Source organism: Prosopis cineraria, unplaced genomic scaffold (assembly GCF_029017545.1).
Source record: "Prosopis cineraria cultivar Desert tree isolate PC_DT_omini unplaced genomic scaffold, ASM2901754v1 PC3, whole genome shotgun sequence".
NCBI classification, from domain to species: domain Eukaryota; kingdom Viridiplantae; phylum Streptophyta; class Magnoliopsida; order Fabales; family Fabaceae; genus Prosopis; species Prosopis cineraria.
In genome coordinates this window covers 45660201-45948558 of record NW_026555334.1, presented here as the reverse complement: position 1 = coordinate 45948558, position 288358 = coordinate 45660201, and the positions used below count along the sequence as shown (strand labels likewise).

At 33.3% G+C, this 288358-nt stretch overlaps 21 protein-coding genes, 3 long non-coding RNA genes and 4 pseudogenes across 47 annotated transcripts; 15 read left to right on the top strand and 13 right to left on the bottom strand.

Moving 5' to 3' along the window:
• Positions 1–10675: 10675 nt before the first annotated feature.
• Positions 10676–12448, top strand: LOC129305133 (transcription factor MYB61-like; annotated as a pseudogene).
• A 2081-nt stretch (positions 12449–14529) lies between these two features.
• On the bottom strand, positions 14530–18654 carry LOC129306544 (pectin acetylesterase 12-like). The gene is made up of 12 exons (XM_054947202.1): positions 18162–18654; positions 18004–18086; positions 17523–17652; positions 17337–17410; positions 16881–16967; positions 16683–16807; positions 16510–16570; positions 16061–16114; positions 15811–15888; positions 15537–15642; positions 15294–15439; positions 14530–14936 (listed from the first exon to the last, which is right to left on the bottom strand). The coding sequence occupies exons 1-12, from the start codon at positions 18349–18351 to the stop codon at positions 14829–14831; spliced, it is 1242 nt and encodes a 413-aa protein (XP_054803177.1). The 5' UTR covers positions 18352–18654; the 3' UTR covers positions 14530–14828.
• Positions 18655–35692: 17038 nt separating this feature from the next.
• On the top strand, positions 35693–41042 carry LOC129305788 (flap endonuclease 1-like). 8 transcript variants are annotated; one of them, XR_008592034.1, is made up of 18 exons: positions 35693–35873; positions 35967–36083; positions 36189–36247; positions 36395–36454; positions 36548–36601; positions 36703–36751; positions 37110–37157; positions 37332–37397; positions 37481–37531; positions 37625–37744; positions 37854–37938; positions 38060–38141; positions 38459–38573; positions 38737–38793; positions 38914–38956; positions 39164–39218; positions 40185–40342; positions 40756–40895. XR_008592034.1 is itself a non-coding variant. In XM_054945881.1 (18 exons), exons 4-18 carry the CDS (start codon positions 36408–36410, stop codon positions 40895–40897), a joined length of 1158 nt encoding a protein of 385 aa, XP_054801856.1. In that variant the 5' UTR covers positions 35693–35873; positions 35967–36060; positions 36189–36247; positions 36395–36407; the 3' UTR covers positions 40898–41042. The 8 variants fall into 8 exon arrangements, 7 of the variants coding, with proteins under 7 accessions (XP_054801856.1, XP_054801850.1, XP_054801851.1 ...); XM_054945881.1 differs by having other exon boundaries at positions 35967–36060; positions 38914–38960; positions 40185–40324; positions 40756–41042; XM_054945875.1 differs by having other exon boundaries at positions 38914–38960; positions 40185–40324; positions 40756–41042.
• Positions 41043–41182: 140 nt separating this feature from the next.
• Positions 41183–42981, top strand: LOC129305789 (germin-like protein subfamily 2 member 4). Of its 2 annotated transcripts, XM_054945884.1 has the most exons (3): positions 41785–41912; positions 42016–42041; positions 42285–42981. In XM_054945884.1, exons 2-3 carry the CDS (start codon positions 42020–42022, stop codon positions 42827–42829), a joined length of 567 nt encoding a protein of 188 aa, XP_054801859.1. In that variant the 5' UTR covers positions 41785–41912; positions 42016–42019; the 3' UTR covers positions 42830–42981. The 2 variants fall into 2 exon arrangements, with proteins under 2 accessions (XP_054801858.1, XP_054801859.1); XM_054945883.1 differs by lacking the exon at positions 42016–42041 and having other exon boundaries at positions 41183–41912.
• Positions 42982–44045: 1064 nt separating this feature from the next.
• LOC129306254 (phytochrome A-2-like) lies at positions 44046–51740 on the bottom strand. Of its 2 annotated transcripts, none has more exons than XM_054946730.1 (6): positions 51379–51740; positions 50882–51279; positions 47104–49163; positions 45923–46739; positions 44875–45165; positions 44046–44551 (listed from the first exon to the last, which is right to left on the bottom strand). In XM_054946730.1, exons 3-6 carry the CDS (start codon positions 49157–49159, stop codon positions 44341–44343), a joined length of 3375 nt encoding a protein of 1124 aa, XP_054802705.1. In that variant the 5' UTR covers positions 49160–49163; positions 50882–51279; positions 51379–51740; the 3' UTR covers positions 44046–44340. The 2 variants fall into 2 exon arrangements, with proteins under 2 accessions (XP_054802705.1, XP_054802706.1); XM_054946731.1 differs by having other exon boundaries at positions 51029–51279.
• Positions 51741–63064: 11324 nt separating this feature from the next.
• LOC129304741 (uncharacterized) lies at positions 63065–63886 on the bottom strand. The gene has a single exon (XM_054944507.1). It carries the CDS (start codon positions 63538–63540, stop codon positions 63199–63201), a length of 342 nt encoding a protein of 113 aa, XP_054800482.1. The 5' UTR covers positions 63541–63886; the 3' UTR covers positions 63065–63198.
• A 2587-nt stretch (positions 63887–66473) lies between these two features.
• LOC129305060 (uncharacterized) lies at positions 66474–71398 on the bottom strand. Its single transcript, XM_054944973.1, has 7 exons — positions 71237–71398; positions 70893–71077; positions 70456–70529; positions 68901–69050; positions 68320–68605; positions 67361–67594; positions 66474–67196 (listed from the first exon to the last, which is right to left on the bottom strand). Exons 2-7 carry the CDS (start codon positions 71046–71048, stop codon positions 66831–66833), a joined length of 1266 nt encoding a protein of 421 aa, XP_054800948.1. The 5' UTR covers positions 71049–71077; positions 71237–71398; the 3' UTR covers positions 66474–66830.
• A 9394-nt stretch (positions 71399–80792) lies between these two features.
• Positions 80793–85273, top strand: LOC129307205 (uncharacterized). 4 transcript variants are annotated; one of them, XR_008592312.1, is made up of 5 exons: positions 80793–81278; positions 81554–81615; positions 81729–84422; positions 84487–84565; positions 85068–85273. It is a non-coding gene; the product is annotated as an uncharacterized LOC129307205 (long non-coding RNA). The 4 variants fall into 4 exon arrangements; XR_008592311.1 differs by having other exon boundaries at positions 81729–84543; XR_008592309.1 differs by lacking the exon at positions 85068–85273 and having other exon boundaries at positions 81729–84684.
• Positions 85274–85727: 454 nt separating this feature from the next.
• On the top strand, positions 85728–91960 carry LOC129306978 (DEAD-box ATP-dependent RNA helicase 3, chloroplastic-like). Its single transcript, XM_054947815.1, has 10 exons — positions 85728–86384; positions 86762–86895; positions 86981–87395; positions 87687–87785; positions 88889–89113; positions 89595–89972; positions 90445–90588; positions 90693–90788; positions 90927–91282; positions 91578–91960. The coding sequence occupies exons 1-10, from the start codon at positions 85923–85925 to the stop codon at positions 91654–91656; spliced, it is 2388 nt and encodes a 795-aa protein (XP_054803790.1). The 5' UTR covers positions 85728–85922; the 3' UTR covers positions 91657–91960.
• Positions 91961–93778: 1818 nt separating this feature from the next.
• LOC129307050 (pentatricopeptide repeat-containing protein At4g38150-like) lies at positions 93779–95128 on the bottom strand. The gene has a single exon (XM_054947910.1). The coding sequence runs from the start codon at positions 95051–95053 to the stop codon at positions 94109–94111; it is 945 nt and encodes a 314-aa protein (XP_054803885.1). The 5' UTR covers positions 95054–95128; the 3' UTR covers positions 93779–94108.
• Positions 95129–95469: 341 nt separating this feature from the next.
• LOC129307484 (pentatricopeptide repeat-containing protein At1g33350-like) lies at positions 95470–97158 on the top strand (annotated as a pseudogene).
• A 6564-nt stretch (positions 97159–103722) lies between these two features.
• On the bottom strand, positions 103723–111227 carry LOC129305654 (uncharacterized; annotated as a pseudogene).
• A 4981-nt stretch (positions 111228–116208) lies between these two features.
• Positions 116209–119506, top strand: LOC129306489 (cathepsin B-like protease 2). Its single transcript, XM_054947111.1, has 11 exons — positions 116209–116369; positions 116853–116912; positions 117130–117210; positions 117324–117480; positions 117613–117617; positions 117704–117778; positions 117896–118021; positions 118209–118427; positions 118912–119025; positions 119117–119152; positions 119242–119506. The coding sequence occupies exons 1-11, from the start codon at positions 116307–116309 to the stop codon at positions 119368–119370; spliced, it is 1065 nt and encodes a 354-aa protein (XP_054803086.1). The 5' UTR covers positions 116209–116306; the 3' UTR covers positions 119371–119506.
• A 6372-nt stretch (positions 119507–125878) lies between these two features.
• On the top strand, positions 125879–130021 carry LOC129306303 (uncharacterized). 3 transcript variants are annotated; one of them, XR_008592192.1, is made up of 5 exons: positions 125879–126124; positions 126241–126334; positions 127224–128564; positions 128893–129102; positions 129847–130021. It is a non-coding gene; the product is annotated as an uncharacterized LOC129306303 (long non-coding RNA). The 3 variants fall into 3 exon arrangements; XR_008592193.1 differs by having other exon boundaries at positions 125880–126124; positions 126263–126334; XR_008592190.1 differs by having other exon boundaries at positions 125880–126334.
• Positions 130022–133086: 3065 nt separating this feature from the next.
• LOC129306142 (uncharacterized) lies at positions 133087–145226 on the top strand. The gene is given in 20 exon segments (XM_054946527.1): positions 133087–133418; positions 133859–133990; positions 134370–134441; positions 134668–134738; positions 134836–134935; positions 135023–135121; positions 135661–135787; positions 136205–136338; positions 136413–136472; positions 136629–136864; positions 137468–137505; positions 137508–137896; positions 138595–138918; positions 139043–139639; positions 139729–139902; positions 142385–142615; positions 142701–142984; positions 143700–143984; positions 144543–144665; positions 144868–145226. Coding segments are annotated over 20 exon segments (3759 nt in total). The 5' UTR covers positions 133087–133268; the 3' UTR covers positions 145001–145226.
• Positions 145227–145727: 501 nt separating this feature from the next.
• Positions 145728–147489, bottom strand: LOC129304683 (mannan endo-1,4-beta-mannosidase 4-like). The gene is made up of 5 exons (XM_054944431.1): positions 147121–147489; positions 146812–147006; positions 146594–146716; positions 146316–146518; positions 145728–146234 (listed from the first exon to the last, which is right to left on the bottom strand). The coding sequence occupies exons 1-5, from the start codon at positions 147484–147486 to the stop codon at positions 145844–145846; spliced, it is 1278 nt and encodes a 425-aa protein (XP_054800406.1). The 5' UTR covers positions 147487–147489; the 3' UTR covers positions 145728–145843.
• Positions 147490–156150: 8661 nt separating this feature from the next.
• On the bottom strand, positions 156151–157508 carry LOC129306680 (germin-like protein subfamily 2 member 4). The gene is made up of 2 exons (XM_054947386.1): positions 157354–157508; positions 156151–157191 (listed from the first exon to the last, which is right to left on the bottom strand). Exons 1-2 carry the CDS (start codon positions 157466–157468, stop codon positions 156650–156652), a joined length of 657 nt encoding a protein of 218 aa, XP_054803361.1. The 5' UTR covers positions 157469–157508; the 3' UTR covers positions 156151–156649.
• A 3214-nt stretch (positions 157509–160722) lies between these two features.
• LOC129306233 (protein ABC transporter 1, mitochondrial) lies at positions 160723–167182 on the top strand. The gene is made up of 8 exons (XM_054946705.1): positions 160723–161585; positions 161987–162212; positions 163372–163524; positions 164224–164382; positions 164582–164741; positions 165465–165574; positions 166306–166422; positions 166592–167182. The coding sequence occupies exons 1-8, from the start codon at positions 161011–161013 to the stop codon at positions 166988–166990; spliced, it is 1899 nt and encodes a 632-aa protein (XP_054802680.1). The 5' UTR covers positions 160723–161010; the 3' UTR covers positions 166991–167182.
• Positions 167183–183765: 16583 nt separating this feature from the next.
• On the top strand, positions 183766–189316 carry LOC129305890 (pectin acetylesterase 12-like). Of its 5 annotated transcripts, XM_054946069.1 has the most exons (15): positions 183766–184092; positions 184922–185004; positions 185248–185377; positions 185503–185576; positions 185871–185957; positions 186029–186153; positions 186237–186297; positions 186484–186537; positions 186622–186699; positions 187146–187251; positions 187353–187498; positions 188122–188225; positions 188803–188841; positions 188923–188961; positions 189043–189316. In XM_054946069.1, exons 1-15 carry the CDS (start codon positions 183897–183899, stop codon positions 189188–189190), a joined length of 1470 nt encoding a protein of 489 aa, XP_054802044.1. In that variant the 5' UTR covers positions 183766–183896; the 3' UTR covers positions 189191–189316. The 5 variants fall into 5 exon arrangements, 3 of the variants coding, with proteins under 3 accessions (XP_054802044.1, XP_054802045.1, XP_054802046.1); XR_008592056.1 differs by lacking the exon at positions 189043–189316 and having other exon boundaries at positions 183767–184092; positions 188085–188225; XR_008592057.1 differs by lacking the exon at positions 188122–188225 and having other exon boundaries at positions 183768–184092; positions 189043–189077.
• A 1086-nt stretch (positions 189317–190402) lies between these two features.
• LOC129305891 (uncharacterized) lies at positions 190403–192336 on the bottom strand (annotated as a pseudogene).
• An 8034-nt stretch (positions 192337–200370) lies between these two features.
• LOC129305114 (transcription factor MYB8-like) lies at positions 200371–202215 on the bottom strand. Its single transcript, XM_054945045.1, has 3 exons — positions 201722–202215; positions 201477–201606; positions 200371–201380 (listed from the first exon to the last, which is right to left on the bottom strand). Exons 1-3 carry the CDS (start codon positions 201852–201854, stop codon positions 200531–200533), a joined length of 1113 nt encoding a protein of 370 aa, XP_054801020.1. The 5' UTR covers positions 201855–202215; the 3' UTR covers positions 200371–200530.
• Positions 202216–210814: 8599 nt separating this feature from the next.
• On the top strand, positions 210815–234633 carry LOC129305653 (uncharacterized). Its single transcript, XM_054945628.1, is given in 13 exon segments — positions 210815–210947; positions 229061–229257; positions 229348–229450; positions 229453–229529; positions 229649–229740; positions 230308–230458; positions 232050–232232; positions 232528–232658; positions 232911–233079; positions 233213–233342; positions 233556–233898; positions 234076–234143; positions 234289–234633. Coding segments are annotated over 11 exon segments (1632 nt in total). The 3' UTR covers positions 233822–233898; positions 234076–234143; positions 234289–234633.
• A 684-nt stretch (positions 234634–235317) lies between these two features.
• LOC129304463 (transcription factor PHYTOCHROME INTERACTING FACTOR-LIKE 15-like) lies at positions 235318–242664 on the bottom strand. Of its 3 annotated transcripts, none has more exons than XM_054944134.1 (10): positions 242527–242664; positions 242370–242425; positions 241881–242035; positions 238696–240086; positions 237640–238558; positions 237441–237542; positions 237272–237337; positions 237031–237096; positions 236533–236910; positions 235318–235657 (listed from the first exon to the last, which is right to left on the bottom strand). In XM_054944134.1, the coding sequence occupies exons 4-10, from the start codon at positions 238761–238763 to the stop codon at positions 235646–235648; spliced, it is 1611 nt and encodes a 536-aa protein (XP_054800109.1). In that variant the 5' UTR covers positions 238764–240086; positions 241881–242035; positions 242370–242425; positions 242527–242664; the 3' UTR covers positions 235318–235645. The 3 variants fall into 3 exon arrangements, with proteins under 3 accessions (XP_054800109.1, XP_054800108.1, XP_054800110.1); XM_054944133.1 differs by having other exon boundaries at positions 241881–242025; XM_054944135.1 differs by having other exon boundaries at positions 241931–242025.
• A 182-nt stretch (positions 242665–242846) lies between these two features.
• Positions 242847–247133, bottom strand: LOC129304465 (uncharacterized). 2 transcript variants are annotated; one of them, XR_008591699.1, is made up of 5 exons: positions 245843–247133; positions 245273–245753; positions 244982–245169; positions 244498–244861; positions 242847–242945 (listed from the first exon to the last, which is right to left on the bottom strand). It is a non-coding gene; the product is annotated as an uncharacterized LOC129304465 (long non-coding RNA). The 2 variants fall into 2 exon arrangements; XR_008591698.1 differs by having other exon boundaries at positions 245273–247133.
• A 6245-nt stretch (positions 247134–253378) lies between these two features.
• Positions 253379–254478, top strand: LOC129304830 (auxin-responsive protein IAA20-like). Its single transcript, XM_054944641.1, has 4 exons — positions 253379–253559; positions 253663–253850; positions 253981–254089; positions 254198–254478. The coding sequence occupies exons 1-4, from the start codon at positions 253405–253407 to the stop codon at positions 254256–254258; spliced, it is 513 nt and encodes a 170-aa protein (XP_054800616.1). The 5' UTR covers positions 253379–253404; the 3' UTR covers positions 254259–254478.
• A 6009-nt stretch (positions 254479–260487) lies between these two features.
• LOC129306435 (probable WRKY transcription factor 47) lies at positions 260488–263172 on the top strand. Of its 3 annotated transcripts, none has more exons than XM_054947048.1 (6): positions 260488–260848; positions 260938–261009; positions 261090–261230; positions 261721–262062; positions 262152–262265; positions 262357–263172. In XM_054947048.1, the coding sequence occupies exons 1-6, from the start codon at positions 260603–260605 to the stop codon at positions 263020–263022; spliced, it is 1581 nt and encodes a 526-aa protein (XP_054803023.1). In that variant the 5' UTR covers positions 260488–260602; the 3' UTR covers positions 263023–263172. The 3 variants fall into 3 exon arrangements, with proteins under 3 accessions (XP_054803023.1, XP_054803024.1, XP_054803022.1); XM_054947049.1 differs by having other exon boundaries at positions 261703–262062; XM_054947047.1 differs by having other exon boundaries at positions 260489–260848; positions 261718–262062.
• A 4057-nt stretch (positions 263173–267229) lies between these two features.
• On the bottom strand, positions 267230–272138 carry LOC129304897 (proline--tRNA ligase, cytoplasmic-like). The gene is made up of 13 exons (XM_054944733.1): positions 272034–272138; positions 271887–271945; positions 271725–271810; positions 271366–271458; positions 271126–271242; positions 270820–271007; positions 270372–270438; positions 269615–269737; positions 269385–269537; positions 269018–269302; positions 268694–268912; positions 268007–268100; positions 267230–267636 (listed from the first exon to the last, which is right to left on the bottom strand). The coding sequence occupies exons 2-13, from the start codon at positions 271930–271932 to the stop codon at positions 267572–267574; spliced, it is 1536 nt and encodes a 511-aa protein (XP_054800708.1). The 5' UTR covers positions 271933–271945; positions 272034–272138; the 3' UTR covers positions 267230–267571.
• Positions 272139–273938: 1800 nt separating this feature from the next.
• Positions 273939–279077, top strand: LOC129307132 (uncharacterized). Its single transcript, XM_054948012.1, has 7 exons — positions 273939–274241; positions 274412–274486; positions 274769–274826; positions 275168–275223; positions 275717–275779; positions 275985–276053; positions 278646–279077. The coding sequence occupies exons 1-7, from the start codon at positions 274185–274187 to the stop codon at positions 278892–278894; spliced, it is 627 nt and encodes a 208-aa protein (XP_054803987.1). The 5' UTR covers positions 273939–274184; the 3' UTR covers positions 278895–279077.
• The last annotated feature ends 9281 nt before the right edge of the window (positions 279078–288358 follow it).

Sequence of the window (288358 nt, the reverse complement as noted above, 5' to 3'; positions counted from 1 at the left end):
TGGTTTAATTTTAATAATTTATATTTTTAATATATTTAAATTAAATTATAATTTTATTTTAATGACTATTTATTAATAGAAATAAACTTTTACAAATTTACAATTCAAATTTACAATAAAAATTTATATTTCTATTACAAGTTTACTTAAATTCACAAGTTTATCAATCTTAAAAATAAAAACTAAAGTTGACTGTGCAGGTGTGCAAGCTTATATGTACAAACGTATGCAATTATTTAAATTGTTGCTTGTAAGGCTTCCTACCAGTATTATATGAGTTAGTATTCTAACAAAAATGCTTAATTGTATTCTTATGTGTTTCATGCTCACCAATTTTGGAAATTGAATAAGCTACGTAAGTAAATAAAAATGTTGTCTCCTTTTAAATTCTTCATAAGTGATACCAAATTATTGTGAATATTTAGTGTCTTAATAATGTGAGTGATACTAAATTAATCGTAATTGTCAAATATAAAAAAAATCTCTTTGGACATCATTTTTAAAAAATATAAAATTATGGTATATTTTTAGGCTATGCTTATAAGTGAGATTAGTTTACCATAAATCTCTAAAAAAAATCAAATGAGATAAATAAAAATAATGAAATTATTAACATAATTTAAGCTATGTCATGAGTGATATTAATTAGATTATTGTGAATCCTTAAAGCCTTAATCAAGATATCATGAATGACACTATGGCACTACAGGTATCTAACTTTGTATGAAAATTTTGTAATTAAATTATTTTTCAACAAATTCCTTTTATTCTTTTAGGGCTCGTGATGAGTAATATTAAATTATCTTATGTGCTTTAAGCGTTAACCAATAGACTATGAATGATATTAAATCATCACAAGTTCTAACATTAGTTAAATTTATTAATTTATTTTTATTCAAAGTACTATATGGGAATAAGTTTTTTAAAAAAGAAATACATAATTCTAGATTTATTTTTAACAAAAATTAATGAATTAAATATTTAAAAACTATTAACCAAATTACGTGAATTTTGATCCCTTTTAAGGATATATAGGCCTTAGCTTGTTATTTTAGGTCAAATCTTTCCAAGTAAATAAATCATTTATTTTTACTAATTTTTTATTTGTTTCTTTGGTTTTAATTTTTAATGTAATTATAAAAAGTAATTAATATATTATTAAAAAACTAATTTAATTTTCTACAACCAACTTAGATTAAATATTCTTATAAATGAGTGTTGTGAGGTGATTAATCCTTTTCTAAACACATATATATAGTTTTTTAAAGTTATTTTTTAAAACTTTAGTGGGTACTCTCATTTTTTTTTTTTTACATCTATCCATCTTCCATCTTCTCTCTATAACTGGCGCAGAACATATTCTTAACTCAGATACTATGAGAACCGACACTGTTTCAATGTTGTTGTAAACTACCACTTTTTATTTATTTTTTTCTATAAGTAAAATGCCCTATCTCAATAAACATTTAATATATATTTTTTAAATTATCTTTTATAATTTACATGAACAAAAAATAATTAATGCATGCCTATGTTAATTAACATAAGGCATTTTAATTTAATTTTTTTATTTTTAAATATAATTATTATGATTAATTAATTTTTTTAATTTGTATGATATAGTTTTTTTTTTTTTGACACACATAGAAATGGAGGGAGTACTGTCCACAGGCTGGTGACCTGCGACTAACAGAAATGATGGGAGTGACTTCGTGTTTCGGAAGTTTTCACCTTGATTGACCGCTCAGAAATAGCTTCAATACACAAATTTAATTCAGTCCAGTCCCCCAGCTGTTTCACAAAGGATTTCAACGAGTGAAGCCGTGATATATTACAACGCAGACGTTGAATGTTCTATTTGTCAAATTAATTAAACCACACACACTGTCATCACAATGACAAATCTTTACACACATCGTTCCACTTCACACAAAGCACAAGTACGCTATAAATAAATACAAATTTACTCAAAACTTATTAATCAATTATTTTTATTGATAACTGAACTAACAGTTTTTGCAATAAATAAATACCAGCTAGAGGTAATATGGAACTGAACATGACGATCTACAGAGGGGGAAAAAAACAAATTTACTTATTTACATATGGAGTTTCTTATTTGCATCTGCTGCGGCAGCATGAAATTGAAGTTAAGTACAGCTAATTATCATCGTAAGTACAAGCTAGAAGGAATATGGATGTATGGCGATCCAGAAGAACAAACGCGCACACACACATGAAGTTTCTTATTGGGAGGAGTCAGGTGCAGCAGCATCGGCAGGATCAATTTCAAAGCGTTCAGACTCAGAAACACGTCTCTTGTAGCGGGCGATGAAAGCTTCAGCCTTGATGTCGATCCCAGGGTCAGCTACTCCCCAACGACCCTTATCCTCGTCACTGGGCCACACTCTACGCGCCTTCATTCCATCATCGTAGGAATCATAGTGGTTTCCTCTGTTCTTCTTGGACTTGAACATGCTGAAAACAGACGTGAACCCCGAAGATGACTTCCTCTGCCTGTTGTTGCCTCCCATGGCTCTTTGTTGTTGGCTAACACTGTCACACACTAACTCTCTATGTATGAGAGAGAAAGGAGCTTGTGTCCTGGTTTTGAATTGCGATTTGGCGATCTCTGTATTTATAGTGAAGCTGTGAACAGTGAAGATGCTGGTGCCAACCAATAACGGTTCTCATTCCCCCCCCCCCCTCCACATTATATTTTGTGATGTTTTTATATTATTTGTATTTTTCCTGAATACATATAATCACTTTGTAACCTACTAGATTAATCCAAGAGTCCCTTCCTCTTCTTTCTTTACCTGCCTTTATGAGTCCTTTTCCCCTTTATTGCTTCCTTAACCAGTGCCAAATCCTTCACTTTTTGGGTCAAACATGCCAAAAACTCCAGTTAAAATACACGAACCTAGTTTCCTGCCAATGCAGCGATTCACTTTGCACGAACTAGCGGATCAGAAAAACGAAATGATCTTTGCACGATTCAAAGGCAGAAGAAGCAGGAGAATGGCAGGCGAAAAGCTAATGAAATGACACATGGAGTGTTGCGAGCCCTCATGATACAGGAATGACCGGTGATTTCTAACCATCCAAAGTTGGAGGCTTTATTGGTCTGGTGTATTTAGGTTCTCCCTTGGAAAAGATACCAACCAGGTAACTTCCTTTGGAAGGTTTCTTATTCGTATTCGCTATTTTACAGTTTGCACTTTGTTCGAGTATACTGGTTTGTCTTGAATAACCCATACTTAGTTTGTTCATTCCGGACGAATTCACAAGGCAATTGTAGAGTAGTAGTAGTGATTCTATTTCATAATCTCACCATGCTCAATCTTTTTCATGTGATGCTTGTAGCAAAAAGAAAATCCTGCTCTGACAAAATTGTCATGTGAATGGAGTTTTCTGAACCGAAATAAGAATTTCACTGATAGACAGCTTTTCCTTTTTTTCACGACTAAATGTGGGGATTATTTTGTAATAATAATATATATATTGATATATTAAGAAGCCCATAATTTATTAACAGAGCCATCGAGTGATATTCATACATCAAGTTAAATTCCAACCGGGCATTAGGTTGTCGGTAATGTTTCTTGTGAACATCAGGATTTGATCTGAGGGGTTTGGGCCAGGCCTAGTAGGTGTTTTTGTCTTCTGCGCGGCTTCAGTCCTGGGCCGGCTTCAGTTTCCGAAACGACAACGTTGTGAGGCGCGAGATCAGCAAATAAAATGGCGTGATTGGTTTTGGAGTGAATTTGGAAACAAAAATTTATTAACAGCAATGTATATACACAGGTGTGCGATCAAGGGTCGGAGGGTTTGAAAATGAGAACTAGGGTTTTGATGGGAGCTGAGTTGAAGATTTGGCGGAGCCTGATTGAAAGCATCTCCTTGGCCTCAATTCATGTGAAATGTAGGGGGAAAAGTATCAATTCATAAAAAGGGGATAACAAATGAGGATGAAGAATATAGGAAAATTAAAGGTTGGACAACAAAATGCAGACAAGGTGGTGGTGGAGGAGGGGATGAGAGAGTCACTTGAGGAGGACGTAGACGGCATAGATGATTCCGGGGATGTAAGCGATGATGGTGAGGATAAGGCAGATCCAGAACTCCAGCTGCACCCATCCAATCCAATTAACATACATTATGTTTTTGCTTTGCTTGACTCACTCGCTGACAAAGCCGAGCCAAACGTCACCAAATCATTCATGCATTTCCATTTAAATTTAATCAATTTCATTGGAGGAGTCACATATACATACCTGGAGTCCGAACTTGAGGAAGACCCCCAGGGGAGGCAAGAATACGGCCAGCAGGATTCCTATGCAATCCACCGTCTTCTCTGCGTCCATTTCCCTCTCCCCTTTATTTTTCTGTTTTTCCTTCTCTCTCTCTCTCTCTCTCTCTCTCTAGATCTGCAACCTGCAATGAAACCCACTTTTTTTTTTTTTTCAGGATTCCCCGATTAACGTGCCAATTGCCCCCTCCTCTTCCACACGCCTGTCTTCTTTCCTTCACTGCAAAATTAAACAGTTATAAATCCATTATTCCATACAAAATATAGCCTCTTTATCACTCGCCACACCATTCCTTGAATCTTTTACATTCTCAACTTGCATTACGTACCTCCATATTTTATGAATGTTTATTTTTATGTTAGATCCTCATGATTAATTTCGGGCTTTCGGCTCGTCTGACTAAACAATTTTATATCATGGAACTCAAAAATCTCTTCTTCTTTTTTTGGATAAATCCAAATAAAGTGAGCTGAATATTGTTTTGGCATGTAAAGTGAGCCTAAAGTATGTTTTTGAAACGGACGGCCCAAAAACAGATGGATCATCTAGGAGCATTGGTTCCCACTGGAATTAATATGGGTTGAGTATACACGAAACTGAAGCCCAGAATATGGGCCCAATTCTACTCATCACTCACAAACACGGGACTAATTAATTCTTGACCACACCAAAAAAGAAAAGAAAAAGAAAAAGAAAGAAAGAAAAGAAAAGGAATTATGTTCAACGAAAGAATCACACGGTTGAAATATAATTTGCATGAATGATGTTGTCGAAACTAGCAAATGAATTGGTGCCCAGTGATAGGATCAAAGTTGCGTGTTGAACTAAAGCGGAGGCAGTTTGAGGGCGACAGAAAAAAAAGAAAGAAAAGAAATTCGGATATGCCAGATTTGGCCTGACACTACAAATCCATGTTCCTGAAAAATCAGCACCTAACCGCTTCATTTCCTTCACCCTCGCTTCTAATTCTAGATTTCTAGTAACCTCCTTCATCTAAGGTCATTTTGCTTGCTTCCAAGTTCTGATACATTAGTCCTATCGGACATAAACTCACGCCCAACAATCCTATTACTCGCCCCATCTACTTCCGCAAATTTTTCTCTGTTTTAGCTCCAATTCACGGGCAGCTAAAGTCCTCCTCTATATCTTTATTCACGTTAAAAGTTTAATTTCCATCCATGTTCACTTTGCAGACATGCTTTCGACACCTAGGCTCCAGCATAGTAAAGTAGAGCTTGAGGAGCTGTAAATGGATGGAAAGAAAAGAATCCATCAATACTAGCGCACAGATCAAATCAGACAGTTATCAATAAAAGCTAGAGAATCTCCGGCTCTGGCCTGCATCATTTTTAAGAGAGCTTAACAATTGTGTTGACTTTAAGTGAACGTGAAGGGGAGGTAGCTGCGGAAACAAAAGATTATGGCACAGTGCGGAAAAGGGTACCACAGGCATGTTGAGGAGAGGACACGAGCATTACAAATTGTCTTAGATTTAAGTTGTTGTTATTATAAAGTAACAGCCCCATATAGGTGCATGGATGACGGATAAGACGTAGGGCTGTCTCGTGTCTGGCACTATTTGTCTTCAAAAGTCTTCTAATTGTTTTAAATTTCTCGGTTGAATTTGATGAGACCTGTGATATGATGAAGATCTGTTTAGGTTCTCCATTGAGAGAGAGAGAGAGACGGACACAAGGCTCGTGAACATGAAGCCGATCGAGCACTGCAGCAAATGCCTGAGAGAATCTCAAACAGTTGATTCAGAGGCAGAAGGCTCTTTCTCCCAAAATTACGAGTAATGATGCGAATGGGGTGATCAAGTTGACTATCATTTCCCACTAGCTTCACAGAGAAAGCAAAAGCAATTGAAATGTAATTATTCAAAGGGGAGCATTTCAACCAGACAGAGCCTTTCTTTGATATTTGTTTAAGGCTTTTAGCGACGTGTTTGTATGTCATTAAGCGAGACAAGAATGAAAAGCACCGCCGATACATATATTATATATACATAACAGTGATGGATGAGGGTAATAGGTTGACGTTGAGAACACAATAAAATAAGGGAAGGGAAGATTACGAAAGAACAGTGGAGGGATTCAGATTAGGGAAACAAAAATCAAGTGTTAGATGTTAATTTTCCAGAAAGGGAAAGCAACGTCATGACAGGGACGTGAGTAATCGTAGATGAAAAATCAAAGATGATGCATGTGCCTTGATGGCCCAATTGAGTAGCCATTTACTCCCCCAATCACTTGATTATTTTATGTCTTCTCATAATCTAACCCTTTACCTTACAACCTGCCTTCTCACCCTTCTCCACTCTTCATCATTTCATTATGCCATCTCATTTTCTTACATTCTCGCCACAAAGATATATATAAAATATAATTAATTAGTCTATAATTAATTTTCATGCACGCCAGTGCCTATATATCCAATAAATTATTTCATGTTAAAAATTTCCGTAAGTGAGGGGACTATTGATAGGTAAATTAAATAAGTACTTGTATGGTCGATGTTAAGAATTGAAGAAGCACAGAGGCTAATTGAAACTGAAGTTAACTCCAGGAAAGGGGAAAAAAACCTGAAAGAATGTGTTCTCTTCTTAAATGGCAATGCTAATGACACATCTGTCGGATAATCATTACTGTGGGATTGTTTAAGGGTTAAGTTCACTGTAATAGCTAAACTAATGATTAGTTCAGGTTTGGAAGGTTTGAGAGAGAAAGAGCAGAGCAGTGCTTGAAAATGAAAAAAAAAGTTAACGTAGTGGCAGTGGTTACAGCTGTTGCTACGTTTCCAAGCAGCTTATTTTATTAGTTAATGTCAAATAATTGGGAATTGACAGCTGCTATGTTAATTTCCATTGCACTAAGCAAAAAGAGGTCAGGGATTGAAATCAAACATCAAAACAGAAGCACAATATATGCCTCTTTCTTGTCAATTAGTCTGTTACATTATAATTAGGTCCTGAAAAGATGTATTTAAGGATAATTCAGAGGCATCTATCACCAATTTGTTTCAAGGGCAAGAGGATTGTGTCTCCCTCATTTTCAAAGGCCTTTTCTTTATTACCACGATCTTCCCTATCTTTCACTTTATAAATTCCCCGTCACCATTATAGTCCTTCCTCTCACTTCAACCTTTCCAAATCATACCCTTCACTTTTTTTTTTTTTTTGGGAATTCTCATCCTTTCCATTCCATCAAAAGCACTCAAGTGCCTCAACTTAGCAGATGTAATATATATGCCTGAAGTTTCAATCTTAATTGAAAGCTGTTGCTGATTTCACCGTATCACTTGTGTTCTTCTGATTTTTAGATGGATCATGATTCAAGGGACGGCTCCACGCAAGGTCAACATTCCTGTTGTATTTCAACAATAGTAATCAATGGTTTTTCCGAAGACATGGAATCATGACTGAGAACAAACAAACACGCACGCACAAGGAGAAGGGTTTTTTTTAAATCTGCGTTCGTAGCAGCATGCATTGGACTTGGACCTCAATAAATAATAAGCTGGATTGGAGGGCATAAGATGGACCTACCAAGATTGTTATCACGTATTCTAACACACAATAATGCCACACACAAATCAAAATCCTTCTGTTATCAAGTTTTGCCTTGCCGTGGGCCCTCTCCCTCCAAAATTACATATTCACCCTTCCTAAAGGAATCACAGCTTACCAACTTGGGAGACAAATACACAGCAAAGTGAACAGATGATTTTGGATGAGATTTGTCCCAACTCTTGTCTCCCTCTGGTTTATCATTACACTTCAAAATTACTATGGCTATAAACCGTGTGTGCCTGCAGGCCTGTACATTGCCTCTTGCCTGTGTCATTAATTATTACCCTGGTTTACATTTTAGTTTATTTTAAAGCTTGTCTATCATCTTTATCCCACTATAGATTTCATGCATGCCTTTTTTCTTGAAGAAACCGATTCAATATTTGAAAGAAACTCCCCAGATTACCCTGTTCTGGCAGCGAATATTTGCCGCTTCATTCATTGATAATGAGATGCCGAGTTTGATTCCCCCCCCCCCAATTAAAATGGGTTAAAATATCACAATTTCATAGCTCCCAATCATTAGTTATCAGAGATTGATTCCCAAAACACGGACATCAATGTTTGGTTTCCCGGATAAAAAAGAAAAGGGGACCAATAATAATGCTCACCAACTTCAAATTGATCACTTGATATGTATTAATTAAAGAACCAAGGTTGATTATTTGCTGTGAAACTCCAAATGACAACGAAGCCGACATATTTATTAACGTACAGAGGCAGAACCAATTTACAAAGGTTCCGGTTTGACTTCATTTAACAGCTCATATGGGAATGGGAATAATAAGAAAAGCTTTCAAACGCATGATGAGGTATGGACTGTCGAGATTATAAAGCATCTTCCATGGAGTTTCTTTTGTAATGGAGTCATTGTTTACGCCACGGAAACTTTCAGAATGTCAGAACAAAAGGCCAGGCTATCAATATTAATGTATTATTATTGAGAGGCTAAGATACTTTTCTCAAATTATGAACGTGTTCATGTTTCAAGTTAAGCACTTGAAGGACAACTTACCGGTTTGGATGTTTCTGTGCCATCAATATATATCATTTAGAGAATATCGTACAGTTTGGGCCATCTAACAAGGACACAGACGAATGAAGTGATTAATCTTATATGCCCCGCAAATGTTCCTTGATTACTTCTATTCCAAGACATGTAATTATTGTTTTGAGAAAGAAAAAAATAAAAGAAAAAACAAATAAACTCACCCCATTTCGACCCATTTTTTATTTACAGTCGCTCACACTCACGTTGTTAGACCTTTTTGTCTCGAGAGTTATCATTCATTTGGGGGTTTAATTATGGAAGTTGATAGCTTGTCCTTCTCCTAAAGGACGCATATATAGTAACAAGTTATTCATGAATTTGCCGTTCAAACATGCTCCAATTCAATCCCTCATCATTACCTATATTGGGGAATCTTCCGTTGATGATCTTATAGTTCAGAGCCATTCCAGGTATTTAAAATTTGACTTTTTCCATTGAAAGTCAACAAATTTTGTTGAAAGCAGTCCCGGGTTATTTGCCCCGCATAATCATCGTTTCGATACTTTGTTTTCGTTACTGTAAACTATACATATACATGAGCGGGTGCAGAGAGAGAGACTGCAATAAAAGTTTTGACAATTTGAAAGTACATGCAGATGGTAATAATTGATGATCCATCTGCTTTCATATATTTCAGGACTGGCGGCTTCAATAAACAAAGGACAATTGCATTATTGTGATTGTCGTATTTATACGCTCAAGTACAGTTGTTTATTTCCACTATTAACGATTATTTAAGTGCTCGACCCAAAAAAAAAAAAAAAAAGACTATGACTTTATTATCTTTCCGCAGAGTCTTAGAAGTTGAATAGCGGCAGAGTATTGAAATTTAAGAAAGCCGATTGAATATCAGAGAAACGTAATTTTCAAATTGCAAAAAACATAATCATTTGCGGGAGTTGGTTGAATTTCCAGTATTTTCTAAGGGAAGGAAGTATGAACCTGTTAAAGATGTGAAAAAGTAAATCTGTATCTGTACCCAAATGATGAAACTTTTCCAATGGATCAAGAATTGTGAAAAGATCATACCAAGAAAGCCAAAAAGAAGAGACGCTCAGCTTTCTACTTAAGAGTATGCGGCACAAAAACCTAATCCAGGAAAAAGAGAGAACCATATAGCATTTCCTGAATTCCAAAGCATCATCACCAAACCCAACTAAAGAACGTATAAATCATGGATTTAATGCAGCATCCTTTCTTTGTTCACTTTACTAATCTCAGCCTTTGCTTGCTTATCAGAAACTCACCCTTTAGGCTTAACCTTGGCATACCTTCTTTCTGCCTTCAAATTGCATATAATTTATTATTTTTTTCCCTATATTACGGCATTATGACATTTTTGTCATTCTCGATAATGACCCACAAGACCAAGTAGAATGCATGGTATATGTAGGTACCTAAATTACAAAGGACGGTGAAAATCTTTCTAACCTTGGAGAATCGCTAATTAGTTTTACCGTCAAAATATGAGATCTCTTGAGAAATGGCACCACCTGGTGGGACCCGGATGATCATGTCATGATTGAATTCACTCTATATATCGTCATAGAATTTTTGTGTCGTTATTGGATCAGAATTTAATTTGAAACAGGAAAAAAAGATGGATAAAATAAAGGGAGAGGAAGCAAGACGGACCATAAAAAAAAAAAAATGAAAATCCTGTTGGGGTTCATTTCAACTTTCTGGAAAGGCTCCTTCTTCTATTTATTTGATTCCCGATCAAGCTGCCATTTTATTTTCGGAACTTGCTTGTCAAAGTCCTCCAAAGCCTACCTTTCTTTGTCTTTCTCGTTTCCTAAAATTCGCATAAAAATTCCTTCCTTCCTGCTGCTGCATCCACGTAGGAATAGTATAGATATACTGAGTGAGAACTCTCAAAGGCACTGAGAAAGTTACAGCACATGGGAAGGCACTCTTGCTGCTACAAGCAGAAGCTAAGGAAAGGCCTCTGGTCGCCAGAGGAAGACGAGAAGCTTCTCAATTATATCACCAAGCATGGCCATGGATGTTGGAGCTCTGTCCCTAAACTAGCTGGTACTTTCTGTCTGACTCACTGATATTGCACTTCACTTTGTACTGTGTGAAATACTCTTTTTAACTCATCTCTCTCGCTGATGTTGATGAGTACGGCAGGTTTGCAGAGATGTGGCAAGAGCTGCAGATTGAGGTGGATAAATTATCTGAGGCCTGATTTAAAGAGAGGAGCATTCTCCCAACAGGAAGAAAATTTGATTATTGAGCTCCATGCAGCACTGGGAAACAGGTATAATGTTTGCACATATACATTTATGTTCATGTACGTACTGTGATTCTGGCTTTTTGCTTATCCATGCGCTGTTCTTGCTAAAGTGGTTGCTGCTGAATTTATCAGGTGGTCCCAAATTGCAGCTCAGTTACCGGGAAGAACCGACAACGAGATAAAGAATCTATGGAATTCCTGCCTGAAAAAGAAGCTCAGGCAATAGGCATTGACCCAAACACCCACAAACCTCTCTCCGAGGTGGAGAACCACAAGGACAAGCCTTCCTCGGCCGACAAAACCAATCAGAAAGCCTCGGGTTTCAACGAACACAATTTGGCTCATGAGCCAACAAAACCAAAGCCTGCACAACTATGCCCTCCTCTTGAAGTTTCATCCCCTTCCAATAACTTCAACAATAGCAGCAGCAATTCCCATGACCTATTCCTGGATAGATCTTCCTCCGATGTGGTCGGTTATTTCTCTTTCCAACCTTTCAGCAACTATGCAACAAATCCTGGCACTAGCACTTCGCTTTGCTTCATTCCTAGCTCTACCAGTTCCTCTCACGTTATGTCAGACCTCAATTCGGCTGTCACTCCCACTATGCTCCATTCAATTTTGCCTCCACATGTAAATCCCACTCTTGGCCTCCAATCTGATAATAATCCCCCCGCTCATATTCATGGTGTTCAGGCTTGGGAAGCCGCTGCCTTCAATAACAATGGAGGCAAAAACAGTGGGAGCAATAGTGATATACCATTACAAAACTACGATAACTTCCTCGAGAACAACATTTTAACGTGGGAAAAGCATACCCATGCTAACGTGGTACCCTTGCAAGCAGAACAAGAAGACATAAAATGGTCTGAGTATCTGAACGCCCCATTTTTTCTGGGGAATCAAATCTCTCAATCTATCTACAGTGAGGTTAAGCCAGAGACAGGGTTCGTAACAGATGAGGCGACTAATAGTTGGCACCATAACAGCCAGCAGCATCCACAAGTTTTTCAAGCTCTGGATATATATGCCAAGGATATGCAGAGATTTTCAGTGGCTTTTGGACAAACGCTTTAGCTGCAGTTCAATGAAACAGAAAGGTGCCGACATTTTTATTTTATGCTGGGGTCAGAAATATGCCTTCTGCGTTCTGACCACGGGTGTGTGCTATGAAATTAATTTTCTTTTTGTCTTTTTGAAATTTGTAAATGTGTTTGATAGCAAAAGCTAGCTTCCAGCAATATATCACAGTATAATATTTGGGATTAATTCAAGGCTTCTTTTGGTCATTTTGTTCGTCAATCAAGCAGAGAGCAAAATAAGGCTTGTTCTAGGTCGTCTCTTCGTATGCTCCTGAATTATCATGGATCTGGAGCGTGTAGCTTTTTTGTCCGTATACAATTAACATTGTTCTTTACATTCGTCTAATTTCAAGCCTCAACATAATTATTTGACACGAAGTTCGTGGAGCAATATCGGTGGAAGTGAATAGGTTCAAATTAAAAAACACAGGAAATGACTTTCAACTCAAATTAAAAAAGAAATGAAAATGGACAGGAAGATATTTTAGAGGAAGAGTGGATTGGGAAGTGACACGATTTGTACCGTTTCGGATGATACAGTTCTGTGAGAAATTATATGCCATAGCGTGGGCCTGATTCCACCGCCTAGTTTTTCCGCCTTCGCTCCAGCTCATGTGCCCCCGTGGCCGTGGCCATCCGCTAACCTATGTTCAAACGCCACCACATTATTTTCTTTAGAGAGAGAGAGAGAGAGAGAGAGATTAATTATGGGAGAGTGACTGTTAAGTTCAAAGGATGAATAAAATTTTATTAAAAATAAATTTTAAATGTCGATTGACAATTATAAATTCAAACATTTTAATTAAAAGTTAAATATTTAAATTTAATTAAAATACAACATCTTGGTTTATAATTGAAATTCCTGTTTAAATTTTTTTATCAATAATTTATAAAAGTTTGAATTAATATTTGAAACTCATTTTTTCATAAAATTTTGTCAAGATCTAACTTATTAATTTTCTCTGTGGAAACATGATCGTCTTTTTTTTTTATAATTAATTATTGATTATTGATATGGCAACGGCCAACAAGCCCTCCTCCTATAGAGTGTGGATGCACTTTATGAGACGATAGGACAAGTTGGCTTTTTTGTGGTCACGCTAAGCGGTTATGGCTAAATAGTGTGAGGGTAAAAGTTTCCCGGACAAGAGATGAGGGCCAGCAAAGGCGAAAGGTAAATCTTTCAATCCTTCCTTTTTATTTGGCATCAGCAGACCAAAGTCAAACAGTTCCAAAGCAGTTTTAGTGACAGTGATGCCTCTTCGCTTTCAAGTCTCAATCCACCCCTTTCCTCCTATTCCCTGCAAGAGCCAAAAACTTAAAAAATTAAAAAATAAAAAATAAAAAACAACAACAACAACAGAGACGTCCACTTTCCCGAGAGAACTCAACAACTCTAACAACAACAACAACAACAACAACAACAGAGATGTCCGCTTTCCCGAGAGAACTCAACAACTCTATTATGATATTAGTATTGCCAAGGCAATTTAAAAAATGACGACAAAATCAAAAGTCCGTGTGCGCATTCAAGAACTCTATCCTGTCATTAATTATTTGAGGCCTTGTTCGTTATTTAATATGCACAAGATAGTCTTTGTATGTATTAAAAACAGCCCTGCGTGTGCCTCAAATTATTGGGTCAAATATGTTGGGACCCTCCAATCATCAGCGTACAGTAACGCGAGCAGAGAGGCGGTGGTGGCTCTTCAATCCCAACTCTGATTCCCCAGTAAATACGAATTTAACAATAGACATTGAATTTTTTAAGTTCTATAATTGTGAGTGCCAAAACGTCTACTTTGTATGTCAATTAAATATACGGGCAGGTGTGAATAACAAGAACAAATAGTGACCATGATGTATATGGATGTAGTGATGGGGCCAATGATTGAACTGATGATGATGGACGGCATATATAATAGTCTTCGCTGGAGATTAATTTGTACACGATGACAGATAATCTACGTATAATTTAATATCAGGAACTGGGAGGCCAATGAGAACAAGTCACAAGTTGAATGTCCCGTAAGCATCGACTCACGGTCACGGTGTGCACGAAAAGAAGCGGATGATTAGAAATCGCGTCAATTTGCTGTGAACTCTTCAGATAATCTTTATCTAATATAATGGATCTCGTTAAATGGATGGAGAAAGTTGCATGCGTGATAAACTTCCAATCTATGTAGATGTACTTTATATTAATTAATGAAGGATTTGGGAAGTTCCAGCTTCCAACTTGAATGGTTGTGAATAAATAATGGAATAAACTGTTGATTCCTCGCAAACAGTAAAACTGTGAGATAGATTCCATTAAATCAAAGCCAGTGTTTTTGGCTAACAATGACCGTACGCCTCTGCTCGGGCAAAAAATGTGTGTGTGTGTGTGAGAGAGAGAGAGAGAGAGCAACTGGCTCCACATACACAGCTAATTGATGTAAACTGTAAAAATGGATTTCACCGTTGGATTACTGGTAAATCTTGGAAGAGAATTTGACCTGATCAGCTACCTTGTCTTTTATTGTCTGTTATGGGATGATGAATGAGCTAGAGACGGCAGATGAAGTTCCGGTCATCTGAAAACCAGATGGTGGCAAGTCTTATCGCATGGAAATGGACAGTCAATGTCCTTCACACCTGCTCTGTCGAAATACCAATCTCCCACAGCCAAAGCAATTGCCTGCATATTCCCAATCCATAAAAAAGAACTTTATAAAGATCTTAAAATTAAAGACAAATATCAAAAAGATAAAATATTATCGCAGTGATATATCAATGCATGACATATCTTGTTCGATAACCGAACATAATTTCTCCTTCCAAGCAGAATAAGTTATATCAGCAGCGGCAAGCAATCATCACCAAAGAGTAAATAGCATATCTCCATAAGCAAGCCTATATATTTTCCTGGAATTTTTCTCAAAGCGGATCTTTTAAGGTGAATATCATAATTATGTGTCAGCATATATATCTAGGATCATCTATATGTGTGTCAGCAACTGGTTCAGGATTATATGGGTTCTTAGATGAGGGATACCTTGTTCCTGATGGCAGGGGAATTGTCAGCAAACCATGTATCCGGCCTCTCACTTTGGCAGTGTGAAAAACATGAATTTATAAACAAACCATTCTGATTCGATCTTGCAAAGCCTCTAACAGCGTTTAGCATTTGATTCCTGAATGCTGTATAAAACAAACAGTGATATGCCTCGATTGGCGAAGTGATTTAATTGAGACATCTCTACACTTCAGAAACCAAAGTTACCATATATCAAATCACCTTGCAGAAAATGAAGTTGCGGTCCCGTACAGGTAGCATAGTTCAATCTACAATGGTGCCAATAGCCATGGGGATCTGCTGATGGAGAAGCCAAGCTTGACTGAATCTGATGCAAGCAGAGCATGATATAAGTTAAGATTAGTCTGGGCATGATATAGGTTTGGATCAGTCTGTTTCAATAATCCATTGAATACATCATCAATACTACTAGTGACTTATGACAGTTTGGTTTATCAGAAGGGCCAAAGACTGCAAGATGATTTAGACAATTTACCTGCCATGAATCATAGGCTGCATTGAGAATAAATAGGGGGGTTCTAACACTTCCAATCAAGTTCTCAGGGAAAAAACACTGAAAGGTGATCCCAAAAAAAAAAAAAAACATTAGCAAGTGTTCAGCAAAGATCAAGCAGCGATAAAGGAGAATCATAATTCTTATGTATATCTGTTCAAATTCAAATGAAACTTGTAAATCTTAATTCTCAGCAGGAGAGAAGAGAAGAGAAACAATGATTAGCAATTACCGAAGTGGGATCAAGATGCTTAGTACAAGTTTGAGGCTGATTCTTCTTCACTCCCTGCAATGTTCAGATAACATCTATCAGCGAGTGTCATAACACGTCAAAAGGTCAAATAATCAATTGACACATGATACCATGCATGTGGTATATCCGGTTTCTCATTTTTAAAAGTCAATTCAATTATGTCGCTTCAGGTCAGGTTCAGTGAAAAGAACATGGAAGATCTATGACCAAAACAGGATTTATTCCGCGTGATGTTTGAGAATCAGAAGTAAAATTGATATTGTACTAGCACATTAGCTTCTGGTTGCAAAGTTGCTGAACCACATACTATTTACCACTGGTCAATATGACCTTGAAAGAAATTCCTCTATTAATTTATGCTACATTACAAACATCACATTTTGCAGTAAGAGTGCAATAAAACTTGTATCCTCAAACCAAAGTGGTACCTGCAACCTTACGACTCTGCTGTACATTTTCCTCAGTGAACGCCCACCAGATACATCAACCCTATAATTCCAATACAGTTTACAATTACTTTAACCATGAAGGCACAAAATCTTATAGTACTGCGAAAAGACATTGAGAATCAGAAGCATGAAATACTGCATTAGCTACTTACGTGTCAAGAAATAACCCAGCATCACTAAGACACTTCACTTTGGTAGTCATTGGAAATAGACTTCCAAATTCATCACAGTGAATTATAGCGGCCAAACCACCGGCAGAGCATCCAGTAAGAAAAGCCTGATACACGCCATATATCATGAGAAGAAGAACCATTTAAGTAGTATTTTGTGTTTGAATGTGTGGGTACAACCTGCTTGGCATATCGCATTCCCTTTGACATCAATTCTTCCATTGCAGCCAACCAAATACGCTGTCCTCTGAATTGCAGTTGTGCGTTCTATCTCAACAGGCAATCAATTGCATTAGTGTTGAGTCAAGTTATAAATATTATCAACATTCTTATCAGAATGGAAAAGACAACGACAAAAATCAGTCACTTCTCTGCATGATACTTTTTCCATAATTTTTTATTAAAAACATAAAAATATATAAACTACCCATAGCAAACATTTACAGGGGATTATAAAAATGATTAAGATCCTTGTTGAGACAGAGATTATCAGGTTAATGTAATGCCTAGAAACCACCGTCACAAAAATCACCAGGAAACACCTAAAACAACAAACTCAAACGAATGGGTTTTTTTTTTTTTGGGGGGGGGGGGGAATCTAAAAAATTAGTTGACAATAAGAAATAGAAATCTGACCTTGTCTTCACCATCCCCAGCAAAAGAGGCACCATCACAATAACGAATCTTCACCCTGTTCCAGTTGTAAAAATCTGCAATTAAAAGGAATTAAAACATGACCAAGACTGCTAAAGCCTGTGAAGAAGGGGAAAGAGAAAGAGTGTGTTTTGTTGGTCCAGGCAGGTAGATCAACTGAGTAAAAACCTGGATTTTGAGCAGCATCATTGCTTAGTATTCCTGTAAAAGGAATCTCCTTTTCCATGAAATGTGATGATCCCCTGCGTGTTTTCTTGCGGTAAACACATGTTCTAACATCATTACACCACCCACCGCCCTGCCACATGATTTCACTTGAGTATCAAGATAAGTTTTTCACATCATATCTGATGTAGCTTGATTAAGGAATGATGATTTAAAGAGGATGTTAAGACATTGTGAGAGATGCAAACTTCAGTTATGATGATTTGTAGTCCTATGCTATACCAAAAAATTGGATCCAGCAACACTTTCAAAGAAATGCTTCCTGAGGTACCAAGAAATAAAAGATTGTCAATCTGAACATGTTGTTCTTTAACTTTTCGAGAGGCACCACGATGCATTTTAATTTTTATTAATTTGCAAATTATTGAAACCAGTAAAACGTACTGTGTCATAAAACATTTAGAAAGATGGAGTGGAATGAAACCTCTAAATTAACAAGCCAGCTGTTTGCCCCTGATCCATATCCTTTATCCAAATGATAACCAGGTAATGACCCATCCAAGCAGACTGCCAGAACGGGAGAAACAACGAACAATTATTGGATCCGATTCCAATAAAACTAAGCTTGGGAATAGACTGTACCTGCTCCATTAGTGCCGGCATTTTGAATAAGGGTCAGTCCTACAAGCAGAGGTTTCCCCCCATTGAAGGATGCCTCATGAAACTCCAACAAAGACAGCTCTGTTTCATTGAAATGATACTTTACATGGCCATCGACCCAGTGGCCAAAAGCGAGTCCTATAACAATGCCAAGCCACAAAAGGTTCACCATTTGCTTTTTGCTGCAGATGTAGCTCCGCCACCTTGTATTCGGGAAACGAAAAACACACAGTCCGTATTTATAAGAAGCTGCTGGACTTTGGATTGGGAATGTACGACCTAATCAGCCATTTGTCGTTTTAACGATTATTCGTTACCCTTCGTAAATTTTGGAGCAGATTGGCGTAGAGAGAGTGGGATTAAGAGATTGAGGGAATGGGGAGAATTTGCCCGGCTTTATTACGCCGATGGAGCGCTTTTTGAATCCAGTATTGGAACGGAAGAACTGTTGACTAGGGAAAATGACACTGGATTATTTTAGGGAGGTAATAACGATTGAACCGAGATTCTTAACTAACTAACCTTGAAACAGATATTTGAGCTAAATTTTCTCTACTCGGTCAGATAATAAAATATAATAGATTGATGTTTATACAGTATATAGATGTTTATACAGTATATATTATCTAAATTTAAATCTAAATTTTATAGGGCAAACTAACCAGCATAATTGAAAGAAATTTATATTAATCAATATTTTTTATTGTCAAAAATTGAATAAATATTTATTAATTTACATTAATCTTTTATTAATAAGTATTCATTTAAATTTTAACAATTAATTTTAAATTAATAATAATTTATTTAAGTTTATTTTTTAAAATTTTGATAACAATTGATCATTCACGATGTAAAATTCCTCTAATGATCCCTGTTTTCTCATTTTATAAAAAACTGACGTAGTTGGTTTAACTTAATACATAATATTACATTAAGTTAGTACGTGTTTTCCTATGTTGTTTTACAGTGTAAAGTTTTAGTTTTATTTTTATTTTTAATAACAATAAAATTAACGTCTCTCGCCAAGTGTTACTTCCATTGTAATGCGAGGACAAAACTCAATTATTGTTTATTTTATTTTGTTGAATCTTTAAATGTAAATAATTTCAAATTTTTCCTAATTAGTACTAGTATTTAGAAAACAACTTGAATGAACGCCCTCAATTTCCCGTTTTTAGTGTTTAGAAATAGAATTGTAGCTCTTTAATTATTCATTTACCTTTTCTGATCATGTGGGTGTAAACTATTAACCAGCATGTCAAGCATTTATTTGCAGTGGTAATTTAGGACATCGTCAGCCTACAACCTCAGTCTAGATGCTCCAATCTATCAAAATTTACTTTTCAAGTAAAGTTTTTCATCACAGACTTCCAACTATTTTCCCAACGAAAATAATCTCTTTAAAAAGTATTTATGACCATCTCTTACATTAAAATTTTATTTTGACGGGAATGTGACAATCACAATTTCTGTTTAATTATTTAAATGATGATATTAAAGGACGAAGGTTTTTATTTATAATTTAAAAATAAATAGTTGTTGAAAAAATCTTGAGAACGTTACTCATAAATTAAAAAAAAAACATAATTGTAAGTTTAAAGAACGTCACTTATAAGTACAAACATAGCCACTTGTAAATTCATAAAAATTCAATTATAATAATGTCGCAAATTTATGAATCATTATTTGTAACTTTGAGACAAAAAATTATGCATTTAAAAAATGTCATTTATGGACAGTCATACTTATAAATATATGATTTAAGGGTCCTACAGTCTTCGATGGTTTGTTTATAATTAACTTTTCATAATTTCAGAGGTAAACTTTCTTAAATCTACAAAAACTTATATACGTAGTCTTATATATTTAATATATTTATATACAATTAAATCATGACAAATTGATCTTAATAAATTAATAAAATTAATTGAAAAAATAATTATACAATAAATAATCTATACAAAATCCATATGCCTTGATTTAATTAATTTTTTCCCATCCACAAACAATCCTTCTTAAATTCAAAAATTATGATACGTAGATTCATGAGATTATCTATCTACTAGAGACAAAATATTCTAACATCCTGTAATTAAAAAAAATAGATTAAAATATATAAAATTTAGAATATATCTGATCAAGTAACTTGAGTTATTTTGATAAAAGAAGCTATTATCAAACAAACTTTTTTTTTTTTGTCAAAATGAGTCAATTTTATTCATCACTAAAAAAATTAGATTACATACCGTAATAGCCGAAACCAAAGAAAACTTACCAATACAACCTAATACACGAATCATGAAAAAAAGAGAACAAAACAAACAGTATAATTGATTAAATATATTTAATATAAAAAATTTAACATGACATCGAAATCATTTGATTTAAGAGACATGAAAGAAAAAAGAAAAAAACACAAAAGAAAAATATCCAGCAAAAACGAAAAGGAGAGAACAAATAAAGAGATTAAAAAAAGAAGAGCGAGAGAAAATGAAGATCACAGCTGACCTTAATTAAATTCACAATAATCAATTAACTTCTGCAAGATATTTTAACAATTCAAGATTTTTTTAATTACAAATAAACACCAAGTCGTATCTCAATAATTCAATATCTCTTCACTGTTATTATTAATGCATTCATAGTATCTTTAATAATTCAACATCTCTTAATTGTCATTCTTCCCGTTTCGATACAAAAAATTGTCGGTAGACACGGCTGGGGAGAATTATATATCACTGGCTAATGGCTAATAATAACGCTGAATTTATTCTCATCCAACAGGGAGGCTAGTTCTAGAAATAAAATTTGAGAAATATTATCTTTTGATATTTAGGAAATTAAAAACTAACACCCACACACATATATTAATGTCTCCAAATTCCAATCCCTCCCTTCTCACGCAAATAAATGACTAAACAAATAAGGACTCGTTCAATTCAGCCATTCCCTCCGTTGCCTCCAGGCCCCGTTTACGCTCCTTCGTCTCTCCAAGTACTTAGAATCATAGTTTCCAAAGATGCAGACAGAAAACCTTGACTTTAGTTCATCTGGTTCATACCATAGAGTAAATAAATAGCCGTCGTACACATATACACTGTTCTGCGATTAGAATGCCAATGAACAATAAAGTAGAGGGTGGGCCTCCTGGCAGATGCAATAAAGTTCCTAACAGAACAGTTAATGATGAGTGTAACAGGGCGGGTATAGTTTATAATTTATCGGGGGATCACTCACTAATTCAAAGATTAATGTTTGTGCTCAGACTCTGACCAGAGACTCAGCGTACTGCTGGCGTTACTAGAAAAAGTTGCTAGTGCGGGGAAAGTCAGAACCAGAGTGAGGGGGTCTAGTTAAGATGAAAGAGACAGTCAGGAAAAAGGGGGAATCGGAGATCGAGAAAACAACAAGAGGGAATTGATATGGATGAGGGATTTGAAGGTACAAAATGCGAGAGAAAGGGAGTAAGGAGGCAGTGGTGATGGCAAACTCAGATTTGGAATGAAGGAAACCAACAAAATGACTTGTTCAGCAACCACGTGGCAGTCTCCTTCCTTACTCGGTCCCAGGCTTGGTGCACTTATCTTCCTTGCTGGAGCCGTGCCATTGTTGGATTATTTTAACGTCACAGAAGTCGCCCGTCGGGGCGGGGCATTCTTCAAATCACGTGCATTTTACACTGCGCGCCTTGGGATCCATATTCGGTGATGGCCGTGTGTGCCCAAGTCGTTGAACTGAAGCCGCATGCATGTGATGTCAGATGTTCTCCTTGTCCCCTCATCTTTTTTTGGGGATTTTTATACGAACACATCAATCAATTGTGATAAATTAAGGGAAAAATGATTTATATAGCCTCACCAAGTGTTATGTGTCAAGAAATGAGATTGAAGCAATAGAATTCAGCTCAAGTCACAGGAACCTTCATCCATGGACAGATAAAGCATGAAGAAACTCAAGCGTGACCGGATGAACAAGGATCCAAAGTGAGTTCTCGCCTCAATAATGTTCAACCGCTGATGAGCCATGCGTATTTTCAATTGCCAGCAGATGAAAAGGGGAGATTCTCCCCCTCCGAGCTTCTGCCACGGGTGGATGGAGTTGTTCTACACACAAGCCTGTGCGGACGGAAGTAAAAACACACGAGAGGCCTAGATTTAAGTGAAATAAATGTGGTGTATCAGATTCAACCTGAAGGAGACGGAAAACTTCAAGGTTAGGGCCCATTTAATAAAATTTATGGGTAATCTTGATGGACTGGGAAGTGAAGAGAGAACCTTAATCTAAAGAAATAAACATAAATAACTAGGTTAGGGATAGTTCTAAAAATTTACAGTGACTTAAACTATAGCTTCGCGATTTAATTAGTTAGTTGGGTATCATGGAAACGAATTCAACACTAATTAAAAAGGGACTAATAATTTGGGGGAATATTAAGATACTTTAGAAATAGTTATCATTATAATTAATCCAGGTCAACCCAAAAGGTAGAAACTAGTAATCTATAGGATGAATCCTAAACCCCAACACTTCAAGTAATTACATTTTTATCATCATTATTTTCTTAATTTATTTTTATTCCTTATATTTTTGCCAAATTTATCCATTTTATCTATTTTTCTTAAACTATTAATTATTTAAATTAATAAAAGTGTAACTTCCTTATGAGTTCGACACTTGAAATACTCTGAATAATTTATTACTATGATCTCATATACTTACAAGAGCAGTGAATCCTTGCTTCACTGTTCCTGTTGTTTTTATTTTACTTGCTTCAAGTTTTCATCTTGTCTTCTCAATTAATTATTATTTGTTCCATTCAAATAACAAAATCACTTTTCACTTATGGATTTGACCTGAAATACTCCGTATTTATTATATCGATCCTGTATATTTGTGGGAGCCGATCACACACTCTGCGTGGCTCTCCAACCATTATATTATAATTAATTATTAATATTATTGTCAACATTGATATATTACATGCTGTGGAAAGAGAAGGAAAAAAAAAATGTTGTTCTCAGATCTCGTCTGCATATAAAACTATTTGTCCCTTCGGGTTCGGGGACATCCCATAAAATTGCTTATGCCCATCGTTTGTCCCCCGGTTATTGCGTCGGTACGTCCCTCCCTGGCTCACTGATCTATTTTGTGTTTTTAAAAGAACCTTAAATCTGTACGCATTTTGCCTCTCTTGTGTCCTGTGCATGATTTATGTTTATCATCCAGTGGTGACTTTTAGAAACTTCTGTTTATTAGAAAGTGCACTTAATCCTAATTCCGATTACCCAGATTTCTAATACCACAACACACCAGCGCAGTTCAAATGGCCAGAGAATACAAATTATTTCAGATAAGTTTTCGAGGTTGCGTGAAATATGTGCCTTCCTCACCGGTTTTTGTTATTAAATGAGCAAAGATTGGAGCTTCTTCAATTGTTTTCTTCACGCAAAGGTCACATTTTCCATTCAATAAAAAGGGAAGATAACAATTTCCACATCGGTTGTTTATTTATATTTTGAAGCAGGATACATATTTTGCAAGCAGATGTGGTGCAACGTTCCTTCAGCTTTCCTGGTCCTCTTTCTCAGTGTTTTAAAAATCAAATCAAATTAATTGGTTCAATTGGTTGAACTAGGAACCGGCTCTTGATCCGGTTCAGTTGACCCTTCAAAACGGTCACAAAGAATCGATCAACTATAAAAAAACGGTCAAAAATTGATTGAAAACCGAATCAGTTTCCTTAAAAATTGATCTGAATTATTTAAAATTCAAAAAAAAATTAGTTAAAAAAGTAATTAAAACAGAGAACAACTAAAAATAGTTAACATCAATCATGTATTCATCACTAAGCATTTATTAATATTTTTTGAAAAATATAAAAATTTGCATATATTTCTTATTTATTTATGATACATAAATTAAAAATATATTAATTTAATATCAATTAATTCAATTATGGTTGAATTAATGAACCGTGAACCAATGATTAGTCTGGTTCAATAACTAATTCGATTTTTAAAACCTTACTCTTTTTGAATTGAGTCTTCTTATTAATTGAATTATCATTGATAAATAAGTTGAACCCCTTTTTACCTTTTCATACTTCTTAAAGGGGGGGGGGGCAAAGAGGCAGTAAGACCAGAGTCACGACGGAAGCATGAAGATGGAAATGGCAGCCCACAGACATGTTAAGAAAGCTTTTAAAAAAAAAAAAAAGTTCACTTCTTAAAAGGAAAAAATTTCTCCACATGCACCGAACTGTTTGGCACCAACCATTAGCAGTTTTGCATCTCTCTTTTATAAAGCAACAACAAACATGTTAAGAAACTACTAATTTCTTTCCCGTAAAATCCACTCCTTCCCCTGCCCCCACCGTTGCAAAAAGCCGCTAACACAGCTTATCTTTCGTGTTGGTCTGAACTATTTTCTAAAATTTGCATATGCCCAAGTCCCATAGCCCAGTTTATTGGGCTAATGTCTCTAGTCCCAAATCACGTAGCGGACCATCTCAGTTAATTAGAATCGCACATTGGAGATTGTAACATGAATATCCAAAATCAAAATGCCTTGGGAGATAAATGCTTGTCGCCATAATATTAATGGCAACAACAAACATAATTAGGTTTAGAAGAAATTGCTAGTCTCTCTCAAACCAACATCCAAACTTTTGTTGAAAAAGATGATCATATTTAATATTTGATAGTATTTTGACTATAATTGTTTCTGATGAAAAAATACAGTAATAAAAAAAGGAAAAATTACATTCAAATTTTAAATAAAAAAATTAATTACTACAAGATCCATTAACAATTAAACTAAGAAAATTAACAATACAATTAATGGTTAATCTTTTTAATTTAATTGTCACTAGACCTTATAATAATTAATTTTTTTATGTGAGATTTTAATATAATTTTTTTTAAAAAAAATTAATAGTAAAGTATCACCAAATTGACAAGACTTCTCACAACATGTTGTGACATTTGGGGAAATCGTTTTTCGCTTCATAGCATATATGACATGTTCGTGACCAAATTTCAATGAGCTTTAATGACATCTTTTGCCAAGTACTGCTCTCTTTATTCTTATATGTAAAGTATTTTTAATTAAATATTATATATTAATAAAAATTTATTATTTAATTAAAATCACATACTTTTAATAATGTCAATTAATATTATGAAGGCAAAATATGTAATTAATATCTTTTTTATTTTTTAAGATAGTAATAAAATTATTAAACCATTTAAAAATATCATGACACTTTTTACATTTATGGATAAAATTAGCTTACAAGAAACACATATGTACAGAGACCGAAGTAGTGAATGATTCCATTTTACAGAACACCCTTGCCATATCTGGCTCGCCAGACAAGTCCAGATTTCAGAATAGCGGCTAACTCTTTCGAGAAGATTCATCACATTCACGTGTTGTTAGAAAGATAGAATAAACCAGTTTTTACAAATACATGTCTGTATCTTACATTTGCACGCAAATATTTGAATTTGAAAAAAATACACTCTCCACTTAAAAAAGTAAGGTATTTTTTGAGGGGTTGGATGTTCAAAAATATAAAATATTTTTAATCTTTTAAGATATAATCATTATCTTTTTTAAAAGTACTCCCATTAATAATGACTTTATATTTATTATAGAATATTTAATAGAAGTAAATATAAAAAGATAGAGTTAGTTGAAAAATAAGTAATTACTTTATTGCGAGATGAAATTCAATTAAAAATATCCTACATTTTTTAATGGAGGGAGTATCAATTCAAATATATCTAAAAAATGCTCATATAAATAAACAACCACGGATAATTTTAAATTTTTTATATTTTTATACAAAATATATAACAAATTAATTTAAATTTAACTTTGACTTATAAATAATGCAAGTCATCTTTCAAAATTTCCAAAGACACCTGAACATAGAAGTGGGAATAGGCTAAGTTGAGCTATGTCTTGACTAAATAAAGCTAAACCTGTATAATTGGTCAAAGGTTTGAGCCTGATTTAAAATCTATATAAGAATTTTTTTTTCATGGCTCAAGCCTAAGCCTATTCAAAGCCTGAACTAACTTAAAAGCTTATTTAAAAGTAAATATTTTTAAATAGGATTGCATAATTACATATTAGTTTTAATTTTTAAATATCTCAAATATGCTTTATGATCATTAAAGTCTATATTTATATAACATAATTTATTAATATGTAAATATTTGTAAGTTAAAGCCTTGTAAAAATGGATATACCTTATTTAATTAAACAAACCTAATCAAAGGGCTGAATTTGGTCTAAACCTAAAGTATGCCGGGCCATGAGTTTCTAATAGGAGCCTGATCTTTTTACCTTTATCTGAGTAGCTTGTAATACTGATACTGAATTAATGATAATAAATCAATATTAATAATTTAGTCATAATCGTATTCCCTCTTTGCCCCGCGCCACCAGCGAACGTGACCACCGAAAATATTGAAGAGATCAGACGGTGCTTGGCACTGGGGTCACTTTTAGCGGGAAGCAGTTCGTTCATCCCTTCTGAAAGGTATATACATACGATCTTCCGTTATCGCGTTGCCAAGCCGTGCAAATTTCTGTCCATTCTGTTAGTTTAATCGATTCCCTTTTCGGTTGACAAATTTCTAGGGTTTAATAAAGCTTTTAACGGATAATGCCCCCAAAGCTGTGAACGTGCATGCGCAGCTTTTATAGCCATTTTGGCTGCAAGATTGCCATTGACACTAGTACGAGCATTTACCAGTTCCTTGTCCGCACTCTTCACTCTGCTCCCCCTCTCATCACGATTGCTTATGTCTATTCAATTCGGAAAGGCTCTGTTTATGAACGGCTCCTTTGATTTCCTGCACGTTGTCACGGGAAGAAGTGGGACTGGGATGCTCACTGACGAGGCTGGTGAAGTGACCAGGTTAAGCTCTTGCAAGTTCCTCTTCTAGTCTTCCGAGTGAAATGAACCAGTTCTTGATGAGATAAACTGTTACCAGTCTTATCGTGGAAGCTCGGTCTCATTGTACTTTATTATGTTATCTGAGTATTTATGTTTGATTTTGTGACGGTTTGCAAGGAATGTTACCCGGACAGCTGTGAATAGTCCTTTGAAACCCTCAACAGTTTTTATTCACTAGATTGGATGTTCTCACTCATTTTCTATTAATTAATACTTACTCGGATACTGTGTTTTTGACGGGAAGCCGCCTCATCTGAAGCGTCAAGGGCTGGCCAAACGGTTCTTGAGTTAATGCCTTGATATTTCTAGAAAGCTATTTTTCTTGGGGGCGCAATATTGATTGAGATTTCGGGACTCGGTTGGCTGCATGTGGATTGCCTTGGAACCAGCTCTATATGCGAACTCAAATAGAGATGAAGCTTACGATATTTGTCACAGGTCATGGAGGTTTTTGTACAGATTTTGTTGTTGACTTTCCTCTGCTCCTTAATCTGTATTTTTTTTTTCATAGTAGTTTAAATTTATGAGTATTGAGTTTTAGGTAACTTTAAAACGGCTTTTTTTTCTTTGTTTTAAAAACTACATTTGGATTATAAACCTTCTTTTAAATTTATTTATTTTTTGTTAAAAACAACAGTCATCTTATCTTTGCTGGCAGGGAATGGTACTTTGAAGAGTAAAAGAAATAGAGATGAACAGGAAAATTGTGCATTGTGTTTTCCAGGTATAAACAACACTTTCCTTCACAATTTTCAAGTGCAAATTGGATTAATGAAGAATTTATTTGGGATACAATGAAAACTAGTTTGCACTACTAATAATCAAGTTAAGATAACAATGGTTTGCAAATTGATAATTTGATTTTATCTCTTGTGCATTCAAGGACAAAAATAATGAGTTTCAATAATGGATGTAAATCTTTTATAATTAAAACGAGTGATAGTAGGGGACGGGAGTGTTTATAGATAATGAAATAATATTTTAAAGTGATGCTTTTTAAATAACAACTTCTATTTAAAAGTTTTAACCTATTTGTTTGGTTCATAATCATGTGTTGTTACATAAACATTCCTATATTGGTTTGTGAATAGTTGTATATTAGTTCATGAACAATATGATTTAATAATTAATATTAATTAATGATTATTTTATAATAACTATTCATAAAGAAAAGTAACATCCCTTTTAGCATGTAGTGCTTTTCTAAAATATATTTTTTTATTGAACGACACTTTTTAATCCTACAACCTTTCAAATATGTCTTTGAAAATTAGAGAAATATGATAAAAAAAATTTTTAATTTATAAGAACATGGCTTGTTTATTTATAAAGATATGACTTTTGTTAAAAAAATATGATTTTATTTTGAAAATATTCCAACAAATTTCATCTATAGCATGATGTTGAAATATGTTCTACTATGCATACTTTTAATGCAAAGTTAGTAATTTGAATCAAGTTTAACAGACTAACTTAAATCTGTTCAAAAAAAAATTAAGATTGAACTTGACTATATAAACTTTTTAAAAAATAAAATACTTATTCTTTATATAGTTTATCTGTTGTTATGTATTAAAAAAAAGTAGAATATTTTAATTTTAATATAAATAAGTCTGACTCAAATAAATTTGGTTGGAATTACCGCTTCTATTGTAACGTGACTGCAAGGGGGCTCATTTACTGGTAAACTTCACCACGAGACAATGACTTTATTTTTGATGATCCAGTAAAGATGGATGGCTAAGTAATTATAGTTTTGGAAGAAATGCATATAGAAAAATTACAGAGGAGACCGGATTTTGTTTTTTTCAGTAAAAAGTGAATTTCATTTTAAAAAAAGGACATGCACAGTCAGGGATTCATTCTTTAAATGTGAAATAAAATTTAAATTAAGCAAATCAAGACAAAGCCAATCGAGGATGTGCAGAGATCCAACCTGTTAGTGATGTGATTAAAGGATGCTCGCATGATGATTCATAGGGGCCAGGCTGTTACTTAACATCATTTGTACTGTGCAGATCAATTAGCCTTTTTTTTTTTTTTTAACGGCCTGAAGCAGATCAATTAGCTGAGCATTCCAGATGGAAATTTTCGTATCTTTGATTATTTTCACTTTTTCTTCAACCTATTTTAAAATTAATTTTTTATTCTTTAAAATAAAAAATAAAAAACATATTTTAAAAAAATATTTTAGAGAACAAAAAATTAAATATTATTTTAGAAGATAGAAAAACATAAATACCTTTTAAGTGTTTTTAGATTATTATTTTGGAGGACAAAAAATAATACAAAAAAATACCTATTTTTATTATATTTTTATTCTCATAACATATTTTATAAAATACTAATTTATTCTAAACTTTAGGGAGAATGGGAGAATGATACTTAGGCTCTAAAAAAATCATTTTATCTCAATAAACTTCTAACAAATTTTAAAATACAAAGGAAGTCCCTCAATCCTTAATTAATATTTTGATAAAATTTTAAACTTATAAATTTACAATCTATTTTCTGAAATTTGCAATTCCTACTTTAATTTACAACTCACTTTTTTATTTTAATTTATGAACGCATTTTTCTAGTAAAAAATAAAAAAAATAATATTCAATTTTATAAAATTATTTATTTAGCTACAGGAATTTGTAACTTACTCTCTTGAATTTATCACTTTATCTACTACCGTTTGCAACAATGCATCTTAATTTTATTTATAAACACGATCTCACTATTTATTTTTTCATGAAAAATTATTTATTCAATTTCAAGATTTTACAACTTAACCTCATTGTTTGTAATTTCATTTACATCAGTTTGCAATTTAAGTTTTAAATTTTATTTAAAAATTCAAGATTTCAACATTGAATTTATAATGATATTCTGTGAGTTATAGGTATTTGCAACTTATTTTTTCTTATTTGCAACTTTATATCCCAATTTTATTTATGAACACAAAAATGTAATATTAATTTTATTTAGAAAATTTTATTTATGAATTTTTAAATAATATTTGAAACTCGAGTTATAAACTAAGGTAAATGGAGTTGCATATTAAGTAAAGTAGATTGCAAATTATTAAAATTGAACACATAATTTTTCATGAAAAAAATAAATATTTAAATTATGTTCATATTTGAAATATAGAGTTGCAAATTATAGTTTTAACATTTTTTTATTACTCTGACACTTAGTCAAAATCTCTATAATAACTATAGATTAAATCATACTATTATCAAATCATGGTATTAGAATAGTGACATCTTATATTCAAGAGATGGCTATGGTGTACAAATGATAGGATTATCAATTTATGTGCAAAGGTGTTAACTCCCTAGCACAATCAGCTCCCTAGCAAAATTGGTTATCCTATACCAGTGTACACCAATTTCAAAAATTCAAACTAATTGTTGCGAAAATGATAGGATTACCAATGTATGTGCAAAGGTGTACAAGATTCTATTTAAGGAAAAGATAAATCTAAGGTCTACTATAATTTAAATATTTAAAAATAAGTATTAGAGTACTCATTTCACAATCTAACAATAACTTTATTTAAAAAATATAAATATTTTGAAGTTGGGATCTCAAGTTTAACAATTAAATTTTGAAATCAAATGTAAACTAATTTAAAATAGGATAAAAACATATACAAAAGCACGAAAATTATATCGTATGAGGTAACAAGTCAATTTAGGGTCAAGAGAGCCAAAATAACATTTTTGACATAATATGCTGCGATGTAAGGCACAATAACCACACTTCAATGAAGTTAATTATGCTGCAGCATAACATTTTATGCTGTAGCATAAAACGCAAAACTCATAGCAGAATTTTTGATCAAATTTTTGATATGCCCAAAATATTCATCTGACTTTCGATTGAGGCGATTTAGGTGTTCTCATAAAACTCTCTCAAAATTTCAACTAATGGCACTAGTTTCATTTATAGACTATAAGTCAATCACAAATTGAATACCTAAATATAAATTAACACGTATAAGAATGCATTTTAACATCAAAACTCATAATCTTCAATTACAATAATCTTAAACTCAAAAGCCATACTTGCACCAGTATTTTAGACCCTGGACAGTATTCTCGAATCATAATACACCATTTTATAACCCAAAATACAATCAATCAACATAAATAATTATACAGTGTAAGAAATATCGAAATATGAATTTTTTAAATTAGCATTGTCAAATTAGTTACACACATATCTAAACCAAAATAAAGAGTTAGGAAATAAAGTTCCTACGCCTCTGGCACTTTCCCTTCATTCTGACTCGAGCTAGTGCCTAAAAGATGTTAAATAAGGGTGTGTATAACCACTCAGACCTAAGGTAAAACACCTAGTACTATAAGTAAACTACTCAATTAATTATAGTAATGCAAATGATATATTTGAATGAAATACATTCACATGTTAAAACACTTAATACATATAGTCACAAAAATATCATGTGTGATCATTAGATTATTTAGCATGCAAGGGTCACAACACTAACAACCATGTGCCTTCATAAAATGTGCAAGACCACAAAAATAACAACCACGTAGCTCTATAATGACATGCATAATTAATATCAACCTTATACTCTCTTAATGTCTCCAACATAAAACTGGTGGTTATTTAGTAGGATTCATCCTTATCATCGAACTATCCAAGCCTTTCGCTTGTGAGGAGCTGCCCGATCAAGGCTACCACACTCACTTATGAGTCACGGTTCCCTACAATACTAGCAACCATTCTTAAGCTAGCTTCCTCATCAATTGGTGGACATTAGTTAAATTTCAATCCCTCAAATAACAAGCATTATAATCCACATACAATAACAAGACAGTAACTAACTCTTAATTCTAATTGTTGGTAACCTAGCTGGCTTTCAATTCTAATTGTGAGTTATCAATACCACGTGAATTTATCACTACTCCTCTTTCCAGGTGAACTCCCCCCATAAATGATCACGCCAAGCATATAATCATCATAACTAGCATGTAATTTATTATCATCATTTTCATCATAACATAATTATCAGATGTTTTTCACATCATAAATTAGCACGTTGCTCCATACTCACTCACAATTTTCTTTACATAATCCCATATAACTCGTCAATTTACTATTATCTCGTATTACTTGTTTAAGAGATGAAACAAGCACAAATTTTGCTTTCATTAGTCTATGTCACAATAACCATTCCATTTCCAAGTTTACATACATTTATTTTCTCTATCTCATGAATCATAGTATATGATTTTTAAATATTTCATGTCACACTTGCATAAAAACATATTAACATATCTTGACAATAGTTTATATAAACTAAGTAACTAATTAACGCATAAAAGTAAAAGTAAATTATCCCTTATCTACCTTAAAATTTTTAAAAGATCAAGAGTTACTTCTCAATCACAACTTATTTTTTGAACTAAATTTAAACTCACCAGTGCTTCACAAGGTTAGTCTATAGTTAATATTAACACTCATAATTAATAATGATCAACATTACCACTTTCAATATCTAATTTCATACTTTAATAATTAAAATTTTCAATTATAGTATCAACCTCGCATCTAATGAGTTCATTAACTTTATTTAGTTCTTAATAACTTAAATAATCACTAATATATAATCTAACAATTTAAAATCATCATCAATGTTATAAATTACTCACTTCTAACTCTCAAGTTTTAACATTTTAATTACTAAAAACTCTCAACTCTTGAGTTTCATAACTACATAAGGTTTATTAACTCCTACTAGTTTAAACTAATTTTATTAAACCTATCTACCACCATTAGTGACTTCCAACAACCCAAACCTTCATCACTAATGATACATTAATGCACAAATTCATCCATAATTGAGAGTTCACTTTTATAGACGCATAAAACCACCATCCCTGGTTTTAGATAATTCAATTAACTCTCATTAACTCTATTTAAGCTAATGAGATTAGACCTAAAACTCTTAAGGTCTGGAAATCATCCTCTAACTACCAATACTAACTTAAAAATGGTGTAGAAAGGAAGAAGAATGGCAGAAGAGGCTTACTTTATTAATTAAAAGCTCTAAATCTCCTTAAAACACTAGCAAAATCGTGCCTTAGTAGGGAGAATCTTGAGCCTCTTCATTATCGTCTTTTTTCTTTATGTTTTAGCACACGCATATGCCTTCTTAAGTTTGATTTTTGAAATTACGTTGCAGCGTAATGCATAGTGGGTTAAATTATGACTTTCTCGCTTTAATTTGAGCCTGAGTAATCCAGTTCACTTCCAAACACATTCCAATAATTATAGTTAAACCTAATAGGTTTATTAGCCATCTTTAACTATCATCAAACTTAGTTATATTTAAGTTTATATAATTACCCTTTACTAGCTTAATTAATCAATATGATAATTTTTGGGATGTTACAATAGTAGAAAAAGTTGCAAATATGAGATGATAAGTTGCAAATTCTTTAATGTTAAAATATTAAAAAATCGCATTCTCAATTTAGATTGGAAAACCGAGTTGCAAATCAAAATAAATGAATTTGCAAAATTTAGAAAAATAGGTTACAAATTTGGAAGTTTAAAATTTAGTCAAAAGTTCAATTGAGGACTAAGAGACTTTCTTCGCATTTTGAATTTCATTGAAACTTTATTAGGATAAAATGGTTAAATTGGGACTTAAGTGTCACTCTCCTTGCACTTTAACCACTTGGTTGTATTTTCCTTTTGAGTTAGTACGTGTTTTAGTTTACATTAAAAAATAATTAAATAGTTAAAAGCAAAATGATAGAGGGATCTTAAAAGGATTAACTAGTTTAACTTGAATTTCAAGCGTCAAACTCCATGAACTTTAACGTTTTAATTTTGTAATTTTATTGTGATAAATTTACAACTTGTTTTTTAAATTTTAATATGATTAAAAAATAAATAAATTTATTTTCCATGTTAAAACTTAGGATATAAATTACAAACTTATCATAATAAAATTACAAAATTAAAAGTTAAATTTATAAATTCTTAAAGTTTGATATTTTAAATTTAAATTAAATTAATTAGATCCTTTAGACTCACTTGTAATTCTCTCATAACTAAATGGGGATTACGTGTATGCTTCTTGTCATTTCAGTCCGGGAACAAGGAAGAAATTGAAAAATTCAGTAAACGGACAGTCAAAGTGGGCCAATGTTTGTTGCATTTTATGCTTTGTTTTTTAAATAATTTTTAATTTTTTTCAAAACAAATAATATAAAAATATTTTTAAACAATTTTTTACTTTTTTGTTTGTTAAAAAAAACTGTTTTAAAAACTGGATAATTAAACATGTCCTATAACATGCACATCCAACGATCCAAAGACCCCAATGTCTTCGGAAACGGATAAAAATGCATGTTGGAATTCTCACAATATTTGATAATTAAACATGTCCTATAACATGCAAATCCAACGATCCAAAGACCCCAATGTCTTTGGAAACGGATAAAGATGCATGTTGGAATTCTCACAATATTTGTTGCCATGCATAATCGTGTTTCAGGCCAAATTTGGCCAAGGCCGAGCCACCTGTCCAAAAAACCCGCGCATCAATAATTTTTTTTTATAAAAGGAAGCGTAATAATCATATTAAACGAGGACACATGAATTTTATTTCAGTTAATTACTTTTATAAAATATTTTTTAACCTTCAAATCCTAGTTACTTTCAGTAAAAAAACTGTAAATATTAAACTTTTAAATAATCATAAAATATTATTGAATATTAATATATTAATTTTTAAATAATAATAATTGACATGAAAAGTTGTTATTTAAAACTAATAATATTAAGATTAGAAGGCTTAAAAAATATTTTATTAAATTTAAAAATTAAATTAAAATTTTATATAAAATTAAGATTTTGAATAAGTAATTTTATTTTTATATATAAAAGAAATAATAAGTAATCCCTCATATTTAAAATATAAGCAATTTTTTTAAAAAAATTTGTATATCCTTAAAATCTAAATTATAATAAGAATATATGGACCTGTTTCAAATTATTGTTATTTTATTATTTTGAGAATTGATATTTTATAGAAGATATTTTAAAAACAAAAAATAATAAAAATGAATATTTTTTTTCATTTTTTTTATTTCTCAAAAATAATAATTTCAAAACATTTAAAAGATATTCTTATTTTTTATTTTTTAAAATAATAATTTATTTTTATATTCCTCAAAATACTTTTTAAAAACATATTATTAAATAAATTTTTTTATTTTTTTTTAAAGAATAGAAAATTATTTTTAAACTAGGTTACCAAACATGTCTTATATTATTATTTTTATTTCTAATTTTATTCTATGATAAATAAGAGATATATTTAGATAAAGATGTAGGATAATAAATATAAAAAGTAAAATAAAAATATTTTACACACACTATATATTATATTGTTTATATTTTAAATTAAAATTAATTGAACAAATTAATTAAAATTAAAATAGATAATGAAATAAAAGCCGGGCGGCAAGGGGTCGAACTGTATCTCCCGCGTCACGCGCTGGGCTCAGTCCATAAGGTCCGAAGGACATACGATACGATTCATTAAACAGGGTTTTGTGTGGAAGTCACTCTACTGGGATTCATTATATCTATAGTCAGGTGGGCGGGAAGCAGCTCGTTCGTCCATTCCGAAAGGCTGTTCAATTTCACTTCTCATCGACACTAATAAAATGGGGATAAAGGTATCCAATCTTTCGTTACCGCGTTTTCAGGCTGTTCGAGTTTCTGTCTGTTCTATTAGTAACTCATTTCCCATTGTGGTTGAGGGCTTTCAGGGTTTGACAAAGCTTTTAAAGGATAATGCTCCCAAAGCTGTGAAGGAGCGTAGCTTCCATAGCTATTTTGGCCGCAAGATTGCCATTGACGCTAGTATGAGCATTTACCAGTTCCTTGTCCGTACTCTTCATTCGCCACTCTGCTCCCCTCTTATCACAATTGCTCATGTCTATACAATTCGGAAAGCCTTGTTTATGAACGGTTCCTTTGATTCGATGCAGGTTGTCGTGGGAAGAAGTGGGACTGAGTTGCTTACTAATGAGGCTGGTGAAGTAACTAGGTTAATCCCTTGAGAGTTCCTCAATGAACTGAGTCAATTTCTGACGAGAAATAATTTTACTTCGCCTTACTGTGGAAACTCAATCTCATTGTTCTTCATTCTGTTATATGAGTGTCTATATTGATTTTGTGGCGGTTTATTTTGTAGTCATTTACAAGGCATGTTTACCCGGACAGTTAGACTTCTAGAAGCCGGAATGGAACCAGTGTAAATAGTTCTTTACCTTTTCTTCCTTGTAACCCTCGACCATTCAATAAATTGTTTGTTCTCTCTCATATTCTATTATTCAATGATACTCAGATATGTTTTTGATGGGAAGCCGCCTGATCTGAAGCAGCAAGAGCTGGCTAAACGGTACTGAGGTTAATGCTTTGGTATTGCTCGAAAATTATTTTTCTTGCGGGCGCAATATTGAATTGAAGTCTTTAGCAATATATATGCTAACTTTGTAATAGTTACTCAAAGAGAGCTGAAGCTTATGAGGATTTGTCAGAGGCCATAGAGGTTTGTCCATAATTTGTTATTGACTTTCCTCTGTTCGTTTTTGTGTTAATTTTTTAGAGTAATTTACGTGAATTGGTATTGGGTTCTGGGTAAATTATATACGGCGCTTTTTTTTTTTTTTAAATTACTCTTGGCTCGTAAACCTTTTCTAATTTATTTTCTGTAAAAAAAAAGCCAACTTTCTGAACATGACATTGAAATCTCTTCTAATTTATTTTTTATCATTGGACAACATGAGATTGTGTTTCTATAACTAACGTGACTGTAAAGGAAGTTTACTTATTGTTAAACTTCAGTATGAGACAATGACATTTTTAAAACTGAACATGTATCATGTGAATGCTTCTTGTCATTTCAGTCTGGCAACAAGGACGACATTGAAAAATTCAGTAAAAGGACAGTCAAGGTGGGCCATCGTTTATTGCATGTTCTCTTTGATGAAGCCTATTATTTCCACAAGATTTGGTACTACATCCTCGGGCATGTTTTAATGATCATTATTTGTTTTGCGGGAAGCTTCAGTAATTTTGGGCACCAAGCAGAACTGCAGAAGTATGTTACCTGTTCCTTATTCTTGCAGGTGACAAAGCAGCATACTGAAGGGTGCAAAAGACTTTTATCACTCATGGGAGTGCCTGTTATTCAGGTGACATTGCTTTACTCCTGTATGGTTTTACTATGTACTGTTGTTGCTTATTTTAACATATTATGAGGATTTGGTTTACACAGGCGCCATCAGAAGCTGAAGCACAGTGTGCTGCACTTTGCAAATCTGGAAAGGCATGTGTAACGTTATTTTTGTGAGCAAACTTCATAAAATACTGAAGAAAAATATATTTTTGTGGAATCTATTGTGAACTTTATATATTTTAGGTTTATGCAGTGGCTTCTGAAGACATGGACTCGTTAACATTTGGGGCTTCTAGATTTCTTCGCCATTTAATGGGCCCTAGCTCAAAGAAAGTTCCAGTTATGGAATTTGAAGTTGCCAAGGTCATCGTGGCTCCTCCTATTTTTGGCCAGGAAGGACATTGTATTGTGACTTATTAATTATGTGGTTTTCACTGTTATATCTGTTCTTTCTATTTTTTTTTTTTTCCAGATATTGGAGGAGCTAAATCTGACCATGGATCAGTTTATTGACTTGTGTATTCTTTCTGGGTGTGATTATTGTGGAAGCATTCGAGGTCCCTTAAAAAATCCATTTGTATTTTGAGACTAGAGGCTGAGTTCTGATTCCCCCCCCCCCCCAAAAGCAAGCTCATTATGCATATGCTTTTAATATATAACTGATTATGTGCTCTGTAGGTATCGGTGGTAAGACTGCTTTGAAGCTCATTCACCAACATAGCTCTATAGAGAACATATTGGAGAACATAAATAAAGAGAGGTTTTTGTTATTTTCCTTTACAAATCTGTTTGTCTTTGTGTTGTGTTTTTGCCATGATTAGTGTTCAAGTTAGCTGACTAAATCTGTTTGGTAATTGGCTACTTTATTTATTGAAGCTTTTCTGCATTCCCTTTTGGTCAATATTGGATCGGTGCTGTTTCTTATTACTAGAAAATGTGAAAAACTTAGTGTAGCTTACAAACATAAGTGTACTATCTGGGTGCTTCTTACTTTAAAATGTGTGGTTATAGTCTATAGATATGTACTTATGCTGTTGATAATTCATCATCAGTAATACATACGGTGCATTCTATCAGGTACCAGATACCAGATGATTGGCCATTTCTGGAGGTTAGGCAGCTTTTTAAGGAGCCAACAGTGTTAGCTGAAGAAAAGCAACTAGATCTTAAGTGGACTGCTCCCGATGAAGAAGTAATAACCACCCTTTTTGGGAACTTGAAAAACTAATGACACTTCTAGACAATCATGGATGCACATTTTTGTTCTGTTAATGCTTGTATGTGTTTTCATTGATGCATACTTATGGTTTTGTTGAGAACTTGAAGTAGTTTTCATTGTGTTGCATTCATTGCAGGAGTTAATGGCATTTCTGATAAATGAGAATGGATTCAACAGAGATAGGGTGACAAAGGTATGCAGCTTTAGATGTTATCATTATGGGGGCTTAGCGTGAGTAGGGTTTCAAGGAGTTTTTGTGGCTTCTCTGGAATATATCCTTTTTTTTTTACTTCTAATTTTGTATTCATGTTAGGCAATAGAAACAATTAAAGCTGCAAAGAACAAGTCATTACAAGGCCAGTAAGTGATTTTTTGTCACAGTTTAAATTCCAATTTAATTTATTAAATTTTTATTTGAATTTATTTTTGAATATTTAATATATTAATAAATTAAGATAAAAATATTAATATATGAATGAAATTTTCATTTTAATGTATTATTTTTTTTTAGTAATTTCTCTTCTATTGGGTCAATGTCGTCTAATTTCTCTTTCTTGGAACAGATCGGAATCTGTTCTTAAGCCAGTGGCAAATTACTTTGCACCTATTAAACGAAAGGTATGTCTCCTCTAAGTTTATCATCTTCATTTGTTCTTACAGGTGAAATCCTTTATGTCTCATCCGTCCTTGGATGAAAGTTCTTGAGCTGAATTTTCTTGTTTTAAACTTATTTTTGGGTCCTTTTTCTTCCTTTCCTACATTTTGACACACGATAACTTAGTGAGGTTCTGTGAATCATTTTTTTCCTCATTTTATCACAATTAGTTGATGCATTCAAGTCTAAAAGTCCCGAAAAATTATGTAAATGATGGGTTTGTCAACAAGGTTGTACTAGATTATATATGTATATGTAAAATTTAGTTGTGGAGGTTTGCCTCAGAAAAAGTGAAGAAAAGAAAATTAGTTGCGGAGGTATTACCACGCAAGGCTCTGGGTTAAAAACTGTTATTTTGTTTTCTGTGCCTGTTGATCTATCTGAAATCAAACAATGAATTGTTTGTTCCCCCACATTTTAATATTATCACTCACTAAGTGGGCATGATGAGAGTTCTCTTTGAGGGAAAGAATCGCTCACTTTACACGGGTAATGATTGTTGATTATCAGATTTAATTTTTTGAAGTGCATAATCCAAGTTATGGGACATCTTTAGCGTGTGTTTGTGCCAAGTTCAATGCAGCACCAAAACACGTTTGCTGTGTCTGCTTTTGCCAACCCCCTCCCCCTAACAAGATGATGCACTTTTTCATCTTCTTGTACCATGTATTTCTTTTCTTTTAACTTGTATTTTTATCAGGATAAGCGAATGTTTGTCATTAGGTACAGAGTCAGCAATTTGAACATGCTGATTTGTGTTTCTTGATAAATATGCATTCTATCATATGTTTCGCTCCAATATGTTAATGATAGGATGTCTTGCCTTCCACGAGTAAGAAAGTAGTAATCCAGAAAGCAAAAGTTTTCCCCTAGAGTTGAAATTCGAACAGCCAATTTACTACCTAATCCCTGGTTACTCTGAATGACAGGGGAGCAAATGCACGATTAGATCCTTTAAACCAGCAGCCGAGCGTAAGATGTTATCCCCACAACTTAGTAAATGGTGGAAGCCCATGCTTATCGGCAACCTGAGCATTGCTAACACATCTTTCAAGCTACCTGTCTTTATGTAGGGGCGTCTGCTTCGGTACCTGGAACTGAATAACTCTGTTGGCCCTTAAAGCCTTAGATGTGCATTTACACTTGTACTTTTAGTAATCAAAGGAAAAGTTTTAATGCAATTATGATGACTTTCAGAAATGATATTACGCGATTCATAATTTGTGCTGGGCGTTATAAATTATAATAATACTGAACTATTAACTAATAAACAATTTTGCATCAGAATTCTTACAAATGCGTCGAGCCTTGTTCTGGTCTGGCTGGCAGTAGTTGATTTGTTTGGCGTAGGGGCTTGTGTATTGTTCATTACTAATCTAGAAGTGAATTGTAGTAGTGGCCCTGCAATAATAGAGCAATATTCTTTCTGAACTCCCAACCCAGGTTCTTTATATTTGGTGATCCATGTCTTGACGAGGGCTTTATTTCCCCTTTTGACAGTAAACACCAGACAGTGCTGCTAAACAGACTGCCAAAAAGACAGGCCTGTGGTGTTGAGAAAGAGCTAGCTTTGTGTTGTGAAAAATCTGATCGGGGTATTTGCATGTTGATCGTGGCAAATCTGTGCGTCATTCAGCTCTGATTTGTTCTATTCTCTGATTATTCACGGGAGATTGACGTTTTCATTAATCTGTATTCTGCTATCTGTGTTTTTTTTTTCCTTCGGGTGATATAGCTATCGAAGATCTGCAGTCTTTGGAATGTAAATTGTTTCGCATGTGATGAAATGCGGTGGTTCCCCCCCCCCCCCCCCGCGTGTATTGTTCTCAACTGATCTGATCTGATGCTGGCTTACAGTGGCAATTGGAAATGCTTTTCCTAGGAAGGACAAATGAGGCATGGCAATTAGGACTATCATTAACTCTTTATGCTAGACGCCTGAAATCAAATTATTTAAGATGTTAAGGCCAGCATAGAATTGCCAGGAATTTCAGGGTCAAGGACAATATGACAGCATGCATACTCGTTGAAGTGAAAATGAAATGCACCGACTCCGTGTGGAACCAATCCACAGGGTTATGCCGTAGAAGACACGATCTAATGTGAAAATGAGGAATCCTTCTAGGTTTCACGGTCCATTAAACCGGACATCAGGCGATGAACGAGTTGGAGGAAGTTGGCTTGATGCAATTGCGATTCCAGCTAAGCAGAATTGATTGTGAGAGGGGCAAGTGACGCAAGACGAGGGCAGATATCAGGGCCCAAAATAGAATGGGCCTTTAGCCTCCGATGGCGTTTCTTTCGGTTCAAGCACTTTGTTTCGTGGTTTAAATTCACAGCATTCATTTCTAACTAACAAGTCCATGCCTTCTCCCTTCGACGATTGTTATATATACCCCGCCCTCACCAGATCTTCCCAACTTATACAAGCAAATTCCCCCATCCCTGTCGTCAATTCTGTGAACCTATAGACTTGAAGAGTCTGTCTGGCTTGTTGGCGTTTTGGTCTCTTTGTCTATTTTTCTTATAAAGTAGCTAAAATATGAAACTCGCAGTCTTCGCGCAGCTCCTCATGACTCTTGCTCTGGTGTTAGCCACTGCCGTTGCAGCAGATCCCGACCTTCTTCAAGATCTGTGTGTTGCCCATCTTAGCTCCGGTATTACTTCTATTGCACTTCAATCTCCCTCCCTCCCTGTCGTTTTAAACATTGCACGGAGTAATGGGGAGGATGCTAACTTTCTTAATTTGTTTGCATCCAGGACAATGAAGCTCAGGAAAAAAAAAAAAGTACTATTTTTTATCCCCCATAACTGAAATTTATCATCCTTCAATATTTTTCCTTCAAACGCAACTCTGAAGCCTTTGACACTTCTATGCTTTCGCCAAATCCGGAAGAAACTGCATTGTTTCCTTCTCTTATTTCATATTTGTGTTACGATTTCCGAGGAGACATCTGAAACTTACGTTATCAAACAATGTGATGGAAGCTTAAAACTTGCAACTCTAACTGTTGGATGTGAAAAAACAGGGGTGAAAGTGAACGGGTTCACCTGCAAGGACTCTTCAAAGGTAAATGCCTCAGACTTCTTCTCCGACATTGCAGCCAAACCAAAACCTACCAACAACACGTTTGGCTCAGCGGTAACTGGAGTCAACGTTCAAGTAATCCCAGGACTCAACACTTTGGGTGTGTCCATGTCTCGCATAGACTACGCTCCTAGCGGCCTCAACCCTCCCCACACCCACCCACGCGCCACCGAGATAGTGTTCGTGCTCAAGGGTCAATTAGACGTGGGCTTCATAACCACAGCCAACAAGCTTATATCAAAGACCATCAAGAACGGTGAGATATTTGTGTTCCCAAAAGGCTTAGTTCACTTCCAAAAGAACAACGGTAAGGTTCCTGCTTCTGTCATCGCAGCCTTCAACAGTCAATTTCCCGGCACACAGTCCGTCGCCACCACCTTGTTTGCCGCCTCGCCGCCAGTTCCAGACCATGTGTTGACCCAGACATTCCAGGTTGGTACCAAGATGGTCGACAAAATCAAGTCCAGACTCAAACCCAACAAGTAGCTGGTTGGTGATCTGTCCTTCTAATCTTTGTCGCTTTACAATATTTTCTAGTTTGGAATTTACAAGTTTGTGGAATTCACGGCGCTTCTGTTGACTTCTTGTGTATGCCATATTATTGTTCTCTGGAAAGCAATAATTCATTAAAAAGTCCAGTCCCCACTCCATATTTTTTCCCACGGGCTACATTCCACACACACACACACACACACACAGATGAAGGAAGGAAATTAGTGCTTTGGAATTGGCATATCATGGCGGGTTAGGGTAAAATTTTTTCATGGGAATATAATGATACCTCCTTTCTGCTGCTAGATGGATCCCACCATGGCTTGCTAGTTGTCCAAAAGTAATTCATTTAATTTACATTCTCCTATCTTATCCATGTGATGGGGCACCTATTGACGGCACGCAGTAACATACTGCCTCGCTGAAAGGTTTAACTTTTGGTAACATGCTGCCCATGTCTACGTGGACTTCCATAAATTATGTTCTGTTTACTAGAACCCAGATTTATGTATGTTCACTGTGAGTTTATAAACCCAGTTTATGTTATCCATGTTGGGTTAAGCTGCGCTAATAAGTTTAGTGGGTATTGTATTTAACTATTTATTTAACACTATATGATTTGACTAGTGAGTGGTAGATCAGCTCATTAGAATTACATAAAAAAGACGCCACTTCCTTCTTGACCTAATAATAATAATAATATATATAGAGTAAAATAACAAAAGTTGGTATTTAGGCATGGGCCAATCTTGTTTATATGCATAAACCAATCCCTTCTTGCAGCCTTCTTCACGGCGCTTCAAATTACAAAATAAACGAACGCAACAGTGTCGAATATCTAACATCGTTATAATTTAATACGTCCAGCAACGGCATGGGCAAATGCAAAAGGTTTTGAAAATTAATTCATATTATATGTCTAGAGACCAACTATAATTGATACTGCTGGTTATTAAAGGATATGGTGGGCGGCTAACTCACCTCATGCGACTGCCAAGAATTCACGCTTATAATATGTCGAATTTATCATCATTGTTTTTTTCTTTTTAAAAAGACTGAACTCATGCCACAGAAGGAAAGACCTTTAAAGTCACACTATTCCTTCTAAAGATTTTGCTCTTTCGTTTTCTTTCTTTCTTTCTTGTGACACAACAAGCCCAAGAGTTTGGCATAATGACCAATGCAACTGGACGGTGCGTTGAGATAGATGGAAGGACAGAAGAAATGTCATTGAACAAGTTCCAAATTCAATTTATACAAGAACAGACGATCTACGTCAATTGCTGTATAAATAGCCGAAAGAAAGATTAATAATAATAATAATAGCCCAGGGGCAAGAGATGATGATTAATGCCGATCTGCATTGTCCGTTACAACAGACAGCAGGGAGGCACGAAAGAAATTAGACATACACTGGAAATTCGAAAAGGAATGCATTTCCTGCCCCATAGAATTTGTGATGCACAGTACAGTAACTCAGTAAGGTATCATTTTGCCACAAAAACCTAGGCCCTCAACTTGTGGCCTACGGCAAGTTCAACGCTTAAGGTGAAAGATGATTTGCCTTCTTGTCTTAGATAATGGATATCCCCATTCATCAGCTTCAGCAACTTTCTGCTGACGAGAAGGCTCACGCCCTCCTCGAATTCATGTCCATCACTCCCAAACATCTGGTTCAGCAATGTTTCTGGCACCCCACTACCAGCATGTGTTATACTGTTTTACAATCAAAAGAACACTGATGAGCCCTTAAATTCAAAATATATGTTGATGTGACAGCATTATCCTTTAGTTGGCACAACATTTATCCTCTCATATTTGGAATTTGCATATGGCAAAACAGGTAAGTTAAGAAAGAAAGGTTTTCAAGAGAAATCCTTGTATATACACTTCATGCACCAGTGGACTACTCAAAAAGCCACTGGAAACTCACCAAAGTGGGTGTTTGTTTCAAGTACTGAAATCCACGAAAACACTCATTTGGCTGAGTTTTTGTTGACTATTTTGTACAGACAACTACTACATGATATGTATCTTACCTGAGCTCCAAATTGGCAAGCTGGACAGATTTTCCTAACTGATCTTTGGTTAGAGAGGCCGCCACAACAACTTGACCCCCAGACGGTGTAAAACTGATGGAAATGGATAAGAAGTCAGCTAGGATCTGCTGAAGTCTAAGACTATCACCATATAAGATTTCTGCCCCGATGCGATCTTCGACATCATTCACTATTCCGATGCCCTTGGCCTTGCTCTTCGTCATTACTTGACTAAAGGAGGCAACCAATACGTCATGCAGCGTGAATTCAACCATCTCCAGATCCAAGTACCTGTCAACATACGGTAAATGAAGGAGTGTGCTATTGTTATAGTACATACTGACAAAAATTTGAGCAAAAGAAAAGTTGGCATCCAGATTGTAATACTTATTTCAAAGATCTCGACTGTCTGACATACTTTGTCAGTCTATCTTACAAAAGCAGCATACAAAGGCTACATTGTAACAGCTGTGAAGAGATAAATGAAAATTTTGGCAAACTTCATGGCCTTGAACGTCCAGAGCTCCAAAGAAGAACACACATGATATATGGAGAAAAACTAATTCAGCTGTGGCAAAATCTCCGTCAGAAATAAGCAATACTGGGTGGCAGCTATATAAGGGATTTTGCTTTTACTGCTAGCATTGACTAGCAGCATGCATTTGATTTCACAGTTTCAGGAGATAAACTGAGCAACCAACTCACCAGTTAGAATATGACATGGTCAGAAGTCCTATCCCCTTTTTTCTGGTTTGATAAGAGCATGTAAACAAAATTCAGATTTTGACTGCTAAGACAGACTTGAATTAAAGTATTTTTATTTATAAAAAGATCACCAGCAAAAAGTTTTAATTGAAGCTTCTCATGGACCGGAAAATGGATTTTTCTTGTTTCTCTTTTTTGGTGAGAGCAAACATGAGGAAGGGAACTTCAATGCCTCAGTAGGAACTTGATCGTGAGAAATAAAACCTCAAAACCAGATAAAAACAATAACAAAAGCTCACAAACTCACAAACAAAAAAAAGAAAAAAAATTACAGATATCATACCCATCAATGATTCTGTCAAGATCTGAGTCATCAAGGATTTTTCTCAGCTGGCGCTGGCACTGAGCACTAATGTGTAGAAGCTGCTTTTGTTCGGTCCCTAATTCAGTATCATCCAACATTTTACGGGAGAACATAATCCCGCATAAAGGATTCCAAATCTGCCTTTTCATATAAGTTAAAGCTTTTAGTCTCTTCATGGCAGTTTTTTCATAAAGGCGCTGAATATGCAATGCTTGTTGCAGCTCTGGGCTTGCTAGCTGCAAGAAACAGAAGACCCCAGTAATTGCTCCCTCTGAGTCCAATTTCATACTTACAGAAAGCAGGCATTCTACATACTTGCCATTCCGAGCAAAGAAACCAAAGACAACCTTCTCCGTTTCCAAACCAGTCATGGCTTTGTTAAGTACAATACCAAAATTGACAAAAGCTTCTTGATTCTTGAGCCGACAACAAGCCATCTGCGTACCAAACACTTCCCCTAAAAGCATCTTATTCATCACCTCCTCTCGCTTCCATCCAGTTAACTTTGTCATAGCCAGATTCCATTCACAACACCAGCCAAATTCATCTGTACCAAATATTGGGGGAATCAAAGGATTTGGGTTCTGTACAATTGCCTTGTAATCACCTTCAATTCGAGTGAATTTGTCCATAACCGTCTTCTGAGCGGTTATATCTTGAGCCACAAGACAAACCCCAACAGCATTATCATGAAGATCCTTGCTTGCACAAGCATTAACTACTAAGCTAATAGAAGTAGAGTCAGCCTTAGACCCATGTGTCTTGATCTCAAATTGAACATTCTGCTCTTCTTCACCTGATTGCATCATAACAAAACGAATCAATAGCTCAGAAACACGGAAAACAGGCGAAACAAATTATCCCCGTGATTGTAAAAATTCACTGCTCTCTTTATCCAACCCTATAAAATAAGCAAAACCAACATCCATAATGGTACATTTTTCCCCTCAAGTCTTGTGAGGTGTTGAAAAAAAAAACCTGTGAATTGAGGAGCACAACTTATTTTTTCTCTTATTTCTTCATCAATGCAATATTTGTCGATGAAATTAAGGAAGATGAAATGTTTTTCTTGTCAATAGTAAGACATCAATAAAAAGGGAAGAGCTTTAATGATTATGACTTTCTTTTTCGTTTTTTGGGGTTGGGTGGGGAGCAAATACCTTGCAGTGTCATGGCAAGCATCTTCTTGACTCTATCAACTGAAGAATCTTCAACAAGTGTGAGCAAATGCTTTCCAATAGCTTCATCGACTGGAAGACACGTCAACTCAGCAATTTTGTTGTTCCATCCATTGACCAACCCATCAACATCGACTGCCAAAATTGGTACGGTTGCTGTTTCGATTAACCGAACCATCTCACTTGTCACCATTTCCAGTTCTTGCATTCCTTTAATTTTCAATACACTTAGTCTTGTATTGATTGCATTTGTGCTTGTGTCCATAATCTCTGTCTCTTTGAATGCATTTCTCAGGATGAGCTGCAAGGAGTGGATAGCATCCATTTCATAGTCTTTCCATGGCAAACTTCTTGACTTAACAACTTCAAGGAACGCCTTGAATGATGATCTTGGGTGCATTCTTCCACCATCATCCTCTTCACCAGGTTCATGCTTTGCACCACCCCATCGGATTTCTGCAGCAGCATGTGACCGAAACCAGAAAACCATGTCTTTGGAGGCTATTGTCACGGCTGCCATTCCACATACCATATCACCAAGAGCATCAGCTCCCGGGAAGCCGGCATCAGTCAAGCTATCTGTGCTCAAACCAGTGGAATCCTTGTGACATTCTGACAGCCATAACGCTATCTCTCTTATCTGGGATTCACTTGGTGTTACTCCTAATCTCCATACCTTGTCGTTATATAAGAGGCAAGCTCCATCACATTGCACGAGATCCATTATATTTGGGCTCTGTGATATAATCCCTAGGGGTGCATCACGCATCAGCATATCACACAGGAGGCTCTGGGTTCGCAGGATGCTTTTCTCAATAATCTGATATTCCAACTCTAATTCTGTGTTAACGTGGATAGCAAATACTTGAGCCAGAAACTCACAAGCATACCTAAGAGGAAAAGGAACAAACCGGGGGCTATAGTTATGGCAAACTACCAGGCCCCAGAGTCTCTTCCTCTTTCGTGGCTGTACAGAAGCAGAGCTATCTCCATCTTCATCTCTGTCATTGACCACAACTGCCATAACCAGGGAGGCAATTAGATTCATGTTCTGCATATATTGCACGTGGCAACTATGAGGAGCCCTCAAGGTTGAGCCACAGAAGGTTAAATCATATGGCAGGTTTTCATCTTGAAGCACCTTCACATATTTTGCCCGACAATCAACTATCATACGAACCTTGCTCTTCATAAATAAAAAGCGTGTAGCCTGTGGAATATCAGTGGCTGGATAATGCAAGCCCAAATATGACTCTAAGCCAGGCTTTTTGACCTCAGCAACCACTTCTCCATGATAATCTTCATGAAATTTATACACCATCACCCTGTCATAACCTGTGAGCTCAAAAACCTCATGAGCCATGACATCACAGAGCCTTTCCATACTGCCACTAGGCAATGCTTGTAATCGGGTAATTGCTTTGGAGGCGAGTTTGTAAGATTGGAGAGCGCCCATTGCAGTCTTCTGAACTTCATAAGGCTTGACAGGCTCGAAGTCAACGATCATGCTACCAGTGACAAGATGGACAATTGCATAAAAAGGCTTCCCAGATGTCTTGCAATGGACAAGGATGGGGTTAAGAAGTGAAACCTCCCCAAATCCCATTGCCTTCTGCAAGGCAGAAGCACTTTCGCCAGTGAAAATGCTTCTAATGTCAGTTCCCATTGCAAGAGCAGGGTGATCACCAACATTTGGCACAGTTTGACTAACCAAGGTAAGCATTTCAGGTGCATTCTCACTGTAGGCAATGACCTTGGATGTTTTGTCATTTAAGGCTAGCAAGCAGCCAAAAGGCTGGATCAACAGGCCTTTCTGTACGTGATGGAGGTAAGCTGTTGTTACTCTGTCAGAACTTGACTGATGCTCGCCAGCACTAAGGGTGCCTGAAACACGCACTGAACTGGAGTAGTCGAAGAAGCTACCAGACTCAAAATCTGCATGAAGCTTTGCATCCACGGTGGTCTGAGTAATGACCCTAGCACTATGTCGTGATCTTCCTGAATTGCTGGACGATTGGCCACGCCTTGAGGAAGACATTTTCCTGTGGAGTGCATCCAGAAAGATTTAATTTGAAAGGGAGGGCGAGAGGGATCAACGAGGAAGAGTACGCCAACGTGGATCGTAACATTAACTTTTTTTTCGAAGAAGGGAATCTTTGCTGGCATAGAACCATTATTGACTCATTCAGATACCTTTGTTATTTGGTCGGTAGTTTAGGGTATGTTTGGATTTGAGTCTGGAAAATTAAGTTTTAATAAAATTACGGAAAAACATAACAATGGATCTCTATAATTTTACTGTATTTTATTATTGATCTCTATATTTTTGTTACTCTTTTCTCTGGAACGTTAGTCATTCTATTTTTAAATATGTTTAGAGAGATAACGATATGGCAACGATATTAAAGTATTGGATAACTAATGGTGTTAAATTAAATGTTAAAATAAGAAAGAAATGAAAGAAGAAAGTGAAGACTATGCTTGACCACACGAAAACAAAATAAACTCCAACATCAAGATTAACCGAAAATAACAATCAAGAACTTTAAAACTAAAACAGAAAATAGAGCATCTTGAAATGACGAACAATACCAATTTTTTTTTTGAAGCATTAACATTACAGATGGAAAAAAAAAAACTTAAGAGACTGGAATGACAAAAAAAAAGTACAAAATTAATAACAAAGCAAGATAGAATTATATATATTAATAATTATTTTTTCTCTAAAATCATTTATAAAATTGATTTTTAATATAGTTAAAAATGCGTAAAGCCATAATTTTATGAAAACATATTTAAACTGAATTAATTATAAACTTACAACCATATTTAAAAAAACATTCAATTACCATTATTACATGTCAAAATTAACTATAAATTTTAGATCATAATTTTTTTAAAAAAAATATTCGAACACCCATATACTGTTAATATGTTATATTATGAATGCAAAATCATACTTATATTATCAACTGTTACTAACTTACGTTTTAAAATCAGATTTATAAATCAATTACCTCCAAACTCTATTTTTCCAACTCAAGTCTAAACATACCTACTAAATTTTTATTTTAAATTTATAATTAATTTTAACATGTATAGAATTACTTAGATATTTTTTTAAAAAAATCATAATTCTAAGTTCATATTTAATTTTAAGATATAATAGGAGTATTTGAATATTGTTAACAAAATTAAGATTTGGGCTTCTAAAAGCATCTTGGTGAGCATTTGGAGGGAGAACGATCTTTTGAAGCTTACAAGAATTTGAATAATCAGTAAATATCAATGATCCAAAACCATGCCGAATCATTAAAAAAAAAATCATTTTTCATGTCTTAAAACTAATAAAGGATGCCCATTTCTCCGTAGTTAGATAATAAAATATTCTCACGGGACCCTATTTTATTATAGTAAGCGAGCAGTGCAGTACATTCCGAATAAGGATATCAACCCCCCCTTCACACGTGTTCGAAAAGAGCTTATAAAAAATATTAAAAAAAATCCTAGCAAAAGAATTTAAGAACATTCGTGTGTATGCAAAGTTCTTTTTTTCAGGTGTGTATTTGAAGTTTTAGTGCCTATTTAGTTTTAAATTTACATCTGACAAAAATTTACTTAAAAGATTTAATTATTTAATAAATTTGATCAAAGCAAATTCCAATATGACTGGATGTCTGGATTATACTCAAACAACTTCGGTGGCACAGAAAAAACCATTCAGGACCCGTCAATCAATCAAAGGATAATGTCTCCTTACCTTCGTCTTCAAATTAACCATATAAAAATAAACTTTGCTTGGGTTAAAAAAATTTGCGGAGTAAGCTGCAGCATGGTGCAGAAATCAAGTGCTGACATAGCCACCCAAAATGGAGAAAGTGAAGAGAGCAAACGCAGAACCGCTGACCTCGATGAGCGAGCTACCAGCAGCAAAACCTAAACGGGATTCACGCTCGCCTGACCATTGACGACCAAGACTTAGAGAGAAGTTACGGATTCAGATTCCCGGCTGTTTCAGTGGCCGTCAACCTGAATCATGATCATCGCCCTCGGAAACAAACGCGACTACTGCAGATTCAGCGATCAGCAGTCAGGTGGAACCGCCAGAATCTATTCATTGACAGTACCATGGGCGGATAATTATCTAAAGTTCTTGAGCTGTGATATTTATAAATATATTATTCATTAGCATCGAATCGAAGCATGAATCCAGGAAAGGACACGGGGACGAGGCCGCAAAGGTAAAGCAGACCATACCGGCGAATTGGGCGGCTTTGATTTCTGAAGCTGTCAACACGGGCTCTCGATCCTCTCCCATATATAGCCTGCTGGCTTTTGCTTCTTCACCGGCTTCTTCCTACACTCTCGGTTTTAGATTCCGTTCATTGATGCGTCGCTTCCTTATTTGCAGAAATATCCCCACAGCTTATCCAAATTAAATTCACTCCAAAAGCGTCAAACTCGAATTACGTGGATGACATGCTTTTTATTTGATCTCAAAGCAAAGCCGAAAAGAATCCCGCTTTGGCTGTGGGCTATGAATTGGTTGTCACGTGTCGCCCTCAAAACTGCATCTGATCGCTCGGCTTCTACTAATGCGCCAAAATAATCTCCTGATGGGACAGGATTCCCAGGATTCATAGAAGCGCATCTCTATTATCCATTCAGGAAAAAAAAAAAAATCATCCAAAATTTTATTATATTTCTCTAAATGCACGGATGAATTATCTAATCTAACGAAACTATTCCTATATTTGGCAAAAATATCATGCAAATTAAGACAAATATTTGACAAAAACTTCTCCATTATTTCTTTAATTTTTTTCCCTTTCTCTTTCTATCATCTTCAATATAATCGATTTATATTTACAATTGTATGGTATGACATATTTTCATTAGATAAAAGATAAATGATGTGATGTATTACATCCATGCAATAATTTCTCCTCATTAAAAATTACTTACACAGTACACCATATTATTTATAGTTTATTTAATAAAAATATATCATGTTCATGTGATTGTAAATATAAATTTATTTTATTATTATGATGATGAGGAGAAAAAACAAGAAAGAAAATTTCAAAAATAAAGTAATTAAAAATAACATATACTCCTTTCGTTTAAAAATATAAGGCATTTTTAACTGAATCTTACTCTCAATAAATTAGTTACCTACTTTCAAACTAGCTCAATTTTTTTATATTTATTCTTATTAAACACCCTACAATAAATGTAAAGTTATTCATCAATAACGACATTTTAAAAAAAAAAGACAATGATTACACCTCAAAAGATTAAAAATATTTTATATTTTTTAATATCAAACTTCCTCAAAAAATATTTGTATTTTTGAACAGAGGGAGTAAAATATTATTGATTTAATCAGTAGTGACATAACTTGTTTTTATTGGAACCTGACTTCTCTCTATTTTTCCTTTCTTCATTTTCTCTCCACTTTCCATCTCAACCATTGAATCCATTTTTAAATGATTAAAATTCTATATTTCATAAAATTATTATTAAAATGTGAAATCTTATAAAAAAAATTAATTAATTAGTTTTATGAAAACATTAATTTCAACAATTTAAAAATGAATCCAATGAGAGGTGGAGAGTAAAAGATCTGATATATAAATAATATTTGAAAACTACACTAGTGCTCCCGTTTTGTAACCATCCAGTGGAATAAAAAAGCTTTAGGGATTCCTCTGTTGCATTCAAAAACAAAAAGCTTTTGAGACGAAGGGCTGCAAGCAGTGTCTGGTCTAAATTCTATTTGGATGGGATGGGCATATGTATCTTTTCTTATCTGTTGTGTTCATCAAAACCTGCTGCTGCTAGCCTTACTCCAGAATAACATTGATCATGTAATAACTGCTTTCAATCATGGGGAAGAAGATTTTACACTTGAGATACTCCCTTCGTCCCAAATTATAAGGTACTTTTAGACAAAATTTTACATACCAATAAAACTCATTAAATACACTTGACAACCTTATTTTTCAAGATAAAAATATAAACTTTTAAAAATACTCTTCATTTAATACTCCATTGATTAAAAAAATATTGAAGAGAGAGAATATATGAAAAAAGTAATATTGAAAAAGTATCATTAATGAAATCTTATTTTTATCAAAGTATCTTATATTTTAGGACACTGACTCTTTCATAAAAGTGTTTCATAATTTAGGATGGAGGGAGTACATGATTGATGATTCTCACTCGCTCAGAGACAGGATTTGCCCATTTCAAGAAATTGATACCTGTTTCATTTCATACAGATCTAAAGCCATGTTTCCTCCACAAACAATACTAGTACAGTACCAGCTTAATGTTGCTCTTCACACATTGTTTCAATCTAACTGATAGCTAACCAAGATATCAATAAACAATGCGCACATGACATGGATAGTCAGTAATAAAGCAGAGGAAAAGTTCCAAGTCACTTTCAAGAGGAAGGAAACATCATCTGTTGGTGTCTAATGCAAAATGCCATAAAATCAACTACACATCAGCGTCTGGATAAGAATGAACTGTGTCAGATATTTGGCATACGGAAGGTGAGATCATGCAAGAGATGTTCCATTATAATCATGCCAAAAGTTCGCAGAAACATACATATTCTTTAACATATATGCACTTGAAATCATTAGAAACCACGACAAAATACAAATTTCTCCTTAATCCAGCCATTGCTAGCTTTCCCCACATGACCGACTGTGTATTTTAACTTAGCAGCCTTGGCAGATGCATGAAGAACATGTGAAATTGTCTAAAGCCATAGTCCAGAAGCAGAGACACATAAGAAACATGATAAACATACACCTATATTCTAATACAAAATGAAATAGACAAGGTTTCTTCTAATGTCACCGTACAGTTGATATCATCACAATTATTCTCTCAAGAGTAGCCCTAGAGATAATCAACATATTATGTTGGTGAAAAAAATCCTACTAGTTAGAGAGCAACAAGAGTTATTTGTGTATGTTGAAACACTGCCATGCATTATAAATGGACAACGACAATCACCTTTGAGAAGGAAAAAAAAAAATCGGATATACATAAAGAAACAAATGATAGAGCCCCAACAGGAAACCGACTTAATGAAGGAAGCAGGGTTAGAAATTATTAATACTACTGTATACAGCCTTGTCTGATTGAAGGCTCCAGGAAAAATTGGAAGAGTCTACTTTTCGTCAACCTCTTCCACTCCGCAGCTAATCAAGCAAATCTTTTGTGCTTTTCTCGCATATTTTTGCATATTACAGGTGCATCAGCATCAATCTCAGGAAGTCCTTAATTAATTTCCATACCATAATATTTGCCAGCACTATCACAGCTTGCGATGCCGTAGCGTAAACAAGAGGTTCAACTCGTTCAATTTGCTTCATCTGTAGCTTGTTCGGCCTACCTTGCATGCCCTCTTACTGCTATTGAACTTCCTTCGTTGCTCTATAACTCCGCCTGAGCCCGGTAATCTTGCAATTTCACATCCATTATTCAAGCTTGGGGTTTCGGCAAATGGAGAGTTCAACACCGTCCTTAGACAAGCACCACAATGAACAGTATTGTGGGGACCGTGTCTTGCGTGAACAATTACACGAATAATTAATCAACATGGGGATTGGATTCTTTGGAATAGAAATCATTGTTCTCTATAAAATTTCTGAAATTTAAATTTAAACCGTTGGGGTCGCACGTCGGAGACCCGTCAAACGATTCCATCACTTGAGGGCGGGCAAAACAACAGCAGCTTCCCGCACCACAACCACCACGAATCGTCTTACCAGAAGTTCTATTCGTTTTCGCGGAAAGTGATGAAGCAGGAGACCTTCTACTTATGTTTACGCGGAGTTTGGTCTTGGCTTTGATAAAATGACGCATCACCACCTGCTTTGCCTTTCCCATATCCTTTCCATCAGGGCTGTCCCCACTAGCAGTGTCACCTTCGCCATCTCCATCAGAAATAGACATTGAAGAATACGAAAAGAGTCTTGCAGTTGCAGGTATATATGGACAACGGGACTTCAACTTCGATTCAGTTTTAAAGAAACAGAAACAAAAAATGAAAGGGAAACAAGTGTAGGAAATGAGAGTAAATTCGTAAAAATTCAAGAGAACAAGCTGAGGACTCCACAATCAATCATGATCTCCGCAATCAACAGTTGAGAGACTCAGAAAACTGAGATGAGCCCATGGAATCAAGTTCTTTGTCCCGGCGAACCTCACAACAGTTGTCCGCATGTGGTAGTGGAATTAACGGTCAGCCACGCTTGTAAGAATGAATTGGGAGCCCACGCGGCAGACATTTCTTCTTCTTCTTCTTCTTCTTATACAAATGTCCCCCTCATCCATCAAAATTTAAAACCAACCATGCAAAATTCTTTTATCATAAAATCCTCAGCTAATATTTTGTAGTTATCTAATTATATTAGTAAAAATTATCATGTCATATTAAAAAAAGACATTTAATAACCTAGCGTGTGACATCCAATATAACATAATGATAATTTTATTCATATTTTTCTGTCATCACCATCTTTATATCTGATGTCATATAAGTTTTTAAGTGCCTTTTTTTAATATAACTTGAAAACTTTTATTAATAAGATGATTAAAAAATAATGGAAAAGTGTTATAAAAAAATAAAAGATTAAGAAAATTGATTTTAAATTTTTAAAAATAGGAGAGTCATACGTGATTGTTTTAAAGTTTATAAAATTTTGTATATTTTAGCTTTGGAGAAAATCTAATACGGTTCAGCTCAAGGGTTTGACTCTTGGGGAGCGGGTGGGGGGGGGGGTTTTGACCACATTTCGTAGTAGTAGCGGTCGTGGTCTGTGGACCACTGAATGAACTCATTTTGATGGGTGATGGCCCAGTCAATTATTAGCACAAACCCCAAATGCACCTCTCACGCATTGTGAAGCCTTAAGATTAAGCGTGATCAATCCTTTTTTAAGTACTCTTTGTTAAAAATTAAATATTTTTAATTAAATCATACTTTTTGATAAATTAGTTAATTTTTTAAAACTAATATCATATTTTTATATTTGTTTTTATTTAATAGGATATTTCATTTGAAAGTAAATATAAAATAATTTATTTATCAAGGGTGCTTTTTAAAAAAATACATTAATTACATTTTAACATTCTAAAAATATCTTAATTTTTTAATGTCAAACTTCTCAAAATATTTTTTAACTGGGGAAATAATCTTAAAGAATAGTTCTATGAGAATTTAGGGCTTGTTCAGTCTCACGTTTTGCTTTTAAAAGCTATTTTGTAAATTAATTTTTAAAAAAATTTCAAAACAGAGCAAAAGAAATATATGCTTGGTCATGTTGATCTGAAAATAATTTTAAAATTAAAAAAACAGCTGATAATGATGGTTATTAGTAGCTAATGATAGTGACTATATAAAAAAAAAGCCTAATAATGGTGACTTATGATAGTAATTAATTAAGTTAACTGTAATTTTCAATAATTATTTAGTGTATTTGGAAAACAGAAAAAATAAAAAGAAAATAACTTTAAGAAAAAGAACAATTTTAGAAATAATCAAGGGCAAAACAGTTGACCAAAATGAGTTTTTAAACTTTTTAATTTTTTTTTAAAACCAGAATGTCCATGAATTTCCAGACTCTCAATCCTGCAGTTTTTGTACTCGTCAAGTAAAAATAAATAAATAAATAACATGATGAGCTCTTCCTCGTGGAAATCAAGTTTGGCTGTCAGCGTCATCAAACTTGAATCATTCATATGTACGAGATTCAATAGTGCAGTGATAATTAATGCTTTCAGGTGCACTAACTTGGTTGAATGGATTCTTCGATTCTAATTTCTTGCGCAATCCATTAGAAGCAGTGTAAATGAGGACGACAATATAAAATAGTCAAGCACGGCTTGCAGCAGCAGAAGGGGAAAACGTTAGCTGCAGATTAGCATGACGGTGTCGTTTAACGAACCAGAGAGGGATGAGAAAGAAGAGGGAGACCCCACTGAGTGAGAAGAACAGTGGCGGGATATGTGCTTCGGAGGTTCATTCGGTTGACAACATCATTGTAAATTGTCACTATTCTGGTTGGCATCAGAGCCGAAGAAAGCAGCTTCACAGAAATCTTTCTTGATCGCCATAACCGAAGGCCTTTTAATCTTCCATGCTTGACCCATCGCCCTCTCGGCCTCCCCTGCTTCTGATCTTCACCTGTTAGCTTTTCATACCCACATTTCGTGCGTCTGCTCACAAAGTAATGTAAACCCACACGCGCCATTGAAGGGGGCGAGAGTCTAAGGAGATGGAGACGTCCTGTATTGGATTCCTTGTATTTAAATACAACAAAAGCTGCCATCATGCATGAACCCAAGCAATAGCTTCTGCATTGAGGCTGATAAAGACAATATTATGACCTCTTTTTCAACTGTTAACACATGGCTATAAAATCACTCCTCATTGCCACTCCAGATCCCATTATGTTTTTGTTTTTTGGGGGATTCTAAAGTCCCAGTGTCAGATATACCAATCCAAATTAGTTGGTGTAGAAAGGAATAATACAGGATGCATGTGCAATGATTGATCAACGTGTTAAAGATATGAGCTAAAACCCATCGTTCGCTTCACCATAGAATGTATGTGGTTGCGATCTTCACTGTCTCTAGATATTCTATTTTCTTCGTTTGTTTGACACAAAAAAAAAAAAAAATAGGAAGTCATAAAACGAAGCCCATCAAGGCAGCAACCGTACCGTTGTCTAAGGCTTTTGTTTGGTATGAAATATTGAATTTTAAGGTTGGTGGCATTATGAGTGGGAATAATTTTAAAATCATATTTGGTATGTTTTGGGATTAAAAAAAAAAACTACCCAATCAAACAAAAATTAACTAAAATGACACAAATGCCACCATCATCTTTAAACCTATAGCTGTCAGCACTTATGGTCGAGAAATATCCCAATTTTGAACCAGTGGCCATTGATGGAAAACTCGAACCTAAACCTAACCACCATGGCACTGTCAATGGTCATTACTCTTGCTATTAAAGAAAGAAGAAGCTAGATTTGTTGTCGTTGATAGGGAACTCAAACTTGAACCTAACCACTATGACACTGTTGATGGTCATCACTCTTGCTGTTAATGGAAGTAGAAGCTATGTTTATTGTTGTCCATGGGGAACTCAAACTTGAACCTAACCATTGTGGCACCGTCGATGGTCGTCGCTCTTGCTATTAATGAAAGGGAAGCTAGATTTGTTGCCGTCATAGAGAACTCAAACTTGAACCTATCCACCGTCAATGGTTGTCACTCTTGTTATTAATGGAGGGAGAAGGGAGGAGACCAAGAGGAAGATGCAGAGAGGAAGATGTAGGTTGAAAGAGAAGGGAAAAGGAAGAAAATCGAGAGGCAAACATGTCTATCAAAGGAGGGTGTTTGGGTCTAAGTTTTTCAATCTCAGGCTTGAATTTTCAGTATTACCTCCCCCTATGGGTTTCATTAATCCCACCTACGTGGGTTTCACTAAACCCAAGTAATAAGAAAACCTTTGTACCAACACTCTATCAATGAATTTCTCTAAACCCAATCACAATCCCAACCTCCCAATGCTTTCTACCAAACAAGACCTAATTGTCCTTTCTTAGCACAAAGAAAACAACACCTACTACTCATCTACTCTTTCGGTTCATATCTTGAGCTATTGCTAGCTATTTTAATCTTTAATTACATTCCAGCATATCCCATGCTTAATTACATTTTAATTCATGATATTATGTCTCACACATACTTGACTTTAAATTGTGTATTTGTAATTGTGATTGATTTAACTCAATAATTAACTTTAAATTCTTATTATTTATGTACTTATGTCATTTTGATTTTAAAATTAACAAGTTATGTGATTTAATATTTTAATAAATATTATTATTTGAATCTTTTTTCTATGTTGTACATTTTACCAGGACATCTCAATTCTATCTTGATTCTAATGAAATGAGATGAAGTATGAGATAAAAATTTAATTTCAATCATTTTTCAAGATGAAACATAGGAAATGAGTGTTTCAATCTTGTTCTCATCTTGTGAATATCCTCAATAGGTAATATTCTAATAGTTTGCTAAGCAATTATCCCAATAAGAAAAAGGCACACTTTCTCTTTGACTGCTGTTTTTTTTTTAATAATTTGGTCTCCTAGTTGAGTTAAAATTTAACTTAGATTCAACTTAAATTTAGTTCAGCTCAATTATTATTGTTTTGACTTGATTAAAATTTAATGCTTAAAATTTTTCTCACTTCAATCTTTTTATTTTTGTTTTTGTTGCTCAATGTATGGTTTCAATTTAAGCCATATAATTTTAATCATTTAAAATAGTAGTCCTCAACATTCAAGAAATAACTTTAGTTATTCTAGTTTTATTTCTTTAAACAAAAGGATCAACATTCTAAGCTGTTAAAATTATAAAAATTAAATTGAATTGAGGCAAAATGAGTTTTAATACAGTTGAAACCATAAGGTTTTCAAATATAGGAAAAATTATCCCATGTTTTATTTTTTTTATACAACCCATGTTTTATTTTTTTATTATAAGTAAAATTAGAAATTTAAAAAAGTATTAATTACTTTTTTTAAAATTATCCCTTATAAATGGATAGTATTAGTAAATTAGAGAAAAAAACAAACATTAATTATAAGGGTATTTTATTTTAAATATTTTAATTTTAGATATAATTATGATTAAATAATTTTTTTAAACTGTACAAATTGTTAAAATTCTCTTATATTTAAAAAACAGAGGCTGTGTTTGTTAATCTTACTGTTTCAGCTTTGAAAACTTGTTAAAACTGAGACGCTCTTATCAGGTATATTTTAATGCTTTAGTATTTAATCCCTTTGGTTTAAAATATAAATATTTCTCCTCAATTAATATTCAACTAATATTGATTCAAAATACAAGCAATTTAGCATATGTAATTTTTTTATCATTTTTCTACTTGTATATTAATCTAAATATTTATATAAATGTATCTCTTACTTATTACAGAGTGTATGGGTAATTAGAACTAAAAATAAAAAGTGAAAATAATATATATTTTTATTAGAATAAGAATTTTTTCATATGCAGATCTTTATAAAAAAAAAATAGTTATATTTTGAATAGGATGGAGCAAGCTTATTCTAGCATTATTTGCAACTTTTTACTGGACAGCCTCCGCAGGAAATTAAATTATATGTCTATTCTGCTTTAATAAATTAATTGAATAAACAAATGCAGTCTGTAGAGGGTTAACTGCTGTGCAATAAAAGATTTGATTTTTTATTTTTGCCAACCAAAAAAGATTTGATTTTTGTAAACAAGTAAATTAACATGAGTTAATGTAGGTAGCCTGGCGCAATACTATATGGATTAAATAAGATTTGATGGACTCTTGAGGATTAAATAGTGTATTTATTGAACCACGTGCCGTTACCTGCGGCTCAAGGGGTTTTGTATTGTATAGGGATTAGCGACTGTTTATCGCACGGCATGTTCCATTGACTTATTCTGATTCATATTACCGTTGTCAATCTAATTCGTTGCTCATGATGGAAATTAGAAACTTAGGTCACATTTGATTATTAAAAATAATTAAAATAAAATAAATTTTAAAAATAAAAATAAAAATGATATTATTTAAAAAATTAAAAAAATAATTTAATTTATGAGATTAAGAATCATAATTCATAAAATTTTTAAAGAATATAATAATTTTTATATTTATAATTTATATTAATAAGTTTTATCATACTTATTATAAAAAAAATAATTTAATTTATTTTTATGTTAATTCTTTCAATCTATTACATTTCATCCCCTTGTACTAAACCTCAATTCTCTTAACAAACAGGAGGGAGTGAGATGTAATTTTGACTAAAACGGTGATGTTGATGTGTCATGTCGTCGGCGTCGTTTTGATTCAATAATTCTTCTTATCGTTTTTATTCCTCGACCTGAAGTTTTGGAACCTCTACCGGACGCAGATCCCTAAGCTGGTCAGGCTGTTTAGAACATGAAGTTCAGCCATGCTTGGATGCTTACCCAAGAGAATTGAAAATAATCACAAAAGAAATTGCTGACTTGTATGGATACTAATTTCAGGGACAATAAAAACGAGGCAGATGGTGGGTGACAAGGTTTAAAGGTGGCAGTGTACGTTTTGTTGCCGTTGGAGAGGGAGAGGACCATGAAGTTGAGCAAGCGAGCGTTTCTTCTTTTCTGTAACACTTGGTGTTGTGATGCCATTACTTTCCACCTTCATTAATAAAATTAATGGCACCAAACTAACAGCAACAACCTCCAGCACAGTTGCTCGTGAATCATAAATTCCACCCAATATTGCACGCTCAAGCAATTCTCAATGGTTCGGAGTTTCACTCTCACTTCCCGCTAGGACTTGCTCGATCGCTCGAAAATCAGAGTTTCTTTTTTGGTGAAGAGTGAAAACAGCTTGCCGTATTACTAGTAGTTCTGAAAAAGAAGAATTACAAACTTGACTTTACAACGATGACATGTAGAAAGGGAAAACCGAGCGTGCTTGTCCTGCTTGTTTTCAAAGGCAAATGCACGTCTCTCACGTCCATCGTAGGAAATTGTGGTTTTCTTTTCCAAAATCTCCAACTTTTAAATCCTTTTGAGACTCTTTGTGCTTCGCTCCGTCCTTCACTCGAGAATTCATGTTTGTCTGGTTTTCTAAAAATAAAATATTTTTGATATAAAAGTCAAATTAATCATATTAAAATTATGAGTAAAATATAGTGACCTTCTATCTGTTTTGTTAAAATTATATGGACATTTTTTTTTTAATTTTCAAAACCTATACTTTGATCCAATTATTAACACATTCAGGAATACTTAAGCTTTTTTGCTTCTAATTATATTGAAAATTTTAAAATTATTTATTTTCCCTCAATAATCTAATTGTTTACTCTCTCTGTCTCTCCTAATTTTAAAAAATTTAAATAATTATGTATGTGGATATTTAAATAAATAAATTAAAAATTTTGTGTTAAAATTATAAATTATATTAATCAATTTATTATATTAAATACTTATTTTATTTATAGTAACAAAAAAATCCTTATTCAGTTAAGTTTTTCAATTGCGTTTCTAATAAATACGTTCTCAAAACAAAACAAAAAATAAATTAAAAAGAAAAATATATGCATTAATTTTTTTTTCTAGGTAATATGATTGATTTTTACACTATATTTGTGTTCAAAGAAATGTATTTTGATCCATCACACATCGCTCACCGTAATAGTTAACTAATGATTAGATAAATAAAAATAAAATTTTAAAAATAAAAGAGACATTTATATTTTGTAACTATATATATGAGGAGAGATTCATATAAATTTTAAAAATAAAAAGAATATATTTATAATTAAGGTAAAATAAAGGAGTGATCAAAATATTTTACTCTAAAATTATTAACCATGGATACCTTATTAATTAATTTAGATAATGAACGATGAAGTTACAGATAAAATACTCATATTTCATAATAATGCGATTAGGATCCATGAAGGTGAATCCAAATCCCTAATTCCGGTGGGCTCGCCGGAGCAAAATCTTACCAATGCCAGAGAGCTTCGTCCTATATATTCGTTTCAGATTATTTTGGGATCTTTACTTAGTTGATATTTGTTGCTGGGAAAGGGGGGAAAAATGTTCATTAGATCTAATATCCAAATTTTGACAGTTTTCAGAGCATTAAACTTGTTTTTGTTATCGTCTCTACAAAATTAGTGGTTAATTAAATGACTGTGTCCGGGAAGGAGGAAAGATTTTCCCTCTGCTCTTTGAGCCATGGATTGAGCTTCCTAAACCACGTTCATCTAAACAACTGGCAATTCAGAAACAGAAAAAGAAAAGAAATTTCCCCATAACCATAGGGCCGCAAGACTCAAAATTCTGAATTGATTCAATTTCTTCTGGTAACCACGGGAGAGAGAAGACATGAACAAACGAAGAATCATGAGGAAGCAGCTGTATGAAGAATCAAATTAAACCTAAGAAGACAAGATGAAAAGGACTGGTCTAGAAAAAGCAAGAGTCGCTTCTGCGGCAGGGATAGACGTTGAAGAGGCGGAAGAACCTCCGGCGACGGTAATGGAAGCCGCATTGGAACCTGGAAAACACTAACTTCCTCAGCCCCAGAGCGGATCGTAGCCAGCTCAGCCACACAGCTTTCTTCGCACGCGCCAATGACCCTTTGATTCTCTCTGCAACGCTCTTCTTTCGACAGAACTGATAGCTTCTGAGGAATAGCTGCCTCTTCTCCATCATGGAGTAGCTCTGCTCCGGCAAGCAGTACCCAAGAGATTCGCTTCGGAATATTGGGTTCACCGTCATCACTTGACTCTCACCGTACTTTATCATGGCGGTCACTGTGCCACCTCAGAGACTGGGAGAACCTGCGCGGTGCCTGATGACTGGTGACGAAACAAATCGCTTCGGTCCTTCTTAAAGTGAACGAGAAGAAGCAAGAATGTCTCCAAACAGAGACAACATAAATACGTACATCTGGAAGCCAAGAGGATGGAGAAAATGGTCGCTAACATGATTAAAATTTGACTTCCGATTTTTTATTTATCATCTAAATTTTTAAATCTACTTACTTTCTTACTCTATTTATTTAAGTTAACCCTATCACATTCACATAATTATATGTGTGTGTATGTATATATATATATATATATTAATTTGCACTTATTAGAATTTTCTCTCTGTATATATATATATATATACTTCAGGTAAAACCATGCTGTATTCATAGGCATTTTGACAATAAAAGCACATTTAATATCCGATAGTAGCTAGAACAGGAATAAATTGCCTCCAACGTGGATTAAAAAAAAAAATTGTAAGGCATCTTTTACTTTCAAAATTGTCTCTTTCTTTTTATCAAAAAGAAAATTGAATCATTTCTAGTGACTTTTCGTCTCTCTTCTCTCTCTCTTTCCCTGAACTTGGTTGGATCAAGCGTCTCTTCATTTTTTTTTTTCATTTCCCTTCACTTTTTTCTTCTCAATTATCCATATTATTTTATTAAATAAATGTTTTAAAAATATAAAATTAATAAATGATTGAAATGAAAAAAAATAAAAAAAAATGAAAGGAAAAAAATGGAGAGATTCGTCCCCCGAACTTGATCACTCCTCTTTGGGCATTATTCATGTCTTCAAGAATCACTTCCTGTTCGCTCAATTTCTTTTACTTTTTATTTTTTCCACCTGGTTTCACTGACTTGGAAAATGGCTTCAAAATCAATTTTTTTTTAAAAAAAAAAACATGGGTACACAACAGGGTGCTCAGAGTTCAGACGATATTCGCATATAAGTAAAATTGAATCAGAGAAGTTGATTTTGAAGCCATCCTTCAGAGTCAATGAAGCCCATGCTAGCCGTCCGCTCAACAGTTCCTAAATGAAGCAAAAAAAATAAATACGCGCACATGGGAAAGGAAAGAAAGTGGAGAAGATGTAATTAGGATTTGTGAAGACTCATATAGGCGTTGAAGTTCCATGTACCTAATGTTCTGCTTACGTTGTCTACACTACATAGCTAGCGAACCGGTGCGACGCCGCAGAAGCCAAACGCAACGTCGTTTTTTTTCTGACCAGCCACCCACCCTTCTTCTCTTGTTCATTTTTAGCCGTCTTTTTAAATTATTACGAGCACTTTAACGCGTGGGCGGTCAGATAAGTTGTTGAAGACCCTTTTACGGTCGAAAAAGAAAAAAGATCACCTGCCTTTTGTGTTTCCCTTTATACGTTTTTTCTTTTTCTATATTCTTTATATTTTTTTGGAACCAAACGACTTCCTGTTCCCTTCTTAACTTTTTTTTTTTTTTATCGCCAGACTTTATAACTAAACTGGGCAAGCTTCTTTGGGCTTTAGCATCTTCTCTTACCCAAAAAAAAAAGAGTGGGGCATGTATCTTCTGCCTTCAAGGGGATTGATCATAATTCATAACAAAAATGGGGGATAGAACTGCCTGCAGATGAAGATAACATATTAGCTTTTTATCACCTACCAAACATAAAATAAACGAGACTTGTAAGTCACGTTTGTTTACAAGAATAAAATAAAATAGAATGAATTGAAAAAATCAAAACAAAAATAAATTAAATCACCTTTTTCTTTATGATAAATATGATAAAACTTATTAATATATACTACAAATGTGAAAATCATTACGCCCTCCAACAATCTCATGAATTATAATTCTCAACTCCATAAACTAAATTACTATTCTTTTTATGAATATACTCATCTATCCTCTTTGATCATTTTATTTTTATTTTTATTTTTTTAATTTATTACATTCCATTCTATTTGAATAAGCACGTGGCCTTAATTCATAACAATTTTATTCCTTTTTTTTTTCTAGAAATTATTCCATATTCTAAAGCGGACTTCTCTGACAAGCCTTCACTTAACAACTCTGGCGGAGTTTATTTGCCATGATTTCAAGCTTTGCCCCTCTTCTATGAAAAAAATAATAAGTTTGAATTTAAATGTAATTATTATCGATCATGCAAATAAATTTTTTAAATAATGAGATACAAAATGAGTTTTTGTTTTCTTTCTGTTAAAGTTCTGGCTTCAGTGAAGCCCAATAATATGAAAGCCCGATAAGCAAAACATTAGAATGGGCTTCATTACTCTTTATTGTAATGCATACGTGGCTTTATATTCTGCCTTAGGGTTTGCTTGCTTGAAACTATATAAGGAATAAAATAACTAGAGCAAAGTGCGCCTCTTTTATACACTTTCTTTCTTAATATAATTTTATCTCTTCCCCTCCTGTTTTTGTAAAGAATAAAAAATTATTTAAATTAATACAATCAAAACAATGATATGCATGTCATTAAAAAAAAAATTAATTTTTTAATCTTTTAACTTTTAACTCACTTATAACTCAATCTCTCAATTATGACTCACTGCGACTCAATCCCTCAATTTTTAATTTACTTACAATTCGATCCTTATTTTTTAATTTTTTTAAAAAAAAATTTTTATTAAATAAGAGGAATAAAAAAATGCTTATATAGTATTTTAAAATATCCTTCCCTTATTCATTAATATAAAATATAAGCTAACATAAAAAAAATTAACAAAAGTTTAAGAATTAATTTGTAAGTGATTCAAAAGTTGAGAAACTGAGTTATAGGCGAGTCATAATTGTGGGACCGAATAATAAGCGAGTCATAGTTGAAGGATCGAATCATAATTGAGAAACTGAATTACAAGTGAACTAAAAGTTGAAGGATTAAAAGATTAATTTTTTTCTATAAAAAAAAAAGATAATTTGAATGTGCAAAGAATAAATAAATCAATAAATTGATGTTGATTCCAGCGCGCTGAGTATGTGTTACCTTTGAATCGTGACACTAGGTTTTCTATCTACAACACGCACAAAAGATGCACTCACTGGAGACAATCACAATCTGAGTTGAGGACCGCTTTGCACTTCCGCTAGGGGCTGTGGCAGATTGAGGGCTGCGAAGTCACATCGACCTAGTTGACGCAGGGAGCACAGCACCCATTCTTCACAAGAATACGCAAAGAACAGTTAGCTATCTTCCACCACAACGGAAATGTTCAACTCCCACCCCGCAAATTCTTCTGTCTCAGGCAACAACATATCCAAAGGGCCTGTCAAAATCACCTATTACTATCTTTATCAGCTGCAGGAACTTTTTCCGGGTAACTAGACGGATCCAGCTCAACAAGGGCGATATCGTATGGCAGAGGCACAGAATTTGATATATCCACAAGCAAGGAAGATCCCGTTTCAGTAGAATGAGGGGCATCAGATGCAGAGCCAGAGTTCATGGGAGTGCTAGGACTAAATGGAGAGACACAAGAGAGTTGTATGTCATCTAACTTACTCCCAGATATCGCTTTATTTCTTCTAGCACTATCCATCTCTGGGCCCGTTGGAACAAAAGTCCGCGACCTATACTTCCTTGCTCCCTCCTCGCCTTCACTGTTACTATAGAGAACATATTCATGATATGTTGGTGCAAACTGCCAGAAGTTTTAGTCGAATCAGCACATTCTTCCCAACAAGATCCAAACGGGAGAATTGCAGCTTAGTGGTAGCTAAACCAGGCAATAACCCTGATGCATGGCCAGCCACGTACTACCAGTGCAAAAAACCATACACAAGATATATAAAACAGAAGACTCACCTGGTGGACTGTGTCATGGTAAAAATCATTCAACTTTAAGGCATGCCCCAGGCTAGCTGTGAAACCACGGGTTACACCTATGTTAGCACCAGCATACTCTTTGTATGGAAACGCATAAAAGTGACCCACAGCAGCGACAAGCATCTCAACACAAATGATAAAATTTTGAAGTAGAGCAGCTTCTTCCGCACCCTGAATAAATCTCAACTTCGCAGCAAGGAAAACTAAAACACCCTAAAATGTGAACGAGACAAAATCACCATGGTTATAAAGAAATAAGTATCAAGCAAAATAGACAAATCTCAATTTGGCAGAAATGAAAAATTAACACACTAAAATGTGGAGCGGACAAGGCAACATCACCCTGGTTCAAACCTATCGGATAAATAGAGAATAAACACCAGTTCACATCAAATTGAATGGTCTAAACATAGAAATAACATTCATTCTAGGCATCATAGGAAACAAACACGATGCTGTGAATTGTAAATTAGTGCATGAATCTTGACTATTGACTAAAATTAGAAAAAACAACAGACCTGAAAGAAAGACACATGCAGAAGATATAACAAATTTAAATCTAGATGTATGACAGACAAGTATGACTATAGATAACTTTCACAAGGAAACATACGTTTTAAGTTTTATGCTCACCCAGACAGCAAACTCAACTTTTGGAACGTATATTAATAAATAAATTACACAGCGCCTCTGCTTCCTCAATTCTTACAATCAGAAACAAGAAATGCGATTGCAGACTATATCCAGTGTCTCTTCTTGAAGAATTATTAAATCCCAGAATACAGCTGCAAAGACATTAATTTTCTATCTATGTTTCTCTCCTTTTCTTTTTTCCCCCTGGAGGGGGCAGGTTCAGCAATTCATACTCCAAACAAACAAATAATAACAATCTCAAGATCAAACAAGTCATCCTTTTTCCCAAGGGTTATTTTACTCACCTGCCAATAAGTCAGGAATACAACAGATTTTATAATGATAAACTTCGGGACTGGATTGAATGGCTGAAGAAGATCCTTGCATGCCACATAAAACAATGCAAGAGCATAAAGAGCCATCGTGTATGAGATTGTATATGTGATTGTGAGATATAAGTACGATTGCATTGGACTAAAATTTCCGTCTCTATATTTCCCCTTTGCATAAAGCACAAGTGTGACAACAACTAAAATGGGCTTCAAGATCACAAACTGCAGGCAACCTTGCTTGCATTTCCGTATAAAACGCCTGCAGCAAAGTTCCAAAAATAAGAGATGTCAACAACTAGGATATGACCATGCCATGATACAAGTGGGTCACAATTCAAAAATTCCTTGCTTATATGGAATGTCCAGGTTCACATTTTCCAAATATCTACAGTAAAATTTTCATCTTGCAAACCGCTTTCAAATATCAAGATGTTAGGTACTTCAAAATCTCCAAGAAAAGTTTAAGGGTGCAGTTTTGAGAAAATAAAATCACAACTATTTCAAGAATAAAAGATTTAAATCCAAAGATATGCATCATGTTTAAAGTAACCCACCCATCCAGCGGAATAGGTGGAAAGCAGCAAGTCATCAGATACCATGATGGCTTCAGAACCCGGCCACTCAAACTTACAACCACTGCTCCAGGACCACCAACCCATGCTAGACACAACGAAAAGAAATTATAAATGACCCAAGCTTCATACCTGAAACAGTAGCAAATGAAAAATTAATAAATAAGCATCCTAGTTAACGACTGTAATTCCCAAAAATCAACTCTCAAAACAAGCTGCCCATGAGGGAGAAGTAAATACTCATAGAATGAACTAAAACTAGAGACAAAGGAGTTGGAAGAAAATGCAGTGCCATCCCACTCTTGTGACTGTATTCGTGAGCATTGCTCAGCAACGATGCTCACCAAGGTACCAAAAACCGGACCGATCAAGCCAATGGGTCACGGCTTAGTGATTCAACTGGAGTTGAACCGGGGGTCAACCCAAAAGATAAACTGGTCATGATTAAAATAATATAATTTAAATAAAAAGACAGTAATCATGAAAACATTCAACTAAATCCAAGATTAATTTCCAATACAAGATACAAACAATAATTATAGAAATACAACCACCCAAAACTCGAAAAATAATAAAATACAACATTTTAAATATTCATCCTTGCAATTACAATCCTTCAATCATCAAAAATTCTAAAACTAATAATTACCAATACCAAAATCACCATTAACTTCATTCAAATCTCTTGGCATTGAGACATTAGGAGTTGAATAACAAAAACTAGAACCATTAGCAATATCATTAGGCAAAGATGAGAGCTTTGGAACATTCCTATATTCATTACCTACAACAAACAAGAATTAATACTAATGAATGTGTAAAAAAATTTGATGGAGCTTTAATGTTATATACTTGTATTAGACACTCGATAGTAGATTTAAACCTTCATAATCTCTCTCGAGAATTGATGAAGCATCCATGGTTTCATCCACTAGAGATTCAGGACTTAGAGAAGCCTTTGTTTTTCAAATGCCAAGACTCGAAGACTAAATTCATTTTCTAAATCCTTTTTTAGTTTTTTTTTTTTAATTTTTAGAGTTAAGTTAAAAAAATTAAAAACCCCAAAAAAGGTTTTTTAAGTTAAAAAAGTTTTTTTTTTATTTTTTTGGGGGTTCTACCCTTAAAAAAAAGAAAGGTGACCAGTCAACCCAACAACCCGTCAGGTTACCCACCCGATTACCCTGAGTTGACCCTGGGTCAGCTAGGATAAGCCGGGTCACTGCCAAATTGGGTTAACTAGAAACCCGGACCAGTGGAGAGGCCAATTCACAAGTCAACCCAGCCAGTCCGGTCCAGTTTTCCATTCCATGGTGCTCACTTTCAACCCCTTTGTCACATACATGACGGATGAAATGCTTTTCTAAGAAACGCACTGTTTGGCCGTACCAGCTTACCAAAAGAAAAATAAAAAATGCCATGCTGTGTGCTCGAGAGATGATTCAGTATAGTAAAAACCAAAATAGCCTACACATGGAATTAAAATACAGAATGGATAATTCAGTGACCGACACAAATACAGAAACTGAGATGAACTTACACTTCACGAATGGAATTAAAATAGATTGAACTCTCAGGTAGAACGAGTGACAAGAAAGACATCAATGCATAGACCTGTCAAACAAAATAAAACTTGCACAGATTAGACAGGAACCCCAGTTTCCATTTAGACAAACAACGCCCTCTTTATATATCCCGCAACTCTGAAAGCTTATCATAAGACATATAAGTTTTTAAAAAAAAAAAATCAAGCACCGCACATTTCATGTACCATAGATGCAATCCCAAAGATGATAAACCAGTAACCGTGAAAACCATTTATTCTTCAAATAAGATAAACAGGGATTAAACCTAGAGTTATGCAATGAACTAATAACAACAGCAAACGGTTTTTCTCGCGTAATATAAATTTTAAATGCTAATCACGCCCACGATCAAAAAGCAGAGAAAGGAAGACAACATCGTAGAATCACTCACCGGGACCATAAAGATAATACGAACAATAAACCGCTGATAAGTAGGCTCAGTGTAATTCAAGAGGTGCCTGTATATGTGCAGAGCAGCCAAAGCAATAGCTCCACTTGTGCACAAGAAAGCGACAACACTGAAGTAAATTGGAACCAGTTCCCCCATTCTGGACAAACTATTCCACCAAAACTTCCCTGCGAACAATTCAACAGCATGATGAACAATAATTAGTCGCTAACAATGTATTTTATGCACTCGCAGTTCGCACGCAGACGAATTAGTACCCAAAACGAAATTGCACACCTCAGTAAAAATGCAAACCCTAGCCCAAGACAAAAGGAATGATTAATTACCCAGAGTCTCAGTGCCGAGAAAGAGAATATGGATCAAATCTGCAGAGCGTCTGTAAACATTCGATGGAAACAAAGTGTATCGCTCCAGAAAGGAGAGGAAGAATGCACCACTGTCACCAATAATGGCGGCTGTTGCTTTCCTGGGAAAGAAATGGGAAAACAGCTGGAAAACTGCCAGAACAAATTGTATTAAATGAGAATGATGATAAAATAATAAAACCCCCACATTTTTTTTTTTTGGGATGAGTTTCTTTTTATACCAAAAAAATTTAAAAATGTATCATGTTATGTGATCAACAGTAAATAAAACTGCATTAAAAATCAAAGAAAATAAAATAAAATAAACGCTTACATAAAAATGAGGACAGATTTATCTTGGTTTTTATCTGTTTTACCGTCGATTTCGTTTTTGGCTAAAGGAATTTTCAAGTTCTCAATTGGAAGATTAGTATGCCTAAATTTTCTCGCGGGACAAAATGAGGTTATTAGAGCCAAAACACCAGCACAAAGCGGCGCCATGATTTGCACTTACAATTCTATTTGCCGGGTAAACAGCAGATTCTGCTAATCAAATCTGCATCTGAGTCTATACTTAAAGTGTGTTTGAATTCCAATTACAAAAAATTGATCAATAAAATGTGATGTGGTGATATTTAAATAATATTTTTTGAAATAAATTTTAATAATTAATGTTATGCTTGAATGAAAAGAAGATTGAGTGGGAGGGAAAAAGTGAAAAAAACAAAAAGAATGTAGGACTCATATATTTTTATGTCAATTTTTCTCTTCAATAGAGAGATTTTGAAAAAAAAAATCATTTTTAAATTTACTCACCCATTTTTAAATTGAAAGAATTATATTTAAATCTTATATAAAAAAATTAATTATTATAAAATTTATTGACTACTGAATTAACATTTGATATTTTTATTATAGTTATGTTTTGATCGTAGATTTTTGTTAAATAAGCCATATATTTAATTTTTAGATTAATTAAACAAATATTAATTCTAAATTTTTTTGTTAAGTTTCTTGTATTTGATTGTAGCTTGAAAATTTTAATGTTATTATATGTTTAATAATTTAATAAATAAAATTATAAATTAGATAAAATAATTTTTTCTATAGTGAATAAAATAATTTGTAATTATATTTTTATTCAATAGAAATTATTAGGTATATAATATGTTAAAATATTAAATCTTATTATATATAAATATTTTTATGAATAAAAAGATTACTATTGTCTATATAAAAGTAATAATTTTTTTATTGTCCTTGCTTTCTTTTGCTCAACCAGACACAATAAAAGAAAATGACATCCCTCTATTTTTTTCCTCTTTTCATTTTCTCTCCTCTAATTTTCTCTTATTTTTATTTTCTCCTCTGAGCCAAGCATAGCATAAAGGTATCAGGACAATTCTTAAAAATCAATTATAAATTATCAAATGAAAAAAATACTTAAATGCTGATAATTGATACAAAAGTTGAGAAAAGGATAACTTATACCAAATAGAACTTTTGAAGGCAAATCAAGTTTTAAAAAATTGGAGATGTTTGAATAAAATTTTTTTAAAATCATGATTTTGGATCCAAAATAATTCTATATGTGTATCCAGATATGCCCTTAACCATGCTTTCCTTAGAGCCGGTAATTTGGGCCAAACCCGACGGGCCAACCCGAACCCGCCCGAAAAATTTAGGCCCGAGCCCGAATAAAATAATATTTTTTTATTGTTCGAGCCTATTCGGGGGGCCTACCCGAATAGGCCCGAGAAAATTCGGGCCAAGCCGGTTCGGGCTTGGCCCGAATACCCAAATAGAAAAAATACATTTTAAAAAATATATATAATACAATAAATATTAATTATTTTTAAAGTTTTATATCATTTTATTTTAAAATACCATATATTTGAGTGTATTACAATAGTTATTTTTTAAAAAATAAAAATATTATATTTTCTATTTTTATAATTTTTAATCAAATAAAATATCTCAAAATAATAATTAAAATATATTTTAATATTAATTTTTATACTTTAAGACTCAATCTTTTTTTTAGAAAAATTGAGTCATATACACCATTTTCTTGTTCAAAAAATTATATTTTATTTTTTTATAAAATAAGATAATTAATTTTAAATTAAAAATAATTTTAAAAATAAATTTTGGGCATGTATAAATTCCGGCTCTACTACTAAACAAATATAATAAATAAACTTATATTTTTAAATAATTATATAATTATCATCCATGTCAGACTTAGTTAAAAATTAAAAATGAACTAAAGTAAATACCCTTTATATATAAGACTTAAATAATATAAAAGGTTAAAGAAAAAATTTAAAAAAAATAATATTTTACTCATAATTAAATGATTTTGTTTTATATAATATAATGATGGCTATTTTCTCATATTCTTAAAAATAAAAAGTACAGTTTATTTAATAGTTGTTAAAAACTTTGAACTAATTAGGACAATAATTTTAAATTAGTGGTCTAACCGTAGTTAAATTGAGATTAATTTGATCATAATTAAAATAATATGATTCAATTAAAATATATAAATATTTTTATATAACCATGATAAGGGAAATATTTAAATAAATAAGACATCAATTTACAAGTAAAGGAAACATTCATGAATAAATTGCATATAATACAATAAAATAGTAACAGAGTTACTTAAGTACTTAACTACAAAGTTAATAAGTTATTATTTTTTATGCCTTTTAAGTTAAAAAATATTTTATGCTTAATAAAATTATTGAAAAATTTAAATTGATTAAAAAATAAAAAATATTTTAAAAAAAGTTCCGGGTATTCGGGCCAGCCCGAATAAGCCCGAAGCCCAAAGATGTTAGGGCCGGGCTTGGCTATATGGGCTTTTTAGAAAGAGTAGGATTTTTTAAGCCCGATCCGAATAAGCCCGGCCCGAATTGAGCCCGGTCCGAATAAGCCCGGCCCGCCCGAATTACCGGCTCTAACTTTCCTAGCCAAAAATTACTTTAGAAATCTAGCCCCTGGTGTAATGTAGCTTTCCATCTCTTTGCATTTTCCCCCAGTTTCTTACCTTGCAAGCTGTTAGTATTTTTGTTGCAGGCTAAAATATACACTTTTTTTTAATTTCATATAACATTTTATTTTAGTCCCTTAATTTAATAAAATATTTTTTAATCCTTTTAAATATTGATAGAATATTCTTAAATGTTGAATCCTTTTAAATATTGATAGAATATTCTTAAATGTTGACATATTAAGTTTATTTTTTGAAAAAATCATTCCAAGGTCCCATGGAAGCATTCAAAATACACTGAAACCTCATGAATTCATCAAATAGGTGCCAGATCCCTAGGGACTTAAGGGTAAATGAGTCTAAAAATAAAATTAATAAGTTGTTCTCTACCATTAAAAAAGAAATTTTACTTGAACGCATATTTCACGAAACCCATGATCAACGATACTGAAGATTGATACATATTCATAATTATTGATCACAGTAAGGTAATTTTCACTTCCTCGTATCTATGATTACCGCCCTTGTCTTCATCTAAGTGAGGTAGGAGTGTTCATCCACGACTGCAGTATTTCATCGACAGAAAACAATACAATGATTGTTGAGTGAGTAAACGATTTCGATGCGTTAATGATTTTATTATTGTTTAAAAGTAGGATAATACTTTCTAGGTATACCTGTGATCATTTGATTTACATAGCTAATGGGTATTGATTTATCTGGTACAACATTGATATGTTAAAAAATATCTGATACGAATAACTCTACATGATGTCAATAGTGCATTCTTTATATTGTCAGTATGCTATGGATAGTTGTTGATACACTGTATCGTGCAAGATGACTTATAAGAATGCTTATACTATTGAAAAACATGTATTATGTTTTTTTTATACGCAGGACATTTTATATATTATTGTCAAACATTTAATACAAGCTTATTTTGTTGAAAAATCTCTGTTATACCTTATAAGACTGACTTGTGTGCAGAATGACCTCTATACAAAGAAGATATAATTCTTGTGGTGGCTATTGAGTCATTATAACAACGTAAAGGAACACGAAGTTATGCTCTCATTAGAAAGATCCTAAGAAAGGAAGAAGAGAAAATAAAAAATTATTTATAGAACTTTAAGATATAACTTTATTAATAATCGTGTCATTTTATATAGTTAGCCCATTTCATGTAGTTAATTTAGACATTGTCATTATGAATGGTGATTACAAGTTTGTAAATATGGCAAATAGTTTATTTTATTAATTAAATGTTGACAAGTGGCCAACTGTGATTGACAAGTGGTTTTCACTTTATTGATAAACCATGCATTCGCTATTGACTAGTGCTAATACATTAGGTGCTGTTATTCCCTTTGAAAATCAACAAACTACAAGCACCTGTTGATTACTTGTTGTTGGCAATTAACAAGTGGCTCTTACTATATTAATAAGCTATACATTTACCACTGACAAGTGCTGATACATTAGGTACTATTATTCCCTTTAAAAATTAACAAGTTACAAGAACCTATTGATTATTTGCTGTTGGTAATTGAGAAGTGATTATCACTATATTGACAAGCTATGCATCCACCATTGATAAGTGTTGATACATTAAGTACTGTTATTTCTTTTAAAAATTAACTAGTTATAAAAACCTGTTGACCACTTGCCATTGGCTATTAACTACAAGTTATCACTATATTGATAAGCTATGCATTTGCCATTGACAAGTGTTAATAAATTAGGTGCTGTTATTCCCTTTAAAAATCAAACAGTTACAAGAACCTGTTGACTACCTAACGTTGGTCATTGACTACAAGTTATCATTATATTAACAAGCTATGCATTTTTCATTGACAAGTACTATACATTATGTGCAATAATTTCCTTTAAAAATTGACCAGTTACAAGAACCGATTGACTACAAGTTATCACTTCATTGACAAGCTATGCATTCTTCAGTGATAAGTGTTGATATATTAGGTGTAATAAATAAAAAAAATAAAATTCCAAATATATAAACAAAAAAGTACACTTGTCTCTGATATTTCTAACATGGATTAGGGTTTTTGCAAGTCTTGAAGGTACGATCAGTCTCGTAGCATCTTGCATAATGATAAACCCTTTTGTTTTTTATTTGAGATTTCCTTCTTTTATGCTTTGGCCTACCTAAAAGCCTTATAGTCATTGGCAGCTTCAAGTAGGTTTAGGTTAATAAATTTGTCACCTTCAATGCTTATGGATATGGACAGTCATGTGTGGCCACCGGCCTCATGATCCTAGCATATATCTACTGTTGAGCTATAAACTTGTAACATTCATCCACAAAATTATACACATTGCTATAAACTAGCCTGACTGATGCACATGCATGTGCACAAGGTATTTTACTCATTTGCCATGCCAAGCAAGAGTATGTTTGTGCTACTCATTTAACGATATCATTCTTGTCAATTCTTCATACATTGTTCGTTCCTTTATTATTCTTGTTCTAACATTCTCCCCAACATATTGCATACTTTCTTGGTCATAATTTTGAAAATGTCCCCTATATGAAAAAATATAATATATGTTTTCCAGAAGAACTTGCCATCTTACAGGTCAACTTACACCACGCATAGTGTATTGACAACTACACATAATACAATGACAATACATTCATCCATTATTGATAAGACGCAGTATTGTTTTATAATAGAGTTTTTTCAACAAAACAAACTTATAACAAATGCTTGAAAATAATATATAAAATGTCCTCTATATGAAAAAAAAACATAGCATAATACATGTTTTCCAGTAGTATAAGCATTCTTATAAGTCATCATGCACAGTACAGTGTATCGACAACTATCCATAGCATATTGACAACACAAGAATACACTATTAATAACATGTAGAGTTATTCGTATAAGATATTTTTCAATGTATCAATGTTGCATCAAATAAATCCATACCCATTAGCTATGCAAATCAAATGATCATAGGTATACCCAAAAAGTATTATTCTACTCTTAAACAATATTAAAATCATTAACGCAGATGAAATCGTTTACTTACTCAACAATCACTGTATTATTTTCTATCTATGAAATACTACAGTCATGGATGAACACTCCCACCTCACTTAGATGAAGACAAGGGCGATAATCATAGATATAAGGAAGTGAAAATTACCTCACCCTGATCAACAATTATGGATATGCATCAATCTTCAGTATCGCTAATCATGGGTTTCGTGAGACATGTGTTCAAGCAAAATTTTCTTTTTTAATAGTAGAGGACAAATCAATAATTTTATTTTTAGACTTATTCACCCTTAAGTCCTTGGGGATCTGAAAGCTATTTGATGAATTCATGGGATTTCAGCATATTTTGAATGCTTCCATGGAACTTTAGAATGATTTTTCCTTAATTTTTTAAAAATAATAATGATTAATACAAAAGATAATCATTTGAAACTAATTATATTAGGATTGAAGAATTAAAAAATATTTTACAAAATTAAATTATCAAATTAAAATATTATGTAAAGTTAAATGACTAAAATTATACTTTGACCTTTATCGTACCAGCACATGAACCCAATCATTTTTAATCTCATGCTGTCGAATTTCAATTTTAATATGCTAAGTTCAGGATAATTTTAAAACTCTTTTTTGAATTATTTAACCATTTATACATATTTTATTGTACACTTAACAAATGGTGAAAAAATATCTCCTGTCTTCTAACCTTTACGGAAAAATAATACAAAATAAAAAATATCTCCTGTTTTTTGTTGTAGTTAAAATATACACTTAATCCTTTAACTTTATACAATATTTTATTTTAATCTCTTAATTTTATAAAATATCTTTTTAATTCGTTAACCCTAATAGTATTAGTTTTATCCCAAAAAATTTTTAAATTTAACTTTCAAACATTTAACCCCAATATTGTTAGTTTTATCCCAACAAATTTTTAAATCAAACAAAACATTCTCAAATGTTAACATATTAAGTTTAATATTTTAAAATAATAATGATGGATATAAAAAATAATCATATAAACTAATGATGTTAGGATTAAAAAGATACTTTATAAATTAAAGGATTAAATAAAAATTTTAAATAAAATTAAAGAACTAAAATTATATTTTGGCTTCTATTGCATTATGTTTTTTTACATTGCATAAATCTCATCCTTTTCCAGAAAAAATCTACATTTGACTCAAAGTCAATGATAGTAAATTGGCAATTTAGCATGAGTTAGCTCCTTGGGCTTGATCCCTTAATTTGTTGTTATTATACCTGTTAACCAACACATGAACTCATCATTTCTAATCTCAAGCTATCAAATTTTAATTTTAATATGTTAAATTCAGGATAATTTTAAAACTTTTTTTTGAATTATTTAACCATTTGTACATATTTTATTGTACTCTTGACAAAATATGAAAAAATATCTCCTCTTTCCTGACCGTGGCAAAAAAATAATAGAAAATTTTAAAAAATCCCAAGAGTAAATAAAGTACAATTTACTTTGGCAAAAAAAAAGTATATATATAAATTAAATTCTACATTTAATCCTTTAACTTTACATAACATTTTATTTTAGTCTCTTAACTTTATAAAATATCTTTTAATCCTTTAATCCTAATAATATTAATTTTATTCTAACAATTTTTACATTAAATTTTTAAATATTAAAAAAATATTATTAAATATTGACATATTAAATTTAATTTTTTTTCAAAATAATAGTAATAGACATAAAAAATAATCATTTAAACTAACAATGTAAGGGTCAAAGAAGTAAAAAAATGCTTCATAAAATTAAAGAATAAAATTAAAACTTTATATAAAGTTAGAGAACTAAAAATATACTTTAACTTTTATATATATATATATATTTATATATATAAAACTTGCTCATCCTACAATTTTTAATGGAAGATATCAGATTCTAGGAAGAAAATACAGATAGAAATAAATTAAATAAAAAAAATTTAAAAATATGTTTGATATCATCTAACAAATTGGACAAGTTTGTCGCATAATTTTCAATCAATTGTTATTTTCACTTGCAGCGTTAAAAAAAAAAAAAAAATCAAAATATCACTGCCATACCCTTTTCCCCTGCTAATTAGAAGTATACGTGACTTATCATTTATCTATCATCAATTATTATGTTCATTTGTAATGTTAAAAATAACTTTTTTAAATGTTTTTCAATATTTTATGCTATTTATTTAATTTTTTAAATAATTAAAATATTAAAGAAATAAATTTCTATTATTTTAAAAAATTATCTTGAATATTTTCTGAAAATAATTTGATACCGTAAACAGGAAGAATATCATAATTTGGAGATGCGAAGACCATAAAATTTTATAATAATGAATAAGAATTTTAATTCTATGAATAATTATATATAAAATATTAGAATTTTTAAAATTAATAATTTTTTATTATAATTAAATATAAAATAATTTCCACTGAAAAAATCAAATAATTTAATTTTTTATAACATAAATTTATTTTATAAAATATTATTATTGTTAATGTATCTAAAAATCATCATCACTTATCTCTTATTTGTTAATAGCGCGTGCAACAAACATTCAATTTAGCGGGGAATAAATATTGAGGGTGTTTTTAGTTTTCTCTCATTTAATATTGGGATGAACTTTTAAAATGTTAAAAGTTGCTTAAGTAATTTTTTAGAAGGCAAAATGACTTTCAAAAAGTGGGTTGAAATGAATTTAAAATGTAAATTTTAAAATTCTATTTTTTTTTTGTGGATTTCAAATGTGGTTTGAAATGTAGATATTATTTTACTTTTTTATTTTTTTATTTAAAAATAGTTAATTCATTAAAAATATAGTTGTCATTTAAATAATAATAATTAAATATCAAGTTTTTTAACATTGTAAATTAAGTAATTAATCATATTAATTTTTAACATTAATATAATAAAAATTATAAATTTTATCACATTTTTTAAAATTATAAATGAAAAAGTACAAATAATTAAAGATTAAATTTTTAGCATTATATATAAAATTTTATATTATTTAAAATCTTTATTATATTTTTTAAATATTTTAAATATATTATATTTATATAATAAAAATTATAAACCATTATAAATTAATATCTTTTTAATAATTATACATTCAAAAGTACATTTTACTATTATAATTTAAATAATTTTTAATTTATTAAATTACTTTTTAAAAAATATTTTTAAATAAAAAATTTATTATAATAACCAAATAAATTTTTAATAAATGAATGTTTGGTAAATCTATTATCTTTACTATCACGGGATGGCCATGTCTACATAAATGAACAGTGCTCTGTCAATGGCTTTTTTTTTGTGCCCCCGATCAGAGCTCCATCTGTTGTGTGCATTAATTGTGAGTTCCACGTATGCCTACAGTAAACCTACAGTAAATGAACAATGCTCCATCTATTCTCTCTCTGTTTTTCCCCCGATCTGAGCTCCATCTATTGTCTTTGTTTGGGACGTGATAATGAGCAGTACTTGAACAGTGTTTGCCACGATGCAAGTTTTCCAAGGCATTAATTAAAGGTCCTTCGTCTTCTGGTATTTCGGCTAGCGTGTTCCACAAGCATTCTTTCGGATTCAAATTTCCCTCTTCGATCACCCGCCCCTTTCGTTCATTTATTCTTTACTCTCTAACTAGAACATTTGATAACGTTTGTCTTTATTTCATACCTCACCTCTCCTGCTCTATTTTTCAAGAAGCAAAGCTAAGGGATGGACATCTAAACCCTAGAGTTGCTCTGAGATCGTTCTTCCTCATCGAGGTTGATGACGAAAATCTTTATCCCTCCATTTTAAGAAACCTCGGCCTCCCTCCTTTCACTAATCTATTTTCTTCGCTGGCTCCTTTGAGGTCATAAGTCTCGCTTCCTTCTCTTTTGCTTTTGTTCGCTACTGGGTTCTTTGATTGGGGTCATGCTCAATCAACCTTGACAGTCGCTTCATTCCTCTCCTCTTCATACCTCTTCCCTATGAGTATTTCTCCCCGAACCTTTCTTTCTTCTCTGTGGTTGCTTTTCTTTTCTTTTACATGTGACCACCCTCGACATTGGAGGTTTGAAATTAAGTGTCTTTGGTTTTGGGTCTGATCATGTGATGATGCGGATGAAATAGAGAAAGCCAAATGATGAAATTTTTCAATTGGCTCTCCTTCTTCATCAACATAGTCTTTAGCGGCTGTGATTATTCTGGTGTACTTTTTCTTTTTTTACTTATGGTTTGCACTGATATTGGTTTTTTTCTTTTTCCAGATTTACAAGCGCAGTCTTATGTTGGAAGAACTGAGAAATTCTGTTGCTACCATTTGGAAAGGGTTAGTGAGTACTTTGACTTTGTATGATAGGCTAAAGTAAATTTTGATGCATATATTAACATTGCAAGTGAACTGAATGAATTCGTTTTCTTTGTTTTTGTTTTTCCTTCCAGGAAAGCACCCACTACGGTATTGTCACTCTGATTTTGGATCGAGATTAAGCTTGTCTTTTTGATACAATATGGGGAGGTTTTGCTTTCTCCTTCATGCTTCTCTTTCTGGGAAATGATGTATTTGGAGTTTTCTTCTACCTTAAAGATATCCCCAGAGAGATTATTGAAGAAAGAAAAGAGGCCCTAAAATCTGGCGTGGTCTTTATCTCTCAGAACTAAAATAATGGCTAGCAGCAGGCATGCACTATTTTTTTGTTTTACTTTATTTATAATAATAGCAGGCACTTTTTTTTTGTGTGTTTTCACCATTTACTCTATTAGATATCAACCATGTAGCAAATTAGTATATTTGCATGCAATAATTTCATTAATTCTGAAAACATGTTATGGTACTTAAGTAGACCTGGTACTAACTTGGTCAAAAAAAAAAAGACCTGGTACTGACAGGTGGTTTCTCATTGGCAATGCTATTGATTCTTGAAAGTAAATATTATTATGTGAACGTTACTAAATATGCATTCCATTTTTAAATAATTTGTTTCTCCTTTACAACTTTCCTTTTAATGAGTGCTTTTAGAGCAATCTCTATGGATTGCTTTAGACTTTGACATGTAGATTTTCAATATCTATCAAATCAAAATTTTGTTGTTGGATGTGTGTCTTATTTAGGTATGGTTACATATACAGGTTGTAATCCTCAGTTTACTTCACGAGAGATCTTCTATGCCTTTTTAATCACCATTTCATTATTGTCAGGATGCCATTATTTGTAGCATTATTATCCTATAGGCTTTTATTTTATTTTTCAGATTAATATTTCTTAACAGATCTGTAGTTAATAGTTTAGAGATCTCTTTATCTTTTCTTTCAAAAGTTTTACTGTGTAATTGTCATGGTGAATAACCTTTTTCCTCTTTATGTCTTATTGAGGATGCCATGACATTGCAAGCTATAGGAAGAAGTCACAAGTCTTGTCATGTAGATTTATTTACCAGTCATCATGGAAAATTGATATCCTATTGTAACACTTAAGGATGGTAGTGGTAGACTTGTGGCTGTCATGTAGAAGATCTCAAGGTCACGTTTTTTGTGTTTTTGCACAAATTCATGAAAATAAACAAATGAAGCCATCATAGACACAGATAGATGGTTCTGCAGTGATTGAGAAGGAAAGAGTAAATGAAGGTTGCTATCATGTATATTTATTTACCAGTTATCACTGCTCTCGAGTTGCTAGATGGCTATCATGTAGATTTATTTATCTGTCGTGATAGAAAAGTCATGTGCTATTGTAACACTCAACCATGACAGAGGTAGACATGCGGCTATCGTGTAGAAGATCTCAAAGCCGCATTTTGAAATGCTAACACAGATTCATTAAAACACACAAGTGAGGCCATGATAGACATATATGCATGGATGGTTATGTAGTGATTGAGAAGGAAAGAGAAATTATTAAAGGAGCTTATGAATTTTTTGTGATTATTAGTACAATAGTTGAAGACAATACGCTATGAAATTATGTACTTAAGAATCTAATAACAAGTCCCTTTGTACCAAGTACAGCTATGGAAAGCATATCACTTAAATCTTATGTCTACACCAGTCCTCCCATTAATGCTATATCAGAATATATTAATTGTAGATTTGAGATGCTTGTATGTTTTTTAAATTCTTCTATTACTATGTGTATAGATAGGTTCTTATTGATCTTGCTTCCTTCCTCGGGATGCTATTTAAATATCAATGGTCCAGTATTTCCTTGATTGTGTATTAGTTATTTAATTGTCATCATTAAGTTTAGTTTTTTTGTGACCAAATTATTGAGTTCAGGTTGCAAAATGTACATTTACAAGATTCTACCATGTTGCAAGTAAAGTCCTTATAATTACATTATTAGGCCTTTAACATGTCAAATGTCATGTGTTGTGTCTGTTGACTGTTGAGCGTTTCATATTTCATGTTAATTTCTATCATCTTTTTCCTTGCCTTTTATCATTTCATTATTTTTGTTCATTATAGTTAGCTTTTTAAGTGCTACACATTAGCTAAGGTATGGTATAATATACCATGCATGTCATGATCTTAAAAATAACTATATTGTGTTAGTACGTTTAATGACACATGAAACAAATAGACTTGTGGCTGACCACTTTGTTCGATTAGATAAAATTTGATGTCATGTTTTGTCATGCATGTGGTGCGCGGTCTATATTTGTATTTAGTCTCATAATTCAGAAAATATTTTGATATCCTTCATATTAGCTATATATTTGTGCTTCTTAGTTCACATCACATCATTTAGATTCTTTTGGACAAATGTGTGTAATCCCTAATTCTATGATGTCTAAAGGATATTTGACAACCATTTATTTCTCCTCTTGTATCTCATGTAAACTTTGGTATCCACAAAAATTTTTTCCAACATTTGTTGTCAGTAATCACCATAATTATGCATGATTCTTCTTAATATTATATGGTATGCGCAACTGTAAATCATGTTATTTTACTTGAATTCCTGAAATATAAGTCATGAAAAGAAAATTTTTATTCCTGAAATATAAGTCATGAAAAGATATTTTATTTTTAAGCACCAATCTAATGACTTGCCACTCTGTAATCAAGAGAACGTTGTGATTTGGACTTCAAAGGGATGGGACTTCTCAGTATTTGATATTCTTTTATAATCAACAGGTTTAACTCTCTCTCTCTCTCTCTTGCTGATATTACTTGTGCTGATTTTATTTGTATTTTGCAGAAATTTGGTGGGATGAATGATGTTAAAGAGAGTTAACTGTCCTCTATGATTTTCTAGGTGACATTGTATTTTCTGCAAGGTTATTGACTATAGAGGATACTTGCTTGTAGAAATTAGAAGTTGGCGCAAAGTATTAAAATTTTTTTCCTTGTACTTCTTTTAAACTTGGTCAATAATATTTGATTTTAGTTATTTAAATTTTTCTATTTATGCTAAGCATTGGTTTACTGTCGCAACACGTCAACGTCACATTAATGCATTGCTGTTGGTAAAGATAGTTTAGTAGTTATGAGTATTAAAATAATTTTTGGTAGTACAATATTTGTTTTTATTTAAAAAATAGGATTTCATGGAAAGCTTTATACATTTGAGATGATGACTTAGTCCGTATGATCAAGTTGCAACGTGCCTTGACCCCATGAATTTCCCTATATTGTCTTTCCTTTGATGATGACTTATAGTTCATCTATGTTGTGAAGCATTTTTCGGTGGTAGAATGCAGTGTTGTGGATCGCTATCATCATAATTCAAGCTTCTTTTACTGGACTAATTGAAGTTAATTCTTTTGCATGTTACAATAGAGCTAGAAGTGTCAAATCCTACCGATGAACACGAGACTGACAAAGCCATAGAGGAATCCTCTAAAAATAAGGAAGGAGACCCAATGAAGAAGTATAAAGTTGCTTCTAGCACATAAATGTTCTCATAGTTACTGTTGTAGATAACTCCTTTGACTATATGGAGTGGGAGTTTCAATTGCTAATATTGGTTATTTAAGAGACATGCATGTCTACCTCATATTAACCAAAAATAAAATAATTTTTTTATCATAGTAAATTGGCCTGATTAAATGCTCATGTAATTAATTTTCTTTTTAGTAGACCTTAGATAAACATTTTCGAAACAAAAATAGTGAATTTTATGTATGATGAAATCTTTTTTGCAAGAAAAATTTGATCATATATGATATAAATATTGTAATTCTAAAATATTTTTCTTTCACTTATCAATGCAATGGCTCTTAAAAAATTTTAATATTTTATATATTTAATGATAAAATCTTTCCCGTAGTTAATGATGAAAAATGCACGGGGCAAAATCTAGTTAAAAATTAAACACACACCAACTATGGATGGGGCGCTTAATGGGCAATAACCCAAGAAGAAAACCCGACCGATTCAAATATCTAATAAATATCCCTCGAGGTGGAGGTCTGAAAGGCCATACATTCGTGAAAGGGCGTGGCCTTATCCTCTCTTTACACTCTTGCGCCCTATCCCCTGTGAAGTGAAGTACATTCTCGCTGTCCCCGCTGTTTCTTCCATCTTTTGCTTCCTTCACACCGAGTCTCCCCTTCTCCGGTTCTTAGAATTTGAGTGAATACTTGCTGGTTCCTAGATATTCAAGTGACCAACCCCTTTTGTTTTCAAGAGACAATGTCTTCTGTAATAGGCGTTTCGTCTATATACCAGACTCCGTCTCTGGAGCTATATAAAAGAGCTACAACAACAACGGGTGCTACCACCTCCCTTTCGTTCCAATGTTCTGACAACAAGTCCCACTTTAACAACGTTCTGAGAGCTCACCTCAGTAACAATGGTAGCGGAAATTTCAAGAGTGGGGCTAAACCTAGAGCTAGCTTTGTTCCTTCTTCGATTGCCACGCCCAATTCTTCCGTTCTGAGTGAAGAAGCGTTCAAGGGCCTAGGTCGGGGTTTTTCCGACAAAGAACCTCTGGATGATGCTACTGAAAACGATGACTATGGCTATGACTCTGAAACCGAGGCTTCTTTAGCTGTTGGCAACGAGGAGGAGCTCGACATTTCCAAGCTGGGCTTGCCTTCGCGCCTTGTGGAATCACTCCAGCAACGTGGGATCAATCATCTTTTCCCCATTCAGGTGTTGTCTTTCACTTCGCCACTGATACTATATCGTTCTCTCTTTCCATCGCGTGATTTTTTTTTTAATTATCTATAACAGCGTAACCTTATCGTTAATATACTTCTTTACACGAAGAAGCGGAGTTGCGATAAGTCACCCAGATATTCTAGCTTTAGACCTCTAGTGTCATAAATATGTCGAACCCCACATTTTGATAGCTTAGTATGTTCATTTCAAGATGTTCATCACATCTAATAGTTTCTGGTAAATTTTGTAGCCCAGAAGCCTCCTTCTCCTCCTCCTTCTTTAAAGAAACTCCATTATTATAAGTTCATGAATTAGAATTACTCCACTTCAAATAAATTGGTAACAAGAAACCTACAATTTGTGATCAGAGAGCTGTTTTGGTGCCGGCCCTCCAAGGTCGAGATCTTATTGCCCGAGCGAAGACTGGGACTGGAAAGACACTAGCATTTGGGATTCCAATTATTAGAGGGCTCACTGACGATGAACAAAGAATCTCCCTGAGGTACTCATCATTACGATTCTTGCATTAGAAGGCTTATAACTTCAGACTCAATTCATGCATATCATACACTTTTGGTTTCTTACAGACGATCTGGTCGTTTGCCCAAAGTATTGGTCCTTGCACCCACCAGGGAACTAGCAAAGCAAGTGGAGAAAGAGATAAAAGAATCTGCACCCTATTTGAGCACAGTTTGTGTTTATGGGGGCGTTTCTTATGTTACACAACAAAATGCACTTTCTCGTGGTGTTGATGTAGTGGTTGGAACACCTGGTAGAATAATTGACCTAATAAATGGGAACAGTCTTAAACTGAGTGAAGTGAAGTATTTGGTCCTTGATGAGGCCGATCAGATGCTTGCTGTTGGGTTCGAGGAGGATGTAGAAGTAATTTTAGAGAAATTACCATCTGAACGGCAGAGCATGCTTTTTTCTGCAACCATGCCTGGCTGGGTGAAGAAACTTGCCAAGAAATATTTACACGATCCGTTGACAATTGATTTGGTAAAGTATTTTTATTTTTGCCTCCATTTTAAAAATACTGGCAATAGTGGTGCAACATATTATTACCCTATTTTTCATCCGTTCCAAAACATCTCCATATCTCGTAGGTTAGTTCCTCGCCCTATGTAGCTTGGGGAAGATATTTGAGAAGTAATTTGAGTTTTGTAGAATGAAAGTTACAACAACAAGTCTTGTACCAATATAGATTGCGTAAAAGTTAAAACATGTTTTTGATGCTCTGCATCTGAAAAGAAGAATAATGATTGTGACTCTATTTGTTTTTCTCAATAGGTTGGTGAAGAAGAGGAAAAACTTGCGGAAGGGATCAAACTTTATGCAATATCAGCCACTGCTACTTCAAAGCGGACAATGCTTTCTGATCTCATAACTGTAAGATCTGCAGTTTGCTGTTCCCCCCTCTTTTTTAAATCGTTGATATTCAGCTATAACTTACAAGCCTGATGAATTATTTAATCATGTCAAGTAACGTTGAATGCTGCTAACTTACTTTTCTTTCTAGTCGTTAAATTCAAAATCTATTGAAATGAGAATGAGTATAAAACTTGGACCGTAATGTTTAAACTTTTAAGAGATGGCTGAATATTGCAGATTACCTACTCGTTCGAGAGATTCCCTTTCATGATGTAGACAATCGTGTATGCTAATCAAGCTTTGGATTATCATTCTGATAGACTCTGTTTTGCTGGAAAAACCTATAAGAGGAGATTCAGAAAAATACAAGAAAAGGGAAAGCATCTTTCTAAGGGGCAGAACGTTGACCTTGCTCTCCTTACTCTTAAGGAGAAAGCTAGTCAAACCTAGTATTGACTCATAGTGGTTTTAGGTCTGCTTTAGCAGAACTTGGTGTGGGAGACTGTGCACTTTGCTTTTGGGTTATAGTAGCCGTTAGTTTCGTTTGGGGGGGAGAGTCATTACTTTTGGGTTTTGTTCAAGGGAGAGACTGGCTCTCAAAAACCAGAGGGCATGCTTAGATAGCATTGCATGTGTTTGGGTTCCATAGTAGTGTTGTGAGTTCCGGCTGTAACTTGGGAATAGGGTTTGTTTGAATCGCTGAAGTGTCTTTTGTAACATTGATTCAGCCTTTTGGGATTATTATTATCAAACCCCAGTATTTCTCCTGATTTGTTGGTCATTAATCTCTATTATCTCTGCATATTTATCTGTTTAGCAGTAGAGTTCCATCACATTCTCATCGGACATATGCTTCACGAAACTCTAATTATCTCATATGACTTTTTTTATACGTGTTAGTGCATTCTCTCTTAAACATATCAAAGGCATTCTCAAGTAAATGTCTAGATGTCTAACTTTTACATATCTTCCTTTTAAAAATTGTCGCCAAACTTTTACACCTTGATATTGATAGACTTATGTTGTGAATTCAAATATACTAGATTGACAAGATTAATTATTTTCTATTTTTAATTTAAATGCTAATGTTGGTCATGTTATCATTTTATCATGGCAAGTAGGTTTATGCAAAGGGTGGAAAGACTATTGTTTTTACCCAGACAAAAAGAGATGCTGATGAAGTATCATTGGCATTGACAAATAGCATACCTTCTGAGGCACTGCATGGCGATATATCTCAGCATCAGAGAGAGAGAACATTGAATGGCTTTCGGCAAGGGAAATTCACGGTTCTTGTTGCCACTGATGTGGCAGCACGTGGACTTGATATTCCTAATGTTGATCTGGTAAGTTCAATAGGATGCTTTGGGGTTCATGTCTTAAATATTCAATCGCTGGTCTTGGTTTTTTTACCAGCTTAGTCTGAAGTTTGAGGCCATAGACCCAACCACTTGAGTCTATATATATATATATATATTTGCTATATAGTGTGTTTTGGTCTGTTCCTGGCTTATCTATGTTTTACTTTGAGGGGATTTTCGCTGCATCTGACCTTTATATTATATTACACACACAATCATGCATCTCGATATTTTAGTCATATTTGTAATTTCACTGTGATTTTTTCATTTGATTGACGAATTAAGTTTTTTTATTTGATAATATGTGTTTATATCTAATGTATAAGTTAATCCCAAAAATATGTTGTCTTCTTTCTGACTGAAGTTAATCTGCTTCCAATCAGGCAAGTGTTTGATTTATATTTGAAGTAGAAGCCCTTATATTTTCCTTGGGTTAGTGCTAAGCTGTTGTGGCCTTTTTCTTCAGATTATTCACTATGAACTTCCGAATGACCCTGAGACGTTTGTACATCGCTCTGGTCGTACTGGGCGTGCTGGAAAGGAAGGTACTGCGCTTTTGATGTACACCAGTAGCCAGAGGAGAACAGTTAGATCTCTTGAGCGTGATGTAGGCTGTAAATTCGAATTTATTACACCACCAGCTATAGGTGATGTTTTGGAATCATCAGCTGACCAAGTGGTTGCCACACTTAATAGAGTTCATCCTGAATCCATTGAGTTTTTCACCCCAACTGCACAAAAATTGATTGAGGAACAAGGAACAAGTGCCCTTGCAGCTGCACTCGCACATCTGAGTGGATTTTCAAAACCTCCCTCATCACGGTCTCTTATCAATCATGAGCAGGTAGTTTAGAGGATTTTGTTTACATTGAAGCTAACGTTTTACAATCTTATAGCTGGCACTTTTGTTTAAAGTGAACTATACTTTGCATTGCTTTCATTTAGCCAACTTGTCAAAGTCAATAATTCCCTGTTTCTTCTTGTCTTTCTTTACAATATTCTGCATACTTTTATGTGAGAGCTTCCAAAACCAGTATAATGAACAATGTTTTCTTCAATGCACAGAACATCTAATCTTGGGGGATCTACTAATCTATGGTGGTCATAATGCTTGGCCTGAAGATGTTTCATGCTGTCTATGTCATGTGGATCTTTTTTTTAAACTGCATTTGACTTCTATCTGGATGCAAGTACTTTGGTTTTAGTCTGAAAAAGTCCAATGTGCTGCATGCTAAATTTTTAGTTTATCTTACATATATCTGTTGATTGAATTATATTAACTATTTAGCTCGTTGAAACTATCATCGGTATTGCAGGGATGGGTTACATTACAACTGACTCGAGATCAAGGAGATTCTAGAAGGTTTTTTTCTGCAAGATCAGTCACTGGGTTTCTTTCTGATGTCTATTCTCCAGCTGCTGATGAAGTTGGAAAAATACATATAATTGCAGACGAAAGGGTTTGTTTCTGTAGTTCTTCTTGGTGCTTGTCTCGTTAGGAATTTGTGTCTGTCTATTGAGGTGCTCCTAAACTGTTCAACTTTTTTGATGTTTTGATCATCAGGTTCAAGGGGCTGTTTTCGATCTTCCAGAGGAGATTGCAAAGGAGTTACTGAACAAGGAAATACCACCTGGCAACACTATTTCTAAGATCACTAAGGTAAATTATACATTTAATTGCTATGTTCTTCTAATAAACTCTTTATCAAAATACCATATTAAAACAGCCCCCCGGGGGCAAACATAATTGGGCACCAGCGTATTGCCTCTCTGAATAATGCATTCTTTGTGCTAGCAGTTGCCTCCTTTGCAAGATGATGGGCCACCAAGTGATTTCTATGGGAAGTTTTCTGACAGAGATCGTAGAGGTTCTAGGGATCGGAGAGGTTTTAAAACCTCACGGAGAGAAGGGGGCTTTGATTCTGATGATGAATTTGGTGATTCATATAGAAGAGGCGGTCGAAGTTTTAGAACCAGCAATAGCTGGTCTCAAAAGTCAAGAAACAGTGGAAGCTTTGATGAATTGTTTGATTCAAATAGGAAAGGTGGTCGAAGTTATAGAAATGGCAATAGCTGGTCTCAAAAGGCAAGAAGCAACGAGGATGATTGGCTAATTGGAGGTAGAAGATCAAGCAGGTCTCCATCATCAGACAGGTATGATTTCTCCTGACATTTTAGTCTGCCCCTTCTGAAGGTATGCTTTATTTTGTACCTCTCATGGAAAGCATTCCCTCCATCCAACAGATGTTTTATCCTCAATATACGAGGAAAATGTTGACATCTGTGTAAAGGAAAAACTGGGGGTGGGTTTTAGGGGTTTGGTTGAGAAGAGAGATGGCATACTTATTTCTTTGCTTAGAATTCTGTTATTTGGTAATTTTGTTCTTGCTTGAGTTATGGGAACCCAGTAAGACCTAAATTTGGCTAATTGTTATTCATTTCATTGCAGAGGCTTTGGAGGGGCTTGTTTTAACTGTGGGCAATCTGGACATCGTGCATCTGAATGTCCCAACAAACGAGGCTTCTAAAATTTATAGTTTCGCCATTCTATAGGTCACCATGTTTCTCAGAGAAACTTGAGCTGCCGCCAGTGGGGGCAAATAGGTTCAGGAAATTAAAAGATACTTCGCTGGAAGAATTACAGAATTAGCGTTAATTTGCCGTCATTGGAACGGGTGTCTCCATTTTTGGCCTCGGAGTTCATTCCCTCTCACGCGGGATTTAAAGTTATCATTCGTATTGTATTTGTGATATTTAGCAAGAACAGCAATTATGTACGATCCCGTGTTTCCTTCCCAATTAATATGTTACTAATGTGTTAATCTCGTTAAATCTCTTATGGTTCAGAAAAAAAATAGGAATAACCATGCATGAATGGATGGACCGTTGAGAGCTGGTATGATTGGAAAGAAACGTTTAGATGGTGAGACTGGATATTGTTTATTTAGACTTTTGGCACTTGGTTATAATTATATTTTATACCGAAGTAGCTTTAGATACAACTGCAATCAAAATGAATAAAAAGATTGAATTGGATTGGATAACAAAAACAAAAATATTTTATTAAAATCTAAAATTCAGAAAAATTGTTTTAAATGTCAACGTTGAATCGATTTTAAATATAAAAATGTTCATATCAGATTAAAATATAAGAGATTTTTTTAATTTAAACTTTTACTATGAACTTTACAAGTCAACCATGAAATTAATTTTAAATAGGATACGTGTGCAAATTTGGTCACATTATTTTTCTACGAGCGTGGGATAGTTTATGCTATCAGGTAGTATAAAATAAATTTTTAACTTTAAATTAATTTATACATTTAATAATTTATTGTTAACTTCACTCGATAGACATTATGTGAGACTTATAAATGATAAGTGGTAGTGTAAATTTAGCTGCGAATTATTTTTCAAAAAGTATTGAATAGTTTTTATTATAAAAAATAGATCATTCAATATCTTCTCATCAATTTTAATCAAACACTATTTATTTTTAAATTTATGAGACTCATAACGCGCCAATCTTTTCAATCTTCTTATCTTTAAAACACCATTTATACATTCAGATGGTCTGTTTTTTATAATAGAGGCTACCTACTGCTTTTGAAAAAATAATTTGTGACTAAATTTTCATTCTTACACTTGCTGAGGTGGCATACCACATGTCATTTGTGGGCCATACATAATATCCATCGAGTGAAGTTAATGGTGAGCCATTGAATGCTTCATTTTTAGAACTTAAAGATTTATTTCACATCACCTAATAATATAAGTTACTCAATGCTTTTGAAAAAATAGTTATTGATTAAATTTGCTTTTTATCCTTTTAGATACTTAAAGATGAGCAACCTATATGAATTAATTTTGAGATATATGCACATTTGTCTATATACATACTTATATAGAGTTGGAAATATAGGTCAAGTTATATGATTTGGCCTAAATAACTGGCCATAGGGGTTGGGTTGGGTTAAACAAATTGACTCGAATAAAAGCAAGTTTTTTTTTTTTCCAAACCAAATAACTTGTAAACCATATGGAATAATCCTAATGAGTTAGGGTTGGTCTATTGAACCCATATTATTTTTTAAAAAAAATAAAAATATAAAAAATGGAGGAATATTATAGATTCATGACATTTGATAGATGGTCATGATTTGGTTGACTTAATTCACATATTTTATATAAATATTATGAGTTAACATTTTAGTGTATCTAAAATGAATCACAACAAGAAGGAATATCATATTGAAACTTTTTATCATTTTCATTTAAGTGTATTTTTAAAAATTTATAAAAAATAAATTAAAAAATAAAATAAAATGAGTTGACGAGTTAATCTATTTAACCCACTAACTCTTAAGGGTTGAAATTTCAATCTATATAAAAATAAGTTAAACTCTATTCAATCTATATTATTCCTAACTTATATGGGCCAACTCATATGATCAGGATTGGCTCATATTCTCAATCTATATCTACGCAGTCACACTTCCCATGAAACATAAACACTGTAGTCTACCTTGAACTTCACGTAAATTGGCATCCATCCTTAGGTTCGCACTAGGAGACTCATTTTAACGGATTAAGCTCTCGCATTTTAGATGTGCAGCTCGAGAATGGAATGGATAAAGTACCAAATATGAGTATTCATTATTAAGTACACTGATGCAGTTTTTCTTTCATTCAAATTGCAGGGCTTGTATCATTAAGTGATTGCCAACGTTCCATAAGTAGACGTGGCAGATGTCAAGAATAAGAACGACGCGGCCAAGCTGGTCAGTATTTGTCGCATTTAAATGCTTTTCGACCTAGGATAGGATGGCTGAAAGTAATTTAAACAAGGTTACCCACTGCAAATCAACAAAACCATGCGTCCAAAACAAAGAACCCAGAAAACAATACTGCAGGTGACACAACTCTTATCTCAGTTAAAATTCAAACAACCCGCTGTGACCATGCCGAGACGTTCGCTAGTTAACGGCCAAAAAGAATACACAAGACGGTTCTGAAAATGGGACCCCTCTTGCTACTCAGAACTTCCCTCACAGCCTTCTCATCGGCAACAAATCCCTTGGCCTTCATTTCCTCCAAAAACTCTCCTGCCTCTTCCGTTTTGTCGTCCCTAGCCAGTGCCTCAAACACGGCGGTGTAGGTCCCAGCATTGGGTTTCATGCCCTTCTCCATCATTTCCAACACATACTTCTTGGCATCTCCCAAAAACTTGGAATCAGAAGCAAGCCCCTTGATAAGAACGGTGTAGGTATAAGCATTGGGAGACACCCCAGAAGCCAGCATGCGCATATAAATTTTGAGAGCCTCCTTGGGCTGACCAGCATTAGCATAGGCCTCGATGATGGACGTGTGAGCCACCACGTCGGGCATTTGACCCTTGTCTTTTATCTGACGGAACAGCTCCAAAGCCTCGTGGGTGAGACCGTCTTTGGACAATGCGTCGAACATCTTGACTGCGTGATTTAACAATCCGTCACCGCTTCTCATGTTGTGGAAAATCTCTTGCAAATCTTTTGGATCCTTGGGCTCTTCTACCGGCGGCTTCTTATTAAAGGGGTCATAAGGCGGCGGCAGCTTCCTGTTCTTGTCAGTTTCTTTCCGGGCATCTTTTGAATCGTCCTCATTTTCACTCTCAGAGTCAGAATCGGATAGAGAAAAATTGACCTTGGTGTCGACCTTCTTCTTGGCGGGGTTGGCTTCAGAACTACAAAACAGCCTAGTACTAGTATTGCTGAAATTGGCGATTTTAAGGAAATGATATGCAGAGGAAGGCAAAGGCGATGCAGAAAATCTGGATGGGAGGTGATTGCAGAAGAAAGAGGAGGCAAAGGAAATATTGCTACGGTTATTGGCGAAGATTAGAGCACGACATATAGCGGAGACGGTGACTTTTCCACTGAAAGCCATTGATATGCTCTCTCGTGGGTGCTCTCAGAGTCACTTCCCTCCGTCAAGCTCTCCCTCTTCCCATGCTTGCTTCGATTTCTAATGCTTCTGGAAGATTCGGACCCGGACGCCAAATACTATTAATTTTTCTATTATCATCAATAAAAAAAAATATAATATATAAATCCAGATACTTCATAAATTGTGAATAATAAACTTAATTTAATAATATAAATAATTTCAATATTTAATAATGCGGTACTTGAAACCCTACTCCTCTGTTCTAATTGTCGAGGCACATACTATCTCATATGAAAAGAATTAAAAAAAAAAAGTTGGGTGATAAATTTTTTTGATAATTATTTTAAAAAGATGTTGTAATATTTTAAAAATATCTTTAATATAAACTACAGACTGTAGTCTACAGTAGCATTTTTTTACCGATTTTCCCCCACCTCCACATTGCCTTCGCAATCTCTCAGAACTCCTCCGCATCCAGTAGGCCCCGGGTCACCCCTACGTGATCCATCGCCAGCGTCCGCTAACAGTTGCACTTCTCATTCAACTTAACTTCGAGCCTTCAAGAATGGCATTTTTTTTCTTCATATTGCAGATCGGGCTGTTTATCCGTTAGCAGTGATGTTTCTCCAGATGATAAATTTTGTCAGCCTGAATATTGAACGTAACATATGAATCACTCAGTGTCGTCGTTTGTTGGAAATTTGAGTTCATGGGCAATAGCTTTGAGAAATGTCTCCTCTCCTCGGAAAGCCCTACATTTCTACTCTCAATGCACCGCAATGGGGTCCCTTTTGATAGCTTCTGCATTCTCTTCACCTTAAAATCTTGTACTCCTCTGCAGGACGCCGCCATCACTCGTCACCTTCATGCCGATATCGTCAAGCTTGGCTTTAGCTCTCACGTTTATGTGGCGACATCTCTTTTGAACGCCTATATCGCCGCTTCCTTCGCGGATGCTTGCCAATTGTTCGACGAAATGCCCGAGAAAAATACAGTATCGTGGAACACGATGATACTGGATATTCAAGGCGAAGGGATATCCAAGGAGCACTGTCAGTTTTCGAGAAAATACCGCACAGGGATGTGGCCTCGTGGTCTGCCATGATTGCTGCTTACACGAATAATGGATATTATGAACAAGGTTTATCACACTTTCGACGTATGGTGGGGCATGAGAGAGTTAAACCGGATAAAATAACTACTACATCAGTTTTATCAGTCTGTACCCACATGGGCTCTCTTGGATTATTAGCCGGAAAATCTGTTCATGGTTTCATGATGAAGAATGGATGGGACTTGAGTGTGGTATCGGGTACCGTCCTAGTTAGCATGTACGCTAAATGTGGGTGTTTGAAATTTGCTTCCCATGTTTTTGCGCTGATGCAGGAAAGAAATGTCATATCTTGGACTTCACTGATCTGCGGCTTCGCTCAACATGGGTACAGCGAAGTAGCTTTAGCCATATTTGAGAAGATGCAGCTAGCGGGAATCAAACCCAATGAACTGACTTTTACAGGTGTGCTCAGTGCTTGTGTTCACGCTGGTTTAGTCACGGAGGGACATGAGTATTTCAAGATGATCCAGAGGTGCGGGCTAGAACCAAGGATTCAACATTATGGATGCGTGGTTGATTTGCTTGGGAAAGCAGGGAAGCTAGAGGAAGCTTACGAGATAATCAAATCAATGAAGCTTGAACCAAACATTGTTGTATGGGGATCTTTCTTGTCGGCTTGCAAGGAGCATGGGCAATTTGAGATGGCTGAGAGAGTGATTGGGCAGGTCTTGAGGGTGGTGAGACCTGAAAATGATGGAGGGATGTATACGCTCATATCCGATTTGTATGTTTTGAGGCACAAGTGGGAAGAGGCTGAAAGGCTGAGGCAATTGATGATTGATGCCAACGTGAGAAAGGCCAGGGGCTCCAGTTTTGTCCGAACTTGAAATTTACGAATATACCATTGAAAATAAAAAATATATAATTATTTGTTCATATACTTTTACTCTTTTATTTGATATCAGTTTCTATATTTTTTTCATTATTCTAACTTTCTTAAATTTTATTTGTTGTAACGTTAATTCTTATTATCATTGACAGAATTGGACATGCTGATGTGTATATAATTCTATTGATTTTATTGTTGAGTTGACAAGATCATAATAAGTTGAACATTGTATGAGTAAAATGATTATTAGCCTTTTTGCCTATTTGTCCTAGCTGTTGTGTTTAAGAATTACTCCCTCTGGCTGAAATGATAAGACTTTTTTTCCAACTCATGTTGTTCAAAATATAAAATACTTAATAGGTGTTAAATTTTTTTTTCTATTTTACTCTTATATTTATTAACTTGGTTTGTTGTGTAGTTTTATTGATAATTATTATATTTTTCTCAGTTTTCATGATAGTTAAAACTTTATTAGTCTGCAACTAGGTTTACGCTTTCTCGTGTTATCGTACTTCATTAAAAAAAAATATTATCCCTCTCATTTAATTTATTATTGAAATTGAGAAAAAGGGTAAAAAGAAAAACTTATAATATTTATAAATAAAAACAAGGATATAACTGGATTTTAGTAGTATTCGAATTATAGTTAAAAATATTTTATATTTTGCACCAAACAGAGTATGATTTAATGATGTTTGATTTTTTTTTCTTTCCTTATAGTCATGTTTAAAAATATAAGGACTAGCATATAGATAAATTCTAATGTACTTAGAGCAATAAAAAAATATGTTAAAATTAAAGGGACAAATAGTTACATTTTTAAAAAATAAAGTAATAGATATTTTTATTTTACAGTAAAATACACTGATTTTCTCTCTATTTTATCTTAATTAAAAATATCTTTTTTTATTTTTAAACCATATGTGAACTTCCTTTAAAATTAATAATTAATAATGACAAACACAAACTTGTCTTTTATTTTTATAATTTTATTTTCATTCATACACTTATTAGTTGACCGTTAAGTTATATGTATTGATCAAAATATTCTTTATTTATTATCTAAAATTCATTCAAGTTACCAAAAAAAATTTAATGCATTTTTCCATATTTAAAATATTTTAGTTATATAAACTTATATTTTCAATATTTTTTATAAAAATTAAATATATAAATTATTTAAAATAATATTTCAAATCCGTATAAAAAATTAATGAAATAGAAATTTAATATGACAAGAAATAAATTAGTTAATAAGATTTAAGTTTGTCTTTTTAAATTTTATTAATTTTAACACATTATTGGATTATTTATTTAAATTTAAATATTATTATAGTTAATTATTTAAAGTTTTTTAAAATTGGGGGAGATAGAGTAAACATTTAGATTACAAGGTTAATTAATAATTTAAAATTTTTAATATAATTATAAATAAAAAATTAAGTATTTTAAATGTCTAACAAAAATATTTATTAAAAATTAGATTAAAATGTAGGTTATTAAAACAATTAGGAAGTTTATGTAATTTTAAAGTTAAAATCTATTTTGCCCCTGAATTTTACCCTTAAAAATAGTTAGTGTCCTAAAACTCTACTTTGATTCAATTAACCCCTTAAACTTTTAAAAATGAATCACCTAGTATCATATCTTTAAATTGATGCTAATGAACATTAAGTGAGCAAGTAGGGCCCATAAATTTGAAGAGTTGGCAGTTGTGTCTCCATCTCACAATCTCATCCCCCTCTCCCTACCTCATCATCAGATAAAGCTAGTAATTTAGGCCAAGTTTGATGGGCTAGTTGAACTCATTAGAAAAAATTTAGGACCGAGCATAGAAAAAATATTTTGTTATGTTCAGGGTTATTCGAGCAGACCCAAATACCTAAATAAAAGGATTATTTTTAAAAAATATATATAATAAATATGAATTAATTCTTTAAGATTTAAGTTATTTTATATTAAAATACCATGTATTTGAGTCCTATACATTATTTAAGTATAAAAAAATATATTATACATTTTTTATAAAATAAAATAATTGGTTTTAAAGTAAAAATTAATTAACAATAATTTTAAAAATAAAATTTGGGTTTCCAGCCGAGCTTGCTATTCAGATTTTTTAGGGAGTACAGCTTGTTTGGGTCCAAGCTTATTAGAGCCGAGCTCGAATAGGCCCAATCCGCCTGAATTCATAGCTCTATCGTCAGTCATGTCACCCCCTTTCTCTATGCTTGAACTCGTCATGCCTTTGGCCAAAAAAAAAATCTCGTTGTCTCCCCCTCTCTCCCTCGTTCACAGTTTCACTGGTGAGTCCCTTCGTCCTTCCTATCATTATTCACTTCACCAAGGCCCTTTAGTTTCCTAATCGCCAGTAAATTTGATGCTCCCTCCTTATTTGACCTCCAATCACTGGTAAGTCCCTCATATGTCAAGCTTCCACAATACTTAAAAGGGAAGTAGAGTCAGGGGATTGTGGTGGATCTTTTAAGGGAAGGAATTTTCACAATTGATTGTGAAAAATGGAGACAGCAAAGGAAGCTTGCAAGCTTCAAGTTCTTGACTAGGGTTCTTATAGAATAAGGAATTCAAAGATGAAAGAAAAGGAATGAGAGAGTTTCGAAAAGCTCCTGTTTTTCTCGTGAGGAACAGAGCATCAAACAGCATGATTATTTCAAAATAAGTGATGCTATTTCAAAATAGTAAAAAATAATCTAAATGAAGATGCTGAGAGATTATTTTAAAGTAAAGAACTTATATCGAAAGAGAAAACGATTTATTGATCTAAAGTTTATTATTTAAAAATAAGTAAAGTTGTTCTCAAATAAGCTATTCCTGAATAAGTAGTAATGAGAAATGTATCATGAATAGCTTTACTATTTCAAAATAAGGCAAGACTATTTTGGAATAAGCTATTTTAGAATAGGTAACATGTGGACACTTAGAATAAGAGCAAGACAAAGGAATAAGCTATTTCGAAATAGTGATGCTTATTTTGGAATAAGGATCCATTTCAAGTAACTGCCAAAGGCTTTCATAATTTGATTTTTGATTCTTGCTTAACTTGAGATACCTTCCAATTAATATAAAATGTCCTTAAAAAATTAAAATCAAATCAAATACTTAAATTTAAAGAGAGAAATAGATAAAAAAGAATACTAGAGTTGCTTTAGTTAGAGCTGGGAACTAGGCCTGAATAAGTCCAAACAGGCCCAACTTCCTGAAAAGCTCAAATAGTCAAGCCCGACCTAAATACTCAAATTTTATTTGTAAAATTATTTTTAATTAATTTTTACTTCAAAATTAATTATTTTATTTTATAAAAAAATATAAAAATATATTTTTTGATACTTAAACAATATATAGGACTCAAATATATGGTATTTTAGTATAAAATAACCTAAAACTTAAAGAATTAATTAACATTTATTATATTTTATATTTTTTTATTCAGGTATTCAGGCCAAGCCCGATTGGCTTTAGACTGAATTTTTTCGTGCCTACTTGGGCCGGCCCGAACATAAAAAAGCTATTTTTTTTCATAAGCCTGGCTCTCAATTTTTTTGGATAGATTCGGGTTAGCCTGTCGGGCTTGGCCAGAATTACATAATTTAGTTTTAGTATTCCTTAGGTATTTGAGAACAAGGCACTTATTCAGAAATAAGCATGCTTATTTGGGAAAAAGGCCAAAAGCCAAAAATTTAAAGCAGTGAATACGAACTTCCTTGTAAGCCATTAATATATATTAATTAAACTTGTAAAATACAAACTTTTTTTATTTTATTATTATCAAAATTAGGGTTGAACAATTTTTTTTTCTTGACTTTAGCATCTATTTATTGCCTTGCTGTTAATCAGATCAGGAGAATCAACTAGTTAATGCGAATGATTGGCATGATCTTGCCACGGGCCCAGAATAGAAGTTGTATTTATCAACGAGTATCATACTTCATAGTAAGTAGATGGTGTTTCTGTGTTGAGTATTACGTAATCCATTTCGTACTTTTATCAAGTCTGGTGTTGAACTCTTGGATTTTGTTTTAGTCATCCACATTGTGTAATTAGAGAAGGAATGTTAATGAGACATCGTCTTTATTAGTTGGCCCCCTGAGAATGTTAATGAGACATCGTCTTTATTAGTTGCCCTCCTGAACTATCTCATTTATTTTAGGGAAAATCATAGAGAAGTCTAAGTAAGGATTTAATTACTAAAAAGTCCTCTGTGTGGCAAAATATCACAGGATGACATGAAAAATGACATAATGTTTAGTGGTCAATCATGATTGTTGGCATTAGAAATTACCAGGCTTATATTCTGGTGTTGCCTATGTTAATTTCAGATCAGGGCACCCTAATACTAGTTGCTGCTAACATGCTACCTCTTTAAATCTGAGTACTTAACACTTCATCCCATATCTTGGAAATTGATCAAAATGAATCTTAGTTCATCTTAGCCTTGTTGACCGAAATACTCCACTTACACACATTTCCAACAAGGTTGGATCTAGAATATTATTAGCTAGCCCAACTTCACATCCTCAGAAGTACAAGTTTCACACGTAACGTGTATTTTCTTTGACACAGGCCGTTAATCCATCAAGTATCACATGACATATTGACTAACAAACACTTATCTTTTAATGGGTTATTTTACTCTACTCTAATTTTTTTGGCACTATAATTTGCAATTTTATACATAGTTTAACTTCTGACCTAAAAATGATTATTCTAAGTAACCTGCAGAAATGTAAATTTGTCCTGACCCCTGGGGGTTAAAAACATCATGCATAGAATGGTTGTATTTATAATGCATCAAATTTAAGGATTACAAATTACGAAAATATAAAAAACAAAGAAACCAGCTTTTCAGTGTTATAGGATTCCTTCAATGGAATGCTTTATTTACGAAAAAAGAAAAAAAAAACTTCAATCATACAATCATCTCCTATTTGCAAATATCAAAGGTACAGTGAGAATACTAATCACGCGAGGAAGTCTCTCAAAGATGCTACAATTGGTCGTCTGCTGCTCTCCTTTGCATCCGCTACCTGTAGCAGGACATATGTGTGAAGCTGAATTTCTTGTAGATGCAGCTCGAACGGTTTCCCCTCTACCAGTTGGAATTATATCAGTTGCAGATGTAGAGTGAGCAACATTATCAACAACGATTTCTCTTGATTCCGTTTGGGGAGGGCAAGCATAGAGTTAGAGGTAAACTGTGATTAAAGTGGATCACTAATGAGTGGAGTAGAGTTTGGGTTAGACTGTGATGAAAGCAAATCACTAACTAGTGTTGAAGCTGGGGTTGATACAAACTACTTCAACGCATTCATTGGCACTATGGTCATTGAAGATGTCATTGTGGATGCAGCCTGATTCAAAGTATTCACTGGCATTGTTGTAGTTGCAGGTGTTCGTGTCTTGATTCAAATTTCTTCAATCCATTCATTGGCATTGTGTAGTTGGAATAGGTGTTGGTGTGGAACCAAACTGCTTCAAATCATTTATTGATATCAAGATATTTAAAAATTGGATCAATCATTAAATCAATAAAGTAACTGGTTCACAGTTTAATGGTCTGGTTATGATTGAACTAAAATTAAACCATTTTTTATTAAATTAATATATTTTAATTTCTAATATGGCAAAATATTAAAACTTAATAGTTAAAATTAATAAATTTTAAAATTTAATATTAAAATAAACTGAAATGTATGTCATTATCTATCTGCTTTGATAAAACTTATTTACAATGTTTTTATATATTATAGATATTTAAATTATAGTAAAATATGTTTCAAATTTAATAAGAAATATATAATAAAAAATTATTTTTCCTGGTCACAATTTAATATATACTTTTTTTCAATTTAAAAAAACATTTCCTGCACTTTGACCTAGCACGGCCGGTTTCACTTTTTCAACTTCTTACTTTCTCATTCCTTGTTGTTCGGTTTCCCAGGCAACTCTTTTGTTCTTTTTCAAGCTCTTCCGACCTCCTCTTCTACTCCTCAATGTGAATTAATTAATCATTAATCATTAGTCAATAATATTAAAGTAATTGTACATGGTTTGAGGAACGGTTATGATTTTATAATATCCAAAACGTCAAACTGAAACGTCGTCATCGCTTTCTTTCCTCTCTCAGTACCCTTCTTCTTTCTTCTTCTCCCTTGGCAGCCACGGGTATGCACTTGAGGTATAAGAGTTTTACGAATTTGGTAATCTCAACACAGATCTAATACTTTTGTGACTAAGGGAACGTTTTTAAGGTAGAGGTCTGAAGCAAAGATTTTTTTTTTTTTTTGCCATTTTCTGCATTTTATCGTCTTTCTTGGTTTCTGCGTCTTTTTTTTTTTTTAACTTGATCACCTGAATTGGTTTCCTTGCAAATCGTTCGCTTTTTCCAGTTTCCACCGGTTCACTGTAGGGCTAGTTTTATTGCTTCACTCGGACCGGACCAGAGGCTGGTTCGACTGTCCGGTTTTTTAAACCTTGATTGGCACTGTTGTAGTAAGAGCTGTTAGTGTTGATCCAGTCTGCTTTAAAGCACTCATTGGCACTCCTGTTGTTGGTGTTGGTGTTGCTACTTGCTATTCAGTAATTGGCCTTGTCATGGTTGTACTGTTGGCGCTGATCTTGAACGATTTAAAGCATTCAAGAGCTCTGTTGTGGTCGCAGGAAATGTTGCTGTTGATTTAGATTGCTTTAGGGCCTTCACAGGTTCTTTTGTGATTGTAAAAGGTGGTGTTGTGGATACAAGTTTCTTTAAAGCATTCATTGGCGCCGTTGTAGTAGCAGGAAGTAATGGCATTGGTGTTGATGCGGATTGCTTCAAAGCATTTATTGGGATTGTGCTGCAGATGGTGGTTTTTTCTGGGTGGAGAAGGGAGCAGAGAGAGGAACCATCTCTGGAGGTAAGATTTCAATTGGTGTCTGTTTTCCTGCTTCTGCCAACGTCTTAAACTTAGGTTCCTCAAGAGAGGAAAGAAATGCAGCTGTAGCATCTGTTTTGTGGGATTCTATATGCTCAACCTCTCTCTGCAGCATTTGGTTCCAAGCTTGAACCATGCTCATCAAAGTTCGACGTCCATGTGCCTGGTAATATTTTCAAGGTTATGCTATATTTACTTAAATTAAACTTGGGATCAACTAGTTGCAGGAAACAATTCTTACATGAGCATGAAGCACAGCTTCTGCTAGCATCCCTGTATCCTGCCATGCTTTTTCCATTAGACCGTCGTCACCCAAGAGATTAGCAGCAAGTGCAGATTCTCGTCCCAAGCCAAGAGTGACTAAATTATTCACCAAGCCCTAAAATGCATGATGTAATTCCTCATCCACGATGGAGGAAAAATATTAAAGAGTATTATTATTATTATTATTATTAAGGTCACATCAAGCAACAATGCTTTTACATGTTTATTATTATTTTGCATTACTATGTACCTTTGGTTTTCATTTCTTTCAACGGCAAAACATATCTCGTGTTACACGGGGCAACTTGTTCTAGTTTATAAAGCCAGATTAAGAGTGCTTACACTTAACCGTGTCAATTCACTGTGATTTGCAAGTCGTAACGATAATCCTCTCAATTCATGACCTTTTATAGCACCTTTCGTTGAACCAACAGCAGCTAACCTCTTAAGAGCCTCACGGGCAATTTCAATTTGTGCAGTAGCGTCTGCAGCATCAATAAGATCCAAAAACTCCTTAGCGAATTTGACTATACGCTGAATAGCTTTAACAATATCTTCTTTTTTATCTTTTTAAGAGTGTCACTCAAACCAAGCCCAAGATTATCATGTCCTACTGTTGCTCATGATAAGAAGGCACTAAAGAGCTCTCTTCAAATCATTGCTTTTCATTGCCAGATCAAACTCCTACCTGCATAACATTAAACGGCAGTATATTTAACCATATTTTCACATAGGTTGTATGAATAGAATTACTGATTTAACCTAAAGTCAAAGCCACATTGTTCATGGCTTATAAATATAGTGGACTTACTTACTTTTTATATTTTTTTATTGATGATTATGACACTTTGCTATCGGGGACATTGAAGGAAGCTTAATCCAAAATTGAAGTTGTGCAACTAATCATGCACTTGGCTATAAGAATATAGCATACCTCTTGGATATTCCATGCAAATGAAGGGCTTCAGCAGCATAGCCCATTCCCAGCATAAATTGTGCTAGATCATCATGGTGTTCTCTCCCAAGCCTGCTTGCCCTGCAAAAAAGGTTAAAATAGTGTTAGATATGCAAATGCACTGTTGACTTGGTAAAAAAGAAAAAAAGACAGAGATACCTTTTAACTACGCTAACAGAATCACCATAGGCAACAAGACATCCACACCGAATACCAGGATGACTACAGGATAAAGCATAAGCGCACGTGTACCTGCCAAATACTGGAATCATCAGGAAAGCTAATGAAACCGACTTCTAAGATGAAATGAACGACTTCAAATTTGACCTCCATATATAAACAAGAAATGACATGTTGCCATGCGAGTAAGAAGGCGGCCAGTGTCAGGGCAGAAAAAGTCGATACTCAATAGAATCAACAGATATCTACTCATTTGTTTTTTCATATGAAAAACCATCTATCCACCAATCAACTACAGGCTATATGGTTCAAAAAATGTTCTACATAAATCCCACGTAATGGTGTTGCAAACAATTACTATAACCAACTTCAAGAGAAAAGCATTCGGGCATGAATCACATTAAGAACGGACATAGGATTAAAAAAACACCAAGAAATGGTGCATACAAAAAATAAGTTTACACGTGGAGAAGAAATAGCACACACGACACATCTTGAGAATTCAGATATTTAATGTTGAGAATATGTTTACGAAAGCATGGATGACAAACGTAACAAACAGAACAATAACCCAGTCAAATAAAACAAATAAAAATAGTATAAGTTCTTAAAGGGGTCTAAGATTTACCTCACCAGAAGCACCCGCAAAGGTCATCAAGCAAGAGATTGATCCTTTATGGCCTCCATTATACCTCCTTACAAGTTGCAAAGATTATAAGTGTAACATCCTCAATTTCAAACTTTGAATTTTTAGTGTTTGAAAGGGTAAATTAGTAAAATTGAGTTATTAATAAATTAATAATATTTTTGTATCACTAATGAGGTTATTAGATCATTGAACTACCTTAAAAGAAAATTAGATGGGAGTTCATACAAACCGAGTATCAAGTAAGGCCTAAAATCATTTTGAGCCTTACTATGCCATCCGCCATGTGCTGCAGTGAATATGCAAAAATTTGCTTTTATCAGATAGTCGTGTGCATCAAAACTAGAAGAAAAAAATAGAAGAAAATGAGAGAGAGGACGAGGGAGAGCTTGAGACTACTAGGGCTTCAATTTTAGAGCAATTTGGAGTCAATCTACACTAGTTTAGCACTTAAGCAAGCTTCATTTCCCCTCTCCTTCCCCTATATTCGAATTTTTGATATTTTAGGCTAGGTTTGAGTGTTATTTTCTACTCCTTTGGATTTTGACTGAACCTTTAGGGCCTTAGAGAGTTAGATCAAACTTTTAACCTAAGTTTAAGGATTTTATAGTAATTTTTTTTAAAGGTTTGGACAAATTCTAAGTGAAAATTGAAAGATTAGGAGTAATGTGGATGCATGATTGATGTTAATTAAGTGTTTAGGTGTTAAATAGAATTTATGGAATGTGTTGAAAGTATTAATTTTTCTAAAGAAAAAATTTAGATATAGTAAATACCTAAAATTAGTTTAAAAAAGCATTTAATTAGAATTAATTGATGATTAGTGTTTAATTTTGTAAATTAAATACTAATTAAGCTCCATTGAACTAGTGGACTATTGTGGAGTACCAATTTACCATGGTAATCCTTTTTGTGACAAAAGAATTGAAGTGACCAAATAATTTAATTTTACTATTTGTATATTTGGATGGTTGTGACAATTGTGAAAATACCTATATTATATTTTTGAACTAGTATATTATTAGTATGTATTATGTGAAGTGAAATGAATATACATGTGTGTGTGTGTGTGTGTGTGTGTGTGTGTGTGTGTTTTATACATATATGGGTTTTTCAAAGGAATTTATACCTAAAATCATAAGTACATGTACTTGCAAAATTGTATGATTTGTTGATAATGGATGCTTTGAAATAATCATGTGCATGTAGCTATGTTGAATTATATTGTATGAGCATGAGGCTATGTTGAATTGTATTATATGAGCATGATGATTATGCAAGGTTAGAGTTTACCTAGAGATGTGGGTTTATATTGTGTAAAATTCATATGATATACTGACACCATAGAGGCCTTAGTGTTTAATCCTATCCTATTTAAAAGTTCCAATACTAGTTGAGATAAATTAGGCATACAACACCCTTGATGTTTAAGAGGGAGAATCTATAATCCAAGAATAAGTAAAGGTGTCCTTGGCCGGGCTGCCTCTGATGATTAGTAAGTTTGGGCCGGTTAGTTACATGAATTTGGTTCTATTGAATTGTTAGCTTACAAATTCAATCGGAGGATATAAGGTGATGTGTTGATCATGCATTCGATATGATTGTATAATAATGTATATATACATATATATTTGATAATTGAACCACATGTTTTATTATCACTTTACATATACTATTCTTGCACATAAGTAGTTAGATTAGATTATTTGGTTACTGAGTAGTCGACTCACCCTTATGGTTATATTTTACAAGTAAAGGCTTTGATAGGAGTAAAGAGAAGGAAGACTCTATTGGGGTATGAGGAGCTTGTGTTTGTATGGCTCTTTCCCTCTTTTGGTTTGGTGTAATGAATGATTTATAAATTTATACCAACTTATGATCGTATATATTGTTTTGGGGTCATTTGTATGAGAATATGTGATTTGTAGGTTCTCAATCTAAGATTATGTATTCGTAGTGAAATTATTATAAGAGATCAAAATGCTAGTACAAGTGACATTAATATTATTTTCGTATGTGTGTGGATAAATATGGTATGGTTGAATGTGCTTATGCCTATACTCTTGATCACCGTGAATCCAAGGTTTTAATGGTCATATTATGTTTGGAATGTAATTATTGATATAATTTATTAATTAGGTGTATTATGATCTAATTAAGTTAGTTCAAGTCGTCATAGAGTTATTGACACTTGGTTGGTAGTTTTGGACACCTTGAGATGAGTTTTGAAAGGAAAAAGGGTAATTTATGTCCAGGTATCTAACTTTTTAAATGGTAAAGTGTCTAGTTGTGAAAGTAGTGCCAATAGCTAGGTAACTCAAAAAGCTACATATAAATACTTAAATCGCTCAAATCGAACGTCAAATGGCAAAATGGTATACTATAAAAGTTGGCCGGAGGCGCTATTATGATAGAAGCAATGCACCACAACACAGGGCTTATACGTTGTGGCACATTACATAGCGAGAAGGCTTCCTTTCTGTGCTATCTGCTGTGGCAGACGGTGCATTTTGAGAAATGTCTAATTTGCCCTCTTTGAAGCTTGGATGTAATAATTATGGTTTTCATGCTTCCATTATTTTATTTTGTATATTTTTAACTATCGTTTAAGTTTAAACATATTTCTAAAAAGGATTTTTTGAAATCCCAAACTTTTAAACTAATTTTTCTTAAAACCCTCATGTTATAATAACCTAAGAATATCCTGATTATCTTAACAACATTGTGTATCGTGTTTTGGTAATGTCAAGATAAATATTACAATAACCATTATATTAGATGCCAACTTTTTGTACAGCAAGTCTTATCACACTAGGTGGGTCAACCACATAGATTGCACAATGTCATTGTGACATTATGCTCTATCAACAACTAAACCTTTGAGTATATTGTTAATAAAAAAAAATCCCATTCAACAACTTCCCTAAATATTTTCTTTTGTCTTCCTTTGTCCCTATTTACAAACTCAAGACTATTTACTTCACTCCTCTCACTAGTGCCCCCATGGCCTTTCCTATATATATCAAATTTATCTTAAATAATTTTCTACCATCTTATCCTCAATAGATACCACGATCACTTTTTCTTGCATATGATCATTAAGGATTTTATCTTTTTGTGCATGTTTATACATTCATCTCAACATGTTCGACTTTATAGTAACTTGATAAAACTTTTCTTTAAGTTTATTAAGGACTTTTTAATTATAAATAACTTCTGTAGCTTTTCTTTATTTATAGATGCTAACTTTTTGTAGTCAAAAGAATTTAAACTACTCGCCTTCCATGTCAGCATTGAGAGAACTCAGATGATGCCATCAGACCCACCAAAAGCAACAAGAGGACCGTCACTAACACCAGATCTATAAAGGAACTCCATGCTAGAACAGCAAGAGAAAGAAAAAGGTGAGAACTTTTATTGTGTGCGTAAAGATGAAATTGTAGACAGCTCATAACTGGATGAGTGATCGGTGATCAAAACGTGGTATATTACTAGAATACAAAATAACATGCAACATTTGACACAAAGACTAATCCACTACGATGCTGAAATTAGGAATCAAGACAAAGGATAAAGCTGAAGTGCAGTACTATTTGAATGAAAGAGGGCATGATTTTTAACACCTATGAGTCCAGGACTGATATGTGCATAAAACAACTAGAACAGAAACACCCGTTAGGAGGCAAACAAATTATTGCTTAAATGAAATCATAAAAATAAATAAAAAAGGAATGCAGAAAGAATGTCTTGAATAGGAATTGCTGCTAAACTGCCAGACTGCCTTGAATTATCAAGTAGTCAACACCTTTTGTCCTAATAGATCATGTATTCATGTAACGAGATTAAACTTAGTGACCAAAAGAGAATTTAAATAAAATAACTATTTACCAAAGGAGGGACTTGTTATCAAGATCTTGCTTTGGCCCATCACGGCCACGCATTGTCACTCAAGTCCAAGAATATAGCTTTTTTCAAGCAACATATGACTAGAAAATGCCTCCCTTTAGTCGATGGGGTGAGAGAACTAAATGCTGACGCGGTATTATGAACTGCTGATGGAGCCTCTGCATGCAGCAGCAGAGTGATAATGCCAGAGTTTCCAAAAGTGTACATCATCGTCAAAAAAAAATTAACCTACTAAACACTTTTAAAAGAAATCGTGTGTCACGATAAACAGATGAACCAAAAACCCCGAGGAAGAAGATATCAAAAGCACCGCAATGGTATTTACCTCCCTCCACGAATTGCTTCTGTGGGTTTCCCCTTGTGATCTATTCAAACAGACATTTGAATGCGGGCTTGAATTACTAAAGCATTAAAGAAATGCCGGTGACCATCAACAATGCATAACATTTTGTACTGCCAACATTTTCCCCTTAAAGTAGTTTTCACTTTCTTTTTTTCCATTTCCTAAGACCCAGCACTGAATATAATATATATTCAACTGTACAAGAGGGATATAACATTACCTGAAATTCAAGCAATTCTTGATATCAGTGTACAAAATAATAACATAATTAATTACAGTGACAGTCTTAAGGGGCGGGGGAGCCTGGAAACCATGATCATCATATAGGATGCTTGCTGACGATGCAAATGTTTCTGCTAGAAGATTTTGCACAGTGAAGAATTTTGTCACAAAAGAATATATATATATATATATATATTAGAAAATAATATATAGTTAGATTGTCAAAATTTGAGGCAACGTTCCTAATAATTTTACCATTCAAGTGATTGTGTGACTCATGAATCGTCCCACAAGTCATGACCAATTAAAGCAAAGAAATGATGAACAGATTGTTTACAGAGCCTGTAAATTATGTAATTATGATGGTTAAAGGAGTTTGTTGCCTGTTGCTGTAGAGGTATTTACCTGTTTCTCCCTCAGCTAGCTTATCCAACTTGGCGCAGACCAAACGCCGCTCGTCTACTCCACTGGCTTTAAGTTCATAATATCATCTAAAGGAGTTTTTCAATCGAAATAATAGTAGATGGTAAAAGAAAAATCAAAATAATAGTAATAATAATAAGACATGCAACGCCGCAACAAGAAAGAACCGAAAATAAGAAAGACATGTCTATAGGCGATGAATGGAAAGGAAGCAATGTAACATTGTGCCTGGCGATGTTCCCAGTTCCAGACACACACTCGATCTGTCGCATTGGCCGTGACCATCCATGGATAAGTCGGATGTAATTGTATCTTAATGATTTTATCATTGGTCGGTCGAACTGCTTTCAACTGTAACATCTTTTTTCTGATTTTTCAGTTGAACCAAGTTAAAGCAATGGCTAAGAAAATGAGTTCTAAAAGTAGTTGAGATTGCATTCAACTATACAAAAAATCAGCCTTTATGTTTTGGGAGATCTAGATTTTCCATGCAGATTTGAGAAATGTTCGCGATGAACGTGCAATAACGACATGAAGTTACAAAACTCTGCCCTCATCGACAATCACAGATTTTTCCTTCCTTTGTTCTGAGTAACCAGCCAGGTATGAAGATTATACAAGCAAAGCATTGCGCTGTGTGAGCGGATTTCCGGCAATGCAAGAAAATAACTAAACCAGAATTCGAAGCTTATGTATATTTGACACGAATTCAAAGTGGTGGAGTCTGCTCGAATTGTTCTGCTCCAGTGTTGAGACGTAAAACGAATATCAGGTGGCTTATTGCTATTCGCTCAAGTTTGAAGCCGCTCTTCGTACTATTTTTTTTTTTCCTTTCTAATTCCAATATATCCACGTGTCTAATAACTGTCAAATCGATAATCGATATAGCATGATTCGCTTTTTCTTTTTACCGTGGGGGATGCGAGGACACCATCGGAAAGGAAGTTTGGAAGCACTGGGGTTTGCCCAGCATCCAATGACGGGATCAATTGATGGCTTGGCGCCTTTTAGTTTGATAATTATCAGTCCTTAAGAACGGCGCGAACTAAAGGAGAGGCATTTGGTTTCTCTTCTTACCCATCTTTAATACTATATTTTTCCATATTTTATTTAATTATTCATTTAGTTTCGGTGTTCACTGTAACATTAAAATAAAATAATATTCATTAATAATTATCATTAATAAGTATTATAATCTTATTTTCAAAAACATTTAAATAATTATAGTGAATAACATATTTATTTTAATATTATAATTAGTAATATCAAACCATTAAACTAAATCAAGAACTAAATGAATATATGAGATTAGGTATGCGGAGCTATATTGAGAGAAATTATGGAAATAATCTAAATCCGTCCAGATTTCAAATAAAATGATGTTTTTTTTTTCAATTGTACTATAGTTATTTATCCATGTTGTAACTAGTTTGCTTGAAATACATGTCTGTATATATGACGTAATGTAATGCATTTTGTTCTTTGATTAAATTGTGAGCGTGGATCATGTCTTCTGTTGAGGTAATCAGTGACAATAAATATGTAATATAACTTTGGACAATTCAAGCCCTGTATGGCCCAAAAAGAAAGTGCTGCTAGCTGCGATAGGGATTCCAATTAAAAGTTCCCACAAAAATTGCACACTTGAGAGAATAAGAATTTATTTTGGCGCCAAAAAAAAAACCGAAATTAGCAAAGAAAATAAGAGATTACTTGTTCTAAAAAATTAAGAATTTACTTGTAGACTGTGTTTGTTGCGAGCTTTGTTTGAAATGGAAAGAAAACAAGGAGAAAGAGAACTGTGAGAAGGGGGGGATTTAAAGAAACACAAATTTTGACCCTTATTTGTTCTTAATTTCCCTTTAAAGAAGGGGAAAACTAGTGAAAAAGCTAGATGTTAGGGAAGAAAATTGTCTTTCTTTTCTACCTTTCCTCTAGTTTTATTTCCTTTCTATTTTCCTCCCATCCTCTGAAATATTAAACATGATATATTGAGGATGAATTTACTATACAAGCACGCGTTCTTTTTTCCTTCTTTGTGGATCCTCCTCTTGACTGTATCCTATTCCTATGTGAGAGAGATGGAGGACGATAATGGAGCTAATGTTAACAGACATGCATATGTCATTGAAACAATACAAAGAAAAAGTGTTTATGTTTATAAAGTGCTCGTTCATTTGTAATTATTTTTTTACGAAACATAATGTTCATAATCGTGCAATGGAAACAGATACTCTCTCCATTGCAAAATATTATTTAAAGTTATTGCACATAGAGTAAGAAATATAATTAATATGTAAGAATATGATATATTTTACCGCATTTGTATTCCATTTTTATGGAGTATATCTCATTTATGTGCTGACTACTGACAATATTTTAATACCTTGAAGGATGACACGTAAAAGTTGGCAAAAATAAAGGAACAATCACATTGTGAGCCCTCGAAATGAACATATTTGCAAAAAAGAAGCCCAAATAATTGTGATATGTCAGCGGCAGGCTCAAGGGCTTCATGTGTAATCATACTCCTCGCTGAAATGACCTAGTTACCCTCACATTTACATTGCTATTTGACTTTGCACTTTTCCGCTCTCTTCTTCTTCATTACTCATCCTTCTGTCTCTTCACCTTCTAACTGTGGTTTTTAATTGGGACTAGTCATTCTATCCAAATCTCTTCATCAATCTCTTCTCGGACTTTTATTCAAAAAAAAAAAAACATCAATTATATTAACCTAGAATGAAAGGGTTGAAATGGTGACGCCGAGGACTCTGAGAACACTAGTAGTGATCACTTTCTTCAAAGAATGAGTGAATATGCCAACCATGAGTATAGTCGCCACAAGCCAAAGTAGTGAGGTTCTAAGGGTGGCGTTGTCTGACATGTTTAACAGGCAGAGCAAAAGATGGATTGGAAAGGAGCATCTGATCTATAGCCTTTCATTATAGGTTAATATAATTGACGTTTTAACAACAAACAAAAAATGAAAGCCCAATAAGAGATTCACGGAGAGGTTTGGCTAAAATGATAGGACCCTTATTAAAAAATTTAAAAAAATTCACAGTATGAAGAAGAGAAAGAAGGATTAACGAGGAAGAAGAGAGTGAAAAAAATGTGAAGTTAAATAGTCATCTAAATGTGAAAGGTAATTAAGTTATTTTAATAAAAAATATAATTGCAAATAAGCCCCTTTGACTAACAGAGACACATCAAAATTATTTGAGCCTTGTATGCAAATATTGTTATTTTGAAGCCTTGAATGTGATTGTCCCAAAAATAAATGAAATAGAAAATTATCATTAAATAGTGTGTTGAAAATTAGATAATAAACAATACAAAATTTAGCAATTTTAAAACCAACCACCTTAGATTTTTTTGCTTTTAAAACATTAGATCCCACCAGCCCAAAACACAAGTCGAAAGCAAACAGATTGAGTTTATCACCTTGACTTTTCTTAAAAAAAAAAGAAAAAAGGAAAATCATCATAAAATTTGATAGAAATATTTAAAAGCCTGGTGAAATCATTAAATATCTATCAAGTTCCAAAGGATTTGAGGATAAATATTTTTTTAATTGATTAAAATACCTTTTTTAAAAAATAAAGGTCCTCATACAAACTCTCCAAACAACCTTCTTCTTACTGTTCACGTACTTCCTCCCCTATATTCACTTTCCGTCTCTATTATATTTTTATAAAGCGGGCTTGAATTTTTGTTGAATATAATTAATTATAAAAAATTAATTGATATAATTAATTTTAATTATAATTAATTATATTATAATGTAATCGATATTATTTTTTAAAAATAAATTTTAACTGAATTAAATATGTTTGGATAGTTTAGTTAAAATAAATTTTAGAGGGATGAATTACAATAAAGGACATTGTTTTTAACTATATTATATTGTAATATTAACAATTTAATCTATATAAAAATAAATCATCTCAGATTTTAAATAATTTTAATAAAAGAAAAATATGTAATTATAATTATTCAGTTTTAGAATGATTAATTATCTCGAAAATGTTTGGTAAACAAACTCTGGGTGTGTGTGTGAATAAACTATATATAGATAAAGAGAACTGATGGATTAACTTTTGGAAGAGTTTTTTTTTCATTCTAAATTATGACTTTTTTGTTCTCTATTTTCACTTAAATCTAAAAAAAACTAAGAGAAGTCATGAAGAGAAGAGAAGTGATTGACAAGAACAAATGTGTTGCACTCGAGCGTCTTATTGGCAGATTAAAAAATTCTGACAGATTAAAAAATGTACTGCACTTTAATACATATAATCGATATTTGAAAACGATTCATCGCAGCTCAAGCCAAAATGTGGCTTGAATTGAGATAATTAATTATACAAAAATGGGGTGTTTGGGTGTTTCTTACAATCAAGCTTATCGAAAGAGGCTCATTTTCATCCATCATCGGAAAACAAAGCAAGTGCACTTATTGTAAAAATGGTATCCTTTATTGTATTTTTACATAATTTTAATTTTATAAAGGTGATCATTTTTTTTTTGAAAAATTATCGTAAAAGCCTAGATGATCACATTTATAAAATTAAAATAAATTAAAATATAATTTTAACCTTTTAAATTTATAAAAATTTTATTTTAATTTTAAAATTTTATAAAATATTTTTCATTCATTTAATCTAAAGTCATATTAATTTTATTGTAAAAATTTCAACATTAAATTTTTAAATATTAATAAAATATTCTTAAATATTAACATATTAAATCTAATTTTTTAAAATAATAATAATATTTGATATAAATAATAATAATTTATAATTAATGGTATTATGATTAAAAGAATTAAAAGATTAAAAATATATTTTAACCTTTAAATTATATACATGTGCGTGTGTCAGATAAAATAAGTATTATTAAAATCATAAAGTTATATTTGTGTATTATTTTTACGTTGCACATATATCTCAGGGAAAAATTACATTTATGTCATTTCAATAAAAGTTAAATAAATTGTATCAAAAAATAAAACTTAAACAATTTTAATTCAAAAATTAATTTAATCGACTATCATGTTAATTAAGTACATCCACATTAATAATATTATCGATAGTATGGTTTTTTTTTTTTTGACCAACTGATATAGATGGTATTTAAGTTTCAGGTAAAATTAATTTTTATGATTGCAGATTGCAAATCTAATTAAAATAATGAAGTTTTTAATAAAAAAAAAAAAAAGGAAGTTAGGAGCGACGTTACGCAATCGTTTACATCACTTTAATTTTATCGATTATTTTAGTCCCAAACAAACGCTGGGCCCCGAATAAGAAAATTGATTTATTGGTCGATCACTTACGAGTTTATAGTTCAGCGCAACACAATTGCTCAACTCCCGGCGAACATCTACACTTCCAGCGTTCAAAGCGGGTATCATTTGGCTTCACCCGAGGCGGGGAAATGGCCTCAAGTCTCTTCCCTCTGCTCACTTTGTATTTGGCCTTCTCCGTCTCTTATTTACGGGTATTTCTATTTTCACTCCCTTATTTCGAATTTTTACGATATCATTATTTGGTATTTTGAATGAATTTCCAATTTTCCATGGATCTGATTTCTCCTCTTATTGTGTTTGTGTAATTGACGTAAATAAAATACCCGTGCCTGGGCCTTTCTTTAATTTTCATTTTTTTTTTTAATTCAGATTCTTTGGTTCATGCTACAACTTTAACTGATAGGCATCTAAAAGGCTGTTCTTCCATCTAATGTGAAACGCTGATATGTTTAATTGTCATATTTTTGGAAGACTTAACGAGACAGAGCCATACTCTGGGATGTTAAATTTGACCATGGTAGTGCTATCTGCTTTGCCGTGGTCGTCGATTTTCGTACTCTCTTTTGTTATTGTTATGAGTGCCTTTAACTAATTTTAGGTGTAAATTATTATCCGGTAGATTAGAAACTATGAAAATCACTTAATGAACTAAATAAATCATATGTCGTGAGCAGATCATTGAGGCAGAAGCAGAAACATTTTCTAGTTTCAAGCTCAATTCTCATATTCTTCAGGTAATTCCATTCCATGCAAGCAAATCTCCTTTGTTGCTCAACGCCTGAGGTAAATTGTTCCTAACCACCGAATAGCAATCAGAAAAATTCCTTACTGGATTAGATTCCTGATACGATAATGGTGTTTTCGTCTGAGATAGTATTGGCTTTGTTTTTTAGGGTGAGTATTTGATATTTGGTTCAAGTTGTGTGTTAAACTTTAGACATTGCCATGCAGGAGTCAATCACTAAGCAGATTAATGAAAATCCAAGGGCAGGATGGGAGGCTGCCATGAATCCTCGCTTCTCCAATTATACTGTTAGCATTCGACTTGCCCTGACCTGTTTTAATTTTTCTTCAACGTTTAATATACCTTTTTTTTTATTCTATAATATGCTTCAAGTTTCCAAGATCTTATCTTCATTTCAAAGGTTGGACAATTTAAGCACCTTCTTGGAGTCAAACCATCACCTAAAAATGATCTGAGTAGTACTCCTGTTGTTACCCATTCAAAATCCTTAAAATTGCCGAATGAGTTTGACGCAAGAACAGCTTGGTCTCAGTGTAGCACTGTTGTGAGAATTCTAGGTTGTCTACTTGTTCCTTTTCCTTTTTTTATTTTTATTTTATTTATAGGTAACTGATTAATTTGGAACAAAGTACTCACCCATCTCTTTCCTCGATAAATGCATGGAATGGTGAATAATTTCCGTACTAAAGATCAGGTAATTCTGTTCATCTTTTACAGTATCGACTTTTTATAAACTGAAAGTTAACAAAATTCTTAGCTGGCTTTTTGCTGATTGTTCAGGGTCACTGTGGTTCTTGTTGGGCATTTGGTGCCGTTGAATCATTGTCAGATCGTTTTTGCATTCACTTTGGCATGGTGACTGACATTTGTTTTACTTTATCTTGGCTACTGTTTGTTGGGTGTTTATCTTCTCATATTTGTAGTCTACTCTCCCTCCCACCAGAGTTTAAAGTCTATATGCTTTAATTGCAGAACATATCTCTCTCTATTAATGATCTTCTTGCTTGCTGTGGATTTTTGTGTGGGTCTGGCTGTAATGGGGGGTATCCTCTCTTTGCATGGCGATACTTAGTCCATCATGGTGTTGTCACTGAAGAGGTAAGGAGTTTCCTATTTACCCTCATAATTTCCTCTTGGTAAAAAATTCATATAAAGTGGTTAGAAATGAAAATTCGAGTCCTCAGTATTCTCTGCTAAAATCTTATTGGAGAATTTTCTGTTTAATCTAGCCCTCATATTCTTGCCTTTGCACTCTCTTATTGCGAACGATGTTTTAATGTATCAGTGTGACCCATACTTTGACGATATTGGTTGTTCTCATCCTGGTTGCGAGCCTGCATATCCTACTCCCAAGTGTGTCAGGAAGTGTGTGAATCGGAACCAGCTTTGGAGAAAGTCGAAGCATTATAGTGTCAATGCATACAGGATCAATTCAGATCCCTATGATATTATGGCAGAAGTCTATAAGAATGGGCCGGTTGAGGTTTCGTTCACTGTTTATGAGGTAATTGACAGCTGTTAGTTACTCCTATGTTGTTATGAATTGTGATTGAATTTCTCCAACTTCAATGTAATAATGTAAAAAATTATTTCCTACTTACTTTTTGCATACATAAAAGCACTTGGTTGTTGGTAGTGAGCTTTTACCTTTTTAGTTGTTTTTATATTGTTTATCATCATATCTACAAATTATCAATTTAGGCAAGTTGGTCGTCGCAAGATACTGAAATGAGTGCTTGCAAATTTTAGGATATATATGAATTTATAGAAACGGTAACTATTTAGCTATGTAAATTAAAGCAAAGCTTACAGTGTAAGAAAGAATTGTGCTCTGCTTCAGATGCCCCTTATGACCCGAAGCAAAATGCAGACTTCAATTTCAGGACATCAAACAAATAGATTATATTTTAATCTTGTCCTGTGGTTGGAGTAGTCACAAGCAGATCTGTTAGCGTTGGGATAATCATCACTCGTTTGAACTTTTATAGGATTTTGCTCACTACAAATCAGGAGTTTACAAACACATCACTGGGGACGCACTAGGAGGTCATGCTGTAAAGCTAATTGGGTGGGGAACAACCGATGATGGAGAGGACTACTGGGTACGCAAATCCGTTAATGATTATAGACCTTGAAGCCTCGTATAGTGATAGAATTTCATGTTTGTTGATCTTCTTTTTCTTAACCTTTCAGCTCCTCGCAAATCAGTGGAATAGAAGTTGGGGAGATGTATGCTTCTTCAATCATTCTTTCCTGAATTGAACTAACTGTATCTATGTGTATGCCTTTTCTAATCACCCATTTTGATCCACGTGCAGGACGGCTACTTTAAGATGAGAAGAGGGACAAATGAATGTGGCATTGAAAAAGATGTTGTTGCTGGCATGCCTTCCACGAAAAACCTCGTCAGGGAGGTTGCTGACGGCGATGCTTCGTTCTCAATGTAAATATACAACCAAACTGGATTCCGTCGTGTATTAAACGCCCTGCCCTGAATGTTGTGCCATTATTGTAAGAATTTGAACGATATTTACCAAAATTTAAATTATGATATTGAAAGGCCCTTGAGGGTGCTGACTGCTACTGGCTGCTGTCACGATTACTAGGAATCAGGAAAATCGTTAGTGACTGGCATTCTAGCTCAAGAAAAAATTCAAGAAAATCGCAGCAATTAGTGTATAGAAGAGTAAATGATGACCTGCTAAATCCGCCGCCGAGTGATGATTAGTTTTATCACTGGCAAGAGATTTTGGGTTTGTTTGAAAAACCTTTGAGAACAATTTTTTATTTTTCAAAACAAGAGAACAAAAAGATTCTATTGATAGAGTAACTTTTAAATGAAAATACTTTTAAGTGTTTTGAGAGAGCAAGAGAAAATAAAAAAAAATTATTTTTATTAATTTTTTATTTTCAAAATATGTTTTACACAACATCATTTTTTAATAAGGCCGGGCCTGGAGCACCGAGCTTAGAGGTCCTGTTTAAATGAGGATTTAAATTTTGAAAATAATTTTTTTAAAAGTAATCAGATTTGAGTACTTAACCCTGATAAACCTCATAAAAAAAGGTTTGGTGGCCTTTCAAATCTTGTTATATTATTTTTTTTATGAAATACATATTTAAAAACTAATGACCTGCTCACTTGAAGACTGACCCTACATACATTATATTATTATTAATTTAGTGTATAGTATAAAATTTTGATATTTTTATAATTACTATGTTTGTATTATTATAAATATTTTTTAATCAAGATTTTTTAATTTTATTTCTAAACTTCTAAATGTGTGTGGTTTAATTTTTAAAAAGTTTTAAGAATTTTGATTTTTTTTTAATTTTAAAATATTTTAATTAATTTGTAAGGCTTACCTTTATTTTAATTTTTTGAAATTTTTTAAAACAAAGGCTTATATGCCCAGTCTTGAGCCGTTTAAATGGTCAACCTTAAAAAATAAGTGAAAAATAAAAAAATGAACTTAAAAATTTAGGCCCTTATAGGTGCCTAAAGGGTCAAGCCTACTTGTTTCCCAGGTTTAGACATCTAAATAATAAAATAAAAATAATTTTAAATAGACTTTTAAATTTTTTAAAATTGAGATTGGTAACTTTATGTGAATACTTTTAAAAAAATTTTTGTTCATTTTATTATTTTAAGAAATATAAAATATTTTATTTTTTAAAATAGGAAACTTCAAATTATTTAAATCCAAAAAAGATCGCCTTAATTGCAATAAAGTGATTATATAATTTTTAATTCCTAAATTTTTGTTTAATTATTGAATTATTAACAATCAATTTAGTTCATAAATTTTAACTTATTATAATTCAATTCTTATAATTTATTGAGTTAAAAATATTAAATTAAAAAATTATTTGTTATGAGTCAATTCAAAGGAACCGATAATTGAGAAAAAAATCAGGGACTATAAGTTATATTTGTCCTATAATAAATGTCGGGAACTTACTGTTTAATATTCATGTTATGAGATACTTTTAATCACTTTATCATAATTAATTAAATATAAAAAACCATTAATTTTTTCTGAAAATAAAATATTTTTACTTTACTCATATTTAAATGAAATTTTTAAAATTGTGTTACATTCTCTCTCATAGTTAATAACTTTAAATATGGATAATGCTAAAAAAATATAAGTAACACTCCAACAAATAATTTATAACATAAATTATTCATCTCTTATTTAAAATGTCTTGTAACAAAAATAAAATAAAAAGTGTACATACCTTTCCTTAAAAAATATCAGGTATTTTTAACTGAATCTCATTTCAATAAAATAATTACTTTTCTTTAAACCAATACTATATTTTCATATTTAATTTTATTTAATAAAGTGCTACACTTTAACATAAATATAAAATAATTTATTCATTAAAAAGATTTTTTTTAAAAAAAGATTATGATTACATTTGAAAATATTAAAATTGCCTTCTATTTTTAAACATTGAGATCCCTTGATCAAAAGTGAATAAAGGTCGAATCCCCTGCTGTCCAACCTCATTTTCATCGTGGTCAGAATAATTCCAAGGATGCGATCTGTTAATTAATATTTAATTCTTAATACTAGTGATTTCAAGTTACACCTAGATTGCAATTGGTCATTAATAATATGTTTGGTTTGAGGGAAGGAGGTTTTAATATTACCTTATTTAATTTTATTAGAGGGAAGGGGAAAGGTTTTTAATAATCTTTTATTTAGTTTAGGAGGGGAGGGAAAATGAGGTAATAACTAATTTACTATTATATTTTTATACATTAGTTTAAAACTTTTTAAATTTTTTCTTGTAAAAAATAATTTTACACCTCAATTTAAATTGCATGATTTTTTAAAAATTCACTCTCATCCTATCATATTGTCAATATGTGAAAAAAAAAAATTAAACCAATAAGTTGTAATGATAATAATTTTTTATAAAAGAGAAATAACTAAATATATAATGAAATATGATGAAATGTAATTGTTAAAAAAAATCAATGAAGTCAGTTGAGGTCTGGAAGTGAAGCACAATCTAATATAAAAGAAAATTTTTTTAGTTATGGATATACTTAGAACATTGAAAATTAAATAAAGATAAAATAGTCAAAAAAAATTAGCTCACCTCTAAAAAACACTCAATTTAGGAGGGAATGGATTATTTTAGTTTCCTTTTTTTCAAAATTTCTTAACCAAATGAGTATTCCCCTCGCCTCCCCTTGAAAAACTTTCAAGTTTCAACCAAACATACCCTGAAAAAATGAGGAAAACTCTAAGAAGATATTCTTTTTAATTCTCAACAATCAACCATGCACATCGCAATTTATTTTTCAAAAAATATCCTATTTTTTATATTTTTATCTTAATTAAATCTTTCTCAAAATAATAAGCTCCATTGCAAACATTATTTTATTTTTAAGATTTTATTTCTATCTACTTAATTATTTCATCTAATTTTATTTATAATTTATTTCTAATGTGTTTTCTTGAAAGCGAGAAAAATTTAAAATTTTATTAACTCTGTTAAAATTTAATAAGTTCTTAACTTTATTCATACTCCCTTTATTAAAAAATGTAAAGTATTTTTAATTAAATTTCACCCTTGATAAATACTTACTTATTTTTAAATGTATTTTACTTTTCATATTTATCTCTATAAATATTTTAAAATAAATATAAAGTAATTTATTTAATAGAAATATTTTTTTAAAAAAAGCAATGATTACATTTTAAAATACTAAAAATACATTATATTTTTTAACTAAGGAAGCATTACCTATGCATATTTTAATAATATAATTTTCTTTCATTGACATATAGAGGGAAAAAAAAAGTTTGTGATAAAAATTTAATAATGTGATTTATAGAAGGGACAGAATAATTTATCTCTTCAACTTATAAATAGGATCATAGGAATGCAAATTAATGATTTGTTATTTCACTAACTTTAAAATTTTTTACGAAAATATTGCTCCTTGATGTAATTGTCATTTAGCAATCATTTTTTTATATACGTCATTTGCCAAGCTTTCTAAACAGGTACTCCTATATAATTTACACTTCTTTAAACACTTATACATTCTTAAAATTTTTCATCGTATTATAAAAATGCTCAGTGATTTTTATAAATTTATTTTTTTATAAAAAAGGTTATTTGATTTTTATTTAATAATTTTAAATATATATGATTGCTCAAAAAATTAAGCACATTTTAAACTCTTTTGATATATTAAATACTACCATTATGATCATATTATAAATTAATTAATTTCATGCTACAATTTTGCACACAGTCATTTAGTGTGTGTTTAATTTTTAATTTTTTAAAATTTTATTTAGCAAAAGTTTGTTATTGTAACGAAATTTATGTTTAAATATATTTTTTTTAAAAGTCAATTTTGTATAATAAAAATTATTTGGATTATAATGATAAAATATACTTTTAAATGTATAATTATCAAAAAAGACATTAATTTATGATGATTTATAATTTTTATTATACAAATGTAACATATTTAAAATATTTAAAAAATGTGATAAAAATTTTAAATAATATAAAATTTGATCTATAATGCTAAAAACTTGATCTCCAGTTATTTGTAATTTTTAAATTTATAATTTTAGAAAATGTGATAAAGACTTATAATTTTTATTATACATTAATACTAAAAATTAACATGATTAATTATTTAATTTATAATGCTAAAAAATTGATACCTAATTTATATTATTAAAATGATAATTATATTTTTAATAAATTAATTATTTTTTAAATAAAAGAATAAGAGATTAAACTTGGGTAATACAATCAAAGAACATCTTACTTTTTAAATTTACTTTTCAAAAGCTTCAAATAATTATGTTTCTTAAATTTACTTTTTTAAATGTGCTTTCCTATAAAATATTTTACTTAAACAATTTCTAGCATTCTAAAAGTAAAATTTTGCCTTTTAAGTGTGAAATGCAAGCAAACCAAACGAGCCCTTAATATCTCTTAAAAAAAGGACCAATAAACTATCTACCAATTTCTTTTGGATGGACAAAGATGAATGATTTAGTAATGAATAAATAGATAAATTATCTCAAACTTTATGTCAAGCAATACCATAGTTCATAGATCATTGTTATTAGAATTAGATCGGTTGGTCTAACCAGTTGAATCGAGAATCGATCATAGGTTCGATTTGGTTACACAAAAAAAACGTTCGTTCTACAAATCAATCATGAACTGCTTGAATTGGACACATTACTTTTTTTTTATTTTTAACTCATGTCTTTAAAATATAGTTTATGCATATTCATACCTAGTAGGCATTATAAAATAAAAAAATGCAAGAAATATATATGAATTATGTATATATGTATAGATTTTAAAGTTATAAATTATAAATTAGGAAATAATAACATATATTTTGAATGAAAATGATGTAATATTGATGGATATTATCTTTTTTATTGTAGATTATTTTTTTAAAATTTAAATATTTATTTTTCTTACTATATGTGATTATTTCTTTCTATTTTGAACATATAATATTTAAAATGTATTAATTTATTTATGACTGATTGAACCGTGGTTTAACCATTGAATCGATACCTTGATTAGTTTAATGATCATTCAATTTTCATAACATTGTCATAGATTTTGAACTCATTTATTGTGTAAATTGATTACTGAACTTTTGAAAATTGAATAATTTGACTCCTATCATTAATAAAAGTTAACTTTGATTGATAATTAATTAAAAAATAAATTCAAAAATTACATAAAATGATCCAGAATTTTTTAAGCATTTTTTGTATTTATTTATCTTTGCCTGTAATTTTTGGTCATTTTATGAAATTTTTTGATGTCATATTCCATTATTTTTTTATCAATTAATAGTCTAAGTTAAGTTTTGTTAACAATAAAAGTTATATTACACCGTTGTCAAAAAATTGAGGGAACAATTTATATAATAATAAACAAATTTAAGATTTATGATATTATTAAATTTAAAATTTAAGAAATAATTTGCTCTTTTATCCTATAATTTTCACACAAAAAATGCAATACAAGAAACAAAATGGAGGGAAAACTATTACCCTTCATAATCCATCACTTTACTATGCTTAGATGGTGGATGATGTACTCCTTTCATTTTTTTTATAAAATATTTTTAATTAAATCTCAAATATTAATAAAGGTTTGTTATTTTCATAATCAATATATATTAACAAACTATATATTAACAAATATTGTGGAAGTGTCCTGATTGGCCGAAAACTCTCATACCTCATTGGTCAATCAATTTTGATATAATTTTTAATGTCCGTTCAATCGGTCATCAATTTTTTATAAGGAAAATTTTAGTCAAAGATCCTTCACTAAATTTAATAAAAAAATTAAATTTTTTAAAATTTTACTAAAAGATTTGTATAAAATTTTTGTTGAATTTATGAAAGAAATGATAAAATTACTTTCATTTAAATCAATAACATAAATGATTTATTTATTTTTATATTATATATTTTTTATTTACTTATGAAATGTTGTTTGTTTTCCTACTTCACTTGTTTATAGGTATATTTTTACTAGATTTTATTTTAAGGGCCATAAACAAGTGAAATAAAGAAATAAATAATATTTAGTAAGTAAATAAATAAGATATAGTATGAAAACGAATAAGTTGTCTTATCATGATACCATCATGTAGTGAAATCAAGTGAAATTAGACTTATAACAAGTGGAGTAAAGAAACGAACAACATTCATAAATAATATAAATATAAGAACGAATAAGTCGTTTATATTATTTATTTAAATAAAGATAATTTTATTATTTTATCCTAAATTTAAAAAAAATTCTATACACGTCCTTAAGTAAAGTTTCAAAATTTTAACATCTTCTTTTTTTTTTTTTTTTTTTTTAAGTTCAATCAAGAGTTCCTGACTGAAATTTTTCTTTTTTATACATCCACCGTAAATTTAGTTTCTGCACGGAAGCATTAGCTCCAGCTGTTTGCCCATCTCAATTTATACCTGCTTCCCTTTCCCTGTCTATTCTTTCCTCATTCCAGTCTACGGTTATTTTCAGGGCTCCAAGGTTATCGGCTTCCCCGTTCGCTGCTCTTTCCCCATGTATCTTTGCGTTTCTCAATACTCTCTATCTTCAAGAAATATCGGGCCTCTCCCCATGGTTCAGATTCGGTGCAAAGCGGGAAAGGGGGTAAGAGGGACAGAGATATCTTCATCCTTTTTCTTCGCTCGCTACAACCCTAGCAGCGAACAAAATTCTTCATTCTTCTTATTCTGCTTCAATACTATGTGGTCTTCTTTCTTCAGTTCCTACCTTGATTGAATGCAGCGAACGAAAATTTATATTTTGGAATATCTCTCACAAGTAAGAATCGTGTAGAAGGTAATATGTTATAAGAAGGTAATCTTTCTTTCTTTCTTCTCTTTTTTGAGATAAATTATTTGTTTGGGGTCGATGGAAGCTGTAAGCCAAGTTGGCAAAGAGAGTTAACGATCAACTGAAGTCTTTCTTTCAGATGCTCTCATCGTCTACTATTCTCTTTTCTATTCTTATTTTTGCTATCAGTTCAGAGCACTTTACGTCCTGGATAATTGCATTCATTTCAAACGTTTGTTGTGTTAGCAATTACGTTTAATTTTGTGTTGGATCTTGTGCCTCTATCATAATTTGGTTGAACTTGGATGGATAAAAAATGTGCTTATTATTACTGACATTATCTGTATCAACTTTGCCATTCATGTCATTCCTTCTTGATGAAATGCTCATATTCAAGCAATCTTATTTCAGCAAGAAAACGTTTGAGCAATTCTAGGTTGGTTTTTCTCTTTTCCAAGGGGATCAATCTAATATGCATTAATGAATTGTGCTCTATCCGTTTTTCATAACTGACTATGTCAGCCGTTTCTGAAATCGTGAAGCTGGAAACATTTGGGGACATTTTGTTTCTTTTTGTTCTGATTGTGTAAGCATTGTTCATGATGTCTGTTTGCAGAACTTTTTCCTAGGTCATAAAAAAAGGAGGAAATGCTTATATTATTTGTTGAATTTATGCATGCTAAATCGATAATTATGACAGGGCAATAGTTCTGTTTAAAAATGATGATTTGCATGGCTAATGTTTTGCTTGTCTCTATTGAGTCTGTATCAACATTCAAGTGAAATTAAGGAGATGTATCTGACACAATACCATTCTATAATGCGATATGATTTCCCTTCAATTTCACTCATGAAAACACTATTTAAATAGAACCATTTTATTAATGATACCATAGCGTTATTCCTCGTGTAGGTTGTAGGTGATGCAAATGCTGTAAAGAATGCTATAGTTCTTATATCATCACGCTTGAGGGAAAGCCAACACCATGACCGCAATCATTTTCATGGACGAGCACATTTACCAAAGCAATTTTTCCCTCCTGATGATGATTAAATACGTATTTCTACATTGGGCTTGGTTTTTTGGTTTTTTGATTCATAATGGAGAGATAACAGTTTAAAACATACTATTAGAAGTTGAAATAGTTTTTTCTCTTATTATTTCTGATTACTACTTTGTAGTTGTTTTTGTAATGCTTTTTGTCTTCATTTCTCATCACTTGGGAAGACGGTAAATCTGGTTAGTGATTGGTATTTGCTAATTGAGTGATGAGTGATTGCTAATTATTTTAGTATGCTCATCGAAAGTGCATCCAGCATTGGTGTAATGAGAGAGGATATACAATTTGTGAGATTTTCTACAAGGAGTTGCTCTCACCAAATAAACCTGTCAGCAATTAATTGTTCGGTACTCTTGACTACATTATTTTGACTTTCAATATGAAATCTGATATGTTGTTTATGAAATCTGATATGTTGTTTGACCTTTTCCCTCAATTTTTCCTCTCAACGTGTAATTCTCTCTCAATCTCATCAGCATGTCATGCATAAGGTGAATCAACTGAAAAAGAAAGCCATGCACGAAAATTGCGAGCAAGGAAAAAAAGATATGCTTGAAAAATGTCATTGACACCATGAACTGTATGGTCTTGAACATAAGTCATCCCAACACATAAAGAACTCATTCGCATTTATTACCTTTTTTAACAAAAAGAAGCCATAGGTCTATCCCTCGGTTTCATTGGTGAATTGGCTTCTGTTATGCACTACTTTTCTACTGCCTAATTAAATTTTTTAGTTGAAGTTCTGCAGTGGCATTTGCTTTGAGCAATATCAATGCAAAGGAAACTATTTAATTATCATTGTTGGGTGTAGCAACATCAGTTGCTGCAAAGGCTCAAGGACAGATAAGACACAGACTACCTTCCATACCTTCTGTTTGGCCCAAGTTTTTTTAGTTGTTTTATATTTTGTAAAAAAATAATTGTGATGTACGATATATTGTTAATATGAGAAGCAATTATTATTATAACATAAGAGGAGTTGTGATGGTATTGCATTATATGCTATATTGGTTTTGTTTGCAAGGAAATGGAGGAAAGGAGAAAAACATGCTTTGTAAAGAGAACATCAGAGCAAAGTGGGACCTTTGGGAAGTAAGCCACAGATCCACATTAGTTCTAATAAGCGATGAGCAGAACATGCTTGACTGTTTAAGTTATCTTGGGAAGCAGATCTAAAAAGTAAAGTAAAGGTGAGTTTATTTTTGTTTTAATGATTGATATTTTCTGGATTATAATTATATTATCATTATTTTTTGTTTTTATTGTCTAATCCTTCCATTGTCTCACCACCGGCATTTGTAAGTTCTTGGTTATGTTCAATCATTCCCTTTATATATATTAGTGGCATATGTTGTGATTTAAATTATATCCCCTATTATCTGATTCTTACTCAAAAGTCTATGGAGATGATCGTAGGCAATTCACTTTGCTTTCATGTGCGTTATTATTACTAGATAGTGTTACTGGAAACTTCTTTTAATATAATTATGAACATTCATTCTATCTTTTCTTACTCAGATTTCTGTAGGCAAAGGGACCATTGTTCCATACCTCAATTATTCTGCAGAGAACTTACCTACTAAAAATGCTACCAACTTAAAGGAGTTATCTGGTTTGAAGTTTTCTCCTGATCTGAGCAAGCCTTGCATATTAACACCAGACGATAATGGTAGTCAAAACCTGGATATAGTTTCATCCAGGATTCTATTGTTTCTGGCACAAGCAAGGGTGTACTTTCTTAGTTTGAAACTGAAAGAGGCTCATTGCTATAAATTCATTTATTATTACTACCCATTGGTCTTAGATTATGACCAAACAAATCAATACATGATTCGGTCCAATATGTCTTACCTTGAAGAAAATGAATTATAATCTTTTTTGGTCACCTGCATAGAATCTTTTTAATACAATTCCTACCCTGGTGGAATAAAATTTGCATATTCTGTATCTTTTATGTAATATAAATTCATTTAGTGCAATGAAATTAGCTTTTCCTCAGTCAAATTTTCTTTAATTTGATTGCAAGTTGTTCAATGAAGGAATCATGAAAAGGGCGGAGATAGTAATATAAAAATGATTGTTTGGGTGAGATCTGTGTTTCTTTTATATGTTTTGTTCTTCCACTAGCGAATTATTTGGGTGGGTGAGATAGTTATCAAGCTGGATCTTTCACGACGCTCTCTTTCAAATTTCAAATTAGAACCATCTAAAGTGTTTGTCTTCTATAAAATAAGATTACAAGAAAGAGAAGGAAAGGGCGAGGAAGTATTCAATGGAGCCAACCGTAAACTCAGTTTTTTGAAGGCTATGCAAATATTCAGATTAATGATTGTTTTATATCCTAGGGACTGGTTTGTTCTTATTAATTTGGTTTGTAGAGATGTAATTTGGGACTGTGATTTATTAGCAAAACATGGTCATTTGGTGGTTTCATCTTTCACAATTATTGATCAACCTACGCCTTTCTTTCAGGAGGTGGAGAATTGATGAAGAATGTGCCCTTGGCTGTTTTCTTTCTTGCTTTTGTCTTTCTTAGTTGTATTTACCTTTAGTTGTATTTACCCATGCACGTGGTTGGCCTAAGACACTTGATATGATGAGTACATTTTGGCTATCACATCTCCGTAAATTGGAGGTTTTTACTTTATCGGTTTTTTTAAGAAATATGACATTTGCAAGTATATACTTGACTAACTGAATAATGTGATCTTAATGATGTTTGAGTGACAGAATAATGTGATCCTAATGAGCGGGTGAAACTTAAAATTCCCAAATGTTTGAAATACATGGAAGTAGAAAAAGTTAGGATGAGGGAAAATTTAAAGCAAGAAGAAGATATTAATGAATTGATTACACAACTTTGCTCCTCTACCGCCAGAATTTGAAATGGATTCGCTGGCGGCAAGTAATGTGCAAGTTTTTAGGGGGTTTTTATTTTCACTTATAACACAATAGATTGTATAATCAAGTTGTTTGTTATCAAAAGGGATACATGATCTCAACTTTTTTGTAAAAAAGAAGAAGAAGAAGTGGTGTTTAAAAATGTTAATTATTTTTTCTTGCTATATTTTTACATTTTTTTAATTAAATTTATTAAATAGAAGTCATTGAGAACTCCCCTCTATTCCCGCTAAACTGAATAGGAGGATAATTTTATATTGTTTACTTACAAACAAAAATGTGTTCTATCTTTTAAAACGTTTTGTTCAAAACCATAAAGTAATTAGAATATTGTCAACGTAAACTAAAACACTTGACATTCATTAAATCATTATTTATTAATTATACCATTTAACTAAATTATTTTAGGCGTTTTTTTATTAATTTATATTCTTCTAACATTATACTTTCCCTGTTTCAAATTATAAGATATTTTTAGATAAAATTTCACATATCAATGAATCTCATTAAATGTACTTAACAACTTTATCTTTTTAAAATAAAAATATAAACTTTAAAAAATACTCATCGTTTAATACATTGAAAAGAGAAGTGATGGAAATTAATTATAAAGAGAGAAAGGGTAATATTGAAATTGAGGCGTTTAATGAAACCTTAATTTACGCAAATTGTCTTATATTTTGGGATGGAGAAATTCTTTTAAAATATCATAACATAACATATAAAAAAACTCATATAATCAAATTCAGTCTTAACCCCTTGGGCTTTTCAGGCTAGCCTGAATATCTGAATTATTTAATATTATATTATATTTTTTTATCTTTTATCTAATTTCAATTTTTATTTTTTAAAAATTAAAGTTTTCAATTTTTATTTTATTTTATCAATAATAAAAAAAGAATTCAGATATTCGTGCTAATCGCATTTACATTCAAGCTTGGTTTGAATTTTTTTTTGGATTTATTTGGGCATTCAAAATAAGCCTATGATAAATAAAATATTTTGAACTTCCAAACCTGGCCCTAATATTTTTTTAAGTTAGCTCATCGAGTTTGATTTAAATTACTTCCTCTTTTAATTTCATGAATTAAATTATTTTTTCTCCTGATAAATTTATCTTTATATCTCTAATCTTGCTTTGGCAAGGAGCAATTACCTATTATATCTACGCACCCGCCTATACTTATACTTTTATCCCATTGGTAAGAACACGCCCCACCATTTTTTTTTTCCCAACCTAAAAATTGAGTACACAACCTCCTCATGAGAAGGGGTATACTGGGTCACAAGAGCCTCTGTTTATTTTTTTTAATTCATTTCATATATTTTCTTTCCGATGGCTAACCGATCCATTATTAAATTGGAAAAATGATAAAAAAAATTAATTAATTTAAGTTAAGTTTTAAGTGTCAGATTTTAAAAATTTACAATTCAATTTTTTAATTTTACAATTATATTGTAATAAATTGACAATTTATTTTTTAAATTTTAACATAATTAAAAAATAAAAAATTATTTTTCTCTTAAAATATAAAATATAAGTTATAAATTTATCACGATAAAATTATAAAATTTAAAAATTAAATTATAAATTTTTAAAATTTAATACTTAAAATTTAATTTAAATTAATTGATATTTTAAGTTCTCCTTATCATTCTCTCCATTCTCTCTATTAAATAACTTTAGTGTGAAATAAAGTCTCTATATCTCTCCTACCACAAAAAGGTCTCTATATCCCCTGTTCACCAAAAAATTCTCTGTTGTATGTCCCGCAGACTTGAACCGACACAGCCACGCAACCTGCAAACACATGATTGTCGTGAGGGGACAGGAGGTATCGTGGTTGAGATTTTTTTTTAAAAAAATTGAGATGAAGCGTTAAAAGTAAAGTGGAATACTTTTTTGCCAATAAAAGCAAAGTGCAATATGGTTCGGTCAGAAGAAATAGACGCAAATGGTTCTATCCAATAAAGCATAATCGATGCTGATGGTGATTGACGATGACAGCACATTATGGGTAATTTTTTCTCTGTCCTTTCCTCCAACTCTAACATCAAACGTGCCATTCATATTTTTTCGCAGTTTTGTGTTTTTGACCGCATAACTTTCGTCATATTAAAAATTGAAAAATGTTCATACAAAAATCTGCAATGCAAAAGGTAGATTTTAGGAATAATCGAATGAGATCGTAAAATATCACCACTCTCCTCCACAAGAACCAATGTCTGTTGCGAACAAGTATGATGTGACAATAAATCGTTCGTTTTCATATATTCTATCAGTCTGTGACGAGCATTATATTTTTTTTCTCCGCAGGACAGAACGGTTAAGAAATGGCAGGCGGCGACTATTGATGGGCGGATGGGCATCTCGCAGCCGAAGCCACCTTGGCACGAAAGACTATTCGCTGCGCACGCGGTTTAAAATTAAAGGCAAACCAGTTATATGCTACAAAGTAGAATAAAGTAATACTATAAACTAGTTGTAAAGCACAAAGAGTAAGCAGACTTGCAGAACGAATAAAGATTCGCGTTTATCATTTACACACGCCTTTCACGTTGTACTGTCAGGACTCGGGAACGAGGGATTTAAAGCATCCAGAAAAACATAAAGACGACGACTCACTAGTTGCCAAGAAAACAGCAGTATTACAAATCAAGAGTTAATCAAAGTGAAGGAGGGAAGGGGCAAATCCACTTATTCCAGCCTTTTGAGAAGGTGGACAACAGAAAAAATCACGTGTACGTTCGAATGATGTGACTAGTCATTTTAGCCCATTTCTGAGATTTTCTTTCACTCTGCATTTCCATTGCTGTGAGCACATGTTGTTTTGCTTGTGATTCAAGAACGAAATTGAACTGTGGAAGATTTAAAAGGAAAAAAAAGGAAAAAGGAAAAAGTCTTAACGGAGTATGTAGGAGTGCGCCCCTGTCTGGGCTAAGTGCGTGGAATAGAGTGAGCGCAGCAGTTGAATGTTTAAAGGAGTGAAAGTATGTCGTTACCGAAAGAGCTGGATCAGGTGATGAAGTCGAGAGGAGGATCAGTCCTCGGGAAGAAGACCATTTTGAAGAGTGACCATTTTCCTGGCTGCCAGAACAAACGCTTGTCTCCCCAGATCGAAGGCGCTCCTAATTATCGTCAGGTATTTAATATCATTCTCCTTGGTCTTACTTCTGCCTATTGCATGCCTGTTCATTGGCGTCAGCTGGACTCACTTGTTCTGATAGGTTTACTGCGTCTGTAGTTAAATTTAATTACTATTATCTTACCTGCTCTTGTCCTTTTGGAAACCCAAGCTTTATTTCTTTTTCTCCTTGCCGTGAAGAGTTATTTACGACCCTATTAAGAACGCAGTTTCAGCTTATGTTTACAGCATTTCTGATATGAGGGAAAACAGGTCTTCAATTTATAATTTTTAGGCGTCCGAATCACCTCACCTAGAAGAACTGTCTGTGTCGTGGAATCTACTTACTATTAGCGCCCTCGAATCTGAGATGCTTGTTCATCTTGTCTTGTTAAATAGAGTTGCATTTTCTTACCTTGTTGACATCTTTTTATTCTTTTAATGATTATTGTTGCTAGGCCGACTCCTTACATGTTCATGGTGTTGCTATCCCAACAATTGACGGAATACAAAATGTTCTCAAGAATATTGGTGCACAAATTGGAGGGAGGAGAGCGCAAGTTCTTTGGTTTAACCTTCGTGAGGAACCAGTATGTCTTTTTGCTGGTGACTTTAACAACTCAATTGGCTTGTTTCGTCTACAATTGTCATACTTATGCATTAGTTGATTTTTGGGCAATGCAGATAAATGTATTTTATTTGCTCCTTTATTTTTGAGTCTTTCTTTCCCCTGTCTTTTTCCAACGAAGGTGGGTAGTATAACATTTCTACATCATTTGCAGGGCATTCTTTATGGACTTTAGCTTTAGGTGTTAAATATGTACATATTAAAGGACGCCATTTTTTAAAAATGACTTCATTATGAGCAAATAACCGGTTTTTAATAAAATAGATTCTTCAAAAAAAAAAAAAAAAAACTCCTGGCATGTTTTCTAAAAATTCACTCCCTTCTACTTTTCTTGCAATCAGGTTGTGTACATTAATGGACGTCCCTTTGTTCTACGTGATGTGGAGAGACCATTCTCGAACCTTGAGTACACGGTATGTTGTTTTAAAAATCTTAAATTCTTAATGCTTTAACTGGGCATGTTGGTTTTGCTTAATGGTCCATGTTTATGTGGAATGTCTAGATTTTATGTTGGCTATCTTCCTAATGTAACTTTTTAACACTTGGGATTACCTTGTTTGGGTTGTGTGCAGCTCACTAAAGGTGCAGCTGAAATGTTAAGGCATTTTAACTTGTTCTGGCATTTTCTTACTGAATTAGGGTATCGATAGGGAAAGGGCTGAGCAAATGGAAGATCGTTTGAAAGAAGACATCCTGTTGGAAGCTGCAAGGTGTGTGGTTCTCCTGTCTGTCACATGCAATTCATCTTAATTATTAGCAAATCCTCAATGCTTGATACCCAAACTTAACAGCACCTTGACATGATAGATATGGAAATAAGATCCTTGTGACTGATGAACTGCCAGATGGTCATATGGTAGACCAATGGGAATCAGTGACATGTAATTCTGTGAAGACATCGCTTGAGGTATGGGTGGAGCTGGTTGACTATGGATGCTTGAGCCTACTCTGTCAGTTTGTCTTAATTGAGTTTATCAATTTTTTTTTGCTGTAGGTGTATAAGGAATTGCAAACGCAAGGATACCTAGTCGATTATGAACGTGTTCCTATAACAGATGAAAAATCACCGGAAGAAATGGATTTTGATGCTTTGGTGAGTTTTCATGCAGAAGTTATTTGTTTCAGTAAGAACCTCTGCACAAGTTTTGTCTGTGAGACAATTACCACTAATTATTCTTTCCCTGTATCTGTTATGCTCCGTCATATATTGACATCGTTAATTGAATATTCTTTTGGTACAATCGAGGGATTGAGTGATGTAGTCTGCTTTTTTCTTGTCTTGTCAGAGAGCTGCTGGTAAACAATTCTAGTCAAAGGAAAGAAAATAGAGGGGAAAGGAAACTTTGGAACAGTTAAAGATTCCCCTTGTTTGGATGAACATAAAAATATAGTAAGAAATAAAATATGAATAAAATTCTAAAAGCATTCTCATTTTTTCTCTTCATCTTAAATTCTAGAAGAAAAAAAATCTTTGGATTTTCCTCTCTTGTTCAGTTTCCATTCATCCAAATGTAGCATGGATTCTTAAGACCTTATTTCTGGTACAAAAAGCATTTACAAAGAAAACTCATCTCAGTTTCTTGAAACTGTGGTGTTTTCATCCTTCTTAGCTACTCTTCATTGTGATTTTAGGTTCTCAAAATTTCTCAGACTGATGTAAATACAGAGATAATTTTTAATTGTCAAATGGGGCGTGGACGAACTACAACTGGAATGGTCATTGCAACTCTGATTTACCTTAACCGGATTGGAGACTCTGGTACTCCTTACACTAATTCCTTCATTTTATTCCTGACTTTATTGCCTTCTGTTTTGTTTTTTTTTTTTCATAATTCATCTAAGAATTGTCAATACTAGAAAGTTTAATTCTTTCATATTTTACATCTGGTCTTAACTTCTTTCTTTTATACAAAAAAGAAGAAGAAGAAGAAAGAAAGCAGGTAGTTCATTTATAAAAGGAGAGGTACTTTGCTTTTCTATGGATTTGGGATTGATATTGTCTCCATTGAATGACAATTGTTTGACTAGTGGGGGCCAGTGATTGGAAAGAAAATTGAACATATGCTCAACATGATGTAATTTCCATCGCCAGACACCGTAGCTATCTGATCTAGCCTAAACAACAGGGTGTGCCAGTTGAAAAGCCATGCCATTAACGAAATGTTAAATATCATAGGTTTTCCTCGAAGCAATTCAATCGGTAGAGTTTCGTCATGTACCACTGGTGTTGCTGACCAGTTGCCTAACTCAGAGGAGGCAATTCGCAGGGGAGAATATGCAGTTATAAGAAGCTTGTGTAGGGTGTTAGAGGTATTGGCATCAACTTTATTACTTGTGAAAGGCCCAGCATTCATATCTTTCCTAACGTTTCACATGCTTTCCAGGGTGGTGTTGAGGGGAAAAGACAAGTAGACAAAGTTATTGATAAGTGTGCTTCAATGCAGGTATCTGCACCTTATGACTCAAACTGTATTTCTCAGAAATAATTTTTACGTTCTTTGTGCTGTTTTTATTTTATAAATTTTGTTTCCATGTATCTTGGGGGTTTGATTTTCTTTTTTTTTTTGGGCATAAAAATCCTTGTTCTGATTGTATCTCAGAACTTGCGTGAGGCAATTGCCACCTACCGCAGTAACATTCTGCGACAACCAGATGAAATGAAGAGGGAAGCATCACTCTCTTTTTTTGTGGAGTACTTGGAGAGATACTACTTTCTAATATGTTTTGCTGTATACATTCATTCAGAAAGGCCAGCAGCCCGTTCTAGTTCTGGTGGTCACAGCAGTTTTGCTGACTGGATGAGAGCTAGGCCAGAACTATACAGTATTATTCGCAGGTAAAACTACTAAAAATTGTGAAGTCTTCTTCTTTGTCCCATTGTGACTTTCCCTTCATCAAGTCTGTGGTCCCAAACCTACTGAGCACGGGTATAGCTAGCAATGACTATTTGCAATGCATTACTGCACTTGAGCTGGCGGCTACTTTTTGGGCATAATTTCCTCTCGCACTCTCCCCAAAGGCTGAGGTCCTAACTTCCCCATGGACCTTGGTTCTGGAGGTGAATGGTTCATTGGTGTTTTGCTTTTGGATTCAAAAGTATTCTTTCAAGTTCCTTCGGGTCTTGGTCTTTTATGTGATACCATGGTTCCTATATTGCTATTAGTTTCTTGTAGAGAAGTTCTCTATATCAAATTGTGTTGTGTTTGCTCTAATCAACTAGGCACTGTCCTCCTGGGGGATGTCAATTGTGATTAGAATTTGGAGCTTCTCTGTGCTGATGGTCAACAAAAGCTTCCAAGTATAATATATTCTCACAGTATTTTTTTTTTTGGCATATGAATTGGATTGTTGATCATAACTGTATTGATAACTTGCTCAATCTCATAACTGTTAACATTGGGCAGGCATCACATTTTTTATCTTGCTTTTGGCATCGCAGGTTGCTTAGGAGAGATCCAATGGGTGCACTTGGATATTCCAGTTGAAGCCACCTCTGAAGAAGATAGCTGAATCTACTGATGGCCGCCCTTCTGAGATTGGTCTGGTTGCTGCCTTAAGAACTGGCGAGGTTCTTGGTAGTCAAACTGTTCTAAAAAGTGACCACTGTCCTGGTTGTCAAAACCCAAGTCTACCTGAAAGAGCGGAGGGAGCACCTAATTTCAGGGAAGTTCCAGGATTTCCAGTTTATGGGGTGGCAAATCCAACTATTGATGGTATTCGATCTGTCATTCTTAGAACTGGGAGTTCTAAAGGTGGACGCCCAGTACTTTGGCATAATATGAGAGAAGAACCAGTTATTTACATCAATGGGAAACCATTTGTTCTCCGTGAGGTTGAAAGACCATACAAAAATATGCTGGAGTACACGGTAAAAATTACCTTTTCATCTGCTTTGCCATCTAGCAACACTAGATACTATTTTGGTTTTTAATGTGTGAATTTCTCCCAGTATGTCAGTAGGAAGTGTATATCAGTTCTCCTTGGCTGATGCTACTTGTCGTCTTATTTGAAATGGGATTTTCTTTGGGACTGCTGTGGGTTAATATCTATGATAGGGCACATGAATCCTTTTCTGGAATGCCACTGGAGATTGTAAGTTTATGAAATGCTGCTTTTCAGTTCTTTTTACAGATGACAGTGATTGATCATATAATGTCTACTTGGCCTCTGTGCCTAATAGTAAAAGAAGATCTTTGCTTTCAGGGATAATATTACATAAGGGCACAAAATATACATAATGTATGGCTTTGAGGTTCCCCTCCCCCTTGAAACCTGAAGATGGCAAATAGACCTTGATGTAGTATCTGTTGTAGGAGGATTGGTGCATTAGTGTATATATTGACTGAATAGAATTTGACCCTATAAGGTTAATCCACATCAGCTGGAGCCAGCCCCCTTAACTTTTTGTAGATGCAGGGTAATGTATTTTTTAAAATCTACAAAACCATATTTGTGGCATATTCAAGATGTTGAAGTTAAGATGCCTTTTCTAATTCCATGACAAGGGATGCAAATTTTGTCCCCACATGTCCTCCTTGTCCAAGAACTTTCTTTTTTAACTTTCAGGGAATTGGTCGTGAACGAGTTGAGAAAATGGAAGCACGGTTAAAAGAAGACATTCTAAGGGAAGCGGACAAGTATGGAGGTGCCATACTGGTTATTCATGAAACAGATGAAGGGGAGATATTTGATGCTTGGGAACATGTCACCACCAATGCAATTCAAACGCCACTTGAAGTTTTTAAAAGCTTGGAGGCTGATGGATTTCCCATTAAGTATGCTCGTGTGCCAATTACTGACGGAAAAGCTCCTAAAAGTTCCGACTTTGATACAATGGCTGCAAATATTGCTTCCGCTCCGAAGGACGCTGCCTTTGTTTTCAATTGCCAGGTAACTTTTTAATCCTTTATCCCATATGATGTACCCTCTTTGTTCAATTTGTCTTTCTATTATTATTATTTTTAATGCTCTTTTTCATTTTCATGATTTGCTGGTAATCTCTCACTAAACTCAGATGGGTAGGGGCAGGACAACCACTGGCACCGTCATAGCTTGTCTTGTAAAACTTCGAATTGATCATGGGAGGCCCATCAAAATCCTGGGTGATGTGGCACGTGAAGTGGATGGTGATGGCTCAAGTGGAGATGAAACTGGGGGTAATGCTACTTTGTTACCCTCTAATACTTTCAAAGTAAAAACAGATGAGAAACTAAATCGTGTTTTTGGCATAAATGACATCCTCTTGTTATGGAAGATTACATCATTATTTGATAATGGCGTGGAATGCCGAGAGGCTTTAGATGCTGTTATTGATAGATGTTCTGCACTTCAAAACATACGCCAAGCTGTTCTACAATATGGAAAAGTTTTTAATCAACAGCATGTTGAACCTAGAGTGAGAAGAGTGGCTTTGAACCGTGGTGCTGAGTATTTGGAGCGGTATTTCCGTCTGATTGCTTTTGCAGCATATCTTGGAAGCAAAGCATTTGATGGATTTTGTAGACAAGTAGACTTAAAAATTACATTTAAGAATTGGTTGCATCAGAGGCCAGAAGTGCAGGCTATGAAACGGAGCATTAGACTGAGACCAGGCCGATTTTTCAGTGTCCCTGTAAATATTTTCTACCGTTCAGTTGTTATTCTCCATCCTCCAAAAAGGGGGAAAACACTAAAAGTAGGATTGCTCAATTTGAAATGCAGGAAGAATTGAGAGCACCTGAAGAGTCTCAACATGGAGATATGGTGATGGAGGAAGTTGTCAAGGCTCGAAATGGTTTCGTACTGGGGAAAGGCTCCATCCTAAAAATGTATTTCTTTCCTGGTCAGAGAACTTCTAGCCACATTCAAATACACGGCGCACCTCATGTTTACAAGGTATGCCTGCATGTATATGTATTGCTAAAGAAACTTTCATCAAATTTTTGTTGCCAGACAGTAAGGTCATATCCAGTGGGGACCTCAGAATCATCCAAATGTAGGTAGAATTAGTATCTTTAGTATGTTTATGGCCCAAGTTTATTTGTAAAAAAATAGTTGTCACCATGGTTAGCCCTGCACAATTTCTTTAGTTGTTGTCGTCTGATTGGACAATTTAATACTGCATCTCCCATAGTGTCCTCTTGAGTCTAGTACTTGTGTAGATATAAATAATTTTAGAATTGTCCTGAAATTATTTGTCTTTTTGTCAATTAGTCAATTGTTTTAGAATATATGGACACAGGAAAAAGAGAAAAAGAAAAATAGTAGAAGAGATATTTTGAGTTATTTTTCTTTTTAATCCCCAAAGAATTAAAAAGGGCACCTGCTCTTACTATTTATCTCTTTCATCTACATGGGTGGTAGCTTTACCTGGATGCAATATAGGATGGCATGGATAATTTAATGTACCTTGTGCTGTAACTTTATTTATTAAAAAATGGTAGGCAACATGGAAAAACTTATGATCTCTTGGTCATAAAGTTTCAGATGTCCGATCAAGGACTATTTTAACTCGAGAGCTTAAATTGTCAAGTGGAGGATTATGCGTAGTGTTGTTATAATAGTTATACTTAGAGTTGGATTCATTAGGTACAACTAGGTCTTAACAGTTCAACTGCTGGATGGCAAACAAACCTGGTTGTTAGTGTGGATAGTCCCCATAATTTTTTTAAAAAAACTTATATTGTTTTAATTCGGTCTTAAAAGTCTCCTGGCTTGCTGGTCTATGATTAATTTTAATCCTTGAGTGAAATACTCTGACCTCCCCTCTATTTTACGTTAATTAAATATATCTCCTTTCTATTTGTGAAACATATAAGAGAACATATGAGAGCCTCTCTTAATATGAATAGTTATAACTTATAAGACACAAGCAGCCTCTTTATTTTTAAGATTTTATTTCCATGGTCCATCCACCTGACTGTTGAGTCACATATGTTAGACCAAAACACCCCTCTTTAAATATATATACATATATTGTCCAAAAATCATTCAAATTGTCAAAAAAAAAATAATGCATATACTTTTTTTTTACTTTTTTATTTATATTTTAAAATTTTTCATTATGTAAATGTATTTATTCAATAATTTTAAAAAAATTAAATACATAAATTGGCTAAAATAATATTCGAACATGCAGTTAAAAAACTTATGAAATAAGAATTTAATCTTATAAATTAATCAATATAATTTATGTTTATTTTTCTTTAAATTTCATTAATTTTAACAAAATTTTTAAATTATTTATTTAAATAATGGCTTACTTAATTATTTAAAGTTTTTTTAAATTGGGGGAGAGAGTAGACAATTAGATCATAAAGGCAAATTAATAATTTTAAAATTTTTACCATAATTACAAATAAGAAATAAGTATTTTAAAATATTTAATGAAATATTCCTAATGGTGTTAAAGATTGGACTAAAGTGTAGGTTTTAAACATAGGAATGAGATCTTTGTAATTTTAGCAAAACAAAAGGGAGGTCACTATATTTTTCTCTTAATTCTTTGTTTGTTTGTTTGTTTTTGTTTTTTTTTTTTTTGGGGGGGGGATTGTGAAATGCTTCATTAGTGTAAAGCTGTAAATGTCTGCGACCATGTTTCAAGAATTAATAAGATTCAAAATGGACACAGGAATGAAACCATACTAGGAATGTGTAAAAATAATGAAAACGTCAAAATTTATAGTTATTGTAATCATACTTATTGATCAAATGACGACTTGAAACAGTTATGAAACATCTAATGAGCTAAAAGGACTAGTTCAGACTTCAGTAGAATCAATTATGTTGCATGCTGGGCGATTTACCTTCAACATTATGATCTTGTTGAGGACACTAGTACATCTGTTTGGTCATTATTGATTGGGGAAAAGCGCATGACGTGACTAAATCCCTTGTAGTATTCTTTGTTCATGAAGAGCTTAACAGGCATCTAAGACATAACTGGTAGAGAAACTAACTAGGAGAAGAAAGACAAGCGATGCAGTCTGGCAATGCCATTGTTGACGTAGTTGCTTCTGTGATTGGCTTAGTGTCAACTGCACCAGTGTGATTTTTCTTTAAATATATAATTTGATTATGAACTATGAAAATAAAACCAGAAAATAAGCCAAATAATAAAATCTAAGTCCAGCATGCACATCGTCATTGCCTTGAGGATTTTCTCATGAAGAGCTTTGACAACAATTTTTTTTTTTTGGGGCTATCTTTCTTTCTTTCTTTCTTTCTTTCTCTTTTTGGTGTTATCTGCACATGTATGCATTTGTATGTTGTTATTTTTCTTTTCCTGCGTTTCAGCAAGTGAATTGAAATTTCGCATTATTAATGCTGGAAATATAATTTTGTGAAATGTCATTGTGCTAAATCGTCTCTCTTTCAGGTTGATGAATACCCTGTGTATAGCATGGCAGCTCCAACCGTCTCTGGTGCGAAGGAGATGCTAGCATATTTAGGAGCAAAGTGTAAAGCAGACAATTCAGTTGCTCGGAAAGTGATATTGACTGATCTGAGAGAGGAAGCGGTTGTTTATATCAATGGTACTCCTTTTGTCTTGAGGGAGTTAAACAAGCCTGTTGATACACTCAAGCATGTGGGCATCACTGGTCCCGTGGTGGGTAATCTTCAGCAATAATATGTCTCTTGGAACACATAACAAAACCCTTTGCGTTACACAACTCATGGTAACTGCAATGCAGGTGGAACACATGGAGGCACGATTAAAAGAAGATATGCTTGCTGAGGTTAGACAGTCTGGTGGACGCATGCTACTACATCGTGAAGAATACAACCCTTCAACAAGTCAGTCTGGTATTGTTGGATACTGGGAAAACATTTTGGCAGATGATGTGAAGACCCCTGCAGAAGTTTATTCTGCTCTCAAAGACGAAGGATATGATATTGTCTGTCGGAGGATACTACTAACAAGAGAGAGAGATGCTCTGGCCTCAGATGTTGATGCAATCCAGTACTGTAAAGATGAGTAAGTGCCTAGGCAGTATATCTTCTTGTGTCTCTTGGAATTATCCAGCATTTTTCAGGCAAGTAGCCTGCAGAACTTTTAAATGTACCTAGGAGCATGAAGCCATGGACTGACTTATAATTGGTATATTTCCTAGGGGCTTCCATGGTCCACATAATGCAATAAGTTGTCCCCTCTAAATTCTGATGATTCAACTTTAACAGTAACGCATGCATCTTCCTCTCCAATGGGTTGAGGCCAGTGCAAGCATTTATAGCACTTTGGTGCTATATGCTATTTATGGGCATGTTGTCATAGGGTCATTACTCTCTCCTCAAAAAGTTAGGCTATTGAGATGTGCAATATACCCGTTTATATAGTCAAGACCCTCCCAAGTCCCTTTATTGTGGGACGTAACAGCTCCCTCGGCCAATTCATGAGGCCCCCATCACAGGTGGCCCACCACAGGGTCCACAAACTCGGCAAACTTAGGTATGGCTCTAATATCACTTTGTCATGGGGCCATTACTCTCTTTCTAAAAAGCTACCCTATTGGGGTGTGTAGTGCACCCGTTTATATAGTGAGGGCTCTCCCCAAATCCCTCCAATGTAGGATGGAACAACATGCTCTCTAGAAAGTATATCTGTATGTGTCTAACAAATAATTGATGCTAAATTCTTTTTGGGTTGAAATGATAAATTCCAGTTCCTTTTTTCGTTTTTTCTTTTTTTACAGTTCTGCAGGAAGCTACCTTTTCATATCACACACAGGTTTTGGTGGAGTCGCATATGCAATGGCCATTATGTGTATTAAAATTGGCGCAGAAGCAAACTTTGCATCCAAAATTCTGCAACCATTGCTTGGGCTGGCCATATCCCCTGTGGGTGAAGAGAATATGACCTCTCGAGCTTCTAACGAAGAAGCACTCAGGATGCGTGACTACAGAGACATATTAAACCTTACAAGAGTCCTTATACGTGGTCCTCAAAGCAAAGCAGATGTTGACATTGTTATTGAAAGGTGATTAACTTGAGCTTGTTTAAAACTTTACTATAAGATATAACCTATAAATCCTGTTTGACAGCAAAGCGAATAAAGTAAATTCTGTCTGATGTTTGAAATATGATTTCCTCGATGTAACTTTTATATGATTCCTACTCTGCCATTGCTTTGACTTCTGGTCGCTCTGAAATTAATGGCTTTCTGCATCATTCTACCCCCTATTCTGATGAGGAAACATAGCTGCAATTGTTATTTATTTCTATTTTTTATTAAAAAAATATTTTTAAAGCAAATAATAATCTTCCGCTTTAGCCCCATTAAAATTTTTATCAAGATACCCTTCATTATTGTCCAAAAAAACTAAATACATATTTTATGTAACTAAAAAGATCAAATGAAGGGTATATTTTGGCAGTAAAATTTAAATTGGGCAAGAGTGTTGAGTAGTTCTTTTGTTTTCTGTATATTTTAAAAATAGAAGAGAGATTCAATGTCATCAAAAGTTGGTTTTTTTTTTTTTAATAATTTACCGAGAAAAAAATTGAAGGCTCTGAAATCGTTTCTTGGGTTCAATAGGTGTGCAGGCGCGGGGAATCTACGAGATGATATTCTCTATTACAGTAAAAAATTTGAGGAGTATGTTGATGCTGACGATGAAGAACGTGCGTATCTTAGGGACATGGGTATCAAGGCTTTGAGGTAAAATTTTGGCTGCCCTGTTTCTGGTAGCATTTTGGCTTAGATTTGCTAATTGAATTCACAAGTTTTCCAACAATACTTCTGTTTTAATTTTTAACAATGAATGCACTCCTTTTATGGATGCCAGTAGCAATTGTGCTAGTAAGTTTAGCCCATGAGTTTGGTTGTATAACCACTCCTCTGTTTCCTCTCTCATTTGCAGGCGCTACTTTTTCCTCATTACATTTAGATCCTATCTACACTGCACCTCTCCTGTCGAAATGGAATTTGCCGCATGGATGAACGCAAGACCTGAGCTTGGTCATCTGTGTAATAATCTCAGAATTGATAAATAATGTAGCTCTCCTCATAAATACATGGATTTATCATGTACAGTTTACATTTGCCGTTATCATTTTTACCCCTGAATGCATGTGGATGGTGATGAGAAAACATGAGAGGGATTGAAGATCCTGCCTCTACTCAGTTGGATGGTGGCATCGCCTCTCCCCCTTTTTTTCCTTCAGTTTAATTAAAACCCCTCCAGAGGATCCTGTCAATCAATTTCTTTTGCTTCCTGAATTTTTTTCCCGCGATGCCCTCTGTGTAATATAATTCGTTTGTCGTTTCTATACTGTAAACTTATTTTATTACATTGAGTCTAGGATCACAATGTAGTTATCTGTATTAAATTATTAATTGGTGAGGTTTTCCGGAGAAAAAGCAATCTAAGGTTGCCCCCCCTCTTCTTCTGCTGTCATTGTGACTTTGTGATGAAGACCGCTCACTATTAAATTATTAATTGGCGAGGTTTTCTGGAGAAAAAACCATCTAAGGTTGCCCCCTCTCTTTTTCTGCTATCATTGTAACTTTGTGACCAAGGCCACTTTTCCTTCAACGAAGTAATCCAATCCTGGCAATAAAAAACTTTATGTTTTCAATAGTAAAACTGAGCTTAAATCTTTTATAATTATTTTATTGGGGATTTTAATAATAAGAATACTATCTTGATTCTTGAATTCTTAACCGTTGTGGTCTAGACGATGCATAATGTGATGGCGATGGATTCGTGGGGTCATAAAATGAGCAATGATTAAACCATTTTATAGGAATTTATTCTTTGGTAACAATATTAGTTTTGTGCTATCCCATGCCCCTTGTTACTTGGACATGAACTTGTGCTTCCTGTGATGATAGTCTTACAAGACTTTATTTAAAGTAGAAAGGTGTTTGTGTTGGGCAAGAGCGGACATCTTGTGAGATTGCTGATCGATGACAACGATTGTTGAAGGGCTCTCCTCAAATATGACTTCGTATCCATCTCTGAAGCCATCCATACCTTGGGCCATCACCTGCCAGAAAAGCCCACCTACGCATGGGCCCCCACTGCTGGCGCTCTTATATATCAAACCATATAACTTGTCAAAGTAATTGTCCCTCTTATCCACGCTATAACCCGATGACCTGGAAGATTTGCCAAACTCGCTCAGAAGAATGGGCTTTCCTATTACTTTCTCAGCGTCTTCTATGTGGGCCTCAACCCATTTGTCAACAAATGCAGATTGGGCCGTATCGTCTCCACCAGGAACCCTGCGTCCACAAGTTCTTTTTACCGTAATTGCACCCTTAGAAGTATTTAAGAGAACCGCGCGTTGGAGAGTAGTGATTTACCATTGATCGGGATAGAGATGAATGGTGGCAAAATCGATTTCAGGAACTTGATTGTTGGAAATGAAATCAGTTCCAACTTCGTATCCCGGATTAATCTGCTTCCTTGCTGGCATTGTTTCGCCGTAAAACCCTTCAAGCCCCACGTCCAGTAAATGATTCCCGTCGATGGATTTGACGTAGGCGGCCATCTCACTCACCCAGGCCTGTAAAAGAGGCACAACTCATGTAAGCGGTTGCGTAGAACATTATAACTTAGTGCGAGTAAGAGAGAAAGAGACCTGAATTTTCCCCCCCGAGTTATCGTACAGAGAACGAGGTTCATTCATAAGTTCCCATGCGAATATAGCGGGATCATCCTTGTATGCCACTCCGGTTATCGTGCTGTTTCTCGTCAGCACGGCCTGCGATTCGAGCAGATACATACGTATAAAGTTCACTATCCAAGTCAAAGGCGTCAAAGTTAAAATTATACGATGGATGTGGCTCCCACATATACCTGAATATGGTTCTTGTAGTACTGCTTGATAACAGGGTGTGTAAAGAAGTCGTCATCGTTGTTGATATTCTGGCCTCGTTCCCTCGCCCATTGGATATACTGATTTTTGCCTCCAAAATCGCTCCAATTGTTCACTAAGGTCAGTATCAGTCGGACCCCATATTTTCCAGCTTCTGACACCACGAAATCCAGTCCCTGCAAGCCCATCAACCAAAAACACGGATCGATCATTCATCATTTAAGCATAACCCCAAACTCAAAAACTATGACTAATTAAAATGAACTAATTAACATGCATGCAATATATACCTTGAAGACGTTCTCGTCATAGCAACCTGGAGAAACCTGGAGCGACCTGTAACCTCCATCGCTGAAAGCCCAGGTTCTTGCGACATTTAAACCGTGTTGAGAAGCTTGTTGGAGAGTGGTAGTGACCTTGGAGCTCGTGGATGGGTCGGATGCCATGTACATTAGCCAGTAGGAGTTGAATCCGTTCAAGTAGAGTGGTTTCCCGTTCAGCACAAAATGAGTTCCGTTTCGCTTAACGAAACCACTGTCACCACTTGGTTTGCTGGTTGATTGGCCAATCTCGCTGCTAGCATCTCCAATAACTAACGCCACGACAAGTGCCATCAGAGCCAAGTTTCTCAGACTAGGACACTTCGTCCACTCCATTGCTTTACCCCTGTTCACAACCACTTAAATCATAACTCTACTCTTCCACAAATTAATCATATCTCATTGATTATCTACATATATATACATATATTTATATGTTCCCATTTCCTTCGCACATACAAATTATCAACAGACAAGCCGCGGATGCTTATTGATCCGCAAAACTAACACACACACACACACACACACACACAATGTTGTTATAGCCGGCCGCTTCAGCATATAAATTAAAACGTAACAAGCAGAAACAAGAAACTTAATAAGGAAAGAAAATGTTTTAAAAGATGAAGAGGCAAGAGGTGCTAGTTTATGAATGAAAGAAGATGCGTTCTGCGTCTTTCTGCTGTGAAGAAAATGTTCAGCTCTTGATGTGCTTATATAGACATAGAGGTATACATACATGACTTCCAAAAGGATTTGCATTGGTTCATAGACATGGCATGTTGGTTTGCCAGAGGGTCGGTCCCACCCTAAAAGCCGTGAGGTCTTGGAGGAAAGCCAATCAAAAGACATCCTTAGCATGGACCCCACGTTCAAAGATAAGCCTTAAACAGTTTTAGCTGTTAGGTTTCGTAATTGGTCGACTACTTCTTGGTGAGGCGTCATGGGAATGGTAATGCAACAGCATCCACTTTAGTTTATATCATATACTTATTGATCAATATATATGTAATATGAGGTCGCATGCACGTTAAATTCATAATGCGTCTTGGACGTTGATGCACCCAAAGTACACACACAGATACACTCACATGTGTATGGTATTCGCTTGTAGGGAATGAATTGTAAATATAATCATAATTGTTCTTAATCATGAACATTTTTAAACAAATTCCTTCAAGTTTTTAAAAATTATACAATTAATCTTTTCTCTCTATCTGGAAATATATGTAAATATTGCTTGAAACAAAATTAAATTGCATTTTAAGATAAGTTTACATTTTATTGGCCAGAATATTTTCTATTAATAATTTGTAGTATTTAATAAGCAATGGAGAGTAGCCAATGTAAAATATACAATTTACACTGCGTGACATCTTCATAACTAACTAAGCATGGTCTAATTTTTCCCCCCATACTTTATTATTCTTTCCTTCTCATAGTTCATTGAGCTCCATTAATTCAACTTCGTTTTTATTTTTTCAGTATTGCTCTCCTTATTTTAATAAATTTTAAATGTTATAAAGGTGGGTACAATTTCTAAGAAGATTCTAAATTATTATCTCTCCCGTGCATGCATCACGTCACATAATGAAGAAAAAATTTCAACTAGTTAAATATAATTTACCTTTAAAGTCTGAAACCAAACACTAAACTACTACCATACGGGGACTAAGCGGATATTGAGCGTTAATTTGTATTTACAATTTTTTTTTTTTTTTTTAGCAAAGGCATCCAGATCCCAAGCGCTGCTAGGCTATCATATGCTTTTTTTTTTTTTTTTTTTGCCCCTACCTCGCGGATGACCCGGCATGGCAATTTTACTTGCTGACATGTCCTGTCTTGTCTTCCTTCGCACGATTTTCTGCGTGGCCTTTGTAATGGGAAAAAAAAAAAAATTGGAACAAAAGGTTGTTACAAGCAGTTATTGAGGACCCCCTCATCAGCTGCGCATTGAGAGGGACACGTATACGCCCATGCTCCCTTGTCCATCTAAAATTACCAACGACGTTCAATGTAACAAATACATGGGCCCTCTATGTACCAGGCCCAGTGATCCAGTAATCAATACTCTTTGTAGCCCAGATTCTGCTCTTTTGACTTTTACGAGAAGATGCCCTCATTTCGGATCTCCAACATTTCTCGCTTTAAAACCGGTCGAATCAAGTTGGTGATGCTTCGGCTAGGAATGGGTTCACGACCTCGGGTTATTTTGATGTGGCTCTTGCGGTCTTGCCTGTATTGGGGCCCTGGTGCTCCAAGACAAATTGGGATTTAAATCCCCACCCCTTTTATTATTGTTTTAGTTTTGGGTTATAGCCCTCTTTGCTTGCCGGGGAAAAAAGAACTGGTCTAATCGTTATGCCCATTTAAAAAAAAAAAAACACAAAGGTTTCGTCTTCTGTCGCGGAATTGATGCTTATCTTGTCTGTATCCCAAAAAAAAAAAAAAATGCTTATCTTGCCAGCATAATAAAGTGGTATTTTCTTTATCGTTGAATTCAACAATGTTTATTAACTCGTGGTTTCAATCAAAGTGGATACATCATACATTATTTTTACTATTGATATTAATTCGTGGAAGAAGGAGGCAGAGTTGGGTAATTAAAAATCGTTCATCACCATGGGTTTGAGACAAGCATTGATCACTTGCTGCGAAAAATATGGAATGTCATATGGGGGGTGTGTGTGTGTGTGTGTCTTACTCAGTACGTTTGGATCGAATTTGTGCTTTGAATCTTGATTTACCTTCACAGTTCACACTGCCAATTTTTCAGGACTAAAATTGAGCTAGTAACGGGGCATGGTGAAACTGAAATCATGAATCAGATCAAATCAGACAACGTTCCGTGTTGCCTTAGAACTAGAACTGGAGAAACAGACTTGCTTGTTGGAAACTCTGGGAAGCAAGGAACAAATTTATTTTCCAACGAGTTAATACTCAAGGTGATCAGTTGGCAACGGAAATTCGAGTGCTTGTTGATTTTAATATCCAAGCCAAAGAGACTTTTCAAAAGACCCAAGGTTGGGATAGCACCAAAATTGACACGATTTTTAATTGGAAGAAATCTCTTGTTGATTGGGTGTCTCTAACCTACGATGGTGCGGTCAAACATGAGTACGGTAAGGCCAGGACAAGATGTATCATTCGTGATTCTAACGGTGACTGGTTACAAGGTTGCTGCAGAAATATTGGTTCATGCACGACTCCGCTGGCTAAATTATGGGCTACCCTCGATGGATTAACAATGGCATGGGAGTTTGGTTTTGAAAAGATCAAACTTGATGTGGATTGTTTGCTTGTTGTGTGGCTTATTTCTCAAGAGAATACTCGTACAAATACAATATAACACTCAGATAAATTCATATACTTTTGCAAAAAGACTGGCAGGTTAATGTTAAGTGCATATATCACGGGGGGAACAAGTGCGTTGATTTTTTGGCATCCTTTACTCTATCTATTCGCATGATTTTCGAAAATCTAGATCATCTAATAGAGTATAGATATCTATTTACTTGAATGCAAATTAATATCTAGCTATCTATTTAAATTTAAATGTTTAGAAAACTATCATCGGTTTAAAAATTTTAATTCAAATTATCATTTTTGAGATATATATCTACAACGATTATGGGTTTAAAAATACAAACACTTCATTATGTATAATGATGATGGCATTAGAATTAAAAATAGATATCGTTTACAGAAACAATGGTGGCATTCCTATGAATTTCTATAATTGAATAAAAGTAGATATCATTGAGGACTTTACATTTAGATTATTGTTTAATATATACTAAGTATCTGTTATCACACAAAAAAAATGTTTAATATCCATCATTATTTTTCACCCATATGTATAAAACAAAATTGAATTTACTTGAAAATACTACATATCAATATTTTTTATACAAGATTTAGTTAGGAATTCAATTCGGATTTGATATTGGAATTAAAAATCAATATAACAATTTTATGCCAGAAAAAAAGATCAATTCAACAATCAGATTAATAAAAAAACCACAATTTCTTGTATTTTACTTAGTATTCACCATTTAAATTTATAAACTATGCAATTAAATCAAAACCAAAACTTACTTGGTGATCGATAGGTTATGACAGGGGAGGATATATAGCAGGCCAAACAAAAGGGAATGAAATTCAAAGTTTCAAACTTTAGCATACATGAATTTCTTTACCTGAGTTTCAAATGTAGTTTTGAGTTAGTTTTTCAATATGTTAATATAAGTTTTTGTGTTTATGATCTTCTTTAAAGTAAATATCATTTTTTTATTTTATAATTATACTCATTGTTTATTAATTATTGAATTCCTTCAATTATTTGAAAGTCCTTAATAAAGAGCCAAGATCTATTCAGTCTTATAGTTTTGATTTTTTAGAATTGTAGACATTTGAAAGATGGGTGTTACTAACAAGAATTATTTAGTGAGCATGCCATTAATATATCACGTAGTCTTTTTTAACAGTTAAGATATTTAATATCCCAATATCTCACATCCTATTAATATTTTTTGGATTATTACAATGTTATATTATTCAAAATAAATTTTATCGTGGGAATAAACTGTTAACAAATTTTGAAAACAACAGTATAAACCAAATTTTAAAAAATGCAGTATAAATAAAATTCAATAAATAATTTTTTAATATATTAATTTTTACTCTATAGTTTTTAATATAATATATATTTCTGTACATAATGAATATAATACATATCCTAACCTAATTAGAGACACTATAATCAATTTGATGTATAATATTAAGTATCTTGATGTTATTAAGAGAATATCATAATCAAGTATATATTTTTTCCTATTTTAGATTGTAGAACTTTCAAAATTCAGATATATAAATCATTATAGGATTATTAAATTTAGTGGTATTTTCCTTGTACTTCAAAGCGTTTGCCTCACAATTTCGTACTTTGGAAATTAGATTTGATTGTTGGTTTATTAATAGGTTTTCAATTAAGTTTTTAAATATTTACATATATAAACTAAAATAATAAAATAATATTTGAAATTCAAATTAATATTTGGTTATGGAACAATTTTAATATTTTATAATATTTTCATGTACCTGTGCAGTTTTATAGCATTCTCCTCCATTCACATTATTGGATTAGATAATTAATTTATCTTATTTAATTTGAAAATATACCACATCTCCTCTAAAACAATATAGATTTGAAAATATATTCATACGCATCTAGAAAGTTGATTCTATTTATTCAATCAAGTCTGATACTTGGTTTGGGATAATTTATCATTTTTATATGTATATAAAATAGAGTATTTAGATTTAAAGTTAAGTTCATGATGATTTACCATTTTTTATGTGTTTCAAGTTGCTTTTTATATGACTTTGTATTTTAAAGGTCAGGTTTGGTTATTGGTTTATGAATTGATTTGGCCTAAAATTTTAAATGTTCATATATATATAGATATATATAAAAAATAAAAAAAATTAAAGTTATAAGATGTATATGTTTCAAATAAAATAAATTAATTTTATCTATATTCACCTAGATTTAAATTTTTAAGGTTTAAAATATTACTCCCTCCATTATAAAATATAAGATATTTTTTGAGAAGTTGTATATAAAAAAATATAAGATATTTTTAATCTTTCGAGGTGTATAATTGCTTTTCTTTTCAAAAGTGTTTCTATTGATAATGACTTTATATTTATTGTAGGGTGTTTAATGAGAATAAATATATAAAGATAAAATTAATTTAAAAGTGGGCAACCACTTTACTAAGAGGTACTTTTCAATTAAAAATGCCTTATATTTTTTAATAAAAAAAATAAAATATATAGATTTAAATCTTAAAGATTTAGATTTGGATAAAATTATATGAAATCCAATATTCTCCGGTTGGAAAGATATCTACATTAATAATTTTTAAATATTTTTTCTATTCAAGGTCATGTATTATTTTTAAAATTTTACCAAATTAATCAAATTTTCCAAAAATTTAGTTTAATTCTCATAAATTTTTAATTTGAGTAGTATTATTTTTTGGATTTTTGGTTGATGTATAAATATTTATTCTTGGTATAATCTACTTAATGAATTTATGTGTGCTACTTTAAACAATTAATGGATTGACTAGCATCCAATACCATTCAAAAAATTCATACACCGTCTGTGCTTGATATATATTCGAATTATGAGCAGTTAAAAGATGCATGTCTTTGAACCATGAAAACTTAAATAAATGATTATTTATCTAAAAATGCATATTTGAGATTCAAACTAAGGTCAAGAAATGAGTAAGCAGAGCCCATGTGAGCCTATTCATTAAAATTGGCCATTTTTTAAAATATGAATTACAATAAAAAAAAGGTAATATAAATGTTGTTTTTAAAGTATAAACATGAATTTTAAAGTCTAACTTAATTTAAAAATTAAAAGTGTTATATTTTTTAAGGGCAAAAAAAGGATATAAATTGGCGGCTTGTCAAGTCTAAATAGATTCAAACGAAATCTTAAATACATACATACATACATACATACATATATATATATACCTAACAAAATAGTGATAAGATGTACTTATTATAAATGAAATAAATTAATTTTTTCTATCTCCACATAGATTTAAATCTTTAAATGACAAAATATTGTGAAATTGTGAAATATGTAGATTTGAATTTCCTATATTTAAATTTGGAAAAAATTAAAGAAAATCCAATATTCTTCTAAGTGAAAGATATTTAAATCAATCATTTTTTAAATATTTTTTCTTTTCAAAATCATGAATATATTTTTAAATTTTATAGAGTTAATCATACTTTATTAAATTAAGTCTGATTATGGTAATTCATTGATCTAAGTAGTATAATTAATATTAAGTACTTTTGATCAATGTATAATTATTTGTACTCAATATAATAAATTATTGTATTTATGCATGTAACATTAATAATTAACAGACCAACATCTAATACCATTTAAAACATTTATACAACATCTTTGCTTAAAATTGAAATTATGGGTGGCTACAAGGTGTATATCTTTTAACTATATAAACTTAATTAAATGATTGTCTATCTAAAATATATATTTCAAATTCAAACTACAATTGAAAAACAGGTGAGCATAGCCTATATGGGCCTAGCCATTATGGGCTTAGATCCATAACCCAGTTATCTCATAATCAATTGATTGTCAAAGCCTGGCCCGTATTTAACATGCTTATGGCTGAGAGTATAAGCCTGTTTAAGAAAATATCTTTTAAAAAATATTTTTTACATTTTCCTAATACCAATTTTTTTATGTTGTCAATTTAAATCCCTAAATTTACATCTTATTTTATCAACACATCTTACTTACTTTATATTTATTCAAATTGATTTTTCCTTCTTAAATCTAATTAAACTAATGCATTGATCTTAATATTATTGATATATTTAATCAGATTATGTTGTTATTATAAGTTTAAAGTCTATTTAAAATTCAGTAGGCTTAAAGCCTATTTAAGGCTTTAAAGCCTCACTAATATCCCTATTTAAATTGATTTTTAAATAAACTTTTGAGTTTTAAGCAGACTTGTGCTTCAGCTATAATAAAAATATATATAAACTTTTGGCTGGGTCTACACCTCTAGCCTACTACTTTAGGCATATTTAGATGTAGCCCAATCCATTATATAAATTTACCATTCTTTAGTTGTAAATTATATTTAGATGTGGATAGCATGATGATGAACTTATATCAACATAGTGAAGCATGTAAATATGGGAAATAAACATGTATGAAGATACAATGTGTTATGTTCAATAAGATGTCTCCCCTTTGATGACTATTTTTGTTCATTTTGATGAATTTATAGCGACCATGCTTGCATTATTTCTTTTGTTTGATGAGATCAAATCAAAATTTTATTGGCGACTTTTTTATGATAGTTTTATAACGTTTAGTGCCAGCCTTACAAAATTGGATAATAAAAGTATAATAAAATAAATACTAATGATTTACAAATTATTAGATGATGAGAGTTTTTTTGGCAAAATGTGGTCATAAATGATGGATGTCACATATTTAAAAAAGCTGCCATGTCACGGGTGCTTTACTAGGTTTTCATTTACTCTGAAAAGGAGACAATTTTCTATTATGCTGACTTTTGCAATGACTATTAATAAAAGCCAAGGTCATAGTTTGGGTAATGTCATTTGTACTTACTTCGTCCTATTTTCACACATAGCTAATTATATATTGTTGTTTCTCGCATTCGAAGGAGGGAAGGTTTTAAAAATATTAGTTCTTAATAAGAATGATTGATTCACAGACAAAACTTCTAATGCTGTTTATAGCAAAGTTTTTGATAATTTGATCTAATTAATTATAAATTTTTATTAATATACTTCTTATTGTATCCATTCACACCGTATTCATTTAATTTTTTACATTTACTTAACTCTAATATGCATATTTAATATTAAAAATGATAATTATATAGGCCCATTACGTATACGATGATATGAAGTATTGGAGATGATATATTACACGTTATTTTTTAAAAAAATTCTATAAATTGACACTTATTTATGAAAATTTTATTTCATCATAAATAATAGACATGTCATTTATAAAAAAATTTATTATATATCGCCGGTGCATCGCATTGTTACTTTACTAGTTAGGTAATATAATACGTGATATAATATAATAGTGTAAGTTTTGACCATTTATATCAACTCCTTTACTCAGGTAGCCGCTTTCGATATTCTGAATGACATAATTATAAGGCCTGCTTAATTTGGAGGCTCCAGTCTTGCTTGAATAGCTGTCTCTTAAATTTAATGCATGCGTCCCGTGATTTATTTAATCGTTTGTATTCTGTAATAAAGGAGCCTCCTGGATGGGTAAGCACAATCTTGCCTTTTTCAGTTTTTGCCCTTTTAAAGTTAAATGAAATACTAACTCAGCCTGTAGAGAAAAGAATTAATTGAAATATCGAGTCAGGCCAAAAAGGATTGAACGCGCACAATTATTTTAGAGTAGTCATCATGATACATACCCGCAAGAACGGAACATGCCCAAAGAATACTTGCCACAGAACCATCACGATCTCTCTTTAATGAAAAAAAAAAAAAGAAAAAAGAAAGAGGAAAACAGGGAGAGGGTGTCTCCACTTCCCTCCCCTCCATTTTCCTTCATTTTTTTCTAATCACCCATAAATTAAAATTTTTCAATGACTCAAGTTTAATTTTTAATAAAATTATTAATTTAATTTATATAAGATATGTAAATAAAATATCATCGTTTATAATGATTTAGATTAAAATTTATTAGTTTAAATTTATTTATATATCTTTATAGAAAATTAAAATAATAATTCTGTCAAAAGTTAAATCTGAGTCGTTGAAATTTTAATTCTAGAATGACTAGAGAGAGGTGCAAAGAAGTGGAGAGAAGGGAAGCGGAGACACCTGGTCTGGTCCCTGAGAAAAACAGGATCAGGCGCTCCGTTTAGGCTTTAGGGTTCTTGATTTGTTCAACCTCTTCAACACTGATCTGGAAGGTCTTGGCGAGCACATCATCAGGCACACTCGGCGTCGCACTGAACAGAGCTGGTTCTATGAACAAAGCTCCAGGATTTTGACTATTGAAGGCTACAATATGAGAAGCAGGAGTCTTCCCAATGTTCTTCAGATAGTGAAGCGAGCCCTTCGGAAAAACAAAAACTTCGCCTTTTTTAAGGGTCTTGGTGAAGTGCTTGGTGGAGGTGATGATAAATCCGGCCTGCAATTCTCCCTCCAACACAAACACGATCTCGGTGGCGCGTGGATGAGTGTGAGGCGGGGTGAACCCTCCATCTCTATAATCAGCCCTTGCCAAAGATAACCCTAATGTGTTGAGTCCTGGAATTTGATCCACCGTGGCTAGCTTTACCGCAAGCCCCGCAGTGTTATTATCAAGTATCACCGACTGCTTCGCTAACCCGTCGAAGAAGAAATCAGCTGCCGTCACGTTTGCCTCGTCTTTGCACGCATACCCGTTCACCTTCACACCTGCAGTTCATGCATACACACATGACACAGTCACACAGTTCACATAAATACACTGCATTGATGATCTTTTCCCGGTCCATTTCCTTTACGTGCGGCATATTATTAGTAATTTTCAGCACAGGAAAACAAAGAAGAGTTTATCGGATTGGGAATGGTACTTACTTGAAGAGGGAAGAGCAACGCAGAGGTCTTGAAGCGTGTCCGGATCAGAAGCGAGGGCCAAGGAGATGACATTGCTGACGATGACCAGAATTGCGAAGGTAGTTGTTGGCGACATGGTTTTTGGAGTGATGGTCGTATCTGATAGATGAGAAAAATAGAGAGGCAGTGTCGCTTAAATATAGAATATGCGTCGTTTCTAAACGGAGTGCCCATGGGATTGAGTAGACGGATAGTGAGACTGAGAGTGAGATTGATGCGATGTTAAACCCTAAAGAGTCGTTTCTTCAACTTAAATTCAAAGGAATTTCCCCTGCAAATTCTAAATTATTATTCCTTCGGCTTCTTGTATTCTCCTACGTGAATTAATTTATTAATAAGGGCAGTTATTAAAAGTTGTCGTTATTTTTAATTGTGTAAGTAGAAAATTATTTTTTCTTGACTGTGCCCTAATGTGCGCTCATTTAATAATTAATAATACTCCATCATTATTGCAGCCAAGTTCAACTCCTTTTACTATTTTTGATGGAATAAAATTGAAAGTATGTATTTAATGCACGTGATTTAGAGTATTTTTCCTCGTGTTTAAAGAAAAAAAAAAACACCTTAGCTTAAGGTGATATTTGAAGACTGATGGAGAAAAAGATATGAACAATAATCTATGTCGGGAAAAGGAAATCTACGCGCGTTATAAATTAATTCACTAGGTGAAAAATACGAGTGCGTCCTCTGCAATATTTCTTTCAGTCCGTGAATAGAAAACAAGAAATAGTTTTCTTGGATTCGCACCGCAGGTAGAGTGTAACCAATACAATAGTATATACATCACAGGGCTTCATTTTTTAGTACCGGCAGAGAAATGATAGCATGATACAAGCAGTCTAGGAACAACGCCAAAGTTGTACTCCTCTTGTCTAATATATAAGTCGTTTTTTAAAAATATAATTTGATTCATTTTATAAGTTATTAGTTAATAAAATTATTTTATTTTAAATTAAAATTTTTAAATTATCGTTAAAAAGTAAGAGAGAGAAAGACAAAAAAATAATATTATATGATTGATTTACTTTTTACTTAAGAATTATATTTAAAATTTTACTTACTTTTATTCATTATATTTTTATTGTATTGATATTGATGAGATTAATAAAAATAATTTATAAATAATACCGGAGAGAGTATAACCTATACTGCATGCTATAAAATAAATTCACCACATGAATTTTTGAGAATGAAATTGATATGTTCGGCATATGTCCACAGTCCATATATGACATGTCTAAAACGTTTGATCAGGGCGGCCGTGAAGTTTTCCGTTTCACACATATTGTGACGTTGCTCTTCCTGCACTGGACTGGGGAGGGTTGGTGGACGAAAGGAACTTGCCGCCAGCCTGTTTCATTATCATCCTTCATCAATCATCATGTTTAATAGAAACAATATTGTGTGGGCCTGCGAGATTGGGCCCACAGGAAGTGACCCTCCCACGACCGCGTTGAGGTTTACTGCTTCTTATTTGGATCAAAGGATCAAATCCAAGCAGGAAAGAAAATGGAACGAGATATGCAAAGTCAGAAAACAATTCGCCGTTTATTGCCAGCTAACCTTTTCAGGGTTTCTCAATTCGGCCAACACGGAAACGAACTTTTCTCTCTAAAAATTGGAGAGACCACTTGTACTCTTTAGGATTTATGTTTGATAATTTTTTAAAAACACAAAACAAAAATTAATTTGCATGTTAAAATTTAATTTGAAAAAAAAATCAAGAGAAAGGACACGTAATAACCATGACCGCGGGAAAGAGCTTCTAAAAAATTGAGATCAACCTCCTAACCTCTCTCAAGCAAAAGATCACTCCATCCTACCAATCTCGCCTGTATGCTGATATATCTGCACTTGCATATCTACCAACCCTCACTCTATCATTTTGCAGTTGTGTAATAATATTGTGTTAATTGTTTTAAGGACCCCCAGGATTTGTCGAAGGTTTCATCACCGTCAATCCTCATTTTTCCTTTCCTGCCCTACCGTCTCTGATCTGATTGAGAATTATACTTGTTTGGTTTTTGTTCAATAGCTTTCGTCTTTCACACAATTTTCAAAATTTAGTTTAATCCTTGCATGCACTTGCACTGCTTGTTTATTTAATTTTATACAAGGCATGATATTAATTGTTACTGTAGATTCTCAAATGAGGGGTTGGTTGGGTTGAGATTTACAGATATTGGCATGATATATTATTTATTAAAATTTGTTTTGTTGAAATTTAACAAATATTATGTATTTACTATCAGGGTGATTTTTTGGGCGCGCGCGCACACACATATATATTGTAAACATTCTACATTAATAAAGACTGACAGTTTTTTTAATCTCCATTTCTTTCTCTCATGGCTCCTTTTAGTAATATAATCTCAATAATATCATTATTTCTTTCTTTTTTTTTTGGGAAAATAATGTCCTTGTTTCTATTTCTCATATCCATGGTCTAGGACGTCAGTGTCGTGTGGTCACGTCCAATGTACTTTAACAATTAAGCGATGAGTTTAAGATAACCACATCAACTACCAAATTAAAACTCCGCTGTGAATCAAAATTTCGGTCACCCCTGCGAATCCAATAACACAGTTCTTCTCTCATTACTCGTTGCATCCATTTCCCCTTCCTAGACGCTTCTGTTTCAAGGAGCCATTGCTCTTAAATTGCCTTTTTTTTTTCCTTTTCTTTAATGGATCCTAAAGTTTCTTACTATTTTATGTATTATCAACCCTATATTTTCCTCCTAATGCCAGCCAGAACTCCATCGAAAAAATAGCTTCTTTTTTTGTACAAGCAAAAAATTGTTTCTTACTCGGAGACACTCCCTGCCCGTCATTTCGAAGTTCTGCCCCAATAGGCAATAGACGGCTTTCTTGAATTTTGTCTTCGCTCCAACATGGAGATTGGGCCCACATACGTGATAAATGGCCTGGGCAAGGCCCAAGAGAATGATTCGGGTGACAATGATCCATTAGATCAGGGGACGATGTGGAACACGATTTTCTCTTGCAAACAATCCCTTGACATCAAAGGCGTGTTGACCAAGAGAAATTCGGGCTTAGAGACCAATGAATTTGGATCTAGTAAAAAATTACAAACCTCTTAATATTTAAATTTTTGTTAAAAAATGTGCCTATAATCAATGATAGAATGTGACCATTATCTTACGAGGAAATGTAGCACTGGCCTTTATCCAGAGCCCACCAATATTCATGATAAAAATTTAATAACAAAATTTATAAATAATAAATAAATAAATAAATAAACTTCTCGCACGAATTACGAGTGTTATTTTGCCGTAATATAACTTACCGGATGCCGCTACGAAGAAGAGAAAATGGGTCGCAGTGTCGCGCTTATAGCTGTAGTTCCCTTTCCTGCCCCCCATTTCATTCTGTGTTACTTCCAAGGATTCCGGTCCCAACAAAGACTTGCGAGTTCCAATGACGTCTTCCCATTAGTTTCATGGAAATGAAAACGCCCACGTAAGCTTAATTTTTGATTCAACCATCAAATTTATGTCGGGCAAAGGCAATTGAAGACAGACGTAGATGATTCTGTGCCTAAGGCAAAATACACCTATTAACATTAGAACTCCCCGGAGAAATACAGAATAGAAGAATGAGTCTGTGGAAGGACCTGGGCAGGGTCTTCAACGGCCTCTCTTTGATAGCCAAGGAATTCGTTAAACGCTCCCCCCCTTTCGAGTCTGCCAGAACCGGAGATTTTGAAACCCTAGTCAAGAAAGCTCTGGTTTCAGCCACCGACCTTTCCGGCCTCACCAAGGGAAAGGTTCGCCAACTCTCAAACCCTGGCTCCTCTAACTCCGAACACGCTAGTGATTCCGTTGTTTATTTCACAGACCTTTCTGATGCGTCGACCGCAAACAGTGATAGTGCTGGCAATTTCCGTGCCCAAGATGAAGTGGTTGCTGCTGACAATGGAACTAGCTCCCAAGTGAAGAGTTCTCGGGAAGCTTCTGATGCCTCCGTCGATGGAGATGTTTGTTTGACATCTAAAATCTTTGATGAGGGTAGACATTGTTCGCCGGGGAAGGAAAGTGAGGTCCAAAGCTTGGGTGAAACAGCCAATGCCGATGAAGTTGCAAGAGGGGAAGTGGTAATTGCGCCGCCTCTGAGAAGACGGACGCCGAGGGAGAGAAAAGTTCCTTCAACTTCATTTTCCAGGGCGCTTGGGTTAGTTTTTCCTTTTTCATATATCCAATGAAAACTCTTTGTTTGTTACAGAAGTTGCGGTTCATCCTTTGACATTGATTGAGTAAATAGCGGGATTAGTAAGTTTTAGTGAAATAGATTAAATTTGAAGCAAGGAAATTCTTTTGGGACCATTCATTGTACCCTTTCACTTTTCTCTTAACCCAATTTAGACACTGTCACCAGTGTTTTTTTTTTTTTTAAATAAATGTATCAACATTCTCCGAAGTCTATATTGAGTCATGAAAGAGATTCGTTTCCACTGCGCACTTGTTTCAGAGATAGACAACCATATCTTTTATCAAAGGAGAAAATATTATTTTCTTTTGCACCTTATATAATCTAAATTTCATTTTCCTTTTATTTTTACTTTGTCACTGTAGGTTTGCTGGACTTGGAGCTGGTCTCGCATGGGGAACACTTCAGGAATCTGCCAAGAGGCTGGTCTTTGGTAAACCTAGTTCACAGGACAATCAATCTGTACTGTCCCCATTTTTGTCTGAAAAGAATGCAGAGAGATTGGCTCTGGCATTGTGCAGAATGCGTGGAGCAGCACTCAAAATTGGACAGATGTTGAGCATACAGGATGAATCTCTTGTTCCTGCTCCGGTACTATGACACTTCTTATGTGCATGCAATGATAATAATTGCTGATATAATGCATGCTCACATCTTGAAATTGTAGAATTGTTGAGGCATGTTGATGACGATGTAGGGTTTTTAGTTGAAAGGTGATGCAAGTTTTTTTTTTTTTAAATTATCTTTAGGGTAATTTAAATGATACAGTTTAGTTTTGGGGGTAATTGAGGTGATGCAATCTTTGTTAAAGCTATTATATTAAGTTTTTGGTTTAGTATAGAGCCTTGAATTTATATTCTTGAACTTTAATTTAAATATCATCAACAGTCAAAGTCAAATATATGTAAAATCAGTTGTGGGTGAGCAGAGAGTGATTGTGCAAATTTTCAAGACAAATTGCTAAAGATATTGCTTAGTACTTTCTTGGAATTATAGAAGACAAATTGCAGAAGAGAATTTGGGAAGAGTATAAGGTGTGGAATACTATATGTGCTTGATTCAATTGGAAGAGTAAAAACTAAGGCACACTGCAAGGTATACTGATTATGTTATTATTTCTTTTGGGTTACATTAAGAGGGTTTGAACCCTTGATCTCTATATGCACCCCACCCCACCCTTGCCACCTAAGCTAGCCCTAGGTGGCTTGCTTATTATTATCATATGAGAAATTCTAGTTGGATGCAATGTATTTATATTTTGTACATTCTACTAGAGTTGAGGGAGGTTAAGTTCTATCATGGTAAATACTTTGATGAGAATTGGAATAAGCCATTGTTATCTGTATCTCTGATGAGAAGTGCTATAATGGCTGATTTAAAATTGATATCTGTTCTGTTACTAGATGCATTGGCGTAGTCCGATGTCAATCAGAGGTCTATTCCATTGTTATCTTTTTGCAGATTTGCTAATTAGGTCATGCCGTCATGAGCAGATTATTATTTCTGCAAAGCTCTAGAGTCTCTCAAAAAATTGGGGATTTTTCATGTCAATATTTCACATACACTACAATGGTCTTTTGTACTTCTCCAAATGTTTGGAAGCGAAATTAGTATGGATTACTTTCTGCCCATTTATACTTTGTCAGCATTTCCATGATGAAATTAGTAATTGGATTTCTTATTGCTTATTAGTTCATAATTATTAGGTTTTATGTGACCTAAGAAGTAAAGTCTCAATCTTTTTCTGTAGATCCTGACTGCATTAGAAATTGTCCGTCAAGGTGCTGATGTTATGCCAAAGAGCCAGCTCAATCAAGTTTTAAATGCTGAGTTAGGTCCAGACTGGACCTCAAAATTGATTAGTTTTGATTATGAACCAATGGCTGCTGCAAGTATTGGCCAGGTATGCAAGTTTGTGTTACATATTACTTAAAATCAATTATCTGCTGGTGTTATTTGGTAGCCATAAACAGTACATCTCTCTCTATCCATCTTTCCAGTATGAGTATATAACTTTCTGATCTTCTCATGAATATGAATCACCATTAAGAGTGTGGGAACTGGCACTGTCATGACTTATGTTCAGTCATGGCATTGCATATCTTGTAATTCCTCACCATTGTGGTTTCTCAATGTAATTTTTTTTTCCTTAAATTAATATTTAATGTTTAACATCATCGAAATTAGCTTCCATCATCTTAAATATTAATTTAAAACCCCACTATATTATTATCTTATTTGTAATTATCATATATGATCACTCACTGATGAACTATAGTGAACTTTGAACTCAGACTCCTACTTTCCAGCCTGCCAAAGTCTCTGTAAAGGTTGATACTGATAGACATTCTATTTGACTCAACCTAATGCTGTTTGAATTCATGGCGCATAAAAACATGAGTCTTTCTTCTAAAAATTCCATAATTGGCTATAGTTAATTTATATAATTCAAAGAAAAGCGGTTTTCCATTTCCATGGCCAATGTGTGCAGTAGGCATATGCGCAAACAAATTATGTTTGTAGCTCATTCAATATTTTGCAGCTTCATTTTTTTGACATTTCTGCTTGCTATTGCCTAACATGGTTTTTCATATGAATTTAGGTGCATCGGGCTGTCACAAAGGATGGCATGCATGTTGCAATGAAAATTCAGTACCCTGGTGTTGCAGATAGCATTGAGAGTGACATTGAGAATGTGAAACTTCTTTTAGATTATACAAATCTAATTCCTGAAGGACTTTATCTTGACAGAGCTATAAAGGTGTGTATTTATGGTTAGAATCCCAACAAATTTACTGTTTTGAATTCCTGAGTCCCACCCCCCCAGCTGAGCATGCAGGATAATATTTATCTATGGTGGATGTTGATTTGCTATGTTATCTATGTATATGAAGATCTTAGTTTTGACAAACATATTTGTTTAAGGCTTTGCACTTATGGTGTTCTTGAAAATTATTAAGGTGGCTAAAGAAGAATTGTCTCGTGAATGTGATTATGAGTTGGAGGCAGCAAATCAGAGGCGATTCCGAGATATGCTTGCGGGCAGAGAAGGATTTTATGTTCCATTGGTTGTAGATGATATTTCAAGGAAAAGAGTTTTAACTACAGAACTTGTTTCTGGTAATTATTATATCCCATTATGGGGGATGTGCTTTTGACATTTCCTTTCTTCAGTGGACACTTGTAGGATTCAAGCTTCATTGGCATACTAGCACTTAAGTTGGCCCAAAGCATATGTTGTTTACTGTTACAAAACTGTCAGTGCATATTATTAACTTATTAGCACAGCAGATGTACCCTTTTGACTTCAGTGAAAAGAATTTTCTGTCTGTTTGTCATAATAATTATTTGACAAATGAAATGTTTGGCCTTCTGAACATCTATGCAATATAGGTATATTTTCAGTCAGGTTTTCTTTCTCTAGCAAAGTCTCAACATTGGCAGTTTGGACTGATGGATGATAGAACTGCATAATGTTATAGGCTGCTGAATCAGATAAGAAAACCTGCTTAATTCAGGCTGTTTCAACCATTGATGAAAATGCCATTGTTTCTGCTAGTCAAACTAGCATTTTGTTAGATTACATTATAGTGAACCTGATTTTATTTTAGCAGCATATTTTACTACATGTTAATATCAGTAGTCAGTGAAACATTTTAGCATACCATGCTGTCATTTTTTTTTATCAGATTGTTTAATATGTACTAAAGATGCTTATATTCATCTCAAATCCAGGTTTACTTCCATATTATTTCACCTTTCTCTCTGCTTATTTACCAATAAGATATTCGATCTAAAGGTTTTATGCTTTTAGCTTGCTTTTGAACTTTTCCCTTCTTACAGGAATTACCATTGACAAAGTGGCATCACTGGATCAGGAAACTCGTAATTATATTGGAAAAAAGTTGCTGGAACTCACTTTGTTGGAGTTATTTGTTTTTCAATTTATGCAGGCATGTCCCCCTCCCCCCCGGCAATCACATCTGCATACATATAGGCCATGGCTACATTAACATTCTGCACTTTAATATTAGTCGCTGGAGTTCAGAGATCTGAGCATAGGACATTTGAACTTTATGTGCTGTTATCTCGCTGATGAGTTTTGATTTAGCTATGAAGTTCAGGTGTTCTACAAGACAAGTAAACGAATGTTCCTATTAAATTCTCGAGGCAAATATGACAATATCTTAGGTTTTAGCGGGGCGCAATTCCTGAACTTCAAACTTAGGATTTGGGAACTTAGGACCAAGACAAGAGTCGAGGGGGAAATCTTGGTGATTTCCCTGATTTAACCTGTAATTCTATAAAGAACACGCTTGGTAGAGTGTGTACTACAATCATAAGTTTTACTGGGATGCTGTTGTAATCTAAAATTCTGCAAGTAAAAGGCAAATCAATTTAGGAACTTGGTGGCTAGACTCATTTTGTTGAGTACTGTGGTCTCCTTGATATGTGACATGCTCGTGAATTTCTGTAACAAAATATATATAGATCAGATGTTAACCTGGAAGATGATATACTTGTGTGTTCATAAATTTCAGTTTCTGGTGTCATTTGCTTTGATGCTTCATGCAATGTCATTTTATGCCTACTTCTATTATTATTCACACACGCACACAAAAGTTGCCTGTTAGTTTCCCTTAACTCACTGGTCTTTGTGGTTTTCTACTTCTTTCTGATGCAGACTGATCCTAATTGGGGTAATTTCTTGTATGATGAAGCTGCCAAGTGGATCAATCTCATTGATTTTGGAGCATCACGGGAATACCCTAAAAGATTTGTAGACAATTATTTAAAAATGGTAATTTTTGTTTATATCTGTGCTTGATGAACTTTTGATTTTTGAATTATTGCTTCTTTTATTAATAGCTAGGCTCTAGTTTGATTTCTTTGGTTTGGGTTTATTCTTCTCTCTTTTTACTTTATATTGCTGAAATTTGATCGTCCTTGAATCCTTGCAATGTGATTAGGTTCTAGCATGTGCTAATCGTGACAGTGATGGAGTCATTGAGATGTCAAAGAGACTTGGGTTCCTCACTGGAATGGAATCAGAGGTGATGCTGGATGCCCACGTTCAAGCTGGGTTTGTGGTTGGAACGCCATTTGCTGAACTTGGTGGGTACGACTTCCGCACAAACAATATCACCTACAGCCTTTCACACCTTGGGGGGACAATGCTGAAGCACAGGCTCACGCCACCTCCTGATGAAGCCTATAGTCTGCACAGAAAGCTTTCGGGTGCGTTTTTAGCTTGCATTAAGATTGGAGCTGTTGTCCCTTGTCGGGAACTATTATTGGAAATGTACGAGCATCATCAATTCGGTGATGAAGACAGTGGAATATCTTCAGGTGTCTCGATGTTTTCGTAGTCATTATTCTTTCTCCATTTGATTTTTCTGATCGGTAATAATGGGGATGTTAATTTGCATCCAGGCTCCTCTTGAGAATGTCATTTTTTATATTAGTGTGAAAAAAAAAAGGTCCCCCTTGTGGCATAGCCAATGCTGGTGGTTTTTCCCTGGTGTATTATAGATCTTTGCAATGAAATGCTCGTTCGCGTACTTTTTCAAGGATCTCACAAGTAGTTTGATTCCCAAAAAAAAAAAAAAAACTTGTTAGCCGTTACACACACCATTAAGAACCACTCAGAAGATTGCTTGAGCAGGGTTTGGTATCGAGGTGAGCAAGCTGATTTGTTTCCTTGGAGCAGTGATTGGTGGTCCCGTAATTCCTGGGAAACAGTTCCATGATGGCATTCATTACATCCAGGTGAGAATAAGATGATATAATGTGGTGCGGGAACAGGCTCGTGCCCCCTATTCTGAGCATTATGTGTTCATCCTTGAGATAAAGTCTGGACTATTTAAATTTTAATTTGGATGGTTCAGATTTTAAGGATAATTTTATATTATATTTATTAAAATAAAAATTTAAAAAAATTTAAAAAAAGTTAATAAAATTTTTATTTTTAATATGATTTAGATTTAATTTAGAGGGTTCAATTAAATATTAAAATTTTTATAATTAATGTATATTGATTATCCAAAATACTTAAAATTTGAATCATTTAGCTTAAAATTTAAATGGTTTAAATTTCATTTCAAGAATGAGTACATGGTGCTCATCCTCGAGATGAATAGGGAAATTACTTCCCTATTTTGGCTTAGTAGCAGCCTTGTGCAAGGCTGGCGCTTGGAATATAGCTTAGCTGATTCCCAATAGCCAAGACCATGGACTTGGTATATAGTGGTATGTGAGAATTTCAATAAAAAATACTTTGACCATATTTGTTTAAATTTAAAACTTTTAAACTTTTGAAATTTTACTGCAATTCAAAACTATTGATTTGATATTAAATTTTTGAGGTAAATGATAAAATTGCTCCTCATTTAAGTGAATAACATAACTTCCTTGCTTTGTTTATTCATTATCCTATTTTACTTATTTTTTTATTTAAAAAATGTTCGTTATGTTACTTAACTTATTTTTATTTTAAGTGTTTAAATCATTTTAAAACAACTCGTTAATTCCTTACTATATGCTATTTATACTATTCATTTATTTACGGATGATTGTTCATTGTCTTACTTTGTTTGTTGATTATTGAACTTTTATTTGATTTCATTCCAAGAAAATGAATAGAGTAAGACAATTGATATTTTGTAAGTAGATAAACAAATGAAGTAAGGCGGTTTTGATATTAATTTAAATAAAGGGTAATTTTTCATTTTTTTTCATGAATTTAATATTAAATTAATACTCCTAGACTACAGTAAAATTTTAAAAATTTAAGAGTTTTGAATTTAAATAAGTATAATTTAAGGGTCTTTATTAAAATTCTTTCCAATGGTATTCCTGACCACCCACCACGGGTTTCTGTCTCTCCCCATTCACAGACCCTGTTACGTGAAGCCCAACCTGGTACCTGAGAGCCCATTGGCCCAAAAATTTTGTACTTGCAGCCATGGTGCATGCTGTCACGGGCTGAGAGTCTGGCGCAGCACACGGCGCCCGTGCGGCGTCCTGGAGGACCCCATAATCCTCAGGACAAGCCTTACCACATACGGATCACACTGGTTTCCCCTGCCATGGGCTCATCAGGGAGGCGGCACTAGCCCCCGACTAGTTGTGCACACAGTCCGAAGACTGAGGCAGAACACCCCCAATGCTAATGTCGCCCCCTTTACCCATATTGTGCGAGGCTAACCAGCGGATCGTTCATTATTTTCGTCTTTACACGGTCACGGAAATATCATCCGTGACATTCTCTCACACCCAATCTAGCACGCCCTCGTGCTAGGGGAGAACGACTCCGCCCAAGGATCGAACGTACAGTACTGCCACAAACACATCAGCTTACTGCTGAGTGGCCACCCGAGTCCTGCACTCTTCGGACCCACTCGCACCCGCGAGCCAACAGGAGTGGAGTCGACAACGACCAACCTTCCCGCCCGAGTCCCCACTTTTGGACCCACCTGCTCGGAGGCCTTTCTGGAGCGGTGCCGAGGCCGACCAGTCCCAACGTGGGACCCCACGCGTACACAACAGTAAAGTACGTCCTGCTCTGATACCACTCTGTCACGGGCTGAGAGTCTGGCGCAGCACACGGCGCCCGTGCGGCGTCCTGGAGGACCCCATAATCCTCAGGACAAGCCTTACCACATACGGATCACACTGGTTTCGCCCTGCCATGGGCTCATCAGGGAGGCGGCACTAGCCCCCGACCAATTGTGCACACAGTCTGAAGACTGAGGCAGAACACCCCCAATGCTAATGTCGCCCCCTTTACCCATATTGTGCGAGGCTAACCAGTGGATCGTTCATTATCTTGGTCTTTACACGGTCACGGAAATATCATCCGTGACAATGCGCAATTTCACGTCATTCTCTTGCAAGCAGAAATCAAGTCGTCTTCCTTGGAAACCAGTCATGATGCACTGATGACTTATGACTCGATCGAGTGGAATTTGTTGGTGGGGATTGCTATATGAAGATTAATAGAAATAGAGATAATGAAAATTGTGCACTTTAAAGTATGGGTAACACTTTTTCTATCTGTTTCAATCTTTAGGTGCAAGTTAGATTGGTGGCAAAATTTCTCCAAGATACAATAAAAACTCTTAAATATGGTTTATACTATCAAGACTCCAGTTAAGATAATAATGATTTTTATAAGGTAATAATTTAATTTCATTTCTGGTGCACTCAAAGAATAAGGATAATGAGTTTCAATAGTTGGATATATAAAATAAATGTTAATGAGAGGTATTTATAGATACTAAAATTATGCATTAAAGTAATACCTTTTAAATAATAAAACTCTCTTTAAAAGTTATAGTCAATATTGATTCATAACCCTTAGTTCATGAATGACCTTGTGTTAATTCATGGACATTCCTATATTAGTTCATGAACCTATATAGTTTAGTAATTAATATTAACTTTGAGTTATTTATAATAACTTTTCAAGAAAAGAAACATCATTTTAATCTGTAGAGTTTTCATAAAACACCTTTCCTTCCATCAAGTGACACCTTTTAATTTTAAAAAGATATGATCTTGATGACTATAACTCCTTAATTTATATGGACACGACTTTCCAAAAATATGTCTTCGTTTTGAAAGTATTTTAATGATCCCCCACCATTTTTAAAATGATTATAAACTCTTATCACTTTCAAAATATCATATTTTCAGTAATGGTGTCTAAGAGACTTGAACTTTTACTTAGCAAGACATGGTTTTACCCAAATGAAATAACACGGCAGAGTTTTGAATTAGTTATCCCATGTGAACAAGTGTGCAACACTCACGCATAAGATCTCAAACATGTGAACAGGTGTGCACGACTTACACATATGATCTCAAATTATTGTATAGTGTACACCATGACATTACCATAATAACATCACATGCTACCCTGTCATTGTAATTTAGATTAAATAAATCCATAGCTAGGTTACTATAATAGAAAAGTTTTGGACTACAATTAAAACATTTCAAAAGTGTGGGATCCCAAAAAAATTCTTTAGATATTATTTGAGCTTAAACAAATTAAAATCAGTAATTTAAGCGCACAAAATCATAAAATATAAAGAATATAAGGAATAACCCTTGAGTATGATTTGTACTACCAAGACTTAAGTTAAGACAATAATAATTTTTATAAACTGATAATTTAACATTATTTCCCATACACTCAAAGAATAAAGACAATGAACATCAATAGCCATATACAAAATGAATGTTGGTGAGGGATATTTATAAATATTGAAATAATACGGTAAAGTTGTAACTTTTAATAAGTACTGAAACTTTTTTTAAAAGTTATAATTAATGTTGATTCATAACTCTTATATTGATTCATAAATAATCTTATGTTGGTTCGTGAACATCCCACTGGTGGTTCATGAACCTACATAATTTAATAATTAATATTAACTAAAAGTTATTTATAATAACTTTTCATAAAAATAAATATCCTTTTAATATGTAAAGTTTTTATACAATACATCTCATTTCATCAAGTGATATCTTTTAGTTTTATAATGCTCCAAAAATGCTTTCAAAAATTAGAGAAACATGATCTTGGTGACTATAATACCCTACTTAACTTTTCATAAAAAATTATTAATTTAGAAGGACATAACTTATTAACTTACAAGGGCATGATTTTTTTTAAAAAGACATTTTTTCATCTTAAAAATATTCTGACAGAATTTGTCAACATGCTTGTGGTCCTGAAGAGTTATATCTGTCTAACTCAAGTAGAAAGTTGGTTTAAACAGATCTAGAATGTTTTGCATCGGGCACATTAATTTCGAAGTTAGTCTTTGAAATTTTCAAAATGATCATCAAAATATAAAATCCACTAAATTTTTCTGATCTTCGAGCCTTCAAACATTTTCACTTAGCTTGTTCTTTTCGTAAGTTTTATAGTCGGCGAATTTCTTGTGTCCTCAACAACTTGTACCGATTTCTTTTATATACCCGGGCAACCTTTGACTTTGTCATGTTAACTTTGATTTTCCAAAAGGATACAAAAATATGGAGTCTGGCCTCGTTAATGGCCTCTCAATTCTTAAGGTAGTACGTACGAGTCGACGGAAGCGTCCGGCTTCAAGGACCAGCTGGTCCCAACACAGCAACACTGCCTGCCGGATTTCGGAGACGCATTTTAATTGCCTAGTCAGCACCTTTATTTTTAATTATTTAAAAATATCATTCTATTAAAAACAATCATATTTAAGGATTATCGAATGCTAAATATAAACAAATCTTTTAACAGAAATTCAAATATTGATTTGTTACGTTGTGAGAAACTATCCTATTTTGTTAGACTCAATTCTATTCGTTTTATTCATCCACGTTTTAGCATACTCCAACCATCCAAATTATAATATAAGTTATTATTAATCAATTACTTTTTTTAAAACAGCCGGTTAAAATCTTAATTTAAAAAAAATTATATTTTCAATCATATACTTAAATGAAATAGGTAATTAATTTATGTTTTTATAACATTTGACTCATTAAAAACACTTTTATTAATTACTTGGGTGGAATAATAATAAAGTAAGGATATAATTAAAAAATATATAAAATTTATTCAACACCATATATTTTGAATCAGAATTTTTAAAAAACGTCCTAGATTATAGTCCAAAGGGAGTATTAATTAGCAAGTAAGTTAAAACCTTGTTAATGAATATGGGGATTTTAGTCAGTAAACTTCTTTAATCTTATTTATAAGATAGGGAAAGAAAATTAATTTTGATCCTATTTATAAATAATTTTATTATTTTTATGTTCATTTTTACCTTTACATCTTCACTAAGTGTTTGAAAAAAATTTTAAAAATAATTTTTTTATCCTTATTAGACGATAAAGATTGAAATTTATTAAATTTTAAGAAAGTTAAAGATATTTAAATTTTTTCTTAATTCTAATTAAATATACTGAAAATAAAGTGTATTGAGACGGGTTTTTTTTATATAATCACAAAATTAGTGGTATGTTTTTATCTCTGTGCATTAAATTGTAGGGTCATTGTTTAAAAACCTATCACAATTTTTTGCATATTAACTACAAATAATCAATTTATATATTCTGTAGGTTCTATGAATTAGTTAAAAGAATCTTATATTTCGAATAAGAGAAAGTAATTAACACTAGTGTACAATTTTTTATCTAAATTGATTAAAATTAATCATTTAAATAGGTTTTACAATCAATTTAGACAAGGCCCGTTTAGATATCTGATGGATATCTAAACCAATTTACAAATAAATCAAATTCTAAACCAATTTAAATAAAACTTAAATAAAATAATTTTAAATTTTTTAATATTTAAAAAATAAACTTGTAAATCAATTATGAGGTCATAAGTGATGTAAATATAAATAATATTTAAATTACTTATGACCGCCATCCCTTGATTTAGATATTATTCATATCTAAACTGATTTTGGTGATAATGGGTTTAGAAACTTTGCTATATTATAATAACCAAACAGTTAAATTGTCGTGGTCAGAAAAAAGTGTAGAAATGGTATCTGCGACGCGGTCCAATTTCGGTGGCCTGCTATAATTAGTAGCCAGAAGCCCAGAACACAGACGACCACCGTCCAAAGTGGAAAAAAGAGCCACAAAACCTGCCAGAAAGGTCAATATCAATCTTGTTAATATTTTTTGCTTGTCTTACTATAAAAAAATTATTTTTCTTGTTTATTGTCTTACTCTAAAATTTGATTTTATAAAAAAATCTATAATAGATTTTAAGAAATTAAAAATTATTTTCCTTATTTATTGTCTTACTCTAAAGTTTGATTTCATAAAAAAAACTATAATAGATTTAAAGAAATTAAAAATTATTTTTCTTGTTTATTTTTGCTCTAAAGTTTGATTTCATAAAAAAAAATATAATAAATTTAAAGACATTAAAAATTATTTTCCTTGATTGTCTTACTCTAAAATTTGATTTCATTGGTTATTAAAAATTACATCCTTGCAAAATACGGGTATTAACTCATACTCTCTCCATTAAAAAATATTTTAAGGAGTTAAATGTTTAAAAATATAAAATATTTTTAGTCCTTTAAGATATAATTATAATCATTTTTTTTAAATATCTCTATTGAATAGACCACTTTATATATTTTTAGAGTGTAAATAGAAATAAATATGAAAAGATAAAATTAGTTTAAAAATAAATAAGGTTAAAATGCATAAAACTTTCCTAAACTTTGAGATGGTTACATATAGCTTTTCTCACCTTTAAAAATTTAAAGTTAACCTTCCTAACCTTTAATTTTATTTTTTAAAATTCTTTATTATTAATTATGTTATTTTTTTATAAGGATTAAAATGTCATTCAACTAAAAAATAGTATTAAAAAAATATTATATTGTATAACTATTTATAATAAATTTCTTATATTTTTTAGATAGTTGAGGCATTGATAATAATAAAAAATGTTATTATCACTATTATGTTTGTATTAGTTTTATTCATATTTTTTTATTATCAATGGTGCATGATTTTATTATTTTAAAAGATAAATTTTTCTTTATTTTCCATGTTACATAAATATTTAAAATTTTATATAGTAATGATATTTTTTTTTGGTTATCATTACCTCAACTATCAAAAAAAAATATAAAAAATTTATTATAAATAGTTATATCATATAATATTTTTGTTTAATAATATTTTTTAGTTGAATGACATTTTAACCTTCATAAAAAATAACATAATTAACAGTAGAGGGTTTTAAAAAATAAAATTAAAGGTTAGGAGAGTTAATTTTAAATTTTTAAAAGTGATAGAAGTTATATACAACTGTCTCGAAGTTCAAAGAAATTTTATATATTTTAATCAATAAATAATTATTTTATTAGGAGTGAGATTCAATTTAAAATAACTAATATTTTTTAATAGAGTGAATAGAAATTTGCATATTTTTTGTCCACATGCATGTGTTGGTTCCTTCAATGACAACATATGTCCAGTAATTTATGTTTTGTTTGGTTAGGAAGAAAACATGAGATAAAAGAAAATATGAAAAGAAAACAGGAGAGAAAACAAATTTTTTCCTATTTGGATAGGGAAAAAAAATTAGGGAAAAGAAAAAAGTGAAAGGAAAATAGGGTATGAGACTTATTATTTTTTCCTTTCAACTTTTCTCTCCAAAAGTACAGATATTTTGAGAGTAAAACTTTTTTTCACTATCTACTCTCTCACTCTCTCTCTCTTATTTATTTCGCACTCTAACTCTTAGGAGATTACTTAATTATATTAATTTAATTTTAATTAAATAGTTTGGTTTATAATTTTTAACTTTTATGCTTATGAATTACATTAATTTAACTATTTATTTAAATAATTTAGCTATTGGCTAGATCAACTGTCCAGAATTACATTAATTTAATTTTAATTATTTGATTTTAAAATATAATATAAAAATACATTTTTAACAAATAATTTGATTTTAAATTAATTTAATTATGTTAATTTTAATATAATTTATACTTTCAATTTATTTTCACAAATATAATTACATGAAACATGATATATTTTGATATAATGGCATTATAGTCATTATGATATCTGTTTATTTTCTTTTCTCCCTATATTCTCCTGTCTATCCAAATAGGAAAAGTGATAATATTTTTTTTTAATTTTCTTATCTTTTCAATTTCTTTCCTCTCAACTTTTATTTTTATCTAAACGGAGGGTTAGTCTCTTCTGTGCTCTCCATTTTTTCAGCTTAAAGAAATAGTTGAAAATGAAGAGGATTAAGAAAAATTCTGTCTATTTCGATGGATTTAGTTTTCAAAAGTTCCAGTCTTTTTTTGTTTTTTCCTTAGCTTTATTCTGAAGAACAATGCAAAAAGAATTGTGGGTGAAAAAAAAAATTACCTGCTTGAACAACTAAATTCCACAAAACAATATTTACATTTATATTAACTTATCCATATTTATTCTATATTCATCAGCCCTTTGTTTTAAAATTTCATCATATCTTAATCTCCAACTTTATTATAAATTCATTGCTTAATTGTTCTGTAAAAATACAGAATAGATTTTATTATATACAATAAAAAATTGTTGCCAAAATAATAGCATTAAAATCATATATTATAACCCATTCATATAATTTTATTTACTATGTTTCACTATCCAAATAGTAGACATTATCCCCATTAAAAACAAGCTAACAATTAATTTTGTTGTCTATGTAGCCATGACTAATTTTCGAAGGCACACAATCAAGCCCAGCGACTTGAGAAAATGTTACTTGCTCCTGTTTAGATATTAATATGTGTAACAAATTCATTTCAAATGATTTCAACAACGTACAACTTCCAACACAATAACTATAAAAAAAATTAATAATACTCTATTGATCATTAACGACATTATTACATCTACGGTATAGCAGGTTCATTAGTATAATATTTATGTTCTGTGAATTAAAAGTTTATTTTTTTTCAAATAAGTCTTTCTTGTATCTTATATGGCAACTGCATTATTTTTAGTCAAAATTTTAAATTAATCGTCATTTAAAATTCACCACACTTTTGTATAATCTCTAGAGAGTGCAACACACAGAATTCAATCTAATGTTAAAGAATTCATATGAAGTAACGATCATGTGTTAATCTTGTGAGTAGTGGTTATATAACTCATTTTAAAATTGAAAATTAAGTAAAAAATAATCAAATCTAACTTAAGTTTCTCCAATTGTTATTTGTGTCAACCTCGTGCAGCACACAGAGGGGTCACACATGGTAAAGCAGAGACGACCGCGGCAGATATGATTCCCATTTCTTATGAAAATGCTATCTTGTCGATGGTAGTAAATTGACCTCACGCCCTTTTTTCCAAGACAAGTCTATTTCTTTCATGCCGCACGTTAATAAATATTAGCTACCATAAATAGTTTAATAAAACATAATCGGAGGTTTAAGAGTCTATTAATTAGACTCCTTTTTCTATTAAGTATACAGCGTCTCGTTCGGCCAGGGGAAAAAAGGAAAAATAGCATTAAAGGTCTTAAAAAGTAAAAATTTTGCAGATAAGGCCTAATAGATTTTAAAATTATTCTGACGACCTAAAGGCCTTATTTACAATTATGTTTTTTTATTGAAATAACTAATTTGTCCTTGTCATGACCAGTCTCTTCTTCCTTCGTTTGTCATTCTCTCTCTTCCTCTGTTCTTCATCCTTTGTCCTTCTCTCTCCTCCTTTGTTCTTCCTCCCTTGTCCTTCTCTCTCTTCCTCTTTCAATACCGATACAATAATCAAATTTATTTTCCTCCCTATCATGCTTCTCTATTCCCTCTCTTCTTCTTTCTCCTTCTTCCTTCTTTCTCTCGTTTAAAGCTTTTTCGTTCAACAGGTATGAGTGGGCGATTCACTTTTATTCAAATGGGTATTGAGAAGACGATCAGGCGTTCGTCCGATTACATTCTTCTCACGCCAACCAACTTCTTGAAATGATTTGTCATAGTGTGGAAAGAATGGATCAAGTGCTACATCTGACATATCAGTTTTATCTAATCATAATGTACGCGTCACATTCATTTAATGAAAACAAGTTGTTATTTATGGATTTTTGTTGTTTCTGATATATATTTTCTTGCAACTGATATAAATGTTCTGGTGTAGATGTTGTTTATGAAATTTATGTTGTTATTTATGGAATTTATGTTGTGCAAACTTTGTAATTAACTTGTGCGGATATTTATGTGTATCATATCAACAAACCTTATATTATAAATATATGGATATTGTGTTGTTAGCAAATGGATATTTTTATGTTATATATGGACCTTTTGCTCTTCATTAACTTGAAAAACTTTTTGTTAAGTCTAGCCAACTGATAAACTGGACACACATAAACTTTCAATTGAGAATATAAAAACCTTCTTTGCTAACAAAAAAAAGAAGAATATAAGAACCTTCGGTTGTGCATTGAAGATATTGTGTTGTACATTATTTGCTTACATTTATATTTTGTCAAGCCTAGCCTACTGATAAAGTAAAATCTTATGGACTTTTAGTTGAGAATAAATGAACCTTATATTGTGCATAATGGTTATTGTGTTATACATTGTTTGCCCATTTGTATATTTTGTTAAGCCTAGCCTACTAATAAAATAGAATCGTATGGATTTTTAGTTGAGAATATATGAACCTTATGTTGTGTATAGAGGATATTGTGTTGTGCATTGTTTGCTTACATCTGCATTTTATCAAGCCCAACCTACTAATAAAGTAGAATCTTATGAACTTTTAGTTGAAAATAAATGAACCTTATATTGTGCATAATGGATATTGTGTTATACATTATTTGCCTATTTGTGTATTTTATTAAGCCTAACTTACTGATAAAGTAGAATCGTATGAACTTTTAGTTGAGAATATATGAACATTAAGTTGTGCATAGATGATATTATGTTGTACATTGTTTGCTTACTTCTACATTTTGTCAAGCCTAACCTACTGATAAAGTAGAATCTCATGGACTTTTAGTTGAGAATAAATGAACCCTATATTATGCATAATAGATATTGTGTTATACATTGTTACCTATTTATGTATTTTATTAAGCCTAGCCTACTGATAAAGTAGAATCGTATGAATTTTTACTTGAGAATATATGAACTTTAAGTTGTGCATAAAGGATATTGTATTGTGCATTATTTGTTTACATCTGCATTTTGTCAAGCCTAACCTACTGATAAAGTAGAATCTTATGGACTTTTAGTTGAAAATAAATGAACCTTATATTGTGCATAATGGATATTATTATGCATTGTTTGCCCATTTGTGCATTTTGTCAAGCCCAGCTTACTGATAAGGTAGAATCTTATGAACTTTTAGTTGAGAATAAATGAATCTTATATTGTGCATAGTGGATATTGTTATGCATTGTTTGCCTATTTGTGCATTTTGTTAAACCTAGCCTACTGATAAAGTAGAATTATATAGATTTTTAGTTGAGAATATATGAACCTTATGTTATGCATAGTGGATATTGTGTTGTGCATTGTTTGCTTACTCGTGCATTTTGCCAAGCCCAGCTTACTGATTAAAGTAAAATCTTATGGATTTTTAATTGAGAATAAATGAACATTATATTGTGCATGGTGAATATTGTATCATGCATTATTTGCCTAACTTCAGTATTTTGTTAAGCCTAGCATAATGATAAATTGAAATTACATGCACTTTTAGGTGAAAATATATCACAAACTTTTTTTTTTTACAACTATCTTTAACTAGCCGTTCTCCCGGGAGGCTACGAACAAGAAGGATAAAATCTTCTAAGATAAAAATTTATCATTGTTTAAGATGTGGGAAGGCCGAACACAGTCACAAGACATGCAAGAATCATAACCCAGCATAAGAAGTGGTTACATTATACTTCTTTGATGTACACAAGCAACTATAATTATGTATATGAAAGTATTTTCAAATAATATTTTTTGAGTAAGTGGGAATCACAAATATTTTTTATTTGTATATGTAAAAGCAATTGTTAAATATTTTGTATATAGTGGCTAACTTTTTATATATATCAGACTTGAAATATTGTATCAAATTTTATATGAGTATTTATTTTAGTACCTAGGCTAATACTAACACGAAATTATTCATATATGATGTAATTGTCCTTCTTAATATTGGAAATGTATAGACTTTCTATCGAACATGTGTGAACATCGTCTTATGCATATGTCGTGCATGGTCTGCTTAATATCATTTTGTTATAGTCTAAGCTAATAAAATATTGAAAATGTATGAATTTTTTGTTCAGCACATGTGAACATCATATTATGCATAGTAGATATTGTGTCGTGCATGGTCTGCTTAGTCATTTTTGCTAAAGTCAAGGCTAGTGAAATACTTAAAATGCATGAACTTTCTGTTGAAATGCGTGGATGTTGTCTTGTGCATAGTGAATATTACATTGTGTATAGTCTATTTCATTATTTTGAAAGTTCACGCAAGTTATGAATTCAAATCAAACAAAGGGCAAAATCGTACTTTTAATTTCAAGAAAATTGGCGATAAGGGCCTTAAGGCCCGCAAAGAAATATCAAAGTCATTTAGGCTTAAATTACAATAAAGTTTATTTTTAAGACCCTTAATGCCATTCCTTAAAAAAAAAAAATGTATGCAACGTTTCGGATGAAATTAAATATGTAAGAAAATGGCCCTAAATATAAATGATTCTGTAAAGATGTTTTAACAGTGTTTTTTTAGTATAGATATTGACATTTATCTTCATTTTATCATTGCTAATAAATAGTTAAAACTATTTTAAGTTTTAAAAATTCGTGTCCCTTAAAAATTGTTTTTTTTTTGTTATAACCTATTTTTACTTTATTTATGTGAATTAAGTCAAAGAAAAATTTCATCTAAACATTTTACGTGAACCTTTAAATGAAAAAAAAAACCCTATTATTCACCACATTACAATCTCCCAATCCTTTTAGTTTCTTCAAAAATTAAATCAAGCATCCTGTTACAATTGCTTTTTATCACTAAGTTATTTGGTAATTCTGGTAAACATATTGTAATTTCATTTGTTCTATTCCATTCTCTTCTGTTATTTTTTACCCAAAAAAAAGTCAAATAATTACTTCATTCAAACTCATGGAATGCAATATATATATATATATATATTCTGGTTTGCATTCATGGTGGGTGCGCTGTGGTAAAAATATTCATAGAAAATATAATATAGGGATACATGGGAAATTATAGAGCTAAATGGACGGTAAAATCAAAACATGAGCTGGCGGGCATTGAGCTGGTAGACAAAGTGTATGTGTTGACTTTTTGAAAATGAGAGGGAAGAATCTCTATGTCCTTGGAGGGAGTATCAGCAGGAAATTTTCGTGAGGCTAATGCTATATTCGAAAAGATTTCAGGACGATTTAAAGAAGATTGAACAGATCCACAACAATTCAGAAGAAAATGAAAACTTATAAAATATATCGGTATAGTTTAGAAAGACTCAGATATATCTAAAATAATATAAAGAGTGCAAGAAGTATTTAAATTATTCCGAAAATATCTCTCTCTTCTACATTCTAAAAATTTCTTCATAAATATTTGGATATCTTTTATAAATATTATTATAAAATACTCTAAAAATTGAGTATACATCATTGGATGAGATTAACCTCAATTATCCTCTGAGAAAGTGAAAACTTTATGAAAAAAGGGGCTTATAAATATCCTCATATATGTAATCATTAAGCAAAATTATAAAGATCTCAAGTCAATTTATTCAAGTTTTTTACTCTCTCTCTTGTGTATCAAGCTCTTTAAGTCTTTTTGCTTATATTTTGAAGATTCGGTCAATTTAATCAAAATTAAGAATTGCTCAAATTAAAGCTGACATAGTTCAAGAAAAAGAGAATTCAAAGGCCGTGACAATCTATTGTCATTGGTCGATCGTTGAAGGGAATTCTTATCTTCACAAGAGAAGGAGATAACCAATTGCGTGAGGTGCCAGTCCTCTTGAAATTTGATGACCCATACCAAGATTGATCTTAAAGACACAGACTTGGAAGAGGGACTTCGGGATCAAGCTCCTCCCTTCAACATAGAAGCAGCACACAAAATCCGTCTAATCAGCCAACCAGGAGATTAACTGTAAGTAAATAACAATAAGCAAACATTGGATGAGAAACAAGATGAGTATTGAGAACAAGAGCGCCGGCATATAAGCGGGACCGCATATAAGAGCCTGTGAAAACATAAAAGAGAAGATAAGCAGAGATAAAAGATTTGGTATGACTACTGTAGAAAACAAGAAGGGGGAAATGAAGGGACGGGGCATATGAAGTGCCTGTTTGGATAGCGTCTTAATCAATTATTTGAGACAAAAAATCAATTTTTACCAAAACTATCCAAACACACATTTTATGGGTTAATCGATTTTTGGGCAAAAATTAATTTTCTTTTGAAACTGAGAAGCCAAGCATTTGTGGAAAAGCTAACCAAAACCGTTGGGAAAAATTATAAAGAAAGGCTCAGAAAAAAATTACAAATAAAGCACATAATTTAATAAAAATAAAATCAAACTCCCTTCTCTTCTCTCTATTTTTTTTCTTAATAAAATTCAAACTTTGTATCCTCAAAAAAATTAATATTTAGTATTTCAAAATTAAATTATATAGTAATTTATATAGCTAAAATTAATTTTGATTAAATTATCCAAACATCTTCAATTCTGTTAAAATTAATTTTAAAAAAATAATATCCAAATAAATTGCGTTATAACATAATCAATTATGATTAAAATCTACCACTTAATTAATTATTTTCATAATCTATTATACTCAACTAAAATCCAAACAGACCTGAAGAGGCGAAGGTGGAAAGCGAAGAGGCTACGGGTGTGTTTGAAATTATTTTATTATTATTTTAAAAATTGATGTTTTGTAGAATATGTTTTAAAAATAAAAAAATAATAAAAATAAATATTTTTTACATTCTCCCTTGTTATTTAGAATAATAATTTCAAAATACTTAAACGTAGAGTCGGGAATAAGGGTCGGGCTTGAAGGTCGGGCTTATAAGTCCTGTTTAAATAAGGGTTCAAGCTTTGAATTTTTTTTAAATGAACCGGGCTTAAGAGCTTGGCCCTGATAAGCCCTGTAAAAAAGGGCTCGGGCTTGAGAGGCCCTCCAAGCCCTGATAACCTTATTATTATATATATATATGCATATACATAAATATATTTGATTGATAATGACACAATTCGGTCAATATTTATTGTAGAGGATGAAGAAGAAGTTGTAAAGGTAATTAATATAGAATTTTCATCTCCATTTTCATTATTTAACAAGTACACTTACATTCGAGAGATTTAATGTTTTATTTGTAGATGATAAGGATAAAGATGATTTGGGTTTTGATTGATGAATGTGTATTGTTTAGATTTCTAAATATGTTGCGTAATTTTTAAAATACTGTGTGGATTTTAATTTTTTAAATTTCAAAATATTTTAATTAATTTATAATATTTAATTTTATTTTAATTTTTTATTTTTTTAACAGGGCTTTTGGGCCCAGCCCTAAGCCCTTTACATAAGGGCCGGGCTTCGAAAAAAGGATTAAAAATAGATAATCGGGCTCAAAGGTCTAGGCTCTTAAGGGCAAAGCTTATAAGGGTTGTACTCGCCCGTATTCCCATATATACTTAAAAGATATTTTTATTTTTTTTTGTTTATCAAAATAATATTTTATTTTTTTAAAATATTTTTTAAAAATATGTTATCAAATAATTTTTTTTATTTTGAAAAATAAAAAAATTATTACCGATACAAATTGACAAACTGGCCTACTCTTCAGAGTGAAACCCCTCACTAGCTAGTGTTCCTCTCACTGGCGGAATCAATCTGTTTGGAAAATCACTTGATCGGGTGCGTCGCACCACTCCAATCAACCGAAGCAATGATTTTGGCTCCACAAAAAAAAAAAAGAAAAAAGGAAAGAAAAATCACTGACACAAATTGCAAACAGCTGTTCACACGTCACCACGTGGGGGATGAGCCTTGCCACCAGCCTCACTTTGCCACCATTTTTTAATTATCTGTCAATTAAAATTAATTTGTTTTAATTATTTTTATTTTTTGTAATTTATAAACAAGAAAAATCTAGTGTTATTTATTTATGTTTTCAAATATCCTATATTTAACATTATCCAATAGAAAATGTTGTTTGTAACTATTCTGTGAAAGTATTTTTTTTTTTGTTTATTTTAGTTCTTTTTATGTCCGCTTTCCTAACATAATATAAGATGAAAGAGAAATTATTTCGTCCCTTTAATTATCACCTTCTGGGTCTAAGGGTCGTGTCTGTTAACTTCTTATCAGCTTAAAAGGTAATCCCTTGACGTTGGATTTTTTCCTTTATGAAGGAAAACAAAAGAGAGATCAGTACAGGCTTAGATGGTTAAATTGAATTTAAAAATTTAAATTTAGTAATTTTTAAAAATATAAATTTAATTTAAACAATTTACATTTACAGTGAAAAACTAATGAAAAAAAAAAAGACCCACCCTCAAACAGTTTTAGTTGGAAGCCAAGGTTCCACAGTGATCTTTTATGTGAAATCCAATCAATAACACGGAAACAAAATAAATCAACAACATTGAGCCGGGAGCGTTGAGCTTTGTTCTCCTCAGGGAATAAATCGAGAACTGGAAAGTTCCCAAGAACAAAATAAGCCACGACAGTAGGAAACATGGCAACGAAGCTGGTTTGGATAGCCATTATTGGTTTTGCTTGCCTCATTTCTGGGGTTATCTCCAGGGGATCTGAGACACATTCTGAGTTTTCTTACTTAGACAATGATTTCGTCGCAGCAAAAGCTTCCTCATCTGCCCAGCCTCTCGTTGTCGCCCTCACTCTCATTGAAGGAGCTGCTTCTAAGGGAGCTGGTATTACTCTCTACCTTCTCTTCTTAAAATAAAAATAACATTTATTTTTGCTTCTGCTGCTTTATTTTCTTCTTTGGCCATTTCTTCTCCTTTATATTGTAACTAGCTTTTGTGATCTCTCTCTTTTGAAGAAAAATAAATTCACGTGATGATTTGATTGTTGCCTTCAACCATAGCTCCATAAGCCACTCAGTGGCCAGAGCTTGCAACGCATTGATCAACGAATTCCAAGATTTCCCCGCCTTTTCTGCTCTTTTTAATTTTAGAGTGTTCAATTCAGTCTTGGTTGACAACTTTAGACATTAATTGGCCAGTAATTATCATTTCACTCCCATATTTTTCACATGAAATGCTTCGTCCTCCAATTTTTGGACTTTCTAAAGTATCTGGATCCGCTAAGCTGGAGGATGGTAAATTTGAGTGAATTTTAATTGAGAGGGAGAAAATAAAAATTATAGTTTAGAAAACTTCACTCACCTCTACCGATTTACTCAACTTTACCAATGCCAACTTTACTTAATCCGGATCCATCAGTTATATATAATTCCTAACCTGAAAAATGTATGTTTTTTCTCACAATCGATTTCGTATTGAACTTTCCATTGATTCCTGACAATACGTGGTTAACATCGTTATGGAGCCGCGTTTGTCTCCAGATTAACATGATATATTTCGGACTGCTGTATAAGTACGCCTTCCTCGCTTAATCAAGTTTTTAAGATAGTCCTAACAAAGCCTAATTTACTGTGAAGTCCGACAACAATGCAAAAACCTTTCAGCGGGTTTCAAATATTGTCCCTAAAGTTTGTTTGGTTGTCTATAACGCCAGTCTGTTTGGATGGAACGCTGCCTGGCTACCACTTGCATCGTGGGTTCGGATCTGGGGCAAATAGCTGGCTCATTCAACTTGAGGTATATAAAAAGTTTTCAAGTATTATTTACTGTGGGTTTCAAATTCAATAACCACAATTTTAACGTTTAATATATTTTTTTTAATACTTTGTTCCGTATTCTGGCCATTCAATGGTCTATATTACGAATTTGGCTTTAGAAAATAATCATCATATTTAAAATTATGCTGAATGATGGTCATGCTGCTAATGCTATGTTGGACTTGATTGAGAAACTAACTTACTTGGCCGTGCCTTGCTGCAGGGTGGAGGGTGGTGTAATACCATCAAGAGTTGTGTTTTTAGAAAAACTACTCGTCGTGGTTCCTCAAAACACATGGAACATCAAATACCATTCACGGGAATTTTGAGCAACAAAGCTGAAGAAAACCCTGGTTCTCCCTTCACCCTAACATGATGCAGATATTACCTAGTCCTATTGTTGAATGTACAGTCTCGGAGGCTGCTGCCTGTACACATGTAAGTCTGCATACTCTCATTTTTTTAACATTGTGCACAGATTTCTTCAACTGGAACAGAGTCAAATTACGGTACTGTGATGGGGCATCTTTCAGCGGGGACAGCGAGGACAAGGTCAGTGGAGTATCCCACTGCCCATTTCTTCCTAACTTCAAATATAGTTTCTGTTAACCGCCTGGCATAGCTTCAGAAAAAAACTTGTTTATTGCCGATACATTCAGAAAACTGGCATTTTAATGGGACATCATTTGCATACAGTTGTGCAACACGCACGTGCATTTCTTGCGAGTGACTTTTACAATATGGTGGTTGCTGTTTCAATTAATTGCAATCCAACTAATTTTTACAGAAAAAGACCTTTAGTTCTAAGTTTATTGTGTTGATAGAAGGTTTTGGTTCTCCTTTCAGACTGCACAACTTCAATTCAGAGGACAAAAAATATGGCTGGCTGCTATGGAGGAGTTAATGTCCAAGGGAATGCAGAATGCTGACCAGGTTTGACATTTCTCTTAACGTATCGATTGAATCATTATATTTATGGATGCTAATTCTGTATTGTGTATCAGGCCCTTCTTTCTGGATGCTCTGCTGGTGGCCTGGCATCCATAATACATTGTGATGAATTTCAGAGCTTGTTCCCTAAATCTACCAAAGTAAAATGTTTGGGCGATGCAGGGCTTTTTCTTGATGTGTAAGATGATTTTTGCTTCATGTGTTACCTAGTGTGTGCCTTTCTCGGGTTAGATTTCACTGATGGCATGTTCAATCATGTAGAGTTGATGTATCTGGGGGACGCACATTAAGGAATCTGTTTGGAGGTGTTGTTAAATTGCAGGTAGTTTTCATTTGGTAAATAGATTCTAAATGAATTTGATCTCTCTAGAATTTTTGTTATCCTAAGCTCGAATCTGGAAAGTCCATTAGCTTCAACCTTGTCAATAAACTCTTTCGTTATTGGCTTCACTTTGTTAAGAAAAGGAAATGTGTACAAATATGTCATTTCATGTGTTTTGGAATGTAGGGAGTACAAAAAAATCTGCCGGAAAGGTGTCTTAACAAACTGGATCCAACTTCGGTAACTCTCATATTTTGAACAAGTCACTGTTCAATACTTGATATTATCAAGACATGCTCAACTTTTAACTTGGGCTCTCTATAGTGCTTCTTTCCTCAGAATTTGATCAACGATGTTAAGACCCCTTTGTTTATACTCAATGCAGCCTATGATGCATGGCAGGTAAAATTAATTGTTATGCCCTTTCTCTTCTATTCTTGTGTTTATGCTTTGCCATTTATATATCAACTGCAAGAACCACGTCTTTGCTGGTTTTTTCTGGTAAGGACACGTCTTTACTGGCTTTCATGCTCATTTTTTCTCCCTTTTCTCTTTTGTCCAAGAAGAAAAATTAGATTCTGGACTTCACACTACCCAGCCTCTAGTTGTATCAAACTAATTTCCTTGGAGGGGTTAATGCTTCAAAATTCCACTTGTCTGTGATTTTGTCATTTTATGTTTTAGTTTGATTCTATATAGGGCAGACCAAGTAACCAACCAGGAAGAACAAAGAACATTTTCATTCATGGAGGCCGCTATAGCTGCCATTTTGTCTGCAGAAACCTGACTACTACTAAATTTTTATGACTTAGACTAAATCACTTGCAATTGTTTTGAATTTTGATCAGCTCCAAGCCAGTTTAGCCCCGCCTTCAGCTGACCCCCATGGCTCTTGGAATAACTGCAAATCAAACCATGCAAATTGTAATTCATCTCAAATTCGGTTCCTCCAAGGTGATTTTAATTTCTATAATATGAATTATGTGCCGTGATTGATTTATGTATGCAATCTGTCTAATTTCCTCCTAATATTTAATTTTTCTTTGGTTAATCAGACTTCAGAAATCAAATGCTTAATGTTTTGAAGGGATTCTCACTGTCATCTCAAACTGGATTATACATAAACTCCTGTTTTGCTCATTGCCAATCTGAGAGACAGGATACATGGTTTGCTGATGACTCTCCCCTGATTAACAAGAAGGTATGCCCGACGTGGATTCTATGCTCTTAAAACAGCAATATTGCATTATAAAATTAAAAAAATTGTAAGGTGAAGTATAAAATTAGAACTTTGTAGACTCTTTAGGTCTTGAAGCAATTTGTCTTTTGTTGGGCTAATAAATTGTTCATAAGACAGACAATGGATATAAAGACTCCAAATAATTTCTCGTGAAACTGCTTTTTCTCTACAGAAGCTCTGAATTGAAATAGAAAAATAAACTTTGGGAAGCTACTTTGTCTCAACAGTTCAATACAACCTCCCTCTATAGTACCATTTATTTAAGAGACAAATTTTGGCGTCTTATTCTGGCCTGGGAATTTAGAATACCTGCAGTGTGAGTGAAAGTGTGCCCAGTGGCATGCTGTGAGTCTTTCAGCATGCAAGAGATTGTTGATTTCTTCTGTAAGCCTAAACCAAGAATGCATACTGCATAGATTAGCACTTCAAACAATTCTATATGCACTTTCCCTTGTTTTGACTGCGGAAATAAGTTCACTGACTCCGATACAAGTGACTCTAAAACCTCATATCAAGTAGCCCATTCTTTTTTCTTTTTTTATTTCAGAAAAGAATTATATATATATATATATATTATTATGCAGCCAATTGCGATGGCTGTTGGAGACTGGTATTTTGATCGACAAGTTGTCAAAGCTATTGACTGTGCATACCCCTGTGACAAGACCTGCCATAATCTGGTCTTCAAGTGAGTGAGAACTTATTGCCTCCTCATATCGCAACCTCATATACATGCTGTCATTCTTGTGATTGCCGGTTGTGTGCTGTAATACTTTTTATTATTATTATTATTATGGAAAGAACATTCTTTGTCTAAGGTTCAAATAATTAAATCTATCATTATTTTCACTGATAACTCTTGTCTATGAGATTTATTGGTGTTCATGTTTCTACTATTTGCCGCAAGAGAAGTTTCATTTTAAGATATTACAATTTTTCTTATGCCCATGTTTATAAGAGGTGATTGGCATTTTTCGATAAATCCCACCTCGTTTAGACAAGTTTGCACTTTGAAGTGTTTCTCAAACGACCCAGGAACCTGCGCTTGAAAAAAACCACCCAGGGGAAGTGGTTTTAGTTACAGGTCTTTTATCGATGGTTTCGTCATCATTTCAATGCTCGAACATTCAAGCGACAGTATAAAAATTAATGTGGAATATCCTAATAGTCAACTAATGCCATGAGTTAAACCAAAAGAAAAAAGAGAAAAAATAATGCATCTCCATTTTCCCTGCGCCACTGAAATTTAAAATCCTCCTTTGCAGTGACGATGTGCCTACCCCAGTAGGGTCACAGTCAACAAGGTTGATCCTTTCCCCTTTATGAATGCATTCTCTCGAATTCTCGTGAAACTGTAATGAAATTTTCATCTTCGTCCGTTGCAGTGATGGTATATTTTCCACAGTAGATCCTCAGTCTTCAAGGTTCACTTAATCCCATTCCGATTGCCTTGTTTTAAAATCCTGTTGGATTTTACTGAAATTCTCATTCTTCCTCCTTTGCAGCGACGATGCAACTATCATGGTATACTCCTTCTCTCCAAGGTTGACTCTAACCCCTCTATATATGCTGACTGCCTGGTCCCTTGTCGTTCACATTTTGCTAACGCAAAATGGAGATCGTCTTTTTGTCCTTGTTCGATCTTCCATTTAAGCCATTCAACAAACATGATATCAAACAAGGTGTAAAATCTGTACGTAGGTCCATTTTCGCTGAGCAAAATTGTAAATGTGACAGCTCTGGTTGCATAATCAACAATCTTATTTTGATTTTGGAGTTTGTTGGACTTGAAAAACAGAGGTTGTTAGTGTGATTGATAGGGAAAGAAAGCTTTAAATCGTTGTGGGAGGTGACCACTTTGGCTGCAGGGCTGCGGTAGCACTGCAAGGGAAAGGCAAGACCAAAAATAAAATTTAAAATGAAGCGTATTAAGGCGTGGAAGCAGAGTGAAATGGGTTTTGATTCCTGTGTGTTTTAAAGGTTATTTTCAACCGACAGCTGAGCTCGTTAACCTAAACTCACGGCTAGAGCCATTTTACAGAGCTTGTAGGAAGATTACTTGTTAACATCAAAATCAATGAACCTGGGCCAAGCTGCTTCTCCGTTCCATGCATCTGCTCGATACCCTCTTACTGACTCGCACTTGACTAAGGGCGTGTCGGATCATGTCTCTCTTTCCCCGCTTCTAGTGATCCAAATCTTCTGACGCTTCTATTCCCACTTGACACATACACCGAAGTTAACTTGTTCACTTGTCAGTTTTCAGACTAAAACATGCGGTCGACGCACGACCCACTAAATTAGGCACTGGTCCTCCTCCTCCCAGAGGAGAGTTCATGGAGTCGCCATTAAATTCATAATAGCGATTAGCAGCACACAAACTCATTGACACTCGTTTCTGGGTCAATGCCTCAATGGTAATGACCAGGCTCATCTTTTAGGTGTACAATAATTTTATCCTCTGTTTTCAAAAATCACACATTTTCTCACTAGGCATGCTCCTTTCATTTCAAATTAAAAAATATTTTAAAAAATATTTTAAAATATAAGACAGAAAAATAAAATTTTATTAATAAAATTTTTTAATATTATCATTTTTAATAGAGAAAAAATTAAAATGATGTTATAATAAAATAATTAAGTACCAGTCCACAAAATGTTGTTATTACATTTTAATAATATGCATAATCTTAATTAAAATTGTCTATAATTTAGAGAATGGAGAGGGTATATTTTTGGTGACAAAATTTGAGATCAACCACACTATTCACAATTTTCTATAAATTTTATCTTTTATATTAATAATATTAATATTGATCATACTTGGCAAAATTCTCCGTCACTACATTCATTTGGCAGCCTAAATTTAGGAATATTAACATGCTCATATATATATAAATAAATAATATGAAAGGTTACAATTTACAAACAAGGCAGAGACCAGAGTCAGTGCGCCGAATGGCCCCTACTTCAGTCAACACATAACTCTTCGTATCTGCCCTAACAAAACTTTCATATGTTGTACAATGTACCCATCAGGAGGTGAATTACCTTTACTCTCCCTCCAACGGGGTAAAATGTATATCTCACACAGAATGAAGGATCTGAAAATTCTTATCGCAAATTTAGCGAGTTCTGAAATCAATCAACAACTCAAACACTCCATGTTCCAAACTTCTCACTCTCTGTTTCCATTGGGCTGTACTTTGTTCTCCTCCAGAATAATGGTTTCATTTCAGATACACAGCATGGGAGAGATGTACGGAGGAAAAGTGACAAGCACTCAAAAAAGGGGGATTAATTTCAGCTCGAAAACCCAACACTCCGAGGGGGACAAGGTAAAAGAAAAAAGAAAAAAAAAAAAAAAGAACTTACAAGGGCAAAAAGAAAGTAAGCATGATCACGGACGATGAAAAGAGCAGATTATAGATATGCGGTCTGAATTGCATGCAAAACAGAGAAAGTGGAAAGACCGTAGGACAAAACTAGCAGTCAAGTGCCGTATTTGGGTGCAGACGCCATAGCTACCGCCTGTGCCCATACTTTGAGCCGAGCCTTCACATCCCGCGGGTCGTCACCTAAATTTTGAGAAACCACTTCATCAGACACCAATCACTCGCTTTCTCACATTTTATTCATATATACAATGCAGAGAGTCAAGATCAAGATAAACAGAAGGATGGCTGATTGGCACTCAAAATTTTGGCCTTTAAGACTACGAAGTATTCATTCATTGTTGCAGCGACTGAATTAACGCAGGGAAACTCATAATTAACAGCAAGAATGTGTTAAAAATGGGAGGCGTACCCGGAGCGGAGATGCACCACTTGGCGATCGGAGAGTTGCCACCACTGCTAGTGTCGAGTGTGGAGTTTGAGAGAGAGATACGAGAAGGAATCTCCAGAGTCCGTTCTTGTTCCAGCTCAAACCCCAGGTCTCTACAAGCTTTCATTTCTTCCAAGTCCATGCACAATGACTTCCTCCCACCTTTTGGCCTCGTTTTCACTTTCACTCCATCGCTCTCCCCACTCCAACCATGGCTCATCACTTGCTCCTCCTTCTCTCTTGTCTTGCTATTGCCTCTCTCCATCAACATCCTCCTACTTCTTCTCCTTCGCCTCCGTGGATCAGAGTCCTTCCTCTTCTCTCCCACTAACCTGCCCTTCTGTGCCTCATTATCACTAGCATAGTCTTTCGCCGCGATCGGACTTTTACCCGACATCCCCACCCGATTCCTTCGTCGTGGGGCGTCCCCGGCAAAGAGTAACAGACACTTGATTCGTTCTCGGAGCCCGAGGACAAGCCATCTGCAGGAAGCTGTTTGCTATCGGATAATTCCCCGTCCGCATCACCGTCGCCTTCTTCGAAACTTTCTATGGATAAGCGGGACACGTACATGGCCATGGCATTATCGACCTCCTCCTCCTCGTCGTCAACGCTGCAGAGGGTGCTGCTCGTACAAACGGAAAGCCTTGACATGTTGTGGGGATGGGGGTGCCGATAGAGGTCGTACCCATCGTCAATATCGTAATCGAAATCATCATCTGGCAAGGATGAACGGAACGTCACGGTCTCATCGGAAGCCATCCCTTTTGATTAATGGAAGAAACAAGGGAAAAGGTCTGTGCTTTAGATGATTCAAAGATGAAGGAAGTAAGAAGCAATCAAGCGAGAGTGAATGTGAGATGGCCGGTATGTGCAAGGGAAAGAGAGCGGAATAGCAAGGAGGAGGAGATGGAAGAGAGCAGCCAGATGTGAATCACACGTTTCTCATTTCACGATAAGGTACACGACACAAGCACAGGGGCAGCTTCGATCAACCACCCTATTTATTCAAGAAACTTAATTTTATAGATTCGCTCCTCTTCACCGGCTGTTTTTTTTTTAAAAAAAAAATAATTCACAGTTTTCTTTTTCCATAATAAAATTGATCGTAACCTTGTTTTGTTGTCGCTATCGAGTCACGAATAGGAGAACATGGTGGCATCAGCAGTTCATTTAAAAGATGAGGAGGGAAAGAGGTGACGGCAGACAAAGCATGAAATCGACAAACGGGACGTTCCAGTGGTCAAGAGCGTGGCAAGAAGCTTACGGTGTCAAATCTGAAACATTTCATTTTCTTTTTACCATATCTTTGTTATAAATCTCGACCGTTTAAATTGAATTTTTAATTACGTAAATTAATCTGTACTTTACAAACATGTCAAATTTGAACCATGGAATAAATTCAATTTAACAATCCAAATTTACAGGTTCCTTGAAGCAAACTCCATGTCAAAGATTAGCTTAATTTACACAGCCTTGTGTACAAACTATGGCGGAAGGCCGATTTGCCGGGGGGAATGGAGATGAAATGACGATTAAAAAGCTAAATTAGTTTAGCAATAGTGGCACAGAGGACGCGTGGCAACCCCGTTGCCCTCGTGAAATGTGCTTTGAGCCCAATCTTAAATAAATAAAACAAGATTACTGACAAGTTGGAATGGTCACAAAAAGACGCTCAGTTTCTGGGGATTTGCACCGTTCCATTACCGCCGGCGGGATGTTTTACATGGCTCCACGTGCCACTCGGGTGATGTAATCCCCCCTCCTCCCTCTGGCAAGTCCTTCGCATTTGGCGACACCTGTCCGGTTGTCTTTATTTTTTTCATTTATAAATTATAAATTCTTAAACAAAGTCAGAGAATGGATGGGAAAAGGATATATACTCTTTTGCCAGGAGAGGAAACTGGAAGGGGATATGCTCGGCCTCGTCGTGGAGATAAACCTGTGGCGCCGGGTGGCGTTTGTTTTTCTGTGAAGTGTGAACATTATTGTTGAACCAACGATAAGTGATGACTGATGAGATGAGATCCAATCTGCTGAGGGGAAAGATGATGCCAGTTAACTCCAAATCATTAAAACCCTGATAATAACTAATAATCTTTATTTAAAATTAAATATATATACTATATCCATTTAAAAAAATAAAATATCTTTAATTAAATCTCACTTCATAATAAAATAGTTATTTATTTTTAATTAATCTTGTTTTTGTATATTTATCCTTATAAAATACTTTACAATAAATACAAATTATTCATTAATAAAGGTATTTTAAAAAAAGGATAGTGATTACATGTCAAAAATAAAAATATCTTATATTTTTAACATCTAATTTCTTTAAAAAATATTTTACATTTTTTTACAGAAAGAGTATAAGTTTATAAAATTACCCTACTTCAAAATAAAAAAATAATATTAAAATTATTATGATGGGTTATAATTATTATTAATCTTAGTTGAAAAAATATGATCTATAATTGAAAATGAATTATTTTTTAATATAAAATTAAAATTTACTTGTGAAATCTTTGAGTAGCATTTATAAGTATATGATAGTCACTCACAAAATTTACCAAAATCACTTTTAAATGTAAGCGAATCCCTTATGAATTTTTACATTTATCAATATATAAGCAAACTGCTTGAAAATAATAAAAAAAAGAGACCATTAAAACTGTTATCATAAGTGGGGGTTATTATTAATCTCAATTAAAAAAATTAATATTTTAAGTGTTATGGACTGGTGCTATTAAAATTACTACTATAGATTGTGAATATTGTTAATCCCATTTTCAAACTTAAATCCTGATTTTTTTGATTGAGATTGATAATAATCTTAACTCATAATAATAATTTCAATACTTGAAAATAATTTTGTAAACTCATATATCTAATTAAATCAAAATATGTTAATTTTTTATAAATTATTTATTTTATACTAAATTTTTGTTTTCAATTAAACTAATATAATAAAGATCCATATATCATGATCTAATTAGAGATAAGGATATTAAATATATAAGTCTTGTCCTTTTAATTTTAAGTGAGAATCATTGTTTATTATTAAAATTTTAATAATTCAAAATATCTAATTGTAATTAATAATCTCACATGATCTTTAATTATTATTTTTTTAAGTACTCTGATCCTTGTTATATAACTCTTTTAATCATTTCATGTATTCAAAAAAGTTAACTTTTTTTATATCATAAAAAAGTAAGATGCATTTTTATTTTCATTTCTAATTTTAAATAATAATAAAAATATATTAAATATTTTTACACTAATAAAAATTAAATTAAAAAATAATTTAATTATTATAAGTTGTTTAATATTTTAAATTAAAATTTTTTTTTAAAAATGTCATATAAATAGTATTAGAAGGAGTACCAAAGTTGTGAGGCCTGAGTTGTGACACGGAAGCGTGGGCCCCTGTCATTCACGCAGTTTGTTGTCCAGCTTCTCCTGACTCGAGCTTGCATCGCAGGCCAGCGCCTATAATTAATTAGTATTTTCAAGGACGGACCCACGTTTGCCTTGGTAATATTTTTATTGCCCCTCGCAAAAAATCTCTCACTTCAAAAAAATTTCATTTATTCCCTTACAAAATTTTACTTATTCCATTAAAAAATTATTATTTAAAACTATGATACATATAATATTAAATATAAATATTTTAAAATGAAAAAGTGATAGTTTATAAAAAATGGTTTGAATTTTTTTTTTTAAAACCTTCTCAGACATACAATCTCTCTGGAAGCAAAACGTTGATAAAAAAATGGAGAGATCACTGTGTGCAGATTCTCTACTATGTGAAAGAAGTATACTCTTTTTATTAAAAAATATAGAGTATTTTTAATATTTTAAGATAGAATTAATGTATTTTTTTAAAAGAGCTCTTAATAAATATATTATTTTATATTTATTTATAAAAAATATATTTAATAGGAATAAATATAAAAAAATAATTTAATTTTAAGACAACTAGCTACTTCATTAAAGTCGAATTCAGTTAAAAACTTGTTACTTTTTTAAGAGAGGGATTGTGGATTTTATTTAATGAAAATTACAAAACATTATTCTAATATATATATATATATATATATACAGAGAGAGTCTTTGTTGTTATTATAATACTATATTTATGCATTGTATTTAATATTTAATTTTATTAACTTATATAGTAAATAGAGCAACGGTAAATTTTTGTCTCTAAAGTATTTTTTAAATAACACTTAGTACTCTAACTCTTTTATTAGAGCATTTTTACCTTTAAAATTATTAAAATAAAAATTTGATGAAAATGGCAAGAATATTCCCCTTTAATAACTTCAAGAGTAAAATTGCTGCAAAAAAATATTAGGGTGTTAAGTGCTTTTTTAAAATACTGTAGGAACAAAAAAAATACTTTTACCCTAATTAATATGATTATATACATCTAGAATATTTTTTATGAAAAATATAAATATTTATTTTAAGTATTAAATTATGCTTCTATTGATTTTTTTTTATCCGTCACTAAGTATTTTAATCATTTTTAGTCACCCATTTCTGGCCTTCTAGATTTTTGTATTTGCTATTAAATTAACAAACATTTAAGCCTTGACTTGTGCCAAGTCTAAATCAAAAGGGGGGGGGGTTGGATGAGTTAAGATTAAGGATGTAATGAAGTCCGGGCATTTTGTTTTGGTGCTCATTACGTGATGAAAAATTTGGAGGGTCCAAATTTATTAATTTTTTTATATTTTAACATATATTTATTAAATTATAAAATATAAAATTTTAATAAATTTATTTTGTCATCAATCTAAACAATACATATTTAATCTAGGTGATTTAATTTAATATTATTTAAAAAAAATAATTATAAATTGACTATATATATTTTGGATTCAGGCTATCCATAGTACATCTAGATAGTTAATTTATAATTTTTTAAAAAAATTAATATTAAATTAAACTATCTAAATTAGATCTGTATTGTCTAGATTAATTATAAAGTAAATTTATAAAAACTTTATAATTTTTTATAATAAATATAAAACAAAATTTAAAAATAAATTTTATAAAATAAGTACGGTGGTGCTTATCACTTGATAAGCACTGAAGCAAGCCAAGGTGTACGTGAATTAATGAGAGGAGGAATTGGAGTTAAGGATAAGTGAAATCAAATTGCAATTGAAGATTAAATTGAATTAAATTTAATTTAATTTATTTAATTCAGTCTATTCAGTTATATGGTTTGCTTCATTATTCTTTTCATAAAAATTTTGATATATCAATTCAATATGGCATGAAAATTCTTGAACCAAATAAAAAGAATCGACCAAATTATATATATTTTTCTTTTGATATATTTGAAAAGTCAATTCTCATCTAAATGAGTAAGAAATATCTTTTTACTTTTTGCGCTAGTAGTATTTTTTTACTTAATGTAATGTTCTTGTTTTTATTTCTATAAGTTAGTTTTTAATGTAATAGTACTGAGTTTTATTAATTTTATCATAAATTATGATATAAGGTTGCTATTTTTTGTTGAGCCTTTAACATTAAAGGAAAAATGAATAGAAAAATATATAAATATTTACACTTTATAGATCTAAATTAAAGTTCATAAAATAAATAAATTGATTGAATTAGATCATTATAATTTAATTTAATTAAGTATTTCATTTTAATTTGATTCAAATTTTTGGTGTAATTAATCCATTTTAGAGAAATTAAAGCTGAACTGACTAAACCTATCGAATGCTCATCAACAGGGGGTCACATCGATGGAGGACAGTGAGGGCGTGATGGGTCTGACTCACTGTGAGTTTTGTATTGCGAAAGGCGTGCTGCTATGTGATGATGCCGATCCTAGAAATAAAGCCCACCCATTCCCAATTTGAACCTGTCCTTATTTCACGTCCATAATAAAATTATCTTCTCAAAACCAGACATTTCTTCTCCCTTGTACAAAAACCAACATCCATATCAAAATGATTGAGTTTAATAAAATAGATTAATTTCTTATAACATGATAATAAAGGTTTAATTTTTATTAAAGGATATATTTATATTTAATATTCCATCATATTTTGAATAGGATTAGTTCTAATAAAATGATACATGTGAGTAATCATTGTTGATATTTGCATCCAATACACAACAAATTAAAAATGACAAACAATATCAACATGGCAAGAAGGGAATATTGCACAGCAGGCTAAAGTATTTATTTAATCATTTAACTTTACACAATATTTTATTTTAATCATTTAACTCTAATACTGTTAGTTTATCCTAAAAAAATTTTACCTTGAATTTTTAAATATTAACAAAATATTTTTAAATATTGACATATTAAGTTTATTTTTTTAAAATAATAATAATTGATACAAAAATAATTATTTAAAACTAATAATATTAGAGTTAAAGAATTAAAAAAATATTTTATAAAATTAAATAATTAAATTAAAATTTTATATAAAATTAGAGGACTAAAAGTATATGTTAATCTACACAAAATGTGCATGCAATACAAATATTTTTATACGGATAAGAAGGTGGTCTTTAGAGCAGCCAATTTGCAGAGGCAAGACTTTTTGCACAGTAAAAAAATTTAATTCCTGAGGTTGATGATAATGATATTAGAAGTCTTGTTTGAGAATATGTTTTCATTTTCATTTTTTATTTGACAATTTGTGCTAATTATCATCGGCTTCCTGAAATTTGCTTTTGCACGCTATTGAATCGGTTCGATAAGTTTTAACGAAGGGAATATTAAATTACTCTGAGTTGACTAAGATAATTATTTACAATGACCGGCGGATGAGGATTAATGCCCACCCGCCACTAAGAAATCGAGTTTTAAGGTTTTCAACTCTTACTTAGGACGGTGATGGAAAGTGCAAGCCATCAGATTTATGAACGTCATCCTAAGAAATGTAAAACAAATCGTCGGTAGGGATCACGGGGAATGGCATTGTCAAGCGCCCTCGTCGTGTCCACGTTTTTTGGAGGAAAATTCCAATCCGTCCCCGATATTTTTTTTTTTTTTTACTATCCCAAGATTCAAACCAATTTCGCAACATGGCAATGCCTATACGAAACATTAAAAAATATTTTAAACTAGACGAGCAGTGTTTGGTCAACTGGATTTTCTTGTCTCAAGGACACAGTACAATTGCGGCGGGAATATTATTATTGATCGGCGGGAATAATTTTATATAGAGGTCACGTCCCTTTTCATGAACCCAACTAACGTTTTTCGTGTGTATGGGATTGAGAGTGCCTGGGTTCGAACTCGCGGCTTGAATTGTGAAAGCAAAGCGCCTTCACCACCAAGCCACAGGGTTCACCTGACCCAACTAACGTTTTCTTCAGCCGCGATTCTGAAAATTGTAAGACCTGGACTTTCAAAGTCTGGCCCTATCTCCTGTACACTTGGGTCCGAGAACAAGTCAGATGGGCCGTTGGGCCACTTAACTTGGTTAAAATACAATGCCCACTAAGCAATGCGTCATGCGGATGTTTATTGTTTACAAGCTTCACTCCCATACGTTCCAGCTCACCGGCACCTATCAACTGCAGGAATTCTCATGCTTTCCATAGCGAAGATTTCATTTGTTTCGTTGATTCAACATGACGATTCAATTGGCTTTATTGATTCTTCTCTTGCAAAATAAAAATAAAGAGAAAATGCTTTATTCATTCTTGATTGAATCAATGCATTTAATTTTGATTCTTCCGTTGTCGGTAAAGAGTGATTCATTTAAATATTTTCAGTGCTCCTCTATCAGGGCACTCTAACTTGACAGATTGTCCGGTATTGAGTTGCTGACTACAGTGCATAGGGATTAACTTACATCAATTCTCTTCTCCAATCACCACTCCACTTGAGATTAATACTTTCAGAAAGCTTGGAAGGAAAATCGAATTAGCAAACTTATTTTTGGGGGCAAAAATAATCAAGGAAATGAGGATAATTATCAACGTAGAAGTGAGTGACAGCTTCACACCCACATGTTGGTAAACTTTTCAATGCTTAAAACAGAAGGCTGGTGAACTGGCTGGCATCGCGAACGATGGAGAGTGGTGCTAGATTGTGCCACGTGCGTGGCGTGGATTTGGTAGTGATAAAGCAGCTAATGAAATCACCACGGTGCAATTTACTCGCTCACTTGTTTGCTCTCGGAATTGGAAGTTTCTTGCTTGAAATGCATTGGATAGGATGCTGATTAAGAAGCTACATGACAGGGAAGCGTACACATGGCCCTTGTTAGCTAGCCAGTCTTTGTCTCTCCGTACGGAATACGGACCGCAAACCAGTGACTGCTCCGCATCACTCATCGTCAATGCCCGCTCCTTTGCTTCGTTAATGGTGCTTCCCAGGCACACAAGACTTCATGTTCAAGTAAACCAATGTGCCGTCAAATGTTCAGATTATCCCTGGCCATTTGATTATGAGCTTGTTTGGGTAACTTCAACAAAAACTTCTAAATCGTATTTAGAATATACTTTTACCAAATCAAATAAATAGTTAAATTTTTCAAATATATTTTTACCAGATGTACACTAAAATCTAAACAGGCACTGTACCTATATCTATGAAGGAATTGGCTTTGAAATTTATGTGTGGTAAGAAGTAATTGAGGCATTAAAAACGGTTCTTTCTTGCTATATTCTTTTACGATGGGCGGGTGCCGAGTGCCGACTCAGATGTACTTGCTTCGTTTAGCATGTAAATTTTGGGCTTCCATTGACGTGAAAGTAAATAAACTATTCGTCTGTCGAGATCATGATGGACGACACAACGGACTCGTTGATTAGATAAAGTGCTGGCTACATAAAATTTCATTTCAGTATTGTTTTCGAGTAGTGTCAGGAAAGTGGAGGTGGGAAGAGAATAGAAGGGAACGACTGAAATACATTCGGATTACATTTTACGTGTATGACTTTGGCATTGAAAATATATATATATATATTTTAAAAGGAAAAAAAAAAGGAAATGACATGAATGAACATAAAAGAAAAGCACCACTGTAATGCAATTGCAGACAGAGCAGAGGAATGGTTGTTTCTACAATCGTACCCACACCTGAGAAGAGGTCGGGGGCGAGAGAATTGTGCATGTACAAGATCAAAATCTGTTGCACACACCTGCACTATTAAAATCATCAGTGTCTACATATGTCCAAAGGCAGCCGTGAGCTTCTGGATGTCCTTGGAAAACATATTACAAGTCTGCGAGGGTTCTTCTTGCCGTTTGTTATGGGGCAACATCGCTGCTAAATTATCAGATACCACATGAGTCACGGGCAGCATTACGATCGGGTATTGAACGTAATCACCCCACTTGGCTTCCCCTGTCTGGTTCTCCAGCACTTGCATTTGGGTCTCTTTTGCAGAATCTGTCATCAGTGCCCAGAAATGAGACGGGGATGCATGCTCAGTAGTGTAAGAGGCTGCACCGATACCATCGCAAGGAACACCAACCGTTGGGAGATATGAAGCGGGTGGAGGCGCGAGAACAGTAGACATGGAATTGGAAGCAAATTCAGAATTCATATTGAATCTTGGTCCTCCTGTTTGGGCGAACCACTGAGAAGGGTTTGAATTGGCTGGGAAGGCATCACCAGAGGATGCATAATTCACCTGAAGTGCGGAATTCAAATTCCCCATCAGGCCCGAAGTGGTGTAGCTCGCCGTAAACCCGTCCGGGAGCAATTCTTTGCTGCCACAGTTGGTTAGCAAATTGGTGTCACTCGTGCTGTTGTTATACTTGAAGCCGGCACAGCCTTCCATGACGGGCGTGTAGGCTTTTGTGCCATCTGAATCGGGGCTCTCTGATTTGAGAAGTTTCGATTCATTGAGTTCTCTGTCTCTGTCGTCTCCGTTTTGAACCTCAGAGAGTGGTTTGTGGGTAACAGGGTCGATGCCTCTTTGCCTCAGTTTCTTCTTTAAACTAGAATTCCACAAATTCTTGATTTCATTGTCAGTTCTCCCGGGCAATTGTGCCGCAATTTGAGACCATCTGGCGAGTCAGGAAAAGAAGGAGAAAAGCAAATCAGAATTAGAAATAAAGACTCGATCCACTTCACGATAAAATTATGATGAGAAAGAGAGTTACCTATTTCCCAGTACTGCGTGGAGTTCAATTATAAGGCTTTCTTCTTCTTGTGAGAATGTTCCTCTCTTCAAATCAGGCCTCAGGTAATTGATCCACCTCAGCCTACAGCTCTTACCACACCTCTGCAGGCCTGACAAGACGCCATGAATTTGTGTTAAAAAAAAATTGTGAAGGAGATAAAGCGGAGATGGAGGGTTGGAGGGATACGAGCATATAAAAGTAGGAATCGAATTGGAATGATATACCGGCTTGCTTAGGAACAGAGCTCCAGCAGCCATGGCCATACTTAGTAATATGTCTCAAAAGTTTTTCATCCTCCTCGGGGGACCATAGACCCTTCCGAAGCTTCTGCTTGTAGCAGCAAGAGTGCCTCCCCATATTTGGTTGGGAAAGATTCGAAGAATTGTGGGAAAAATGGAAGTCAGTCCAGGTAGGAACCCCTGTGGGAGAATAAGAAAGGATGTGAGGGCGAAAGGGAGGGACGGATGATTTGAACGTCAAGTCTAGAAAATGAAGGGCTGCTCAGCAACAGGGGATTGAAGTAATTTACGAGCCAGGCCTCATGTGAGCCAAGTCATGATAGTCAAGAAGGTTTCTCGCATTCCTCTCTCTCATCCCATGGATTGGAGAGCGAAGAGAGTTTATTTTGGCAAGGTGAGGAGTGGGGGCTAGTGAACAGTGTACATGAGTCTAATCGAAGGTGTGAGAGAGAACTGATGTCTCTTGCAGGCATGGTGGGTCATTTCATCTGCGCTGATATTACTAAGCATTAATATTAAGAGAATACGCACGTATAATCTGAAAAGAAACCATGCTTGTAATGTAATTCATGGCTGAAAGTGTGATGCTTGGGACAGTTAGCAGAAACGAACAAAGCAGTGGCGTTGAAGATTTTATCCCCTTCCGTCTCGACCAGTTGCCAGCTAAGTTATCTTGTATAAGGTGCAGGGCTATTCTCTCAAGTCAGATTAAATTAAATTACCCGATAAACCCTCCCCCCGAGCGAAATCGAACAACAATAATATTGTAGGAATTAAAAGACACTAGCAAAATCCCTTGCCCGACGAGATGAAGGGTCCCTTTTACTGGCCCTCCTGCTGCTGGAAAACTTGTGACTGACAAAATAAATTGATGCCAAAAACAAAGATTCTTTCAATTCTTTACTCTCTGAGCTTTTCGCGCACTTCATCCATGTCATTATTTCTTTGAAAAGTTTCACCATTACGTGGAAAGAACCATGTTTTCATGTTCTTTCATTCAAAAACAAAATAAAATCAATGCATGCTTATCATTTCCCCGTTGAATTCCATCGAGTGTTGCCAATTAACTCTTCCGGGCCAGACTATGTTCCATTCTCAACGATAGAGTTCCCTATCTACCCTTCATTTGCGCTCATTCATAATATGATCACTGACCTTCCATTTGAAACTAGAAGAAAATAAGAATAAGAGAAAAGTAAAAAAAATATTTTTTCTCATTTACACAAAATTAGAAAGATAAAAAAATTTTTTCTCCTCTAATTTTCTCTCTTTCATACTCCCTTCATTAAAAAATGTAAGATATTTTTTAAAGGGTTGAATGTTAAAAAATATAACGCATTTTTAATCTCTTGAGGTATAATCATTTTTTTAAAAAAGTATTTCTATTGATAATAATATTGTATTTATTATAGGGTGTTTAATAGAAATAAATATAAAAAAATAGAGTTAATTAAAAAATAAATAATTATTTTATTAAAGAATGAGATTAAATTCGGATGAAGCATATATCTTTTTTACATTGCAGATAAAGTCAATCGAAATTATAGCCATGCTGATGTCACGGTCTTAAAAATATGGATGGTACGTATACTTACAATCCAAATTCTCTTTCACTAACGTTTGAATAGGATGCTGTTTTGGAAAGATATAAATATAGATTGCATCTTGCGCTCTTTAACTGGATAGCCTTCAAAGTTCCAAGTAAGGCAGAGTTTATCTTGTACATAATAGTTGAATATTTATAAAAGCATGCATGCTAAATATTATAATTAAGCCACCCCTTTAAATCTTATAAGCTTGGACCTACGTGATAACTAAAGAGTACTTTTTTCATTGGATGTGTACCGTATCTGATATTGAATAATACTATAAAAAAACAAATAACTTCATCACAATCACATGAAAAGTTGCTGTCTTTCTTAAATGACTTAGTACAAATTATAAAAAATTTTCATAAATGCGTTCAATTTATTGTTTGAATTTTTACCTATATTTATCCCCTCCTAATTATTACTCCCAATTCAACGAAAGGTGTAAGGTAACGGGGATAATATAATTAACACACGAGACAACAGATTTTTATTTCCGACTACAATAGTAATTTGGATTAATAAAACAAGTCTATCAAAAATCAAAATTATCTGATACTGTAGACGGAGGGAGTAGATCTGACTTCTGATGGAGGCAGGCTAGTAAATCGTGATTACGAAGAGCAAGAAGTATCGGAGTGAGCCTCAGCCAAGCTAGTGATTATGGAGAGAGGGAGAATTTTTTTTTTTTTGGGGATAAAAAGAGGGGGAAATTTAAACCCGAGAGGGAAAAAAGGGGGGAAAAAAAGAAGTTGCGATAGTCCGTTCGCTCAATCACGTAATTCGGTAATGGTTGTATTAAAATGCCATTAACTCCGCAAGTATCCCACCGGCAAGTATGGTAGCAGTCAGAAACCACAAGTGCAGATTTTTTTTTTTTAAGAAAATATTTCATTTGATTAATGTAAATTCTAAATCAATGAGCTCAATTTTGAAGACGATGATGGCTGTACTGTTGGTCAATTTTTCATTTCAAGTGCTACGAGTATTTATATAACTATGGGAAAAACACTGCATGGATGTGATTTTAAATTTAAGAAAAATTTTAATAAAGATTCCTTGAACACAGTTTAACAAAAAAAAAATAATAATAATAACCTTAAAAAACTATGGAATTTCAATGCAATTTAGAGATACTGTAGTGAAACTAAAAAGTTAAAAAAATGATAAAATTAACCCTCTTCACAAAACATGCACGAATAATGCAAACATGAGCTTTTTGTTTCTTTATTGTTTGTTGTTTATTACCATATATTAAGTTTAAGTTGTTCATTGCTCTTGTGCATGTTGTTTGTCTAGTTAATCGCATTTCAAGTATTGTGATCATGCTAATATGAGTTGTTTGTTTCCCTACATAATGTTGTTTGTTACTGTATATTAAATTGTTCATTTCTAAATGTTGATTTAACAGTATCAAGTAGTAATTCAATAACTTTTAGTTGTTTCATTCTAAGTATTGTCATCATGTTAATACGAGTTGTTCGTTTCTCTAATATTGTTGTTCATTACCCTATCATCTGTTGTTTATCCATTGCTTTTAATTAATTTCATTCCATATATTATTATTATGCTAACACAAATTGTTCATTTTCCTACATATTGTTGCTCATTGCCTTACTACCTACTATTTATCTATTATTTTCAGTTGATTTTATTCTAAGTGTTGTCATTATACTAGCATTAATTATTATTATTATTTTTTATATGCTGTTGTTCATTACTTGTTTGTTGTCTTTCCATTACAAATGCCTGAAAGTAATGAAAAGATCAGTTGATTATTAATTGAAAGTAATGAATAAATAAAAAGCAATAGGACAATAAACAACTTAATATAAAGTAATAAATAACGCTATTTATAGAAATGAACAACATAAAAAAATGGATAAATAACTATCTTTCAATAGAGGCAATCGATTAATTTCTCTCAACATTTTAATTTAACTGCAGAGTTTTGAAATTTTCTTTTTTATTAATTATGATCAAGAAATTTTTATTAAAAAAATTTCCTTTAGTTTACCCGTGGCCTGGGAAAAAATGGAAATGTTTGACGTAATCACATCGTCAAGAATGACCGGTGTGTGAAAAGGTAAGAAAATACGAAAGTAAAAACAAATTAATCATGGTATCGGCTGCGCTTTAATATTGCAAGAAAATCAAAGCTTTACATGAAATAGCGTAAAAAAATTGTTGGATAAAAAATTAAACAGATAAAACTTGACAATAAAACATATGCATTTGAGGAATTAGTGACCTATATGTGAAAAAATATCACTTAAAAAATGATAACTTTTTAAATGATATTTAATTTTTAAGGAATTAGTTTTATGACTACCAGATGAAAAAATGTATTGAAATTAATTGAGTTTTTTCATGGTCAAGAGGCAACGTGAAGAACGTGATGGAAAAAATGGAAAGATAAAGAGAAAGGAGACGTGAGTACGTGACGGTTCAAGTTGTTGATGTTATTATATTGTTATCATCGATGCTTTTATTAGACTGTGGCACATCCCTCTCACTCAGCGCCTCGCACAAATCAGCACGAATTTCATCACCCAAAAAAAAAAAAAAAGACATCAGTACGGATAAAATATTATAGAGTAATATTTACTGTGATTGATGTGTACAATAAAAAAATAAAAATATTATTTTTCAACCAGAGAAAAAAAAATCCATGAAAAATTTCTGCATATAACTAACTGTAAGTCAAACTTGTTCTTGGCTTGAAAAATTGTGACTTGATGTCGTAATTTTCTAATATCTTATGATAATTGTATAGCTATCAAATGCTGTGGCCCGCGTCCAACTGGAGAAACTTACGAAGTCACCATAATAAATTTGAAAATATCAAAATATCAAATTGGTGAATTATTTAAACTTGACAGTATATGCATATTGTTATTTTACGCCATTTTATCCATTTTTTATTTTTTTTTGATAGAGAAAAGGGGTGCACACGCCCTTCATCCGCGCACTCACCTCTGCGTGACCATTTGACATGTTTGAAAAGACAACCTCTCTTTTTATGGGAAGGATTTGATACTATCGTCCTGTATAAATAAGCATTGATAATTTGCTGTATATAATTGTATAGGTTAATATTCATAATTATAATGTTATTAATATGTATATATTAGCAAAGTTTGGCGAATATATATGTATATATTACGTTGGTTCCATCTCCAAGCATTCCGTTTTCTCTTCTAATTTGCCAAACAAACCACTTTTAAATTTTAATACCCTCATTTAGAATGTGTGTGTGTGTGTACATATATATACATATATATTTTTTTTTTCTGCGAGATTCCTTCGATGACCTGAAATATCCATTGGTGGGGTACGATTCACGAAACGTTTCCTCGTCGAGAAAACAAGTTCACAAATCTTAACCTGTGAATATCTTCCATTCTATTAAGATGCACACGGATTTATTGAAACCAAAGACCACGGTCATGCTCTGATTTTTTTTTTATATTTATTAAAATGTTGAGTCGTTATCAATGGTCTTACGATCATGAATGAAAATATATATTTAGAATTAAAAAATAATTTTTGCATTTTTTAAATGTTAGTATTTTTAATATAAAATTATTAAACTTGGGTTTATATAATTTTAAGAAAGTTAATTTGAGTGTCGCTGTTACAGGTTAACCCAAATACTTGGATTTTTGTACCAATTAATATCATAGACATATTGGGTCAGTAGAAATATTGACTCAATTTCCTCTAACTAGGGTTTCAAATTCAGACCCTTCGAATGAAAAGGATCAATCAAGTTAAGGTGGCCATGTTTTTTTTTCCTTAACACGTGAACCACTTTCACTTCAACCCCACAATTATTGAATTTAAATAACCAGTCATAACATTGGATGTGAAATCGTTGTTACAAGGTGTATGTATTGACCTATCATTATCATCAGTGATTAAGATCAAGCTCAAGAAGTCTCGAAACTCGAAGTAAAATTTTCGAAGGGAAAATCACAAAAGTTGAATTATTACCATTTTGCCCGGTGTATTAAAAATGCATTCATAGACTTTATTATGCAAGAGATCGCACTAACTACATGATTTTATAAAATCCTGCTGAGTGATGCCTGAATTTATTCGGAGTTGGATAGATGATCGTGGCTCGTGGGCAAATTATTATTTACATCGGCTATTGTATACTCCCTTCATTTTTATACAAAAAATCTTTTAATCAAATCACATGAATTAATAAAAGTTTGTTATTTAATTAAAAGCAAGATAACATTTCAATTTTATTTCCAATTATTATAAATAAAAATGAATATTTTTTTTAAAATAAATTAATGAGAGTACTTATCTTTTTTTTAATTTAATAAGAATATAATAGTCCATTTATTAAAAAAATATATTAATAACATTTTATATTTAAGGGTAAAAAAAATTTTAAAAAATCTCTTATATATAGGGACGAGGGGAGTATATAAGAAATTTATTTTCACTTATGAACTCATAATATCTACTCCTTTGGTCCTATTTATAAAATAAAAAAAAATTTAATTCTATATAGAGGGCATTTGTCAATTTACAATTCTTCTCTTTATATTTTTTTCATTATTAAATGTTTTGAATAAAAATATTAGCAATGAGATTTAAGAATATTATTAAGAATAAAGATAAAAACTTGTTAAATTTTAAGATAAACTAATGAGATTTAAAATTTTTTTATTTTAATAAAATATATTAAAAATAACTTATAAATAGGATAAGACAATGTTGTTGAACTCGTGAGTTTAATTAAACTCATTACAAGGATATAAATTGAAATATAGACTTGAATCATAAACTTAAAAAAGTTTACTTCTATTAATAAATAACTTTTAAAAATATATAATTAAATAATTAAAATATAAAATATGATCATAATTTAATTTAAATATATTTTAAATATAAATTATTGAAATTAAATCTATCTACATTTATGAATTATCATACTGAGCATAGAAATTTTCAAATAGGGCAATTTATTTTTAGTGTTTTTTATTTTCTTTTTGTATTAATTAATATTAGTTTTTTTAATTTTATTTTTTATTGAATCAGATTCTATCATTTTTATGAATCAAGTTTTACATAATACATACCTATCATATCTAATAAGTTCATGAGTAGATTGAAATGATTTTATAATTTAAAAATATAAAAATGGTAACTCATTAAGTTTAATTGAGTTTTATCTAATTTAAGTTTATAAGTGAGTTAATATAATTTTGTAAATTAAAAATGTAAAACTAACAAATTTGTAAAGTAAACTTAAAAGTTTGATAATAATGATATAAGGGATTAAGCATGGCAGTTATTGTTTGCCTGCAAAATTTACCCAATAGCAGCCGGAGCGGATCCAATTATCCAATCCATCAGGTTCTGCGCTCTGGATAACACCCAGCGTGTCGGTGTGTGCTTAACACCCACCTGATAAGGATTGGTTATTGGGTCACTATCAGTTTGCCGTGCATTATCCTTTCTTTATTCTTAAATCGAATATTGAATATTATAATATAATATTAAATCCTAATATGTAGTCCTCCAGTCTAAAACATGAGATACTTTTGATTAATCTCTTTCATTTTGCATCTTTAAACTATATCATTAGAATTAAGGATATGTAGTTAAATTATTAATTTTGTTTGAAAAGAATAATAAAATTTTAATTTTACTTACATTTAAGTAAAAATGTTGAATTTGCATTACATTCTTAATTATTTTAGACATTGTGTAATATTTAAAAAAAATCCACCAAGTATCTTATATTAAATATTGCAAATCTCTTACAAGAAGTGTTTTAATTTATAATAAGAACTGGAGAAAGTACTTCACCAGGATTAAGAAATGTAGTTAAAAGTAATCTGTATAATTAAGACACTACAAAATTATATATAGTTGGCGCCTGGAACAGACCCAGTGTAATTAAAATTTGGGATCCCTCGTGGTCATTTATATATACCTCGACATGTTGTTAACCAATTTACATTTTTTAAAAAAATTGGTTAAAATATTAATTTTATCAAAAAATTCACATATTTCCAATCATATCCTTAAATGGAATAAATATACTAGCTTTGTTAAAAAATAAAAGGTATTTTTTTAAGATAAGGTGTTAAAAAATATAAGGTATTTTAGTATTTCAATGTACAATCAATGATATTTTTTCAAATACACTATTAATTAGACGTGTAATTAATATAATTTTTTAATTAAGACAGCATCTTTAATAGGGGTGAATATAAAAAAAATATGTAATTTTAAAAATAAGTAACTAACTTATTAAGAATGTAATACAATTAAAAATATTTTACAGTATTGAAACGGATCAATGAAGTAACATTTGACTTATGCAAAACACTATCATTAATTACTACTTGAATAGAACATATTAAAATAAGAGCACAACTGAAAATATATATAATCTTCAATCCACTGATTTATGTTTTGTACGAAACAAGGTTTTTAAAAAATGTTTTATATTATAAAGAGGAGTAGCATATAAGTTCCTGCGTTGCCCCAAATCCCAATTTTTTGATGTTAGCGTACATTCCATAGTGTTTGGGTTTCCAGACTCGGAGATGTCTTGTATGTATATGTCTAGCTGCACACGTTCAAAATTTCTCATGCTCTGCTCAGAGACGGTGAAGAGATTTTCTATATAAGAAAGTGAAAGTGAAAACTTGACGAGAGTGAACATTAAAAATGAGCTTAGTATATTGATGAAATTGGTGAACTGATTTTTATTAGATATATTCTGAAAAGGCAAGAATGATAGCCGTAAAATTGGAAAAGAAAAACACAAACCCATGGCAGTCAAAACACAATCACACAGCTCTCCCCCGACACGTCAATAGCAGCTACTAACACCATCCAGACAAGGAATGTTCCAAAAACCACCATCAAGAACGGAAAAATCATTATTGTCGAAGAAGAAGATAAACCAACAGCCCTAAGCATTAACGGGACCAATTTCACGTACACGAGAACAAAATGAATCAAAGAACACGCTGACCCAAAAAAACAAAGATGAAGACGCAGGTACTACCACCATATGTATCCCATCCCTCATATCTTGAGGGTATCAAAGATGACATAGCTGCCAATTGATCATCATATTTATAAAAAAATAAAAATAATAAAAAGAAGAATCGATCGTTTGAAGTTGGAAAAATGACCGTTTGAAAAATGACCCGGGAATGGAATGCCGGAAAATCCACGAATCTTCATACTGAGGCTCATCATTGAACCGCCGCCATAGAATCATCCTCAGAGACCTACAAATGTCAAACGCTGAAGATGACCAGATACATTCTTGTAGCCAGCAATGGCTGAGATCTGTATAAGATGTCACTAAAGCCAAACATCAATCAGTGAACGAAGAAATCGAAGACGAGTAAAATGGAAACTAAAGCCAAACTTCGTTGCCCCTTCTATCGATCGAAGAGCAATTAGGAAAGCATATATAGTGTAGCCACCAAGTGCGAAGATGACAAGAAATCTTGCTAGGAGAACAATCGTGCTACAGATCTGGGAGAACCTTCGTGCGAACGAAAATCATTGCAAGCTGCCGTCAGCGAGGAAGCGATGCTTGTCGTTGGAAGTTACCGGGAGGCAGTGGCGTAGCCGCTCCTGGCCTCCAGGGCACAGATCAGGGACAAATTTATTTTAAATATTAAAAATAATTTAATAGTTACATACTTAAATATTTTTTTCTATGATGTTTTTATGTTTGGGAATCATTGAACAATTAACTTATTGTTATTTAGCACTCAAATGAATTTAAAGTTTAAAATAGGGCAAAGTAGCAAATTTAGTCACATACCATTTTTTCAAGAGCATTTTGTAACCCAAACTATCAGGTGATGAGAAATAAATCATCAATTTTTAAAAAAACAGAGTATTCAAAAACTCACCATTAACTTCAGTTAACGAACATTATGTGGAGCTGACAATGACATGTGACACTCCGTATTAGCATGTGTAAAAGTATAAATTTAGCTATAAATTATTTTTTAAGAAGCACTAGTTAGCCTATACTATAAAAAACAAATCATCCAACATATTTCTATCAAATGGCCAAATATTGTTTATTTTCAGACTTATGAAACCCACATCGCGTCAATCCCTCTAATCTTTTTATTTTCATTCTCAATTTTAACTCGAGAAGAAGAAGTTCAAAAAGTTCTTATTTGAAAACATTCACGATGACGATATCACTAAAGTAGAAGCTTGATTCTAGCTTAATTTAGGCAAAAAAATTGGAGAGATTGAAATATTATGGGTGTCATAAGTCTAAAAATAAATGGTATTTGATCAAAATTAATGAAAATGTATTAAATAGTCTATTTTTTATAGTATAAGCTACTCAGTGTTTATTAAAAAATAATTTATGACTAAATTTACATATTTACACATACTGACATGGAATACCCATGAAGTGTCACGTGTCATTATAGACTCCACATAACATCTATCGACTAAAGTTAACGATGATGTACTAGATGTTTTATCTTTTAAAGTTGATGATTTATTTTATACCACCTGACAGTTTAGGCTACCAGATGCTTATGAAAAAATAGTATATGGTTAAATTTGCCACTTTATCCATCTTATATCTATAGCATGTAATTTCTTCAAGTGGCATATGAAATATGCCCACCTTCACCTACATGTGGCTCCACCCTGTTGGGAGGGTTGGCTGTCGACGTTACAGGGAGAAAATAGGTTATGGTATGATACCGGGCAAACTTTGTCAATAAATTATAAATTGATGGTGTAGTTATCTGAAAAAATACACTTCCCTCGAGTACTAGGAGAGCTAGGAACCAATTAGTTTCATCCATTTTGGCGGAAGCTACTTCCATTGAGAAATCATTTCCATCTTGCCAAAGCCAAGCATCCAATTGTCAGAATTTCACTTTCATCTTGATTTATAAACCCGATCTCAGCTTACCAAACACACCTTTATACTTTTACTATTTAAATGAACATCATAACTCAATAATAATCGGTTTGAATATGCATTCCCACGTTATGGAAATTAACCATATATCAAAGTAAGACGATAGTGATCATCATGCTTACCCAGTTACGAGGCATATATTTATCATGATTAACACATATATTTCTTCGCAAAGTTGTTTACCCAAGGACACGCTTTTTTCTTGTTAATTGTCTCAAAATATGAGCTTCACAAACTTCATTCCTTATTTTCATTGCCCGTGGCGACCTGGTGCGAAGACAATTATATTGATTATTACTCATTATGATACGATATGTGTGTTCAATCATAGAATACGAAGCCAACTGTATCATTTAGTTTGCACTCATCCATATAATTTAATTTCAAATTCTAACAATAGAATATGACCCTTTTTGTTGTAATCATTTTATTCATGTATACATGGTATATATATGCATATTATTTTTTGGACACATTTTTAAATCATAGGATAATTTTATATTCCAAATAGCTTGTAATAGGTGGGATGTCTCTTTTGCAAGTCGGGACACAATCATGATGGGGGCTTGACTTATTAACAATGTGGCCTTTGCCATTTGTAAGGAAATTAATGATTGAGCAATAATATATAAATCGATGGAACTGCGTGTAATCCTCAATACTCAAAGAAGAGAAAAAGAAAAGGGCAAAGAAAAAAAAAAGGTACTTAGTGCACTATCATATGCTTGCACATGAGCTGTCTCCTCCGGTCAACCCTGGTCGTCTACAATGACACGCTTGCATAGATGGAGTCTATCCAGGTGGAATGTGGAAACTACGCGTAAAATTTAACGTTCAAATTAGAGAGGAGGAAATTATAATGATATATAATGTCCCACTCCCAGATGTCTTCGCAAATCGCAATGCAAAAGCATGGAGGGGCAGTACTGAAGATAACTGTCCAGGTTTGTTGCCTAAAATTATTAAATTAAATCGCATCACACGAGCGTCTCCCCCCCTCCCTCTGTAATTGCCTATACTTTATGTATGGGGGATAAATGTCTGTTTTCAGGTCGCTACACGTTTCACAGCTCTGTCGCCCTGCCTGGGATGGATACATTTAACAGGACGAATGGACAAACATGACTCTTACAGCATTTTTATTTCCTTATTGGATAACCCTCAATCTCACGCACTTCCACTTCAGCTTCTCTTACCTCACTTGATATTAAGCGCCACTGCAAATTATGAACATTTATAAGCACATTTAAGTTGGCCATGATATATGATATGGGGTCCAAACATGATTTATAATATTTCATGGGTGTAATAAACAAGATGAACAAGCGCGCGGGACAATATATAATGAACATATTATACATATACATTTATCCACAACAAGAGACGATAAGGCAATACAATGATGAGAATTAATGCCATCCAAGCTAAGAGATGAATATAGAAACAATTAAACCCTTTCTTAAGGATACACCAACCCCAATAGGAATATATTCGGTGACGGCTAGCTAGCTAATTAAGTTAACCCCCCTCCATAAACCTAGAACCCCTTATATATATAAATAAAGACTACTTTAGGGAGTAATTAATTAACTAATTAAATGATTAACACCTATGTTTTATTAACCAGCATCCAGTATATATAGTACTTCAAGCAATAAGAATCAACCTCCATTATTATACCAGTGGCTCGAGCCCCACCTGACCCCATTCTTTCATCCATATTGTATTATACTACTCTGGGTTTGCGCGGCCGAGAGATCAAATCCACCAGTCTGCAACATACAAAACGCCAAAATGTGAATGAACTAATTAGCTACTTTGGGATACCAAATAATATCAACTCACCATTACGCAGATGCAGTACTACCATAGGATTCAGAATATAATTTTTAGCCATAGCTGGTCAATTGAATAGTAGAGAGGAGATCGAAGAAGGAGGACTTTTTGTCCTGAGTCATTTGTTTTAGCCGGCCCCACTCAATCATGCATTGTGAAAAAAAAGATTGAAGTTAACGTAATAATTTCTCCACTTAGCTTGGAGACGCAGCGCAGCAACAAATAATAACATCTGATGAAAACCACAGAATTATTGGAGAAGAGGATCGTGAAGGTGTAGCTTAATTAGCTGCAAATTTGCAGGGCCCAGCGCCATCAAAGCATGGCCAGAGAAACCTCTGATTAACGGGACCCTCCTCAATGATCAAGGTTAAATTATATAGTGGATGAACCTCTTCAAGTAAATGCTGATATTTAACGTTCTCATTATTGATATTATCAGTCATTGTCATATGTCTGGCCCTTAGTTCTCTGCCTTTTTCTCTGTATTATTACTTTTTTTTTCCGGGGGGGGGTTTAGGGATCCTCACTCTTTCTGCGTGGCTTTCTAAACAAATCGCTTGAACGCAAGTAGTTTCGTCATCATCTCCACCCACATGTGACAAATTAAACTTGTAAAAAAATCATTTTAAGTTGTGGGTTATTTAATTTTTAATTAATTGATTCACTAATTACATGTCTTGTGATGCAAATGGATGGAGAAACATTGCAGATCTAGTACGTAAACATCATTGCCTCTTGTCTTTAACCCAATATCCTTTTCCAGAAGGATAACAACTAGATGACAAGAAAAACCACCCATCACTTTGGGGAAATTAATTAGTGGGTGACCCAATGACAAAAACAAAGTAGATGGAATATAATTAAAGAAAACGGCCTTAAGTTCCCCCTCTCTCAAGCTAACATGATTGATTATATTGCCATGTCGGAGTTGTTATTTTCTGCGTCTAGTGATGAAATTGGGAGGAGGAAAATTAAAAGAGCTGGAAGAGAAAGATGATAGATGATTAAGTGCATATTTATTGGATATATAGAATAGTCATTAATCTTTGGGCGCATAATTTTTTCATTAGATGGTATTGCTTTATTGGACATCTTACATCGGCGCGCCCAGGCTGGTGGACGGAGTCATTGATGTTAAAGTCCAAGAGATCAACATCATGCCTGTCACACATTTTATTTTGGGAAGCACTCCATGTTCATCCTAGTCAAATCATCCGCTCCAAAACTTTAGCAACTGCACATGCTCGTGTCATTATACTTCATTTTATCGCTTGCTATTATCAGTCATAATTGCCAATTAATTATAAGAGTTTGCAACAATCAACTAAACTCGCTTTCATTGCATCTAGCCCACAACGTCAATTTGCACCTTATTAACTACTATTGTAAATTCCATTAGTGCTTTTTGTCTTTTTTTCTTTTTTATCATGTGAGGGCAGGCTATTATATACTCACTTCATTTAAAAATATAAAACATTTTTTGAGAAGTTAGATGTTTAAAAATATAAGATATTTTTAATCTTTCGAGAGGTAATATTTGTATTTTTTTTCAAAAATGCCCTATTGATAATGACTTTATATTTATTATAGGGTCTCAATGTCCCTATTGAGGGATGAGATGTGGTTAAAAATGTTTTACATTTTTTAACGGAGGGAGTACATGACAAAGACAATAGAAGAATAACTAGGCCATAGAAATAATTATTAACGTGTTTCCTAAATCTAACATATTACTAACAAGATCTGTTGCAAAACTTGTGCAAAAATATACCAGATAAGTTACAAAATTATAAGTTTGATGAACAAATAATACGGAAAGACTCGTAAAGGATTAGCAGTTAAATCCTACATAAGTCATGAAATTGGAAACAAATTAAAAATTCTTTCTCGCGATAATTCAAACTTAAAAACTTTCAACTTATCTTATGTGTCATTATATAAATTATCTCTAAGCGACCTATTGGCAATAAGTCAAATTTTAAAAATTTATTAGTAATTATTTTGTTGTTCGGACTTGTATGTTTATAATTTCCCGTGAAAATAAGGGACAGAGGGTATAACTCAACATCGAATTCACATCAATCTTGACATCGAAGATAGGCCCACACCACGCTTGTTCGTTGCCAATTATTATTTTAATTGAAAGATTGGAAAAAAGACGAGAGTCCACAGACATGATTCAATTATTAATAAAGACGACACAACAAAAAGCGGTGGGAATTAAAATTGAAAGGGACAGGGAGAAGAGAGTGTGAAAGATATCCCAACGGTGGTCATTGCTAATTGACTTTAATTAATTTGAAGGTAGAAAAGTCTCCAAGACAAACTAGCTTCCCGTCTTCATTCCGATCGAGAATCTTCAGCCTAAATCGCACTGATTAAATTGTAGGATAGTTTAGCTTTGTAAGTTTTCATCTTCTTTACGTTATAGCGCATGATAATCAACTCTCGTCACGCATACATCACTGATATCAAATTTGAAATTATTGAACCATGAACAATTATTAAGCTTCCCTTTAATTTCTTACTAGAGCCAAAATGGCCATCTTATCCTCTCCATGCCTGGTTAATATAACAGTGTCTTGTATTCACTTCTTTTTTCATGGATATTATTATTAGGTCTAATGTTACTACACTACCAAAAAAAAAAAAAGACATTGCAACATTTTGTAAATAATAGTTTATTTTATGCTACATCACTTCACCATATATGTATCACATAATGCCACCTTATGCCACATCACCTGCTAGGTATGTGGTCGTAGCTAATGCCACATCATAAGTCATATGTTGGTCAAATGACGCCACATCACCCTATCACCTTGTGTTACATCACTTGCTCTACCTCCTCAAGCCATATCGTGTGATGCATCACTATCATGCACTACATCACATATTTGTTGCAAAATATGTTAAAGTCAAGGTTTGAACTCTTGACCTCTAACCTCTTTTTTTTACCAGATGAACTAAAATACACTTGCAGTTATTATATGCAAAATTAAATATATATTATTTAATTACACACAAATATATCAAATAATATTTTATTAAAAAGATATACATATATTACATGTTATTTTCAATTATTAATATGAAAAAATAATTTATATGAATATTTAAATTATATTTTTAATAAAATATTATTTTTTGTAAATATTATTTTTATTAGGAAAATAAACTTAAAATAAACAAAATTTTAAATATTAAATAATATTCTTATATACATTGTAACCAATTTTTAAATTTTTATTTTTTTATTTTTTAAATGAAAATTATTAAGTGTATAATTTATTTATAAATATGTATTATATTAGTTTATGTTAAATATATTTTACTTTTTTCTTCTCCACATTTTTCTACAAAATTAATAAATTAAATGATTAAATTTTTATCTTCTTCCAAAATGGTTAATTGTTTCCCCCTCTTTTATTAACAATATATTTTATCTATAATTTTTCAATATATTAAAAAAATATTTTAATAATAAATAAACTTCAACCACATAAATTTTGTTAATAGTCATTTTGAACAATTTTAAATTTTTAGTGAGTACTAATAACTTTTACAATACAAGATAATTACAAGAATCTCATGTGTGATCAACATAACTAATCTTTAATTGTTCTTTACCTCATAGCAAGATGGATTTTAATAATTTTTCATAGCCTTCTTAATAATAATTAAATATAAAAATATTATTAGTATCTTCTTTTTTTATAACAATGAAAACCTAAATATAGTAGTTAGAATCACATAAAATCCTTGTCCAAAAGCTATTAGAATTCAGTAAAAGAAGTAAATATAATGTGCATATCAAGCTAAGTATTAAATGCATAATATGCCAAGTAGTCTACAATATTATTTGTATCTTGCGACATCTGTATAATTTTAACATTCCAATGCCATTTATGTATTTATATAGAAGTAATAATTTATGTATAATTCAACTTGGTTATAATTGAAAGTATGGGCTATATAATTCTTAAAGTACTAGTTTAATACCATAATTCTTAAAACAATATGAGCTATATATGCCTAAAAAAATATGAATAATACAAAATTAAAAAATAATTTTAATAATTAAACTTAACACATCTTTATTATTATTCTTTTTGTTTCACAATCCTACGTATTATTTATTTCTAATTATGTGTATAAAATAAAAAATTTAATTTCATAAATATCTTTTAAAGGATTTTATTTACTTTTAAATTTTTAAAATAATTTTTAATTTTTTAATAATTTAAATGATAATTTTATAAATTATTCATATAATTTAAAATTATATTTACTTTTTAAAAATAATTTTAATGAAAACAAATATTGTCACCAAAAGTAATTATACAAATCTTTTTTAATTTTTTTAATTTTTTTTATAAAAATACTTTTTTCAATAATAAAAGTCTACTTTTGATAGCAACTATTAAAGATTGCCACTAAAGATAGACTTTTAGCAATGATTTTTAAATATTGTTGTAAAAAAAAGTATATTTTTAGTGGCAACATTTTGTCGCTGTTAAAAGTCCACTTTTAATAGTGATTTTTTTTGTCATCCTCAATTTTTTTTGTAGTGCTAGTAGCATTTCAATAATTATTTTTGCAATTCAAGATAAAAATAGAAAAATTATACACTTTTTTTAGCTATCATGAAAAAATTTAAAATAAAAGGTATAAATTTAATCATCAGCTATTTGTTAAGAACCATTAGATAATTTATGCTATGAGACGATATAAAAAAAATCAACTTATTAAGTCATAGCACTCAGCACCAATTGTTACTTGGCTACCGACGGACATTTTCACTCTTTCACTCTCTCTCCTCACCACCTCTTTGCATGTCGCTCGTCGCCAAATTCAACCTTTCCATTGGCAACCTCAATCATAGTTTTTCCTCTAATGCCACTTCGAGAATTACAAGATTGGTCGCCACGAACCCCACTTTGAAACACACAGAGCATTCAAAAAGCAACTGAGTCAATTTGGCGTGTTCTCTACTAAACAGGAGGGGGTTATCCTACGGTTCGTCTTTGATTTCAGTGCAAAAATAATATAATTCACGAGTCTTTGATCTTAATTACCATCTAGTTTTGAAACTTTTGATGAACGGTTTAAGATCTTCAATGCAGACTTTGACTTTCCTTTAGAAATTGATGATGCAACCTCCATTAACGATTGCTTTATATAGGTGGCTACTGGACAAGGATGGACCCACATTTGCCTTAGTGGTAATTGCCCCCATAACTTAAGAAAAAGCTGCTTGAAATGACCCTAGGTAATATTTTATGGAAAAATTTTAAATAAGGATCAAGATATGATTTAATTATTAATGAATTTTAAAAAAATTTAAAATTTAGTTCAGTCTGGGAGATAAAAGTAAAAATAATTTTAATAATAAAAAAATTAAAGTACCCTTTACTTGTTATGTGGAGTCACTAATTATTAATTTTTTTACTTTACTTATTAATTTATCAATATCACTTGTAAATTGCATTTATCTGTTAGATAAGTAGTAACATTAGTTATTAACTTATTTGTTAATTTACTAACATTAGTTACAAATTACAAGACATGTCAATAATTTATAACTGATGTTAATCAATTACAAGACCTTTTAATAATTTATAACTGACGTTAGTAAATTAACAAGTTAATATTTTAATAACTAATGTTAGTGCTTATGATTGAATAATTGATATCAAGTGTTATATAATTATTGACACATCAACTCCTGTCAACAAATATTAATAAATTAATAAGTGAATTAAGAAAATTAATAACTAATGATTCTACATAATAAGTGAAGGATACTTTGGTATTTTTACAGTTAAAATTATTTTCATTTTATTCCTTTGGATTGAACTAAAATTTTAACTTTTTTTCAACCCACTAGTAATTAAGTCATATCTTTGATCTTTATTTGAAATTCTCCTTATTTTTATTGTTCCTTTTAAAAAATTTCAATCGCCCCTCACTTCAAAAAATTTTCATTTATTTCCTTATAAAATTTTACTTATCCCATTAGAAAATTTATTATCTAAAATTATATAATATAAAATTTAAAAAATTGTTCGTAATTTTTTTACAAAAAGTTCTCAAACATGCAATCTCTTTAAAGGCAAAATGATGATAAAAAAATGAAGAGATTTTTGTAACATCCCAATTTAAATTTTAATAGTTAATTTAGATTAATAAAAATTTTGAAAAGTATTATTAAATTATTATTATAAAAAAAAAGGTATGCAAAAAAAATAAAAAAATAAAAAAAATAATAAAAAAATAATAAAAAAATAATAATAATAAATAAAAAAATAAAATATTATTAAATTATTATTATTATAATAATAAAAAGAAAGAAAGGAAAAGAAAGGAAGAAGAAGAAGAAAACGAATTTGCTTCGTCCGCCGCCTCAACAGTAACAATAATAAAATAATAATAAAAAGAAAGAAGAAGAAGAGAGAGAATAATTAAAAAAAAAATGTGGGACCCACTGAATTTTTATAAAAACTCACCTGTTACTTCATTTCTTCATTCCTTCTTTCGTGCGTGAGCTTCGGCAGAGAGAGCATCTGTGAGCCAAATTCACCGGTGCAGGGTTTTAAGGTAAGAGTTTTTAATAGGATATTTAGGATGTGATTTTAAGCTTTTCAAGACTAAGTAAGTGTTCTAAAATTTTTTCTTAGTCATCCTTTTTCTTTGGTTTCTGAGTTTGTAGTGGTAGAAAATTTAACATCTGGAAGAGGGATGAATTTATGTTGAATAAATATGGTTTTTGAGGTTGTCAGTAGTATAATAAATGTTATAGAGTATAAATTTGTTAATGATCTTTGAATTTATGGCTTATGGATAAAATTCTAGACTAGATCTGAAAATATATGTTGATTTATTGAGGTTTAGATGATTATTTGGGATGAGAAATGAATTATTATGGCTATAGGATTATGATTCTAAGCTAGAGACTTAATTTTTAATTTTTGAGTATTTTAGGTGCGAATTTATAAAATAAAAAGAAAATATTGATAATTAAAAGAGGAGTTAAAAATTATACTTAATAGTATTAACTATAGATTTGTATTAAGATTGAGATTAGGAATTATGTTATATTTTTAATTCTATTATTAGAATTATTTTATTAGTTTCAAAAATTGAAACTAATATTTATAAATAATATGTTATTTTGTAGATTGTATTACTGGTGAAGATTGTGGTGAGAGAGAAATTTTAAGGAATAATTTATTAAAAAAGCCACAAGGTAACCATGCTTTTAATTTGTGATTAGTGTTACTTCATGTTAATTGGGTGATTATTGAGAAAATTATGAATTTTGTAATATTGTATAATTGTGCAATATTATTATGAATTTGTTTAATTATTGTGGGAGGTGTTGGGAGACTTGCTATTATTGTTGTATTTATGTGCCACGTGGTATGCCCCTATTGGAGCTCAATAGGTGGTTTGTAAGGGCTCGGGCTAATCTACCTTTGGTCGGGTAATTTAGCACTGAGTGAGGGCTACGGCTCGAGGTTAATGGAGGGATATAAGGATGGTTGTTTGTGTTTATTGTAATATTTCTTATATTTGTTGGAATTATATTATTTTTAATTCTCACTTAGTAAGCACACACTTAACTGTTTGTATACACTATCATAAATTGGCTTTGGTTACTGGGACTTTTGAGTCTCATTATGTGGTTAACAATTTTCAGGAGAAGAGCCAAGAGTGACACGTGGAGGAGTCCCAGAGGCTTAGTGGTATAGATCCACTGTCTCTTTTAGGCATTTAATTTATGATTTATAATGTGTTATATTGCCAATATTAGGGCTTTTTGTTTATTGTCAATTATATGAATATATAAATGTAATCATGCCTTTCAAACTATTTCTATTTTTGGTACAATTTGGATGACTGTAATTTTAATATTTGGTTTACTTTGGATTGGTTAAAATGGCATGATTATAAGGCCAAATAACTGGCTTGTGTTGAAAATTGACTAAATTGCTTATTTTACTTGTTGGGGGTATAAGGATGGACAAATGTGATTTAGTTTACTTGTTGGGAGTATAAGGATGGACAAATGTGATTTAGCCTAATGGCATGTGGGAGGTAAAAATTTATCTGAAATGTTAATTATAAAATATTTTATATTGAAATTATTGATATAAAAATGTGTTGGGTGGCTGTAACCTAACTATGGTTGAGTTAAATTATTTTAAAAAAAAAATTTGGTGTGTTACAGTTTTTGTATGCAAAATCTCTGCCACATAAAAGAGGTATACTCCCTCCATTGAAAAATATAAATTATTTTTTGAGACATTGAATGTTAAAAAATGTAAGATATTTTTTGTGTTTTAAGGTATAATTGATGTTTTTTTTCAAAAGCACTCCTAATAAATAAATCATTTTATATTTATTTTAAAATAAAATATTATATTAAATAGAGATAAATATAAAAAGATGATATTAATCTAAAGACAGCTAACTACTTTATTGAGGTGAAGTTCAATTAAAAATGTCTTATATTTTTTGAATGAGAGAGTATGTATTTTATTTAATGAAAATAAAAACATTATTCTAATATATATATTGCTTGTATAAAGAGAGTCTTTTATGTTATTATAATGCTATGTTTATGTGTTTTTTTAATATTTAATTTTATTAGCTTATTTAATAAATATAATTAGATATTTAAAATTATTGTTCATGAAAGATATAAATATTTATTTTAAGGATAAGTTATGCCCTCATTGATTTATTTTTCTAGGCCCGTCAATAATGCTTGAAAAGCCATAGAGGAGGAAGATAGAGTTGATGATGTGGTAAACAAAGTCAGTAAAGAAGAAATGGGTTTATGCCCAGGACTTGTCAAATTATGTATAGTCTTAGACCACTTATAGTCATGGGTAACAAGCTGGTTGAGAGATCAATGGGTCGGGGGTAGAGTTGTTGAAGTAGGGCATGCCAAACCGATGAGATGTTAAAGATAAAGAGTCAGACGATTTAAAAAAAATTCATAGGTGAGAGGGTAGTTAAACATTGGAGAGGCATGCTAAAAGGTTATGGGGTTCACAAAATGAAGCAAAAGGTTTGAGAGAAATTAATGATAATTTTATTGATGGGTTTAAAAATTTATGAGATAGCACTTATCAGTGAGGCTTGAGGTTTGTCGGGCGATCCGTGATGAGTGATCAAGAAAAATTATAGGGTAGTTCAATAGCAGGGAGGAGAAGGGTGAAGGATGTTGTTTGAGGAGGCAATCATAAGGTTGTTAATGGTGTTTCTTGCCATAGATTAGCCAAAATTGCCAAAGAACTCCAGTGCTCCACCACAAGGGTTCTTGATAATGACATTTTCTTCTCCATGGAGTAAAGATTTAAGGAAGAAAATGTCAGGAAAGATAACAAGATTGATGGAGGTAGGAGATAGGGTTTGATGAAGGTGCCACCCATCAAATTACATGGGGCCCACAATCCTAAATAAATGATCATTAGTTTAGATTAAATAGAGGGTGTTGGGCGCTCTAATTTAAATAATTAATGGTTTATTTTGCACCATTATAGTACAGGCTATCTAATGGTCATTAAAGATAATTCGTGGCTAAATTTGCATATTTATTCAGAAATCTATTCTTACTTTATTTAGTTGTGACTCAAGAATTATGAAAATTATTGTTGCACGACATCAACTTATTAACTACAGATCCTCAATGTGGCCAACTTTTGTGTGTCATTATTGGAGTCAGGAAAATGGGTTTAGCCCAATGGACTAGCCTGCGAACCTATCAAAATTAATGCACTGGGTTGGCAAAATGAAATAAGCTGGGTTGGGCTAGCCCACTAAAATGGCAAGCTAAATAGGCTAGCCTGCTTAACTTGTAGGCTGGTCCATTTAAAAAAAAATAAAATAAATCACATGTGACACCAAATACTGTACCACTCTTCCTCTCATTTTCCCACTTATACTCACTGATTGACATCACCTTTCGTGTAACATTCTATTTTCCTAGACCCTTAATGATTAGTAAATTGATATTTTAAGTTACAATTTTAAATATAATTTGAGGTTTAGAAACAATAATTTTTTTAGAATGGGGAAGAAAATAATGGCATAAATGAGATTAAATAGAAATATGGAAATTTCCATCTCACTAAAGAGATTATAATTATTTAATATTATAAAAATTATATTTGGGTAAAATATATATTAGTAGAGCTAAATACTTTAGATTTTTAAGAGTATTAAAAAATTACAGTTAAATTATGCAAGAGATTTTCAAGTCATCTAAAGCCAAAACAATTATATAAAAGTAAAGAGAAATTTTAAATAGAAAGAGAAAGTGAGAAAGTGAGAAAAGGAAAATTGTTATTACATTAATGAAAATAAAAGTATTGGCTGATGGGCGCACAATCTATGTGCAAATAACTTTCTCTCCCACTATAATGTATTTGTTGAAAATTACTCCTTCATTCATCTATCAGTGCGCACCGAAGGGAGAGAGAGAGACGAGAGTGCAATTGAGAGGGAGAGAAGAAGAATGGAGGGCGAAAAAGAAGAATAAGAAAAAGGAAGAATTAGGCACCTACAAGTTGGAAATGACTCATTTTCTTTACTACAAGTTTTATTGGGAGTTTTTCTTTTCTAGACTGAATGAAAACTTGAGGTTGGAAGTTTGATATGCTTAGGTTAATTAGCAGTTGATTTATGATTTGGGGAGTTGAATAAGGTTAGAAAGTTGGTTTAATAATGTTGAAGATTGATATATTGTCATTTTATCTCAAGCCCCAGAGCTTAGCAAAAAGGATTTTAAATTTTTGAGTCGATTATTGATTTAAACTTTGATAATTAGTTATGGGTCGCTTAGAAACACTTGTTAAAAATTGATTTTTGGTATAAATCAGAAGTTTGAGTGATTTTTTATTTATGGATTAATTAATGCAAATTTTTAAGATATTTTTAGTATGAGCAATCTAGACAATATTTTGTTAAGAAATTATTTTGCTTAGAAACTTTAACTAATAAGGATGTCATGTTTAAATTTTTATAAAAATTGAATTTGATTTGAGTTCCCGTTAAGTACTCGAGATTCTTAGCTTTAAAAAAGACTTTTTGACATAACTATAAAAATAAAAACTTTTAAGCTTTCTTATAATTTTTGAAAATGATTTGGGAATAAATAAAATGTTATGAGATGGTTAGAATTGTGGGATTCATTGGTTACACTTGAATTTTGCATGTATGTGTATTAAAGTTAACTGTTAGTCAAGAAATTTTTTTTATTTTGTATAATTGGAGGATTTAATGATAAATTGAGGCTTTTCAATGAGTGATGGAGCTAAGAAAATATTGAATTTAGGATTAAAATGAAGAATTTGTGAATTTGAGATGAGAATTGAGAATTTTGGTTTAATTACCCATTGTATTATTAACTTCGTTAGCCACTAATGAATATGGTAATTTTGGATCAAACTTTGAAAAGGGAAATTCAGAGTTAGGATCAATTGAAAATTTGAAATAGATTATTGAAGATTCAACTGAGTTGATAAGGCTAAATGATAATTAGGAATTAGACGTGATATAAAACCAAATGGTAATAATTGGGATTTTAAGTTTATGTATTAGTTTAACTATCTCTTGAAAAATTATGCACTAATAATGATTATTTATATAACTCATATAGATTTATTTTGATTACAGTCTTAAACATGGGATTCTCAAGAATTATGGTACTTTTATTAGCTTTAGGAAAAGGTAATCACTTTCCTACTTATTGTACATACTAGTGTGTGTTTGTGAGTTATTTTTAAATGGATGATTTGATAAGTAATATTGAAAAGTTCATGATACATTTGATGAAACAAGAACATAAGCCAATTATGGAAAATTCTACTTTGATATGTGAAATTGTCTGTGGGACTTATGTTTTTGTGTTGAGAAATTGTTATGGAATACTAACGCAATAATTGAATTGAAAATGAATGTGTAATTATTGAAAGTTAAATTGTGGTTTTATGTGATGGTATGTTATGCGCGTTAAGCACGACAAAATTGAGAATTGAGGTATGCTACATGTGATTGTTTGCATGACCATATTAAGGGTGGGAGTTCGCCTTGAGGGGAGTAGTGACATAAAATTCACATAGTAAGGCCATCATTCAGAGCTTGATGGTTGGCCCACTCATGTCCCACTTGTTCATCGAGGGACTGTCGTATTATTTGCTGAGGGACATCACCCTAACCTATCTCTATTGATTTTATAAGGAGACTAGTTTAAGGTTACGGTACCCTATTGGTTCAATAAGGGGGAACTTATGGTTTGGTCATGTGTGTTGTGAGTTTTGGCTAACCTACACCACTCAATCGAAGAGCTTGTTGGAGTAACCAGTGACATAAATATTGACTTAGCCCATCGGTTCAACCGGAGGAAATAAAGAGGATATAAAGATGGTCAGAGGTCATGCATTTTGATATGTATGATTGGTACATATTAGCATGTGATGATTGATTAATTGGTTAAATATTTTATAACTGTCCTACTTGGCACCTCACAAGCATGTGTTAGTGTGTATGGTAGGTAGGATTGCTAGTTACTAAGATATTGTCTCACCTCCCGTTGCTTAACAATTTACAGGTGAAAGTTCACATGGTAATCTATTGGAAAGTTTTTGGAGGCTTAATCTTGTGTTGACTTATATTGTCTTTTCCTTTACTTATGGATTGAATTACTGTATCTTGCCACATTTAGGGCTCATGTGCATATACTTTGATAATTTTTATACATTTGATATTGTTGATTTCCTATTGTTCGGATTGTCTGTTAGTGGTTGTTTATATGGATCCACATGTGTTGAGATGTTTGAGTACAATGATATTTTGAAATGTGAAAGGTATTTTATGAGAAGGGATTTGAGAATGGAAATTGAGTTTTATGGTTGTCATGTGATTTGAGCTTCATTTGCTTTAAGCCTATTCGTTTTGAATACTTAAGATAGCTTTGATAGCTAAAATTTATGGATTTGTTTTCTTTAACCACGATAGTTTTTTTTAAAGCTGAGCCAAACTCTTTTTCATCGTGGTTATGCTTTGAGCTAAGTAAGTTGCTTTTATAATGGATTCAACAATCATCAAATATATTTTTTTTTAAAAAGGGGCCAGCTTGTGAACCTGCTAGCCTATACATATAGAGGTTATGTTGAATTTTCTAACCCTTTTTTTTTTTACTATGGGGCAACCGACCCTGTCATGTGAAATGATCAAATTGTGTGAGCTAGCTCATGAGCTAACCTGCAACTCGTATTCCCAGTACTAGTCCTTGCACATCATATAAACCTAAGTCATTTATGCAATCCAACCATCTACATTAAGCCACATCATTTGGGAACCTTGAACCCACGTGTTTCTTATTTCTACCAACTCCTTTCATTACGTTTTTTATACGTTTTAATTACTGTTTTATTATACTTAAAATAAAAAATAAAAGAATTAATAAATCTGTTCATCACCAATGGCTCATCACATTTAATATGAATGATTCAAATTTTATATTAATTTTTTATATATTTATTATCTAATTTATTCAAGCCAGTCTGATTTAATATTAAAATGTCTTTATAATTTTATATTTTTTATTTTGATGAATATAATATTAGAAATAAAGACATTATTTTTTAAAAATATTTTTTTAAAAGTTACAAATTAATAATTTAAACACAAACTATCCAGATTTCAAAGTAAATTTGAATAGTTAGTTTATATAAATTATAAGACCAGTTCAAATTTAATATGAATGATTCAAATTTATATTAAAATTTTATAGATTTATTATTTTGATAAATATATATTAAAAATAAAGATAATTCTCAACAATAAAATTTCAAAATATTTTTTAAAATAATTAAAATTAAAAAATTTTAAATCTTGACTATCTAGTTTTCAAGGTACATTTAAACTGTCAATTTATAAAATTATAAAATTTTTTATATTAAAATTGAATTATTCAGATTAAATCTAAATTATTTAGATCGGTGATGAGCATATTCATTAAATTTTTTATAATTTATGAATTTTTAAACAAAAAAGGATTGAGTTTAACAGAAGGGGCTAATATCTCATAATGTGATGAACCAAGTATTGAATCTCTATTGGGGATGCTCATATTTAGCGCTCGAATGTACATTGAATAAGATTACCTCCAATAAAAAGACACTTATGAGTAATAAAAAATAATTTATAAATTTTTATTTTAATAAATTATATTCATGATAGAACGCTCAATGAATTTAAAAAATTGATTAAAGGGGTTCATATTTTCTTTTTGTGAATGGAAAGGAACGTATTAACCAATATGGTAATCTCATTATATAGTTGACGATACTTTCTTATCATCATTCACCACCTCCCTATAGTAAGGTAAGAGTTGATCAAAAGAATAAAAATGACCCAGTAATATTGGAAGCAAAGCTAGTTACCAAACGAGCACAACAACTTGTCTCTCTAGATAAAAACTCTAAGAAACATGAATGTTTTCATACATAAGAAATCTAGCATAATGAATAATATCTTTAAAAGGATGATTTTCATCATGAAACTGCAAGATCAAGTCGTCTTAGCACAATTAGTGTAAACATTTATTTTCTGACATCATTTATGAAAGCACAATCCCATCACTTGAATAATGCTAATAACTTCATGATAGCATGAAATAAAATTTATTCAATTTCAAAGGTTAAGATTTCTAGAACAGAGGGGTGAAAAGAGAGGAATTCCTCCCGAGGGGAGAGAGAAGAAATTTTAATCCTCCCCTTCCCTCCTCGGCAATCGGACAGGTTAGTGGAAACGAGTTGTAGAAATGAAAAGGGATGGGTCCAAAAGTACTCAAATGACGTGGCTTTATATGGATGATTTGATTACACGAACGGTTTTGATCCGCATGCCTCGCAGGATTCGGCCCGTCAGGATCTGGACACCCCCCGCCCAAGTTCACTTTTTCGGGGCTGTCCGCTTTCCCCGGGATCCGATCCGAATCTGTTTGCCCCGGACGGTCCGTGTTAACCAGACTTACCGGGTCGTTGTGCGCTGCTGTCTCGTTGACGTTCCGGTTATTGCTTCGGATTTCGGGGATTGGAAACCCTAATACAGTGATTTGGAGTGGAAGTTGAGGAGTTTTGCGAGAGAGCGCGGTAACATCGCGACTCTGCTAAAAGAAATGCAAAGATGGATCCCAATAGCATGACCGTGAAGAATTTCATTTATCGGAGGTGCCTGATTGGGACGATGAAGTAGTTGCCTCGGCCCGTTTCAAGGCTTTTAGCGGCCAAAGATCGGATTGGCAATAAAATTCCTCTTCTGGAGGGATTTGATCATCAAAATCGCCCGACATTTTGGGCTCTTTATTATTCGTCCTTCCGAGGTTTTATTTCTTTTTTCGTTTTATTCTCAATTGTGGCATAATTTGTTTGCTTTTACCCTATTAAGTGCTTTTTATTTCGGTTTCTGGTTTGCTCTTGTTTGAACAATGCTTCATTGCAGGTCAAGAATGGTTGGTTTAATCGAGGAGGCTTGACTCCTTTATGTCTAGACCATGTATTGGTGAGTGCAAGCTTTTTTCACTATATCCATCTGTTATGTTAGTCGCAAATCCTCCACTTGCAGACTCTTGCTTGTATGCTGCGTGTTGAGCTGCTTCATGGATTTCTATAAGTTGCCTGGTACAGTGCCTTATAGTGAACTAACCAGAAGCCCCGCTGGGCTGCATTTTTTTCAAAAAATAATTTATTTTAAATTTAAATAAAATGTCTGTAATAAGTGTCAGTGTAATGTTAGGGGATTGGCTTTTCTCTTTGATTTTTGCTCGTAATGATATTATTCTCATCATTTCTTCGTGGCGGGCAGATTTTTGTTAGCTAGGTTGTAAAGTAGCTACGTAGGGGAACAAAGCATTCTCTCTCCGATAAACCATCAAATGATGTTAGTATAAGCTTATATTGGACCATATTTATATTTAGCAAGGTCTTTTGTTTTAGAAAACTTTATTTTTGTAGATTTATGCTTTCAACTTAGTGAACGATGGCCCCACTCTTTCAACGGTTCTCTCCCCAACTTAAGTTGCCATCTATAATCATTTCTATGCTTTCATGTTTGGTTTCGTTTTTACATTTTCAATTTTCAGTTTTCTAATGTATATGAAGGTGTGATATCGCAAGAACTGCTGATCTTGTGGATCCTACTAGTGGAGAACTCTCCCAATTATTCAGAAAAGTAAGCAACTATAATAATAAGGTCAACAACAGCTCAGGAACTATATCCGAAGAACCTTTCATCATAACCACGCTGGTTAAGGTGACTAGCTGTCCTTTTAATTCTGGAGTTTTTCTTTCATCCTTATGATTTTTTTTTTTTTAATCTGTCGAATTCTGATGTTTGATATGCATTAGCACTGAAGATTTGCAAAAATTTTCAGAAAATATCTGCATCTTCTTCACAAAATTTTATCTCTTTCGATGATGATGATATGTCAAAATGGTCATCTATGTTCTTTCTTTCTTTTTATTTGGCGACAACATATATGGTATTCAGTTCTAATGACTAATTTGATTCAAATATTGTTGGGCTCCAGTTGAGGATTGCTCTCAGCATTTTTTTTTTTTAAATATCTACAAGGTTCGAAGCAAAGATCTTGTTTAAGAGGCATCAAATTTCTTGTGCTTGTCCTTGAGCTGCAGCCACTCTTTGATATATTATTGATGTTAACTTTTGAATACTTGTAGCATCAATGTTCTTTTTGTTAGCGCTCTTTCCATACGTCCAGCATCCTTTAGTGCTTATGGAAACTACTTTTTAGAGAGTTTGTTTTCTTATGAACTGCCAATTGCAGAGGAAGAGATGTATTTTAAAAATTATATAGTAACGCTGCAGGACATAGACTGTAAGAGTAGTACATTGATGTTTTGATATCTGTATTTTTTTGTTTAACCATTGGCTTCAATGCGATGCCAGTATAAGCTAGTCAATGAGCTATGATGGAGTCGCCATGCCATTACTTTAAGTCTTTTATTCTCTTATTACATTTCTATTTCTTGATGTTTAGGATAAGGCAGCTGAAGTTATCAAAAACTTCTATCTGAAAGTCACTGGAATTCATCATGTATTGTAACAATGAAGAAATTCCAAGAGGTATGCGGAGGACCTGATGAGACATCTGCAATCTTGAGGTACCTGGCAGGGTGCGGAAAAGCAAAGTATATTTCAGTCTGTAAGAAAGAACTTGTAGAGGTATGGTATATTCTTGGGGAGCAGAAACTTGCCCAAGTTATTCTTGGCTTCTGGCTATCAAAAAGTACCACTTTCTACAAGAATAGATACTGCGGAAGGTTGTGGGTGTTAGATATTGTTAAATCCATATAAGGGGAGAAAAATAATGCTTTAAAAAAAAAAATTTGGGCTTCATCCTTATATGGCTATTCTTAATGCTGAGCAAAGACTGTTTCATTTACAGGGCAAAATTAGTATTTGGAATTTTATACCTTAAGAGGCATCAAATTTCTTGTGCTTGTCCTTGAGCTGCAGCCACTCTTTGATATATTATTGATGTTAACTTTTGAATACTTGTAGCATCAATGTTCTTTTTGTTAGCGCTCTTTTACGTTTTCCTTTAGCTTATGGAAACTACTTTCTAGCAGAGTTGTGCTTTCTTATGAACTTCTAAGAGTTGCAGAGGAAGAGATGTATTTTATTATAGAGTAACGCTGAGTACATTTTAAAATTATATAGTAAGAGTAGTAATTGATGTGTTGATATCTGTATTTTTTGTTTAACCATTGGCTTCAATGCGATGCCAGTATAAGCTAGTCAATGAGCTATGATGGAGTCTGCCATGCCATTACTTTAAGTCTTTTATTCTCTTATTACATTTCTATTTCTTGATGTTTAGGATAAGGCAGCTGAAGTTATCAAACTTCTATCTGAAAGTCACTGGAATTCATCATGTATTGTAACAATGAAGAAATTCCAAGAGGTATGCGGAGGACCTGATGAGACATCTGCAATCTTGAGGTACCTGGCAGGGTGCGGAAAAGCAAAGTATATTTCAGTCTGTAAGAAAGAACTTGTAGAGGTATGGTATATTCTTGGGGAGCAGAAACTTGCCCAAGTTATTCTTGGCTTCTGGCTATCAAAAAGTACCACTTTTCTACAAGAATAGATACTGCGGAAGGTTGTGGGTGTTAGATATTGTTAAATCCATATAAGGGGAGAAAATAATGCTTTAAAAAAAAAAATTTGGGCTTCATCCTTTATATGGCTATTCTTAATGCTGAGCAAAGACTGTTTCATTTACTGAGGGCAAAATATAGTATTTGAATTTTATACCTGAAATACTTGGCATTTTTATTTCAAGTTTGTGTTTACAGGGTATCAAAATTTCTCTTTCAACAGCAGCTTTATCGGGGACGTCTAATTTAGATTATGATGTTCTGCACTTGATTTGGACAACTGAGAGGCTTCAGCAACAACTTGATGTGATTGACCAACGTTATGAATTGTAAGTCCTCATGATTTTATCTACTAGTATAGGAGTGACTTCTGGGAAGAAAAACGTCCAAGAGAAAGTAAAAAGTAAACTTCTCTCGTGTCCTGGGCCTCATATCTTTATACCACTGTAGGTTCGTATAATTCATTTAATACAACGTCTTCTTAGTTTTCACTTTTCGGTTGTTCTGCTGCAGTTCCAGTGTAGTGATGTTTGCTCAAAATAAATTCAGTTGTCTCACGGATTTATTATATTTCGTTTCAGGTCAAGAAAATCAGCACTAGCTTCATTACATTCTGGAAACAGAAAATTGGCTCTCAGGTATGCTAGGGAGCTTAAGGTGGCCACCCAGAGTAGAGAGAAATGTTCATCACTTTTGAACAGAGTAGAGGAAGTACTTGGTGTTATTGCTGATGCTGAATCCACAAAAAAGGTCTAGCTTTTGATATAATCCCTGAGCATTTGAACTACCCATTTGTAATAAGATCGGTTAATTTCAGAATGTGAAGGTTGTTCTGAACTGCGGCTAGTCTTACATTTGATGATTGGTTGGACTTTGCTAGCAGGTTTCTGAAGCCATGGTGTCAGGAGCCCGAGCAATGAAAGAAAAGAAGATCAGTGCAGAGGAATTGGATGTTTGTTTAAGAGATATCAAAGAGAGCATTTATTCGCAAAGGGAAGTTGAAAGGGCGCTAGGTATATATTGGATCATTATCTCGAGGGGCCACGATTTTGAAGTGTGCCTTTTCATTTTTATAATGGAATGTTGCTATAAGGTATTTTTCTCCATTAAAGTGGGGGAATTGATTGAATGGCATCTTTGGTAAAGTGGTTATGTTTAGAGACTGGAGCTGTATATATGATGTTTTTATTTGGGATTCTTTGTCTTTTAACCATATTTCTTTTTAGCAATGTCAGAACGAAGTCCATCATACGCGGATTTTGAGGAAGAAGATGTTGAAGAGGAGTTCAAGAAGTTAGAGCTGGCGGTTGGCGACGAGGCTGGAGTACCTGAGCCTGAAAACGTGTTCACTGACAGAGAAGGAAAAGAAACTGCAGCAGCCACTGAATTTATGAACGATGCTTTCTCGAATCTGAAGCTCTCGGACGATCTGTCGGAGTCCAAGCTAGAGAAACAATCAAACATTCCAGAAATGGAAGCTGCGTTAGCCTGAATGTTCCATCAAACTGGAAATGGTTGTTATGCTTTATTTGTGGCTAAAGGACCAATGGTGTGATAGTCGATTTCCAGGTAACTACTATTCTCTGGGGATCAAAAGTGGTTGATGCACCTGTCTATGTTTTGATTATTTTCTCAAGAATTATCATCATTTTGCAAAAAATTATATACGATTTTTTGAAACAAAAAAAGATATGCAACTTAAAATTAATGGATGGATTCTTATAATTTATCTCATTTTTAAGTCAGGTCTCTATAGTTTGTTTTGCTTGAATTGGGCCCAATTCAAAAAAGACAAGACAAGATTTAAAATCGAGGTAAGCTATAAATATTGTCAGTGAATAAATAAATATAAAGACACATTTACGTCTTACTCACAACTCATTTTTCCATCATCATTTATTATTTTGCGAGGAAAATTATTCTTTTTTTATTTTTATTTTTGAATTAATACTGTTTCAGAACAGAAATTTTTGGATGACATGACATCGTATGAATTTGGTTCCACGCCTCCGTTGGACGTAGTTACAGATTTACAGTAATATCCAGACAGAATTATTTGCGAACCTACCGGCTTGCTGGTTCAGATGGCGGGCAGTAAGCACCATCTTAACCTGTCAATCACAATGTAATGTATTGTTTCAACCATCAAGTTTCTTTCCTCATGGAAATCGATATCTCCTTCCCGGTGGCTATTTTTCTTCATTACAAGTCAGACAATTGTAATTTTGATGGAAATTTGGGAACGGGAAGTACATCCCTAATAAAAATTATCCTGAGAGCTGGCGGTCACCGCTGCCTTTTACAGGGGAGAGACCAAACAGTACCATTGAGCACAATTAATCATGATTAAACCACCAGTTTCACGTAGTTAATCGCCATAGACAAATCTCCTCTGAACGCTGGTGACAAGTTTCATATCTGCCTTTGAACACCGGTTATTAAATACAATAATTAGATTTAAAATTAGGTTAGATGTTTACTGGACAAAGACTTTGCGCGATTAAAGATGCTAATTAAATATTTAATATAACATTAGTTTATTTTGGCAGAAAGTGACCAGTTGTGGGTCGAACTCTTACACGAGGTGATTGGACATCACTTCTGTTCGACCTATTTATTCGTCTAATTTCGCACCTTATTATCTAGGTATTTGGAGTTCCTTTCACTCGGATAATGTGGGACTTATTCTTTTGATGCACCCACACAAGCTCCAATACTCTCTGAGTATGCAATATTGTGTGGGATCCCTCTTTATCTTGTATTTGTAAATGTTTTTGCCACAATGTTAGTTTCGGAATAAATATTCAGGAACCCTTCTCAAGTGCTTTTTATTTCTTTTCATCTTTATCTGTGTATATGTAGTTCTGTTTTATGTAATCAACTTGCATCTTCACAAAAAAAAAGGGGGGGGGGGGACAACGGTACTCGAACGTCTTCATTATTAGTCAGCAAATGGAGGAAAAATAGTCCAGAACATTAATGCAACAAGAAATTAGTTCATTAGAAGCAACGATAGAGTTTTCCCCCAAAAAGGGGGGAAAAGAAAGAAATAAAGAAACTGACAAGGTAGTGCTAAATATAAAATGTCTATGATGAATGTGTGAATATCGTTGCTTGTCGCCAATATATATATATATATATATATATATGTTACTAATAAAAACTTCAAACTGCTCTATCATTCTGCGATTATTGCTATTGTACGCCGGGACAGCTGGTCAGACTGCTTTATCCTGATAATCGATTTGATCAGCAGTGAGTTCAAACTCCATTCACTGTCTAAACGTTGCACCGAAGCTATCTGTACAGCATATTTTCACTTTGATCCCTGCATAACACGAGCATTAATGGTAAGCACATAAGTTAGCCAAATAATAATATATAACAATAAGAAAAAACTGATAACACCCTCACACACGCACGCAACGCTGTACGGCGCTCAAACAATGGAATAAAAGTTAAACCATTCTAGTCTGAATCATGAACGAGAAGTTTGCTCTACATAGTAATGTGTTCAACTTCTCAGTTCTAATATCACAATTGGCCAATCAAGCCTAACTCTGAGAGACATGTAAGAAAGTAAATTCCAAAAGCCTATTTTGGCGTCGGGAAGGGCTGAAATGGTCAGGTTTTAAGCCTTATACGGTGAAATTATTTTGTTTCCAAAATTATCTATTTGTCCTATTTGAAAATTAATTGAATGTATCAATTTAGGAAACACAATTAAAAAATGGTGGGAAAAAGGGCCCTCACCTTCGTTTACACCATGTAATTTGGGTTTAAGGTCTCTCAAAGTAAACAGATCAAAATCAAAAAACAGGAAGAGAAGTTTAACCAATTGGTACTACATGTACTTCATATTGCGAGATTGCAATAGCCATTTCCACCACTCGTTAATCCTCTTCAATGACTTGAAAATTAATTGAATGTATCAATTTAGGAACCACAACTAAAAAATGGTGGGAAAAAGGGCCCCCACCTTCGTTTACACAATGTAATTTGGGTTTAAGGTCTCTCAAAGTAAACAGATCAAAATCAAAACACATGAAGAGAAGTTTAATCCAATTGGTACTACATGTACTTCATATTGCGAGATTGTAGTAGCCCTTTCCACCACTCTTTAATGACATAGAATTATGTGTGTCGTAGTCCATTATATTATATATGGGAAGAAATCAAATAAAGGGTGGAAAAGGAACAAACCTGAGTAGATTTTGGCATAGGAGAAACGAACTGTGCATTAAGGTCAGAGTCGTGATCAAGAGTGGTTAGGTGGGAAGAGAGGTAGGGTTGCATAGGCTTGGGAGGCATAGAAATGAAAGGTGATTGGGTCATTGGGAATTGAATATTAGGAAGCATTTGATTGGGGAAACCAGGAAGCATTTGATGAAGACTATTGTTAGCGATGGCGTGAGGGTGAGGGGGGACCTGCGGAAGAATACTGCCACTACCAAACTGATGAGGAGGGAGGCTGCAAGGCATGCCTATGCCTGGCCTCATACCTAACTGATGCCCACAACCTCCTGCTGTTAACATCGACATCATCATAGGCATACAAACCCCACTTCCCATTGACAATACCTGCATGTATATATCCATTAGGTATCTTCATTAAATGAGCCTTAATTATACTTAACACATCCAAATCAATATTAGGGTCCTAATTAAACATCTTGATTAGTGGAAACATTCTAACTTTACCTGCAACTGAAGCTTGAGGGTCTTCAGATAATCGATAGCATCATCCAGCATGGAAGCCTTGTCCATCTAATTGATTAACACCCATACACACAAAACCAATCAAGTATTATAATTAAAGTAACGACAAATGTCTTCATTAATTATCAAAACTTATTAAATAATATTATATAATGTTTAACCCACGTGTAAGGGTTCGAATTTGCTCCTTTTCACTAATAATTTTGTTGGGAAAATTATATACCTTGTTGCAATGAGGTATAAGCTCTTTTAATGCACGCATCTTCTTGTTAATCTTATCTCTTCGCTTCTGCAAAAATCCAAAACAATCAATTACGATGAATAATTAATAACACTTCAATAAGATTATCTTCTGTTATCCTATATATATATATAATTATTTCCTCCCTCACCCTCTCCGATAAATTATGCATCTGCGTGTTCCTGATTCTCTTGCCTCTTGAACCATCTCGAGCCGACGTTTCCTTTACCGTGTCTTCTGTTTCTTCATCATTCTGCACAACGATGGCCAGGTTGCTCAGAATCACGGAAACTAAAACATGTTGCAAAAGGGTCAATATAATCCAGCTAGGGTTCCAGAATTCCACTTACATCACTTGTATAGGTTGAGTCGTCGGTGTCCTCGTGTTTCCTACTATGTAGGGTAGGGTCGTTCGAGGCTCCAAGCGAGCATAAAGAGGAAGATGCTACCAAGGGTGCACTAGAAAACTCAGCAGCTGTTTTTATTTTTCTACTGTGAGTTTGATGATATTGACCGTGTGATCCCTGACCCTTCAGGGCCCTATCGTATCCAACAGCTTCGGATTGCTCATCAGGGAGTGGTTCCTGATCCTTTTTTGCATCAAAGGGTGTTGTTGAGTTTGCTTTATTAGAAGTAAAAGCTGTCCGGCCAGGGTGAACTCCGTTGAGAATATGTGATCCCTTAGCCGAGTCAATCACAACAGAATGATCAAGAGCTTTGATACTACCACCATCAGTTGCTTTGATCTCCTCCGCTCTAGCCGAAACGGCAGTGTTTGGGTGCCGAGCTGCACTGTTTCCCTGACAAGTAGATTTGAAAAACAATGCAGGTCTTAGGAAGTTGGAGAAATTAATCTTTCCAACTCTTTGATCATATCCCGAGTCATGCTTCTGGGTCTGTAAGGAAGTCGAGCATAACTGAGTATTCCCCCTGGTGGGCTTGGACATAGATTCTCTTTCTACTATTAATGTGGATAACTCATCCCCAGGTTTATTACCAAAATTATTGCTTTCGGTGCATTTCGAATCAAACGGATATGAACACGGGCCATTAGTTTGTCGGGAATTTTGATGTGAAGAGTCCAAAAGCGTGTACAAAGTGTTTAACCTTGCACGTTTTGTGACGCAGGTATCCTCGTCGTAAGCTTCATGGGAGGGATTTATGGAATAGCCAATGCACGAGGGTCTCTTCAGTGTTCTGCTCGATGACCCTCCTTGCACCAGAATTTGGCCACTTTGCCAAACCAGCTCAACAAAATCATTGCCGTACCTGCAATACATCATGTATTCGTATCCATCATTCCAGCTGCTAACTTCAAATGGATTTTTTTTTTTTTAATTTTTAACTGAAAAAGGAAAGATCAGACATTTGTAAATTCACAGAGATCAAGAGTAACAGTAACTTACACGGAAGCAACATGGGAGGAGCTGCCTGTGATTCCTGGGCTGATTGACTCATTCTGCTTCTCTGCCATTCAATATATGGGATTCCAGAAGAGTAGATCGAACAATAACAGAGGCAACGGAAGGTGCTCTAACCGATAGCTATAACAATTGGCTGCTCTCTGCCATCTGTGTTCTCTTTCTGATTGACACTTGACGTACGCTTTATATTACATAGCAACTAACCTCCTCCGCTAGCTAGATACTCTCAAACTCCCTTTTTTCCTCTTATTGAAAGGCGGTGAGATTCAACATCCAATTTAGTAGGGCTGCAAAAAGAACTTGGAGGAAGCAGAGACCAGAGTTCCCAGATCGTTGATGGTACGTAAGCAGAATGTTGGGTTCCACGCGGTAAGGGAGCGGCAACTAGAATGCTAGATTAATAACAAAAGATGTGGTTCTCAGACGATAATCTGGAAGCCTATCGTGTCTCAATTCAATTGCTAGTACACGCGAAGGTGTCCACAAAACTCATGCAGTTTGTATCTGTCAGATTATGAGGGGTACGTACCAAAGAAATGGGGTTGGACTAAAGTGGGACCAGTGGACCACCTTATTTTTCCGATAGCTTGAACAACACAAATTAAAATTTCAGCAAAGAAGAAAAAATAATAGAGGTCAATAATCCTATGAAATATCTTTTCTTGGGCAGCAGAAAGGAAGTGCTATACTAAATAGTGGGCACCCTTATTTCGAATTGGAGTTCATTCAAAGATAAGGATAAGATCTCTGGGGGTGGATCGTCACTGTCAATACCCGGTTTGGTAAACTAGAGGAAGGATAGGTAAGGCTAATAGAGAATTGGATTGAAGAGGGAGAGGCGGATCCACAAGAGAAAGGAGGAAACTTAAGATGTGGGTGGACTGAGTAGGATGGTGGGGCCCGCACAGGGGCTGGGTAGTTTTCGAAAACGCCACCATGATTGGGGATTGGGGAGGGGGAGGGTACGGAGTCACGCCCTTTCCCTCAGGGATCACATCGCCAAGGGGTAGAATTTGTGAGTGGTCGCCCCCAGTTCACGTGCTTTTCACGCTGGGTTCACGTGCGTCAGCTTTATGTTGTCTGTACTTTTGGCATTCCATGTTTTGAATTTTGCAGAGGATGAGGCCGAGCTGGACCCATGAAACCAGGATTCAACCCCACACCGAAACGAAAAAAAAATTGCCACGAAGCGCCAATGTTTCTTTTGATGTTGACCCTTCCACTCTCCTCCGTCCTTTCCCGTGATCCTCAGCATGTACACGACGTTCAGAACCAATTTCAACACCTTGCCTTTATTTTTATTTGGATTTATCTAGACCTTACTTTACAAGCCACTCTTTCGTTCAACAAAAACGTATCTTCAAGAAGCCATCCTGTGTTAACATAGATATAACTTAATTTAATCTTAGAGATATATATTATAAATTATAAATATAAATATTATATATAGGCGGATTTTTTTTAATAAAAATTGAGTTAAGGTTAGAATGAATGTTCCGAAATCAATCCATCAATATATATATTTAAAATCAAAATTATTGTGCTTTTATTGTATTTTTTAGGATTTGTTTGGGTAATTCTAAAAAATATATTCAAATCACATTTGAAATGTACTTTTATTAAATTTAACAAATAATTAAATTCCCAAATTAATTTTTGCTAAAAAGCAAACACATAATTTTTGGGCACTTTCTTTTTTTTTTTTTTTTTTAAACCCTCACATCCATGTGTGAAAACATATGGTTATTGAAGTTGCAAAAGGGTGTAGTTATTATTGAGTAAACTATATTGAATTTATATTTTATTTTATCTTATCAGAAAAATATGATTTAGTCCATTGAAATTTGATATATCATAATTTCTTTAAAATTATTTTCTTAATATTTTTTTGCAAATACAAGGAGTAATCCTCGTTAATAATAAATATCATCTCCCCTATAATATTAATGATAAAAACAAATCCCTCCCAAGAATATTGTGTATATATATTGATTTTACCACTCATGTCAATTAAAGTTGATTTTTCTTAATCAGTTTTAATCATATGTACTCCATCCGTATCAAATTATAAGACATTTAAAAAAAAATTCTCCATTCTAAAATATAAGATATTTTAAATAGATTAAGGTTTCATCAAATATATCAATTTCAATATTACCTATTCTTTCTATAATTAATTTTCACTTCTTCTCTTTTCAATATATTAAATGATGGGTATTTTTAAAATTTTATATTTTGCTTTGAAAAGATAAAGTTGTTAAGTGTATTTAATGAGGTTTATTGACATGTGAGATTTTGTCTAAAAATATTTTATAATTTGAGATGGAGGGAGTATTATTTTTATGGTAAAATGGAGGATATAACAAGAAAATCCGAACGAATTATATAAATATCAATCTGGTCTCTCAGAATGTTATGATTTCAATGAAATTCTTGAGATCTTTGTGTCAATAAATTTTAAAATAAAAAAATTATTTTACCTTAACTAAAAATAATAAACTCCAATCATAACTTTTGTTTAAAGAATTACAACTTTTATTTTATAAATTACAAGAATTAAACAAAAAATTATAATTTATTAAGTGTAATTTTGGTTATTAAAAAACAAGCCCTAATTAAAAATTTTGTTTAAAAAATAATAATTGTTATTTTGTGAATAGCAAGAGTTGAATAAGAAATTACAATTTATCAAGTATAATTTTTATTATTAAAAAATAATTTTTATAATAGTAAATTTCATTCATAACTTTTATTCAATAAATCACAAAAATTAAATAAGAAATTATAATTTATCAATAAAGATAAAATTATTTTTTCAATTTAAAATTTATTAATAAAGTTGTCTTTAGGAACTTCATTAAATTATGACATTTTAAAGATTAAATTATCATTTATATAATTTAGAGAAATTTTATTGTCATTTTTTTAAAAAAAATCATATGTATTATTTAAAAAAAAAGAAATTAATTAACTATCTTTATTTATTATATATGGGACGACAAGCAATTAAAGGAAAAACTCAAACAAGCGAAAATAAAGGGGAAACATGAGTTAGTTTTTGTAAAAAAAAAAAAAAATCAATGATAAATAGTTTCAAATGCACATGCAGATTGTAGTTTCTAGGCTCTTATATTAGAATCAGGTCGTTGCGGAATCAGATATTTTACCATTATTCATTCTTATCTTCGCAGGTCCTTGTAGAATTAGATGTTATTACCATTCTCATTCTTTGCATTGTAGTATTGTCCCGCTATTCCCAAGGCTTGGCTCGGGGTCTGAAGCTTGTCTTAAGCTCCTTTCTTCTTTCAACCACTAAGATCATCTAACAGAAAATTAGTTACCAGTCTAGGCTGTATCAATCATCAATCAAGTTTACATAAAATAAAAATAAAAAATGCCCGATCGAAGATTTTGCGAAATTTGCAACTCTGAAAGCACGTTTTTTAAATATTTTTTCAATATCATTATTGACGGATAAGCGTACTTTTCAGTAGTTATGGTATCAAGTTGATCATAATTCCATGTAACAAGGGGATAAGACGCTAATACAATATATAAGAATAGGAAATCGAACTACTCCTAAGGAAACAGTGGCATGTCTCGTAGAAGTTCCTTGACTAGCAAATATTAATGGAAATCATATCAATTTAACATACCGTCTTTTAAACATAAAGATAGCGTGCTTTAACTGCAGCAGCTCGCCCTTTCCCAACTGCGATCCACAAGTAACAGCTTTCAATATTGTGAGAGGAAATGACAGTCTAGAAACAAAATAGGGGAAAATAAAACAGAGAGAAGAACGACAACAGGTACCGAAACCCAATTACAATGGGGGGCAAATGATGACGATGCCTCCCAAAAAAAAAAAAAATTGATACGCGCAGTCGAATAACAGAGTGTTTGACGTAATTGTAACACTTCACAATTGCAGCCTAAATGAGAGGCAATCCTGAAACACTAGATGCAATGTGACCAGTGAGTGCAACATAAATTTACGCAAGAGCATGGAGAAATGTATTAGTTGCTATCCCAGAATCAAGTGATACAGATGAAATCATGAAATGGCAGAGAAAATGTTGAATTAGCACGTATTACTTGTACTTTAATGCCATTAATATTGAGAGAAAACTTGCCTTCTGGACAGCTGTCATTTTCCTCAGAGTATCATTCAGTTAGATGTCCACTGATTCTTGCTCTTGCGATAGATCATTGAAGCTGAGCGCGTGATGTTTCTGTTATGCGAGATAGAAAGTGTTAAAACCCTCGTGATGAAAAAAACATGAGCGCATCTAGATTCCAGACTTGTTATTGTCCAGAACTCGGAAGAACTATTCCCAACACTACCCTTGTCAACCGAACGCTACTATTCTCGTCCAAATTTTTAAATATGCTTCTAAATCAACCTTAAAAGCCATTTAATTTGACCATGTATAAAACTTTGTATGCCTCGAGATTTTTCGCTGCATGGTACTAATATACAGACATAGCCTTTAGGCTGTTCGAATCTCTTGTTAACTGACATATGTAGTGAACATGTGGTTTCGGAATTAGTTTCAGCCACAATATGGCTTAACCTCAAATCCCTATTATTCAAAAAAAAAAAAAAAAGGAAAGGAAAGGATAGGAAGGAAAGGAATGCAACCTAATTACCGAGACAAAATCTTGAGGCACTAAAAACGTCACTATGTCTATCATTGTGTAGTCATACCGGCATCATAAATAATCATCATGTGGGGTTAAACATATAAGAAGAGCCAGAGACTTAATTATTCATTCACATTTAGTTGGTCCCGAGCTAAACTGAACATGAAGTTGATTTATGTCCCATTTATCAGTCTCCCCAGTCGGGCAGTCCCACACCTGAAGCACTGCAAGGACCACTATAAACTACGAACTACCTATGCTCATTTGCATCCACCCAAGAGTTTGGAGCAATTACCTGTAGTGCTCTGACGATTTTTCACCAATACCCACTGTAAGAGTTAAATCATCGATCTATACTCAACTCGATTTTCACAGCACAAGCGCGCCTCTAAGGGAGATGAGAAATTTCACGCAGAGCAAAAGGAAAATTTGTGAGAGCCTTGGAGGGGAGAGGCATGCAATGATATTGCACCACCCTAGAAAAACTGCTGGGAAGTTACCCTTCTTTTTATGAACCCGCAGCAGACTAACCCATATCTTCTTTCTTTGAAATGTTTCAATTACACACACATATTCTGACATGCACCCATCACAACCTATACTACATTTGGGTTTAGAACTCACAACCTTTTCTCTTGAAGGAATGTAAAATGCTATTAAGCCAGGAGGTTCTGAGCATCCAATACGTTCTTAAATTTGAATTTAAAATTAAAATCTAAAATTCAAAAATTAAAATAACCCGTTATAATTTAATTAGTTTAATAATTTAATTTAGGGGCATATATTAGCACATGGACTTGGACTTTGGCTAAACCATCAAGGACGGACTGACAAGGTCCAGCACTGTCAGTATTTAAATAGTGATTATGTAGTCAAATCAAGATAAATGCCTTAGTAGTATGAACAACATGCGAAGTTTACAACCATTTAGTGCCTCTTGACACATCAGTTACAATCGAGAGAGAATGTAAAATACACATTGATGCATTAAGAAACAAATATGATCTGGAAGGTGGATGTTTCAACTTGAGTTTGCCAAGGAAAATTCAAATGGGGGCCAAAAAAAAAAAGACAGAAAAAGTCATTAGAACAGCTTCATTTGAACATTCCAAGTTAATAGCGAGTGAAAAAGTTTACTACCTTCAAAAGTTTGTTTCTTGCCTCTTTCTTTTTTTAAGTTTCTAGCCTCTCTCTCTTTTGATTTATTGAGAATTGCTGGCTTCTCTCTGAAACAAAATTCAAGAAGGATTAAAACATGAGTTATGTCGCAATTTAAGCTTAAAAATCCATCAATCTTTTGAATATACGTATCTGCGTGAATCTGGGAGCAGACATTCTGCAGCAGGTGGTGCCTCTCTTCAGCAACATTTATCAGAATCTAAGAATTTCTGGCTTCTCACTGACTTAATTTGTTCTTAACTTTTCCCTAATCTGTTCTTACACTGCTTCTTCATTTGACTAAGCATTAAGTTTGCTTCTCGGCAATGTCTCTCTTGAACCTACACTGATATAATTCGTATGAAAATAAGAAAGTGGCTTTAACTTGAATGAACTCAAAAGAACAGGAAGAAATTTATGGTATTTGATGGAACAGATGCAGCAAAAATAGTCATCAAATGCATACTGTTACAAAAGCATAATACTTTCTGAAGAGCATGCTGCTCCATATTCCTGCTACACTCGACGCAACAATCATATATGACGATTTTTCAGTATTTCCTGGCCTACCAGGATCAGTGGTGTCCGTCCCATCCATCTCAACTGCCAACTCATCAGTCCGCTGCCATCAAAGGTGGAGTTTTTCGTCAAAGACTGTCAAAAATATGAAATTGAATGAGAACCTAGAGGGACAAGGGAACACATTCAGCAGTTCTAGTATAAGCTGTAACAAGTCTTTACAGAGAGTGATATATACTTGTCGCTTCGGAGGTTATGATGGACTAAACACACGCTGCATCCATAACATATATGGAAGTCACCAATATACGATATATAATCCTCTGCCAAGTGACTTATTTCCTAGAACGCAAAGCATGAAGACCTGACTGTTCCCCATAAGAACGATTTGAAAATTAGCTATGAATATTAGAAGCAGATACTACTTGGTGATTTTCCTATAAATCACGAGGATAACCACATTCTTATCACTTCTCATGGCTGTCAAGAGCTTAAGCCAATATGCAACAATTTCTCTTCGATGCCTCAATTGCCAAATTGGGTACGAGTGAAGAAGTGAATGCATATATCCTTCTTCGACGGATGCCGAACCTTCTTGAGATCTCTTGAAGTTCCTCTCTTTAGAATATGAATCAGACCGACCGTCCTGGGCCTCTTTCTCTGTTACAAAATATGCAGCTTTTCTGGATGGGAATCCTTAAGCTCTTAATTCCTGAAGTCTGATAAGAAACGGCAAAAGGCAGGAACAAAATAAATCTGCTTCAAAATTGAAAGACGCAAAGCCATAAATTGGAGACCCAAAACTTACTGGGATACAGAAGATTGCCTTTGCAACCTTATTTTGTTACAGCCAGACCCCTAGATATTCGAATTTCGAAGTCCTGGCATTACGCATAGCTCCCATAGAAAATCTTCTTGCACTCGGTCGATGCAGGACTGCTAACATCACTTGCCTTCTGGTCCGAGGCTAACATCACTGGTCAAATTTCTTTCTCTGAATATTTTTTTTCTTCTGAGAACACCCCTGATGTTCGTTTAAGCAACATGAGACACTCCCATTTTTATTTGTTCTGATGAAATAATGAGTCTTAGGCTAAAGTTTGACCCAGATTCATCCTCAGAATTTCAGTTCTGTTTTCTGTTTCATTTATTTTGACTTCTAGTTTTGTTTTGTCAGGCTCAAAAGACTTCCTGTGAGATCGTGGGTGTAATATCCTCGCCCTTTCACGGAAATCGTCCTCCTCCTCCTTTACTTTACTGGTTATCGCATCAAACTTCTAAAGCACAAATTCTATTTCGGCCAACGGAATATACAAGGACAACATTGGTTACAGAGATCAACAAAGTCATCATTTACTCATAGTACGAGGGGACAGTGCCTTCATTTAGTCTGAATTGAACAAACTTGGTCATCTTTCCGATGGACAACCAAATTATGCAGAGATTTCAATTCAACCACAAACCACAAATTCTGGGAGTTTCTTGACTTCCTTTGTTTTTTTAAATATATGCACGGATATTTGGAGAAACTAAACCGAAAAATACTCATGAACAGGAAAATCTAACGAGTATTCCAGATATCTCAAGATTTGAAATCCACGAACCAAGAACCTAACGTGTTATGCTCGAAGATAGACATTCAAAAATTCAAAAAACGACGGACAGATGAATCGAGTCTGATATCTATCGAAATTCAAACGATCCCGACTAAAATAGACATGTGATCTAGAATTACATCATAAACAGAAAAACTCGGTATGAAGTTCTAAGAGCGACATCGACAATAAATTGCATAATAAAAGAATCTACGAAGACTTCCATTTTCGAAATTAATACCATGTTTGACTCGAATGAACAGCAATAAAGCACGAAGAAATCTGGACAGAACTCCGAAAGCTCTGGCGTCTGTGGATCGACGATTAGCAAAGGTAAACGGACAATATGAGTCCTTTTTTCTTTCGGACTAATATATCCGAGTCCCTTGATTGCCAAATTTTTGCACCAACGTTGAAAGGAAGAAAGGCGGGAAAGCACAAACTTTTTGGGATTTTCTTTTTCCCCGGCCAAAGACGGTTTGGTTTTATTAAGTGAAAATGGGAAAACCACTATTTTCAGACCCGAAACCTGATAGTCAAACCGGTTGAACCGTCCTGTTTCTCGGCACAACGATCCACGGTCCTAGTTTCTCTCCAAAAGCATGCTGCCCCAATTCATGGTATCCGTCAAACCTCTTTCCCGGCACCATTTCCGTCTGCCACCATTTTGTGGAAAGCAGAGTGAGGACACCGGCGTCGACCATAGCAGTGACATTATGGAAAGTGAAGTAAATATGATGGGAAGCCATTCATCTATTGCCTTTTGCTCCTCTGTTCTTTATCTATCTGCCATTTTTTTACCACATATTCAACAACGAGAACGACAATGTAGAAATAAGAAAAGCAAACACAACAAGATTCATATGGTAGCCACCTTACTACTGCATCCAGTACATAACCCAACAAACCCTTTAAGAATGCCATACACTGGTCTCTTGTTTTTCCAAAAGTTTCTTATGGACATCACTAAAACTGTCGTGTTCATCCACATTGCGCTAACGACGAGCCATTGGACGCCATAGTAGAGAAGACCTTTGAGGGAGCCAACGAGGGGGATGGCCCAGGTGGGGAAACGATCAAAAGCAAGGCCAGTAAGAAGTCCAAAAGCCTAGTCGACATCTTTAGCGACGAAAAGATTGTTGAGCTTGACTTAAGTGAGATGCATGTGGGATTTGAGGGCGTAAGAGTAGTTGGAGAAAGTATGTTGTTGTGGGAAATAGACTGAATCTAGATGGCGGTGCAAGGCCAAGCCATTTGCCCTGGCAGTGGAATGAGAGGCAGAGGATGAGTGGAAAAGGCCCATTGAAGGAAACGCCGGGGGAAGGAGAGAAGGAGGTGGAGGAGGAAGAGAGAGAGAGAAAGCATTAAAAAAAAAAAAATGTGAGCCTACTAATAGAAAAATAAACAGACAAAATGGGATGATGATGGAAGTCACAATTTTTAAGGTTGAAGAATATCAATGGCTTATAATTTAATTTAGAATCATTAATAATTTTTTATATTTAGTTAAAAAATAAAAATAATTCTTAAACCCTCTTTTTATCATTGGGTTAATCAAAATTTCAACTATTTTAATTTAATATTTTATAACATTATTATTTTTTGTATAAAAAATATTTAAATAAATTTAAACTCTTAAACTTTGATCTAATATTCAATATACAATAGCAATAGTTTTATACCTCATTGATATATTCATAAATGGTCTTATTTATATATTGATAAATAAGAAATTTGACAGTCACATTTATATTCATGTTGTAAATTCTCAAGTGATGTTTGTATTTTCATGAGCCATCTTGAAACATTTTAAAAGTGAGTTTTGTGTTATGACATTAGTTACATTTTAAAGTTTGAAATATTAGAAAAAAATCTATTCTCAAGTCGAGTTTTATGTTTTCACAAATTATAATAACAATATTCCTATATTATGTTAGTGACTTCAACAGTCTTATGTTATGACAGTATTTACACTTATACATATTCAAACTTGAAATGAACATCAATATTATATTACACTAATTTTAGTACATATACACCATATTTGCATCTCTTTTTACATACAAAATATTTCATCTATCTAAATGATATCTAAATAAAAACATATTATATTTCAATTTTAAGTCAGCTACAATACTTTCAACTCATGTTACTGATGATATCATTCTCAACAGTTCTTCATGATTTATACCTTATTTAATCAATTTAGAGGTTAATCTCCCGCTTTCATATGTCATCTTTCTTTTTAAATTTTTTACAAAATGCCCTTCATTGTGAAAATAATAAAATACTTATTTTGTTGAAATACTTGCCATATAAAAATAGATATGAAACAATTAAAAGTAACATACAAATTTATTACTTTACAATCATTCTTCCCATAATTCTAACCATGATTATAAAAATTCAGCAACCATGTTACTTTTTTCAACATTAGCACACTTTTTATCACAGAACAGAAAAATTCAACATTATGTTATATTTTTTTTGTTTTTCACTCAATTTTTTTAACACTATCATTCTCATAAATTATTTCTTGTATGTGTATATATATAATCTACATGACCGTCAAGAAAATTACATTTTTTCTACACTATAAAAAAGAAATGATGTGAAATAATATTTATAAAGATATAAAAATACTTTCATGCATGACAGAAAAAATGTAAAAGATAGAGAAGATGAAACTAAAGTTTTTTCACACATGAAAATGGGAGAAGATGTAAAAGAGGCAATATATGCAATTATCTATTATTAAGAAGCTAAGAAAAAAGATGATGACTTAGATGATGATCCACTCCATTAATTTTTCACTCATATTTTTCACGCACGAGAGCATATGAGAATAGACTTTTCACGCTAAAAAAGAAGATAGAGATCACATACATAAACTGTAATTTTTAGTGTTTAGTGACAAAAAATCTTATAAAGTTAGATATATTTTTTATTTTAATTAAAGACTGAAATTTTAATATTTTATAATCTTTAATTGAGATTAATATTTGTAGGAGATTCTTAATTGTCATTTCTTCAAAATAAAAGCCCAACCCTTACAATCAAAGTGCATGGGAAGAGTACTGCGGAGCTTCCGAAGACGTGATTTTTGCTAAACAATGCGTTTATGTTTTGTCTGCATCGTGTGAATCCACTCTCTATATAAACAAGATAGAGAATGATATTTTAGTTTCAAATTTAGATATAACTACGAGTCTTTCTTTTGCCAAAAAAAAAAAAAGAGTACGAGGCTTCCAATTTAATATTTTTTTTATTCAGTAAAAGTTTTGTTTTGATGACTATTCCGTAAAAGTTGATCCTCAGAAAAATCTCTCTCTCTTTTTTTTGAATTATAGAGGCAAGTACTAATATGTTGACATTACCAGCGGGTCACAACCTCCAGTTTGTAGGAGATCTAACATGTCACACTGGATTACAATAAGGATTAAAATATGAAGTCAGTGTGACCCTACTATTTTACTGTCTGGGAATCATGGGCTACGGGCTTGGATTAAGTCCTACGGCCTCTCATAATGGGCCGATGTGGGTCATAAACACTTTCCGAACAACAAAGCTGGAGAAGCAACTGGGGCGGTGAAATTAACTTCTTGTGGTGTGTTATGCATGAGCATGACCCATCAAGTCGGACAAGAGAGAGGCGCACTGTGTCTATCGGTCTAACGCTGCTCTACTTCTAGTCTCCTACTACTCGTGGAGACATTTAACGTGCAGGACTTCCATCCGAGATGAGGGAAACGATTTCAAGCCGCCTAGGCCACGATTCCTTTTGAAGATCCCATCGCGCTTGATCTAGACCATGTTTGAGTAGAAAGGGTAGAAAAGGGCTACTCCCTCTGTCACATTTTCAAAAGAGGACCGACACCTTAAAATATAAAATATTTTAGAAAGATTGAAATTTTGTTAAATAAATTTATTTTAATATTATTCTTTATATTTCTATTTAATTATCGTCTATCTCTTTTTAATATATTAAATACAGTGTATTTTTAAAAATTTTATACTTTTATTTTTTAAAAAAATAAGATTGTAAAATGTATTTAATGAGATTTATTGTATAAAAAATTTTATCTAAAAATATTTTATAGTAATTGAGATGAAGGGAGTATTTATTTTCCCTTATGATCTGAGGTGGAACCAAAAATTTCAATTAGAAAATCAAGATGACAAAGTATATATGATAATAGAATATATATATATATATATATATATAATATTACTAACATAATATAAATATTTTAACATACATAATTATATTCAATTTTAAAAATATATAAAAAAAATAAATGTGCATTTTGTTCTTAAAAAAAATGCACTTTTATTTTAAGTTTGCCAATTGATTTTTCATTGCATAAAAATCATCAATTATTATCTCTATGGAAAACTTTTTAATAAATTTATTTTTAATATAAACTATCATTAAATTGGAGAAAAATTTCATCTTCTGTTTGAGTATTGAATGATTTAAATGTATCTTAACATATAAAGTTGTGTTAAATTTAAAAGTTCTATTACTTACTCATTAAATTTACAATTTAATTCTTTCTATTGATAATTAATGACAATCGTAGATATACCAACACAATAATTGTAGATAATTGTTAGAAAATTTTTATATCAATATGAAGTCAAATCATATATATCAAAATAAAAACCATTTATATCATAGTTCAATAACTTGGTTATTACCAAAAAAAAGTAAATTTGTCTATAAGAACATAGCCATAATATCTTTTTTTTTTTAAATAAGTAATATTATGATAGATATCAAGCACATAATAGTTAATATATCTTGATACTTTTGTTATAATGCTTGACAAAATTTATTAATAATAATGCTTTTAATTTTTTTATCAAGTGTGAAATATATCCCACAACAGCTATATCTTCAAAGAATACTAATGTAATAGCATTGTATATGTATATAAAAGATTATATGTAAAATTAAAATGAGAACTCGCTTCAATATATCAAAGCTTAAGCAATATGTCAAGTTAGAGGACTGAAATATATAATCTTTATATTTTATTAAAAAAGAAAAAGAAAAAGTGAGGGGGCGTGTCTCTTTGTGGCCCCTGCTTACAGTAAAACAAACAAGCCCTATTATGCTGTCATTTGACAATGAAGAGGACAATGCTTTTCCAAACGTAGAATTTAACCTATTGTTATACATTCAAAATTGGGCAATGATGATAACAAACGGCGGAAGTGGCAAGGAATGAAAAAGAACAGGGATAGCAAAGAAATTAAACGATTCGGTCTTAACATCGCGAGGCATGCATAACAAAACTACCGGGGTCTGTGGGTATCGGGGAAAGACGAGGATATGTAGGTTACGCTCTGCTTGCTTTTCTGTGTTTCAACTTTCAACACACAGACCAAACGGCACATTGTTGTCTCATCCAAGCAACCTCATGGCTGGGCTAGTGGGGAACATTTTGCTTGTTTCTTTCTTCCATCCTTTTGAAAATGTAATCTCAAAATACTATACCATTTGCCATGTCTTTACATCGAAGCAAACATGTCCTCCTTTCCTTTCTCTGAGCTATCAATGAACCTAGAAACTAAATCCAATATGTGACGTGTGAACACACACGTGGGGGCGAGGTGTTGAACGCAGAAGAAATGAAGGGTATTTATATACAGCGGCATGTCAGTATGCGTCTTTTCTTTGTTTGGTCTGTAAGCATATATGCTTTTGTTGCCAAATAGAGTTGATTGGCTGTCCCCAAAAGGTCGAATATCATTGTCATATTTGAAATATCATTGCCGCATTTACACTTGTCGAGTTATTCATGGTTTGAGATTTTATCGTTTCCTTCTCTTAATCATCGATTATTTGCTTTAGATTTTTTAACCCTTAAGGTTAGGGACATTGCTCGCTCACAATCAAGTAGAGAATGGGTAAAAGAGAGAGAGAGAGAGATAATGATAAGGTTTAATAATTTTTTTCTGTGAGACTATTGAAAAGAGACACTTGTCTCTTGCCAATTCGGCTTAAGTTGCGATAAAGGGCAAAAGAACAAAAATATTCAAGAGTCATCTATTAAGAGCTGAGTATTGCAATAGTTTAAAGTAAAAAAAAGTTCATGAGTGTTCATAAAATTATTTTTTTAATGTAACTGTAATTAAACTGTTAACATAATGATCACATTTTTTTACTTTTAACAGTTTGGTGGTAACTTCTTGAACACTTTTGGACTTTTATCACTTTAAACTGCTGGATGCCTATAATTAATGAATTTTTGAAAATTTTTATCCTTTTACTCCACAATAAATTCATACAAGAGAGTTCTAGGATGTCCTTCACTACTGTACTTCTTCTCTCGCGGTATGCAAAAGCATTTCTAATATAACTTGCTAACTGCTAATGCCAATGAACCTGTGGAATTAACTAAAGGTCTCTCAGGCGCAACACACGAGGATTATATACATTGAACATTGATAAAATTTACCGGGTCTATACATTAATTTCCTCTTGTCCACCTGAACCCGTCCATGAATTTTGACCAGAGTCTACATTCATTCCCTTGCAACCGTGTCTCGTGTTTCGGACGCTTCGAATTAAAGTTCTAATGAAACAAAATTATGCTGAGTTGGTATAATTAGTTGACAAGTGTGAGGTTGTCGGCTATAATGACGACATTGGAGCTTCTGCCAATCTTACGGCAGAAAGAAAAAGAGGCAAAGTCCAGAGTTCTTGCGCTGTTTATTAAGAGTCTTAAGGTGGCGTAACCTATCTAGCTAGTTTCCAGTTTCCACAATGGGCAAAACCTCTAGTTCATCCTCGTCATCGATTAGCAGTAACAGCAAGGACCCAGCTTTCTCAACCGCATCTTCTCTCAAACACCTTCCTACAGATCTAAGTCTTGGACTCAGCATTTCACCGATCCCACATCTCTACCCTTGTATTTCAAGGTATGTATATTCAACAACAACATTGCTAAATTCCAAGCCCCAATGAACCTCAGCCACATTTACTTATCCGAGCATTTCTTTTTATGTTTCCTTCTCATCATAGGGGGGCACCTTCGGATAATAGGCCGCTGGTAAGCAGTTCACGTGCGGCTGAAGTAAATGATTGCAGCCTCTTTGTAAAGGTGTACATGGAAGGGATTCTAATAGGCAGAAAACTAGATCTATTAGCTCAAGATGGCTACCACGAGTTAATAAAGACGCTCGAGCACATGTTTGACACCACTATTGTCTGTTAAGTCTCTAGTGCAAGTAGTGCTCTCTGATATCGATCCATATATTGTGCAACTTACTTTATATCTGCTTGTTTAGTCAAAATAATAAATGAAAAGATTAAACTTTGACGAGTTTGTGTTGCGAACAGTGGGCTCTGAGATGGAGGAAGTACTTCAACCTGCAGAGAGACGATGGCATGTGCTAACCTATGAAGACGACGAAGGGGACTTGATCATGGTTGGAGATATCCCTTGGGAGTAAGTTATCTATGACTTGGGTTAAGTCCTCTGAGAAACCCAATCATTTTGACCTGTGGCCGCTAAATAATGAATGACTAACGATCACGATCCTGTTTCTGCGTATAGGATGTTCTTATCCACCGTAAAGAGATTGAGGATCACCAGAATAGATGCATTCGGGTGTTAAATGCGCGTATGATTATCATGTATGTATGTATGTATATTAATTGACCGCGATGGACGAAGCATTTTTTTCCAGCGTGCTGTTCTGCTGTAATTCCCATTTTTATTTTCATCCTATGATTGTGACTATGTACTAGTGATCGCTGATCGCATCATATTGAAGTTGTGCGAGTGGTTACAATTTTGAAAGTTAGATTAGTACGAAACAGGTTCAACCCCGAGCCCACCCGATGTTTCGTGCAGCCTCTCTGCAAATGAGAAGGTATTCGTCCTAAGGTTCGGCCTACAAAAGGTATTCATTCTAAGAAGGCCCAGACCTTTTTCTCTTTAGTTTTTTTTCTTTTGAATATCTAAAATCATTCATTTTTTCTGTAAGTTATAAATAATATGAACCGTTTTGCATTGTACACAAATGTATGAGGGCCTAGCTAGTTAATCTTGATGCATCCTCAAATACATGTGTACAATTGGCCACACTGAAATAACCGATATAAAATAAAACATTCACCATAAATTACTTTATTTCCAAACTCTTTTAATACGTTGAAAACGTGCCTACTTACTTATATAATTTATAAAGGTTAAAGGGTTAAAATGTTCTAAAACTTGTTCTTCATGAATGCTTGGTATCCAACAAATTTTTTTAAGGTATTTTTGTCTCACAAGTTTTAAAAAGAGAACATTTTCACCCTATCATTAAAAATAAAAAACGTTGATCGTTAACTAGAAGTTTGACCAAAGATAATTTTGCATTTTTTTCTCCTTCTTCCTGTGTTTACTCTTTGATTTTGCTATCTAGTAAATTCTTTAAATTTTCTTTTTTCAACAAAGGAAAAAAGGCAGAAAAATATAGAATTGAGGGAGGAAAAAATTGTAAAATATCCTGATCAAACTTTAATTATTAGTCAATGTTCCTCATATTTAACGGTAAAATAAAAATACTCTTTTTAAAATTTATAAGATAAAAATACTTTAAAAAAAAGTTTAGAATACCATGTGTACCAAAAAAAAAGTTTCAAGATATTTTTATGATTTGACCCAATTAATAATTATTTCAGCCTTATGGTTTTTATTGGCTTGGGGGCCAAAATCTTGAGTCTTGAGATATATAGAAAGTTATTTAAGAAATACAAGGAAAGTGAAAAGGGCAGGTGCGCACCGTGAGAGAAGGTTGAGTGTTTCATTTTTGGTCAATTGTGGAATCGGTACACGTCCAGAAGAACGTCAACAAGAAATGAAGATTGATTTTTTTTTTTTTTTTCATTGATGACAGGACGACGCAGTTGACAAATTAAGCCGAGAGACCCAATCAAAACCATCCCGTCAATGACCGCCATAACACCCGCATTTATAATCAATTCGTCATTAGATTATTAAAAATTTATTAAAAAATCATCTTAAATTATTAAAATATGAAGTCTGTAGCAATTTAAGGGTAGAGGAAACCATTTCTCCCCGACAACATCCCGAAAGAACAAAGAAACAAACTTTTGTTCCAATGGTCCATTGCATCGACCAGCATGGGTTTAAAGCAAAGCGGGTGACTCTCAATTCTGATTCTTTGGGACTCTTCCTCTCCAGACTACCCAAATAAAGCAGGGAAAAAAGGTTAAGAAATGAGAAGTATGTGTGGGGGCAAATGCCAGTTATTGCGGTGATCTTTCAGCCTTTGATTTCTTTTCTCCGCTTGCGACTCGGTTTCCAAATTAAAGTAGTAAAAAGCTAAGCGAGCCACTTTAAGGACCAAACCCTAAATTCTAGCTCAATATGCCTTCCTTTAGTTTTCCTGCTCCTTGTAGCTAGCCTTTATACTTGGCCAACCTCTTACAATTAGCTTTATATGCTCGAACTTGGTGTCCATATTAACAGCCACAATTAGCTGGTTAATGAAGTCTTCTTCTGTCATTGTTTTAAAGTATATAAGGGCAATACTATCCTTTTCAAGCGCGGCTACGTGTATACATGTCAATATATAAGCTAAGAAATATAAAACGTGCTGCGCTCATTTTTCTCCCTTATCAAAACTCAAAAGAACAGCTAGCTAAATAATTCGTCACACTATGGGCAGGACAGAGGGCTGCTTGGTGTGTATGACACAAGAGGCTTGTTTGTACACGTCACGACTAAAAGCCAAGAATGGTAGCCATGACTAAACGTATAATATAGCGATTAATTAGGTTGAAGATTTTGAAGGCAGGACTTAGAGAGAGGGGGTGGGTGAGCGTTTACTTAATTTACTGTCATTCACTGGTTTCTCTGGAAGCAATTACATCCCGAGAAAAAGCAATAAGACAAAGTTGCGTTCAAAGCCAAAGAAGACACTCTGTTGAAAACGAGGCTTCTCCATACAGATGAGGTCTCCCTCTTTTCCAATTATTCTCGAAACGTTATCTTCCGCAGCTTGGTCCACTCAAAACCGTGACTTTTATGGCCGAAAAGTCATTGCCTTATTGGCTATGCCAAGTATAATACAAAGAGAATAATTAGAAATAATATATATGTGATAATACAATTTCATCAAGCTTCTATATATTAAAAAGACTCGTGAAAAGCACACCTTTGTCGGTTTCAATAATCCTGAGGATCCTTAACGAGGAAATCGGATCGCAACACTCCTGCACTGTTTAGCTATTAATCTCCCTAGCTGCTGCTTTTTGCTTTTCATCTCAGACTAACTATTTTTTTATTCTGGTTTTCAAAATTTGACGGGAAAGATTAATTAGCCAAAATTGACCCAGTGACGGGTTAATATATAGTACAATGTTACAACGTTGTGTTTCGTTCAATTTTCCCCTTCAACAGACATGGATTGACTGTAATCAACCTTGCCCGCGCAGCACAGTCCTTCGGAACTAAAAATGGTGGTAACGAAACAAATTCTATTATTTGTTTCACAGATGTGTAGTGTGTTTAAAAGTCAGGGATGGAAGCGTAGAAGGCTAATAGTGGAGGCCTAATAATTGGGGTGCGAGATCAGTGGAGGATAGATAGCTAAGCTAGGTTGAGGCGAAGGAAATAGGGTGGGGATGCACGTGAAGGTTGGGCTTGTGGTACTCATGATCCCTTTGGATTGAACGTGCGGGCAAACCCTAGTGTGGGGTCTCTCCTGACCCTTAATCTTCTCCGCCTCCATATAATTTATTACCATGTTCATTTTCAACGCCGCAACCGCATGCAAGGCCTCCACGAGCTCAATATTGTCTCGAATGAATTAGATTCCAATTAACTTCCAAGCTAGGTTAATTTACATAATAGTTTTTTTTTGTGTCAAAATATATGGAAAAAAGTACAGTTAATATACTTTTGTAAAGGGAATGCTTTTTTGGACAATTAATATCACGATCTGATGAAGAGTCGAACACCTGTAGTCTATATGAAGTGCCATCTTTGTCAAAGCTGTGGACAGAGAAAGAAGAATACCAACGAAACTTCAACAACTCGGCATTGACTTGCAGCTGTATATGGACCATCACCCATCCGAGTTTCATTTTATCTGCAACACTCCTTATTAACAGTCCATTAATATCAGAGAAAAACCATATCAAGAAATATAATTTTAGTTCCCGTAGCATATTCTATGCACATATAAATGTAGACACCGATGAATAGTCAGATACACAGACGCGCGCAGACGTATCTGAAAACATCCACTTCCTTTTCCACGCCTTGACCAATAAAACGGAGATCTTGTGCATGTAATGTATAAATAACACTAAAACGCTGGGATCGCGCGAGATGAGTGTTTGAACTTTGAAGTTCTGCTGTCCTTTATTTAAGCTTTGATTTGGAATAGACCCTAAAGTATAGGGAAGAGAAAAAGCCTTTTTTTTTTAATAAAATGTAGGACCCGAAGATAGACGGCGATCCATGCAAAAAACCCTAGAGAGTATCAGGGGAGAGGGTTAAATTACAATATATTTAATATATATTCATTAGGATAGATAGCTAGGTAAAGGGAGAATTTTCCTCCTCGGTGGCATGAGAGAGTCGGAAAAAGAACTAGCAAAAGCTGAAATCAAAAATATTTCCGAGCGCTGAATGTTTGCTGGGTGACATAATAAGGAAGCTTAAGTAAAACCAATTTTCCAAAGCGCTGTGCGTAAATATGATCTAATATGTAATTAATTAATTACATTTATTCAACGCTAGAGAAAAATCAACCTCTGGATGACGCGATACAATGGCGTCCGAGTAATAAATGGATTAAATTAAATAAACAGAGGGTTACTTATGAGGATCCCAAAACCTGAAAGTTCAATTCTTCACGTTTCCTGATCGTGCCAGGTGATATATTTGAACTTGGCGTGGCCAACTAGGCTATAAAGTTTGGTCAGATTCACTAGTTATATAAAACGGCATTGATTATTCTGTTGCTGTCGGCTGATACAATACTCCCAGTCTTTGTACCCATCTTCTAAATGCATTTTCTTTTTAAATTTCCAAATATATCTTCTATCTTTTTATTTCTACGTGTATTTATGTGGCGTGCGAACGATAATATTGATTTATCTGTGTGGACAAAATAAATACAAATTAACTCTGGCGATATTTTTTTCAAACAAAAAAAGACTCTTCCAGTCATCGTATAGTGTGATATATCTGTTATCCAAGACACGAGTTAGGAAAAAAGGGTGCAAGTTATTCAGGGACGTCTCAGCGCTGAGAAAAAATGCTATACTTTCCAATAATGAAGCGAGTAATCAGGCGAGGTATTTTGATAACCTAACATCCTCCACTTTATTTACCCACGATGTAACATAAACATAGAGTCAGAGACTTCAGAATTTGAACAAGGAAGCAGCAAGGTATGTAAGTTCAGAAGAAATAGTCATAAAACACTAATAAATTGCGTGCAAGAAAAAAATAAAGTAGTTATAAGTCGAAATTAGAAAGCTGATGTGGAAGGCATCGAGATTAATATTTCCATGGGCCATAATCCGTTTAATTATATACTTGTGTTAATCATCGTGATCAAGGTCAATCTTTTCTGCCAAACGGATTGAAACTACGATAGTCCTCCTTCAATTATCTATGGTCATTAAGTTTCTTTTTTTGGACCCAATGATCATTAAGCGTTAATAGCTTATAAATTAAGAATTAAGAAATCTAAGTAATATCTCATCTTTTAAATTATGCACTTAATTTTAAATTTGAAAATCATACACTTAATTTATTATTTGACCAATTCTATCTGTAATTATGTCTCTTACTCCATATAATCAATTTTAATGAAGATGGTGTACCAAAAAAATGAAGACAGACATATAATTGAAAAAAAAAATAGTGATTAATGTCATTCTGGATTTTAAAGAACGTTTTGAACCCAGGATACAAAGATTCTCACTCTGTCTGGAAATCAGGAAGGTTGCGCTGGACTTGACACGGACGGTTCCGTCGCTCAAGGAGGTGGAGCTGCTTGGTAGAGGTTTACTAAGAGACAGTCCTGGAACGAAAATGGGTTGCAGGGCATCACATACAACAAAAATCTTGGTTTCATGCCCTTTTGAACTTCTGCTGATGTTTTTGAAATTTTAGAGTCTTAATTTTAAACTCCGATAGAACAACGGTCATGATGATCAGAAAACCATAACCTAGCTTGACCAGCTGTACAAAAACCTTGAGACTCATCAACTTCAAAAACTTAAGGATCCATTGATCGCCCATCAAAGGTTGTCAACATGCTAATTAGATTGTTACTCTGGATCATATATCAAGAGAAGCTAACAGACGGGAAGATTGGCTAGCTCCCCGAAGACAATATCTCCACGGCGAAGGTGCCACTTATGACATCTCTCCTAACGTTTCCCTTTTTGTGGTGGGTTCTTCACTCCTATACACGAGCTGCTTGTGGCCATTGTAACGTATTGACTCCAAACAGAGAGAAGAGAAAATGGTGATTTACAAATGAGAAGGCAGTCAATCATTTTTTATCTGAATTAGAGGGAAGGCGGAGGAGTGTTAGTCGACGTGGCGGGTGATCCCGATGACGCAGGGGGCGGGGGCTCAAAGTCAGTGAGTTAGGTTCTGCTATTCAAGTGGGCCCCACCCCAACTCCAACCACCGTCACATTGAGCCGCGGGTTGACCTCAAGCGACCTCCTCCACGTGGGTTCATTGTCCCCCCTCCAACAAAAAAAAAAAAAAAGCTTACGTCATTTTCCCGCGAAGCCCTTCCCTCTTCTCTTCTCTCATTAACTCTTCTTTTCGATTCTTTGGACCTTGGTACTTTTTCTTTATTTTTGGACCCCCCGCCCCCTCCCCTCACGACCTTTAAACCTTCGTGTTGAATCAAATCACCATTGCTTGCTCCTTTGTTCCTCCTTGTCCCACTCCCCTCTCGTCGACCGTCATGGATCAAAGCCCTCATCCCCGTCGTGAATTGACCTTCTTGGGCTCCGGCGACTTGCTCCCCACGAATAATTCAGATCCGATAACAGAGAATCCCAGCGGCCCCCGCCATCCTCCCATCAAAGAAATGGATTTCTTCTCCCGTTCCGTTGACAAAAGCTGTGATTCTAGCCCGCCTCGGGATCCGGATCTTGACGACCGCCATGATGGACATGGATCGGTTCCTTCTGCTGTTCGGCCTGTAAACGTGAGGTTTCAAATCAATTCACAGTCCGGCTCCCACTTCAACTCAGTTCGATTGAATTAATTAATTTTTGTTTTCTTGCATTCGGACAGACCGGCCTAAATCTAACGCGTTTAAGTTATGGAACTTCAGAAGCAGCAAGTGATGAAAATCCTGATACCGAGGTATGCATCGTCCCGTCAATTTTATAATTTTTCTTATGGAATCTTGCAAACTAGTGGTTTTTCTCGTTTCATATTTTCAGCTCATTACAGTCCAAGGTGAATTACGAAGACTGCATGCAGAGAACAGGAAGTTGAGAACTATGCTCGACCAGATCACCAAAAGCTATAGCCAACTGCAAGCTCAGCTGTTCATCGCTTTGCAAAAACAAAACCCTATGAAGGTGAATTTTTATTCGAGTTAAAGTAATATGACTGAATTGTTAAACTGCCGCATATACCATGGATTTTCGTGCTTTTTCCATGAACCGAATATCATTTGTTTTTAACTAATCAATATAGATTCAGTATTTCTTATCATACGTGTATGTTTGGTTTCTCTTTCTCTCTATGCGCGCTCGATCAGTAGTTGAAAGGCGCTATAATGCTTCACTTGGATTTCGAATTTTCCCTTCACTTAGCTTGAACGTTTGAACCCTTACTAAAAGAATTCATTCTCAAGAATTTATATTTTTAATTTTACTATTGTTATCTACGAAAATAAAATACGTAGTTTCTCGCCACAGTAGATAAAAGTAGTGTTAATATGTATATAGACTACAGTCAATGCATGGCAATGCCAATATAGAGCTATATTAACTGTGTGTCTAAATCTGCGGTACACAAGAAATCCAAGTAATGATCAAATTAATCCAGTGGTTATCGAAACAGAAGGTCGAAGCAAATGGCATAGTGGCGGGGAAACAGTTGATGGACCCACAGCCATCTACCAATTTAGAGATTAATAATCCATCTATTTCCGATGATAAGACCCAATCTTCGGCGCCCTCAAACAATGCGGAGGTTATGTCAAACCAACGTGAACACCATTTGACTAAACTTCTTGGGAAGCGAGCTTGTCCTGAAGATGCTTTTGACCGCTCCTCTACTCAGAGTTGGGAGTCATCCATGAGCACCAAGTTACAAGAATCCAAGAGATCAGACGAACAAGTTTCGGATCAGGTCGCCTTCAGGAAAGCCAGGGTTTCCGTACGTGCAAGATCCGAAGCTCCTCTGGTACCTAATTCTATATCTCTCTTAATTTGATCTCTGGGCATGTGTAGATAGTCAGCATGGGGAAATGACTAAACTCTCCACTGTTTCAGATAAGTGATGGATGTCAATGGAGAAAATATGGTCAAAAAATGGCGAAGGGTAATCCTTGTCCCCGTGCTTATTATCGTTGCACTATGGCCGTAGGATGCCCAGTTCGTAAGCAGGTTCGTGTAATTCTAGCTTTCCATATCTGTTCATGGTTTTTCTTCCCTTGTTTCATGACCAACCAGCGGAACTAATATTCTGTTTCAACAGGTGCAAAGGTGTGCCGAGGACAAGACAGTGCTGATAACAACCTACGAAGGAAATCACAACCACCCCCTTCCTCCGGCAGCCACTGCAATGGCGAATACAACATCGGCGGCGGCGGCAATGCTCCTGTCCGGTTCAACCTCAAGTACGGGCAAGGAAGGCTTAACACCTTCAGCGGGATATATGTGTTCTATGGCCTACCCGTACGCATCTATGGCCACTCTGTCGGCGTCTGCACCATTTCCAACTATCACACTGGACTTGACCCAAGTCCACAGCGGTGGCTTGCAGCTGCAACGAGCACACCCCTCATCAGGGCCCCGTTTTCCTGTGCCAGTAATGCTGCATGGGTGTCCGCCGGGACAGCTCATAGCACATCCCATGTTGTTCCCGCAGAACAAGCTTCAAGTAGGGCAAAAGCTGCCCATGGTTGAGACGGTGAGCGCAGCCATTGCTTCTGATCCCAATTTGACTGCAGCACTGGCGGCTGCAATATCATCTATCATAGGGGCGTCCGGCAGCCGCGGAGCAGCAAGTAATAACACGGTTGCTTCACCTACCGGAGTTGCTATGAATACTAATAATCCAAATAATGCCTTTAACCCCATGCCTGTGCTGCCTGTCTCCCCGCAACTACCTCGTTCATGCACCACGCTCTCCACCAACTAGCGTCTCAAATTTGATCCGCCACTGGTTTTGGCATGTACAGAAACGATGGACAAGAGAAGACCATATTTATTATCTTTGTTATTGCCATTGTTATCATTTTTTTCCTTCAGTTTTTAAGTAATAATCAAGAAGTAAAACTTTACAGGATAAGACGAGAGCTTCAGTTGTGCTCCTTTATTTTATACTATGTTGTACCGAACTTATACCTGATTCTAAGTCCGGCCGTCTCGCGTAGGTAGTGTAAGCTTTCCAGCTGCATGCGCAGGAAAATTACACGTCACAAAAATACTTCTACACACACACACACACACACACACACACACACACGGAGTTCAGTCGTCTAACTTCTTTATTGTAAGCCCGAAGCTTCTTAAAGTGAATTTGCAATGCGTGTGAACATGTAACCGGTCAAGCATTAAGTTTAATTTCGGAACATTATACAGACACATGACGTTGGATCCAAGAACTTGGTTTCCCAAGTTCAAGTTCAATATTCACGTAGTTCAATGCTATTGTTATTTACGTATAGTTTTACTATGTAATTAAACGCGATTTTAAAAAAAAAAATGTCGCGTAATTTCATTTTAATTTACAGTTAAAATGATTTTTAAATGGTCAACAATGATAAGTTTGTTTGTGTTATAATCGAAATGTAAATAGTAGTAATAACGTAGAAAAAGTAGATCCCTTCCCATAATTGATTCATGCAATCAAATAGGGGTGACATAAAAGTATGTGATTCTGTGTGAAATTCGCACCTCATAGTCACGTCCTTTTGACGCAAATATCAATTCATATGCTTCAATCTAAAATTTGCACTTTGCTGGATCAATCAGTTCATCTTTCTTCGTCTCCGATCCTCTTTCATCTTAGCGTGTCGAAGTTATAGGCATATGCCAGATAATATATCAAGGTTTCCTCAAATACATTCTTCCTCTCTTTTGACTAAAATACAGAAAAGAACATCGCTCGTCAGCGACCGCCGTTGATCAAATAGAAGGGGTTTGATCTTATTCTTAAGCAACACTGAATATTATTGTGAGAAGAGAAATCACTAGTCTTAGAGTGTTACCACCATTTGGACCTAACAACACTTAAAGTATGTCAAAACTGACAGAAGAATCGCCCCGATGGCAACGAATCACGCTTCTAATAGCAAGAGAGATCAAGTTAAACGAGGTTATATATTAACAATAATTGACAATAATATTCATCACAAATTGTCGTTGTGTTTGAACAATCCAAGTACCGAGCGTTCCGGAAACAGTCTTAAATATGATAAAATAGTTCTCAAACTCCCTTACCTCATTTTGACCGAATGCAAAGATGTGAAGATGATGATGTAAAGATGGTTTGATTATGGGAATTGAAGTATAAAGTTATAGTGATTACAACTATGAAATTGAAATAATAAAGTCTAATTCTAAGTACAGACTAATAAAGTCCGTCCCCTAATTTCACCAGTTGGGCCCCTTTTATACTTGTATGCATGAGATCGTTGGGCCTGAAAAATCAAGAGCCTATATGCGAAATATTTGTTATCACTGGGCATGTTTTTGCAAGATTCATGAGACGTTAGATAATGATCTCATGTCTCTTTAACGGTCCTTCATGTTTAATCACTCCAAGTCTTAAGGATTACATCCCTCGCCTCAACATGTTCTCATTACAGAAACTTATCTGGGAATGGACCGGGCCTTGATATTGGGCCTGACATTTCTTATTCCTTTCTCTTTTGTTACCCTGTGCTTTTGTTAATTGACTCTTTATTTTAGAACGAAACAATTACTATGCCCATTAATGAAGCTTCTCTCTCAAAAAATAAAAGGAGAAACCAAATCTATTCTGGGGGGAAAAAAAACAGTCACAACACGGGCTGCTGCTCTCGGATAGTTGGGGCTCATTTGGTGCAAAATGAGAATAGGGAAGGATTTTAAAAAAATAGGAAATTAAAGTTTCCCGAAAATATAGGTAATGTGATCTCCACTTTTCAACATAATCACTTTACCATAACTCACTAAAATTATTTTCTTTCATCTGGTTTTCCTTTCTTCAAATAATTATGCACCAAAATAGTCCATTATTGACGGAAGGCTGCCGGAATACAAACTTCTTTCTGTATAAAGCTACTCTTTCACAATATAATGTTCAAATTTTTATTGAGAGAGGTATTTATGTTTAATGTCTAACTGTGTCTCGAGTGAAATTGTCTCCAATAAAAAATACCTATTAAATATTAATAAAAAAAGTGAATATAGAGAACTAATATTTTGCTCAGGGCTTCACAAATTGCAAATATTCAATTTTATAATATATGAATTCGAGCATCCTTGGATACTACGTTTGGTTGTAGAAAGTAAGGGAAAGGAAAGGGGAGGAAGAAATCTCTCCAAATACCCATCTGGAGGGCAGGGTTGAGAAGGGAGGGAAGGGGATCCTCTATATTATTGCGAAAAGTTTTCGTTCCAACAAACATAGTGTAAGAATCAAATAACTTGACCTGTGCAGACAAATTTGATCCTTAAAAAGTTGTGGATTAATTATCCTTTTTTTTTTTGGCCAACAATTACTTTCTGGTTCACTTACTCGACATCGGCCTCCAGAATACATAAATCGCTGATGATTTGGGCCTTCCGGATAAGCACTTAATACAAAAAAAATTGACCTATTTCTTTTTTTTTTTTATATTGCTATCGAAACATAGCTGGCTACATAGCACTACCCCTATATTAAATTATAAAATATTTTTAAATAAAATTATACATATTAATAAATTTTATTAAATATACTTTATAATTTTTTAAAAATAAAAATATAAACTTTTAAAAATAATACTCCATTTAAAAAATACTATTAAAGAGAGAAAATATATAAGAAGAATAATATTAGAAAAATATTACTAATGAAATTTTATTTTTGACAAAAAAATATTTTATTTTAAAATGTTAAATCTTGGAACAGAGATAATATATTATTATGAGATTAGTAATTCAACCAGATTTTTCAAAAAAATAATTTTCGTTATTATGCTAACGTGTTTACTATTTCATCTCCATAACAGTACTGATGTTGTGTATCTAAGTTCGTTGGCCGCATGTTACTGTTTAAAATTATATATATAAATAAAAATTAAAATGCAAATATATAAATACTAAAAACTTTTTTCAAATACATTCGGTGTTTTTTAGTCAATAATAATAAATTGCACCAACCAACTTTATAAAAAGAATAAAACTTTCCCAATCTTCTGTTAACTTTATAAAAAGAATCGAAATTGACCACCTTTCTAAAATTAATAGATACTCGTATATTATTACGGAAACTTCTAAATAAAATATTTATGAATATCTTTATACCTTAATTTTAAATAAAAAGTTTATATACGTCTACAAATTCATGCAAAAAAAAATTCAATATATAACAAATTTAATTACATTTTATATTTTTAGTTAATATTAAATATATAAAATTAAATTGTAAGTTATAAAAAATATTTATCTCACAATTTTATTAAAAATATATTCTCATTTAAAAATGTAAAACATTTATAATCGAATCACGCTTCCATCAAAATAATTATCATGTAGTTACTTTTCAATTAACACTATCTTTTTATATTTATTTTTATTTAATAAAATATTTTATTTTAAAGTAAGTATAAAATAACTTAAATATTAAAGACACTTTTGATAAAAACACATTAATTATAATTTAAAATATTAAAAATATTTTATATTTTTTAATATCCAAATCCTTTGGGGGAAAACAAAAAAGCTTCCCATTTCTGAATGGTAATAGGCTAGTAGCAGCAAATTCTTGAAATTTGAAATTAAATGTCTCCTTTTAGGTACGCTTAAATTCACTGGCCCCGAGTTAAAAAAAAAAATAGTACGCTTAAATTGGAGCGGGAGGTCGTGATGCTTTCACTAGTCACTAGGTTGCTAAGCTCCTCTCAGTATAGGGGGCCGCTTTTTTCCTGAATAAACAAAGCTAGCAAAGAATTACAAAAACAAAACGATACAAACGATAAGAATAAAAGATAAACCATTTAAGCATCACAAACATGAGAAAACCACGAAGATACGACTCTTGTAAACTTAAATCACTATAAGCAAAGGCTGACACTGATCTTGGTCATGACTCATGATTAAGCTCGCTAGTCTGACATGATTTGTTTTTTATATGCACGTTTTGCATGGCCTTGTACTTAAAAAAACTCACTCGTTGATGCCATTTCCATTAGCGTCCATTTAAGGCAAAATAATGGATGATAGGTAATCACTAATAATTGTCCCCCAGTTGCCCTGGGGCAACCAGGACCAACACCATCCCAAGGACGCAACGCTAATCTGGAGTTTAAAAAAAAAAAAAATCCTGAAATCATGTAGGATTATATCCACGTAAAACTATCACTTTAAAAATACCCAAACCAAACAAAAACAAAAACTACCGTTTTCTTGCCCCCACGGATCCAGTCATATCATACACGTCAATAATGCTAGTTTTCTAATTTTAGTCTAGGGCAAAAACACAACCAGGAGCCAATACCCTAGTAACTTCTTCCCCAGTATGTCCATTTCTTCGCAGGTCTTCCTGACGCAAAGCAATTGATACCTAAGGAAAAACAACCACACAAGGTTTTAGAAAACAATTTCATCAGTAACATCACGTCGAAGGTTATGCATACATAAACCACTAATAGTTCAACAATAACGAACTTTCATGTGTAAATCCAAAAATCGTTGTTAGCTAATTCAAATATTTTGTAAGGAAACTGTACTAAGTTGACATTCAAGTCTGAGTGTAGGGAGGACATGCAAGAATGTGGAGCAACATTAATCAGTATGTGGGAGCTGCAGTGTTTAAAAGTTGCAAAAAATGCCACTCATCTTGAACTCCATAAAAATGTTTGGCTTTCGCTGAGTAAGTTTAAAACATCAAACATAAAAATTACAGTTCAAATTGATAATGATAACAATAGTACCTTCTGGGAGTTCTGGCTGATCAAAGGGGCTACACAGGGTCTTAGCTGCTCCCATCTCACCCTTTGTCCTTCCTTTGACGTCTACTTCCACCTCCTAAAACATCATATATCAAAATTGTTACTAAGAATTCCGGAATAAAAAAACATCTTTATAGACACTCTACTCAGCCAACTTAGAACACAATATTACAAGGTAGTTTTTCCCCATTTTGGATAGAAAATACATACAGCAGATGTAATATACCATGAGAAAAATATATAAAGAATTATAGCTTTCCCACAAATATCATTACTTTTTTTCCCCCAAGAGAGAGCGCTTATTTCACAACATGGAGTACGTGATGCATAGAAATAGGTGTTTTATGCCACTCTAAGGATTTAGCCCAATCTCATGCCACACACAGCTTATTTCCAAGGAGTGTTGAGATTGATTATTTTATTTTATCTATAGCATTGTGACGTCATTAAATTGATGGACAATTGCAGATTGATTAATGATTGACATTTTTCAATTTCAGCGAGCTACACAAGGTAGATAGTATAAATAGGAAAAGTTTAGACTCTGCAGAGAAACAAATTGGCCAAAAGAATGCAAATTCAAGAAATTTTAACATCAAGAAATCAAGAAACTTGAAGTCTGACCCCGCCCCCCCGGGGGGGGGGGGGGAATTTTCACACAAGTCATACCTCCTCATCACACCAAGGAGCCAGGATCATTTTTCTTTGGCTCAATGCTTCCACAAATTCATCCCAAGTATGTACAACCTGAACACAAGCATTACGCTTTCGTTTTGCTTCATCAAACAGGCTCTGTTGAATATCATGCAGCAAATCCTTCACTTGCTCAACCAAACCAGTATTAGGAATATCTATTTTTGCTGAATTATCACGCCGAACCGCACGGACCTGTGAATGATACGAAAGAGAAATACTTACATGGTTGACTGAACTAGAACAATGACTAAAGTGTGACTGCAAAAGTTGATTTAACAAGAGGGCCAACCTACTGACCCGCTCATTTGCAAAATCCTTTGGCCCAATTTCAATCCTTAGAGGAACACCTTTCATTTCCCAATGTGAATACTTCCAACCAGGAGAATAGTTATCTCTAAAGTCTGACTCAGCACGAATGCCAGCTTGGCACAATGTATTCACAGTTGCAGAGCAGGCACTAAATATACCTTGTGTATCAGCATCTTTGTATGGCACTGGAATCACAATGACTTGGACCGAGGCTACTTTAGGGGGCAGCACCAATCCCTTGTCATCCCCATGAACCATCACCATCACACCAATCTAATGGAAAAGGGCAAAAATATTAAGACAACTATGTAGAGGAATCCTGAAATACATTTCTGTTCTAGAAATCAAAACTTACAGTTCGAGTACTATAAGCCCAAGAGTTCTGCCAGGCCATTGCTTTCTCTCCCTTCTCGTTTTCATAGTTTATCTCAAACATCTTAGCAAAATTTTGGCCCAGACAATGAGAGGTTGCGCCTTGTATACCACGACCAGTATTAGGGATAAATGCCTAGCATAAGTTACATCACAAGTTTATAAGCTTTAAGCCACGATTCAAATGGATCAACCTTCATGCAAGAACATTACCTCAACACTAGTGGTATAAAGTCCACCAGCAAACTTCTCCAGCTCACTTTTCTTACCCTTGATGACAGGAATTGCTAAATATTCTTCATATATTCGCCTGTACAGTTCCAATATTTCAAGGACCTGAAACAGACATCATTTGGAATGGTTTTAAAAACATTATATCTGGAAAAAAAGTTCTCAAGAAACCAGAATTTCCATGTGTTCAACTCAAATTCATCAACAATGCAAATTTCATGAAGTCAACTGCAAGAGGGCAATTCGCTGTCCAACTTGTAGGCACTGTTTTTGGGCTCCATTCTTGGCAACAATATTGTTCCTTACAATAATGTAAATCCTAGCACCTTCTTGATAAGAATTAATTTGATTATTCCATTTGATGCATCTCACTGGCAATTTCACTATGCAGTTACAGTTTTAATTTGTCCTCAATTAAGCAACAGCCGCCTTTCAACTTTAGCCTTTCACCATATGTTAATTGCGACCATATCATCCTTAAATCTGCTACATTCATTTGATGGATATGCAACTTAGTAATCCAACATGTAATACCACCATTGACGAATCCAAATACTCTAAACTATTCTTTGTAAGTAGGAAAATTTTATTTGTAAAACTTGTTGAAATCAACCTCCCCCCAAATTTTGGATAAATTTTCAGGCCCCCCCCCCCCAAAATGATCATTTCTGGATTCATCCCCGAATACCACATCAAATGGTAAGCCAAACATACTAGCAGCAGAGTGAGCATGTATTACCTCTGCATCCGCCTCCTCCTTTGTTGCAAAAGCAGTGTGTCCTTCCTGCCAAAGAAACTCTCGACTCCTGTATTCAGAGCATGTATTAGAATCTGACAAAAGCATCATAATTAAAATAAATACAGATGTAAGTAAGCAGATACAAAATTCAATATTTAAAAATTACAACATATTTTAAAACTTTCTAGTGGTTCAATGGATTAATATTTAAAAAGATATCAGTTATTATTTTAAAAGAAGTGTTACGACCAATTTACCACAACAGGAAATTCCACAGCTCATAAAGAAAACAAAGACAACCGTAAAGGATTACAAAACAGATGTAAGAATGCTTGTTATTCAATCATTGATGCAGTTTAGTAAAGTAGAAAAGGTCTCGTTATTCTAAAATACCATCATGAAATAACAAGTAGAGAAAAATAATGTGAAATAGAATAATATTTAATACCTGATAAAAGGTGTAGGATTGCTGAACTCCCATCTAACAACATTGCACCACTGATTAAGTCTCAAAGGCAAGTCTCGATGTCCCCTTATCCACTTAGAGTAGTATGGATACATTACAGTCTCACTGGTTGGGCGAATAGCAATAGGAACTTCTAAATTAGTTTCTCCAGACTTTGTTACCCAAGCCACCTAATAAAAGACCAATAGATTAGAAGAGCTGCAATAGTGCGTCTCATGACAATCCTGACCTCTTGCAGTAAACTCTGATTATATTAACTGGCAAATGACAACTTAAAAAGAATCTCACCTCTGGTGCAAAGCCATCGACATGATCCTTTTCCTTTTGCAAAACTCCAGGAGATACAAATAAAGGGAAGTAGCAGTTTTTGACTTTCATTTTCTTTAATTCTGCATCAAAGAATGCCTGCACGTTGTTTTTGATAAGACAAGAGACTCTAAGAAGTCCGAAATCAGGGAATGCCTAAAAGAATTTAAGATGCGTATGGCAGATACCACAGATGGACTTGTAAAGAACTTTAAATCTTACTTGCATGACCTCCCATATTGACATAGCCCATGGCCTTAGAATATAGCATCCAGAAATATCATAGTACTCGATCATCTCCCCATTGACAACGACCTACCACATTAAAACAAAATTAACCAACAAAAGCATTACTGTAGTAATTGGAATTTATACCTGGAAAGCCATATTCAATCGAAAGGAACAAATAACGTGTACTTCTTCTCCACTATCATGGTGAAGGTCAAGGATAGCCCTGCTATTACTATTGGACTGTGAATAAGCACTGCTATGAAATACGATCAGATCAGACCTACTTAGCCTAAATAGTTCTTCAACACCATAAAATGAAATTCTAACGGATTGAAATTTCAAACAGCTACCTCAGAATACCACTCCCCAAAGTTGTCTGCCTTTCGATTAGAGAGTCCTAGACCTGTCTCTTTCTTCACCTCCTTTTTCTTCCCGCCTGAATTGCTACAAACTTAGATAGTAAAATGTGGAAATGGACACAAAACAGAAGCGCAAAAGGCACTACCGCTTACCACCAGATTGTTTTGCAGAAGGCTTCTTATCTTCAATCCCAGCCATCCGGAATGCCGAGCTAACGAAACAACGAATAGTAGATATAAGTTACAATCGCTCTTGTACTTGTGCATCTTAAGCCGAAATGCAAGTTTAATTTAGGTCACCTATAATAAATATGCCGGAGGAGGAGCCGACGGCGGTGAAGGAAACCGCGTGGGATAGCAACTGGGGTGGCCCGGAAATAAGGGTTTTCCGCTTTCGGAGGCTAATTTTTATTTTCCACATAAAACGATAACGCCCATTTTTTTGGGGTAAAAAAAAAAAAGAGGGTGCGTGAACTATCAACTTTGAGTAAAGGGAAAACGAGAATAATTTTTTTTAAATATAAAAATAATAAATTAATCTTTTAAAATATAATAATTTTTTTAAATTTTTAAAACTTTATTTATCATTAATAAATTTATATAACTTATTAAATTATTGTTATTAAAAATAAATAATTTATAATTTTTTTTATGTTTATAATTTTTTCTCTTACATTCATAATAATACAAAAATAAATCATAATTTTATATGTTAATTTTTTATTTACTATTGTATTATTGAAAATGTAAAAAAGAAAATTATAAATACTTAAATAAAAATTATTAAATTTTTATTTTTAATAAAAATAATTTAATAATTTATATAAATTTATGAATAATAAAAATTTAAAATTTTTTTTATAGAAATTATGACATTTCAAAAAATTAAATTATTATTTATATATTTTAAAAATTATCATTTTTTTTAAAAAAAGTGTACTTCCTCTATACATCTATTATTTAAATTTTCAGCATTTAAATTTTAATTTACTTTCATTATAAATTATATATTATAAATTTAAAACTAATAAATATTAGTTAAAACAAATGTCTAGTTTAAAATATTGATAAATATTATCTTAAAATTATAAAATGACATGCACATAAAAAGAAAATTTTCTCTTTAAAATGTATCAGCTAAAAATTAAAAATAGATGAAGTGGTGAATAATTAAAATTGAAATTAAAGGCCATTTATTTAATATAAAAAATAAATAATTTTTTTAGATAATTTAAATATTTTATAAAAAACTTATTTTGTAAAAATTTTATGAAAATCAAATATTATTTTTTGTTTGGTTATAATAATTAAAAAATAATTATTAATTAGTTATTTTTAAATTTTATAATATTTTTTTATTTTTATTACAAAAATGATTTATTGTCAAATTATTTTAAAATTTTATGATTTTTAAGTATCCTACTTTTTTAAATATTCTTTTTCACCTGTCCCATTAAATTGTTTTTGAAAACTACTAAAAATGAATTTTTAAAATAATTAAAAATATATTTTTTAAAAATTTTAGTTATTTTTTAAATTTTAAATAAATATTGTGAAACCTTTCAAAAATAAACTTTTTTAAAAAATAAATTGAAACAAACAGAGTCCAAGAAGATTGTTATATAGGTGAAGAGGTGAAATATATTTTAGCTTTATAAGCTTTAATATTTTTAAATTACCCTTTATCTCAATGTGGAATTGAATTTTTATTGGTCAAATCAAGCACATAATTTAAAGCAAAATCATGTTATTTATTGAGATAGGATATTTTTATATAAATTTTTTATAATATATTGATGATTGATATTGATAATATCAATAGTTTAATAGGGTCAGGTATCAAAAACTAATTATGCTTTGGTACATGAAAAAGAAAAATTTTTAACTGACTTGAACTATCAATAGTTACTTCCTTTGGTTGATAATTTTAACTGTTTTACATGTTTTTAAAAATTATTTTTTTTATATCATAAAAAAATTAAATATATTTTTATTTTTATCTTTAATTTTAAATCGTGATATAAATATATTAGATATCTTTATAGTAATAAAAAATAATTTAATTATTATAAAATGTTATATATTTTAAATTAAAAATTATTTTTTCAAGGAGAGTTAATAGTTTAAGATTGTATTTCATTTCATTCATAACTTAGTAGAATAAACAAATAACTGAGGATTGTTAACAAAGTCACAGAGATACTGAGATGAAAGCTTGAAAGGCTGACTTTTACGCATCGGTCAGGAGGAGCGATGTATAATTGCTGCAAAAAAAAAAAAAAAAAATTAGCAGCGTATAATTTCGCTTGTTTCTTCGCCCTTTCTGCATTCTTCGCCTCGCCTGGACGCAGGTTGCCAACCCGCCGGCGGCTCTGGAGCAGACGAGAAGCGTAATCTATCGGTATTAGAGTTTTGCTCTCAATCGATAATTCATCGAGAGAATTGAACACGATGGCTGAAGAATCCCAGCAGCCGATCAGGCTGATGAATTTTGTATCCGAAGATCAAGTAAATTTTCCCCTTAAACCCCCTGAAGCTGAAACAAACACTATGTGCACTAGTTCAGAGTTACAGTTTTAAATTATTTTTTTTCTATGCCTTGAATCTTTGAATTAATTTTAAGCTTATGTTATTCATCGATGTTTCCTGACGTTAACGGGTGTGTGTATTCCGAATAGTTGGCTGAATCTAAAAGAACAAGGGGTGAAAGACTTGAAGACGGCACTGCCCAAAGGGATAGACCCCTCTACGAGGTCAGCTTTCACTGTCCCCTTCTGATTTATGGTTATTTAGACTAGACAATTGAAATTTGATTCATTGTTTACGTTGAACTTTGCTTTGTCCAACCTCATAGAAAAAGGTATCGAGTGACTACATCATCTAGTAAATTGTTTAGTATGTATGAAAAGGGCGAGCTAGAAGAGCGAGTCAATTTTAAGCCTTTTTACTTACATGACGTCCATTACAAATGGCTATATGGAGTTAGCGATTCAACTCAGCTGCTATTAGATTTAAATTTTACCCTCAATTTGCAGATTCTAAAGGAGAATAAGGACAAGCGGGATGCGGAATTTAATGAACGGTTCAAACATAGTGAGTATTGGAGTAGCATTTAGTACATTATGGTTTTTTTCTCTTATGTAGTGCTTGGGTGTGGACATCTAACTTCTGGGAGATGGTTTAGAGTAGAGAAGATCTTGGTTACTGAAAATTGAAACATTTTCAACTTGCATGTGGCTTTCCCAAGTATATAAATCAATGCTGTTCCAGTGAATGCTTCCATGTTTTTTTGGCCAATATTAATATCGTCGTGTTTAATGGCCCTTTTTGGGGGAAGGCATTTTATGCTATAAATATGTTCTACAAGTCTTCCATGTTTAGATTTATTTTGTTGCCATTACCAGTTGAAATTTACCCTTCTTCAATCCTTACAGGACCGCCTAAAGCTTTAGATGAAGATGAGACTGAGTTTCTTGATAAATTGGAAATGGTAACACTTACTTTTTTCCAACCATTAATTTGAAATGTTTTAAGGATGGAAGTTCCATTTTGGTTCTGATTAAAAGCATTAAAAATGTCATTTTCATTTAGGGAGTGTTAGGGTGGGTGTTTTTTTTCTTTTCTTTTCTTTTCTTTTGCTTTTTTTTTTTTTTTTTTTGAGGAGAGGGGAGGGGAGGGGAGGATGGAATCTTGTTTGGATGGAAAAAATGGAGGGGAGGGAGGCAAATTTTTATCTTCTCTCTCCCCTCCTCTTTCCTCCTCCCCCTGCCCTCCAAAAGTTGGGGGGGGGGTTTGGAGGGAGACAAACATTGTATCATATGTTGACCAAAAGATCCGCACTTATTTTTTATCATCCCGCAACTATAACTACCCATCAATAAATAAACTAAATTAATTAGGTGCAAACAATTATACTCTTTTTTGGACAGTAATATTTCTTCCTTTTTTATGATTTGAATTTCTGTATCCTCTAAACCTTCCAGACTAGGAGAGAATATGAACAGCAAGTGGCAAATGACGAAGCTGAACAAATCCGGAGTTTTCAAGTTAAGTCCAGCAATTATTGGGATGATGACAATAACTCTTGAAGCTATAATAGTACACCAATTTCTTGTTTATAATAGTCAATTTTCTCTTAGAATAATGTCTTGTCTTGCTATTGTAAAAGGGAATTTATCATATGTGGGTGCCAATATTTGATCCATGGTTTTGCTAAATACGTTTTACTTGTGTTTTTTTTCCTTTTTAAAGGCAGCAGTGGCAGCACAGTCCAACATTGTTCATGAACTTAAGGAAGCAGCATCTCGTCCTGTTTTTCAGGTTGGTTTCAGTGAACTTTTTATGTACATTGTCTTTTTTGGTTTTTCTACTTTAACTGGGTGATAACAATTCTTGGTTCTACTTTTACTGCGTAAAAATGCTTGCATCTTCATACTTTTGTGTCTTAGTTGCTCCTGAATTCCTGACTTCTTTGACAAATTTTTTTTTTTTTTGCCTTTTTTTTTTCATGACTCAATCTTGAGGAGCACCTGTTGAATAAGATTTCAGACTAATTTTGGTGTCTGCATGGAAGACTTTAGTTGTTTTACTTTGAAGGGCTTGTCCTCCATTGCAATTTTATGTCCCCTCTGTTGAAGTTCTGTTTTTAGAAGTTTCGTTCTAGCTAGGTGCTTTCCTAAATAACCCAAGCCAAAACTGTCTTTTGAACCAAGGTCTTGTTCTTTTTTAAAACCTGAAATGATGAGTGTGGCTAAGGAACAGAAGTTGTCACTCGATATTCATGTTTTATTACCCAATAACTGTTATACTCCTTTTTATCCAAAATATAAGCAAGTTTTAGGAAAAATTTGCATATCAATAAAGTCATCATTCCTATAAAAATATATGGTTTTTCCTTTTATCTCTAGGCTTAATTACCAATGCATTCCATGATGAATGAGAGATACATTTACAAATATTTAGGTTAATATAAAAAGGGTAAAATGGAATTTTTTTTTATACATATATTAGGTTATTTATATTTTGAATCAAGATTAGCCAAGAGAAAATGCTCATATTTTGCATTCAGTGCAAGTTGTGTGATAAAAGGAGACCAAGAGATATGTGTTTTATGTTACAAAATATCACTGGGAAAGGACTCAAATGAGATGCTTAGGATTAATTTGAGGTTGCTGCGGGATGTGTGTGAATATGTGGGTTTTACCTGTATGATGCCAAGCACAAAGTTCCTGTCAGATGATGAGCATCCGAACCCCTCCCCCCTCTTCGAAAATCAAAAGCCCCACTTTTCAATGAACAGGATACGAGATGCATCTGTTTTTGCTCTGAAAACAAACATCTGAACTTTTCGTTTTTAGAAACGCTGAACTAAAATTTCTTTTTTTTTTTTATATCATATATTATATATTTCCCTTCTCACTCTTCTGTTGGGATGCTTGCATTATGGTTATTAATAGCGATCATAATTTTTGGCCACTTGGGGACTGATTAAGAGTTAGCACTTGGGATATTTACTTCTACATCACGTCTTGACTTGATGGCTTGCTCATCGGCTATGTTCACTAGAGCTAGGCCGGTGCAACAGGTGAGACAGGCTTTTCCGAAGGGCTGCCCATAGCCCATTCCATTTTCTCCAAAATGGGCTGGGCTAGCTCGTACCTTCGCTCAACTTGTTTTGGCCTGTTCCAAAATGGGCTGAGCCAGTCTTGGCGGGCTGAAAACAGGCTGGTCCAGTCTGTTTATCATGAAAAATCATTACAAAAAAAATCTTGAACTTGGGGAGAAAAGTTGGGAAGGTGGAAAATGAGAATATCCACGTGTGAACACAAAACAATGAATCACCAACTAAAATAATCATTTTTACTTGAGGCTCTAGAATCAACATTTTTTAAAAGCTGTGAGGGCATAAAAATACATTCATCACTTGAATATTCATAGATTTTTACACGTTATTTTTAAAAAAGGAGCTGGTATATTAATTGAACAAGAGAATTTGAGTCAGAAAGCGAAATGGTCCAAAATCCAAACAGAGACAAATCCTTGAATAAATGGAAGACCATCAGAATACTAGGTTGAACTCAAGTAGGAGAGTGCGCTAGGCAAGCAACAAGATCGAAGAATCTAGATCAAGAAGGACAACGAATTTGCAAGTTTATGTGTAAGACCATAATAGAGATAAAGCAAATAAATTTGCATTATCGATGTCAACATCAGGTTGGGCTTGTGCCTGAATTGTCGCTGAGTGTTTGGACTCTAGACTGAAGCGAGATGCGAAGCAGTGAGACAAGGAGCAATGAGATCAAGATGTGAGAAAGAGCATATTGGTAGCTTCAACTGTCAGATCGGACTTCTTAGTTCACACTTTTGCAATTTTTAGTTGATTATAAAGCATCGGTACTCTGTGAACTGAACGATGTGACTCGACCTCAAGTGGAGTGGTGAAGAGAGCTTGACAGTGACTGGAATGGAGAGTGTTGATGGCAACTAGAAATGATACTCAGAGACAAGAGTAAGAGCCAAGAGCGGAGTCGGAGACAAGAGGGAGCGGGTTCAAAATAGGATGAGCAAATGATGGGGATGAGATGAGATGATGTGCGAGCGGGGATGTGACTGCAAGGGTTTTCCTTTTTTTTTTTTTTTTGGTGGGAGTGGAGTGGACAAAGAGATAAATGTAGGGTTTGACAATTTTTTATTTTTTATTTTTAAGTTAACCTCCAAACGGGTTGGGACAGACAACCTGAGGGGTGACCTGTAGCCTGTCTTGCCCAGTTATGATACAAATGGGCTAACTTGTAAATTTAGCCTGCCTGTTTTTTCCCTTAACCTGCCTATTTTGATCGGGTACAAGCAGGTCCGATGGGTAATGAGTTGTCTATTCACCCCTAACTAGAACACCACATGTTTCTCTTGCAGGAAGAAAAGCCTACTGGAAAGAAGAATGCAGCATCTCGGCCATTAGGCATGATTATAAAAGTCAAGCCCCAAGCTAAAAAGGCCCGGGTAGATTCAGGAAATGCAGAAGAAGCTTCAAAAGTAGGCACTGACAAGCATGAATCTTTGGAGCCAGCGCAATCATTGAATGGAGAAGCTGCAGAGTCTTGTGAGGTTGCCCCATCTGGGCTTGTTTCGTATAGCGACGAAAGCGATGATGATAACGAGTAGTGGTGGTATTTTTGTTTCCAAGTACTTACGTTTTTTCAACTTGTTTTTTCATGTGGTATAAATGCCTTTTCTGCCCAATACCCACGCGTGTCGAGGCTTTTGATGTAAACAGTTATATCCTGTGAGTTGGCTTCCCTGACGAGGTGCAGGATCTACGGTCCAGATTTATTTTTTTATTTTTTATTTCACATTTTTTAAAATAAAAAATTATATAAATTGCACAAAAAAAATTGTTTATCTATCTAGATAGTTTAAATTTAATATAAATTATTCATATTTAATATTAATTTTTTTATAAATGGATTTCTAGATATATTTGAACTGTGCAGGACTGCAGGTTCAATTTTTTTATAATGTTTATAATGAAATGTGGATCATTTATATTAAATTTGAATTGTTCAAATTAGTAAATAGATTTATTAAAAAATTTTATAATTTATATATTTTTATTTAAAAAAATGTGAAATGAAAACTAAAAAAGTATTTTTTTTTTTGGATCAAGTGGACAGCACAGAAAACTAGACCATAATGTCAGACTCCAAAGCAGCAAACACACATTGCGGTGGGCTTGGGAAGACAACAAGATTAGATATCTGACGCAGAGCCTCCTTAACTAAAATATCAACAACCATATTTGCCTCTCTACTGCATCATGAGAGCATTAAACACCAGTCTCTACTCCTCATATTTTGGATCTCTGCTATCAAGTCTCGATCTGGATGGTCACTAGTATCTTCCTTGCACAGCACTGCCAAAACTTCTCTGTAATCAGTCTCAATTTCCACCTTAGTCCACGTCATATCCCAAGCTCTCTTAAAAGCCTAAAGCACCCCACCTAAAGTTTTGCATTTAGACTAAAGCTAGTACTAATATGATACATGAAGCCACCCAGAAAGTTTCTTGATTGATCTCTAGCAATTCCACCACATCCAGCAACACCTCCATCTACACCGCAGGCACCATCGATGTTAAACTTAATGATCCCAAGATCAGGAGCACGCCACATACCCCGACCTTTTGCAATATTATTTGTCAACAACCTCAGATTAGACCATTTGATCACTGTTTATGTCTGAGCGAGTATAGTTTGCACACCAAAGGCTTTTTGTTGAAACACCCTCAAATTTCTATTAATCCAGAGTTGTCTGCAAAGAATAGCAAACCACACATCCTATCTAAAACCATTCACCAAGAATCTTTGAGACAAGTTTCAGTCCATCCATTCTTCATGAGTCTCAAAGGAGAGAAATCAAGATCTCCACTCCAAAGGCACTACTCTCTCCCAACATCCCTCCACTAAGTAGCAATCACGGAGCATATGCATGATATCTTCCCTGTAACGTGAACATAGTGCGCATGAGGTATCCGTTTGTAGTCCTCTGGCATCACGAACCACGTTCGTCATAATCCTATTGTAGTTGCATAGCCACAAGAAAGTTTTATTTTTTTGAGGAATAGGAGCCTTCTATAACTTCCTCCAAAAGCCTCTACGACTCGTATTACTGGTGGGCGATAGACCTATGTGAGCAGACTTAATAGTGAACTCACCACTATTGTTCCATCTCCATCTTATTCTATCCTCATCAGGTGAGATTCTCATGTGCATAATCTCTCTAACCATGTTCAATGGCAGAAAGTCTTTAAATTTATGTCTATTCCAGCTGCCCGAGGGATTAATGTATTTATCTATCGTCTCCTCACAAACTTCATCAGACGATGTGTTAGTAACATAACTCAATAGTCCCTCGTGGTGGGGAAGCCAATGATCTTTCCAAAATATAATACGAGTGCCACGACCTAACTACCATGTTAAACCATTTTTGGTGTCAGGCCATGCATCACAAATACCTCTCCAAGCACTGGAAGCACGTCTTCTAGTTTCAACAGTAGGTATCACATCGTCACCACATTTATACTTCTCTCTTATAACTCTTACCCATAACACATCCCTCCTTTTAATCAGACCCTAGTCAAGTTTCATCATGAATGTCTTGTTTTGTCTATGAGCCTCCTGGAGACCTAAACCTCTATCTTCTTTCCTCTGACACATATCTCCCTAAGCTACTAAGTGCATCCTCTTTTGTTTGTTCGTACTCCCCCATATGAATTGCCTATACTTTTGATCAATCTCGTGACATGTACTAAGAGGTAGAGGTGTAGACTGCATCGTGTATGTTGGGATAGCAGCAACCACAAAAGAAACTAGTCTGGCTGCCAAAGATAAAGTATTTACCTTCCAAGAAGAAAGACGAGTCTCCATCCTATTCAATACATGTTGATACATAACTTTTGTAACTTTCTTATGCAGTAACGATACACCTAAATACTTCCTCAGATCTGTCGTAAATGTAAACCCCAGGAAATTACTTATCTCTGTAGCTTTACTTTAACCTACATTCTCGGAAAAGAAAATCCTAGATTTATTACTTTTGACTTTTTCCCTTGAAATACTGTAAAAATCATTAAGGCAAGCTTTAATCATCCCAGCTTGATCCAGGCTAGCTTCAGCAAAAAGTAAAAGGTCATCCGCAAAAAAAAGATGAGATATAGCTATCCCATTCCTTTTAGAGCGAAAAAGTATCAAGTTGCCATTCTCTACTTCACCTTAAATTAAGTGTCCTAACTTTTTTATAATTAGCATAAACAAATACGGAGATATTGAAACTCCTTGCTGTAACCCCCTAGATAGGGTAAATTTTTTCCCCTTTTCATCATTCCATAACACTTGCATAGTGATAGTAGAGAAGCATTTAGCCACCAAATTCATAAATGCTTTAGGCATATTCAGTTCCTCTAAGCATTTCCCCATCTAACTTGATTATAAGCTTTCTCCAACTCAATCTTCAATGCAATAAAGCTTTTCTTTCTTGAACATTTTTGAAAATAATGAATAATCTCCTGAGCAACAATAATATTGTCTGTACTTTGCCTTCTAGGACAAAACTACATTGATTAAGGGCCACAACTGTAAGCATGATAGCTTTTAGCCGTGAGGCAAGGACTTTAGTCATTACTTTGTAAATGACATTACACAGACTAATAGTACGGAAGTCTTTCATTGCCTTCGAATTCTCAATCTTCAGGATTAAAAAATTATTCGTATCATTAAATCAAGATTTTCAAAAGTCTGCTGCAACAGCTGAAATATTGTATTCCCTACCAATTCCCATTGGTTTTGGAAAAATAAAGGATTCAAACCATTAGGGCCCAGGGCTTTGAGAGGGCCCATAGAAAACAAACTCTGTTTTACCTCTTGTAGAGTAATCTCCTTTCCCAACAGATCTAATTCTGATTGCGAGATTGTAGGAAATCTCCCTCTAAAAATAATGTGATTAGGAGAAGGCAATGTCTCTTAATAAAGGCTTGTAAAATAATCCATACCCATGCCTTTCAAGCGTTCTTTATCATAAATCCATTCATCATCATCCCCTTTAAGGGCTTCAATCTTCTTCCTTCTCTTGCAATTATTAGCCATAATATGAAAATACCTAGTATTCTTATCCCCCAGGGAATACCAATTGCACCTAGACCTTTACAGCCACATAATCTCTTCTTGCACTAACACTTCTTCCAACTCAGCCTATAGAGTATGTTGTTTAACCTCCAGGTTCCTTGAGCAGGGGTTATTACTCAGTTTTCTGAAAATATAATCAAGCTCAGATAGTAAACTAGCCTTGCATTTGTTGATATTTTCAAACACCTATCTATTCCATTTCGTCACGTTCAAAACAAACCTGTCCACATTGTCTTTCTAGCTATGAGATAGACTCTAAGAACCTTTCACAACTAATTCAAAGCCTTCAAGTGTAATCCAAGGAGCAAAAAATATGAACGAGTACCTCCTCTTATCTCTACCACGTCCTGCCAAAGTTTGAGCAATATAAGACAATAGTCTGACTTATATTTAGGTAAGTGAATCACTGAGGCTTGATTAAACTTTTCAAACCACTCAACACATACACAATACCTATCAATTCTATTGCATGTTCTCCCATTACTCCATGTGTATTTATGACCTTGGAATCCCATATCAATCAAACCAAACCTAATAAACCATTCCTTGAAACGCCGATCTGGTTGGAACAGGTGTGGGTGAAAACAAGGCACGTTCTCCATCACTGAGAATAGCATTAAAGTCTCCTTCTATACACCATTTTTGCATACTATTATCTTCAATCTGACGTAAAGACTGCCACAAAGCCTATCTTCGATCAAAACATGAGTTACCATACACTATAGATAAGTCCCATTGCTCCTTGGATCTATGGTTAAAACAACCATGTAAGATTTGCTCATGCTTCTCCTTCACTTGAAAATCAATCTTATCCCCCTAAAAGAACTAAATAGCCCACTAAAACCATTCGCTTCTACACAGTCAAAATTTGGAAGACCAATTCTCCTACTTAAACTCTGAGCTTTGGAGCTATCATGTTTGGTTTCCAAAAGAGCAAGGAACTCAAACTTAGATCTACGTTGTAACTTAACAAGAAGTCTCGAGAAACTTCTTCCACCGATGCCCCTAATGTTCTAAAAAAGAATATTATTACTGCTTTTATCTATAAGAATATAATTAAGAAAATACCAACAGACCATTTAATCATGCATGGTAGAGCCGTCATTGACAGTCCGGTTGCTCAACATATCTGCATGTTGCTTGTAAGAAAGCGGGTTCAAATGTATAAGGAATTCCTTCAAATGGCCCGCACCCGGATCTAGTGGATCATCATCTATTTTCATGTTCTCTTCCTCATAGTTCACGCTATCCTCATCTGTGGGTTTGCTAGGAAGACAATCCATAACATTGCCCAGTTCTCCCTTACGATCTAGCTCCATTTCTTGTTCACTTGATCTAGCTGAAACTGTTTCAAAGCATCCCCTAACTTGTCTTTAGCTCATTGTAATAGATCCATTCCACTCGAATTGGCTTGCTTTATTCTCAGATTTGTAAAAGGCCCTGGTGGAGTAGGCCCATGTTTTGGCTACTTTATCTTTCTAGCATCTAAAGTGAAATTCGGCCCAGTTCTAAAGTTCCCTTTAAGCCCATTAGTAAGCCCCATGCGTCTGTCTTCCCTTTCTTTGTTATTGATATCCATTAGCGGATTACATGCCCAATAATAATGGGATGGTGATTCATCCGATCTTCCCTCCTCAATCTCCAGAATAGAATATCGAGATTTTGGCCCTTCCTGATTTGATTTCCCTCGCAATTCCTGCTTTTGCTCATTGACCTGGTTTTCCGATCAACCATGACATCGAATCTCCTTCTCCAATGAACCATCATCCATTCATCATAGTAGACCTTCAACTCGATCACCACCGACCCCCTTTCATCTCATCTATTGATCCAGTCTTCTCGCTAAGAATAATCACATCTGGTTGAATAACCTTATGTTCTCCTTGTTTTTGTAAAGTTTCTGAGACTTGACCTTGCATGGCTCCGGTTAGTGATGATTTAAATGAATAGTGATTTGCATTATGTCCATACCTGCCACACTTCAAACATATAAGATGGATACTTTCGTATTGAATACGCTTCTCCTTGCCGTTAATGAGCACGATTGGTCTAAAGATAGCATTGAGGTCTCGTTCAACACACAAACGAGCAAATCTACCCTTCTTCCTTTTCATGGTAGTCGTATCTACTTTTAAGACTTGACCAATTTGTGACCCCAGAACATATAGTATACCCTTATCATAATAGTCCAGAGGAAGTTTAGAAATCTAAATCCATGTTGCAATTTTAGTAAGATTCTCTTCATGTGGTTCGAAGTCTTCTTTCCAAGGTTGCACCACTAGGTAGTGATCAAATAATAGCCAAGGACTGCCTATAAGTGCAGAGTCATAATCCTTTCTATTTTCAAATTGCACCACAAAGAAACCAGACCCTCCGTCAATAACTTCCACATTACCAAATCGCCCCCACATTTGTGGTAGCTTGGATTCCATATAATCTGACCTTGCCATCCTTCCTAACAATGTGACAATAAGAGTGTTCTTCCATTTCTTTGCCAGTCTTTCCTTCTCTTCTGGAAGGATGATAAAGTTCGGCCCTCTCAATGTCATCGTTATCGATATCCTCGACTTTCATTTGTCTCCACTCCACCAATCCTCCTCCTCTTCCTCCTCGTCTCTCCTATTTGTACTGGCATGTTTGTAGGACTTCCAGGTTTTACTATTCTTCTTCTCAGAATCACCCACCGCAGTACTCGTCCCTCTATCCTCCTTCTCCTTTTCAGCCTCATCCTCCTCCTCACTAGAGCCGGTAATTTGGGCCGAGCCCGACGAGCCAGCCCGAACCCGCCCGAAAAATTTAGGGCCAAGCCCGAAAAAATATTATTTTTTTATTATTCGGGCCAAGCCCGATCGGGTTCGGGCTTGGCCCGAATACCCGAATAAAAAAATAATTTTTTAAAAAAATATATAAAATATGATAAATATTAATTAATTTTTTAAATTTTATATCATTTTATACCAAAATACTATATATATAAGTGTTTTAATGTAGTTATTTTTAAAAAAAATTAAAATAGTTATATTTCATATTTTTATTATTTTTAATCAATAAAATATCTCAAAATAATATTTAAAATATATTTTAATATTGATTTTAATATTTTAAGACCCAGTTTTTGTTAAAAAAAATTTTGAGTCCTATAAATCATTTGCATGTAAAAAAATAATTTTATATTTTTTATAAATTAAGAGAATTAATTTTAAAGTAAAAATAAAATTGAAAATAATTTTAAAAATAAAATTTAGGCATGTACGAATTTCTGACTCTACTACTAGATAAACATAATAAATAGAATAATATTCTTGAATAATTACTTGGTTATTGTCCATGCTAGATTTGGTTAAAAATTAAGAGTAAACTAGAGTAAGAATCCCTTTTATATAAGAGTTAAACAATATAAAAAGTTAAAGAAAAATGATTTCAAAAAAAATAATATTTTACTCATAATTAAATAATTTTTTTATATAATATAATGATGGCAATTTTTTTATATTCATAAAAATGAAAAGTATAATTTACCTGAAAGTTATTTAAAACTTTGAACTAATCGAAATAATAATTTTAAGTTAGTAGTCTAACTGTGATTGAATTGGGATCAGCTTAATCATAATTAAAATAATATAATTTAATTAAAATATATAAAATATTTATATATGACTATGATAAGAGCAATATTTAAACAATTAAGACATTAATTTACAAGTAAAGGAAACATTCATGAATAAATTATACATAATACAACAAAATAATAACAGAGCTACTTAAATACAAAGTTGATAAATTATTTTTTATTTTATTCTTTTAAAATTAAGATAATATTTTACGATTAATAGAATTATTTAAAAATTAAAATTGGTTCAAAAAATATAGAAAAAATATTTTTAAAAAGTTTCGGGTATTTGGGCCAGCCCGAATAAGCCCGAAGCCCGAAGGTGTTAGAGCCGGGCTTGGCTATATGGGCTTTTTAGAAGGGGTAGGATGCTTTAAGCCCGATCTGAATAAGCCCGGCCCGAATTGAGCCCGGCCCGCCCGAATTACCGGCTCTACTCCTCACGCATCCATACTTCCTCTCTAGGCACGAGACTCTGCTCAAAGGAGAAAGAGCCATCTCCTGCTCAACCTTCTTCGATGACAAACTAGGGCATCACGTTCTTTTGGCGACAGCGCTGAAAGCTCTCTCGCTCTTCCGCTCTCCATCAATAAAACTAAAAAAGTATTAAAACTGGATTAGTAAGGCGTGGAAGGAGAACTTCCCTCGGAGGAGGTAGCCGTTCTAACTTGTCACAAAAAATCTAACAAGCAAATCGATCAATATTCCAATATCACTTAACATATGCATGAAACTAAATATATAAAAATCATGATAAGGCATGTTATTTACAAGTTAATGATCATGTATTTTTTTTTGTTGCCAAAACGAGTCAATTTTATTAATCATAAAAAAATATTATACACATTAATAGTCGAAGCCAACAAAACTTTTGAAAAAACTTATTAATACAACCTAATACATAACTCACAAAAGCAAAAAAAAACAAAACAAAACAAAACAAACAAATTAAAGAAACAATACGGTTAACCAATTCCAATCCTATCAGAAGCATACTTAACATTGGTAAAATCACTGCCATTCAAAGAGTCTGCAACTAAAACATCCAAGAGAGGAGATGGAGCTCTAATCTAGTTTAAAGATTTTATATAATGCGATAAAAAATTTCATCTAATTTTTCAAATAAATTTACATGTGATATAAAAAATTCTAACAAGGTGTGCTGTGAATTATAAATTCTTTTATAGTAAGTAAAATAAGAAAAAAGACAACTGTGAATTATATAAATATCATGTTTTGCCCCCCTTTTTTTTATAACAAGTGGAATTACAAGCAATTAAAAATGTGGGTTATCATTTTTCAACCAAAAAAATATATGTAGGTTTATCTTTCAATTTTTGTCAATAACAAGTTGTATTGTATCATGGTTTATCTTTCATTTCTCAAATTTTGTGCTGACAATTAGGATTTATACTATAGTTAATAAGGAAATAATATATCTGAGATATAATTAAAAAATTACATTTACGAGAATGAAACAAACAAATACGAACAGTGTTTTATTAAATAACAAGATTTACAAAATTTAAATCCCTATCAGAAGTCACTTATGAATAATGAAATTTTTTCTAACATGGGTAAAATTGTTAGATACAAGAATCTAAATCCAAGCATTAAAAAATGATATCAAGATTTGAAGCGGTGCAATAGTTTACCTTTATATTTAATTAATGTATAATGTAAAATGAATGTATTTAAATCAATTATTATTTAAATATAATAAAAATAAAGCTGTTGAAGCCCTTGACATTTTTTTTCAAAACAAGTAATACCTTCATGCTCTAATGATGTGATCCTTATAATTTTAATTTAATTTTTTTAATTTATTATAATTTAGTTTCTAAAATTTTAATTTGATTGTAACTCAATCTCTAAAATTTGACTCATGCAACTTAATCATTGTATTTTTAATCATTTAGATAATTGTCCCTATATCTTAAAAAAATAAAATTATGAAGATTAAAATTATATTAAAATTTATTACTAATATTTTAAATTACTAAACCATTTTAATCTTTGTAAATATTAAAATATTAAAATATTTTTAGTATTTATAATTTTAATTTGAAAAATACAGGGACCAGTATTTAAATAGTTAAAATTATAGAGATTAAGTTACAACAGAGTTAAAATTATAAGAATTAAATTATAATAAATTAAAATTCAATAATTAGAATACAATTGGGTCAAAAATATAAAAATCAAATAATTATTATTTTTTATTCTGACATCATAAACAATAGATGACACATCTTTTTTTTTTCTTTTTTTTTTCTTTTTTTTTTGTGATGTCGAACCTTTCGTTTTATATCAGCTTTTCTCAAAACTAATAACCTTTTA

Coding starts and splice junctions, on each gene's coding strand:
- LOC129306544 (XM_054947202.1), bottom strand. CDS start 18,351: ATGGTGAACCTTTTGTGGCTTGGCATTGTTATAGGACTCGCTTTTGGC. Junction 17,653..18,003: donor GCTGGCTTGTTAATTTAGAG/GTTTCATTCCAC, acceptor ATCATGTGGCAG/GGCGGTGGGTGGTGTAATGA. Junction 17,411..17,522: donor TGATGCTGCTCAAAATCCAG/GTTTTTACTCAG, acceptor TTTTAATTGCAG/ATTTTTACAACTGGAACAGG.
- LOC129305788 (XM_054945875.1), top strand. Junction 37,532..37,624: donor CACTTTGCAAATCTGGAAAG/GCATGTGTAACG, acceptor TATATATTTTAG/GTTTATGCAGTGGCTTCTGA. Junction 37,939..38,059: donor TTATTGTGGAAGCATTCGAG/GTCCCTTAAAAA, acceptor TGTGCTCTGTAG/GTATCGGTGGTAAGACTGCT.
- LOC129305789 (XM_054945883.1), top strand. CDS start 41,798: ATGAAACTCGCAGTCTTCGCGCAGCTCCTCATGACTCTTGCTCTGGTG. Junction 41,913..42,284: donor TGTTGCCCATCTTAGCTCCG/GTATTACTTCTA, acceptor GTGAAAAAACAG/GGGTGAAAGTGAACGGGTTC.
- LOC129306254 (XM_054946730.1), bottom strand. CDS start 49,159: ATGTCTTCCTCAAGGCGTGGCCAATCGTCCAGCAATTCAGGAAGATCA. Junction 46,740..47,103: donor GCTTGCCATGACACTGCAAG/GTATTTGCTCCC, acceptor TGATGCAATCAG/GTGAAGAAGAGCAGAATGTT. Junction 44,552..44,874: donor CTTGCCAATTTGGAGCTCAG/GTAAGATACATA, acceptor ATTGTAAAACAG/TATAACACATGCTGGTAGTG.
- LOC129304741 (XM_054944507.1), bottom strand. CDS start 63,540: ATGATAAAGTACGGTGAGAGTCAAGTGATGACGGTGAACCCAATATTC.
- LOC129305060 (XM_054944973.1), bottom strand. CDS start 71,048: ATGGGGGAACTGGTTCCAATTTACTTCAGTGTTGTCGCTTTCTTGTGC. Junction 69,051..70,455: donor TTTAATTCCATTCGTGAAGT/GTAAGTTCATCT, acceptor CTACTGTTTCAG/GTATGAAGCTTGGGTCATTT. Junction 67,197..67,360: donor ACCATGACACAGTCCACCAG/GTGAGTCTTCTG, acceptor AACTTCTGGCAG/TTTGCACCAACATATCATGA.
- LOC129306978 (XM_054947815.1), top strand. CDS start 85,923: ATGTCTTCTGTAATAGGCGTTTCGTCTATATACCAGACTCCGTCTCTG. Junction 86,385..86,761: donor ATCATCTTTTCCCCATTCAG/GTGTTGTCTTTC, acceptor ATTTGTGATCAG/AGAGCTGTTTTGGTGCCGGC. Junction 91,283..91,577: donor AGGTCTCCATCATCAGACAG/GTATGATTTCTC, acceptor ATTTCATTGCAG/AGGCTTTGGAGGGGCTTGTT.
- LOC129307050 (XM_054947910.1), bottom strand. CDS start 95,053: ATGGCTTTCAGTGGAAAAGTCACCGTCTCCGCTATATGTCGTGCTCTA.
- LOC129306489 (XM_054947111.1), top strand. CDS start 116,307: ATGGCCTCAAGTCTCTTCCCTCTGCTCACTTTGTATTTGGCCTTCTCC. Junction 117,211..117,323: donor CTCGCTTCTCCAATTATACT/GTTAGCATTCGA, acceptor TTCATTTCAAAG/GTTGGACAATTTAAGCACCT. Junction 118,022..118,208: donor ATGGTGTTGTCACTGAAGAG/GTAAGGAGTTTC, acceptor TTAATGTATCAG/TGTGACCCATACTTTGACGA.
- LOC129304683 (XM_054944431.1), bottom strand. CDS start 147,486: ATGGAGTGGACGAAGTGTCCTAGTCTGAGAAACTTGGCTCTGATGGCA. Junction 147,007..147,120: donor ATGACGAGAACGTCTTCAAG/GTATATATTGCA, acceptor ATGGGCTTGCAG/GGACTGGATTTCGTGGTGTC. Junction 146,717..146,811: donor ACTACAAGAACCATATTCAG/GTATATGTGGGA, acceptor CTCGAATCGCAG/GCCGTGCTGACGAGAAACAG.
- LOC129306680 (XM_054947386.1), bottom strand. CDS start 157,468: ATGTCGCCAACAACTACCTTCGCAATTCTGGTCATCGTCAGCAATGTC. Junction 157,192..157,353: donor CGTTGCTCTTCCCTCTTCAA/GTAAGTACCATT, acceptor CATGAACTGCAG/GTGTGAAGGTGAACGGGTAT.
- LOC129306233 (XM_054946705.1), top strand. CDS start 161,011: ATGAGTCTGTGGAAGGACCTGGGCAGGGTCTTCAACGGCCTCTCTTTG. Junction 161,586..161,986: donor TCATTTTCCAGGGCGCTTGG/GTTAGTTTTTCC, acceptor TTGTCACTGTAG/GTTTGCTGGACTTGGAGCTG. Junction 164,742..165,464: donor AACTACAGAACTTGTTTCTG/GTAATTATTATA, acceptor CCCTTCTTACAG/GAATTACCATTGACAAAGTG.
- LOC129305890 (XM_054946069.1), top strand. CDS start 183,897: ATGGCAACGAAGCTGGTTTGGATAGCCATTATTGGTTTTGCTTGCCTC. Junction 187,499..188,121: donor CTCCCCTGATTAACAAGAAG/GTATGCCCGACG, acceptor ATTATTATGCAG/CCAATTGCGATGGCTGTTGG. Junction 188,226..188,802: donor TGCCATAATCTGGTCTTCAA/GTGAGTGAGAAC, acceptor CCTCCTTTGCAG/TGACGATGTGCCTACCCCAG.
- LOC129305114 (XM_054945045.1), bottom strand. CDS start 201,854: ATGGGGAGGCACTCTTGCTGCTACAAGCAGAAGCTTCGGAAGGGTCTA. Junction 201,607..201,721: donor CTCTGTTCCTAAGCAAGCCG/GTATATCATTCC, acceptor GCGTCTTGTCAG/GCCTGCAGAGGTGTGGTAAG. Junction 201,381..201,476: donor CACGCAGTACTGGGAAATAG/GTAACTCTCTTT, acceptor CTGACTCGCCAG/ATGGTCTCAAATTGCGGCAC.
- LOC129304463 (XM_054944134.1), bottom strand. CDS start 238,763: ATGGCAGAGAAGCAGAATGAGTCAATCAGCCCAGGAATCACAGGCAGC. Junction 237,338..237,440: donor TGCATAATTTATCGGAGAGG/GTGAGGGAGGAA, acceptor GGATTTTTGCAG/AAGCGAAGAGATAAGATTAA. Junction 236,911..237,030: donor CCCTCAAGCTTCAGTTGCAG/GTAAAGTTAGAA, acceptor ATATACATGCAG/GTATTGTCAATGGGAAGTGG.
- LOC129304830 (XM_054944641.1), top strand. CDS start 253,405: ATGGGCAAAACCTCTAGTTCATCCTCGTCATCGATTAGCAGTAACAGC. Junction 253,560..253,662: donor CTCTACCCTTGTATTTCAAG/GTATGTATATTC, acceptor TTCTCATCATAG/GGGGGCACCTTCGGATAATA. Junction 253,851..253,980: donor GTTTGACACCACTATTGTCT/GTTAAGTCTCTA, acceptor TGTTGCGAACAG/TGGGCTCTGAGATGGAGGAA.
- LOC129306435 (XM_054947049.1), top strand. CDS start 260,603: ATGGATCAAAGCCCTCATCCCCGTCGTGAATTGACCTTCTTGGGCTCC. Junction 260,849..260,937: donor CTGCTGTTCGGCCTGTAAAC/GTGAGGTTTCAA, acceptor GCATTCGGACAG/ACCGGCCTAAATCTAACGCG. Junction 262,266..262,356: donor GATGCCCAGTTCGTAAGCAG/GTTCGTGTAATT, acceptor CTGTTTCAACAG/GTGCAAAGGTGTGCCGAGGA.
- LOC129304897 (XM_054944733.1), bottom strand. CDS start 271,932: ATGGCTGGGATTGAAGATAAGAAGCCTTCTGCAAAACAATCTGGTG. Junction 271,243..271,365: donor CAATATGGGAGGTCATGCAA/GTAAGATTTAAA, acceptor AACAACGTGCAG/GCATTCTTTGATGCAGAATT. Junction 269,303..269,384: donor GGGCTTATAGTACTCGAACT/GTAAGTTTTGAT, acceptor CTTTTCCATTAG/ATTGGTGTGATGGTGATGGT.
- LOC129307132 (XM_054948012.1), top strand. CDS start 274,185: ATGGCTGAAGAATCCCAGCAGCCGATCAGGCTGATGAATTTTGTATCC. Junction 274,242..274,411: donor ATTTTGTATCCGAAGATCAA/GTAAATTTTCCC, acceptor TATTCCGAATAG/TTGGCTGAATCTAAAAGAAC. Junction 275,224..275,716: donor TTCTTGATAAATTGGAAATG/GTAACACTTACT, acceptor TAAACCTTCCAG/ACTAGGAGAGAATATGAACA.